This window comes from Clavelina lepadiformis, chromosome 7, assembly GCF_947623445.1.
Source record: "Clavelina lepadiformis chromosome 7, kaClaLepa1.1, whole genome shotgun sequence".
Classification (NCBI taxonomy): Eukaryota; Metazoa; Chordata; class Ascidiacea; order Aplousobranchia; family Clavelinidae; genus Clavelina; species Clavelina lepadiformis.
In genome coordinates, this window is record NC_135246.1 from 17,646,982 (window position 1) to 17,905,891 (window position 258,910).

The following is a 258,910-nucleotide window of genomic DNA, read 5'->3' on the forward strand; positions in this document are numbered from 1 at the left end:
AACGTATAAGCTGACCGCTTCAGCACACATTTAATGAACTTTACGGCAAAAAAACTCCTCGCATCTCATGCGATCAGCTTTGAAAACTAAGACGATACCAAAGGGGTTGAATGAACATACTTTTTTGACGTACGTAAGTGCCATTTCTGGGTTAAACTGGGATGACGCCACGTTTACAAACCCAGGCGTGAAGCTGAATTGAAAATTTTCACTGGGAAGCATTCAATCCCACATGCATTACTTTTCGTTGGGAGCTCTTGGAATATAAAAAATCTGTTCTATATCATCAGATAGACAGTTCGAAATGTGCGTAATAGACAGGTTTATTTGAATTTCAGGAACCAAATTAAAGCAGATTTAGGTGATGAATACAAAGAATCGCTCGGTTTTACAGTTCTGTCGTCACTACGGGCCTTACAACGAAAAACGTAGTAAACAGGAATTCCAACATTCCTATCACTTAACAACCTCTATTCTTATTTACAAAGATATTGAAACATTGGAGAATTATTGCGTCTTTAAATACAATGGTATCATTTGTGATAGAATGAAAACTAGATACGATGACATTCAAGCGTTGCACGAACACCAAGTTCTCAGTACCACATAATTATAGAAAAGTCATCGACTTAACCGTTTACGTACGTTCGATAGTAATGAGATGTTCCTCCAAAGAAATAACTATTGAAAATCTGAGTCGATCAGTCAGTACATCGGCGTTCAATTCAATTATGATGATGTCACCACCGAGGGAAACTCGGCCCAAAGTTCTGTTACGAAATATCAGATGACGTCACATGAGAAGAACAGCGGTTGATGATTAATGACGTCACAGACTTTCAACGAAACCTGCTTGACACTAGCGATTGATAATTGGAAATATTTCACAGAAAATTTGTTAAATCGAACAATATTAGAAACAAAAGAAATAGTTCGACCGGAAACTTGTGTGGCATTGAGAAAGTAAATTGAATGAATGCAGATTAAACCGAATGAAAACAGTATGAATACAATCAAGACTATTTCTTTTGAAGAAAATTAACTGAATATCTTTGAACTATGCAACTTGATCGAGCACATTAGGATGTTACGTCATCACAGCTGAAGATAAATTTGGAGACGAAAGAACTTTGGGAAGAAAAAAAGCAGAATTGATGAATAAAGTTATTGCAAGATCCACCGCCTGGTGGTGCGTCACTCCTTAAGAAAGAGTTGATTGGGAACGTTAGGGGGCGCTCTGCACACTTTACATAAAGCATAAACATAAGATATTTCAATTAGGCGAACTGTGCAAGTCAGTCACATAGCTAGGGGACAGGATTTTACAGAAATGAACTGCGCACTACTGTTGCGGTGGTGGGTAATAATAAGGGGGCTGCTGCCCATACTGTTGGGGGTAACCCGGGTACCCAGGTTGCTGGGGTGGATATGGGGAATATCCCTGAGGCGGTGGGGCATAACCGCTGGGTGGGGTTTGTGTTGGGTACGGGGCAGCCCCTGGTTGTTGCGGATATCCAGGGTAAGCAGGGTAGGGAACACCACCTTGAGATGACCCATATCCACCAGGGGGGTAAGGGGAATACGCTTGTTGGGGAGGTTGCGCACTTGGATACCTGTAAAACACGTTTAGTCAAGTTTTAAGTTGTACAAATTTAAAATGGATTAAAAATTAAACAAATCCAAATAAAACTGACAAATGATTGTTTGGAAGTATGTAGCTGTAGGTATTACAAATTACATTCGTAGTGAATTTAAAAAAAACAAAATAAATGCTATTTAACACCGCAAGCATTTCTCCACAAGCATTACAGAAATCAGAACGAGTCATGTTCAAAGTCACTTACCCTCCATAAGGCGGCTGCTGATGCGATGGAAATTGACCAGGGGCTGGGGGTTGGCCAGTGGGGGCAGGTGTCGAAACTGGAGGGGCTGGGGCTGCTGATTTCCTGGAAGAAGAAAATCGTAATCTATGCGAAGGTTGAATACAGAACATCATTGATTCAAGATTGCATTTTGCAAAGAACTCGTGATATTATAATATGATAGATTTGTACGTGCTGTGTGAAATAAATGGGCACCACTACAATAACATAATGTTCAATTAATTGATAATAACAACATCAATATGATTGATATTTCAATTAATAAAGTTTTAAATCACATTGAAGTGACAACTCTGCATGTTGAAACAACCTAGAAATTACAAAAGGTTGATATTTAAATAACTATTGAATAACCTGAAGCTTCATCACTTCGACCACAATCTACGTGTCAACGTACCACAACATTGTAATTAACCCACCCGGTAGCAATATGCCACAACAGTTATTTACCTTGGGGCAGGCTTTGGGGGTTCGGGGGCAGATGCAGCCACAGGGGTTGGTTGAGCTGGGGTGGCCGGTGCCTGCTGAGGCTGAGGGGGACGAGCAGGGGGCTTCTTAACCTGGGCATAAACTGCTTGTTCCCTTTGATAGGCAGGGACCTCGGTGGGTGCAGCTGATGATGATGAGGAAAGTATATTCTGTTGGAGATCCCTGGGCATAGGTTGGTAATTTGTTTAAGATTCACAGAATGTATTTCAAGTTTTAAATTGAACAGAGTCGGCTTTGTTTTAACAAATGAAAAGCTAAAATCTACATTGAAAGATAGTAAAGTTAAAACTTTGCAGTTTTTGTAAAAAAAATTAAAATTTAATTGTAAATGTAACAAACACATGCATCTGATCAAATAACAACAGGAAATTAAGTTTACGCAAAACTCACTTCAATAATTCTTCTTTTTCTGTTTTTCTTGCAAAAACAAGATCCGAACATTTCCCTTGAAGCTTCAGCAAAAGTTCAGTAAGATCTCCATAAAATTTATTACCTTCCTGCATATTCACATACATGGAAATCAGTTAGAAACATTCAACTTTTTCAATTATTCGAGTACCTATGTTGGCAAAAATATTTCACACTGCAATCAAATGCAGAGATTCAAGTATTAAACAAAAGAATTTCGATTGTCCTAAATATACCTGCAAGTGAGCGGAAAGTTCCTGGTATCTGTCAAATCCTGCAGCCATCTTCTTCAGGACATCTTCTCTTGATGTGATTCCACCACCTTGTTGTTTCAAAACCGCAAACTGCTCGCTTGCTCTCTTCAAATTCAATAGAACAACAGAATATCTCATATTTTTGTCTTGTCTATAATGTCTTATGTTATAGATGCGAACCAGACAATGTACAAAACAGCAGCTTAAAACTTTTTTGTATTTGGTTATCTTGCTTAGTTATTGCAAACCTGAACGTTGGCCATGATGGATTCCTGGCGGTCAATCGATTCTGAAACTTGACTGATCAGAGGCTGATAAATCCGGTCCAGCTCACCCGGAGAAATATTTTCCTCGTTCAAAACCCCTTCCTCAGCAAGAACCTAATAATTTTCCGGAAATAACTAAACAACTCGAAAAGAAACTCAACATGGAAATCACTTATAAGTATTAGTTTATTTGAACACGGTCACAGTCCTACTTTCTTAACCCTACGAAGTTTAGGTTCTCACAATTGGTTTAAGTTCACAATCGAAAACACAATGTCGTGTTTTAAGTCACCTGTATAAACTTGTCTGTCAAGTCACATTGAGCGGTTTTCATCTCAGTCTCCATCACTTCCCTTTCCACCTTCAGGGTCTCGACTTGCTCACAGAGCTTCCTCAGTTCTCGCACAACCTGTAAATGAACAGAATGACATTAACAAATTTTCGTCGATTTTTATTCGAAAAATAAACCGACAAAGTCATGGTCAAGTTAATGTTTGCTTATGCACTGTGTTGTTCAACATGCTTACATCTGTGTCTACAATTTATAACAACTTGCGAAAGAAATATTTGAACTCTAAATCAATTTGCTAAGAACATACAGACTTGATACAACTTATAAAACAAAATGTCAATGAGGTGCCAAAGCACGATAAACCCGGGAATACAACACATAAAAGAGAATGTGACTGAAAGAGGCCAGGACATACAAAAACACAAAATACAGAGCGATAAACTGAAAACTATTCATCTTTAACTCGAAAACCCTCACACAACTTTTTTTCTATGAACAAGGAGGTATTTTAAGATATGCAAATTATGCATGCTAAGTAATTCGTGTGTTTTGAAGCAGAACACCGTATCAATAATTATCAGCAACAAGGAAAAAAGTAATCTGAAGGGTACCAAGACATGCCAGATAGATGCTAGATAGATGCCATGTAATGGTACAGTAAGTATCCAGCAACTTTGAAGCCAACAGTAATTTAGGTAAAATTGACAGGAAAGGAGTAAACAAAAAAAGGCATTTCATTGGCAACAATTTGCAAAATTAAAACTTTCAATGTAAAATGCTCAGTGTCTTTGCTCTCGAAAGACGTTGTTTGTGAAAATTTATTCTAAAAAAACACATTAAACTAACAACTTTTTTGGAAATTTCAGGCACTGAAACGAGAACATTCCAACTGACCTCATGATCTTTCAAAGCAGCAACAGGGCTAGCAGAAGGAACGGCATTCTTGAGTTGTGGTTCGGGCAGACAAAGCAAGGCGATACCTTCCTTATTCTCTTCATACTTTCCACGGATGATTGCATCGGCTTTTTGAGCATTTTCAATGATGGTTTGGTATTTTGCCGCCTCTGTATGACATTAGTTGCAATGAGGTTCAAACAGCTGGCAATCCAATGTTTGGTCAATAACTTCATTTATGAAAATCAAGCACATGGCTTGGTAACAGTACTTCTATTTCACTTCTACTGCGCAAACAATAACATACCATTCATATACTAAAATGTCAATGCTACTGAATAGCGAAGAAGAGGTGTTAAATAGAGGGTCAATGCAAATATTATGTTACTGAATTACTGGAGTGACTAGAACATGCACAAAATAGCTGCTAAAAATTAAGAAATACTAGTCAACTTTATAACAATTCAAAAATAAAGATGTATCTGTAAAAACTTGCAGATTCTTACAGAAAAACTTAGTGAGTCCAAGTGCTGTAATATTTAGAGATTTTCTAGATCACCACTTTTACATTGTATTACTGAAAAATACATTCATCCATTTCCATGCGAAAGTCGTAAAAAATTGGCCCAATAAAGCCCAGAGCATAAAATAAACTCAAGAAATGTATTCAACTGTGAACAAAACAACCCATATTCTTAAACTTTGACACCAGAATACCAAATATATCTCCTTTTGAAGAGAACAATAAGGTTAGCCAAGCATGACACTTTCAAAATTGAAGAAAGGATGTACCGGTTTCGGCAGTTTACCAAATATACCCTACATACACTGCAGAAAACTGGAAAACACCTAAATTTTTGCCAACTCATGAAATCACAAGAATAGAATGCTATTATAGCTAGGTGTTACTGTCACTTATGAGAATTAATTTAAAAGAAGTGCCTTCAAACAAAACACCTTGCAACATTTTATATGGTTTATCATTTTTTATGATTTTTTCATGATGATATTTTCAACTATAAAAAGTACTTGTTCAAGATTGTTGACACATTTATATAACAAAATAAAAGGTTTAGAATTTATGACATATTTCAACAGCAGAGGCTACCCTGTGCCAAGTCAGACCTACCCATGCTTCATAGCTCACCTTGTCTCAACGGAGACGTCAACTCAGCAGAAGGTTTCCTTCGCCACTTTTCACCAAATTTCTCACGAAGTTCAGCATCTGAAGCTTGCTCTTCATTTAAAATGCGAACGGACTAAACGCAAAAGTCGATGCTTGAAGATTAATCTGATAGTTTTACTGAACCGATCAACATAAAACCAGTAATTTTGACTTAAACTGATAGTAACTTCTTAAAAGCAATTAATTTATACTGCAATCGACACATCGACAAATCTCAAAAATATTGCCGACTCCATTCCATCAAACTATTCATACTTGCTTATAACTAAGGATGTGATGTGGGGAGATTAACTGGGTTCATGCAAACCCGAATATAGAGGAGGTCGACAAGAACAAATCTCAAAACTATTCCAATCAGCAACAAACGATAAAAATTTAGCCGAATGTTGCCAAGTCTCACAAGTATCAAAACTTAATTGCTAAATAAATTGTTTTGTTTAAAAATCTAATGCTTTAATGGCGATTGGGAACAAAAAATTGGTAAAAAACTTTTATTACAAAGAATGTTCACTCTACTTGAGCTCAGCCAGGAAATTAGATCATCATCCCTTATCAAAGTTGATAAATTTTTAAGGGATATTTTACACGGTTTTGCAATTGTTAGTATTCTTGTTCGCCCGAATCTCCCACACAAGGGTTACTTGGAAAATCTATTTAGGTTTGGGTTTGTATTGACCCATTACTGCTCATAACACAGCATACTCACTTTACCTCGGTTAAAAGTTCTTGATTTCTTGCCAGAGCCTCTGGAAGTTCTTGCAGAAGTTGGTCGATAGGGGCAGATCCTCCTTTCGCTACAACAGTTCGAGACTTCTCAAGGATAGAAGCCGGTACTTCGCTCCCCGAAATGTCCTCCAAAGCAGCGGGAAGATTAAGAGACGACATCACACTGTGAGAATATTCCATCATTTTATTAACAATTCTTAACGAGGTTCTACACAGCATCGTAAGCCAAAACCATGATGAGGAACGTTCTTTAATCTGAAACTTGGAATTAATTCATATTCATGCAATCAGATAGATAGTTTAAACCCCTTCTATTTGTCAGTTTCATTTTGCTATTTAAAGTTAAACTTGTACAAACCCGTTCACTAAAGTGTTTTGTTCACGAATGCGCTCAATTTGACGTTCAACAAGTTCCTTGCGTCGAGCTTCATAAGATTCCAATGCATTGTGTACAGTTAGTGGGACCAGAGAGGCAAACATGTCTGCCATGAATCACATAACATAACATGAGAAGAATAATTGTGTTGGATTGGATATAAACTTTAAAGGGTAGTTGCAGTCCAGCTGATACAGTTATGCTCCTAATTATTGTAACGTAGACTTTAAATAGCAACTTTGGGTTTGAAAAAGAATTTCATAACACATATACCTGTGAATTTGGCACTAAGCTTCTCATTTTCATTGAAAGGTTTTGCTTTTGCAATTGCTGCTTTTGAAATTGGGATGAGAGACGATGATTTTGGAATTACATCATTGTATATGAAGTTGTTGTCTTTTTCAGCAGCCTGCAAAAAGGAAAACAATTAACAGAGTTTACAACTGACTTCGATAAGAACTACTGTTTAAGTAGGGTTTACATAAACAAAACTTATGGATAACACAGCTACAAGCTGTAGAAGTTCAAATAAACAAAAGGGTCCTAACCTCCTTCTCTGAAACAGCGATAGTGAGAAGTTTCCTTGCATTGAAATTGGGCAAAAAATCTGCTGATGACTTGCTGAGACTTTTCAGGATTGGTTCAATAATCTGGCCAAAAAGTTTAAGAGCCGCAAATAACCGAATGTAAAATACGAGCATTTATATGTATTAATATTAAAGTTTTTTTACAAGAATATTTAATGCATTATTAAGTAATCTAAAATAAAAGTAACCAAATACTCTGCAATAATGTAAAATCATTTTACTGACAAACTAACCCTGTATCGGGCAATGGATTCACCAAATTGTTTTCCTTCATTTGCTGCCCTCGCCTGGTAGAGTTGGGCTTGACACTAAGCATAAGACAATGGATGATTAGTAATAAACCTAATTGCAAAAGTTTATCGGTCAAATTGCTAAGAAAAAATTCGAAAGAATGAAACCGATGATACAAATCAACAGCTCAAAGGTAAAAGTTACCTCAAACATATCTTTCTTCGCATTGCAAGCAGTTTGACAGTAATTCAAAGATTCATTGGATTCAGTTTGACCAAATGCTTTAGCAGCCTCGGTGTACAGATAGGACGCTTGCATTGCTATCTTTGCCAGCATCTCTTTCTTCTTTTGCACTGCACAGAAAATATGAAGTTTCCAAGTAATACCAAAGCAATGGTCCACCACGTAAAACTAGCAATGCAGGTTTGAAATAGAATGGTAAATTTTGACAAGATGTTTACTGAGGCTAGTGGAAATGTACTGATAAAGAAATGGTTTTGATATTTACTATTGGCGTCACTGCTCGCTTTGTCGAAGAAGCATTCTTGAGCTTGGGCGACCATGATACAGCGATACGCGTTCAAAACTTCGGGGGCAAGATCAGCTGTCAAGCTTTCTGTCCCCGCAACCGACATAATTCTGTCTTTAATATAAGTGAATATTCCAGCAGATTCCTAGGCGAAAACAAAAAGAATGACTGTGAGTTTATGGTTTCTCCTTTCACAACGCCACGACATGAAACTCTTACCACACTGTTTCTGAAAAGGTAAACAGAAAACATTTACATGGAGTTTTATTACCTGAAAATATTTTGCTGCTATCTTCAGTCCGTCATCAGTTTGTAAATTTGCTTCACTGCCAATCTGAGACATGAGGGCACCAATGTTGTACAAGACGCAGAGTCGTTCAAATTCACCATCGACAATACCTGTTGTAATGCTCTCTCGTTAAATATTAAGATATTAATAATAAAATATTAATATTAATAACAGATATTAAGTGAACAAGATGAATATAGCATGTATATATACACTCAATCAAAATGCCCTAAAATTTCAGATTTTTCTGTTTATGCTTGTATACACTTGCATCATATAAGCTATTATCGAAGTTCAGTAAAGTCTCACTTAGTTTAGGGGTGCTGCTTAAAAATTTTGCTTTTTGCAAAGAGTCCTTCCATGGAAAAGAAACATGAGCACCATTGGCTTCCCGAAACGGAACTTTTTTAGATACAGCCGTCAACTGATCGTAATACCTGAAAACCAAACATACATAGCTTCAATATAAAGCTTTACTATACGTATGTAGTGACAATGGTCCCACTTAACAAAAATCTACAAAATGTTCCTTGCTATAAAACTTAAAAAGAACAATATATTAGGTATGATTGTCTGAATCCATTTATGTAGAAAAATGACCAAAATCAAATCGTAATTTGTCAAACGGTCGTAAACTTCACAGCAAAGGTTCTTACTGATATAAAGAATTAAGTGAAGTAATGGACTTATCAAGAGGTTTTGTGACAGCATTCCTCCTAAGGGTACTAAACTCCCGCACGTGTTTCATTAAGTCTTCATCCGTCTAAAATCAAGCAAAGACAAATTTTGTCACAACTCAAAAGCATCAGCAAAAAAGCAAATCAAAACATCACCACAGAAGACATAATAATGTACTGTATTCTGTACATATTACAACCCATAACCTACAGAAAAGAAAAATACGTTTAAATTGGCCAGCAAAACGAACTAGCAGTTTTTAAAACTCTAGCCAAGGTAGGCCTGTTACTGATCAATATGTTGGCTAGAAATAAAATCTGAATCGAACAAACCTTGTCGAATGTGTTTTTAATGAAGGTTTCCATCGGCTTGACCAGGTCAATGTCACTGGATTTCTTCAAAGGAATATTGAAGAATCGCCCAGGTTCAACTTCATAAGCCATTGTGAGGCAGTAGTAAATCAATGAAGAAAAAAATATGCTTTGTCTAATAAAATATGCTGTCTCTGCGCGGCTAACACAAGCTGCAAGCAACCTGTTACAAAATATTAAGCTTTACATTCCCACAAGAAACATATCCATATCATATCTTAACAATATATATGTCACTTCGAGCATAAATTTTGGTATTGCATTTAGAGGCGTATTTATCTGGTGCAATGAAAGCAAACTTTCCGATAGGGACTGCATGATACTATGACTGTAGCTGTCAGCCAGACTGTAAAGTATGGTCGTCTTCAGCAATATCTTATGTGCATCAAATAATCAAAAATGTCAAGTTCTGTGTGTGCAAAAATGTTTAAATGCACTTGAAATGCGCTCCTATGTGTGCAATTACACAGTGATGTATCAGATGAGAAAATACGACAGGTTTTGACAAGAAATTCTACGTGCAAATACGCACAATTTGGTGTGATGGCATGCATGGAAGCCTCAATTCTTTGTTTATTTATTATAAATCTTGGCTTTCAAACACACAGCTTTTCTTTGTTTATTATACATCGGCGTGAAAATAAAAATGCTCTGCGTGCACGTTGATGAATTTCATGCATGTAGCCGCCCCATTTTCTGTATATAGAAAGATACTTGGCCTATATGGGTAATGTCTGAATGTAGGCAGTTTGACTAAGTCTAACGCAATCTCTAAATTAATCAAAAATTTATTTTTAGCAAAAGTTCTGCTTAAGTCATTAAGTGCAAAATTACACATACTGAAGCACAGTAATTACGAGTAAAGCAGCAAAATGTCCCATTGAACCCAACGTCCAAGCTACCAATTTCAGACTTTAGCTATTTTAGGTACCGGTAAGCTAAGCTAACTTTAACGTAAGAAGCAACCAGTAAGGTACACGGCTTTAGTAGCCTACAATATCCGTTTCCGTATCACTCAAACCAAACAGTCATAAGACTGTAAGATTGCCGGCTGAGATTCCTTAGTTGCACCTGTATACTCTTATACCGCACCCAACGTCAATGTTTACCTTGCCGTCTTACTAGCCCATATCTGATAAAGTTTTTGACCGAAAAAGTATAGTTGGATAAAAATAAAACATCGGTTATCACGAAAACTGGTTAGAAACGTCCATTACACGATCAAACACAACTCACCGACAACACTGACGTACCAAAAGCTAAATTAACAATGCCCAAAATAGTCAGTTATTTTTGCACAGTCTTTACATCCAGGTTAGTTTCCTTCGCAATTTCCAACAATGACACATTTCTAGGTAAAAATATCCGCAATAGGTCTACCTAACTAAACTTTGATAGTAAAATCTCAACGCTTCAAAACACTTTATCTATTATTAAACTAAAAGAAACATATTTATCATTTTTAGTTCAAATCTTTTTTAAAAATATTTTTGAAAACTAGCACTGGAAACACGGCAGTTCAAGATGACACTTGTTACGGTCACGTGAAGTTTTGTTGTGATTATGACATCATCAGATTAATGTGTGATGTCGAATCACCTGACTTCTACATCACCCGCTTCGTCAAGGATTAGCCCATAGGAAAGGGAAAAAAGAACGCACGGATTACCCATTCGTATGGGCTAAAAAGAATATTTCCATCTCTTAAAATAATTGTTGGAAGGTTAATCGTGTTGGAATGAGTAATCCAACCGAGCGATAGGTCGAATAAGTAATCCAGTCGAACTGCTGTGGCTGGTCATCGTACGGTACGATCCAAGCAAGTTCTAAAGACTGCTTAATTGTTGCACAGTGCAATGCACAATGGTGTTTGAACTGGCAATCCAGCCAACGATAGACCGGTACTCTAGTAGCCAAAAGTCACTTTTTCGGGTTTGCAGTGCTCATGCAATGTATTAAATTGAATTTTGGTAATTGCATGGTGCTTTTATTCAGCATCAGGTTGAAATAGTTTTGCATTCAAGCTGGTGTGATTGCATCAATTATATACAGGTGGCATACCACTGCTGTGGCATAAGGTCAAAGCGTTTCACAGCAATCAACATGGTTTTCTTTATTTGGCGGCTAGGATAGAAGTATAACTTCATATGTCATTTTAGTTCGCTTCCATTAACCTTTGTGGTAATCTTTAATTGCTCCAGCCCCACTTATCTGGCTAGCTCTTAAGCAAGTTCGGAATGATACACATATGTTTTTTATTGCTTGAATTTAGGTATGTTTATCAGAAGCACTGAACTGGAGCAAGCATTGGTAATACCCCAAGGGCATAACAATGGTAGTGCTACTGGGTAGTGAACACTGCCTAATTGCCAGCTCTAACCATTCGGCTACAAAGCTGGCTACTACTCAACATTGCTGCTTTCTTACATAACGAGCTTGCAGAGTACAGTGATCTTGTGTGATTGTCAGAGAACTTCGAAATCCTGAGTGGAGTGAATGAACAACTTAACATTGTAGTATTTCAAAAAGGAAATCCATCTGATATGCAGATCATAAGCAAAAGGCAATCATTTAATTTGTCTTGACTTTCGATAAACGAAGGTTTCAATCGTTCTCAAAGAGTGCTATTTGTCGATTATATGCATTCATGAGTTTGCAGATTATTACAAATTAAAAATGATAATAAACGGCCTCTAGAAAATAAATGTCTTGTGTAAAAATATCCCTGTTTTACCATCAGCCTGCTTCCTCTGAGCAAGATGTTATTTGGCAACACAAACTAGATGTTTGAGCTTGAGTCAAGTAACAACTGGGTAATGCTGCCATCCAAAAATTGATGACTATGTATTCCATGGGGAACATGGGGATACAATAGCTGGATATGTTGTAATCTTTATTTTGCAATCTTCTTTGTGCTACGTTCACAAGTTACACTGTTTGCCATTCCCTATTTTTACAGGGTTGAACAGAAACAACCATCTCCAGATAGCAGGCAATTAAGTCCCCCACGCCATCCTTAGCAGTGTAGAGCCAGTGAGCAATGGGTATCTTGATTTTATTTATCCGGCTTGCTTTTTTGCTGAGGCAAATAGTTTTGGGAGGAGCAATCAGAGTGGCTCCGCTTCATAATGTGCAAGGTAAAGAGTGACTCTATCGCACTGAAGCCCAGCAGGTTCAATGCTCACAAAAACAGAAAAATTGTCATGCTGTGGGGTTCTATAGGTCTACATCCAGTCACAGGACGCTGTTTACTATAACAGTGTAGATTTGGTGCCCAATGCCCGTTAGTCATTTTTTGACCAAAGATTTAAATTTTCTGCAAGGTGTCACAAGGTGAGCTGTTGATGTTAGCTTTAAGCTCACGTTTTGCTACCTTGGTGTTAGGGTAAATGGATGCTAACACTCATTGGTAGCTTTATTCTCCAATTTTGGATATATGCATTGGCCAAGGGTCAGCTCACTGTTTCCCAATTTTTGGCCGAGTACCCGATCTCTTGGTGGGTCGTTATTTAAGTTCACTCACCACTTGGCTCAACTGTGATGGGTAATTAATTATAAATTATTTATCTCCATTCATTAAGAACAATTAGTCTATTGGCAAAGATGCTGTCATTATCACAGTCATGTGTCATGAGGCAAGGTCCATATCTGCTGGGGACTCGCTCAGCATACATAACTTGCTCTGTTGACATTGTTTGCGCTTACTCAGTCATGTGAGTCACAGCAAGAATGCTGATATACTTCAAGACCTTCTATGGTAAACAAGCCACTAAGCGATACTGTGTAGTTCGTACCGCACTACACATCAGGGATGTTTTCAAACGTACCCAAAAAGGACAGGCATCAACGCAGACATCTGGGAAGTGCTTGTTGATATGCAGATCATGCTGTTAGTAGTGGCATCAAGTGAGATTAGGAGAAAATAATTTAAAGAGAAACAACAAAACATAGTGACCAACCAGCAGTCAGAGTAAGTCAGAGCACACGCTGTGGCAAAAACTGCTGTCCGAGAATTTTTCTGCTAATCGATGTAAGATGCTGCGCTTAGCGAAATTGATTACTTTTGAATGTGCTTCATTGCTTTTTAACTTAAGACAAAAGAAGGTTTTGTTAGATTATGCAGAGTTTTTTTGATGGTAATAATTATTGTCAACAGTAAAATATTTTGATTTGATTTCGTATTTTAAATTCTTAAATTAAAACTATTTAAATTTTTTAATTTGTTTGGAATGCAACATTATCCACCACCAAACATTGTTTGCCAGCTGAAATCTTCTGTTTGATGCACATTGTGAATGACTGAAACTTGGTTATTTTGGGAGAAACTTCACTTGGAAGTAAATACATAATGCATGAAGTTGTTTAATTTGGAAACGTTTTTTCATGTGTACCCCTTTACTGACCTTTGTTGTTGTTGTTGTACCAACTTTACCCTAGTTTGGGACCATGAAATTCTGAAGCCTGTCTTGACTTTTTTATTATCTGTTTTACATATTCTTGTAATTATTTCAAAATATACCACTACCTCCGACTAAAAAGTGTCAGTAAGATTTGTTCTACCTTTCCAAGAGAATGTTTAGAGTTATTACTGAAATGTGTACTTTGGCTCTAGTGCTCTTGATTTGAATCTTAGTCCATGCGAAAGCAACCATCTCAAGTGGCTGCCATCAAAATTACGACAAATAATAGGTTGTTGTTGTCTAAACGATTGCTTTTCTGCGAGGATTGAAAACAGCACTTCATTTTGGTGTAATGTTTTCAAAATAAAACTCAATTTCTTCCTGAAGCCACCTACTTTGTATGCTTTTCAGACCAAACATTTCAATTAAGAAAGTTACGATTAGCAAAGTTTTTGAAGGGCACCGGTTACTACAATATATATGATATAATGGATTTTAGTTAAAACATCCTCTTAAAAGTGCTTGTAAACAACTTGCCACCTCTTAAAAGCCATCCACTTTGAACAGTAATGCTGGCAATTTATTCTCAACTGCATTTAAGAATGGCCTATTTAAACAAAAATCTGGTCAAAGAAGTTGTGCAGATAAATGGCTATTTACTCCGAAAAACAATCGCTTATTACAAACAAATATCAAGTAAATTGATTTGGAACATTTGTCATTTCATGTCACAGCTACTATCGCTTATATTTTTACATTTTTATAGCATCAATGCCCATAACTTGGTTTTGCTGAGACAGACAATGACCTCACAGATTAAGTGTTTAATTCACATCAAAGTATGTGCATATAAGCTATTAGCCTAAAGAACATTGTGATATTGTAATACTATAGTGCTGTAGGAAAAGACTTACGTGTACCATATACATAAAAGGGTTGGCCAAACTTCTTGATAATCTTTGAAGCCTTTATGATTTGAAAAGGAGTTGCAGTTGGAACATGGCGCTTACTGTTGATTACCAAGCACCAAGAAAATCATATCTGTGCACAGTAAATTTTTGACATCTGTAAGACTTTAGTGTTGAGCGTTTGCTTTTAATGCAACATGTGCCCTAAGTTATATTATTTATTAGGACAACTATCTTTATGTGTGTATGTTCTATTCTTAATTCATATTGAGTGGTGATTACTTCTTACAAAACTAATTTTTATCCAAACAGTTTAGTTTATTGCATGTTTTAATTTTTGTAAAATTGTTAAAATTTTGTCGTACTATTTGCTCTTTTCTGAGTAACATGGCAAGCACTAGAAGATCTCGGTTAGTTCTTCATGTATAATAGCTAACTTATATGTATATATCTGTTGTATATTTAATTCGATCTTTGGTCATAAATAAGTAAATGTTAGTAATAGTATGGCATTTTTTTCATGTCACTCTGTTTATTTGCATGCAAGTCACTAAAAGTGTTAATAAAACGCTATTCTGAATTGCCGTCCAGATGGACGTAAGATATTTCGTGTAGATACAGACAAGCTGTGTTTTCAATTTAAAAAAAAAAATTTTTGTGTCTCACTTATTAATGATTTGATTTGCATTGTTCAGTAAGGACATTTCACAAAGCCAGCGGGATATGCTTATATCTTTGTGGGAAACAAAAGGTATGAGAACTGCAAAGTCAGAGCACCTCAATGAAGCAACCATTAATACTGGTTTAAGTAAAAACCAAATCAAGGTTATTCATCGTAGATTAAAGTTTTATTTGCCATAATTCATACTTGCTATAGTTATCAGCTCTTTCAGTATTACCGCAAGCTGTAGAACTGCACTCCCTGCTTTACAAACAAGTTACAGTTCATTACTGTAACTCTATGCTGTAATTTCCGCATGAAGTAGGCTATTATGATAGAACTCTGGTTGAAAGATGCCATTACGTACTTTAAGTTCAAAGATTGCAACAGTTGTCTTCGCCAAAATAATCTTGTTGGCTGACAAAAAGCTCTGTTCCTTGTCCGGGACAACTCTCCAACTTAAAGTAGTTATTGCATGTTTATTGCATGATCTTACAAAATGATTAAAGTTTGTCCCTTTCTCAGATCTCTTGTATGATGGTATGTTAAACTGCCACTACTAAATACTTTTGCCGCTTGTTTACTAGCGTTTTGACAACTGCTGTGTTTTAGCGCTGGATTTACAATTACAATGCATCAATAAGGCGAAGGGTTCAAAAAGTTAAACCTTTTCGAAAACGAAGAATCACAGGCTACAATCTATTTTGTTCTTCCATTAAGAAACAGAATATTGGTATTTTTAATACAGTTGCATGATTTCTTCCCAAATTTTCAAGGGAGAAGCTTCTAGACAGCATCACATGTGTTTCATTTAAGATATGTACAAGGTCTGATATTCTGGCTGGTTTGCTTAATTGATCGCTTGCTTCATTGAGTCATTAGCATTATGTCGTTAAATGCACAAATGTAGTTCTCACTGAAAATAATTTTCATTGTTTTTCACCCGATAAATTGCATTCATTGATTTCATGCTTACTGTGTTCGTTACTAAATTTGCATGTCGTAATTTTTTTTTCTCGGTTTGATTGTGAAACTTGTGTCACAGTGTTAGTTGGATTAGTGAAGAGCATGATACATAATGAATGATGCATGACTTGAAGTGCATGCTATTTGTGACCTCACATGATACGTGTGTAATGAATTTCCAAAAATGTGTTTACTGTTATGTTGGTTATTAGAAAGCCTTAGATATCGAAGATGTTAACATTGATTGACGCTGTTAAATCTTAAGAGGTGTAAGCTTCTACTCAACTTCAAAATTTACATAAATGAAGGTTTCACTATGTTAACAGCTGAACAATGAAAGTACTAGTTTAGACAAGTTATCAAAGTGTTTTGCATGAAGTAAGGTCTTGCCTGTTTTCAGTGTTCCTTACTTTCAATTTATGTTCATTTTTTTATAAAGCTTTCAAATGTTCTGTACTAATTTTTAATTGCTGTTTTTCAAGATTTCAAACTCTGGGGTAGCAGGTGGAGAGAACTTCCGAAGCAAACGAAACAAGTTTGGAAAGAGAAAGCAAAGACCTTCAATTCTGAAAGTTCCATACCACCAACTGAAATGGATGGAAATATGAAAAAAAAACTTAGACAAAATGCAATTGCTCGAATAATTCAAGCTGTATGTTGCTGTTCATATTATACTATGGTGTAACCGTGCTGTACACGAAACAAAGGTAACTTGTTCCTGTTTTAGTGTGGTGAACTTGAAGAAATTGGTGTGGCGGTTGGTGGAATGGCATTTGTTAACGATACATTCAATGCATTTGGAAGCAGGGATGTAAGGCCATATTTCTTGGAGCCAAGTGTTCAAAGTGGCTTTATTGAGATTTTACATGGCGGAAAAGGTAATTTTATGTAATTTACTGTGATATTTCTAAACATTTGTAAGAACATGATTAACTACAGTTACATTTACTGCAAGCATATATTAAAAGGAACTTTTATAGCACTTATTTTTTAACTTTAACTCATTGAAGATTTTTTTTGCATATGAACCTGAATGATATTAGTGTCATTATTAATCACGTTAATCATAAAGTATGAAAAAATTTTCATTACAAGTAACGTATGCTATATATTTGTATACAGCTTGCAGTACTTCAAGACAAAAAAACACCGAATTGCAAATGAAAGTTCGAAAAATTTTTAATAAGAAATATTGTAAGTCTTTTTATGACAACAAATTGTCTTTCTTTAGCCTAACGGTGTGAAATAAAAAATTTTATTATTAGTGTTGCGTATTTTTCCAAGCAATAGAATGTAATACAATAGAATTGATGCTAATTGTTTTATCTTAATTATATTAAGTTGTGTTTGTGCATGCCTTGGTATCTTTGCTCTGGTGCTTTACAGGTGAGACAATGCACAAATCCAATGGACGTATGCCGTATGCTAAAATTAACGAGTTCAGCATCACTGGAATGCCTTGTGGAATCCCCTTTCGAAATCCTGGCAGTTATGGTCCAGTCGATTGCCAGAAAATTATAGATGAGCAAGAAAATATTATAATTATGAAAAGGGGGTAAGTGATGGGATTTCTGTAATCTTTGCATGCATAAAGGGATTACATTGCAAATTTTACGCATTGCGCTTTCTGTTATTCTTGTTGCTCTTTATAGCAATTTGGAGCTGGCAGAAAACAATTTAGTTCTTTTGGTGACAACGGAAGAATGTGAAAATGAGGAACATTTGCACTTTGCTGAACCAACACATAGAACAGTAGATTGGTAATTTGTTCGTGATTCAGTGTTATATGTATAACGAGTAAAAATTCCCGTATTATACGGAACATAAGGCGCACTTTAAATCCTTTTTTCTCCTCATAGATTGATCGTGCGCCTTATAAGCCGGTGCGCCTAATGTATGGATCATAATGCGTATGCGCATGCTCACAACGTATTTTAATGAGCTTTATACGGTAACACATGTGCCTTATAGCCATATGCCCTTATAGTCCGATACGCCTTATGTATGAACAAAAAACTAATCAAAGCAATTTATTGACAATGCGCCTTATAGCCCGGTGCGCCTTATGGTCCGTAAAATACAGTACATCATTTGGCAGTTTCGTTTTGGTAATGTTTGTTATTTTTACATTGCCGTACAACGGTGCAATGATTTCTTCTGACCAACCTATTGTGCTAATATACTGTACAGTATATAATTATATCACACACGTATTGGTGAGCGGATAGTTACTTTTCGCTAATTTTCCTTATTTGTACAGTTAGATTTGTAGTGTGCCTCTTTTATAGTCTTTTATTATTAACGTAAGTTGCGATCATTCATTCCATTTTAGCACCTCATCCTTTATTTATGTCCGCATTTTCGTCATTGTATAAAGTTAACATTCGTTAAAATTGTTTGTTGTTTTTTTACCTATTTCACCGTCTTCAATATTTTCATAATTTTGCTTTTCACTTTTTGACTGCGCTTTCGGAAAATATACTGTGCTGAATCAAAGCATTTTTAGTGATAATGACTCACTGCTGTATTTTGGTACATTGATTTTCTATTAAGGCTTAATTTAACATTAACGTTTAACTTAATTTAACAAAATTCCATAGTAATATGGGGGTTCAATATCACTTTTCGTGACACTTTCACTAAAAAGTAGTTGCAATATGTGCAAAACTTTGATATGTAGCCTAAACGAGTCAAACTTGTAAACGATTACGTTAAAAGTCAATGAAGTGACGAATACAAATGGACGTAACATGATAAGAGGTTTCTTTGATAAGTTGGTCGCATGCTAATTTTGATGTGGCCACATTAAAAACAGAAGATCGTGATGTAAACTTCAAAATGTTACTCACACCTTTTTAGGAAGGTTAAATTAACCACTTTAAAAAGGACGCAACCTAACAATGAAAATTCTATGCAATATAAGTTGAAAGCTCTTATCTCTTATTGACGTGTTGGTCGAACACATTTCATCGTAATAATCTCTTCTGTCGTATGATATGATATTATGACCTGATATTATTGAAGAGGTAGGCGAGCTCAATCGCTGCAAGGCTATAAAATTCAAGTTTGTCATAAATATCTCCAACAATATCATGTCGGAATTTAAAATGCTTATTAACACTCAACATGTGTTTATAAAAGTAGCCTATAACCCTTTTGTTGTATGACATTTTGATCCTCTTTCTGGTTCACATGGTAAAACAAGATCAATAAAACGCATTTTTAGATCTTTTTGCCGGTTTTGCCAACTATTAAAATTATGAATAAGTTTAACGAAAAGAAAATTTTCTCAAATGGTTAGTTTTTTTTTATTAAATCTGTATTTTAATAAAATATCAAAAGAGAAACCTTGGCAAGACTTACAACCTACTGTTATTATTTATTGCATCGCTTCAGCAATTATAACTTTAAAACTTAGTGACACACCACATCACGTCCTTTACCGCCGTTCTTTTCTCTTGACGCTCTTTTCTCTTCTCTTGCAGAGACCCAATCCCAAGAAGCTAGCGCTGTGGACAGATCTATAAGCTCAATACTATCAATACTGCTCACAGTGTCTTGAACAATTTCGCTGGCCGGTCAGCTTAGTCAATACGCCCGCGCTTTTTCTCATCCAACACATTCGCCACGCAACTGACTGAATGCGGAATACACGAAAAGAGGGACCAAACTTGTTGGAAAAGAAGTGTCTGACCTTTAGAGGTTAGAAACCCCTGATGGCGAAAACATCTCTGGCCATTTCTCTCCAAATGACTTCGCTGCTGTGCTCTATCAAACAAAGCCAAGCAAGGTTCTGGGTCACAAAATTTCAAGAGCTTTTATCATCGTGATTTAGGGCCCGAAGATTTGTTGCCCCTATCTCTTTTGTGTGTCCTCTTGAAAGTCCGCAAACGCTTGGTCTACCCCTGCGTCGAAACCATAATCGACAACTTCTCCCCTGGTTGAATTCCAGGTCACCCGTATGACCCAGAACATCGCGAAAAGCTTCGGGATTAACAAAAAGGCTGGTGCTGCACTTCATAAACTTACAGCTGCCTATGATACAGTATGGCACCGAAGCTTTGCCTGCAAGCCGCTGCGTCTACTCCCAGACGAAACAGGTACATAATCCGTATAACCATGGAGCTAGTTTACAAACGGAGCTTTACCTTCACCCCAGGTCACAATAAACGAAACAAGCTATGACGCCTTAAAGACGGGATCCCACAAGGATCGATGGCACTCCTTCTTAAACATCTACGCGCTCTTCTGTCCAGTCCCCAAATAAGTCGGAATAACAGTTCGCTCACGTTTTGTCGAACTCGAACAGTTGGCTCACGTTTTGTCGACAACTTGAGTCACTACGCAAGAAACGAATATCCCGGATCGCCTTGAAAAGACAAATGATAGCTTTTGCTCGGGCACTAGGCTGCTACTCTCCGTAAAAAAGCTATGGTTTTATCGTTTTTGTTTATTAAGCGCTCTTAAACGATTAAGGCACACTTAATAATAAAAATTAAAAAAAATCTGCTCGTGTAAATGTCGGAAAGAAAAAAACACGGGTTTTTATCGGAGGAAAAAACACACACAAAACACATCTATAATCTTTAATTTACAGTTGCATTAAGGTCTGCTGGATTGGGTTCGTAGGTGTGTTCACATTTTTCGCATTGGAATGATTTAAATCTGTTATTGATACGTATTATCGAGAAGTTTGTACAAGTACATCTAATAAAGGCTGTTGTACAACGTTCACAGTAGATCGGTTGATGGAAATTCGGAGTTGTTTTCCGTGAGCTCTTGTTTCTTCGGATTCTAATAAGCTGTCCGCATGAGCAAGGGATCAAGCGTGATAGGTTAGGTGGTATCGAGGAAGCATCGTGTGGAATTTGTTCGTCCATAAATCCTGGTTCTTCTTGTTGTTGTTGTTCATCCGATTCTCCGCTTATGTTTTTTCTCTTGTTTCCTCGGCTCTCGCTGTGTTCTCGCTCCGAGGATCCCTCATAGGAGTCGGGCTCCCGGCTATTTTCTTGTGGATTCTCTGTTGTGGGTCGACTCTTTTTTGCATCCTTGGCACTCTCTCGTTCTGTTCCTCGTCGCAGTTCTTTTGTTTCGGCAGCAGCATGGTCCACTGTGCTACTTTTGTTGGGGGGTGTTGCTGGTTTTTCATCGTCTGGATCTATAGCCCGCGTAGGTGTTTTCGGAAGTTCCTGTTTAGTCGTGTTGTCGGTACTTGGTTGTATCCTGTTGGGGCATTCTTTGAATTTGTGGCCCTGTTCAGTGCAGTAAGAACATGTTGAGATTTGCCCGTTGTAACTTACCGCACATCTCAGTTTTCCCAGGTATAGGTACGATGGGTGTTGGTGCCGCTCCATCGTCTTCTTGTTGACTTTGTATATCCTTCTTCGGTCTTTGATGCCATATTTGTCGACACCCAGTCGGGCTGGGGCTTGGATTTCGAATTCTTTGAGGATTTCGTCGAGGTCTTTCCACGTTTTAGGTCGACGTGCATTGCTCCTTTTTGCAATCATCGTACTCTTCCTTTCCGACAATTAAAGGCGAAATATTTGATAGACTGCCTACTGCCTAGGAAACGTGTCTGAGGCAAAACAAACATATGGCAAGTATATATGTAATGAACGTTTAATAACTGAAATGCGTACAAAAAATGGAAACAAATGCAGTTGAACGTAATTTTGTGGCATAACTGACTCAAGGACACGGGTTAAAACTAATTAGTTTAAGCTTCATCTTCGTTATCTGAACCTTCGCTTTCCGAGCCAAATTCAGTTAAAATGTGTTGAAGCTCAGATAAATTTATTGGTGATTCACTTTCATCATCTTCTTTCTCCATTGGGTCCAATTTTGCCATATTGGAAGTGCCTAGCTTCTCATTGAGCAGAGGTGTATTCGCTTGAAAAGGTACTGTGCCCTTAATGTCATTTATGAAAGAAAGAAGTTCGATCTCTGCTTGCAACTGATGGGTAACCACATATGGTTCCACAACCTCACAGCCTTCTACAAGATTAGACAGTATGTTTATTTGCTTTTGATAGAAGTTCATCACACTTGTCATATCTTCTTTTAAATGACACATTTCTTCTTTGCACCTTTCCCGAATGCAATGTTGTTCCTTGATTTTTTTTTCAATAAAACCAGGTACGTTTTTAACTGGCCCAGACCCGACAACCATTTCAAAAGTTATGCTTTTCATTTCATTTTGTGGAACATTCTGGTATTTATTATACATAGTAATCTGATGACGAATGTTGTTGTTAACCTTCCTGATGCTTCGCACTAGTCGTTGAACAATTGTTTGACCAGCTGAAAAATCATCATGTACAAACTTGAAAATAACAGAACAGTAGCTTTATCGATAATGTAACCCCATGCATAGTGCATGCACAAATTACCTGGGTATTTTTGAATCAAAGTAGATAAAAATTTTCTTTCGATATTTAATTTATAAATGTTCTCCAAAATTTCTGCTCTTTTTTTCTTCACAGCACTTGACAAATATTTAAGCATCATATCATCTTTTACATCCCAACGAATCAATATACCGTTTTCTACTTCAACTTTGGAAAGATGACTGTCAAGTCTACAAAACAATGCATACAATATGTAAAATAGAAGAACATGCAATACATCGATGAAGAAAGCATATATCATGTCCTGGCAAACAATACTCTTGGCAATTGAACTCCCATATACTGTATTTTCACCATCATTGTGTGGGTTTTAACTTTATCACAGTAAATTTGGTGGATACACTGTTGTTACTGTTTTATAAGCTTTTCTAAGGGTTTCTGATGTTGCAGCAGTGGGAAGTAACAATATTCGTTTATGTCTGGGGAATTATTGTAGTAACTCAATTTAACATTGATATGTCCTTCAGCTTACTTAGCAATTTGGTCAACTTTTCCAGAAAGTATTTCAGACGTTATTTCCTTGGTCAAATCTTCAACTTCTTCTCTACAAATTAACAAAATTATATAGTTTCCTATACAATTATACAAAATTCTATTCCTAAAGGATTCAGTACTTAAATTTGTATGTTCAACAGTTTCGCAATTTTCACTTTTGCAATACAACCCACAAACAGTAACTAGCGTGAATTTTATACACCACAAAATTGTATTGAAAAATGTATCATTCAGAAAACATTTAGTCAACTCACTTCAACCAATAGTATTCTTGAAGTTTAAGTGAGTATTCTTCTACCCAAGAAAAAGATGCCATTTCTGCAGAAGAATACGGCTCTGGTTGCAGAGCTATTGCTTTTAATTGATGTTGTGTTAATGTTCCTGTAAGGTTTATTGTATAATGTTATACTCTCATTTCTGAAAATAAATAACATGGAATATAATAATTCAAATATATGATACAAATACAAATATACAAAGACACATAATCATACATACCACCAGGGTAAGAAGCTGCCATAGCTTCTAATTCACTCTTGGCCAATTCCATTTTGCAGCTAGCTCTCTTCAGCTTGTTCATCAATGCACAACCTTTGAAACAGAGCTTAAAGCTTGTCATATTTGTTTTAGTTATTTAGTGCATGTTTGAAAGCTGAAGAAAAAGAAAACCTAAATCATGCAAGTTTACTTAATTGCGTGAAGATATCTTAAGTCAATCTGGACCAAATCACAAACAAGGCTTACCCAAATTTTTTTTGATTTTGCGCCCATAATGAATCAAGCCATCGGTAAGCAAATCAGTACGATGTTCCGGTTTCATCTCTTTTGAGATTTTGTTAAATCCACGAAGGTATGCCCATAATCGCTCCACAGTTTCACCATCCGTAAGTCCAAACCCGTCCAGGAACCTCGGGTTGAATTGTTTCTAAATTTTAAACAGAACAAAAAAACTGAGAGATAACTATCTCATTACACTTGAATACATCATTATATAAAGATTTTGTCATACAGACAACAAGTTTTTCAAAATTAGACCTTGATATTTTCGCTGAATTTCTTGTGCTCAGTGTAATAAAACTAAAAGACTTTGACCTAACAGTTGTACAATATATAGGTATAAAATATCATGTTTACCTGACAAGAGAAAATATGGCCATATGAATGAAAAACAGGTACTGCAAATGTTATTTTATTAAGAATTGCAAAGTTTTTTCGGACCTAAATAATAAAATCATATTGGAATTCAGAAAGAAAATCACAAAATCTTAATTATTATTTAAACATAAATGCAGTATTTTATGTAAGCAAAAATGATTAACTAACTTGCACATACAGCATCGTCTGCAGTATGCACTAACATTAAGAACACTAATGACATGCAATCAATGACCCAGGAGTAGATTGCTTACAAATAAAATATGTTTCAAAAAATGGGTTGTATACCTATAATTTAAACGTATATCAATGTTGCCATACTAACACAATATCATGTGTAAATTCTTAAAGGTATACCTGAAGATGACCTTTCAGTTTGCAAGCTATGTCATAGAAAACTCTTATTTTATTTTCGTTTCTTTCCAGAAGTTTTTCAATAGCTAAAACTGCATATGCTAGCCTGCAACAGAATCAGTTTTAAAAACATTGTTTACAATTACTAATACACAAATTCTACATATACCGTAGTAATACACCTTCCACAAAACAACTAAAGCAAGAATGTACACTTTACCTTTCACCATGTTTTAAGTCAAAAAACATTGTCGGAAACTCATGTTTACAACAAACACCAAATACACCTTTGATAGCCAGTTTACTGCTTTTAGATTTCGATCTAATGATGCTGCCTGCTTGAAAGTCATTGCAATTTTTGGACTAAAAATAATGATTCTAATTAATGCATAAGTATGCAGCATTTATTCTTATAAATACGCATTAAATTCCTTGAAATGTATAATAGGACCATAACAATATGATTGGAAATCAATTGTTGAAGTTATGTACTTGATTTAATATTTTTAATGCATTTTGGTACATACTGTTAAGAAATAACTTACAGCCGAGCCATATTTGTTTTCATCATAGGTGTCTACAAAGCTGTCGACTTCATTTTGGTTTAAAAAAAAAGATTGTTTGTGGTGAGGATCACAGCTTTTACTCCCAGACAAAATTCTTCTCACCAAACCAAAATTTGCATCTAAGCAATATGTCCGCATACCTTCAGGATTCTACCAACAAAACGCAGTTAAAGCCAAGCATTTACACTCGATCAAAGAGGCCTGGGAACTTTCAATCACACTTCTTAGCTTTACCCCTTCACATGCTGGACACAGGGTACCCGTATCTATATCATCAGAAGAGACCAAACCATGCAGATGTTGCAGCTTATAGACATGGTGTCTATATGCCTCAACCACTTCTTGTAGCAAAACTCTTGACAAAGACTTTACCTAAAACAAAAAAAAACAAGAAACATCCACAGGTTGTTTCGGATTTTCTTAGAAATACAAAACACTAAAAAGTGCTAACCCCTGCTGTATATCCAGGTACTCGCAAAAATCTATTTTCAAGAGCATGGCAAAATCCTTCAGTGGAAAGATGTTTTTCGAGACACAAGGCTCGAAAGTATTCCAATAGGTCAATGGATACTGCTAGTTTAGGCTTTTTGGGCGAACAGGTCCACAGATTTAATCTTAACAGAGTTTCAGGCTCACTCTCACAATAGCAAAATTGTACAGAAACCACATTTTCAAAACCTAAAATGCAAACTTTGCCAATGAACAAGAAAACAATGGATGAAAGAATGGCAGAGATGATTTATAATAAATGCAAAGGAATAAAAAAAATTATACCTTTGTAATCAACCACTGTAAGGTGTCGAGTGTAACTTGACTGACATTCATGACCATCAAATCTCTTCAAAAGTCGTACCGGAGTGACCATTTTGCAAAACATGTTACCCTGTAAAGTGTAAATAATACCATTAACAATGTGTTACAAGTAATATGTTGACTAAAATTGCAAGAGGGTGTTTGGATATTTTAACTAAGTGATATTGGTACATACACAAGAAATACAGGAATAGTTCTGTAAAAAAACTAAGTCTGTTTTAATCAACGATTTTAACAGGGGTAGAAGCTTACCGCTTAATTTTGTTTTCCTATGTGGTCAAATACCACAACAACACATTTTTTTGGTTTCGTGTAACATAGCTTCTACACTGAAATATTTAGGCTGTCTCAAAAAGCAATCATTTACAACCTTATCTTACTCCAACTGTCTTCTGTGATACATTGTGAGCAGAAGCAGCTAAACTTTAACGAAGAACTGCAAAACGTTTTCCCTAAATATATGCTTAACTTAAAATCTCCTTCACCACTTTAATTCTATAATTTCATCATGCCTGGATGCTTCACTTTGTTGCACAGAATTTTTTGTTCCAGATTTGTCTGAATAACTGCCTATCATTGATATAATTGATGACATTGAGCGATTTGAAACAACTTACAGCTAAAAAAAGAACAAGCACAAACATCATTCTCCAGCTACCAGTCTTGCTATTACTGATGTGGCAGAGACCTGGAGATGTTTGAGCATTTAAAAAAGTGTTATTAGTAAGTAGTAGTGGTATAATGGAAGGGCTCTGAAAAATGTGTTGGAGGGGAATCTTTTGAAGGCCATGAAATAAAATGTGTCATACATATGGCACCAGTATTGTCTTTTACTTTTTATACTTCAGATACATTTTTGACACATTTTGTATTTCTCAGCTGTGAAAATGTTTTCAACAATATTGTAAACAGAGATCTAAGTTCAACATTATTCGATACATTCCGGTAAAAATGTAGGAATAATTGCAAAGATACTTCGTTTACAGTATTAACCCAAACAGTTTTTACATTCTACTGCACAAAAAGCAACTATGACATTGTTGTCTAGACCAGTTTAAAGAAATGTAAGCTACTGTTTCTTTTCCTCTAATATTCTGCCAGTGACCACTTTTTCTTGTGGTAATTAATTAAAGGTATGATAAATTATTTTATGTAGACGAATGTATTTAACTTATTATATATATACATTTGAAATAATTATTGTTGATTATCAACAGACAAATTAATAAACATTTCTTAAGACTGCCTACAGCACTAAAATGTTTACAAACATTAATGGCCTTTTATATCCAGATAAATGAGTGGTCTTTTTGTGAATAACCTTTACAAAAATAAAGATATTTGTATATAATTATTATTTACCATCCATATGTCTGGCAAATGATACCAAACAAAAGAATGACAGTTATCCCAGCACTGACGACAGTAATATACATTTGGCCCACAATCTCCACAACGAATTATGTTGGCAACTTCTTCAAAGCATACACAGCAAGTACGTCGCTCAGGAGAATAGAGGGTTATGGACAACTTAAACAACCTTTCTTCAACTAATCGCCAATCTGAAGACAGCTTCTCTCTTCTGATTTTGTAATTTAAATTTTCTTCCAACTCTGTGATAACATGAAAATTAAAATGCAGTATTCAATATGACTGTTAAGTGATTATTTTCAGAAAAAATGTAGCATAAAAATGTGAAATATATTGTAAATCTCCTTATATTATTTCTTTCATTCACCTCCACAAGAACTGTTAACATTACTAGTGCTTGGTATTTCAGGATTTGTAGCAGTTAGATCACCTTCCACAGAACCTCTTGTAACTATGTGACTGTTTGCATTGGGTTTCAACGCTGGACCAAATGTTTTGCCAAAGAGGTAAACGGGTCGTTTTCTTTTTTTGGGTTCTTTTACCCAATATCGAAACTTAGCTTTTGTAATTCCCTATGCAATGGAAAAGATATATCAATATATTGATTACTCTAACCACTATTATTGCTGCCCCATGTAGAAAAAATAACAGGACTACCCTGATTTAGATTAACAAATTCTTGGTATTAACGCTTGAGATTGGTATGAAAAGAAACTAATTACTATCTTATTAGCTATCCCATTTAAACAGACGTTAGATAAAAAACGTAAAAAACATAGTAAAATATAGTAAACGTACTTACTCCTTTTATTTTTCCCATTTCTTGACACGTAGGTCAAGTTTCCATTTGCAGTAAACATACAGGCAAATTCTTGTGCTATAGATATTTTTGTCTAACAATAACAACAATAAATTCAATCCTACAAAGAGGGAGGGGTTATGTAAGAGTATGCAATATTCATTTCAAAGTTAGATCACTACTAACTCAGTTAGATTTTGTAGTGTAATTTGAATCAGCTGGGAAGCCTATATCTGAAAATAAAGCTAAAAGGAATACATTCAAATGTATATATAAAATATACTGCATATGATTGCACAAAAGTTGAGAATAACTGGTCTCAATAGCTGTCTCAGTTAAGAAAAAATTATGATCCTATGTCATGATTCATAATTTACAATACAGTGTTGCAGATTATAATTATTATTTAATGTAACTATATTAGCGACTTTTTCAAGTACTGTATGTATAAATTACCAAACTTACCGGTGATACGAATAAACAAGGCATTAACATGGAGGTACATACCATAGTGTAGTCTATTGTTTATGATACCTGCATACCATGGCAGCGACTTGCTTGCCCAGACAATTTGATATGATATATGCCACAAACATAAGGTATACATATCTCAGCAATATATTTAATACTTGAAAGTTCTTATCAGTGAGATGTGAGTCATCCACATCTTTTTGGGTCTGTTTAGCCAGTGGCAGTAGCCTACAATATATACTCATAAACAAGAAAACGTTTTCGTGCAAATAATTTTTGTTCATAAAAGGATTGCATAGGTTAGTAATAGCCCATTGGTTAAGATCTGCTCATGTAGACCAACAATATATAATAAAAATTGAGTAAAATTCTATCTGCTTATGAAGTAAGTAACATGGAATTCTAACATTTTAAATTAAATTTAAGCAATTTAAAGTAAGTTAAGTCTTGCACCACACTTTCTACTACGGTAACCAGCAAATATTTACAAGGTTCATTTCATTACAATTGGGTACACAGGGCCTGGAGAATGAACTATGCAAGACTCACAGGAGCTCAACCTGCTGACCCATGATGCTTAATCTAGCCCTTGAAATCCTGTAACGGTAACAAAAGTCTGTATGATGTGTGGAAGACCTTGATTTTCAAACAGTCAGTACTTATAAATTAGCTCCTGCACAAAATGCCAGCTCAAAGATGTAGCAGTTAAAGCACCTGGCTCAGCTTGCTACCGCTCGTAGTTAGCTATTTCAAATTCACTATACAGTTTCAAATTCGAGAAATACAATATAAAAAATTCAAATAAAAAAGTTGAAACTTAGACAAAAACAAGTTCAGTTACTAAACTCTAGTCACGCTGCGCAAAGATAAAGGTTGTGATTCTGTAACGAAAAAGTTGATTATTCTGTCTAACGCTGTAACCGTTAAGTTGAAAAATTCCAATGCATGCAATCAATGTTATATTCACAACTACCCAACTGTGAACCGTAAATACTGAGAAGCAAACCTTCCACGTGACAGACTAGCCAAACTGCCATTTTTCATATTTGTATTTTCTTACTTCGGCTACTGGCACCTAGTGAAATAAGTGTCTATTTCAAGACCCAAGTAGACTGGCAAAATACAAATAGCGTAAGCTGCAACCGACTAGGCATGTACAGTTGTAGTTTTTTTCTGAATTTAGAATCTGACCACACTGAAATCATTGCACCTTTCAACGAGATCTTAGAAGTGCAAGATGGCTGAAACTAGAATGACTAGGTGGAGGATGAGTAGGGGTGGGGTGGGGTACACTTTGCAATTTGGTTGGCAAAATCTAGAAACTGTAGCCTGTGTTTGCAAGAGGTAGTGTTTACATGTGAAATATTCGGGTGCAGCAAGCATAGTCTTTAAAAACCTTGATTGTGTAGTTGCCACGCATTCCACAATGGGTATAACTGGCAGTCGGTGAGATAGATGTCACCCAAATTGCAAAGTTAGGCACGAAAGCACCCAATATTGTTTTTCATAAACGTTAATGTCGCATATTGGGCTTGACAGCTTTCGGTGAATTTTCATACTTAATGATGTGGAAAAAAACTCCAAACTCAATTACTCAGCAGTTCGGGATGCTTACCACCACTAGCTGACAATCATTTACAAACATATTTAATATTCTACTGAAGTGTGTTTCAAAGTTAGTTATAGGGCATATAGGCCTTCTTGCAAACATTTTAGTGTGTCGGTGCAGTACTGGAATACTGGTAGCCTGCACTATACGGCCTACACTATATACCTATATAATCTGTAGGCATAAGTCATTTCATTACAAAGGACATTATGTAGGCTATAGGCCAATACAGGGTCCTGTATTTCAACTACCGCCAATTGTTTTAGGCCTATGTAGGCCAAGCACCCTAGCTTATATGCGGGATGACACTATTTATTACACTGTAGATGCAATGAAGTCACTGTAAATTCACGTATGCTGTCTGTTTTCTACACAGCTACCAGCAATGTGACGTGCCCAAATGGATTACTCATTCCAACACGATTAGCCTTCCAACAATTATTTTAAGAGATGGAAATATTCTTTTTAGCCCATACGAATGGGTAATCCGTGCGTTCTTTTTTCCCTTTCCTATGAGCTAATCCTTGACGAATGGGGTGTCTACATCATGGAGAAATGTTTTAATTTATCCAAAATAATCTTTCAAGACAACTTCAAGATTTGCATGGGAACGACAGTATCTATCTTTTTTTCGACGTAGTTTAACTGTAATAAGAGAGTGACAACAGCACAACAAGCAGGCCACGTAGCTTGTTGTTAAAGATAGGCGGTTAAGTTAAGAGAATGGCTATGCAAAAAGTTGATTTTAGTCTTGTAAGGTTTTGTTGGAGATAAATCTGATTAGGTTTAGTTTGCTAAATCATAACATTTACATAAATTCACAAGAAATTTAGAAAAATAGTTTTGAAAATACGATTTTTTTGTAATAATTGTTTTGCACAAATTTAAACTAATTTATTTGCAAAGATATTGGCTACTTTATTTTTTATCAGAACCGGAGGCCCTGATCGCAAAACATAAGCTCGATAGCTCCGTCCGCTCACAGAAAACGAAATTATTTTTCAGGGAACTTTTATATTTTCGTTTGCCAACACTGTATACATAAGCTACAAAAACGAACGCTGTGTACGAGACAAAAAATAGAAGAACTGCAACAAAAGACTACATCATTTGCCAATGACTGGATGCCGTTTCGTTTTAAGATTTAAATGTTTCTTTCAAATCATCTTGAGTCTGTTTTGTCTTGTAGGCCTATAATGATCCAAAGGGCGTTGTGCAGCTTCTTGTGATAACAATCTATCGCCAACTCCTGTGACTGCTTTGGCGTTTTTGCTTCGCCTCGTTTTGTGTCACTAGCTTTGGGAGCTTCCTGCTTTGACAACTCTTGCTGGTTGCTGCTTTCCGGTTCTTGGAAGCTTTGGGACAACTGCACAAATAACATGTGTGCAATGAGAATTACCTTGAGCCGTGACAACGAAGTAACATTAAAATTAGCCATTCAGTAACAACAAGGGAGATGAAGACACAGATAACTTACTTTTGTTGGTTGGGGTTTCCATCCCTGACGTTTTTTGACGTACTTAGTTATCAAATTTTTGTTGGTAATTTTAATGTGGTCGGCCCTCATTTCCTTCAATATGACGTCGGTGCTCATAACTTCAAGAGTAACCCCTTCTCTGCACAAGTTACGTAAGCCTGGAAAATTATTGTTATGTGTTGCTACTGTTGATCTTGGATTGCTCCTGATGGGAGGTGGAAATTAATGCGCAGTAGGTAGGATAAATAGACGCAGTAGGTAGACTACTACCAAGGTAGGATAAATATTACTTTTATGACGACAGCAATAAAATGTTTTGGTTTTACGCTTTTATTTCGAGTATACACAATAAGCATAGTGGCATTGTGTCGGTGTAAATAGGCTTTTAGAGTACATTTACATCCCGAAGGTATATAGTATATACCATTGTGGATTCTCTCTCTTATTTTGACGTCCGCTGCTTTCCAGCCGTGCGCATGCGCAAAGCGAATCATGACGTTTAATTTGCCGTCAAAATTGCGACGTTTCAGGTAAGTCTGTTTCAATGAACACGAAACGAACGTTTTACCAAAAGATATTCACATGATCACACCATTAGCTAGCTACTAGCATTAACCGACCAATAAGTAACCTATAGCTTTAATAGATCACATTAATTGCATTTAAAAAGCATTGGTCACTCTACAATTTCTATTGGTTTCCCGACTAAAGTTAAAACGATTTGTAGCTGCTTAGCATGACCTTTTCCAGCTGCAAGAGGTGGATAATAGATTCAGAGCAGATATGAAACGGAGACGAGCTCATGACGATATCAACATTAAGCTCAATAGCCTGTGACTGCGGAATCTTGTCTTCCCAGTCTGACTCCATCATGTCAAACACCAACAACTTGGCTACCTCGTCCCCTTTTCCACCTGCAGAAGATCTATAAGATGTCGATGGGTGTCTAGTAAAGTCACTTGGTCACATTGTATTTCATTATCTTCGATGTTTTTAATCGTTTTTTAAATTAGTTAGAAAGTTTCAACAAACCAAAAAATCGGCACTTGTACAGCGAATGTTCTTCGTCAGTGAAGACGTCCACGTAAGAGATTTCACACTTGAGCACCATCAAACTGGCGTGTCTTCCCTCGGTATCCAGGAAGAGCTTGTGGTAGATGTGATCCGACCAGGGACGACAGTTGCCAGTGATCTCAGATTCCTGGATCTTCTGGCGCTGCTTCAGAGACAAATAAAAAACAAAAAATTGTTTGCAATGAACCAAAGTTTTGTTCGGAACAACTCAGCATAAGCTGAACAAGATTCAAACATAAGGCTATGATTAATGTGCAGCCAATAGACTAATGAAAACCATCCAGTTTTAAATTTTGAAACCTATAGGTTTGGTAACTATGCTGTAACTAATGTACCAACGACAGTAACCAAAAACTATTAGTTGAGTGGAAGTTGAGCGCGTAAAAACTTTACTTCAAGCAACGACCTTTTATACAGGATTACCCTCATTGCTCTTATCAATGACAAATAACAGGAATAAGTTTTCTATTTTGAAAGCTCCGCCCAGACTGTCCAGCAGCAGGCGGCCAAAACACCCTATTTTGAGGCCATGACATCGTCAAAGCCGAGAAGAAACATCGACAGACACTGCTGTAGCTGAACGTCGACGGCATATATAGCTTCTAACAAAGCAGCCACCATTCTGTTGGTGACGCTCAATAGATCCACTGGCTCGCTAAAGCTATTCTGTCATTCGTTTGTCGGAAATGGAAGCATTTCACCTGCTTCCACTTCAAGCTTTTCCTAGCAAACAGGCAAGCCCGAAGATTAAAATCTAAACACTTATTTTTACACTAATTTGCCGTTCTCCCATTATTATACCACGCCGACGACTTAACCATCACTGCGACCCGTTCGGTGGATTACAGTGCTGTATAACCATGAACTTACCGATGTCAACCGATTCTGCTAAGCTCTTGACAATTAAAGCGTGGCGCGCTCTAGCGGCTTGTGAATAAAGGGGAGGAACAAACCTCCTATACCAGCATGCCAAATCTGACTGCTCCGTCTGCCGTTACCTGCGCGGAGCAGCCTGTTTGCACGTATTATGCATTACTCCATGACCCAGAGTCGTGTTGATGTTTTCCATTTTAGTTATTCTTGGCAAATGAAAAACCACCAGATCTAAACGGCGACGTATGTAATTAATTCAAACAATTTTTCGTCACCTGCCGCTTATCTTCGTTGCTGATGTATTTCGGATTAGACCCACTTAGTTCCTTCGAATCTTTGCTACAGGAGTCCAAGTTAGACAACATCACTTGAGACGTTGTCGGCTTTTCCTTTTGTAGCTCAATACTTTCTGATTTATTCAGGGTTTCCTAACATAAAATGAAGAAAAGCATGAGTGTTGTCAAGCCACGAAACCGAATACATAAAATTTTTTTGGCCTTGGATTTTCAAACCTGGTGTTGCTGATCGTTAAGTAGACTCGCAACAATTGGTTTCGGTTCGGCCGCCTTGGATGGCATGTCATTACTAGATTTCATAACTTGAATATATGCAAATAAGTTATTCACAAGCAATAGAACCACCGATTGCTTTACATACCTTGTTGTTTTTCTTAAGTTAATATACCTGTAAAAATTGCAGCTATATATATAGCTTCATAATTAGGATGAATTACTTCTTTCAAATAGTTGTAATTTTGGTGTGGGTTTGAATTTTTAATATTTTGGAGTATTTGTCCTAAAATCTTAAGCTCAAAACTTGCTGTAAAGTTTAGGTATACCAACTATAGTTGTTATAGAAAATTGAGTACAAGAGTTCTGTCCAAATGAAAACTGTAGGCAGTCATAACCTAGATCTCGTTGCAAGCCGAAATTCAGAGGAGGTTTATGATGTGGTTTTGCGACAGTAGCGTCTTGATTTAATGTACTTTGCATTGAAAAGCCTATCTCTTTGAATTGGGTCATGACCCCTACAGCTTTCCCACTTGAGCTAAACTTGGATTTTATGCGCCTCTACGTGCTACAGCCAAGAATATTTAAACCAAGAAGCTTGAAAATAAAGTTTAATCGTGTGTTTATTTTACTTTTACGGATACTTGCGAGGTCTTGACGAGCTATAGCCAACTGTGCGGTACTGTAAAGTCGTTTAAATGTTATTTTTATCATCCGTTAAACCTCGTAGTGGTCTTTAAACAGTGAACAATAAACACAGTAACTTTGAAGTTTGCATACAGATAATAATCTGTTCCAGCTCTTTCTCTTTTGTCTATTCTGTAATACGGTACTACTACTTTTCGAAATGTCTTACCTTTCTTATGCGGCAAAGGTTCTTATGTGGAACGTGAGCCCAAATCATCCCCTTCATACTTTTTAAAATACAATTCATTTAAGCTCTATCTTCGCATAATGGTTATTTTTCGCTGCGTTGCACACTTAATTTGCAAACAATTTGAAACGATGCAGTCTGTTTGTTGAATCGATTGAAGTAGCAATGAAACGTATGATAATGCTTATTATACGTTCTTAAGTTTGAGTGTCCTTGAAGCAAACGCACTGACCTGAATTTTTTAAGCTTCGCATGAAATATGAAACCGTAAACATTTAGATTGAAAAGTCAGGTTGGACCAAAGTCAAATAACGTGAAGATAACATGCGTCCATGTTCAATAACCAGGCCCAATAAAAGAAAAACATGAGGGAGAAAACGTTGAAAGATGCGAGTTATAACGGACAAAAAGAGCAAAAACGATAGCACACGTATAGTAAAAACAAATAATGACCAGTAACGCTTATATCCGTGATAATGATACTGTAGCGGTTATAGATTGATGAATTTTTCTTCCTGCCTGCTATTTTTCTCAATGTTGACAGCCATATGCAGTCACTACAGTCAAGCATTTCGTTTGGTTATTCTCTACTGGATTTTTGTTCAGAGAGGCTTTCCGCATATTCCTTTATGCTGCCATCTATAACCACCTACCATGTATTTACCACATCATCATTCATGGACTCATGGTATACTGAGACAAATGATGCCATATCTTTCTAGCTTAGTTTCGTAAGTATCCTGCCAGTGGCACGCCACCCAGCGGTGACCTTTTATAACTTTGCCTTTGAGTTTGTTTATAATTTAAATTTTCCAAAATTGCGGGCCTCGTTCTTCGGTTTACAAACACGGATTTTTATAACAACTGTTTTTCATAACAATTCCAAAGCTTTCTAGTCCCAATATTTCATAAATTTATTTGAAACATTTAATTTGGTGTTATGTATATTTTTTTGCATTCCCCACATTTGGTTTAATTTTACAGCTGAGTAGTGGTGCACGAACAGCATATAAATTTGATTTAAGTTCTTTGTACAATCAAAAACGTTCAATAAGTTGTTAATGTTTGTAAAAACTATCTATTATAATTAAGCGTATAAAGCCATTAAATATCACGGTATCATACGATCTTCATAATGAAGGTTTAAAAAGCTAAACTTTATTCATCAAAATGGTTTCTGTCCAGGTTGGTAAGCTTTCGTTCGTAACTGCAAAATTTTGTATAGTGTATACTGTTCATGTTTTGTTCGAATGGGCTAGGGCTAGGGCTATAGGCACACGTTGTAAATTGCGATATAATTCTCTGTTTTTATTGCAACGATACCGCATATACATTCGACATATAAGTTTGTCAAAATCATGATGACAGACAAAATTTCTGCACAGATTTCATATATTTTGTAGCCAAGCGAACAAAATAAGGGCGAATGACAGCTGAAAACTGTCATTCGATAACTTGTTTTACATGAAAATAACACTGAAAACAGCAAAACCAGGATAGAAAGCAAAATAATTTTTGCAACATTTAGGCCAGTCACATCTAGCAAACCAGGAACATCGGTTATTATGAGTTGAATCCATTCCTGAAACGAAGACGTAAGTGACGACTCGTATTCTGACGTAGCAAAATTGATCTACGTTAGGTCAAAAACTTCCACGCCGTCTATATACGTTAGGTCAATAACATCACAATTTAGGCCAGTTACATTTAGCAAACCAGGAACATGGATTATTATGTGTTGAATTCATCTACTTTAGATCAATAAGTTCGACTCCGTATGACATCATAACGAAAGTTCGACAAATTTGCGTAATGTGCGCCATCAAACATGATTTGAACTGAGGGGCGAGTTCAAAAACAAGTCAATCTTAAATCGGAAAATATTAGTTTGTAAATGTACCGGAGAATTTGTTTTTCAATAATATGTAGTGGTTTTTGGTTAAGTCCTTAATGTCGGAAATGTGTCTCAAATTGCTGCTAATTATGATGTATGGCAACATATATGACTTCACAATGAGAAATTATCATAGTTAATTGCTGTTGTTTCAATCAAGGATGGTGGTAGGGGTGGAACGACTAAATTTTTTGAATGGAAAACTACTCCTCATGTTCAGATATGTAGTAGGATGGTCTACGTATTCTTGGGGAGCACTGTTGTCTTTGCGGCAGTTAACGGTAGCAGACTAGGCTTAGCTGTAGATTAGCATCTAGCGTAGGTTTAATAGTAAAAATACATCAATTGAAGTTCTCCAGTATGTTTCCCGGCAACACTTTATTTGATTTTTCGACTTGATTTTGCACTTGCCCCTCAGCTTAACATTTCTCTATTGGAATCAGTCCCTGATTATTTGCAACATAGGCTCGATAGCTCCGTCTATTCTAGACTAGTATAGGTAACGAAATCATAGGTAAGCTGCAGTTTCATTTAGGAATAACAACTCTAAATTTACAAGTTACAGAGGAACACTGTGTACATAGCAATGAATAAAAGAAAAACTCTGTAAGTCACTTGCTAATGACTGGATACCGTTTTGTTTTTCAATTTAATTGTCCTCCAAGGTCTCCTCCAAAACATCTTGAATCCGTTTTGTGTCTTGTATGATGTTCCAAAGGGTGGTGTGCAGCTTCTTGTGATAACAATCTATCGCCAACTCCTGTGACTGCTTTGACGTTTTTGCTGCGCCTCGTTTTGTGTCACTAGCTTTGGGAGCTTCCTGCTTTGACAACTCTTGTTGGTTGCTGCTTTCCGGTTCTTGGGAGCTTTCGGACAACTGCACAAATAACAAATGTAGGGTAAAACTGTGCAGAAGAAACGAAGTAAGAGTGACATCATTAGATTTATAAAAATATAACCAAACGCAAACGTCTGCTTGTTTCGAAAGCTATATTCAGTTTTGATTGCACAAGTATCAACCTGGTCTGGCATTCGAGTACTGATTGGCTAAAATCTGATCAATTTTATCCAATAGAAAAACGTGATACATATCATCCTCAGCGATATATTCAAAGTCTTCCTCTGATGCACTAGAGTCTGTCCTGTCACGTGGCGTGGTGTCAACCAGAGGGTCGGTGCTAGGGCCGGGTGATTTCTGCACAAGACATGGTGGCCATATTTAAAAAAACTTTCACCCAATACAACGAAACCATTAAAAACAAACTAGCTCTTCCGTTGTTCTCGCAAATGGTTCGGTTAAAACAATTTGATGCAACCTTTACAATGTTTGTTTATTTTCGTAGTTTTATTAGGGGGCAGCCACCCAGAAATCACACGACCCTTTGCATAGCACGAGTGAAACCTTCTCCAACCAAACTATTCAGTCCAAACTATACAGACATTGACAACGCACAGAGCTTACTTTTATACCATGGGGTCTCCAAGTGTGACGTTTTTCGATGTATCGATCAATCAGGTCTTCGTTGGTAAGGGTAATCCCATCAACTCCCATTTCTTGGAGTATGACGTCAGCGCTCATGACCTCGAGAGTAACTCCTTCTCGGTACAAGTTACGCAAACCTGGGAAAATTTTATTCTGTTTTATCACTGTACACTTGTATGTATTATTCCCGGCAGGCGCTTTCAACAAGCGAAGTGTTGCTAGAATAAATATGGCGTTTATCACAAAAACTTAATTGATAAAACCGAGCTATTGCTGAATATAGATTAAGAGGATATTTACCTTCATGTATTCTCTCCCGTAATGCGTCATCCTTCACATCCCACCCGTGCGCATGCGCAAAGCGAATCATGACGTTTAATTGGCCGTCAAAGTGGCGACGTTTCAGGTAAGTCTGTTCCGATAAATAACAGGCGAAAGTTTTACCAACAGCACTTTACAGAATCTCGCCATGCTAGCAGGAACTTGTCATTACCGCTAAGCTACCAATAAGTTAAAGTAGCCTAGAGGCCACATGACTTGCATTTGATAGGTTGATATTTAGGTATAATTTAAATTTCAAAAGGTTCAGGACTAAATTAGGGCGACTTGTTTTCCCACTCCATGACCTTTTCTAGCTGCAAGAGGTTGAGAAAAGTCTCAGAGCAGACATGGATGGGAGACGAGCTCATGACGATATCAACGTTAAGCTCAATAGCCTGGGACTGCGGTATCTTGTCTTCCCAGTCTGACTTCATCATGTCAAACACGAACAGCTGCGCCACCCCGTCCGCTTTTCCACCTGCAAATAAGCTATAAGATTTCTATGAACTTCGGATAACGTCTATTTGTAACATTATTGCGAAAACAGCTTCCATTTCTTGATATTGATCTCGTGAGTTTTATAAAGTCTTACAAACCTATAAATCGGCATTTGTACAGCGAGTGTTCTTCGTCAGTGAAGACGTCTACGTAAGAGATTTCACACTTGAGCACCATCAAACTGGCGTGTCTTCCCTCGGTATCCAGGAAGAGCTTGTGGTAGATGTGATCCGACCAGGGACGACAGTTGCCAGTGATCTCAGATTCCTGGATCTTCTGGCGCTGTTCCGGACAGAAAAATAAGATTTTTTTAACTTACACTTTCAAATGTATAAAATTTTCCAAAGGTTCTTGTGCAAAAAATGTCAGCGTTAACCGGACACGGCAGTAGGAACAAGATCATTAACCAAAACATAAGGCAGCCAGCCTATAAGTGCTGCGACGTAAAGACGGAAACTGACTGATACCACGGAATAGAATTTTGAAACCATAACTTCATTAATAACGGAAGCTACAAAAACAAACTTTCAGGAAAAACGAAGCTATAAATAGGCCGACAACGGAGTTATATCATTATCGATTATGATATTATCAATGAAGTAGTAAAAGAAGAAGTAGCCCATAACCGAAATAATTCACTTCTACGGCACCTGGGGTTCTTCAGTGATAATATATTTTGGATGGGATCGGTCTGGTCCTTTCGAATCTTTGTTACCCATGTCGAGTTTACGTGAAATCACTTGAGACGTTGTAGGCGTTTCCTTTACAAGTTGAACGACTTCTGAATTATCCAGGGTTTCCTGACATAAAAATAAAGATATGCGTCAGTTAGATGGAGGCAAGTAGATCAAAAATATTTAGCGTTATATTTGTGATTGTCACACCTTGTGTTTTTGATCACTGGGTAGACCCGTAGTAAATGGAAGTGGTGTGCCTCTGGAAGATATGTCGGTTCTGGATTTCATAATTCAAAATTACGCGGATGTTTATGTAGGAAATGACAACATCAGCGTTTTAACTTATTTAGGGCTACAGTCTGACATAAATGGTATTTTGCCTTTCCTATGCTCATGCATCTAAAGAATTAGTCGATAAACACATCTTTAATTCAGAGTCTGTCTTTAGCATTCGGTTGAACCAGACTTACAAATATCTTACAAACCTTGACACAGAAAGTGTTTGGAACTGTTTTTCGAAGCTGTCTTCGTCTTTTTCATTCACTCCACGTGTCTACATAATTACACACAGCTTACTCTACACTGGCAAACGCTTTCATTTAAAACTAAACTCTGCGTCATTCGCGTCATGCAAAAATCAGCTCATGCAAATCAGTCAAGCGTGACCTTGATTATGTGCAGTTGAACTTACTTGAAGTTCTAGCAACTGTTCTTCTGTTAACCCGTCTAACGATTTTCGAGCACTTTCAACGGTAGTGTCGCTAGTACGCGGAGTAGAAGAGGCTTTTGGAGTCGGTTGTGGGGTTAAGTTCGTTGGCGTCTTATCGCTTTCCAACGGTTCCAAATCGGAAGGTTTTTCTTCGCCGGCAAGTGGCGCAGCGGAGTCGTCCTGGGCAGGTTCCACCTGTCCGTCACTTTCGTATTCAATGTTCAGGATCAACGGAGTTTGTTCGTCAGTTGCTTCGGTGCTTGTTTTTTCACTCAAATTAACTTTGGACATTTTCCCGGCTTCGGCAATTCGTCATGATCACCTCTACTTGCGTCTACCAATACTTTTACCCAAACAGCTTTAAAATAAAATTAGTTTTTTGTTCATTCCGCTTTAAGTGGATTCTGTAAAGTATTGACTGGCTACGGTTCTGTGCGGTTGTATAAAACTGTTTACTTGCTTTCCTATCGCCTGATATGCCGCATGCTAACTTTTGCTGAACATTGAAACGACTAAACATCCAGGGATTTCGAGCTATAGACCAACATGAATGATGTTTCAACATATTCTATTTTGACCTCCCTGCAGCCGCGATTGCTTTTCCAAACGTGCCACCTTTCGTATGTGGCAGGCGCAGGAATATGAAACGTGAGCCATCATCCATATTTTGCGAAATACAGGAAATTAAGCGCAGACTATCGTTTATTAAATTATCGGCGACATTAGCTTGGTGGTCAGGTATCGCGGCATTGCACACTCAGTTAGCAAGCAGTTTGAAACGATACAGTCTGTTTGTTGAATCGATTGAAGTAGCAATGAAACGTATGATTAATCTTGTTATACGTTCCTAAATTTGAGAGTCCTTAAAGCAAACGCACTGAGCTGAAATTTTTAAGCTTTGCATAAAATATAAAACCGGAAATCATTTGATTGAAACGTCAAGTTGGACCAAAATGAAAGATTGCACACATAACATACACCCGTGTGTAGTAATTAGGCTCAATTGTAGAAAAAATCATGGGAAAAAATTAGAAAATAAAAGTATCGACTTATGCGCAGAAAAAACAAAAAGCCAAAATGCCAACAAACATACTGCATATTAATTGCACCTTCAGTGCATTGATAATGATTCTCAATGCATCAGTAATGGTTGTATACTCTAGGTTTGACCGAAACGGTTGCTAAATTAGGCTAAGTTCATCAATGCTTTGGTTCTTATCGCCGAGAAAAAGAGGATTTCGTTTTGTTTCTAAATCGGCCGAGAGGGTTCGACCGACATAATCCAGTCAGTGTCAGATTACTCATGATTATCAGCTCGGCTTGCTATAAGGTCTGTGTTGAACTACCGTGGTAAATTAAGTTCTCACACAGACCAAACGGTTTTAATTTTGTCCAGAGCGGCTGTCCGCGTATTACTGTACGCTATCTTCTAACAACTGACAGCTAACTCGTCTAATAACTGTTAATAATCGTTTCCAGGTACGTTTTAACCACGACATATCTGTTGCAAACATGAACAAGTGATTAAGTCCGCAACCACAAACTGTACATATCCTTGGTCTACACGGAAAACTTTCATCGAAAAGGTTCCACGAGAACGCATATTACTTTAAATGCGAGTGACATTATTATATTATATACAGTACGTGCAAAGTGCCAACAAAAAAGCGATTTTCATCACAAAACCATTGTGTACGTCAATGGTGCACAATGGAGAGCAACTGACACCGCTGTGCTATGAATAACTGCAAGCAGAACAGTTAGTTCTTCTTTTAACAACGGGACAGCATCCTGCGCTTTTCTGAGTGGCAACCCGAAAAAGTCAAGTCAATGCCCATTGCTCACGTACACAAAAGCCTGAAAGCACTTGCTACTATGGCTGTCGTTGACGGCATGACGCGAACTGGTACATATAAGCCTCGCTTGTTGGCCTGTACTGTTCGTTAGGCCAGGAAACTTTGGAAAAAAGTAATTTTAAAACAGATGGGCCAACAATCAATCAAGCGAGGAGCTGAATGCGTCATTTCCGCTAGTTCCGTTTTATCGCAATAAGCCGCCTGCATGCCGCAGTATGTTGGGAAAAATAGATAAACTGTAAATAAGGAAGCGCCATTTCGGTTACTTCCTAATAACAAACCTTAATGGCAAAGAGTTTGCGAACGCCGAACGGTTCCATGAAAAACCGCAAAATTATTAAAATATTTTTGTATGGTAATGTGGTTCTGGTATTAACATGTCAAAATCAAAATCGCATGCTTTCTAATGTCAACCTGTTTATTTTTCCAAATAGGCTACAGCACATAAATGAAGTTGCCTGCTCCTTTCACATGTAAAATCACCCACTCGCACTAATCAAAAAAACGTGACGCAAAAAAAACTGCAGGAAACTTTTCGTCCAGAAGAAAGTAAACTTAAACGACCCTAATACCTAAAATCGCGTTAGCGCCGTTGCCATTTGGCTTAAACTATGAGAAATAATCATCTCACAGCAGGAAAGGTCGTCCTGAGCGGATTAACTCTGTGTGAGAAAACCGTCTTTAGTGGTTTTTGTTGGGCTCGCGAAGCGAACATTCCAAGAAAACCGCTTTCATTTGCGGAAAAATCTTTTTGGAAAGAATTACATGTTTGTTTTTTTTCTTTATTGTTTTGTAGAAAAATGCAGCTTTATCAAACCGTGTAAACAGGTTCAAATAAACAATGATAAATATTTACACGTATTCAGTGTTTCGATTCGGTGAAAACTTCCTATGTCTGTCATCATTTGGTCTGTAGCCATGCCTGATTACTGTCCGTCCCTTGCTGCCCGACGAATGATGAAAGACAGACGGCTCGTTTCTCACACAGTATCCGTTTAAAGAGAAACACCCAAAGCACACCGCTGAGAGAGAAAAATTTAGGTGAAAACTAACTAGGAAAATGACTGTAAACAGTAGGCCTAATATTTATTTTTTACGATTTTGCCACTAACCATGGAGACCAAAAACAAAGTATGGTAACTCAATGAAAAAGCCCAATATGTTTTTGACCGGCAAAAAATATTTGTTACAAATATAGCTGTATCTATTTCGCTAACATACATCTAGCAATTATGTTTTAAGGAAAGATTTCACAAGTTAGGCCAGAATGGCTTCTCATATTTCAGTTTCAACTCACCTGCAACAATACCCAAGAAACCCGACGTCAAAGCAATGTATATAGCGCGACCCAGCGTATACCCTAAGCCCGGGGCTTCTGAGAGAAAATAGTTGATGCGGTCCAAATAGATTTCCGTCAAATACCACAAACCCGCAGACCCGACCAATATGCCTTGATGTAAATGCAGCAGTTAGTAGGATATGTTCAAAATAAAAGGTTGGGTATTTGTAAAAGTTTTAACAAACCTCCAACACAAAACATGAGTGAGGCCGCCGTACATAACCGAGGTTTGGATTCCAAAGAAAAAGACCGGATTTTGCAGCATTCACTCCCAAGACCTCCAATTAAGGTAGCAAGAGACATCAAAATAATTGCACAAATTGCACCGGCTCTGCAATAGTGCTGGCGAGCTGTAACGCATCAAACACTAAGTTAGTAGCCAATCATTTCGAATTGTAGATTATTTTAGTTTCAAGCAACATAAAAGCAAATATATTTGAAACCCTGACCACCTTATTGGGGCATGACATGTCGTATCTTATTGGACGCATTATGGTCTTCTTAAGTTTATCTGTCGGTTGGTAAAAAAACAAGCCTTTTAGGACAGCGTATTTTCTTTTAAATAACCTACCTTTCACGTGTTGGTCGATAATAGTTTTTCCAAAGTACCCGTCGCACACCCAGCTTCCGTCCGACGGAAGAAGACAACCTTCCCAAATCCCGTAGCATACGTCGTAAGGTTGGACAGTTAAGTCCTGGCTTGTGGTCTTCCAACAAGGGTCCAACAAACACCACAACGACCCAGCTGCGCCGAAGAAACCACATCCTAGTCCAGCTATTTCAACATACTTCATGACTGCTGAGTTGAAGTCCTAAACCACATGCAGCATGTAACCTAACTTTATTCCCTTTTCATAAAAAGAGACGAATACTAACGTTTTTATAAATATTCATTTTAAATATAATAACAGCACATTTTTAAGTGACTCAAGCTGTTTGTCCAAAGCGGAGATTGATGCACCAGTCAAAAATTGGTCTAGTTGTCGTGATGCCCTCCCTGTTAATTTACTATGATGCGATTTGATTAAACCTCATTTGATATGTACCTAAACTTCTAAGCTTTCTCATTGCCGCTGAGAAAATTTATAATTCTCAGCTCATATCTTGAAGGCTTTCCTTCTTCGTGTGAACTTAAAAAAAGAGAAAAAATGGCATTTATTAATTTCAAAGAGTCGAGTATTTAATAGAAGCAAAGATGAACGAATTTCAAACGGTTCAAAAACAGTTACATTAATAAAGTTACAAACTCAAAATGGCAGCCTAATGAAATAATTTTGTCATGTTTCAAAAGTTGGCGTGTTTTGTTTAGAAAAACAATTCCGTTTTAAAAAGGGTAATTCCCTTAGGAAAATGCTGTCATGTTCTTCTGTCTTCTCTATGGAGAAAACAGGCAATGCTGTTGATAGGTGATGCGTCTAATATGGCAAAAGGGAGTGGTTTTACTTTTACTCTGTTTGTGGTGTTGCGTAATGGTTTAACATTTAAAATCTGAAAAAGCATGAATTACTGTTAGGATTTTGCTTTTAGAAGCTATGAATGTAGCGTATGCACGAAACGAAAACTTAACTTACACTGAATTGTGTTTATAACTTACATGAAAAATGTCTGAATGTAGCCTATAGGCCTAGCCCTAGTGTATAGGAACTTAATCAAGATATCACAGTATGAACGAATAAACATGATGAGATTAACCAATTGTTATATAATAGATTTGTATTGTATTGAGGTTGTTATGTGATAATTTTAAGGTGAGCTTATCATTGAGTAAAAATATCATCTAGATTAGGTCTTTACACTTTGCCAGTGAAGTAAACTGCTTTGTTAAACACCATTTATAACAAAAAAGTATTGAACTGGATTCAATTTTAATTGGATGAAAGTTGAGATGGCCGCCCTCTCTGGCTTTGATGATTGGTTATGCAAGAAGCTAACATCGTTGGACATCGACAACAATGTCTACGGTGCTTATATTGTCGGAATTTTAGAAGAAAATGAGGAAGAACCAATGAAGAAGGAAGCCTTGACTGAAATTCTTGAATCAGTCGTGGTTAGTATTCAACATTGATCTTTTTTATATGGCGTTCTGTCTCAGATGCTTTGTGAAAATCCTTCACTGCGTATAAGTGATCCTGGTAACCATGGTATTGCATCTTAGTGTAAGTGTCCCCATGAGCATAAATTTTTGTAAGGTTTCTCTTTTTTAATAGTTTATTTGTATCAAACGGTAAATAGTACGAGTCTAGTATACAAGTGCATAACCAGATGGCGTCGCAATTTGAGTAGCTGGGATCTAGTATACAAAGGCATCCAGTGGTTACTGTACACTTGTGTACTAGACCCACTATTATTATATAAGGCTGATGATGATTTGTTATCAAAATTGAAGGTGCATGAAGTGTGTACAATATATATGTAAATTTCTTATGGCCGTATTTCCAAAGGAAACGTTATGGAGCCAGGTTTTGAACTTTGCTTCTAAAACAATTTGTTACAAAACTAGTTATGTTTGCTGCTTTTAGAATAAAACAGTGTCTATACTCTATACTATACAGGAAGACAGTGCGATTCTGTGTAATGAAGTTTTGCAGAGTTGGCAAAAAATGAAAGGGGAAAAGGAAGTGAAAGTTCCAGGTTGGTGTTACTTGATAATAAGGTAGTGTATTATTTTTTGATATCTGACATAAATTGTGTCAGAGTCAAATGTTGGTTTCATTTTTGATAAGTTAACTACAAAGTCTTAAATGCAATGGTTCTTGAACTTGTCAGAGGTACTGAACGTTGTAAGTCTGAAACCTGCATGTATCAAAACCTAATTGTTAAAGTTCAAGGTCATGCGTTATTCAAACAGCATGTGTGTCGTGACTGACTCACCAAACTCCTGGGGTTCAATTTAACCCAGTTTAACACTAGAACGGCCGAGGTGTCGAAATCGACACTTTTTGAATTTTGATGTACTTTTTTTTTAGCAAATATAGTTGCAACGGTATAAAATTTTCAGTAGCTTCCTAACTTTCTTAAAGGAGTATGGCTAAGTAACATTTACTGAAATTTGACTTTCGATTAATTTTTTACAACCTGTTATACCTTCAACGGCCAAGGTGTCGAAATCGACACCAAGATGACTTTAGAGGTACCATAGACTACAACAACTTATTACATCGCACGATTGCACTTGCAACTATCATATATGTGAGATTACCCTGGTTTTTATCTTTTTAATTGATTGTTTGTCTCATTTAGATACAACTTTTACGTTGAGTTTATGACGTCATACACATACTTTGTCGGTTTTCGTTTCAATCCAATCCTGCAAACTTAGTGCGGGTGAGACCAGTTGTCAATCCTAGTGTTCGCTACAAAGCTTCTAATAGCCCTTACGATGGCTGGAAATTGTTTGTTGACAACTCTATTTTGATCCCCATAAAAACACATACAATAAGAGAAGCTACCAAAGATGAGCCCAACTTCCTTTTACCAATGGAAAAGCTGGAGGCATTCATTTCCTTACAGTACGCAAGAGGGATTTACGGTAAAAGCCATTCTGTCAACTTTTTGTGGAGTGAAAAGTACGGCCCTCCTATCTTCAGGGAAACTATGTCAAGAGCTGACATAGGAAAAGATATATTAGATTTGATAACAAAGATTGCCGAAGTCAGAGATTGTTGGCCGATAAATTTATACACATTCGTCAGCCCATGGAAGTATTGGTCCCTAATTGCATAAGAAACTACAGGCCGGATTGGATTTTAACAGTGGATGAGCAGTTGTTTCCGATGAAGAACAGATGTCCTTTCATTGTTTTCATGCCAAAAAAACGGACTAATTTGGGATGAAGTTTTGAGTACTAGCTGAGATGAGCTCCAAAAAAGTTAGTAAAATCTTACCATACCTCGGCGCTCTGGAAAAAGATCAGCGAAATGGCAGACCTCTTGCCGAAGATGTTGTGATGAAACTTACTAGACACTTGGATAAAAATGGCGGATACAACATCACAACAGATAACTTTTTTACTAGTGTGCATCTTGCTGGTTTGCTAAACCAAAGAAATATGACAATTGTGGGAACGGTTCCACCTAACAGCAAAGGACTTCCAAAAGAGATAACCAAAGGGGAGGAAGAAAAGTTTTCTAGCAAGTTCTTCTACAATTTACCGAAAAACTGTATGCTTGTTAATTACCAATGCAAACAAAAGAAAAATATTAACCTTTTATCGACAATGCACAACAGCCCAAGCACTGATGCAACAGAAAAAAAGAAACCTACGGTTATACAATTCTACAACCAAAACAAGGTAGGCGTGGACGTTTTCGACCAAATGGCAAGAAAATACACAACCCATGCAGCAAGTAGACTATGGCCTTTGGCTGTTTGAACAAACCTACTGGACATAGCAGCGCTAAATTCCTGGATTCAGTACAGAAAAAGTTCCGGTAGCAAAATCAGCCGACGAAGCTTCATACTTCAGCTTATGGAGAAGTTGAGTGATGCTTACATGGTGAAGCGGAAGCAAGTGGTCCAGAGAGAAGTGAACCCAGCACAGAAAAGACCATCTGGAAAGCTAAGGAAATGTGCGGGACAAGGTTGCAAAAATAATACAGTTAGTTTGCAGTCACTGCAGCAGGCCAATTTGCGGAGTGTGTGGTAACGTCAACTGGAAGCTTACAGAATGCAAAACTGCACGACGTAAATTGATCAACATGGGTCCTGCTGTAAACTCAAAAGACTTATCATATTGTGTGTAGGAATCATATCAACTTTATCTACAATAGTTTACACTTTGTTAAGATAGCTACCATCAGAATAGCATTTGTTTTTTTTTTAAATCGACATAAATGTTGTTTTTTTTCGTTCCTTACAAATTTGTGCAACGTCATAAAAGATTGACTTGCTGTAGCTATGTTAGTTTTTGTTTCAACTGAACAAGCAAAATACATCCTAGATTCATTACGGATGTATTTAGTTTTGAGATTTTCACTAAATTTAATCAAAGAGTACATTTTTAGAATGGTGTCGTTTTCGACACCACCGGCTGTTGGAGGTAAACTTGTTTTCCGGCCGTTCTAGTGTTAAGAACTACTGCGTTAACGGTGCACAAAATATCTCACTTCATATCACTGACAATTTATTCTGCAGAGCCTGAAAAGAAAATTGATGACATCATAGCTGCTCATGTTGGGGTTTCCTCAGGTCAAAAGATTCAAAATAATTCTGATCAAAGTCAGTAAATGATCTGGTTTTTAGTCTTTCATGTGAACTTGGTTGAAAAGCCAATGACTGTATTTTATGATTTTTTTAACGCATCATGGTTGATTTTCATGAAGGTTATTGTTTGAAGTGATTTATGTTACTTAGAGCTAACAAAAGAATTGGATTCCATCAAGCAGTCTGTGATTGCCATGTATAGTTCGGTACATGATGGCGCAGATTTTGAAGAGAAATATCCTTTTTCTGATCAATATTTAATTTATTATTTCAATCTCTGCTCTGTTAATCCACGGTAACATTATAATAAATGAGATAGATATTGAACTGGAATTAGTGAATTAGAAAAATGGTTTCATGGCAGATGTGATTTTTTACCACTGAGTTTTTGTGATGAAAGTTACATTAACACAATTTTATTACAACAATAATAATAAATGACAATAACTGCCATGTCTATCATTATGTATTATATTTGTAACATATCATAAACTACTTTGCTTTCTTGTCACGGGCTGCATAACTTGATCTGGCATGTAAAACCTTTGTGTAAAGTGATTGAAGTTTTAGAAAATTTTTTCTTAACCGAAATTCTTACTCCTGAAAATGATGTAGCTGCTAAACACCGAAATACTGTCGGTGAGTGATTTAAAATAGGTCGAGGAAAATTGTAACTTGTAGATTTATGACATTAGGCCTGTTGAAGCACTGTGCTTAGCTATCTTATTGTTATGATAGCTTTTTATTAACTATCTTAACATGTTATTAAAAATGATAATGTAGTTAGTTTTGGCCTGTCTGAAATATTTTTTCTTTTTTCTTTAGATTCTGCGTTAAAGGTTTTTCAAAATGATAATGCAGAAAAAATTACACAAGCTGAAAAGATGGAAAGACAGAAACGGAAAGAGGAATCGGCAAAGAAAAAAGAACAAGACAGAGTAGTGTTCAGCTCCAATATTATTTTTGGTTCTTTGTGTTTCGTAACACATCCTAATATCACCTTGTACACGTTTGCAATTCCTTTGTTCAGTGTAGCAATTTTGTTATAAATTTGGTTTTTGTGGGTTGCAGGCAGATCGTGAGCTCCAAAAGATTAAAAAAACTGAACGAAAAGACAAGGAAAAGAAACGTACTCAGAAAAAAGAACGATCCAGATGATGACTGCTAATAATAAACAATAGATCTTTTTACTTTGTTGTTCTTATTTGTATGATTGTTAATGGTGCCTTTATAGTGCTGTGTAGCATTCTTTGTGCATGCATTAAATCTTTTGGCACTGTTGCTTGAAACCAATTGTCAGGATATTAAATATTTATGACTGTGCGGTCATCTTTTTACTTTATTTCTCGCACCACACATTTTCGTAAGAAAGTGATAAAATGTTTTTGAAATGGAAACAATGTTAATATTTTTATAACTTTGGTAATTGATGAAACGGAGACATACAGTCATTTAATGTAATCTCTTTCAATGGGCACTGTTATATCAACACTGCTTATATTGGTTGGTAATAGTGTAATAACAATACGCCCTAAAAGTTAAAATAATGGAATGCACCACAGACTTTTTTTGACTTTTTATTTGATACCTTGTTCAATAACAGTGATAAAATTAAAATTGCCTAATCTGTGAAACATCGCAATAAACAACAGAGGTGCAAGTGTCCCTAGTAATAATTTAAATTCATTTTCCTGTAGGTCAGTAATATTTCAAGAGTAAAACATCAATATTCAAATGTTTAGAAAAATAATAGGGGTTGGGTTTGAAGGAAAACATATGGGCGCTAACATCAGGGGCAGTGCAGTGAAAGGGCAAATTAGTTTTTCACTTGGAAAAGTGAAAAAAACAAGAACAACAACTAACTATTTGCAAGAACGGTGAATAAACTATAGGTTAAATAAGGTAATAATAATAACTAAAAAAATGATAATTAAAATCGACTTTAAAAAGCAACAAACAACATTAGTGCCTAACTACTAACACTCAATAATTAAATTGACTTATAATCCAGTGTTATGACATAATTTCTAAACAGACATCTTTAGCAAAATCTTTTTTTGAAAAAAGAATCTAGAAAGGTCAAAATTTAACAGCTCATAATATTAAAGCTTTATATCTACAACATAAATTTAAAAGCCTGTAAACGTTTACAACTTATAAAAATGTGGCTTCTTGATATATGCAAGAAGTCATGATACAGATTCTTAAGCTGGAAACCTTTACCTAATTCCTGGCAAAAGATTCTTCCTAAGCAGTTCTTTATGGAAGTTCATTGTTTAAAATAAATGAAATTGTAAATTATTGTCTCAACTTCCATGCATGATGTGCTATTGGTTCTGCTCAATAAAAAAAATTTATGACAGTCGATGAGAATTATTCTTCATGGACTGAATCTTTTCGTTGCAATGTCACATGCATGGCCACCCACAGAGCAGTACGTGCTTTCTTTGTTGCAACTGTGAGTCGTTCAAGCGTGTTGGCCAACGTTACTGTCAGCGAATCTAACCGGTTGAAAAGTTAATATTCGTTATATCCACAGTTAAACTGCCACATTTTCATGATGGCTTATTATGTTAATTACTTCTAATAGCTGTTTTATTTACTATAGGAATCTTTGGCTTACACCAGGGGTCACCAAACTACGACTCGCTTAACTGTGCCACAAATGAGCTTATTGTATTGTAGCCTGTTGAAAAAAAGGGGAAATCCGGCCCGCGATCGCAGTTTTCATGCTTATCTGGCCCTTTGTGAAAAAAATTTGGTGACACCTGGTTCACAATTACAGACTATCGGTACTTCATAGAATAAACTAATCACTGATTGGTTACCCATATCAGTGTCGTCCATAAGCAATGGACCAGATGGGACGTGCTGCCATGCATTGATTTCGTCTCTCCTCCGAGCCTCAGATTCTCGTATGTATCGATACTGGATCTCCATCGTGTTGGTGACGCTGGCAAGCATTGGACCTTCTAGGAGGTGCTCCATCCTGTCCAGCAGCGCCATCACCTGGACATTATTGACTTTAAATATTTATTTCAATAATAACTTGTAGACATCAATGCAAAAGTTGGACAAAGCGTTCGTGCTGTAAATGAAAACATAACAAAAATAATTAGAAATTAGTTGTAGGCTTGCGACCTACCCTACTGTGTTCACGATGCTGGTCCGATATCAGTTTGTCAACTTTTGATGGGTTAGGTGGTGGTTTAGGTAGTGGGGTGTTGTTTGAACTTGTCACTCTTCGTCCTGGAAAGCATCTCGCCAACTCTGCTTCAGTCTGCAAAAATTTACATAGACATCACATTGATGTCCGAGGTGCAGCAGTACAGGTGCATTATGGTGCTATGTTAAAAACCTTCTTGCGCTCCTTTTCCAGGCTTCTGTACTGATCGTAGCATTCCTCGAGGGCTATGTACAGCTTGTTTTGTGACTGGGTACGGGCAGGCTTGGACAGAGATGAATTGCACATGTTAGGTGGATTCCCACCTGAGTAATTGTTACACTACATGTGCTATTATGTGTCAAGGGTTAAATAAACTACTGGAAGTATGTCCAATAAAATATTATTGCCTACCAACTGCAATATTTATATGATTTTAACTTCTTGATCCGGTTATAACAAACCAGACAGGCGAAATAAACCAAAGTAACATCATATTTTATGAAAGGTAATTATGACCCATAAAATGGACAAGTGCACAAAAATATAACGTAATCATCATTATTTTAAAAAGCTATATTATGCCTACCGAGAGCCACAAAAGGCCACCCCCTTTCGCTCATATAAGGATTGAACATGGTCGTGTTCACCCTTGGTGGGAAGTTGTTTGCAGCGAATTCCATTGTTGGGGGTTTTGAGAAGCCTTGGTTGTCATTCATGGGGAATTGGGCTGGCTGAAACGAACTAAACTGGGGACAGGAAGCCGGGTATAATAGTTGGGGCATCATAGGTTGTTGAAAATAGGCAGCGGGTACAGCAGCTGGATTAAACATTGGGTTGTAGTTGGGCTGTGGCTGTGTGAGGTTAAACTGCTGCATGGTTGACAGAGGGGGTTGAGGCATAACACCATGATCCTTTCCTCGGAAGCTCCCCAGTGAAGCGGGGGCCGAAAGAAGTCCACGACCATCATCTTTCCTTCCCTGCATATCAAGCAAGAACTTTTTGTGAATTTACGAAAATTTACTTTTGTTTTTAAAGGATGTAAGACATATATCATAGCGTGTTACAAGTATTACAAATGATGTAATATTTATTACATGGTATCTAGTGTTACGACAAGCATATTAGTATGTAGCATTAAATATAATAATGCTGGAAATATAGTGAAAACGTTTTAACTCAAAATCAATGCCTTGGTTACTTTGGTTACTACTCAAATGCCTTGGTTAGTACAGAAATATTTAGTTAAACAAAATTTCCAGTTAAGAAGTCTCGAGATGTAAATAGCTGTTTAACAGATGTGAGCAGTAGGCGAAGTTACTTCAAGTTATCATGCAGTCGAGTTCATGGAGCTTTCATTGTTTTTTATGCGACTACTACCATGTTATAGAAAGTATTTTGTTCTCTATTATAGCAACTGACTTTGCATACCTGTTCTTTGTGCTTGGTTTGTTCTTGCATTTGTGAATTATTGTTGTTTCCCAGTCCTTTAATGCAATAAATTAAAAAAAAACTTGGTAATCCATAAACATTAAACATATTGCGCTCCAAAAATTTATTTCAGTAATAACCTCTACATAAAAACTTCCCTAAATTGGATTATTTTTTAAAGCTCCTTACTTGCTTTCGAGGAATATTCAAAATCAGAATTGGAGGCCAACTTTGTCCTGTTTTCACAAATAGCTGTGCTCACTTCAATGCTTGATCGACCAGACTCATTTCTCCAAGGTGATTCCACCTGATTAAACAGAAAGATCATCGGGCTTTAGTGTTCCAAATCGTCAATGAATGTGTAGTGCAGTGGTAGAATTAGATATTTGAGGAGACAATAACGTCATTGCGCTCCGTGGTCAGAAGATTCCCATGATGTCTGAGCAATCATTTTGTCAAAAATAACCGCAAATAACTTTCATTCGTCGATCTGAACAACCACGGTACCAAAAGCAAAAAAAAATGATCTGCACCAAGAACAATGATAGAGTAAAAGATCTTTGTGGTAAAACATTGAAATCTTGTCAGATTTTTTCTTTGCCTTAAAACTATTGTGGTCTTTGTCGTCAGACTATGTTTTATTTGGCTTATTGTTAAATCCAACCATATAATTATCATTAACAACATGACTCTTTGGCTGTTTTAGTTTTAAAGCATAAGTTTTTGTCCCGATGCCAATACAATATAATACAGCTTTAATACACCACAGAATTTGAAGAAAGGCAATGTCGCTATCGTCACTGGCACATCCCACTGTACATTGCACTGTAGTTGAAAGCCATAAGAAAGACGCAAACAACAACCGTTCAGACAAACTTATAGTATAATAATACAACAAAAAACTGTGACCTAGTTTTTCTAACCTTGTTATCATTTTGTGGAAGAATTGGACGAAACAACTCTTGTTCCTGTTGACTTGGAGTGGCGATTTCATGAAAACTTGGAGATGCAAAAGTTGTTCGTTCAATCGGTGAAGGAAAAGCACTATCGTATTCTTGACCACCATAACCTGAAGATGAGGAATTTTATATGGTTTGTTTCAAATTTAGCTTTTTTGAGCATCTCATCCAAAACTAAGAAATTTACCACAAACAAATAAAATATTGGAAAATTCCATGAAAAATAAGCGTTTTTATTTGAACAGATGGGTTTGTTGGTACCGTGGTTCAGCAACTTTTGAGGGGTGGTCTGCTGTTTTACCGGGTCCACACGTCGAAGATGGATTTGTGACAAATCCGTTGGCCTCATACCCACTTGCAACAGAGGAAAAACAACACTTATATTTATCATCATGAAATGGAATTTTATGAATGTCAATAAAAGTAGCAGAATTCCTAGGTCTACAATGGTCTTGTCTTTGACCACAGACTTAATCAAACCAAGTTATAAGTCAATATCATAAGGTTTTAAAGAGGACAAAATTCCTGCAATCACAGTTAGATATTAACAACAATACAACTTACTCATGTTGTTGTTATTTGAATATGGTGGTGTTCCATTTCCCAGGCCTAGTTCCCTGAACTTCTGTTGAATTAGCTGTTCTTGGTAGTCATTCATTCTGAAATACAAGCGTATTTAGCGCATGCAGTTATAAACAAGCACAAAATGAGCAACAGCATCATACAAAAGTGTAACAAATTTTAGTTGCTAAAACTAAACCTAATATTTAGCGCATAACGGTTGTTGGATCGCTGGTGGTATCGTTGTATTATATGTTAAGTGTATGTGTATGAAAGCGTATGTGTATTGTGTATATGCAAGTGTGCCGTTGACTATTATTTTATTCATGTACAGATCGCTTGAGCGTCATAAGGTCCGTTATTGTGTGTCGTTAGTCCTGTGTTTGTGTGGTTAGTAATGTTTCACGATATTCATGGTAGCAATGTGCGGCCCGAATTGAACCAGTGATGTACTTCTTGGCCAACTGAGGTATTTCGGTTGGACATAGCTGCTTCATAGCATAACACTGAAAATAAAGCAAAAAAATCAAAATTTCATCTTATAATCGAACCTTGCCACGGGAGTGGGGCCTGAATGGTTAGCAAGATGTTGCGGCGTTGAATGGAAATAGTTGCTTGTATTGAGAGTCGTTCCACCCAGGTAAGTCGTTGGTTTGCTAAATTCACTTCCATCTCCTGCAAATTGCAAATCTATAAGTGGAATAATTTCACGTATTATATATCTATGTTTACTACAGGCTATCTCTACTAAGTTGACTTCAGTGACTCTTAGATAGTTATTTTGTTTTCATAGTCGCCATATTGATTTAAAGAAAAATACAGCATAATCTGAACAAACACGTTTTTTTTATGAATTATGGACTAAACTTGCAAACTTAAAGTTTTCGGAATATCATACCAGATCTTTTCTTACTAATCACCTTGCGAACCAAAATAGTTTCTGTTGTGATGGATCAAATTCATATTCCATGGAAGATCTCCCATGAACAGATTGTCTGGCCTGTGCAGGTACAAATACAGGAAAAACAAATTAGTCAAAGCACAAGATCAACATGTTTATGGATGTAATCTTAATTTAAGTTGCTTCATCATAAAACAAGAAGCATAACAGGTAAAAGTTCTCATTATTCTGTACTGGTGTATACTGTTCTAAACCTGCTAGTGCACATTTATAAGACAGGTCTGCTGTACTGTAAATAACAAATCGTTTGATCTGACACAACTAACGATTTTCTCAAGCACCTGGGGATGTGTTTTATATAAAGAACGGAATGATATCAGAGTAAATCCAAAATGATCTAAATATTTGAATATTTCCATCAAAGCAATACGTTTTTGTATCCTTTTCATATAATACTTTTAAAAGTTAATATAGTCTTGGACTTATTTTGTTTGGTGACAGTCTTATTCCAATATTTTTGTTATTTTTGACGTTGATATGCTTTGATGAAATTACTGTGAGCGTCCAGATACCTATTCCCTATATACAGTATGCAAAAAACAATCATCTGACCGATAAATCAAATAATATAAATTCTATTTTCACACTAACTTGTATCTTGCATGTGCATCAATGAAGTTGGCTTTAGCAACGAGATCACTGCCCTCATCTAAGTTTAAACAAAGATTCAAAAAATCTCCTCCACCAGAAAACATATCTAGTTTATTTAAAAAAATAGTAGTTTAGTGAAAAATGTTTGTGAATCTGTGATGTAGGATGTCAAAATGATATGTCATGATATCAAACATCAGCTAAATAAACTGGTACTGCGCAGTAGATTACGACCAACAACAAACAGGGTTGTCCTAATCTGTCATTTACTTTCATTGCCGTTTACTTTTAAACAATTGCACTTGGCTGTGGTTGTTTCTAATTTTCATACAGTTCAAAATTTTAAAATCTCATATATGCCTCTAACACTAACCTGCTTTTTGACCTTCATTTCTCATGAAAATTTTGTTTGTTTCTTTATTGGCTGAAAGGTTCTGAAAATATTCTGAGCAATTATCACTGGAATAGTCTAAATTGCAGCTCTTATCTAAAAATCTTGACGAATTATTGAATGGCTGAGCATTTTGAGAATAATTGGATGCATTAAACGAGCTATTTTCTGAACCAAACAATGGTGCGCTGTGCAAACGATTAACTCTTGGATTAGGCACGCCTGATTCTGCTTGCAACTCCTGCAATGAAATCATAAATAAATCAATTTAAAAATGAAGAAAAAATTTTTTTTAAATCCTGACTTCACGTACAGTAGGTAGATTCTTTTAATTATATATATACTAAAAACTCAGAACAACATCAAAAGTAAAATATTAATAAGCACTGTGGCAAAATAATATTTTGCACAATTGTTTCTTGCTTTCACCTACGTGTTTTCTCGCACTTTTTTATTTTGTTAGTGTTACTTTGGTTGTATCACGCTGGTTTCTGTTGCCCACTTTGTTATTTAATTTTGTTTAATGCCTCAGTAACTCGATATGATTGAATTAACCATTATGTATCATCTTTTTCCGATTGGCATCCTGCATTTACTTTACACATGATTAGTTGTCCTGAGAAAAAGGAAGGTGGCCTTTGGGGATTTGACTTTCTTGGTTTGGGAGTGAGCACCTGTTTTAATTTGGTTGCTTCGGTCTGCTGTTGCAGTTTTGATTAAATTTTATTAATTTATTTTACAAATCCGTTTGTGACTTCAAGTCCCGATCGGAGATGAGTTTTTAATCTCGCATGAGAATAGAATCAAGCTGCATAAAAACGCGCAACGTTGGTTGGTTTTGAGTGAGCCGTGAAAGCGGTAGAACACGTACCTGGGAGAAGAAAATCTGGAACAGCACCATTAACCAAATTACCTGTCCACTATCAGCTATTAACTGCTGGCTTGATTGAGAGTGTTTTATTGGGTTAGGCTTTTCATCAACGGAGGAAATTTTGCGACCATTTCCATTACACCACAAACTTGCACTATTTCTGGAGATGTTATTAAAAACTAAATTGATCACCTACTATACTTAATTGACTATTCAATTAAAACTAATATTACAGATAAATAAACCCAATGCATATCACCTTCCTGTGGTGGTAGGTGACTTCTCTGACAAAATGCTTTTAACCAAATCATGCAAAGTTCCATCATCTCTGAAATTCAGTAGTTAGTGATTATTAATTAGAAAAAAAATAGAAAATGCTGAACCTTTTTACACTATATGCCGAAACATATTTACCAAACATCAAAAATTATGTATGAGTTGTAATAAGTTTAGAGATTAACAAAGGTTTTCGTTTCTCACCTAGCAGCAGATTCTTCTGTGGTTGTAGACCATGGTGAATATGGAGCAGGGGATTCCATCTGGAAGTATAATATGCTCGTTACGAAGAATTGTTTGTCCTTTCAGGTTAATTGACCATAAAGGTGAATTAAAAATTATGTAGCTAGCAGTAAAGCAATGCAAATAACTTCTTAATTTGAGCAGAATAGAATCTGCATACAGTTTCCTTACATAGTACAAAAATGAACCCTGTGTTTTAATCATTAGAGCAAGAAAGCTAAAAACTCCAGTTTAAGAAAAATTTCAAAACAAAATTTTTCAAATCTGAAGTTTCCAAACAAAACTTTTCTAAACTGAAAGTTTTCCAGAAGAAATTGTCGATCTTTTACTTTTGCATCCCCACATGAATGCATGAATTTTAAAGTTATGAAGTAGGCCGAATACAAACTTTAAAACACAATAATAGCCCCTTTCTGAGTTACTGTCTGGGCAGCAAAATTTTTTCGATCGTCCACACTTAACATATGGAAATTGCCAACCCACTTTGATTCTTTTTTAAATTACAAGCGTTTTAGACATTGAATTGCAAAGCTTTCGCTCAAGTCAATAGCATATGAATTTTTTTAAACAGTAATAAAAAAATTGGAAAGTATGTTGCCTAGTTTTTATTTTCCAGCAGTTTAAATTGGGGTGTCGAACCAGAACTAAACCTTTAAACCGGTTTGGTCAGATGTTTTAGGAAAACCGAACCTGAACTACGAGAAAAAATGAACTGACGTCAAGCCTTTCTCAATGGTAAACACTTTTTCAGTAAAATAATTTCATCCAATAGTCATGAAAACATTTCTTTTGCTTATTTCAAAACATGGAAAACGTTTACCAACTCATGTAAAAATCCCTTTAGCTAACAAATTGGTACTTGGGCAGTGTAGTTGAAGAAATTTATAAAAAATGATTAGCTGGATAATGTTGAACCCGGAATGAACTGTATATAAGCAAGTTGTTGAACCTAAAAGTAATAATTCGGTTGAAATTTATCTCTAGTTGATTATTTCAGATTCACTTGACATGGAAAACAAAATCAGCATAAGAGGTAGCCTATGTAGGATGACGCAGCTAACACAGATAACCGCAGAATTGTCTTGTTTGTTTGTTGTTAAGTGGCGTGTGGATACTATATTTCTGCATGCATGTTGGTTCATGCATGAATCTCGTAACTTGTGTGTACTACAATTTCTATGAAAGGCAATAGGCTTGCATAGTCTCTGTACACTTATACAAACTAAGCGGTATGCAGTTCTAAGCAAATCCTGGCCGATACGATCAACCAACACGGCATACCTAGTAAGTTGTACCATTCCTTTATAAGAAATCCTCTTGACTCCACTGCTGGTCTGCTGCTTAGGCTAGGCCAATATACACTTGTATTACCGCACAGGTATGTAAAAAAGCGGAAGGTTTAACCGTAAGTTCTATCAACAACATAATTAAAACTTTAGTATCATTTTATTATCAGCCTAAGTACTGCCATAAATTGCCGAAATTTACACAATACTGACCAAAAATTTAGCCTGTAGGCTAGCCTAACCACCTTGCTTACTAGCCTAGCCCAACTCACCGTTCTTGAAGTTGAAAATGTTTTATTTTGAAGTTGCAGACAACGAACTTTGACCTTATATACGTCATTTAATACCAATTAAAGTGAAATGCTTGCTCAACGTAAGTACTCTTAAAATCAAATATTATCATGAATGTAATAAAAGAATTGGAATGAAACAGTATTATAGTAGTTTACTGTGTTACGTAAAAAACTAACCTAGAAGTAATAATGCTATTTTACAAATCACAGCACCCCGTCAAAAACTATTGAAAAATAAAGTCTACCCACGTTGTGGCAGTAACGATTGCTTCCTGTTTCTAAGCAATAAACGTCACGCTTTCAGAAATTTCTGGAGGAAAGCAAAATTTTAATTTGCTTTTGTTAATTTTGCATGGCTGGCATACCGTAGCTTGTGTAAATCATGTAGCCAATCAGAGTTTATATAATTCAGTAGCCTAGCTACATTCAGAAATTAGGCTAAGTTAGTTACATTTTGGTTTTCAAATTTAATTTGTAAACTAGGCCTAGCATTATGAAAATGAAAAGGCTCAAAATGCACATTGATCACTCTCAGGCATGTACCACACTTTCCGTTATGTGTTGGAGCGGCCAACGATAGCCGTACCTACTGGTAACACAAAGCGTTTTGCAGTGACAATGTTTTGATTAAAATTAAGAAAATGTTTGCTCTCATTTGGTTTTGATCAATATGCAATTTATCATGTATAACCTTTTGCATCAAGTGTAATCCGCCGAGGGTTCTGAGCTTGTAGTGCCTGTTTTTTTTTCATTTTGGGGCGAAAAAATTGTTAAAGTACATTACCATTTGGTTTAGATTTCCAGCAAATAGTTTGTTTAGAGTTTCTCACAGAATGCCAGATGAGCACATGATTAATTAGTTGGTGCACAAAGTTTCAAAGAATTATATATTGCAAGTACTTTGCAGAAAAAACAGTCTGGAAACCTGCTGGTGTAGTATCGTTGTTGCAGCTTTATATCTGTGAGACTGGTTTAAAATGTTTCCTGTAAACACGAAATCCAAAACAAATTTAAGATCATTAAACTGCAAAAAAATCTGTAAAAAGTTACAACAGCCACCACAATGGATTGTTGTTACAGAAGCTAATTCATTTCAGTTGTGTTTAAAATAAAAATTACATTTCTCAATATACAGTGAGAACCACATCCTTAGTACTGATTAGTTTTTAAAATTAAACTGAGGTCATTGACCTGTGTCTGGTTCTGATTTTGATTACATTTTCTTATTGTTGTGTTCTACCAAGTACCACCTGCTAAAATGTTTGGAAACTTCATGCGTGAGTTCGAAGATGATCCTTTTTTCAGGTAAAACAGAATTTTGTTTTCAAATTGCACATTTGTAGTAATAACTTTGTACCAAAGTCAACAGTATATTTTGGAACTTGCTATGAAGTGGAACATTAACGCTAATTAATTTGCTGATACCAAAAACGTATAATTGAGTTGTATTTGTTGAAAGTGGGATGCCAAGGTCAGACTTTGATTCACTGATGTCATTTCCTGCAAGAGGCATTGTGGGCAGAGAAGATCAGCAGAGAAACTCGGATCGGTGAGTGACGGTTTTTTATTTCTTTCATTAACACTATTGCACTTGTCTGTAATGATGCAATTTTACTTTATAAAAGTTTGTAATTGAAGGTTTAAGGCAACAATTCGATGAATGGTTTTGCTGAATACTGATAATTTTGCAGGCGTGTGCAAAGATCTGATCCGTTTCAGGACATATTCCAAAGCATGAATCGAATGATGTCTCACATGCACACAAACATGGATAAAATAGAAGTGAGTTGAAGATTAGCTTATCTTACATTGTAGATCCGAAGGCCACATAGACATTGCATATATTTCTTTATTAAATCTAGATGACAGAAGCATACAAATGTTTTTATGGAATGTTTTATCTAGGGAAATCCCAATGTTCACAGTTTCTCATCATCATCGGTTATGTCTTACCACAACGATGGAAAATCTAAACCAAAAATGATGCAAGCCTCTAAGTCCACTAGATTGGCTCCTGGGCAGGTTATTATTACACAAGAGTAATGATGCTGTGATTATGCTTCGTGCTAATGTGCCTGTATCTGCAACCGTCTTATATCTCTAATGGCATTTTCAATCCGTGCAGGAAAATAAATGTTGAAGTGTTTTTGGCTGCAGTGAATTTTCACATTGGCTGACACTCAAAGCTTATTCTTAGCAATTTGAACTGTATATACAGGCATTGACACTGACTTTTTAGCATTCATTCTGACAGTTTTGCGTCTTTCTTTTCGGGACAAGCATTACTATTTGTGACTTTATATATAGTTTTTATACAACTTTGTGCAGTTTAACCACAACAAAAAGAAAACTAAAAAATGTTTTCATTAAAAGATTAGAGAAACTCGACGCTCCTATCGAGATAGTGAAAGTGGGATTGAAAAGATGGCAATTGGTCACCATATTGGGTCAAAAGGTCACGTGATGGAGAAGAGAAGGCAGCAGGGAGGACCAGTCGAAGAAGAACGAAGGTTCTTGGAAATGAATGAAGGTAAGTTTATCGTAAAGTAATTAATATATTATTAATTTTGAAATCTTTCGAAATTACCATTTTGGTCATAGATTGCTTTGTTGAATAGAGAGAGGTTGGATGTTCTCTTGCGCAGGTTCACGTTGGGGGTAAAAGTTAGGGATTTAAAGATTTACCTCTTTAAATCTTTACCTTCATTTACCTCTTCGCATGTCTTAGTGCTAACATTTGCAGAATTGCGATGCAAAAAATTAAATAACCATCGAACATGTTTAGATGATATTGATGGATTCGAGAGAGAATGGAAGAGCAAGACCAGCTCATACCCGATTCCTCCAAATAACAGGCGGGCTGTTGGTCAAGGAAGGACATATGACAGGTACGCTCGGTAAATCTGTCTGTATGCTCATGTAAGATGTTCAGTTTAAAGTTTGCAGAATACAGTATGGAGCGTATCAGCTTTCATGTATGTTTTGTTCAACATTTAAATGCTTTGTTCACGTTTTAGAGACTATATAGTTGTGGTTTGTTTGGGCAGGCTGCTGTTCTGAGTGTTCGCCAGCTCTGTTTTTGTAAATATTAACAATAACACGTTGTGTCTATCGGTACTAAACTGGTTATTCTAGTGATTGACACTATCCGCACATTGTATCATAATGTTTATTTTTGATCATTAGTTGCTGTGTCAAAACTGGAGTACTAACTATCATCGCACGAAACAAAAATATTTACAACATGCACACCGATATTAGTGTAGATAACACAGAATGATATTCTTATAAATGTATGCTGCGTTTTTGAACAGTTTCCAAAGAAAACTAAATAATTATGATATAAAATTGACCAACATTTTTGGAGACGTAGCTGTGATTTTTAAAATGTAAATCACAGAATATTTTCACTGGCCACGGAAATAATGAAATTTTTGTGATGGGTATTTCCCTAATATGATACATGCATTGTGAGCAGCAGCGTGGAGTAGAAGTGGAAACCCATATTTAAGTCCATTACCGCAAATTAATGATAAAATTGGCATCTAATTAAACCAATAAGTTTATTGGCTTAATGTAAATTCAGAGCAAAAATATTTTGACGGTGACGTAACCATTTCAAAGCGATCAACCGCTGACGACGTCGCCATACTATTTTAATGCCTGACGTAACATTTGGAGTGACGCAAACTAATTAGCCACATGCGTCAACTAACTTATGAAGTCTATGACCACCCATTTGATAGAATGATGTGAGATTTTGATATAAGAACTATAGTTAACTTAAGATGAAAAGATTTTTAGTGAACGGTTTTCTGTTAACGAAGTGGAGATAGCGTCATTATGGAACGTTATAGTTATAAATATGTTGTTTGTGCTATTTTCGGAACTTTGTTGCTGCTACTGCTACGTATGAATTATTGATCCGGAACCAGACGTATCAACCGAAGCATTATTTCGTATTTTAAGCCTTTCTGCGACTATAAACAACAAGTTTTCGTCATTTTGTGAAATTTTGCTATGAAGCTACTGCATTTCTAGATTTTTATAGAGTTGTTAACGAGCACTGTGTTTACTATCATCTTGCTTTTTCAAAACCAAAACCAATACTGTTACGTCACTCTAAAACGTTTGTAGTGCGAAACGAAATGTTTTTTATCTTCATCCAGAACACGTCATCACAGACATCAGGATAGAGATGCTCGCGGACACCACCATGCGGCTAGACCTGTTGGGCCGAGCAAAAGCGGTCGCCTGAAGATGTAAGAACTTGCTAGTTTTTATCCTTGTAAATGCTTTTCTTGTCAGGTAGATCATCGCTGTACTTTTTCTCATTGCATAGTTTGCACTAAACTTTTCTTTCTTTGCCTGGTAGTTTTCCCTTCTGTGTAATATATGTCGCATATTATATTAAGTGGGTTGATGGAACAATGTGTTGGTCGACTAGTGTTGTGACACTTTTTGTACATTTTTAATAAAGTTTAGCAATTAAAAGTTTTCTGCTACTTCCTTTGCCCAAGAAGGTGCATTTGTTTAAGCACATATTTCTCGCTGTAATTATACCAAAGAATGGTCAGCGTGGCAGCGTGGAGCTGTGTCTATTGCGTATAACACCGACAGGTACTGACTGCACAAGGAATCGGGAAAAAGTAAGATTTCTATGACATGGGGGAAGAAAAAGTTTGGTAGCCTATGTTTGTGTTGTTCGACACCCTGGGTTAGATTATTACGCTACATAGCACATTAATTTTGCTAGCCTGATACCAAAACTTTCTGCATTTGATTTCTACTAATCAGTATTGAAACATAGAAAGTTTCATGTTGTGGAACAATGCACTGTTTGCTTTGTATTTAAACAAACCTTAGTTAACGATTAACATATTCAAGTTCTTTGCAGTGAGTATAGACTAGTGACAGGTGTTAGTAATTACATTACGAGGCAAAAACAGGAAACCTATTGCCAGGAAATTAGTACATTCTATGACCGTATGGTATCGTTGTTACTAGAAATATTTCATGGGAAGGGTGTTGCTAGTTCGCGTAATACATTTAAGGATAGTTTCTGTGCTTTACCCAGGAAATGTGGCTACGATAAAGATATTTTTAAACCCCGAACCCTTTATTTATGAACGCCAAAGTTGGCCATTGGCGACGTTTGTCACGTTTTATAGCTTTAAGTTGAAATGAGATAGATTGAAGTTTGTCATTTTCGGCCGGTTACAAATACTTATCCGTACATTATGCTTTTGATTTTAGTATAATTAAGCTATACGCGGCTTTTCTTAACAAAAAAGGTAATTATACACAACGTAAGCAGGCAAGTCTTAAGCTGGAAGTCCTGCAAAAGCCTTCATTTATTATAGAGATATGTTTCAACCAGTAAAAAGAAAAGCATGTGGCGCTAAGAAAATCAATCAACCTTTGACGGGAAACGACTTTCCACTACCAGCAGGTAAAACATAAGAGTAATGAACTGTTTTTGCTTTTTCAAACCCCAAAAAAAGTTTTTAAGAACGAGGCTTACGTCTAAGGGTTTCCGAGTTTTATGAAATTGCCTATAGCGACTTCAACAGAGGGTCTGGACGCATGTTTTGTGGGTGTACCTATGGACAACGGTACCGGCTACAAACCTGGTGCAAGGTGAGTAGTAGGCTGTAACTACCTAAATTACTTAAAATTTTAGACATTTGTATGCATTCACAATTTTGAAAGGTTTGTGTCTCTCATACGTTTTTGTTAAATTTTATGTTTCTCTTCATCTTGGTTTCATTCGGCTACTTACTGCAAATGTCTTCAAAAGTTCGTAACTTGTAAAAGATATTATAGGATGTTTATGACTGTAACAGATTTGCTCCAAGGGAAATGCGCGCAGAATCAGCCATAATTCGACCTTGCAATCCTGACACTGGAGCTCAACCTTTCACCTCTTTGTCGGTAAAATACATAACTTAGTATCTAACGATCAGTTAAAATGATAATTAATCAAATCTTGCATAAAACACTTCATAATAGAAAAGTTGACATAAAATTTAACAAAATTTACGGCTGGATAGAAGAGAAAGTTTGAGGCTAATTTAGGTTGTTGCAATCTAATTTTTGTTACAAATTTGAACGCATAAAATTTGAATTCTAGGTCGCGGACATCGGAGATGTTCCCGTGAACTTGTTCAACGTTGCCAAGAGCTGCGAAAATATCAGAGAGAGCTTCAACAAGATCGTAAAAGACGGCTGTGTGCCTCTTGTTATGGGTAAGCAGCCAGCGAAGCTGCAGCTATCTTGCTGCTGTACAGTAACTCATACTGAAGTAAATGTTGACTAGTAGTTGTGTTTTGTAAGTGCATGATTTGGTTCATCAGGTGGAGATCATACTATCACTTACCCAATTTTGCAAGCTCTCGGAAAGAAGTAGGTCAATAAGCTAAGTAAATTAAAATAATAGATGTTAACTAACAAGAATAAAAGTTTGTCTGAAACCTGGATCTAAACAATTTCTCAGCGTCGACTATACCTCTGATATTTATTTTATATTTTACTTCACACTTGGTAGCTAACAAAAAGCAAAACAATAAAAAAACAACCAAGGCCGTAGCCATGAGGGTAAAATTCTTGAAGGCAATTATGTCAAGTACGTCCCCAGTATGTTGTTAGATTTCGTTTAGCACTGAAATTTTTTTGTGCGCAAGAATTCCAGAAAATTTATAAAAGAAAATTCTTTATTTACCTTAATGTAGTTATATGAACAATATTGTTTTATGATGCGGAAACGGTGGCGATATTTAACTCTTTATGGTATCGTTTAGTCTATGCTTATTGCGATTTTGTTGGCGAAAGCTTTGCAATTAAACTTTAATGAGTAGAGGCCACAAAAACTTCACAAGTTTTATTGCCATTGCTTGTAAAATGTCCTGATGAGGGCGCCCGTGCGTAAACAGTGACGTGAGCATTCAAAGTCTGACTTTAATTCTGGCTACTTTTACGTTTTATTAAAAGTATTTTAGTTTACCTAATCTCCATAAGTCGTAAATTTGTAATAATGCATAGCCTGAACCCTTGCCACAGGTACGGACCGCTTGGTGTAATATACATAGACGCGCACAGTGACTGTGCAGTTAGTGTCGCAGGAGAAAGGCTGACTCATTCTACGTCATTACGTCGTGCAATCGAGGAAAATTTTGTCGATTGCAAGCGAGTGGTTCAAATTGGGCAAAGAGGAACCAGAGTTAATGTGGACCCGTATCAATATGAAAAAGACCTGGTAAACATTTTGAAATTTACCTGAGTGTACAGCTAGCCTATATAGACTAAATATGTGACCTTGGAATCTTGGGATTGAATTTTTCAAGCCATTTAAAACTTATGTTGATGATAATACTATTCTGTTACTGGAGCAAAAAAATTCTCCAATGCTTAACAATAACTTAGGTACAACTGGTTTATTATTCCAACAATTGAGTATAGGTAATTTGATTTCTCAACTTAAAAATATGTTTTTTGAAGTTGTCATCATGATAACAAGAACAAACTAAAAATAGGTTTGCCTATCCTTTGTGAGAAATGTTTTAACGGTTCGTTGCGTTCATAAACTCTCATGCGGCAACGCAATCTCACCACACTGGCTGCAAGCTATTAACAATGGTTGTGAATCACTTTTTAGGGTTTTCGAATGATCCCTGCCGTAGATTGTTGGTATAAGTCTTTAGCGCCTCTGATGGTTGAAATACGAGAGCAAATGGGAACCGGTCCGGTTTATATGAGGTGACGTCATTTGTTTGCCAGCAAAAAACTTTTCTTCCGCACTGCAAACGTACTTTGACAGCATTACTCAATTATCTTTAAATACAAGTTAATAATTAATATGTTTGTTGTTTGTCAAACTTTAATTTTAGTTTCTGCATCGACGCTTTGGATCCAGCGTACGCCCCAGGGACGGGATTCCCCGAAATAGGGGGGCTAACCACCATACAAGCGATGGAGATAATAAGGGGGTGTAAGGGACTGAACATGGTTGGATTCGAAATGGACGAAGTTACTCCTGTCTACGACTCCTCAGGTAAAAAAAGAAGTCCTTCTGCCATTTTGTTTGCGCTTCTGCGTTGCTTCATGCTTTTACGTCAAACAAATTAAACTTAAAGCATAAACGTGTGTAACAAGTTACCTTTTATTTGGTTAATAAAGTGTCTGTGGTTACTCGGTAGATAACTAATCACAAGAAAAGTTAATTAAATGAGCTCTATACAGAACATACTGTACCCTGCGCATGGGAAATGCAATCTTCGGTTAATGCATCTGTTTTTTTTCTGCATTAAGTTTTTCAAATCTGTTACCTTATTTCACAGGTGTAACTTCAGCCACGGCCGGCAAACTCTTGTACGAAATGTTGTGTGTCGTACCCAGTGTGAAGTATGCTGAAAAGTAGTACCACAGAGGTACAGGCCATTAGATGGTAGCGTGGTTATTGTCTTAGCTTTCGAACAGACATTGTTATTCTTTTACACGTCGTTAGCGTAATCCAAAGGCTGCATCATCTGTTGCTACTGAGATGCAGCAGATGCACGTTTAGCATTGTGACTTTTAGAGGTGGTGGTTTTTGATCTTTGCAAGGTGAAACATTCATCAACTTTCTTTTTTAAGCTTCTCCGACTTTGTTTTGTGTTTCGGAAAAAAAATATTTTTATGTCATGCCCGTAACAGAGTAAGATTGGAAACAACTTGGGTGCCGTGCTATTAATAGAAAAGATTCCGTCCACTCACGAAAACTATATCAGTATAAAATTTAAGTGAAACGAACAAAAAGAAGTCAGTGCTTTGGTAACTTACTCAAAACATGATCAACTTGACAGTCTAATGAAACTTGTTACACACAGGCACTTAGTGATTGGCGCTGCATGTAGGCTATGTATACATAAGAATATATTTCTGTGTTATATGCTATGCTATTTTTTGCCACGTGTTGTTAGCAAAACGTTTTTCCATTTTCACTTTTGTATTTGCTGTATATTGCCTAAACACTGCATTCCACAAATGGACCTCATTGCATACCTTTTTGCGTATATTCCTTTAATGATGCTAGTGATCTCAGTGCTGTTAGACTCTGTACCGTGTTTGTTTGCACACACTCGTTTCCAGAGCACCACATTTACACCTGACCTTCCCGTGACGATAGAGGCTGCAGGCTCAGCTGTACCTTTACTCACTTTCGGTAAAAGCACGGCGGGTGCTTTGCAATAATTTGAGCAGTCTAGACATTTACTATAGCTGCCCGACTGGGATGGTGGCTCGTTTTATAAAATCTCTTCATACCATGTTGTTGTATTTGAGTTGGGTGAAATGAATACTTTTTTTTTCATGCTGCTTTATGTGGGAAAGGACTTGGCGTTAATACAATTACAAGGTTTGATGTCGTTATCGTATCGTGTGGATTAGCCCAGCAAAAGAATGCACACACGTGGGTAACCGATAACAACTAGCCCGTGAGATATAAAGACAAAGCTTTCATCATCAAGAATCACTTTAAAATCATTAAAGTGGACATCTTCCTTGACCTTTTACTACTTCGTATGTAAACAACTAGGCGCTACACGCTGATACGGACTCAAACAGTCAAGAAAATTATTTGTTTGCTCTACACTTCCGCTTGGATCGTGGGTTTTCTGAACTCGTGGGTTCCCTCCTTCGAGCTATATCGGCCACCGAACTCAAAGTCTGTTGAAATAGTCCGATGAAATAAACCTCGAAATGTAGAAACGTAATTAAAAATACCTTGTCGCTACTGCCATCACACAGTAAAACATCATGCTGGTTTCACCTTAATAAACATCTTAACATTTTTTCTCTGTCGACTGAATCTCGCAACAAACCCTGCAACTTCAACTCTGCCTCATTTTCATCACGTTATTTTCCTCATCAGGAACTTTTAATTTAATCTAAAAATTTAATTTTAGCCAATATTGCTTAACTGAAAATCAAGGCAAGTTGCTGTTCCCACATTGTCCGCCTGTTAAAGCTGCCCTGTGCAGATCTTGTAAAAATTAGTTTACAGTACGAGAAGTTTCAGATTGGTAGATATCGAATCAGCTTTACACATAAAAAATCTCTTTTAAAACAGATTGTCTGATGCAGGGTTTGTTGTGCGCAAATTCTCCAACCAGAATCCAGATAACGGAATGTAACAAATTCAGACAAAACATCACTGATTTCCATTAAGTTAACTGTATGGCCAGAACAATACTCAAACTACAAAAATAATAAACACCAAAATAAAACCAATATTTTACCGACCCCAACAAAGAAATAAACGCCAAAGCGCAGCAAAGCAACAGCGACAAAGAATCATCGCGAAAGCGCGCGCAGAGAGCTCAACAGCAATAAATCGAAACTTAAACCACGAAAGCCAAAACATTCAAGACACGTAAATGTGCAAAAGCCACCAACAACGACTATGCAAAAAATACTACAATTAATACAAAACCCAACTCCAAAGAGCAAAGAACCGACTCGCGAGCCAAATCGCGAAACAAAAAACATTACCCGCATACCTGACAGAACATCCATCAATCAGATAGTCACGTCTGATCATTCTGTTTTCTGCAGAGAGCTTTTGAAACCGAGTGTTACTCGATTATCTACCTTATAGTTAAGCCACATGCCTTCAGTAAATCATCATCAGTAAATCAGTAAACATACAATCAGTGCAAAAATATTCAACAAATTTATCACCACACCTACGCAGAGAAATCTGCAAGCAAAAAGATATTATTAGTAAGTAGTTTTAACTAATATTTGTAAAGATTACATCAAATTAACCATAACGTTAATCAAACATGAATGATACCAGAACGGTTTAACACTGCAAGCAATTTACGATTGCGTTACTTACAAATTTAATTATTTAATTTGGCTGCTTTAGTACACCGTTAAATATTTTGATGAAGCTTGCAAATATCCGCGCGGTATCCGAGTATTAAGTTAAACGTAAAGCACTAATAATCCTTCGCTTATTAACTAACGTATTTCCCAACAAAACCTCAACTCGATCGTATTTAAATTCATTGCATAAATATATACCTGGTTAATACATTACTAAACTAAACCTAAACTTAAACCTGGTTTATAGATTGTAAGTTACCTACATTATTCTTCACTTACTCTTAACTACCAAGTACCAACCAACCACTTTAACTACACAAGCCATATGAATGAATGAAGGCCGAATACTGGCAAATAAGGTTCGAAAATCGCGCGCAAATTCCAGAGCTGATTTCAGATACCCACAAAATTTGCTCCAAGGTGAATTCCAAGGGAAAACGTGTAAGTGCCAGCGTCTTGCTCGAAATTGTAATTATTGGCTAATTCATTGTTTAACAATGCCACGTCCTGATACAAAAAATGCATTATTCTTCAAGCATGCCCTAATAGGACTTTGAATTTGTTATTTGTTTATTGTAGTACGGTGTTGTATGATACAAATTGCCATTGCCGGTTACTCAGCAATATTTTTTCCTTTAAACAATGAAGTTATGAAGCTACGTATGTTTTCAAGTCTCTTCTAGATTTTGTTGCGCTCCCTGGACAAACAGGCCAGATGTGGGCCTGAAAATATTGAAAACATAACTATACCCTAAGAAGAAATTCAACAAAATTTTCAACAGAGTTTTGGCGCCAATGTCAATATGCATTATTTTTGTTGTTAAGGCACGTATCCGCTAGGTAGTAAAGTAGAGTCTCATAAATAATACTTACTTAGCCTAGTCATTTGGTTTAAGTAACTGGTGTCAAATCGAATAAATTTATTTTCAAAACCTAATATTTTTAAAGTGTTTTAACTAATATTTGTAAAGATTACATCAAATTAACCATAACGTTAATCAAACATGAATGATACCAGAACGGTTTAACACTGCAAGCAATTTACGATTGCGTTATTTACAAATTTAATTATTTAATTTGGCTGCTTTAGTACACCGTTAAATATTTTGATGAAGCTTGCAAATATCCGCGCGGTATCCGAGTATTAAGTTAAACGTAGTTAGCTAGTTGTTGTCGGCAGGATTCGAACCAACGCAGGCAGAGCCCAACAGATTTCAAGTCTGTCGCCTTAACCACTCGGCCACGACAACTGTGCTTAATGTTCAATGCAAATAAATAAGATCCCACTTTTCTCGAATCTCTTATGAAAACATAATTTCAATCCCGCGTTGTCGGCAGGATTCGAACCTACGCAGGCAGAGCCCAACAGATTTCTAGTCTGTCGCCTTAACCACTCGGCCACGACAACTGTGCCTAATGTTCAATGCAAATAAATAAGATCCCACTTTTCTCGAATCTCTTATGAAAACATAATTTCAATTCCGCGTTATCGGCAGGGTTCGAACCTACGCGGGCAGAGCCCAACAGATTTCAAGTCTGTCGCCTTAACCACTCGGCCACGACAACTGTGCCTAATGTTCAATGCAAATAAATAAGATCCCACTTTTCTCGAATCTCTTATGAAAACATAATTTCAATTCCGCGTTGTCGGCAGGATTCGAACCTACGCGGGCAGAGCCCAACAGATTTTAAATCTTTCGCCTTAACTACTCGGCCACGACAACTTTGCTTAATGTGCAATGCAAATAGATAAAATCCCACTTTTCTCGAATCGCTAGATTGATTCCACCATGTCGGTGTTTCCGGAATCTTCTCCTGATTTTCAAATCTGACAAGTTGATAATCTAGCGAGCGTAGAGAGATGTTCGCACTCAATGCGTCATATTAGAAAAAGTAAAAATTTTCCGGTCCAATGCGCATGTGACGTCGATGTGGAGTAGTTCGTCGTTGCTTTGACGACAGCTGGTTCCAGGTCTAGGCTAAGTTGTAAATTTTGTGTGGGTTTGAATTTTTGGTTTTTTGGAGTATTTGTCATAAACTTTTAAGCTAAAAACTTGTTGTAAAGTGTAGGCAACTGTTATAGAAAACTGAGTACATGGATTTTGTCCAAATTAAGACTGTAGACAGACATAACCTAGGTCTCGTTGCAAGCCAAAATTCAGGGTAGGTTTATGATGTAGTTTTGCGTTGGTAGCTTCTTGATTTAATGTATTTTGCATTGAAAAGCCTATCTCTTTGAATTGGGACATGACCCCTTAAGAACAAGGACCACAGCTAAAATAGCTTTAAATGTAAAAAGACATGGAAATGAGACTCTAGTACTCTAGTAGTAGTTTAGTAGTAGTAGTAGGTAGCTAGTTAGCTAGTTAGCTAGATTCCACGTCTCCATTCGGAGACCAGAACACCCTAGAGCCGCACAAATCGGCTAACCCTCTGCTTGAGTCTGGCGCCTTAGACCACTCGGCCATCCATCCTGACCTCGATGTTTTGTATGCATCTCAGTTCTTATAATACTTACCACAAAACCAGGAAAGGGCTTAATTTAGCACTAATATCACGGTTGTTTTTCTGCGTGGCTGTATAAAATTCACAGATGCATGCAACGATGTTTAATCGAGGATAAATACAACGAAGCAGGCAAAGTTGTTTCGTTCTAGTTTCACTTTATGGAAGACGTAGACGATGATGTTAACGGTATGCTCAATTTAGGATGAAACTATGTACAGTTAAGTGATAAGATTTTAAAAATATTAAGCCAATCATCCCTGCCGGGACTCGAACCCGGAACATCTGGATTAGAAGTCCAGCGCGCTAATCCATTGCGCCACAGAGACAAACTCATACCAACCGTTAACATTTTCACGCTTTAAAAAACAATCCAGCCTAGAAAGTCGGAAACAATTACTTGATGGAACCGTTTTTGAATTAAGACATAAGCTTCTCAATGTTCGATTTTACTATCCGCTTCAATGCAATCCGACACAAAGTTAGCATATATGTGAAGTAAAACTTTCCAAAGCTACTGTCAGAAGTGGGATTCGAACCCACGCCACGTGTTTAGGGTCCAAAGCGCGGCGGGCGAGGGAAATCATGGCTCCTTTGCGGCGTAGCTCAGCAGGTTGGATGCCTGCAAGGATTGGTAGGTAGTCCGTTGGAGTGGGACGCAGGCAACCAGTCACAATACGCAGCGCGTCGTTGATGGCGGTGTTAATATGGCGGGTATGGGAGCTACGACACCACACTGGTGCGCATTACTCGGCGGTGGAGTGGACAAGTGCCAGGGTGGCTGTGTTGAAGGTTTTTGAGCCGGCCCCCCAACCTGAGCCCGCCAGCCGCCTTAGGAGTGCGACGCGCGCAGATAGTTTATTGCGCAGTAACTCCAAGTGTCGACGATACGTGAGTGCCCTGTCCAAGGTCACGCCGAGGTAGGTGGGCTCGGCTCTGTAGGGCAGGGTTTCCCAATCAATAATGAGGTTTATCTCACGCTGTGCTTCTTTGTTGTTGAGGTGGAAGACCGCCGACACTGTCTTTGCCTTGCTGAGCTGCAGCTTCCATTTCTGGAGATATGCTGTTAGTGTTTGCATGTCTTGGCTAAGATGCCTCTCCATCGACTGCCAGTCTCCGGCAGAATGCAGGAGTGCCAGGTCGTCTGCATAAGCATACTTCCTGGAGGTGGTGCTGGGCAGATCGTAGGTGTATGTAACGCAATAAGACACAAAGTTAGTATGGGATTTGAATCCAAGCCTCCATTTGATACCAAAACACCCTACAACCGCACAGTTAGCTAGTTAGCTAGTCAGCTGGTCAGCTGGTCAGCTGGTCAGCTGGTCAGCTGGTCAGCTGGTCAGCTGGTCAGCTGGTCAGCTGGTCAGCTGGTCAGCTGGTCAGCTGGTCAGCTGGTCAGCTGGTCAGCTGGTCAGCTGGTCAGCTGGTCAGCTGGTCAGCTGGTCAGCTGGTCAGCTGGTCAGCTGGTCAGCTGGTCAGCTGGTCAGCTGGTCAGCTGGTCAGCTGGTCAGCTGGTCAGCTGGTCAGCTGGTCAGCTGGTCAGCTGGTCAGCTGGTCAGCTGGTCAGCTGGTCAGCTGGTCAGCTGGTCAGCTGGTCAGCTGGTCAGCTGGTCAGCTGGTCAGCTGGTCAGCTGGTCAGCTGGTCAGCTGGTCAGCTGGTCAGCTGGTCAGCTGGTCAGCTGGTCAGCTGGTCAGCTAGTCAGCTAGTCAGCTAGTCAGCTAGTCAGCTAGTCAGCTAGTCAGCTAGTCAGCTAGTCAGCTAGTCAGCTAGTCAGCTAGTCAGCTAGTCAGCTAGTCAGCTAGTCAGCTAGTCAGCTAGTCAGCTAGTCAGCTAGTCAGCTAGTCAGCTAGTCAGCTAGTCAGCTAGTCAGCTAGTCAGCTAGTCAGCTAGTCAGCTAGTCAGCTAGTCAGCTAGTCAGCTAGTCAGCTAGTCAGCTAGTCAGCTAGTCAGCTAGTCAGCTAGTCAGCTAGTCAGCTAGTCAGCTAGTCAGCTAGTCAGCTAGTCAGCTAGTCAGCTAGTCAGCTAGTCAGCTAGTCAGCTAGTCAGCTAGTCAGCTAGTCAGCTAGTCAGCTAGTCAGCTAGTCAGCTAGTCAGCTAGTCAGCTAGTCAGCTAGTCAGCTAGTCAGCTAGTCAGCTAGTCAGCTAGTCAGCTAGTCAGCTAGTCAGCTAGTCAGCTAGTCAGCTAGTCAGCTAGTCAGCTAGTCAGCTAGTCAGCTAGTCAGCTAGTCAGCTAGTCAGCTAGTCAGCTAGTCAGCTAGTCAGCTAGTCAGCTAGTCAGCTAGTCAGCTAGTCAGCTAGTCAGCTAGTCAGCTAGTCAGCTAGTCAGCTAGAAGTCCAAAAAATATTTACAACATACCTTGCAAATATTAACGTCGTCGGAGAGTAGCCTATGCTTAACACGTCACCACTTGCGTCATCTGTAAAAGGTGAACTTTTGGCACCGTGACCATAATGTTAAATAAAGTTTAAAACACACGCAACACAATCTTACTGAACTGAACAAAGCCGACGCAGATTTTTAAGCTTCTACACTGCTCACATATGCTATAGTTCTGGTTCAAATCTTGTCATGTTCAGTTCACAGCAAGAAATGTTCAGATTTGCAGATTCTAGATAAGCTTTGAGGGAACAAATTCTCGTGAAACACCAGATGCCAGATATCTCGAGCTCAAATTTTGAACAGGATCCAGAGAAACTGAACATATTTATACTGAAGGTCACTGAATGGACAGAACAAAATAAATCAATAAACTCCAACAAGAAAAATCCAAAAAAAATCACTAATTCAGTGACTACTGATTCTGTACAAAATACTGTACAAACGCCAACGCGTAGAAATACAACAACGACCTAGACGCTAAAGCGCGCGCAGAGAGCAGCAGCAACAAAGCAGGGACAAAGGCTGACAACAAGAACATCGAAGTGTACAACAAAGGTCAAACAAATACCAAATTCAGCAACAAGCGCGAACTGTGTTTCAGCATCAAACAAAATACAACTTGCAGCCCTGACCAAATCCTTATCGTTATTAAACAAGTCAGACAAACCGGCCCACAAATATGAGCCTTAAGGCAAGCAATGAAGTTTCAATTCAACATAGACAAGCTGTTGTGCTTCAAACCAGTCACAAGATCAAAAATATCTTACACTTGGCCTTTTTACTTACGACACCAAACTGAACTCCGCATTCACCTGGGATCTTCTAAACTTTTCTACCTCAGCTATATCTGATATATCCCGGAGGTAACTGAAATAAAATTACTTTCGCATTTGCATTGACGCCCCTTACCGACGACAAAAATAATAGAAAAAGAGAGAAGGAAGGAAGGAGAAAAATGCACAAAAATACAAATTGTCATTGTCTTTCATTGCAGTAGATTCAATGAATTCTTAAAGTTATATTAGTCTGATAACATAATGTCCCTTTGGTATAAACCAATTCATCTGCATGCCAACATGGCGGCATATTACTGCTCCATACATGGTTTAACATTTCTACACCAGGGGCGCAATGTGCGATGGTAGTGCCGCCTAAACCGAAAACCTACGACTCACGACCACAACTTGTGGTCGGAAGCTTTCTCTCTCTTCCGTGTTTATCTCATCGTTACTTCTCATCGTCCCTCGTTGGTTACCAGCACGCTGTTAACAGTCTAAATATCTGCCACTTAGCCTACTACTGCTTTCGATTATGGTCTTGTTTATAATCCTGAAAAACGAGTGTTCAGTCAATTATACTGTACGCTACTTACACCATTAATCAATTAATATTATTATACTATTAATATCAACTGGCCTTAATCAATGACAGGAAACCAGCTAGGTCTTATGCTAGCGTAGAACGAAAACAAGTTCCTAACATTTGGCTTACCGGTAACGAGCTGGAAACACGTCTGGAAAGCTGGAAGCGGAAGCTGGAGCGATGGATTTGGATTGCATTCTCTTAAATTAAATATGTTGGATTGCATGTTGACATTGTGTGCTAATAAATACAAGAGGTGCAATGAAAACCTGCCCAATTTCGTGACGTCTGATGTCTGTCATGATGTCTGACGAATCATCTAAAAGGTTGGGCTTTTACCGTAGTTTTCTTGGCATGGCCGTCCTGAAAATTAAAAGCAGGTTGTCTTTTAAGGTTTGGAAATTAATAGATTTCCAAAATTGTTGAATACGAAGCGGAAGAATTTCTTATTTTAAACAGTTAAATTATGATAAAAGATTAAGAAAAATGGATGCCAATAAAATAGATTTCAAATTACCAGGAGAGCAGCAGCTGAATGGGAGAGATGACAAGGAAAGGTGGAACCGTAACTGACGTCACCCGATGAAATAAACCTCGAAATGTAGAAACGTAATTAAAAATACCTTGTCGCTACTGCCATCACACAGTAAAACATCATGCTGGTTTCACCTTAATAAACATCTTAACATTTTTTCTCTGTCGACTGAATCTCGCAACAAACCCTGCAACTTCAACTCTGCCTCATTTTCATCACGTTATTTTCCTCATCAGGAACTTTTAATTTAATCTAAAAATTTAATTTTAGCCAATATTGCTTAACTGAAAATCAAGGCAAGTTGCTGTTCCCACATTGTCCGCCTGTTAAAGCTGCCCTGTGAAGATCTTGTAATAATCAGTTTACAGTACGAGAAGTTTCAGATTGGTAGATATCGAATCAGCTTTACACATAAAAAATCTCTTTTAAAACAGATTGTCTGATGCAGGGTTTGTTGTGCGCAAATTCTCCAACCAGAATCCAGATAACGGAATGTAACAAATTCAGACAAAACATCACTGATTTCCATTAAGTTAACTGTATGGCCAGAACAATACTCAAACTACAAAAATAATAAACACCAAAATAAAACCAATATTTTACCGACCCCAACAAAGAAATAAACGCCAAAGCGCAGCAAAGCAACAGCGACAAAGAATCATCGCGAAAGCGCGCGCAGAGAGCTCAACAGCAATAAATCGAAACTTAAACCACGAAAGCCAAAACATTCAAGACACGTAAATGTGCAAAAGCCACCAACAACGACTATGCAAAAAATACTACAACTAATACAAAACCCAACTCCAAAGAGCAAAGAACCGACTCGCGAGCCAAATCGCGAAACAAAAAACATTACCCGCATACCTGACAGAACATCCATCAATCAGATAGTCACGTCTGATCATTCTGTTTTCTGCAGAGAGCTTTTGAAACCGAGTGTTACTCGATTATCTACCTTATAGTTAAGCCACATGCCTTCAGTAAATCATCATCAGTAAATCAGTAAACATACAATCAGTGCAAAAATATTCAACAAATTTATCACCACACCTACGCAGAGAAATCTGCAAGCAAAAAGATATTATTAGTAAGTAGTTTTAACTAATATTTGTAAAGATTACATCAAATTAACCATAACGTTAATCAAACATGAATGATACCAGAACGGTTTAACACTGCAAGCAATTTACGATTGCGTTACTTACAAATTTAATTATTTAATTTGGCTGCTTTAGTACACCGTTAAATATTTTGATGAAGCTTGCAAATATCCGCGCGGTATCCGAGTATTAAGTTAAACGTAAAGCACTAATAATCCTTCGCTTATTAACTAACGTATTTCCCAACAAAACCTCAACTCGATCGTATTTAAATTCATTGCATAAATATATACCTGGTTAATACATTACTAAACTAAACCTAAACTTAAACCTGGTTTATAGATTGTAAGTTACCTACATTATTCTTCACTTACTCTTAACTACCAAGTACCAACCAACCACTTTAACTACACAAGCCATATGAATGAATGAAGGCCGAATACTGGCAAATAAGGTTCGAAAATCGCGCGCAAATTCCAGAGCTGATTTCAGATACCCACAAAATTTGCTCCAAGGTGAATTCCAAGGGAAAACGTGTAAGTGCCAGCGTCTTGCTCGAAATTGTAATTATTGGCTAATTTATTGTTTAACAATGCCACGTCCTGATACAAAAAATGCATTATTCTTCAAGCATGCCCTAATAGGACTTTGAATTTGTTATTTGTTTATTGTAGTACGGTGTTGTATGATACAAATTGCCATTGCCGGTTACTCAGCAATATTTTTTCCTTTAAACAATGAAGTTATGAAGCTACGTATGTTTTCAAGTCTCTTCTAGATTTTGTTGCGCTCCCTGGACAAACAGGCCAGATGTGGGCCTGAAAATATTGAAAACATAACTATACCCTAAGAAGAAATTCAACAAAATTTTCAACAGAGTTTTGGCGCCAATGTCAATATGCATTATTTTTGTTGTTAAGGCACGTATCCGCTAGGTAGTAAAGTAGAGTCTCATAAATAATACTTACTTAGCCTAGTCATTTGGTTTAAGTAACTGGTGTCAAATCGAATAAATTTATTTTCAAAACCTAATATTTTTAAAGTGTTTTAACTAATATTTGTAAAGATTACATCAAATTAACCATAACGTTAATCAAACATGAATGATACCAGAACGGTTTAACACTGCAAGCAATTTACGATTGCGTTATTTACAAATTTAATTATTTAATTTGGCTGCTTTAGTACACCGTTAAATATTTTGATGAAGCTTGCAAATATCCGCGCGGTATCCGAGTATTAAGTTAAACGTAGTTAGCTAGTTGTTGTCGGCAGGATTCGAACCAACGCAGGCAGAGCCCAACAGATTTCTAGTCTGTCGCCTTAACCACTCGGCCACGACAACTGTGCTTAATGTTCAATGCAAATAAATAAGATCCCACTTTTCTCGAATCTCTTATGAAAACATAATTTCAATCCCGCGTTGTCGGCAGGATTCGAACCTACGCAGGCAGAGCCCAACAGATTTCTAGTCTGTCGCCTTAACCACTCGGCCACGACAACTGTGCCTAATGTTCAATGCAAATAAATAAGATCCCACTTTTCTCGAATCTCTTATGAAAACATAATTTCAATTCCGCGTTATCGGCAGGGTTCGAACCTACGCGGGCAGAGCCCAACAGATTTCAAGTCTGTCGCCTTAACCACTCGGCCACGACAACTGTGCCTAATGTTCAATGCAAATAAATAAGATCCCACTTTTCTCGAATCTCTTATGAAAACATAATTTCAATTCCGCGTTGTCGGCAGGATTCGAACCTACGCGGGCAGAGCCCAACAGATTTTAAATCTTTCGCCTTAACTACTCGGCCACGACAACTTTGCTTAATGTGCAATGCAAATAGATAAAATCCCACTTTTCTCGAATCGCTAGATTGATTCCACCATGTCGGTGTTTCCGGAATCTTCTCCTGATTTTCAAATCTGACAAGTTGATAATCTAGCGAGCGTAGAGAGATGTTCGCACTCAATGCGTCATATTAGAAAAAGTAAAAATTTTCCGGTCCAATGCGCATGTGACGTCGATGTGGAGTAGTTCGTCGTTGCTTTGACGACAGCTGGTTCCAGGTCTAGGCTAAGTTGTAAATTTTGTGTGGGTTTGAATTTTTGGTTTTTTGGAGTATTTGTCATAAACTTTTAAGCTAAAAACTTGTTGTAAAGTGTAGGCAACTGTTATAGAAAACTGAGTACATGGATTTTGTCCAAATAAAGACTGTAGACAGACATAACCTAGGTCTCGTTGCAAGCCAAAATTCAGGGTAGGTTTATGATGTAGTTTTGCGTTGGTAGCTTCTTGATTTAATGTATTTTGCATTGAAAAGCCTATCTCTTTGAATTGGGACATGACCCCTTAAGAACAAGGACCACAGCTAAAATAGCTTTAAATGTAAAAAGACATGGAAATGAGACTCTAGTACTCTAGTAGTAGTTTAGTAGTAGTAGTAGGTAGCTAGTTAGCTAGTTAGCTAGATTCCACGTCTCCATTCGGAGACCAGAACACCCTAGAGCCGCACAAATCGGCTAACCCTCTGCTTGAGTCTGGCGCCTTAGACCACTCGGCCATCCATCCTGACCTCGATGTTTTGTATGCATCTCAGTTCTTATAATACTTACCACAAAACCAGGAAAGGGCTTAATTTAGCACTAATATCACGGTTGTTTTTCTGCGTGGCTGTATAAAATTCACAGATGCATGCAACGATGTTTAATCGAGGATAAATACAACGAAGCAGGCAAAGTTGTTTCGTTCTAGTTTCACTTTATGGAAGACGTAGACGATGATGTTAACGGTATGCTCAATTTAGGATGAAACTATGTACAGTTAAGTGATAAGATTTTAAAAATATTAAGCCAATCATCCCTGCCGGGACTCGAACCCGGAACATCTGGATTAGAAGTCCAGCGCGCTAATCCATTGCGCCACAGAGACAAACTCATACCAACCGTTAACATTTTCACGCTTTAAAAAACAATCCAGCCTAGAAAGTCGGAAACAATTACTTGATGGAACCGTTTTTGAATTAAGACATAAGCTTCTCAATGTTCGATTTTACTATCCGCTTCAATGCAATCCGACACAAAGTTAGCATATATGTGAAGTAAAACTTTCCAAAGCTACTGTCAGAAGTGGGATTCGAACCCACGCCACGTGTTTAGGGTCCAAAGCGCGGCGGGCGAGGGAAATCATGGCTCCTTTGCGGCGTAGCTCAGCAGGTTGGATGCCTGCAAGGATTGGTAGGTAGTCCGTTGGAGTGGGACGCAGGCAACCAGTCACAATACGCAGCGCGTCGTTGATGGCGGTGTTAATATGGCGGGTATGGGAGCTACGACACCACACTGGTGCGCATTACTCGGCGGTGGAGTGGACAAGTGCCAGGGTGGCTGTGTTGAAGGTTTTTGAGCCGGCCCCCCAACCTGAGCCCGCCAGCCGCCTTAGGAGTGCGACGCGCGCAGATAGTTTATTGCGCAGTAACTCCAAGTGTCGACGATACGTGAGTGCCCTGTCCAAGGTCACGCCGAGGTAGGTGGGCTCGGCTCTGTAGGGCAGGGTTTCCCAATCAATAATGAGGTTTATCTCACGCTGTGCTTCTTTGTTGTTGAGGTGGAAGACCGCCGACACTGTCTTTGCCTTGCTGAGCTGCAGCTTCCATTTCTGGAGATATGCTGTTAGTGTTTGCATGTCTTGGCTAAGATGCCTCTCCATCGACTGCCAGTCTCCGGCAGAATGCAGGAGTGCCAGGTCGTCTGCATAAGCATACTTCCTGGAGGTGGTGCTGGGCAGATCGTAGGTGTATGTAACGCAATAAGACACAAAGTTAGTATGGGATTTGAATCCAAGCCTCCATTTGATACCAAAACACCCTACAACCGCACAGTTAGCTAGTTAGCTAGTTAGCTAGTTAGCTAGTTAGCTAGTTAGCTAGTTAGCTAGTTAGCTAGTTAGCTAGTTAGCTAGTTAGCTAGTTAGCTAGTTAGCTAGTTAGCTAGTTAGCTAGTTAGCTAGTTAGCTAGTTAGCTAGTTAGCTAGTTAGCTAGTTAGCTAGTTAGCTAGTTAGCTAGTTAGCTAGTTAGCTAGTTAGCTAGTTAGCTAGTTAGCTAGTTAGCTAGTTAGCTAGTTAGCTAGTTAGCTAGTTAGCTAGTTAGCTAGTTAGCTAGTTAGCTAGTTAGCTAGTTAGCTAGTTAGCTAGTTAGCTAGTTAGCTAGTTAGCTAGTTAGCTAGTTAGCTAGTTAGCTAGTTAGCTAGTTAGCTAGTTAGCTAGTTAGCTAGTTAGCTAGTTAGCTAGTTAGCTAGTTAGCTAGTTAGCTAGTTAGCTAGTTAGCTAGTTAGCTAGTTAGCTAGTTAGCTAGTTAGCTAGTTAGCTAGTTAGCTAGTTAGCTAGTTAGCTAGTTAGCTAGTTAGCTAGTTAGCTAGTTAGCTAGTTAGCTAGTTAGCTAGTTAGCTAGTTAGCTAGTTAGCTAGTTAGCTAGTTAGCTAGTTAGCTAGTTAGCTAGTTAGCTAGTTAGCTAGTTAGCTAGTTAGCTAGTTAGCTAGTTAGCTAGTTAGCTAGTTAGCTAGTTAGCTAGTTAGCTAGTTAGCTAGTTAGCTAGTTAGCTAGTTAGCTAGTTAGCTAGTTAGCTAGTTAGCTAGTTAGCTAGTTAGCTAGTTAGCTAGTTAGCTAGTTAGCTAGTTAGCTAGTTAGCTAGTTAGCTAGTTAGCTAGTTAGCTAGTTAGCTAGTTAGCTAGTTAGCTAGTTAGCTAGTTAGCTAGTTAGCTAGTTAGCTAGTTAGCTAGTTAGCTAGTTAGCTAGTTAGCTAGTTAGCTAGTTAGCTAGTTAGCTAGTTAGCTAGTTAGCTAGTTAGCTAGTTAGCTAGTTAGCTAGTTAGCTAGTTAGCTAGTTAGCTAGTTAGCTAGTTAGCTAGTTAGCTAGTTAGCTAGTTAGCTAGTTAGCTAGTTAGCTAGTTAGCTAGTTAGCTAGTTAGCTAGTTAGCTAGTTAGCTAGTTAGCTAGTTAGCTAGTTAGCTAGTTAGCTAGTTAGCTAGTTAGCTAGTTAGCTAGTTAGCTAGTTAGCTAGTTAGCTAGTTAGCTAGTTAGCTAGTTAGCTAGTTAGCTAGTTAGCTAGTTAGCTAGTTAGCTAGTTAGCTAGTTAGCTAGTTAGCTAGTTAGCTAGTTAGCTAGTTAGCTAGTTAGCTAGTTAGCTAGTTAGCTAGTTAGCTAGTTAGCTAGTTAGCTAGTTAGCTAGTTAGCTAGTTAGCTAGTTAGCTAGTTAGCTAGTTAGCTAGTTAGCTAGTTAGCTAGTTAGCTAGTTAGCTAGTTAGCTAGTTAGCTAGTTAGCTAGTTAGCTAGTTAGCTAGTTAGCTAGTTAGCTAGTTAGCTAGTTAGCTAGTTAGCTAGTTAGCTAGTTAGCTAGTTAGCTAGTTAGCTAGTTAGCTAGTTAGCTAGTTAGCTAGTTAGCTAGTTAGCTAGTTAGCTAGTTAGCTAGTTAGCTAGTTAGCTAGTTAGCTAGTTAGCTAGTTAGCTAGTTAGCTAGTTAGCTAGTTAGCTAGTTAGCTAGTTAGCTAGTTAGCTAGTTAGCTAGTTAGCTAGTTAGCTAGTTAGCTAGTTAGCTAGTTAGCTAGTTAGCTAGTTAGCTAGTTAGCTAGTTAGCTAGTTAGCTAGTTAGCTAGTTAGCTAGTTAGCTAGTTAGCTAGTTAGCTAGTTAGCTAGTTAGCTAGTTAGCTAGTTAGCTAGTTAGCTAGTTAGCTAGTTAGCTAGTTAGCTAGTTAGCTAGTTAGCTAGTTAGCTAGTTAGCTAGTTAGCTAGTTAGCTAGTTAGCTAGTTAGCTAGTTAGCTAGTTAGCTAGTTAGCTAGTTAGCTAGTTAGCTAGTTAGCTAGTTAGCTAGTTAGCTAGTTAGCTAGTTAGCTAGTTAGCTAGTTAGCTAGTTAGCTAGTTAGCTAGTTAGCTAGTTAGCTAGTTAGCTAGTTAGCTAGTTAGCTAGTTAGCTAGTTAGCTAGTTAGCTAGTTAGCTAGTTAGCTAGTTAGCTAGTTAGCTAGTTAGCTAGTTAGCTAGTTAGCTAGTTAGCTAGTTAGCTAGTTAGCTAGTTAGCTAGTTAGCTAGTTAGCTAGTTAGCTAGTTAGCTAGTTAGCTAGTTAGCTAGTTAGCTAGTTAGCTAGTTAGCTAGTTAGCTAGTTAGCTAGTTAGCTAGTTAGCTAGTTAGCTAGTTAGCTAGTTAGCTAGTTAGCTAGTTAGCTAGTTAGCTAGTTAGCTAGTTAGCTAGTTAGCTAGTTAGCTAGTTAGCTAGTTAGCTAGTTAGCTAGTTAGCTAGTTAGCTAGTTAGCTAGTTAGCTAGTTAGCTAGTTAGCTAGTTAGCTAGTTAGCTAGTTAGCTAGTTAGCTAGTTAGCTAGTTAGCTAGTTAGCTAGTTAGCTAGTTAGCTAGTTAGCTAGTTAGCTAGTTAGCTAGTTAGCTAGTTAGCTAGTTAGCTAGTTAGCTAGTTAGCTAGTTAGCTAGTTAGCTAGTTAGCTAGTTAGCTAGTTAGCTAGTTAGCTAGTTAGCTAGTTAGCTAGTTAGCTAGTTAGCTAGTTAGCTAGTTAGCTAGTTAGCTAGTTAGCTAGTTAGCTAGTTAGCTAGTTAGCTAGTTAGCTAGTTAGCTAGTTAGCTAGTTAGCTAGTTAGCTAGTTAGCTAGTTAGCTAGTTAGCTAGTTAGCTAGTTAGCTAGTTAGCTAGTTAGCTAGTTAGCTAGTTAGCTAGTTAGCTAGTTAGCTAGTTAGCTAGTTAGCTAGTTAGCTAGTTAGCTAGTTAGCTAGTTAGCTAGTTAGCTAGTTAGCTAGTTAGCTAGTTAGCTAGTTAGCTAGTTAGCTAGTTAGCTAGTTAGCTAGTTAGCTAGTTAGCTAGTTAGCTAGTTAGCTAGTTAGCTAGTTAGCTAGTTAGCTAGTTAGCTAGTTAGCTAGTTAGCTAGTTAGCTAGTTAGCTAGTTAGCTAGTTAGCTAGTTAGCTAGTTAGCTAGTTAGCTAGTTAGCTAGTTAGCTAGTTAGCTAGTTAGCTAGTTAGCTAGTTAGCTAGTTAGCTAGTTAGCTAGTTAGCTAGTTAGCTAGTTAGCTAGTTAGCTAGTTAGCTAGTTAGCTAGTTAGCTAGTTAGCTAGTTAGCTAGTTAGCTAGTTAGCTAGTTAGCTAGTTAGCTAGTTAGCTAGTTAGCTAGTTAGCTAGTTAGCTAGTTAGCTAGTTAGCTAGTTAGCTAGTTAGCTAGTTAGCTAGTTAGCTAGTTAGCTAGTTAGCTAGTTAGCTAGTTAGCTAGTTAGCTAGTTAGCTAGTTAGCTAGTTAGCTAGTTAGCTAGTTAGCTAGTTAGCTAGTTAGCTAGTTAGCTAGTTAGCTAGTTAGCTAGTTAGCTAGTTAGCTAGTTAGCTAGTTAGCTAGTTAGCTAGTTAGCTAGTTAGCTAGTTAGCTAGTTAGCTAGTTAGCTAGTTAGCTAGTTAGCTAGTTAGCTAGTTAGCTAGTTAGCTAGTTAGCTAGTTAGCTAGTTAGCTAGTTAGCTAGTTAGCTAGTTAGCTAGTTAGCTAGTTAGCTAGTTAGCTAGTTAGCTAGTTAGCTAGTTAGCTAGTTAGCTAGTTAGCTAGTTAGCTAGTTAGCTAGTTAGCTAGTTAGCTAGTTAGCTAGTTAGCTAGTTAGCTAGTTAGCTAGTTAGCTAGTTAGCTAGTTAGCTAGTTAGCTAGTTAGCTAGTTAGCTAGTTAGCTAGTTAGCTAGTTAGCTAGTTAGCTAGTTAGCTAGTTAGCTAGTTAGCTAGTTAGCTAGTTAGCTAGTTAGCTAGTTAGCTAGTTAGCTAGTTAGCTAGTTAGCTAGTTAGCTAGTTAGCTAGTTAGCTAGTTAGCTAGTTAGCTAGTTAGCTAGTTAGCTAGTTAGCTAGTTAGCTAGTTAGCTAGTTAGCTAGTTAGCTAGTTAGCTAGTTAGCTAGTTAGCTAGTTAGCTAGTTAGCTAGTTAGCTAGTTAGCTAGTTAGCTAGTTAGCTAGTTAGCTAGTTAGCTAGTTAGCTAGTTAGCTAGTTAGCTAGTTAGCTAGTTAGCTAGTTAGCTAGTTAGCTAGTTAGCTAGTTAGCTAGTTAGCTAGTTAGCTAGTTAGCTAGTTAGCTAGTTAGCTAGTTAGCTAGTTAGCTAGTTAGCTAGTTAGCTAGTTAGCTAGTTAGCTAGTTAGCTAGTTAGCTAGTTAGCTAGTTAGCTAGTTAGCTAGTTAGCTAGTTAGCTAGTTAGCTAGTTAGCTAGTTAGCTAGTTAGCTAGTTAGCTAGTTAGCTAGTTAGCTAGTTAGCTAGTTAGCTAGTTAGCTAGTTAGCTAGTTAGCTAGTTAGCTAGTTAGCTAGTTAGCTAGTTAGCTAGTTAGCTAGTTAGCTAGTTAGCTAGTTAGCTAGTTAGCTAGTTAGCTAGTTAGCTAGTTAGCTAGTTAGCTAGTTAGCTAGTTAGCTAGTTAGCTAGTTAGCTAGTTAGCTAGTTAGCTAGTTAGCTAGTTAGCTAGTTAGCTAGTTAGCTAGTTAGCTAGTTAGCTAGTTAGCTAGTTAGCTAGTTAGCTAGTTAGCTAGTTAGCTAGTTAGCTAGTTAGCTAGTTAGCTAGTTAGCTAGTTAGCTAGTTAGCTAGTTAGCTAGTTAGCTAGTTAGCTAGTTAGCTAGTTAGCTAGTTAGCTAGTTAGCTAGTTAGCTAGTTAGCTAGTTAGCTAGTTAGCTAGTTAGCTAGTTAGCTAGTTAGCTAGTTAGCTAGTTAGCTAGTTAGCTAGTTAGCTAGTTAGCTAGTTAGCTAGTTAGCTAGTTAGCTAGTTAGCTAGTTAGCTAGTTAGCTAGTTAGCTAGTTAGCTAGTTAGCTAGTTAGCTAGTTAGCTAGTTAGCTAGTTAGCTAGTTAGCTAGTTAGCTAGTTAGCTAGTTAGCTAGTTAGCTAGTTAGCTAGTTAGCTAGTTAGCTAGTTAGCTAGTTAGCTAGTTAGCTAGTTAGCTAGTTAGCTAGTTAGCTAGTTAGCTAGTTAGCTAGTTAGCTAGAAGTCCAAAAAATATTTACAACATACCTTGCAAATATTAACGTCGTCGGAGAGTAGCCTATGCTTAACACGTCACCACTTGCGTCATCTGTAAAAGGTGAACTTTTGGCACCGTGACCATAATGTTAAATAAAGTTTAAAACACACGCAACACAATCTTACTGAACTGAACAAAGCCGACGCAGATTTTTAAGCTTCTACACTGCTCACATATGCTATAGTTCTGGTTCAAATCTTGTCATGTTCAGTTCACAGCAAGAAATGTTCAGATTTGCAGATTCTAGATAAGCTTTGAGGGAACAAATTCTCGTGAAACACCAGATGCCAGATATCTCGAGCTCAAATTTTGAACAGGATCCAGAGAAACTGAACATATTTATACTGAAGGTCACTGAATGGACAGAACAAAATAAATCAATAAACTCCAACAAGAAAAATCCAAAAAAAATCACTAATTCAGTGACTACTGATTCTGTACAAAATACTGTACAAACGCCAACGCGTAGAAATACAACAACGACCTAGACGCTAAAGCGCGCGCAGAGAGCAGCAGCAACAAAGCAGGGACAAAGGCTGACAACAAGAACATCGAAGTGTACAACAAAGGTCAAACAAATACCAAATTCAGCAACAAGCGCGAACTGTGTTTCAGCATCAAACAAAATACAACTTGCAGCCCTGACCAAATCCTTATCGTTATTAAACAAGTCAGACAAACCGGCCCACAAATATGAGCCTTAAGGCAAGCAATGAAGTTTCAATTCAACATAGACAAGCTGTTGTGCTTCAAACCAGTCACAAGATCAAAAATATCTTACACTTGGCCTTTTTACTTACGACACCAAACTGAACTCCGCATTCACCTGGGATCTTCTAAACTTTTCTACCTCAGCTATATCTGATATATCCCGGAGGTAACTGAAATAAAATTACTTTCGCATTTGCATTGACGCCCCTTACCGACGACAAAAATAATAGAAAAAGAGAGAAGGAAGGAAGGAGAAAAATGCACAAAAATACAAATTGTCATTGTCTTTCATTGCAGTAGATTCAATGAATTCTTAAAGTTATATTAGTCTGATAACATAATGTCCCTTTGGTATAAACCAATTCATCTGCATGCCAACATGGCGGCATATTACTGCTCCATACATGGTTTAACATTTCTACACCAGGGGCGCAATGTGCGATGGTAGTGCCGCCTAAACCGAAAACCTACGACTCACGACCACAACTTGTGGTCGGAAGCTTTCTCTCTCTTCCGTGTTTATCTCATCGTTACTTCTCATCGTCCCTCGTTGGTTACCAGCACGCTGTTAACAGTCTAAATATCTGCCACTTAGCCTACTACTGCTTTCGATTATGGTCTTGTTTATAATCCTGAAAAACGAGTGTTCAGTCAATTATACTGTACGCTACTTACACCATTAATCAATTAATATTATTATACTATTAATATCAACTGGCCTTAATCAATGACAGGAAACCAGCTAGGTCTTATGCTAGCGTAGAACGAAAACAAGTTCCTAACATTTGGCTTACCGGTAACGAGCTGGAAACACGTCTGGAAAGCTGGAAGCGGAAGCTGGAGCGATGGATTTGGATTGCATTCTCTTAAATTAAATATGTTGGATTGCATGTTGACATTGTGTGCTAATAAATACAAGAGGTGCAATGAAAACCTGCCCAATTTCGTGACGTCTGATGTCTGTCATGATGTCTGACGAATCATCTAAAAGGTTGGGCTTTTACCGTAGTTTTCTTGGCATGGCCGTCCTGAAAATTAAAAGCAGGTTGTCTTTTAAGGTTTGGAAATTAATAGATTTCCAAAATTGTTGAATACGAAGCGGAAGAATTTCTTATTTTAAACAGTTAAATTATGATAAAAGATTAAGAAAAATGGATGCCAATAAAATAGATTTCAAATTACCAGGAGAGCAGCAGCTGAATGGGAGAGATGACAAGGAAAGGTGGAACCGTAACTGACGTCACCCGATGAAATAAACCTCGAAATGTAGAAACGTAATTAAAAATACCTTGTCGCTACTGCCATCACACAGTAAAACATCATGCTGGTTTCACCTTAATAAACATCTTAACATTTTTTCTCTGTCGACTGAATCTCGCAACAAACCCTGCAACTTCAACTCTGCCTCATTTTCATCACGTTATTTTCCTCATCAGGAACTTTTAATTTAATCTAAAAATTTAATTTTAGCCAATATTGCTTAACTGAAAATCAAGGCAAGTTGCTGTTCCCACATTGTCCGCCTGTTAAAGCTGCCCTGTGAAGATCTTGTAATAATCAGTTTACAGTACGAGAAGTTTCAGATTGGTAGATATCGAATCAGCTTTACACATAAAAAATCTCTTTTAAAACAGATTGTCTGATGCAGGGTTTGTTGTGCGCAAATTCTCCAACCAGAATCCAGATAACGGAATGTAACAAATTCAGACAAAACATCACTGATTTCCATTAAGTTAACTGTATGGCCAGAACAATACTCAAACTACAAAAATAATAAACACCAAAATAAAACCAATATTTTACCGACCCCAACAAAGAAATAAACGCCAAAGCGCAGCAAAGCAACAGCGACAAAGAATCATCGCGAAAGCGCGCGCAGAGAGCTCAACAGCAATAAATCGAAACTTAAACCACGAAAGCCAAAACATTCAAGACACGTAAATGTGCAAAAGCCACCAACAACGACTATGCAAAAAATACTACAACTAATACAAAACCCAACTCCAAAGAGCAAAGAACCGACTCGCGAGCCAAATCGCGAAACAAAAAACATTACCCGCATACCTGACAGAACATCCATCAATCAGATAGTCACGTCTGATCATTCTGTTTTCTGCAGAGAGCTTTTGAAACCGAGTGTTACTCGATTATCTACCTTATAGTTAAGCCACATGCCTTCAGTAAATCATCATCAGTAAATCAGTAAACATACAATCAGTGCAAAAATATTCAACAAATTTATCACCACACCTACGCAGAGAAATCTGCAAGCAAAAAGATATTATTAGTAAGTAGTTTTAACTAATATTTGTAAAGATTACATCAAATTAACCATAACGTTAATCAAACATGAATGATACCAGAACGGTTTAACACTGCAAGCAATTTACGATTGCGTTACTTACAAATTTAATTATTTAATTTGGCTGCTTTAGTACACCGTTAAATATTTTGATGAAGCTTGCAAATATCCGCGCGGTATCCGAGTATTAAGTTAAACGTAAAGCACTAATAATCCTTCGCTTATTAACTAACGTATTTCCCAACAAAACCTCAACTCGATCGTATTTAAATTCATTGCATAAATATATACCTGGTTAATACATTACTAAACTAAACCTAAACTTAAACCTGGTTTATAGATTGTAAGTTACCTACATTATTCTTCACTTACTCTTAACTACCAAGTACCAACCAACCACTTTAACTACACAAGCCATATGAATGAATGAAGGCCGAATACTGGCAAATAAGGTTCGAAAATCGCGCGCAAATTCCAGAGCTGATTTCAGATACCCACAAAATTTGCTCCAAGGTGAATTCCAAGGGAAAACGTGTAAGTGCCAGCGTCTTGCTCGAAATTGTAATTATTGGCTAATTCATTGTTTAACAATGCCACGTCCTGATACAAAAAATGCATTATTCTTCAAGCATGCCCTAATAGGACTTTGAATTTGTTATTTGTTTATTGTAGTACGGTGTTGTATGATACAAATTGCCATTGCCGGTTACTCAGCAATATTTTTTCCTTTAAACAATGAAGTTATGAAGCTACGTATGTTTTCAAGTCTCTTCTAGATTTTGTTGCGCTCCCTGGACAAACAGGCCAGATGTGGGCCTGAAAATATTGAAAACATAACTATACCCTAAGAAGAAATTCAACAAAATTTTCAACAGAGTTTTGGCGCCAATGTCAATATGCATTATTTTTGTTGTTAAGGCACGTATCCGCTAGGTAGTAAAGTAGAGTCTCATAAATAATACTTACTTAGCCTAGTCATTTGGTTTAAGTAACTGGTGTCAAATCGAATAAATTTATTTTCAAAACCTAATATTTTTAAAGTGTTTTAACTAATATTTGTAAAGATTACATCAAATTAACCATAACGTTAATCAAACATGAATGATACCAGAACGGTTTAACACTGCAAGCAATTTACGATTGCGTTATTTACAAATTTAATTATTTAATTTGGCTGCTTTAGTACACCGTTAAATATTTTGATGAAGCTTGCAAATATCCGCGCGGTATCCGAGTATTAAGTTAAACGTAGTTAGCTAGTTGTTGTCGGCAGGATTCGAACCAACGCAGGCAGAGCCCAACAGATTTCAAGTCTGTCGCCTTAACCACTCGGCCACGACAACTGTGCTTAATGTTCAATGCAAATAAATAAGATCCCACTTTTCTCGAATCTCTTATGAAAACATAATTTCAATCCCGCGTTGTCGGCAGGATTCGAACCTACGCAGGCAGAGCCCAACAGATTTCTAGTCTGTCGCCTTAACCACTCGGCCACGACAACTGTGCCTAATGTTCAATGCAAATAAATAAGATCCCACTTTTCTCGAATCTCTTATGAAAACATAATTTCAATTCCGCGTTATCGGCAGGGTTCGAACCTACGCGGGCAGAGCCCAACAGATTTCAAGTCTGTCGCCTTAACCACTCGGCCACGACAACTGTGCCTAATGTTCAATGCAAATAAATAAGATCCCACTTTTCTCGAATCTCTTATGAAAACATAATTTCAATTCCGCGTTGTCGGCAGGATTCGAACCTACGCGGGCAGAGCCCAACAGATTTTAAATCTTTCGCCTTAACTACTCGGCCACGACAACTTTGCTTAATGTGCAATGCAAATAGATAAAATCCCACTTTTCTCGAATCGCTAGATTGATTCCACCATGTCGGTGTTTCCGGAATCTTCTCCTGATTTTCAAATCTGACAAGTTGATAATCTAGCGAGCGTAGAGAGATGTTCGCACTCAATGCGTCATATTAGAAAAAGTAAAAATTTTCCGGTCCAATGCGCATGTGACGTCGATGTGGAGTAGTTCGTCGTTGCTTTGACGACAGCTGGTTCCAGGTCTAGGCTAAGTTGTAAATTTTGTGTGGGTTTGAATTTTTGGTTTTTTGGAGTATTTGTCATAAACTTTTAAGCTAAAAACTTGTTGTAAAGTGTAGGCAACTGTTATAGAAAACTGAGTACATGGATTTTGTCCAAATTAAGACTGTAGACAGACATAACCTAGGTCTCGTTGCAAGCCAAAATTCAGGGTAGGTTTATGATGTAGTTTTGCGTTGGTAGCTTCTTGATTTAATGTATTTTGCATTGAAAAGCCTATCTCTTTGAATTGGGACATGACCCCTTAAGAACAAGGACCACAGCTAAAATAGCTTTAAATGTAAAAAGACATGGAAATGAGACTCTAGTACTCTAGTAGTAGTTTAGTAGTAGTAGTAGGTAGCTAGTTAGCTAGTTAGCTAGATTCCACGTCTCCATTCGGAGACCAGAACACCCTAGAGCCGCACAAATCGGCTAACCCTCTGCTTGAGTCTGGCGCCTTAGACCACTCGGCCATCCATCCTGACCTCGATGTTTTGTATGCATCTCAGTTCTTATAATACTTACCACAAAACCAGGAAAGGGCTTAATTTAGCACTAATATCACGGTTGTTTTTCTGCGTGGCTGTATAAAATTCACAGATGCATGCAACGATGTTTAATCGAGGATAAATACAACGAAGCAGGCAAAGTTGTTTCGTTCTAGTTTCACTTTATGGAAGACGTAGACGATGATGTTAACGGTATGCTCAATTTAGGATGAAACTATGTACAGTTAAGTGATAAGATTTTAAAAATATTAAGCCAATCATCCCTGCCGGGACTCGAACCCGGAACATCTGGATTAGAAGTCCAGCGCGCTAATCCATTGCGCCACAGAGACAAACTCATACCAACCGTTAACATTTTCACGCTTTAAAAAACAATCCAGCCTAGAAAGTCGGAAACAATTACTTGATGGAACCGTTTTTGAATTAAGACATAAGCTTCTCAATGTTCGATTTTACTATCCGCTTCAATGCAATCCGACACAAAGTTAGCATATATGTGAAGTAAAACTTTCCAAAGCTACTGTCAGAAGTGGGATTCGAACCCACGCCACGTGTTTAGGGTCCAAAGCGCGGCGGGCGAGGGAAATCATGGCTCCTTTGCGGCGTAGCTCAGCAGGTTGGATGCCTGCAAGGATTGGTAGGTAGTCCGTTGGAGTGGGACGCAGGCAACCAGTCACAATACGCAGCGCGTCGTTGATGGCGGTGTTAATATGGCGGGTATGGGAGCTACGACACCACACTGGTGCGCATTACTCGGCGGTGGAGTGGACAAGTGCCAGGGTGGCTGTGTTGAAGGTTTTTGAGCCGGCCCCCCAACCTGAGCCCGCCAGCCGCCTTAGGAGTGCGACGCGCGCAGATAGTTTATTGCGCAGTAACTCCAAGTGTCGACGATACGTGAGTGCCCTGTCCAAGGTCACGCCGAGGTAGGTGGGCTCGGCTCTGTAGGGCAGGGTTTCCCAATCAATAATGAGGTTTATCTCACGCTGTGCTTCTTTGTTGTTGAGGTGGAAGACCGCCGACACTGTCTTTGCCTTGCTGAGCTGCAGCTTCCATTTCTGGAGATATGCTGTTAGTGTTTGCATGTCTTGGCTAAGATGCCTCTCCATCGACTGCCAGTCTCCGGCAGAATGCAGGAGTGCCAGGTCGTCTGCATAAGCATACTTCCTGGAGGTGGTGCTGGGCAGATCGTAGGTGTATGTAACGCAATAAGACACAAAGTTAGTATGGGATTTGAATCCAAGCCTCCATTTGATACCAAAACACCCTACAACCGCACAGTTAGCTAGTTAGCTAGTTAGCTAGTTAGCTAGTTAGCTAGTTAGCTAGTTAGCTAGTTAGCTAGTTAGCTAGTTAGCTAGTTAGCTAGTTAGCTAGTTAGCTAGTTAGCTAGTTAGCTAGTTAGCTAGTTAGCTAGTTAGCTAGTTAGCTAGTTAGCTAGTTAGCTAGTTAGCTAGTTAGCTAGTTAGCTAGTTAGCTAGTTAGCTAGTTAGCTAGTTAGCTAGTTAGCTAGTTAGCTAGTTAGCTAGTTAGCTAGTTAGCTAGTTAGCTAGTTAGCTAGTTAGCTAGTTAGCTAGTTAGCTAGTTAGCTAGTTAGCTAGTTAGCTAGTTAGCTAGTTAGCTAGTTAGCTAGTTAGCTAGTTAGCTAGTTAGCTAGTTAGCTAGTTAGCTAGTTAGCTAGTTAGCTAGTTAGCTAGTTAGCTAGTTAGCTAGTTAGCTAGTTAGCTAGTTAGCTAGTTAGCTAGTTAGCTAGTTAGCTAGTTAGCTAGTTAGCTAGTTAGCTAGTTAGCTAGTTAGCTAGTTAGCTAGTTAGCTAGTTAGCTAGTTAGCTAGTTAGCTAGTTAGCTAGTTAGCTAGTTAGCTAGTTAGCTAGTTAGCTAGTTAGCTAGTTAGCTAGTTAGCTAGTTAGCTAGTTAGCTAGTTAGCTAGTTAGCTAGTTAGCTAGTTAGCTAGTTAGCTAGTTAGCTAGTTAGCTAGTTAGCTAGTTAGCTAGTTAGCTAGTTAGCTAGTTAGCTAGTTAGCTAGTTAGCTAGTTAGCTAGTTAGCTAGTTAGCTAGTTAGCTAGTTAGCTAGTTAGCTAGTTAGCTAGTTAGCTAGTTAGCTAGTTAGCTAGTTAGCTAGTTAGCTAGTTAGCTAGTTAGCTAGTTAGCTAGTTAGCTAGTTAGCTAGTTAGCTAGTTAGCTAGTTAGCTAGTTAGCTAGTTAGCTAGTTAGCTAGTTAGCTAGTTAGCTAGTTAGCTAGTTAGCTAGTTAGCTAGTTAGCTAGTTAGCTAGTTAGCTAGTTAGCTAGTTAGCTAGTTAGCTAGTTAGCTAGTTAGCTAGTTAGCTAGTTAGCTAGTTAGCTAGTTAGCTAGTTAGCTAGTTAGCTAGTTAGCTAGTTAGCTAGTTAGCTAGTTAGCTAGTTAGCTAGTTAGCTAGTTAGCTAGTTAGCTAGTTAGCTAGTTAGCTAGTTAGCTAGTTAGCTAGTTAGCTAGTTAGCTAGTTAGCTAGTTAGCTAGTTAGCTAGTTAGCTAGTTAGCTAGTTAGCTAGTTAGCTAGTTAGCTAGTTAGCTAGTTAGCTAGTTAGCTAGTTAGCTAGTTAGCTAGTTAGCTAGTTAGCTAGTTAGCTAGTTAGCTAGTTAGCTAGTTAGCTAGTTAGCTAGTTAGCTAGTTAGCTAGTTAGCTAGTTAGCTAGTTAGCTAGTTAGCTAGTTAGCTAGTTAGCTAGTTAGCTAGTTAGCTAGTTAGCTAGTTAGCTAGTTAGCTAGTTAGCTAGTTAGCTAGTTAGCTAGTTAGCTAGTTAGCTAGTTAGCTAGTTAGCTAGTTAGCTAGTTAGCTAGTTAGCTAGTTAGCTAGTTAGCTAGTTAGCTAGTTAGCTAGTTAGCTAGTTAGCTAGTTAGCTAGTTAGCTAGTTAGCTAGTTAGCTAGTTAGCTAGTTAGCTAGTTAGCTAGTTAGCTAGTTAGCTAGTTAGCTAGTTAGCTAGTTAGCTAGTTAGCTAGTTAGCTAGTTAGCTAGTTAGCTAGTTAGCTAGTTAGCTAGTTAGCTAGTTAGCTAGTTAGCTAGTTAGCTAGTTAGCTAGTTAGCTAGTTAGCTAGTTAGCTAGTTAGCTAGTTAGCTAGTTAGCTAGTTAGCTAGTTAGCTAGTTAGCTAGTTAGCTAGTTAGCTAGTTAGCTAGTTAGCTAGTTAGCTAGTTAGCTAGTTAGCTAGTTAGCTAGTTAGCTAGTTAGCTAGTTAGCTAGTTAGCTAGTTAGCTAGTTAGCTAGTTAGCTAGTTAGCTAGTTAGCTAGTTAGCTAGTTAGCTAGTTAGCTAGTTAGCTAGTTAGCTAGTTAGCTAGTTAGCTAGTTAGCTAGTTAGCTAGTTAGCTAGTTAGCTAGTTAGCTAGTTAGCTAGTTAGCTAGTTAGCTAGTTAGCTAGTTAGCTAGTTAGCTAGTTAGCTAGTTAGCTAGTTAGCTAGTTAGCTAGTTAGCTAGTTAGCTAGTTAGCTAGTTAGCTAGTTAGCTAGTTAGCTAGTTAGCTAGTTAGCTAGTTAGCTAGTTAGCTAGTTAGCTAGTTAGCTAGTTAGCTAGTTAGCTAGTTAGCTAGTTAGCTAGTTAGCTAGTTAGCTAGTTAGCTAGTTAGCTAGTTAGCTAGTTAGCTAGTTAGCTAGTTAGCTAGTTAGCTAGTTAGCTAGTTAGCTAGTTAGCTAGTTAGCTAGTTAGCTAGTTAGCTAGTTAGCTAGTTAGCTAGTTAGCTAGTTAGCTAGTTAGCTAGTTAGCTAGTTAGCTAGTTAGCTAGTTAGCTAGTTAGCTAGTTAGCTAGTTAGCTAGTTAGCTAGTTAGCTAGTTAGCTAGTTAGCTAGTTAGCTAGTTAGCTAGTTAGCTAGTTAGCTAGTTAGCTAGTTAGCTAGTTAGCTAGTTAGCTAGTTAGCTAGTTAGCTAGTTAGCTAGTTAGCTAGTTAGCTAGTTAGCTAGTTAGCTAGTTAGCTAGTTAGCTAGTTAGCTAGTTAGCTAGTTAGCTAGTTAGCTAGTTAGCTAGTTAGCTAGTTAGCTAGTTAGCTAGTTAGCTAGTTAGCTAGTTAGCTAGTTAGCTAGTTAGCTAGTTAGCTAGTTAGCTAGTTAGCTAGTTAGCTAGTTAGCTAGTTAGCTAGTTAGCTAGTTAGCTAGTTAGCTAGTTAGCTAGTTAGCTAGTTAGCTAGTTAGCTAGTTAGCTAGTTAGCTAGTTAGCTAGTTAGCTAGTTAGCTAGTTAGCTAGTTAGCTAGTTAGCTAGTTAGCTAGTTAGCTAGTTAGCTAGTTAGCTAGTTAGCTAGTTAGCTAGTTAGCTAGTTAGCTAGTTAGCTAGTTAGCTAGTTAGCTAGTTAGCTAGTTAGCTAGTTAGCTAGTTAGCTAGTTAGCTAGTTAGCTAGTTAGCTAGTTAGCTAGTTAGCTAGTTAGCTAGTTAGCTAGTTAGCTAGTTAGCTAGTTAGCTAGTTAGCTAGTTAGCTAGTTAGCTAGTTAGCTAGTTAGCTAGTTAGCTAGTTAGCTAGTTAGCTAGTTAGCTAGTTAGCTAGTTAGCTAGTTAGCTAGTTAGCTAGTTAGCTAGTTAGCTAGTTAGCTAGTTAGCTAGTTAGCTAGTTAGCTAGTTAGCTAGTTAGCTAGTTAGCTAGTTAGCTAGTTAGCTAGTTAGCTAGTTAGCTAGTTAGCTAGTTAGCTAGTTAGCTAGTTAGCTAGTTAGCTAGTTAGCTAGTTAGCTAGTTAGCTAGTTAGCTAGTTAGCTAGTTAGCTAGTTAGCTAGTTAGCTAGTTAGCTAGTTAGCTAGTTAGCTAGTTAGCTAGTTAGCTAGTTAGCTAGTTAGCTAGTTAGCTAGTTAGCTAGTTAGCTAGTTAGCTAGTTAGCTAGTTAGCTAGTTAGCTAGTTAGCTAGTTAGCTAGTTAGCTAGTTAGCTAGTTAGCTAGTTAGCTAGTTAGCTAGTTAGCTAGTTAGCTAGTTAGCTAGTTAGCTAGTTAGCTAGTTAGCTAGTTAGCTAGTTAGCTAGTTAGCTAGTTAGCTAGTTAGCTAGTTAGCTAGTTAGCTAGTTAGCTAGTTAGCTAGTTAGCTAGTTAGCTAGTTAGCTAGTTAGCTAGTTAGCTAGTTAGCTAGTTAGCTAGTTAGCTAGTTAGCTAGTTAGCTAGTTAGCTAGTTAGCTAGTTAGCTAGTTAGCTAGTTAGCTAGTTAGCTAGTTAGCTAGTTAGCTAGTTAGCTAGTTAGCTAGTTAGCTAGTTAGCTAGTTAGCTAGTTAGCTAGTTAGCTAGTTAGCTAGTTAGCTAGTTAGCTAGTTAGCTAGTTAGCTAGTTAGCTAGTTAGCTAGTTAGCTAGTTAGCTAGTTAGCTAGTTAGCTAGTTAGCTAGTTAGCTAGTTAGCTAGTTAGCTAGTTAGCTAGTTAGCTAGTTAGCTAGTTAGCTAGTTAGCTAGTTAGCTAGTTAGCTAGTTAGCTAGTTAGCTAGTTAGCTAGTTAGCTAGTTAGCTAGTTAGCTAGTTAGCTAGTTAGCTAGTTAGCTAGTTAGCTAGTTAGCTAGTTAGCTAGTTAGCTAGTTAGCTAGTTAGCTAGTTAGCTAGTTAGCTAGTTAGCTAGTTAGCTAGTTAGCTAGTTAGCTAGTTAGCTAGTTAGCTAGTTAGCTAGTTAGCTAGTTAGCTAGTTAGCTAGTTAGCTAGTTAGCTAGTTAGCTAGTTAGCTAGTTAGCTAGTTAGCTAGTTAGCTAGTTAGCTAGTTAGCTAGTTAGCTAGTTAGCTAGTTAGCTAGTTAGCTAGTTAGCTAGTTAGCTAGTTAGCTAGTTAGCTAGTTAGCTAGTTAGCTAGTTAGCTAGTTAGCTAGTTAGCTAGTTAGCTAGTTAGCTAGTTAGCTAGAAGTCCAAAAAATATTTACAACATACCTTGCAAATATTAACGTCGTCGGAGAGTAGCCTATGCTTAACACGTCACCACTTGCGTCATCTGTAAAAGGTGAACTTTTGGCACCGTGACCATAATGTTAAATAAAGTTTAAAACACACGCAACACAATCTTACTGAACTGAACAAAGCCGACGCAGATTTTTAAGCTTCTACACTGCTCACATATGCTATAGTTCTGGTTCAAATCTTGTCATGTTCAGTTCACAGCAAGAAATGTTCAGATTTGCAGATTCTAGATAAGCTTTGAGGGAACAAATTCTCGTGAAACACCAGATGCCAGATATCTCGAGCTCAAATTTTGAACAGGATCCAGAGAAACTGAACATATTTATACTGAAGGTCACTGAATGGACAGAACAAAATAAATCAATAAACTCCAACAAGAAAAATCCAAAAAAAATCACTAATTCAGTGACTACTGATTCTGTACAAAATACTGTACAAACGCCAACGCGTAGAAATACAACAACGACCTAGACGCTAAAGCGCGCGCAGAGAGCAGCAGCAACAAAGCAGGGACAAAGGCTGACAACAAGAACATCGAAGTGTACAACAAAGGTCAAACAAATACCAAATTCAGCAACAAGCGCGAACTGTGTTTCAGCATCAAACAAAATACAACTTGCAGCCCTGACCAAATCCTTATCGTTATTAAACAAGTCAGACAAACCGGCCCACAAATATGAGCCTTAAGGCAAGCAATGAAGTTTCAATTCAACATAGACAAGCTGTTGTGCTTCAAACCAGTCACAAGATCAAAAATATCTTACACTTGGCCTTTTTACTTACGACACCAAACTGAACTCCGCATTCACCTGGGATCTTCTAAACTTTTCTACCTCAGCTATATCTGATATATCCCGGAGGTAACTGAAATAAAATTACTTTCGCATTTGCATTGACGCCCCTTACCGACGACAAAAATAATAGAAAAAGAGAGAAGGAAGGAAGGAGAAAAATGCACAAAAATACAAATTGTCATTGTCTTTCATTGCAGTAGATTCAATGAATTCTTAAAGTTATATTAGTCTGATAACATAATGTCCCTTTGGTATAAACCAATTCATCTGCATGCCAACATGGCGGCATATTACTGCTCCATACATGGTTTAACATTTCTACACCAGGGGCGCAATGTGCGATGGTAGTGCCGCCTAAACCGAAAACCTACGACTCACGACCACAACTTGTGGTCGGAAGCTTTCTCTCTCTTCCGTGTTTATCTCATCGTTACTTCTCATCGTCCCTCGTTGGTTACCAGCACGCTGTTAACAGTCTAAATATCTGCCACTTAGCCTACTACTGCTTTCGATTATGGTCTTGTTTATAATCCTGAAAAACGAGTGTTCAGTCAATTATACTGTACGCTACTTACACCATTAATCAATTAATATTATTATACTATTAATATCAACTGGCCTTAATCAATGACAGGAAACCAGCTAGGTCTTATGCTAGCGTAGAACGAAAACAAGTTCCTAACATTTGGCTTACCGGTAACGAGCTGGAAACACGTCTGGAAAGCTGGAAGCGGAAGCTGGAGCGATGGATTTGGATTGCATTCTCTTAAATTAAATATGTTGGATTGCATGTTGACATTGTGTGCTAATAAATACAAGAGGTGCAATGAAAACCTGCCCAATTTCGTGACGTCTGATGTCTGTCATGATGTCTGACGAATCATCTAAAAGGTTGGGCTTTTACCGTAGTTTTCTTGGCATGGCCGTCCTGAAAATTAAAAGCAGGTTGTCTTTTAAGGTTTGGAAATTAATAGATTTCCAAAATTGTTGAATACGAAGCGGAAGAATTTCTTATTTTAAACAGTTAAATTATGATAAAAGATTAAGAAAAATGGATGCCAATAAAATAGATTTCAAATTACCAGGAGAGCAGCAGCTGAATGGGAGAGATGACAAGGAAAGGTGGAACCGTAACTGACGTCACCCGATGAAATAAACCTCGAAATGTAGAAACGTAATTAAAAATACCTTGTCGCTACTGCCATCACACAGTAAAACATCATGCTGGTTTCACCTTAATAAACATCTTAACATTTTTTCTCTGTCGACTGAATCTCGCAACAAACCCTGCAACTTCAACTCTGCCTCATTTTCATCACGTTATTTTCCTCATCAGGAACTTTTAATTTAATCTAAAAATTTAATTTTAGCCAATATTGCTTAACTGAAAATCAAGGCAAGTTGCTGTTCCCACATTGTCCGCCTGTTAAAGCTGCCCTGTGAAGATCTTGTAATAATCAGTTTACAGTACGAGAAGTTTCAGATTGGTAGATATCGAATCAGCTTTACACATAAAAAATCTCTTTTAAAACAGATTGTCTGATGCAGGGTTTGTTGTGCGCAAATTCTCCAACCAGAATCCAGATAACGGAATGTAACAAATTCAGACAAAACATCACTGATTTCCATTAAGTTAACTGTATGGCCAGAACAATACTCAAACTACAAAAATAATAAACACCAAAATAAAACCAATATTTTACCGACCCCAACAAAGAAATAAACGCCAAAGCGCAGCAAAGCAACAGCGACAAAGAATCATCGCGAAAGCGCGCGCAGAGAGCTCAACAGCAATAAATCGAAACTTAAACCACGAAAGCCAAAACATTCAAGACACGTAAATGTGCAAAAGCCACCAACAACGACTATGCAAAAAATACTACAACTAATACAAAACCCAACTCCAAAGAGCAAAGAACCGACTCGCGAGCCAAATCGCGAAACAAAAAACATTACCCGCATACCTGACAGAACATCCATCAATCAGATAGTCACGTCTGATCATTCTGTTTTCTGCAGAGAGCTTTTGAAACCGAGTGTTACTCGATTATCTACCTTATAGTTAAGCCACATGCCTTCAGTAAATCATCATCAGTAAATCAGTAAACATACAATCAGTGCAAAAATATTCAACAAATTTATCACCACACCTACGCAGAGAAATCTGCAAGCAAAAAGATATTATTAGTAAGTAGTTTTAACTAATATTTGTAAAGATTACATCAAATTAACCATAACGTTAATCAAACATGAATGATACCAGAACGGTTTAACACTGCAAGCAATTTACGATTGCGTTACTTACAAATTTAATTATTTAATTTGGCTGCTTTAGTACACCGTTAAATATTTTGATGAAGCTTGCAAATATCCGCGCGGTATCCGAGTATTAAGTTAAACGTAAAGCACTAATAATCCTTCGCTTATTAACTAACGTATTTCCCAACAAAACCTCAACTCGATCGTATTTAAATTCATTGCATAAATATATACCTGGTTAATACATTACTAAACTAAACCTAAACTTAAACCTGGTTTATAGATTGTAAGTTACCTACATTATTCTTCACTTACTCTTAACTACCAAGTACCAACCAACCACTTTAACTACACAAGCCATATGAATGAATGAAGGCCGAATACTGGCAAATAAGGTTCGAAAATCGCGCGCAAATTCCAGAGCTGATTTCAGATACCCACAAAATTTGCTCCAAGGTGAATTCCAAGGGAAAACGTGTAAGTGCCAGCGTCTTGCTCGAAATTGTAATTATTGGCTAATTCATTGTTTAACAATGCCACGTCCTGATACAAAAAATGCATTATTCTTCAAGCATGCCCTAATAGGACTTTGAATTTGTTATTTGTTTATTGTAGTACGGTGTTGTATGATACAAATTGCCATTGCCGGTTACTCAGCAATATTTTTTCCTTTAAACAATGAAGTTATGAAGCTACGTATGTTTTCAAGTCTCTTCTAGATTTTGTTGCGCTCCCTGGACAAACAGGCCAGATGTGGGCCTGAAAATATTGAAAACATAACTATACCCTAAGAAGAAATTCAACAAAATTTTCAACAGAGTTTTGGCGCCAATGTCAATATGCATTATTTTTGTTGTTAAGGCACGTATCCGCTAGGTAGTAAAGTAGAGTCTCATAAATAATACTTACTTAGCCTAGTCATTTGGTTTAAGTAACTGGTGTCAAATCGAATAAATTTATTTTCAAAACCTAATATTTTTAAAGTGTTTTAACTAATATTTGTAAAGATTACATCAAATTAACCATAACGTTAATCAAACATGAATGATACCAGAACGGTTTAACACTGCAAGCAATTTACGATTGCGTTATTTACAAATTTAATTATTTAATTTGGCTGCTTTAGTACACCGTTAAATATTTTGATGAAGCTTGCAAATATCCGCGCGGTATCCGAGTATTAAGTTAAACGTAGTTAGCTAGTTGTTGTCGGCAGGATTCGAACCAACGCAGGCAGAGCCCAACAGATTTCAAGTCTGTCGCCTTAACCACTCGGCCACGACAACTGTGCTTAATGTTCAATGCAAATAAATAAGATCCCACTTTTCTCGAATCTCTTATGAAAACATAATTTCAATCCCGCGTTGTCGGCAGGATTCGAACCTACGCAGGCAGAGCCCAACAGATTTCTAGTCTGTCGCCTTAACCACTCGGCCACGACAACTGTGCCTAATGTTCAATGCAAATAAATAAGATCCCACTTTTCTCGAATCTCTTATGAAAACATAATTTCAATTCCGCGTTATCGGCAGGGTTCGAACCTACGCGGGCAGAGCCCAACAGATTTCAAGTCTGTCGCCTTAACCACTCGGCCACGACAACTGTGCCTAATGTTCAATGCAAATAAATAAGATCCCACTTTTCTCGAATCTCTTATGAAAACATAATTTCAATTCCGCGTTGTCGGCAGGATTCGAACCTACGCGGGCAGAGCCCAACAGATTTTAAATCTTTCGCCTTAACTACTCGGCCACGACAACTTTGCTTAATGTGCAATGCAAATAGATAAAATCCCACTTTTCTCGAATCGCTAGATTGATTCCACCATGTCGGTGTTTCCGGAATCTTCTCCTGATTTTCAAATCTGACAAGTTGATAATCTAGCGAGCGTAGAGAGATGTTCGCACTCAATGCGTCATATTAGAAAAAGTAAAAATTTTCCGGTCCAATGCGCATGTGACGTCGATGTGGAGTAGTTCGTCGTTGCTTTGACGACAGCTGGTTCCAGGTCTAGGCTAAGTTGTAAATTTTGTGTGGGTTTGAATTTTTGGTTTTTTGGAGTATTTGTCATAAACTTTTAAGCTAAAAACTTGTTGTAAAGTGTAGGCAACTGTTATAGAAAACTGAGTACATGGATTTTGTCCAAATTAAGACTGTAGACAGACATAACCTAGGTCTCGTTGCAAGCCAAAATTCAGGGTAGGTTTATGATGTAGTTTTGCGTTGGTAGCTTCTTGATTTAATGTATTTTGCATTGAAAAGCCTATCTCTTTGAATTGGGACATGACCCCTTAAGAACAAGGACCACAGCTAAAATAGCTTTAAATGTAAAAAGACATGGAAATGAGACTCTAGTACTCTAGTAGTAGTTTAGTAGTAGTAGTAGGTAGCTAGTTAGCTAGTTAGCTAGATTCCACGTCTCCATTCGGAGACCAGAACACCCTAGAGCCGCACAAATCGGCTAACCCTCTGCTTGAGTCTGGCGCCTTAGACCACTCGGCCATCCATCCTGACCTCGATGTTTTGTATGCATCTCAGTTCTTATAATACTTACCACAAAACCAGGAAAGGGCTTAATTTAGCACTAATATCACGGTTGTTTTTCTGCGTGGCTGTATAAAATTCACAGATGCATGCAACGATGTTTAATCGAGGATAAATACAACGAAGCAGGCAAAGTTGTTTCGTTCTAGTTTCACTTTATGGAAGACGTAGACGATGATGTTAACGGTATGCTCAATTTAGGATGAAACTATGTACAGTTAAGTGATAAGATTTTAAAAATATTAAGCCAATCATCCCTGCCGGGACTCGAACCCGGAACATCTGGATTAGAAGTCCAGCGCGCTAATCCATTGCGCCACAGAGACAAACTCATACCAACCGTTAACATTTTCACGCTTTAAAAAACAATCCAGCCTAGAAAGTCGGAAACAATTACTTGATGGAACCGTTTTTGAATTAAGACATAAGCTTCTCAATGTTCGATTTTACTATCCGCTTCAATGCAATCCGACACAAAGTTAGCATATATGTGAAGTAAAACTTTCCAAAGCTACTGTCAGAAGTGGGATTCGAACCCACGCCACGTGTTTAGGGTCCAAAGCGCGGCGGGCGAGGGAAATCATGGCTCCTTTGCGGCGTAGCTCAGCAGGTTGGATGCCTGCAAGGATTGGTAGGTAGTCCGTTGGAGTGGGACGCAGGCAACCAGTCACAATACGCAGCGCGTCGTTGATGGCGGTGTTAATATGGCGGGTATGGGAGCTACGACACCACACTGGTGCGCATTACTCGGCGGTGGAGTGGACAAGTGCCAGGGTGGCTGTGTTGAAGGTTTTTGAGCCGGCCCCCCAACCTGAGCCCGCCAGCCGCCTTAGGAGTGCGACGCGCGCAGATAGTTTATTGCGCAGTAACTCCAAGTGTCGACGATACGTGAGTGCCCTGTCCAAGGTCACGCCGAGGTAGGTGGGCTCGGCTCTGTAGGGCAGGGTTTCCCAATCAATAATGAGGTTTATCTCACGCTGTGCTTCTTTGTTGTTGAGGTGGAAGACCGCCGACACTGTCTTTGCCTTGCTGAGCTGCAGCTTCCATTTCTGGAGATATGCTGTTAGTGTTTGCATGTCTTGGCTAAGATGCCTCTCCATCGACTGCCAGTCTCCGGCAGAATGCAGGAGTGCCAGGTCGTCTGCATAAGCATACTTCCTGGAGGTGGTGCTGGGCAGATCGTAGGTGTATGTAACGCAATAAGACACAAAGTTAGTATGGGATTTGAATCCAAGCCTCCATTTGATACCAAAACACCCTACAACCGCACAGGTAGCTAGTTAGCTAGTTAGCTAGTTAGCTAGTTAGCTAGTTAGCTAGTTAGCTAGTTAGCTAGTTAGCTAGTTAGCTAGTTAGCTAGTTAGCTAGTTAGCTAGTTAGCTAGTTAGCTAGTTAGCTAGTTAGCTAGTTAGCTAGTTAGCTAGTTAGCTAGTTAGCTAGTTAGCTAGTTAGCTAGTTAGCTAGTTAGCTAGTTAGCTAGTTAGCTAGTTAGCTAGTTAGCTAGTTAGCTAGTTAGCTAGTTAGCTAGTTAGCTAGTTAGCTAGTTAGCTAGTTAGCTAGTTAGCTAGTTAGCTAGTTAGCTAGTTAGCTAGTTAGCTAGTTAGCTAGTTAGCTAGTTAGCTAGTTAGCTAGTTAGCTAGTTAGCTAGTTAGCTAGTTAGCTAGTTAGCTAGTTAGCTAGTTAGCTAGTTAGCTAGTTAGCTAGTTAGCTAGTTAGCTAGTTAGCTAGTTAGCTAGTTAGCTAGTTAGCTAGTTAGCTAGTTAGCTAGTTAGCTAGTTAGCTAGTTAGCTAGTTAGCTAGTTAGCTAGTTAGCTAGTTAGCTAGTTAGCTAGTTAGCTAGTTAGCTAGTTAGCTAGTTAGCTAGTTAGCTAGTTAGCTAGTTAGCTAGTTAGCTAGTTAGCTAGTTAGCTAGTTAGCTAGTTAGCTAGTTAGCTAGTTAGCTAGTTAGCTAGTTAGCTAGTTAGCTAGTTAGCTAGTTAGCTAGTTAGCTAGTTAGCTAGTTAGCTAGTTAGCTAGTTAGCTAGTTAGCTAGTTAGCTAGTTAGCTAGTGAGCTAGTGAGCTAGTGAGCTAGTGAGCTAGTGAGCTAGTGAGCTAGTGAGCTAGTGAGCTAGTGAGCTAGTGAGCTAGTGAGCTAGTGAGCTAGTGAGCTAGTGAGCTAGTGAGCTAGTGAGCTAGTGAGCTAGTGAGCTAGTGAGCTAGTGAGCTAGTGAGCTAGTGAGCTAGTGAGCTAGTGAGCTAGTGAGCTAGTGAGCTAGTGAGCTAGTGAGCTAGTGAGCTAGTGAGCTAGTGAGCTAGTGAGCTAGTGAGCTAGTGAGCTAGTGAGCTAGTGAGCTAGTGAGCTAGTGAGCTAGTGAGCTAGTGAGCTAGTGAGCTAGTGAGCTAGTGAGCTAGTGAGCTAGTGAGCTAGTGAGCTAGTGAGCTAGTGAGCTAGTGAGCTAGTGAGCTAGTGAGCTAGTGAGCTAGTGAGCTAGTGAGCTAGTGAGCTAGTGAGCTAGTGAGCTAGTGAGCTAGTGAGCTAGTTAGCTAGTTAGCTAGTTAGCTAGTTAGCTAGTTAGCTAGTTAGCTAGTTAGCTAGTTAGCTAGTTAGCTAGTTAGCTAGTTAGCTAGTTAGCTAGTTAGCTAGTTAGCTAGTTAGCTAGTTAGCTAGTTAGCTAGTTAGCTAGTTAGCTAGTTAGCTAGTTAGCTAGTTAGCTAGTTAGCTAGTTAGCTAGTTAGCTAGTTAGCTAGTTAGCTAGTTAGCTAGTTAGCTAGTTAGCTAGTTAGCTAGTTAGCTAGTTAGCTAGTTAGCTAGTTAGCTAGTTAGCTAGTTAGCTAGTTAGCTAGTTAGCTAGTTAGCTAGTTAGCTAGTTAGCTAGTTAGCTAGTTAGCTAGTTAGCTAGTTAGCTAGTTAGCTAGTTAGCTAGTTAGCTAGTTAGCTAGTTAGCTAGTTAGCTAGTTAGCTAGTTAGCTAGTTAGCTAGTTAGCTAGTTAGCTAGTTAGCTAGTTAGCTAGTTAGCTAGTTAGCTAGTTAGCTAGTTAGCTAGTTAGCTAGTTAGCTAGTTAGCTAGTTAGCTAGTTAGCTAGTTAGCTAGTTAGCTAGTTAGCTAGTTAGCTAGTTAGCTAGTTAGCTAGTTAGCTAGTTAGCTAGTTAGCTAGTTAGCTAGTTAGCTAGTTAGCTAGTTAGCTAGTTAGCTAGTTAGCTAGTTAGCTAGTTAGCTAGTTAGCTAGTTAGCTAGTTAGCTAGTTAGCTAGTTAGCTAGTTAGCTAGTTAGCTAGTTAGCTAGTTAGCTAGTTAGCTAGTTAGCTAGTTAGCTAGTTAGCTAGTTAGCTAGTTAGCTAGTTAGCTAGTTAGCTAGTTAGCTAGTTAGCTAGTTAGCTAGTTAGCCGGCTAGTTAGCTAGTTAGCCGGCTAGTTAGCTAGTTAGCCGGCTAGTTAGCTAGTTAGCTAGTTAGCCGGCTAGTCGGCTAGTCGGCTAGTCGGCTAGTCGGCTAGTTAGCTAGTTAGCTAGTTAGCCGGCTAGTCGGCTAGTCGGCTAGTCGGCTAGTCGGCTAGTCGGCTAGTCGGCTAGTTAGGCTAGTTAGGCTAGTTAGGCTAGTTAGGCTAGTTAGGCTAGTTAGGCTAGTTAGGCTAGTTAGGCTAGTTAGGCTAGTTAGGCTAGTTAGGCTAGTTAGGCTAGTTAGGCTAGTTGGCTAGTTGGCTAGTTGGCTAGTTAGGCTAGTTAGGCTAGTTAGGCTAGTTAGGCTAGTTGGCTAGTTAGGCTAGTTGGCTAGTTGGCTAGTTAGCTAGTTAGGCTAGTTAGCTAGAAGTCCAAAAAATATTTACAACATACCTTGCAAATATTAACGTCGTCGGAGAGTAGCCTATGCTTAACACGTCACCACTTGCGTCATCTGTAAAAGGTGAACTTTTGGCACCGTGACCATAATGTTGAATAAAGTTTAAAACACACGCAACACAATCTTACTGAACTGAACAAAGCCGACGCAGATTTTTAAGCTTCTACACTGCTCACATATGCTATAGTTCTGGTTCAAATCTTGTCATGTTCAGTTCACAGCAAGAAATGTTCAGATTTGCAGATTCTAGATAAGCTTTGAGGGAACAAATTCTCGTGAAACACCAGATGCCAGATATCTCGAGCTCAAATTTTGAACAGAATCCAGAGAAACTGAACATATTTATACTGAAGGTCACTGAATGGACAGAACAAAATAAATCAATAAACTCCAACAAGAAAAATCCAAAAAAAATCACTAATTCAGTGACTACTGATTCTGTACAAAATACTGTACAAACGCCAACGCGTAGAAATACAACAACGACCAAGACGCTAAAGCGCGCGCAGAGAGCAGCAGCAACAAAGCAGGGACAAAGGCTGACAACAAGAACATCGAAGTGTACAACAAAGGTCAAACAAATACCAAATTCAGCAACAAGCGCGAACTGTGTTTCAGCATCAAACAAAATACAACTTGCAGCCCTGACCAAATCCTTATCGTTATTAAACAAGTCAGACAAACCGGCCCACAAATATGAGCCTTAAGGCAAGCAATGAAGTTTCAATTCAACATAGACAAGCTGTTGTGCTTCAAACCAGTCACAAGATCAAAAATATCTTACACTTGGCCTTTTTACTTACGACACCAAACTGAACTCCGCATTCACCTGGGATCTTCTAAACTTTTCTACCTCAGCTATATCTGATATATCGCGGAGGTAACTGAAATAAAATTACTTTCGCATTTGCATTGACGCCCCTTACCGACGACAAAAATAATAGAAAAAGAGAGAAGGAAGGAAGGAGAAAAATGCACAAAAATACAAATTGTCATTGTCTTTCATTGCAGTAGATTCAATGAATTCTTAAAGTTATATTAGTCTGATAACATAATGTCCCTTTGGTATAAACCAATTCATCTGCATGCCAACATGGCGGCATATTACTGCTCCATACATGGTTTAACATTTCTACACCAGGGGCGCAATGTGCGATGGTAGTGCCGCCTAAACCGAAAACCTACGACTCACGACCACAACTTGTGGTCGGAAGCTTTCTCTCTCTTCCGTGTTTATCTCATCGTTACTTCTCATCGTCCCTCGTTGGTTACCAGCACGCTGTTAACAGTCTAAATATCTGCCACTTAGCCTACTACTGCTTTCGATTATGGTCTTGTTTATAATCCTGAAAAACGAGTGTTCAGTCAATTATACTGTACGCTACTTACACCATTAATCAATTAATATTATTATACTATTAATATCAACTGGCCTTAATCAATGACAGGAAACCAGCTAGGTCTTATGCTAGCGTAGAACGAAAACAAGTTCCTAACATTTGGCTCACCGGTAACGAGCTGGAAACACGTCTGGAAAGCTGGAAGCGGAAGCTGGAGCGATGGATTTGGATTGCATTCTCTTAAATTAAATATGTTGGATTGCATGTTGACATTGTGTGCTAATAAATACAAGAGGTGCAATGAAAACCTGCCCAATTTCGTGACGTCTGATGTCTGTCATGATGTCTGACGAATCATCTAAAAGGTTGGGCTTTTACCGTAGTTTTCTTGGCATGGCCGTCCTGAAAATTAAAAGCAGGTTGTCTTTTAAGGTTTGGAAATTAATAGATTTCCAAAATTGTTGAATACGAAGCGGAAGAATTTCTTATTTTAAACAGTTAAATTATGATAAAAGATTAAGAAAAATGGATGCCAATAAAATAGATTTCAAATTACCAGGAGAGCAGCAGCTGAATGGGAGAGATGACAAGGAAAGGTGGAACCGTAACTGACGTCACCCGATGAAATAAACCTCGAAATGTAGAAACGTAATTAAAAATACCTTGTCGCTACTGCCATCACACAGTAAAACATCATGCTGGTTTCACCTTAATAAACATCTTAACATTTTTTCTCTGTCGACTGAATCTCGCAACAAACCCTGCAACTTCAACTCTGCCTCATTTTCATCACGTTATTTTCCTCATCAGGAACTTTTAATTTAATCTAAAAATTTAATTTTAGCCAATATTGCTTAACTGAAAATCAAGGCAAGTTGCTGTTCCCACATTGTCCGCCTGTTAAAGCTGCCCTGTGAAGATCTTGTAATAATCAGTTTACAGTACGAGAAGTTTCAGATTGGTAGATATCGAATCAGCTTTACACATAAAAAATCTCTTTTAAAACAGATTGTCTGATGCAGGGTTTGTTGTGCGCAAATTCTCCAACCAGAATCCAGATAACGGAATGTAACAAATTCAGACAAAACATCACTGATTTCCATTAAGTTAACTGTATGGCCAGAACAATACTCAAACTACAAAAATAATAAACACCAAAATAAAACCAATATTTTACCGACCCCAACAAAGAAATAAACGCCAAAGCGCAGCAAAGCAACAGCGACAAAGAATCATCGCGAAAGCGCGCGCAGAGAGCTCAACAGCAATAAATCGAAACTTAAACCACGAAAGCCAAAACATTCAAGACACGTAAATGTGCAAAAGCCACCAACAACGACTATGCAAAAAATACTACAACTAATACAAAACCCAACTCCAAAGAGCAAAGAACCGACTCGCGAGCCAAATCGCGAAACAAAAAACATTACCCGCATACCTGACAGAACATCCATCAATCAGATAGTCACGTCTGATCATTCTGTTTTCTGCAGAGAGCTTTTGAAACCGAGTGTTACTCGATTATCTACCTTATAGTTAAGCCACATGCCTTCAGTAAATCATCATCAGTAAATCAGTAAACATACAATCAGTGCAAAAATATTCAACAAATTTATCACCACACCTACGCAGAGAAATCTGCAAGCAAAAAGATATTATTAGTAAGTAGTTTTAACTAATATTTGTAAAGATTACATCAAATTAACCATAACGTTAATCAAACATGAATGATACCAGAACGGTTTAACACTGCAAGCAATTTACGATTGCGTTACTTACAAATTTAATTATTTAATTTGGCTGCTTTAGTACACCGTTAAATATTTTGATGAAGCTTGCAAATATCCGCGCGGTATCCGAGTATTAAGTTAAACGTAAAGCACTAATAATCCTTCGCTTATTAACTAACGTATTTCCCAACAAAACCTCAACTCGATCGTATTTAAATTCATTGCATAAATATATACCTGGTTAATACATTACTAAACTAAACCTAAACTTAAACCTGGTTTATAGATTGTAAGTTACCTACATTATTCTTCACTTACTCTTAACTACCAAGTACCAACCAACCACTTTAACTACACAAGCCATATGAATGAATGAAGGCCGAATACTGGCAAATAAGGTTCGAAAATCGCGCGCAAATTCCAGAGCTGATTTCAGATACCCACAAAATTTGCTCCAAGGTGAATTCCAAGGGAAAACGTGTAAGTGCCAGCGTCTTGCTCGAAATTGTAATTATTGGCTAATTCATTGTTTAACAATGCCACGTCCTGATACAAAAAATGCATTATTCTTCAAGCATGCCCTAATAGGACTTTGAATTTGTTATTTGTTTATTGTAGTACGGTGTTGTATGATACAAATTGCCATTGCCGGTTACTCAGCAATATTTTTTCCTTTAAACAATGAAGTTATGAAGCTACGTATGTTTTCAAGTCTCTTCTAGATTTTGTTGCGCTCCCTGGACAAACAGGCCAGATGTGGGCCTGAAAATATTGAAAACATAACTATACCCTAAGAAGAAATTCAACAAAATTTTCAACAGAGTTTTGGCGCCAAGGTCAATATGCATTATTTTTGTTGTTAAGGCACGTATCCGCTAGGTAGTAAAGTAGAGTCTCATAAATAATACTTACTTAGCCTAGTCATTTGGTTTAAGTAACTGGTGTCAAATCGAATCAATTTATTTTCGAAACCATGCAACCATATAATCAAGCATGGATAATAGTTCCTAAGAACTGTGAACTTGATTCGGGCTATTACGCCAGTCAGATAAACTGTAAGTATAAAACCGTCTATATTATCTTGATATATAGCTTTCACGTTTTTCACGCCTCCATTCGGTGACCAGAACACCCTAGAGCCGCACAAAGCGACTAAGCCTCTGCTTGAGTCTGGCGCCTTAGACCACTCGGCCATCCTGACCTCGATGTTTTGTATGCATCTCCGTTCTTATAATACTTACAACAAAACCAGGAAAACGCTTAATTTAGCACTAATATCACGGTTGTTTTTCCTCGTGGCTGTATAAACTTCACAGATGCATGCAACGATGTTTAATCGAGGATAAATACAACGAACCAGGCCAAGTTGTTTCATTCTAGTTTTACTTTATGGAAGACGTAGACGATGATGTTAACGGTATGCTCAATTTAAGATGAAACTATGTACAGTTAAGTGATAAGATTTTAAAAATATTAAGCCAATCATCCCTGCCGGGACTCGAATCCGGAACCTCTGGATTAGAAGTCCAGCGCGCTAATCCATTGCGCCACAGAGACAAACTCATAATAAACTTTAACATTTTCACGCTTTAAAAAACAATCCAGCCTAGAAAGTCGGAAAAAATTATTGGATCGAACCGTTTTTGAACTAAGACATAAGTTTCTCAATGTTCGATTTTACTATCCGCTTCAATGCAATCCGACACAAAGTTAGCATAAGTGAAGTGAAACTTTCCAAAGCTACTGTCAGAAGTGGGATTCGAACCCACGCCTCCATTCGGAGATCAGAACACCCTAGAGCCGCACAAAGCGACTAAGCCTCTGCTTGAGTCTGGCGCCTTAGACCACTCGGCCATCCTGACCTCCATGTTTTGTATGCATCTCCTTTCTTATAATTCTTACCACAAAACCAGGAAAAGGCTTAATTTAGCACTAATATTACGGTTGTTTTTCCTCGTGGCTGTATAAAATTCACAGATGCATGCAACGATGTTTAATCGAGGATAAATACAACGAACCAGGCCAAGTTGTTTCATTCTAGTTTTACTTTATGGAAGACGTAGACGATGATGTTAACGGTATGCTCAATTTAAGATGAAACTATGTACAGTTAAGTGATAAGATTTAAAAAAAATTAAGCCAATCATCCCTGCCGGGACTCGAACCCGGAACCAATGTTCCCTCTAAGCTGCGCGCGTGCGCAAATGCGCACTGCTGACACGGTCTCCGCGCACAGAAAATCTGTGCTGCGCACAAGAAAAAAATCCACCCTGAATTGAAATTGGAATAAACGCATAATAATGACCACGCGCACGTCTGATGTTGCTCACAGTGGTCCAAGGGACCGCTCAGGGAGTTAGAGTGTTTGCTCAGACTCGTGAAAAATTAGAGGGAACATTGCCCAGATGTAACAGAGAACGTCGAACAATGTTTGCAATAACAATCAAGAAGGTAGGGCTGGTAGGGCAATTTGTTGGAAAACCTTTTTTAAACCAGCAATTCAGCATGTTTCATGGCTCCAGTAATTTTTTGGAAATAAATACAACGTCTCGCCTAAAAGTCTTGTTGAAAGTATAAGCAACTAACTCGAAATGCGAAAAAAGAGGACATTTGGGCATTTTGGAGCGTCCTCGGAGGACCATTCACTTTTCTTGAGAAAAGAGGACAAATCCTCCTAAAAGAGGACATATGGTAGGCCTACCTAACTGGCACACAACCTAATGGGGAAACAGTATGCTTAACTTTAATTTCCGTTAATTGTTATTATTATATGTAATTACTATTCCCTTTAAGTTTGTGTAGTACCGGTGTCATTCGAATTACCTTGAAATCATTCGATTGTACTAGCCGTCGTGTGTGCATGCACGCTCTGTGTGAGCGGATGTAGAATCGCATCAATCTATCACAATAACGCTGTTCCAAGTGACCTTGTCTCAAAATTTAGTTACCAGTAAAACAAATAGGCTGCTACAGTACTTGGACTAACTTATGAAATCGCCAATCGCTGTCAAAAGCACTTGTCGCAGAATAACGTCACAAGTTATTTAGTTAAGGTGGGTGAGTACCAGTATAAGTTCATAAATAACTTTTACAAACAAGCATCAATCAAACTGAAGAACACTCTTCCGCGGCCCAACAAACGTTATCAGTTTTCTAAATGACGAGCTTCAGATTTCGCATTAAAGACAGGATCACGACATTAAAACGGATTGTATTTGAAGAAGGGCGCAATATCGACAAGAGATGAAGTTAAGTGTCGTTTTAAGCAAGATTTTCTGTTGATTGGTTGAGTTCGCGGCTTAGCTCTGTCAATCATTGACTGCCGCATCTTACAATTTATACAAGTTGACGCTGTAGGCTATATAAGCAAGTTGACGGCCAAACATTATTCTTTTGTCTTTGCGTTTTGCGCTCGTAATTAGGTTGTAATTGTGCAGGTAAATGCTGCAAATTTGAGAGCTTATTTCTACAAAGTGAATTTTTTTTGAGTAAAAAATGTTTCAACCAGCACCACGAACAACTGTGGGCGGAAGACAATTGAACCAACCACTCAACGCAGATGACTTTGCGCTTTCAGCAGGTAAAATGGATTTTACTTGCTTGTATCCTATCTATGTAACTGTAGCACTAAATGATTCAGTTACGTGTAGTGAAAGTATATTATCATCAACTAGTGCGATATAGTAAGGTTTATGTTGACAAAACTGTATACAGCATGAGGCAAAACATGTCTATATAAAACCATATTGCTGCAACAAAATTAACTGAATTTTCTCAACAGTATATTTCTTATTTATACAACATAAAACCAATAATGTTTAATTTTATCCAAGGGTTTAACAGCTTTATGCGGTTGCCCATAGCAACAACAACAGAGGGCTTAGATGCATGCTTTGTCGGCGTTCCGATGGACAATGGTACAGCATATAGACCTGGACCAAGGTGACATGCAAGACTATGACCTAATAATTGTGTTAGATAATTTATCTTCAACAATATATACGTTAAAAGCTGTACTTTTTACTATTAAATTGTATATCATTTGCCATACATTAAGTAAAAAACACAGACGCCGACATTCGATCATTTTAAACGTGGCATATATTTTTCGTGGCATATAAAAGGGTACGTATGAGGCTACACTTATAGATATTTCGATAACTGGTTTTCGAAAAATGTTTTAAACTTAGAGTTAAGACTTATTGTACCATTTCGTTTGTTCTGTAGCACTTTCCCATGCACTTCAAAGTTGATTTGTAGGTCGCTGCCTGTCATTGTTCAAAACAGAAGTTACTGATCCAAAGAACAAAACATAGTGGGCCACCATTAAAATACACGTTATAGGCAATTTTTTCCATCCCATCTTAAATTTAAGATTTATGATTTTTTTTCAATGAACGGAGACGCCTTATGTCAGAGAAAACACCGCACGATGTTGCCAAACGCTGACTCCACACAACGATTTTCTGCAAGAGTTTTCTGTTTGTTTGTTTCTGTTTGTTTTCTGCATTTTCACGTTTGTTTAGCTGACCATGTTAAAAAAACGTGAAATTCCCTTGTGTGAAAGCTCTGTAGGGGTACAGCTTATAAGAGTTTGTTTAAAGACCAATAACGTTGCGAAAACAAACAGCTTTATTAGAATTATTGTTTTTTCAAAATTCCAATTATAAAAGAATTCAACTAAATTCTTATGAAGATTCAGCATAGGTACTTTATTCAGGTACTTTAAACCGACTGGAATGCGCCAGTGCCGATAAGATAAGGCATAAATTTCCAAGGCACTGACACGCACTACTTAGACCGAAAGTCATTTATTTGGCTGAAATATGTAGGCTACAGCTGAAGTTGCTTTTTTCAGGTTCGCGCCGCGGGAAATCCGATCCGAATCAACGCTCATAGGCGCTGCTAATCCTGACACCGGTGCAGAACCATTCGCGTCACTTAACGTAAGAGCAAAGTTCTATTAAATCTGACTCTAAAAAGTGTTTGGCTCGATAGAAAGGCTTACTAAGGGATTGCTTCGATTTGTGAACAAATTTGATGTCGCTGTTTTTGTTTCTCGCGATCTCAGGTTGCTGACATTGGAGACGTTCCGGTCAATTTGTTCAACGTCGCCAACAGCTGCGAGATGATCAAAGAAAGTTACGACAAAATCATTAAGGATGGCTGCGTGCCAATTACAATGGGTTCGGAAATATATCGTATTGATGGGAATGTGTAGTCCTTTGTTGGACAAAACCTGCTTTTTCGATATATATTTGTTAATCGAATGCTTTTAGGTGGCGGTCACACTATTTCTTTTCCCATCTTGCAAGCTATAGCCCAAAAGTATGTATTGATAAACATGCACAACCTAATACATGCAACAAAACTTTGCGACGCTACGTTGCTGCAGAATATCAATATGACAAACTTCCTATCTGCAGACACGGTCCAGTGGGTTTGGTCTACATAAACGCGCACAGCGACATCGCAGACTCAATGTTCGGGGAAAAACTTACCCACAACACGCCGCTAAAACGCGCGGTGGACAATGAACTGCTCGATTGTAAAAGAGTGGTGCAGATCGGTCTGAGAGGAACTTCTGCCGTAGCCAATGCTCATGAACACGAGAAAAACTTGGTAAGCTTCCCACCATAGAAGTACAGACCATAGATGTCATATATACGAAAGCTACTTACAAAATTTCTTTCGCTGAAATAAAGTCTGCTGCACATTTAAACGCTTGCACATTCACGCTGTCATGATAAAGCTAAACACAATTCTTTTAGGGTTTCAGAATGGTCCGGGCTAAGGATTGCTGGTACAAATCTCTCACGCCGCTGATGGCTGAAGTTAGGCAACAGATGGGTGAAGGACCGGTATATTTGTGGTAAATTGACAAGTAGACATAGCCTACTTTTATAAATTGGATTTTGAGGCCTCATTTATTAAGATAATTCTTAATTTATAAACAAGCATAATAACCGCACTCTTACAGGCCTAGACATAAACGTACTTTTGCATGAGCAGCTTCTGGTAAACTTTCCCAAAACCACTTTGAGTTTCTTTTTAAACCGAGTGAAGGTTTAGTTTATAAACAAGCTCTGATAATCTGAAGTCTTACGCCTTTGCATTCTAAAGTCGTTTTTTCTTGTTCAGTTTTGATATCGATGGTCTTGACCCCGCCTATGCCCCAGGTACGGGATTCCCCGAAATAGGGGGCCTAACTTCCATACAAGTGCTGGAGATAATAAGGGGGTGCAAGGGATTAAATATGGTTGGATTTGAAGTGAACGAAGTCTCTCCAATTTACGATTCTTCAGGTAATTAAACATACAGGTATCTGTTGTGTTTGCTGGATTATATGAATCGCATTTATCACTATAGCTGATATAGGAGCTATTTGAGTAGTTAAAATGCCATTCTTACCTTATTTTGTTATCTGTGTTTTATATGGAATGAGAGGAAACTCTAAAACCAAGTTGACCTTAAATCAAAGAGTAGTTGTCAGTAAACATACTGGCATTCTGTTCATATCGGATCGAAATACCTGAGTCATTCCTATTGTTTCTTTTATTGTGACGTAATAAGAACCACGATCTTCGTCATAATTACGCGACGAATTTGCGTTTTTTGACACTTATTTAACCAATACATATTCATACAAATCCTTTCACCAGTATGTTTAGCGACGACTACTCCTTGATTTAAGACCAACATGCTTTTGGACTCTCCTCTCACTTTAAGCCTAGATTTTTCACACCATAAAAAATTGAATAAACAAGGACCATAATACGGCATGGCTATATCTTTCTACAACAGTAAGAAAACTTTAGAACTTTGGATCAATCATTATATCTAAAACCTAAACTTCGAATCAAAGCAGCCCTAGTGCTAAGTGCTTTTAACAAAACCTGCGCTAAACACGTTTTCTGGGAAGCTACGTCAAAATTAAGAGTGACGTTATAGCGGTTTTAAGGTTGAAAGTAACAAATCAGATAGGTTACATGTGTGGTAGGTTTATTCCTTGTCTACACCGGAATATTAAAGTGAAACGTATGAACGATGTACGAACGGTACAAAGGCCTGCATATTATCTTATACTTTATGATAAGTTAAGCTCAGTTTAGTGTTCATTGTAACGACAACGACCATTCCAGGTTCCACATCGATGGCTGCTGGGAAATATTTGTTTGAGATGTTATGTGTGGTGCCAGGTGTGAAATATGCCGAGTGCAGCTGAGCAAAGACGACTTGGATCAACATCGATTTTTCTGCCTGTGATGTGTTATGTGAAAAAGTAATTGCGTAGTAAAAAATCGAGGAAAGTATTCTTAACTGCTATACAGACATAAGCAAAGTAAGTGTACAAATTGTTACTGGGCCCATCACTTCTACGCTACCTCGATTTTTCTGCTAATTGGATAATGTTTTGTCTAAGACGATTGTCTTTGGAAATCTGTCAAATACATGAACCAAGTTTTAAAACAAAACGTTTGTCTATCTGCCCGGACGCTAGAAACTAAGCAAGTTACTGAAATTGCAAACTTGCCGTAACCGTCTGTGTATCAACGGATTCTTCATCATCGGTTACAATTAATCGCAAGATGATCATTCTAGAAATTTGTGGGACTTAAAGCTTTATTTGTCAGTTCGGCAGCGGAATTGTTCGAGCGCTGAACTCACAATAATTTAAAACTCAAAATAATAATTTCTACAAAGGCTATAGCTCCTTAACTGGTGCTCGAGGGTGAAAAATCATCGCTGAGTTTAAGTCATACAAAGACTTTCTTCAGTCCTAGGATAGAGATTATGAAACCATGCCATACCATTTCAAATACTTAGACATTATTTTCCAGACATAACGTCACCTACTGCCAGCAAAATCTTGTTCGAAATCTTGTGAGTTGCTGTATGTACCCGGTGCGAAGCACATTAACACTCAAAGCCATACATGTCAAACTCCCGGCCCGCTTTACTATAAAATTTGGCCCCCGTAGTTATTTCATACATTGAACTATTTCCGGCCCACGAGATCATTGTACGGTATAACTTACTTTTTCAAGCAAGTAACAAGATTATAACAAATCGCACAATACACTAGCACAGTAGTTTCCCCACCATACGATAGAATAAATAGCTTTATTCTATCGCTTGTAACCTGGGCTGCAACAAAAGAATAATTAAAAACAGCCCAGTCAAAACTGCTCTTATTCAGCAGCGTCAGTTTAATTTTGGCAAGTCTAATAGTACGGCACCTTTCAATATGGCCAAACTTTCAAATGCATGGTTTCATTTACATTTTTTGATGCAGGCTACCTGTAGTACGGTCGTGTTTGACAGAATCTTATTACTGCATATCTGCGTATGAGCTTACAGTTATATAGGATACAGTAAGCCGTGTACATTCATTTTTTGCATATTCATTTTATCGGTCTACTTTGTGCTCATACTTGAGAGCGGCTTATTTAAACATCCAACAATGCGGCTCAGACTTAATAAAATATTTTTCAATTCATGTTGTTCCAGCTGATTGCGTGGCCCAATTTCTGTGAAATACACTGGTTTTCCCAAAGCCTTGTTTTCAATAATAAGCCTACTTCCGTACTTCGTGGTAGGTAAGCTTTTATTCTATTTCATGGTTTATCGAGCGCGACATATTTTTCCTTTTTTTAGTCTATATTTGGTTGACTTGTATTCGAAGAAGAACAATACACCGAGCTTTAAACATCAAAAAATTGGTGTTGTTTCGCTGCCTGTTCCAATTCATGTACTCGTGTCGGGAAACGATCAATCAAGTCCCGTCAAGTTACGAAACGTTCAATTAATTATCATCCTTACGGCCCGCGGCGTTAAATAAGTTTTGAGATTTGGCCTCTGGTGCGATTGAGTTTGACACGCCTGCTCTAAGCAAAAAACAAGAATTTTTTGTTTATAATGGACTTTGTGACGTAATAAAGCAAATCAATAATTGACCAAGTGAAAAGCCTCATACCAAGCTAAGAACGATAGAAATCTTGAGATAATGCAAAAGCCTGGCTTGTACGGAACACAAAGCGGTCATGTTTGGCCGCCAGACCGCTTTTTTCCCTAATGAAGGCTGAAATGTACAAGATGATCACAGCAGCTGTATTGCATGTTGACTAGTAGGCAGACCTGTTTTAGCAGCTTGACGAGGTTTTAAAATGGTTAGTATATTTAGATTATTTGGTAGTTACTGTATATGTAAAACAGCACTTGTATTACGAAGAAGTTGTTTACAGTTTTGTAGTCAGTATCAAAAACTGGTATCTTTGAACGCCACTCAACTTACAACGCTGCTCACTTCATAGCGATAGCTTTCATTGCAGTGAAGTATGCCAGATACTGATAACATGGTGTAATGACCTAATAATTATTTGTTAGGCTGCACAGTGTCTTGTTAACCTTCAGAACTTAAGTATTCTAACATAGTAACCTAAATCTAACTTTAAATTAAACCCTAATTAGATAAAATCAACCTTTTGCGTTCCCATTTTCCTAACCGCCTATATTTAACAACAGGCGACTTGACCTACTTTTGGTGAAATAGTCAAACTCTATTTGTTGCCTACTATAACGTAATTGCGCAAATATGTATGAAAATATCTGGATGTTTACGACACATGGTTGTGTTGATTGTCGTCGTCAATTTGCTGCACTCGTGCTTTCTTCAAAAAGCGTTGCTGTTTGAACTATTCTATGTTGTCATAGGCTAACATCTCAACCCCGGTTTCAAACCGCTTCTACTTATTCAACGTCTTCGAAAGGGTAAAACCTGAAAATGTTGAGACCTTTAAGGAAAAGTGGGATGTAGCCGCCCAGTATGCCAAATGCTTAGACGGTTTCGAAGCAAGTTATCTGCATCTGTCCATAGACCCCGACGCAAAGTAAGACCTAATATTAGAAACGTTTGCTAGTTAAGCGCAAATCGAGCTTGGGTTTAGTCATTCAATCGTTGCACAACCGAGGTTATAGTTGTTTATATTAACAACAAAATACTGAGTCGAAAACTTAGGTAAAAGATGTCTGATTGTGCTAAAGGTTTCCTTGGATTAATTTTGCTATCACAAACGTTGCGGATATTTGCATCTTTGGAAAGCCGGACCCGGATTGGCGGAAAATAACCAGAGAAGGCGTTGGACCGTATGCAAAAGGCTATCCTGGTATATAGCCTAGACTTCTGGTTATACTTATAGAATTCTTATTTGTATAATACAGTTAGTTTTATGTACAGGTAGTTTGTATAAAACTATTTTTAGATTTTTTTAGCATAACGTTTCGACGTAATGCCTTTCCATCATTTAATCAAGGCATACAAAAGTGCTGAGTCAAGCTTCGTTTTTATTTTTCGTTTGCTCATTTTAGCTGGATTTCGCGAAATAGCGAGTTACAAAGGAAACGTCATCACAGACCAAAAGAAAGACCCGAAAACAGGAGCGCTTTATTTCATCACAGTGATGAAAGGTAAGGTGTGGTGGTTGACAAAGCCAAACAAGAATTCCGCTTTATAAATGTCCATTGAATTTGCACCAAAGTTTGCTGATTATAGCTTTCACTGTACATGAGGCTATGTAAGTATATAGCTTTGTTTGATTACGATCTATTGATATTGACGCTTTCCAGTGAGCGATAACATTTCGGATGATGATTTCGAAACAAATTGGAAGAAATGGTCTGGGGCTGATTTACTGCACGAAAAACTTGGGAATAAAGCTATGGATAGTCATCTGTACAAAGTAAATATTTCATACAGATCCTTAAAACTTGTGCGGTTATAACGATTGTGATTACGCTGAGTTTGACAACTACATAGGCCGTGATTATAAATTGCTGTTACAATTCATCAACTTTGTGACAAGAATTTCAAAATAGTTAAAGTAAAGTTTGACTTTTTGCAAAGATTAATGTTTTATGAAAGAATAAAGAAAAGCACAAGAACACATAAAAAACAATTGATTAATTTTTTGTAGAGGTTTACAAGCAACATGGCTCCGGTTTTCCGTTACGCGGTGAGAACGGAAGTTGATAACGTCAGCAATGACGTATGTAACGTGATTTCCAAAGCTATCAATGAGAGAATTGGAGTCCCAGATGGAATCGAAACTGCCACGGCCTGTTACGACGTTGCAATAGCTATCAATAAGCCATTATAAATTGTTATCCATAAGTTCCTCCATTATTCACAAACTTTGTGGTGTGAGTTGTGTGTGCGTCCTTTCTAAGACAAATGTTCGTTGATAATAGACTTTATTGTGTCAGATTATTAAACTGCCAACACCACCATAAAAATTGCAATTAGTATTTTAGGTTTTGATAGTTGTGAAGTGGAATTCTAGCCCTGCGGCGAATGAATGTATCCTCTCTTTGCTTGATAAGATGTTCATGCGTCGTGTGTTGTGTTGCATGTCAGTGATTTTTGTTGCTATTAACCACGAAAATGAATGAATATGAATAAAGCAGAAGAATGAAAATGCTTGATAAATTTCCATTTCAGTAGCATTATGTGGGTGTTGGTCGCCCTGCAAGGAAACCAAGATGGGCTCCCCATGTTGGATCAATGCTATTTGTAGAAAAACATATTTATTACACATAAAAAAGGTTTTGCTTTGTTGTAATTTATCCCCAGAAGAAAATTAAACGAATGAACGCCGCCTTTCAGTATTCTGGGAGCAACTGGCCACAAAAAGTTATTCAAATTTTGGCGAAGAGCTTACGCAATAAATTTACAAACCTCTAAGCAACGAATCTGCAAACTTTCGAGGAACATTCGACAAATTAACAGCTTTATCATTATCGGCAGCCGCGAGCGCACTGAATTGTATTCTGGACATTGTTTGTGTGTTTGTGCAATATGTCATATGACAATATCAGTGTGCCAGCAATTTTTTTACAATTCTACAATAAGCTTATTGGCCTAAGGTCTTGCCAGTTTGGCTGAGTTAAATAAATTAAAAAATAAATTTACTGAATTAACGAATTTTTAATTGAGAAGTTAATTTTGTAGGTGACAGAAAACTGGAGAATGTAAAATATTGCACAAAAGATTTAGAGTGGGTTCAGATAGGGCCTAATTTGTTAGGCAACATTGGTAACTTCAACAAAATTTGACGCTCTTCGTTGATGTATAGAGAACTTCAATAAAATTAAACGTTTGATTAACACTTTTAAAATCGCAGTTGTAAAGTTTAATTACCTTCAAAAGCGCAATAAGAATGCTAAACATTCGTAAGCAAACTTATGAAACTGTGCTATTTGAATCTATTTGTAGTTGTGAAACTTTCTTTTAACATTTTGTACATATCATTTTTTTTTGACAAAAAGTGCATGGGATAGAATGGAAAATTGATTTAAACCATGTAGAATGCAAACAAATCTTATGAATATTAAGGTTAATTTCTAATTTCTACATAATGTAACTATTGCTAATTAATAATAATCTCATTTCAATCATAGTCTTCACATCCAAATTTTACCTTGTTTGTTAGTTATGAGTTGTCCTACATGTGAAAAAGTTAGTTGAGCGCGTCAGCGAGTTCTCTGCACGCGTGTACTGTACCACACTTCGGCAGAGCAAGCAAGTGTTTATCATTGTATCACATTCTATTCATGTATTGTCGACCATGGTTGAATTAACCAGAGAAAAATATTACATCCAAATGAAGCTGTCCGTGTTATGATTTTTATGAAGTTTTGTTGTTGTCATCGATACGTCATTTGGCGCCACAAAGCAACAAGTGGATCACGTGATCTGCTCTGCAGCTCAACAACAAAACGCAATTCGTTCGTTAACATTAACTAGAAATTATTTTCTCCGTTTTGTTTGTGTTTGCTGTGATGAAAATAAAGTGAGGAATATGTTTTAAAATAGACGCATGCTGTATTTTGTTGAGGAATAGTGCGCCAAGCAATTGAAAAAGTCATAAACTTAGTGTAAAAAGGCATAAAAATATTAAAGGGCTCGGTGTTTGACTGTTTGTTGATTAATCATGTCAAGTTGGGAACGATTAGGCCTAGGTATTTTGCTTGTCGCCTTAGGCGTCAGCTGACTAAACCAAAGGCCATGCTATCAAAGTTTTCTTTTAAAAAGATAATGGTTTTTAGTCAGCCATGTTTTTTGTTTTGAGCCTATTTTGTCAGGGTCATAGGCTATGCTATAGTCTAGATCCGGAGTGCAGAGTATGGCCGTTTTCAGAGGACACACTAAAAGCCTGAACGGACTAAAAAGGTCGAAATTGAAAACAGTGTATCCCAACTAGGCCTATATTGTTGCTTTCAGCTCTTTCAAGATTTTAGTGAGACGTGTCTTCAGCAAGATCTTGGGTGCGCCACACAAACAAAAATGACAAGTGCGTTTGCGCATAAATGCTCAAACGCTATAGAAGTGTGCACTTACAGACTTATATAGGTGCGCAATTACAATGTACATGTAATGTGTTTTTGTAATCGAGTCTGAAAACAACAGGCATCATTTACCACATCAATTTTACTCAGTAATTGTTGCATAACCTTCAGCCTAGCGCATGTAGCCTAACTCTGATAAAATTTTGGCATTTAATTCAGTACAAAAAATTGTTCCTGTCATGCAAAATCAAAATTCAGAAATAGCTTTCACTGTTTCTAAGAGTATCACTATCATGTGATTTATTAGGCTGAACTCCAAGTTAAACAAACAACTAAAGAAGGAAAACTGTGTAACTTCAGTGCCACATAAACAAAGAATTGAAGCTGTAGTATATGCTGCCAAGTGATAGCCCAAAGGTGGGCAAACTGCGACTCGCCAGGCTCTTCAACATGTTTTTAGTGGCTCTTCTAGCTGAATAGTAATATCCATGATCCATGCATTGTTCACTGTATTTGCATTGACACTACTGATTTTGCGGCTCGCTGGAGTTTGTAGTTTTCCGCAAGTGACTCTTTTATTGAACAAGCTTGGCCACCCCTGTGATAGCCTCCACACGATCAAGTTCTCATCAAAAACTGCTTGGTTATATACTTTTCAGTTTGGCGTATAGGCTTAGTTCAATAAAAGAAGATGAAATGTTTGTTTGAGTTAGTATCCGACTTGTGCCAGCATTTAAGTGAAATCTGGCATTACTTTGGGATATTTTCAAAATTTACGATTATAATAAAGAGCGTAACTATGTCAGTTGTATGGTGAAACAGCCTTTGTTTTACCCGGTATATCGTTTTTATCAAATTGTTCCTGATTACTAGGCTTATCTTATTCCAGAATTTAATGGTCTATTTTCAGCTGCCATCTCGTTCATAATTCATCTACATTGCCTCTACTTTGATTGATCACAGATGAGTACCAAAACATGAATTATGACATGCATGGCGGCTTTCAAAGTGGAAAAACCTTCGTATGGAATGTTCACCATTGGCCCCATGTCTTCTGCACATTGTGGTGAGCTTGTAATTCATTACCGGTACATTGTGCAAGTTGTACTGAACCAACGAAAACTTGTATGTGTGAACATTGTTTGGGGTCGTATCGGCCCATCCCTAGTAAACATTGTTTGAAATAAACATGAAGGTTTACAAATCATTGTTTACCCAACTTTTACACAGTTTCTTGTCAAAAAATACAACTACTCTTGCAAACATATATGCTTGGCTTTGTCAATGACAGATTTTTGCAGGCTTTTCGTCTTTATAACTTCAACATATTTTACTTTCTGCACTGGTATATTTGTGCACATGAGTCAAGGAAATGTTTTTTTGGTGCTAAAATAACATTTTTTGTCTTGTAAACATGCGTAGCTTAAATAGATGTGTTTGAAATTGATGTATAGATATTTTGAAAAAATTGAATAAGTAAGTTGGTAATCTAAAAAGAAACAAAATATTATATTGCCACTATGGATAGAATTGTTTTTGTTTATTTAATTTTATACTTAATTAGATTTAATAGAGTACTTAGGTAGTCTATATACATACTTAAGTTTACACTTCTTAAATCACGTTTGGATTGCAATTTTTTAAGTGCATAGAATTTAATTGTATTCTAACCCCACGGTTCTATGATTGTTCTTTTGTAAATCTATTATTGTTGTTTTGTATAGTCTATTTATGAATGCTTGATATGAATTGACTATCATGCATGGTAGTTATTCTCATTATTGAAGCAGGGAAATTAAATCATATTGCTTGTTGGTGAGTGTATGAATTAGTGATTATGTTATGAGGTTATGTAGTAGTAGTTTTATATTATTTTGATACTATAGTATAGTGTGTTGGTTTCTTGTTGAGTATTACGTATTGAGGCATATTGGTTTGCCACCATTACTACTATTTGCTCATTGGACAAGCTCGAGGTTTTTCTTCAGTCTATAAGTTGGCGGTGGGCAGTAGCCATTGTGTGTAGCAATAGTGTCAGTGTTAACAATAAACTTATAAAGGTTTGTGATATCTGCAAGGACATATCTTGCTTGTATCTCACTGCCACCCCGGACTTATGCTCAGAGGCACATTATTAGTACATGTCAGATTATGATGAATTTTGAAAAAATACTTGCACACTCCTTCATCAAATGTATATGCAGGCAAGTGGGTAAATGAATTAGACAAAACTCCGTTCATGTATTTTTCTCAAATATGTTTTAATGACAAACTACAGTACTTATTTTTTCCACTTTTTTTAATTTACTTATTTTTATTGTGCAGCTGAGAAAACTATGTGACCTTTTCTTATTGGTAATTTACCTAATTGCTAGTTATCCTATGGTAGTTCAGTTTGTCAGGTTTGCTTACCATGCCTTAGTTCTTCCATGTACATTCCAATTCACCGATTGACTGTTGGTTACCTGTTTAAAGAACTATATATTATTGTATATAAGAGTAAACTTTGAATCTGTCTTGAATCAAAAAGGCTAAAGTTAATTACATTGTAATGGCTTTGATCAGTTTTTAATAGTTTACTAGTTGATATTTTAACGAAGTGCTTAAAATTGCGATGCAAAAATTGTTTTTAGGTTTTTTAGTAAGATGGTTAGTACAAATATAATGAAAATGTTCCCATGCACTGTATGAAAGCTAATTTCAGTTAGTGAAGTTATCAAATATTGTAAGTTTACTTTTGTTTTTCTGAAAGAAAGTGCTTGTGGTTGGATGAACATTTTGCGGTTTTTGAAAACAGAGTGAGATGACATTAATCTCACTTGAAGTATTTACTACTAAATAGACAGGTCAGCATTTCAAAGCTTTAATCCATTCTGTGTGATACCACCTAAAATCAACGGTTAGACTGACCTTGACTTAGTTTTATATCTAAAGGGATGATCATTTGTGGTTATGTTTAGTGTTTGATGTTAATAATTAGCATTTAATGTTAATTTACCACATAATTATAATTATCAAGAGCACTTCATTAGATGCAGATATAGTGTATATGCACATACAGCTGTAATGTTCAACTGGAGTACTGGTTGCTTCAGTTATTGTAAGTTCTTTGGCCATCGCCATGGCCAATCGATAAACAAATCGCTTTCTTTTGAAAAGTAGTGTTTAAAAAACGATCGAAAAAGCAAAATCGTTAGGAAAACGACCTTCATTGTAAGTACTGCTGACTCTAGTTTAGCATTGTCGGGAAACTAGATCATCATTTTTTACGAAAGTCAGTAAATTTATAAGTAATATTGTATTCGGGTTCGCCATTGTTGGTATTCGTGTTCGCCCGAATCTTCCGTAAAGGCGATATTCGGCGAATCTATTCGGGTTTGGGTTCGTATCGGCCCATCTCTAGTAGTTACTGACCCGTGGTAGTTGTAGGCTAAAATCTAACATGTTATATTTGTTATGTGTATAATGCTGCTTATAACTTTTGCAGGCGTAATATTTAATATAGCCTGTGTGGACAAATTAGCTAAAAATCAAATGTTTGAATGTAGGGTCCATAAATATGATCAGAAAATTATGTTTCAGCACTCTACCGCTACCAGCCATATATTTTTAGGTTCCGTTCAAGTCAAGCCTTTCATAAGCAGCAGGTGTTCAATTACCGGAAATTGTAGCCAAATAAATTGGGCTGCTTTTAGTAAACCGTCAATTGTTGTTAGTGTAAACCAGGCATGTGCAACCTTTTTCACTGGAGGGCCAAATACAAAATTTTGAATGACAACGCGAGCCACATGATTTTTTCAGAAAAAATTAGTATCATAAAACGACTTTCCTATGCAGTTTATATAGTTAAGAAATAGATTTAATGTAGTCCACGACACGAAAATGCGAAAATTTCGAAAATTTCCATTGCTTTGATGTAAACTGCATCAAATAGTGATGGCTAGTATGAACTTCTAACATTTTTCTGAGCACCACGCGGGCCGCTTGGAACAACCTGGCGGGCCGCACTGCGGCCCGCGGGCCACTGGTTGCACATGTCTGGTGTAAACCATCTACCTTTTTTGTGAGACCTGTGGGGATATATATTCCCACAACTGGAACAACATCAATAATAATTTAATACAAACTTAGGATTATTCATTTGTGTACATATTAGTATAGAACTTTTTTGGGTATATGAGAATAACATATTTGTGACTTCTGAATTGAATTTGTGCATGCACTATATTCCATTTCTTCTATGTGCATCACTGGATGAATACCAACTTTAGTAATTCTCTATACAGTACTAATTATAAGGCATTTTAAGTAAATGGAGGGCGCATACCGGTAGTTTTTTTTATTAATGTTTGGGCAAACTTTGAAGTTGATGTAATATCGCTGAACTGAACGCATTTGCGTGTTGAGTACTACTTAGGTTTAGATCGTTTCAGTGCACATTACATATTATGTTTGTGATGTCTTAACGCAAGACTAAGCATACATATGACATAACAAGCAGATAAGGGGAATGCCTATTGTTGAAGCCACTTTGATTTCATGAAGTCTTATGGTATCAAACCTTCAAAAGTGACAGCACCATGTCACCGACACTTATCTTTGCTTAAGTGGAGAAAAGGTGCATTTTTAAGCGACAATCCTAGTTGTTATACCTGTTGTCATGTAATGTTAAACAAGTGCAAGGTTTAATATGATCTTACTTATTTTTTCAGAATAATAATTAATTATTTGTTAAATGTGTTTTACTTAAAAGTGTAATTTTTTAATTCTTACTAATGAGGAAAATTGGAGAAGTCACGTAACATCATCCATCAGCAGAAAAACGAAGACACATATCACTCATCTGTGATTTGAAGCTGTGCTGATTCTGTCATATATAAAGGTGAGTTATGGAAAAAATATGCATGGTACTGGATTAAATTCGAACTTGTATAAACAGTGACAGCGTACAAACCTTTTGGACACCCTTAAGGCATCCTAAGAGACTTCAAAATTGTGCATGGTTGGCTGTTATATATGTGGTAATGGTTTTATTAAAGTTTTGTTACCTAATGAACTTTTAAGTTTTATAAGGAATTGCATTTTCCACCGTCTTTCATTCCATTAAACAAAGAATTTGTTTGCAGTCAACATACTATGCTGAGTGTAAGAATTTACAAAATATTTATTGAACAAACGTGCCCAGTTCATTTCTAAATAAATTTTAATCACATTTGCTGATGCAGGAAGTAAGTCAAATGGAGTTAGTGTTGTCAACAGTTAAGCTATTTGATAAGCACGACAAAGATTGAGCAAGCTTTAGTCTTTTGTGTGATGGGGTTTTGTGTTGTTTTCAATTTTCACATTGATTGGTGCCACATTAAGGTAACCTTATCTTTGAAGCACAATTTGCAAATCGATATCTTATTTTTAGAGAGCAGTTGCACCAGCCTTTGTTGGGTTGCTTTGTTTGCTTTGACAAGAGAGTCTTGTAACAATTAGCTTTCGATATCATTTCTTCAGACATAGTGCAATAAAAGCTTCCATATATTTTTCCTTTTACGAATGTCCTACTACAGGTCTGTGTACGTCCTATTGTCTTTAGTGCACGTGGCACTAACGATAGGAGTAGGAGTTCCTGGACGCGCAAGTTTGTTATGACAACCGATTTAGACACACGGTGGCGCATTTGCTTAACAAAAGTGATTTATTCCAGGTAAGGACTAATTTTATGGCCAGTGGTAAATCGTAACAAGAATTCGGAAACTCGTTTGAATTTTGAAAACTTACGTGCAGACGATACGTTTCAATTGTCTTGTAAAACATTGAAGATGGCGAGAATATCTGAATTAAATCGTGTTGGATCTAACGCTATATCAGACAACCAGTTCTCCAAACGCAAATAATCGCCTACTGTATCTCACACTTACTAAAGCGCAAAGACGTTTTTATTGACTTAATGTGACAGTTCTTACCGCAATGGAAACTTTTACAGGATCTTTCGTCACGCCATCAATGGATACTCTATATCTAAGCTAACTTGCGCTCGTAGTTGCAATTTTAACTGATTTTTAACTGCCCCTAAACTCAGCGACAAGCTGGCTACAATATTGCACAAACGTTTCCTTCGCAAAGAACCATGGAAAATTAATTGGCCGTGCTGCTTCAGCACTTGGTATTTTAAAAATGTGATAAAATGGAATACCACACCAAGAAAATTATAGGTAAAATTTTTTATATCTATCAAAGTTCTTCGATTCGTAAGTGCAAGTACACACTGTGCAGTGCGCATAAAATTTCTTTGCCTTGTTCGATTTGCCTAAAAAAACTATGAAGTAATAACTTACACGCAGGCCATGCATTGCCTGTTTCCCGCTTATTTACGTTAATTATTACCCACGCCAGGCGATAAATATATTTGCAGCTTGAATTACGTGTAATAACGTCCTTAATGCTATTTACCGTTCTTCCGTTTCGTTGTAGCTCGTTTGACTTCACAGCATGTGGCAATTCTGCCTTGTGTATAGTTTGATTTACTGTTAACAAACACGTTTTGGTGCCTTCTCACGTTTGGTTAATTTCTTAAACAAACTTATTGTACTGCCTATGGTTTCTGACGTAGGACTTACCAACACCAAGCGTCCACCACAGGATCTGTGGGCGTCTCCGTGGCAACGGTGAAGAGATCATTGTGATTGCGATTTACGTGTAAATGCTAAGCGAACGATGACTTTGTAGACATTCAATTCAGAAGAGAATTTTGAATGTCTCACCCGCTATTGACAATGCACTTTATCTGTTCTTGTGAAAATCTGGTTGCTTCTTGGCGATTGACCGATTAGCTTCATTCTCTCCGGTTGTCTGCTCGTCTTCGATTTGGTCGAGGTTGTTGTTAAGATCAGCAAATACCGAGAAACATCGGTCGTGTCTACAAAATCCCATTGTGTGCTTCGGTCGTAAAACTTTACAAAGTCTAGAGAGGATATCCCGGCGTAGCGGGAGCCTCAAGAACAAACTTTTGCTTACTTCATGGTGACCGATTTTACGATCGTATCAGATTGATGGAAAGTTTGACAAATCACCAACGTTTTTCACAGCTTGAGAAGTTCGAATCAGTTACATGCTCGCACACGCTAAGTGGGTATTACTAACGGAGCTTGTTCTAAGGAGACCGTAACCATAAATCATAATAATCTCTATCTGTTTCGTGTTTGGAATGACTTCTGTTTGTTTGTGGTTAGCGATCTGAATGTCGTCTCAGTTTGAATTATTTGAGTTAAGTTGTTAATGACAAATTCTGTAGGAGTTAGCAACGTCAAGAAGTAATAGTCGATCGGGTACTTTGTGAGTTTATGGTAGCATCTATCGTGCTTAAGATTTATGTAATCTGTAATTAACGGAATATAACAACCAGTAGATGCTTTTCGCTTCGAAGTTTAAGGGCATGTCTGAAATAGGGTATATATTTAGTTCGTTGTTTCAATTTTAATCAATCTAAAAGGGCACCAGTACTAGTTTTCATTAAGATTTTTGCAACCACTACAACAATTTAAGGTGGCCAGCGAATTGTGTAAAGTTACTATTTGAAAAATGTCTTTTTGGTGGTTTATAGCCGTTATTTGATCTTATTACAGCATTGTGACATCAAATGCAGGTAAATATAGTAAAATTGTCCATCAGTAATGAACATAAGAATGTTGAAATCGATCAGCCCGATCAAGATCGAAAACGCTCAATGCGGCAATAAAGCCGAAGACACGAGTTTGGACACAGATGCATCAGATTGCAGTTATTTCAACATGATTAGTTGGGCAGGCCACAAGTTCGGGAACCATTGTTCTCCAGAAAGTGATAAATTTTCTTCAAAAACTGCGTCCCCGACCAGTGATGGACATCCATCCGCCGGAAACAGCGTCAACAACACCCGCAAAGACCTCTTTAATTCCGATCTAACAGCCCGGTCCACTTTGGCTTCCCGAACTGGAGATGATTCCGCTGACAGTTTTGTCGCAAGATCCTTTTGCAATACGAATGGTTCGAATGACAACATTGATTGTTTTGTGTTTATGACGGATCCGACCTTTAAGTCAAACGTCGATGCGCAAATGTTTTGTAAATGTTTGTTTTGAAGTGACATTTTTTGTAGGAGTGTGGTTTATCTGTGATAACAAGCTAATCATAACAAATAAAACCTTTCTGGTGTTTTCCAGGAAATAACACACCAACGAACGAAGGCTTTTCTGGAAAGATGCAGAACGACAAATTCGAGCCGCAAGATTTGAATTTCTCCGATATCTGGAAGACACAGATTAATTTGGACCAGTGAGTACTAAATGACCTTGAAGGTGCTGTTAACAATAAGCACAAAGCATACTTGTTTATGGCTCTTTATTATTATAATGTTTGATTAAAGTGTGTTTTGATGACGTAATTGGATATTTTTTGCTGAATAAGCAATGATTTATTCGATGTCTTACGCAGCGGCAGACGTATCTAAACTTACCTCAACAAGCTTGTAGATGAATTAAACCTACAGCTCGCCTTCGAATATTAACTCCGCGCTGTCTTTAGCGCGTTCAACGTGTCAACCCTATGTTTACCCATGCCAGGTGTGGTCTTCTGTTCACTTTATTTTCTTGACGCGGTGACGTAATTTTGCGGACCAGCCTAATGCACTAATGTCCGCCACTTAACGCGTTTAATAACACTCGTTTCATTTCTAAGCACCGAATATTGGCCTCAATCGGTTGTCTGTTTTATCAAAAAGTACTGGTTGGTCGAATACTTGAAAATACTTTCGGCAAATGAAGTAATTTGTCGGCTGGTTGCTGTGCTACGCATCTGTATGTTGTCGTTCCTACGTTTCTGTTTATGTTGATTTCAAAAGTTTTTAGTTATGGCAACCGATTACAGCATTTCACCCTTTTTTTGTTCGTTCTTGAATTGATTTAAAAATACTTGCTGGCAAATGAAAACGTTGCAACGAAACAGTCATGTCTGACTTGTTTTTTTTTCGCGCATGCGCAGTGGGTAACTGCAGCTTTAATGCGCAGTTACTTAATAGCAAAATGGATAAGTTGCTTCTGTTATATTAGCTCGCCTTTATCAAGATTTCGACACAATTTGAGCAGTTCCTTGGCGTAATGATTGGTTTGCGACAACCATTGACGTATTTACTCCTACAATGACGCAACTAAGACTCCTCAGACGCGATTTGTCCGTCATAGTATTGACAACGGTTCGTGTAAATCCCTCAGACAACACAAAGGGGCTCGGGGATAATTAACACCGACTTGCATACGTTGCTGAGGGCACCATGTTATGATAAATAAAGCGATGTAGTTAGGTTCAACAACGTTGCAACACCTTTGTCGATATGAAAAAAAATATTTTCATTTAATAATAACATAAACACGACTTAGATGATTGTTTATTTGTATAACCTTTTGAATGATTTAGACCCGTGCTGTTTTGCGCTTGTTTAACTGCCCATTGCATGTTGAAGGTAGACAAGCTGGACTTATTATTTAATGACTGGAATTTTGCTTAAAATTTATATAACTGCAATAAAGGTGACACAACGTTTACCGTGTCCGGTAACAATACGTTATAAGGTCCCGCATTTTTGAGCATTATTTTCAAGTAAATTTTTCTTATTGACGTCACTGTTTGTGAATCCGCTACTGAGTTTAATTGGATTTTGTTGTAAGACAGGAAATATTTACTTTCGCTCAAAATTTTTTAATTTTTTGCCACAAATTTTTTTTGTTGTTCCGTGCATCTGGCACCATTTCTCACTGACGTGACAGAGCCTTTACTGCAGAGGAGAGTGCTTACGCCGTTTACAGCAGCATGTAATAACTATTTAAATATTAATATTTCGCTGTATTTTCGCAACGTGTTTATTGATTTTAGCTTGTCAGGTTTAGCTGGCAATCTTGCGAATTACTTGTTTTTTTCGACAGTTTTCTATAGGGCACACATCGTGCATTTGTCATTTTATTCTGCCCTCTAATGCTCTATCTCTCTCTCGTATTCAGTCATGTGACCATCGCGTTCCTTTTTTCGCGCGCTTTCTCTACGTAACAGAAATTCCTGAGTTGTTAATTCGCGATATCGTCAATTTGCCTTTCAACTCGCAAGCGATTTCTGCAGTCGTTGTTTTTGTCGTTTCATAAAGTTTATGCAAACATGCAACATATGAATTACGCATTTTCATTTGGATATGGGATTTACGGCGAAAACTAGTCAAGTACGGTATGCAGAAAGTCGTTTTACGAGCAGAGGAACTTAGCCGTTAGTGAAAGTAGTTCGCAGTTTACAAAGCCACACGAAACTTTAGCAGCTATTATTTGGTTGTGATTGTAACGATAAAATCTTTTATGTATTAATTCAAGTTTCGATATCGTTGGCTTTCATAGATTTTCTGGCTTGACATTTATTTTAGAATCTAGAACTATTTCAATCGCATGGGTATGTTAGTCTATTCAGTTAGGCTAAAGATACATATTGCATGTTACACCTGTATCTAGTTGATACGGGATTTTACGAGTATTGGCTTCAGTTCAGCGACACTGTTGGAAATATTTTGCAGATGTTTACTTTGAAATATTTTCTTAATTTCTTTGCACATTGCTCAGCAAACCCTTACTATGATTGTCCCTTCCCCCACCGACTTCTTATGGTAAGTTGTACCTGAAGTAAAACTTGGTTTTTAAAGTTGTTCATGAAAGAAATTATTATTTTTGTAGAACTTGTTGTCGGGGAATGGCGCTTGTATTTTTAATTTACCTGAATTAGCTTTATTAGGTTCGATTATGGTTAACTATCACATTTATCATCACTCACCATTCATAACCCGCTTGCATTTCTGATAAAAATAGTGAACGTTTTTATACTGCACATTTTTTTCGGTCACTGATTGTGTTAATAGTAGTACTTTCTGTTGGAAACACGTTATTTTTCCGACATGAACCATTTCTTTTCGTTTCAAAATTGACTCTTTCAGACTGTATAACAAAGATTCGTGATATTACTAGAAGTTTCATCTCTATTATATACCATTGCAAATTTGGACAACAAATTCGTTTAAATTCTCTTGCTTAGCAGTTTGTTATACCAAAAAACCGATAAAAGTGTCAAAAATGCTTAATATCCTACTTTGTTGAGTTTGAGTTGAGATAAACGTGATTGCGGAAAGACTAGAAGTGCCCTGAGAATTGAAATGTATGTAATCAGCAAGTTGCCACGTGGGATTAACTGTAACTTAATTGTGTAGTTAAATCAACAAATGTCCACACTGTGTCATGCTCGCATCCAGTCAGGTGTTAACATCCTATTTTTGCTTAGTACTTACCTTGATAGCTAAAAACACGAGGTCGATTTTCCCAAGTGCATTACCCGGGGGAAGTTTTGTGGGAAATGTATGTAGTTGAACTATCAGGAATGGAAACTGGCCCAGCGGCTACTCACCATGCGGCTCTGTTAGTCGTGAGAGATTTGCTCAACTCCGTTTATTGTGGTCGTTTTCTTGGATTTTGGTTGGATGTTGAACGGAAAACGAACTTATTCTTTAAACTTTCATTGCTTAGCCACGCAAGTTTCGTTAAACACAGCTTTTAAAATCCTAATTTTCTCAAAAATCGCAAAACGCAAGTGATTGCGTGACTGAAGACGGTAATTGCTAACTTTAAGGTAACTCTGTACGCTGTCGCACTACTGATGGTGCAATGTTCCCATATGAATAAAATGGCGACGTTTTATTTACAAAATCATCATAAATTTGCCCCTCTCGTCGATAAATCGTATGCTAACATGACGAGACGTAAGGCAGTGGACGGCAATGGTGACCACATTCGGGTACCCTTGAAAATAGTCTTCTTCATTGAAACCACGTACTACCCCGATAGGCGCCATTCTTTTGCCTTTGCGTGGGCATGTTTACACTTGGATCGAAAATCTTTGTTGCGTTGATCCGTTTTACGAAATAATCGTTCTACCTTGATGTTCTGTCGCCAAAAAAACAACAGAACTGAGTGTTTAGACTTGCAATTTGTTTGTAATAAACTGTCTAAATCCGCTTTCTTCACAATGCTATGTAAAAATTCCATTAGAAAGTTTTTAATTATGTCAATTTTCAATTAGTTTTCACAAACGAGAATTATGGAAATCTGTGTTCAATCATAGCTTGCTCATACACCCGCGTATACTTTGCGTTAAAGTTGTAAAGTTCAATAAAAAATGTAAATGCGACGTTAGCGTAATCTTTCATATTAGGTAGTGGGCCATAACCACAGTCCTATTAAAATACCGTGTGCCTTTTTTTAACAGCGCTTTGTTTTCGACATCACGCAACATCTTTGGGTACTATCGGATTCGGCGAAATATTATTGTTTACGCTTGATTGAGCCATTTCCCTCAAGCCAGACATCAGACACGTTTCTTGTAATCAAGGCTCGTGCTGTCCGTAAGACGGATAACAAGTTGCGCAAAAATTCCCAAAAACCTCGCTACCATGTCAATTTGCAAGTCAGATCCTCCGCAGCTGTCTGGGTTAATGCTCCCAGCGGTTGTAATGAAGTCCCGTACGCCTGGAATTGAATGACGTTAGTCGTTTTGCTTTTTATCCATTTTAGCTGGGTATCATATACGTTCGCAAGTAACGTAACATATTTGTGAAATACTCACGTTTTTATATTATTTTTTACGTATTTTTTTTAAAAGACAAGGCATTAGACAAAATAGGAAATTGTTTGCGACATATTTTGGGAATTTTCTCCAGCTTTCCGTAACCAAGTGATCAGTCGCCGTGTTTTTGCAGGCGGAGGGTTATTTGAGTTCAAAACAGCTAACCAGCTGGTTTCCTACATTAACTTAATCCAGGGTACAATTGTGATGTCATTATTTCAACCCCAATGCGCAAGCGGTCATAGTCTCGCGGCCGTCGCCGTGGAATTAATTACGTAGATTAATTTCATCAATAATTGATCGATGCGAAATATCCATCTGTAAGCTTGTGTATGGGTAACTAGGCCTGAAATCAATGTATTTACCTCTCCTAACATTGGTACGAAACCTGCGTAGAAATCAGGTAATGGGCCAACTTATTCTAGATTTAGCGCCTATAACTCAACACCGGCAGTACATCACACGCCAATGATTATTTTTTTTCTGACTGTCCCGTTGTCATGACGCGACGTGATTTGTTTTAACGATGACCTTTATTTTCTCTGAAATAACGTCTCTAATTTACTCGATTGACAACCGTAAACGGCCGTGGAAGGCAATCGAGAAATCCCAACTTTCAATTCTTCAAAACTAGTGGCACGCAATGCCAGTTTGCTTCTTTTGTCAAAAATGCGTGGAAAAACTTTGCGTTCGAGCCCACCACACGCCCCTGTTGTGACGTCTCTCGTCGATGTCGTAACAATAAATGACGTACCTCCCAGCTGGCGTACGATTGCTACTTTGGTCTTAATGTAATTCAGTGTTACATGTAGAATATAGTAACCGTTTTGTTTGGCATTGACACGTAGGACGTTATTTTCTTGCCAGCAGTGAGACCTAGGTTATTGCATCTTTCCGTTCAATACATCTCGAAACTCATCCATATTAACATCAACCTTACCGATGCTCTGTTTTACTTGTTACAGGTCGGGGGAATCCCAGCCGATGTACAGTTTCAGCGAAAACACGGACACGCTTCAGGACCACATCACCATTGACATCCTCGGACAGTACCAAGAGTTCGTTTCCAGTGGAACGGATTCTGGTGTCACCACCGGGTCGGAAACGATACCTCAACCCAATGGAGTAAGATATCTGTTAAATTTTTTAGTTTTATCGTGGTTAAATTTTTTGTTTTCAACTTTTCATATTTATTTTTCGCGGTGGCTTTGGAGTAAATTTTATATCTGCGTTACTTTCTTCCTAATTTTTGTCCTTAAATTTCTATATGACAGATTTATTTTAGCTTTTTAGCTTTCAGATTTTAGCTTTAAAACTCAATTCGATGCTTTTCTTGCTACCAGAGCTTACAAGGCAGCAAATAAGACCAAAAATGTCCCATTGGCACCAACTTTAGAGCTCGTTTAACTCACCATTAAGCTGCTTATTTGTCAGCAGTAAAGAAAAATCCAATGTTTAGTTTCATTGAAACTTCTCAACATGGTTTAAATGGTATGATTTAGCGCTGAAATCTTGAAGACATCGGAATGAACTACGCGTACATCCATGTAGGTATATCTTGACAAAGTCCTACGTTTATTATTTTGCTTTGTTCCCCGTCCGGCTCTTAAGTAAACACACGTCAACTTTAAGAGATCCCTGCATGCTCAAATATGCCGCCAATGACGACCGTGTTGACCTGACAACACATTTTCGTTTAGTCTTATCTGTGGGTTCACCTTCAAGCTCATTTGTTGAATATTTAAGTTCACATTCAAGTGTATTTTACTCGCTGATGTATTTATGACTTGGACATAGACAAGCAATTATTACTTCATTTCTCCAATATCTGGGTTACGATAAAAGTGTCAGCGATGGATTGTTGTGATCGGTCATCCGTGCGCACTATCGTCCTCAAGTGGGAAAATGACGTCACATCCGTTTCGTGTACGTAGGAAATATTTGTCGTCTTTTGCGAAGAAGGTTGAAAATGTCTTACTAATGACGTCAGATGCACGTCCAGTCTTGCCCGGTTTCAACTAGTTGAATTCCGTGGAATCCGAGCAAATATCTTACAGGCATTCTCCTATTGTTAGTTTCCCTGAATTTCCAACTGATCCATTCCGGTGGCATTTGCAACTATTTCATGAATGTCGATTCAGTTTACGCTTGTGCCTGGACCACCTCGGTCTAAATTGTGCGTTGTGCCTCCATGTAACCCTTATCCCCGTTGAAAGTAAATTGTCATGTATTGTACGTATTTTCTCGGAGATTTCTATGCCTTGTTGCGGTATGACAAAAGCGTTTCTGAAATGTTGTCGGCACTGGACTTCTGGATGTAGTCTTCATAGATACCGTGGTACTAGACTAACTAGAGGGATAGGGTGTAACTAAACTGCCGTTGGTTGGCGAAGTAGAAAAGTTAATAGTTGACCAGGCCGTTACAGCAAAAAGCTGTTTTACGACTGATGGCTTAGTAGAACGGTGTTTTACGCCATGGAAGGAAAACTATATTCAAAAGGTGAACTGCAGTGTGCCTGTCGTTACAACTCTTGTTTAAATGTAAATTAAAGTTCTCTTTACGATTCCAGGGAAACGTTTGACTGTTTGGAACGTTAAAAACTATCCTGAACGTTTTAAAACACTAAAAGCGGCCATATAACGACTCAGGTGCGCATATTCCTGAAATTTTTACTGCCGACGTGGAATTTGAATCATCGTGGGATTGCACTTCTTCGTGGGAAGTTTACCTTCCTCGTTTGTAGGAAATGCGAATTAGTTGTGCTTCCAAAGCCTTGTAAAGTTCGATGAATAGTTTCCTTAAATAGCTTCGAGAGAGAGCTATTTATTTCGTTGTAATGAAACAATGCATTACTTACACTGCTTTACAGCATTCTTTTAATTTAATTTAAAAAGTTTTCCGTATATTTTCAATAACGTCACTCAGATACCGTTAAATTCTTTTACAGAGATATATATCATATAACGTTATATCGTTATTTTTGCAATAGATAATTCGATATCTTGACAAACCGTTAATATCGAACGTTGGTCTCATTATAATGGAACAAAAGCGGTAATTAATAAAAGCACATTATATTAATATCTGTTATTTTCGCGCCAAATGCGATTCATCTCGCGCCAGATGATTGCGTCGGTATCACGTTTCCCGGGAAACAAAAAGAAAGTCGCCGATCTCTCATGTACCTTCGCTAGAACAAAACCTTTCAAACTTTTGTGTCTTTTGATAGCTTTCATGTGAATAACGTGGACCCTACCCGGTCTCACATACGCCGTATTCGAACAATGACCCAAAACAAAAATCAATCTGCAACTTTAAACCCATATAGTGCTTATAATAGCCAGATATAACAACACCAACAATACGTTTATTGATATTCGAAAAACAGCCGTTAGACCCCTATATTTAAGAGAGATTAAGACTTGTTTTTACATCAGTTAAGGTTAGGCAACGACCGGGGTGACATCTAGTACATACCAAGTTTAAATTTAGAAGCTAAAAATCCAAAACTTAGGGGTCGAAAAGACGAAATTCGTATGTCATTCAACAACTGCATGCGCCGCGTTATTTGGAGGAGAGTTAGGGGATGGTTTCGTGCATTAAAATCTGTTTAGTTGTGAGCTAGCATCGAGTATTTTCCGTTATATCGCAAGCATTAAGAACTTCGTGATTAAGGGCATAACAGCTATGACGTTAAATGAATAAAATGGTCAGCAGGCCGGTCTGTGAAATTGTTTTCGTTCAGTCTTTGCCGACTCACAAAAGGTCTAGGATTCTAGGTGATTAAGAAACTATGGTTCTATACTTGTTGGAAAGCTTCATGTTACAAGTACAATTATACCTTGTTGTTTGTGCAACGGCTTGCACATATTTGATCGTATGCAATTCACTTGCAACGATTGTATTGTGCTGCTTTGCGCCGGCAAAGAATTTTACTGCTTTGCACATATCATAGTTTGAACTAAACGTTCTCTTTCAACATTCCTGGTTGGTCTCCAGGTCGTACCAACCGACCATCTCGGTACCGTGCATGTCCCGGCACGCCGTTATTTTTGTTTGTTTCTTTGTACTTGTTGGGATGGGCGCCGTCTGGCGGTCGTCAAGGTGTGTAAGTTTTAAACCAAAGTTCAGTTGGTAAGGGACGCTATCTCGTTTATGCTCCTACTCCCTCTTCGCTTAATCTCTTTCCTTTCTCCTAGCTGCTCTTGCGCCAAGCAAACTTCAAGCTAGTGTTATATAAAACCAAAAGCCAGGCAGAGTTCGGATTGGGATAATTCCAACAAGAAAGAAACACCAAAAGCTACAGCAAGAATATGCCATTGTAATGAATAAAGTTTGAAAGTTGACTTCAAAATTCGATCAGTTGTGAATCTTCAAGCTGGAAGTGAGACGTTGAAAGTTGAGGAAAGTTGAGAGCAAGGTGAACAGAATGAAGGAAGAGGCTGGAAAATCGTTTGCACTTTTTCAAGTTAAAATTCAATGTTATATACACTAAGTTCATATTTTAATTGTTTTATATTTGTCAGAAATAGAAGCTTCAGCAGAAGAAGTTATTTTAAGCGAAGATCAATTTCACTTGGAAAAGTTTAGGATTGCTTCCAGGCAATCAGGATTAATTTACAGCAATTTCATAGAAAGCAAGATGTTATTTGTGATTTTTCCATATATTAAACAGACTTTGACATTGTACAATTGTTTAAAAGAAGTATTAGTTCAGTAAACTGCTTTACATTCAGTTTTAGTTTTTTAAAAGTTGAAAAATTTTGAGATTTTATTTTGAAGGCAAGTTGCTGAGCATTTTCTCAAAAAAATTGGGGATATATGTTTTGGATTTTACACTTTGTACGACAGGAAAGGAAAAACATGATTTAAATTTTGATATTAGATATTTCACCCAAGTTTTTGCGCGATGTACACAGCCGTGAAAGACGCCAAAGACTTTATGAAGGTTGAACAAATGGAGATGCATGGTCTAGTCTTGCCAGCTACAGCCCACAACAGCCTGAGGGTAAGAACATGCGATTAGAAATTAAAGAAACAACAGAAGCAATTGAAATTTTAATGTAAACTATAGAGGCCAATTTGAATTAATTAAATTATTGATAGTTTTCTCATAAGTCGCAGATGGCTTAAGTTTGGCGATTTTTGCTTATAACTACCGATTTCATTTTTTCAAAATGAATTAAAATGTTAGGACAACATCTTTAGTGATTCCAGAAAAATTTTCCCAAAAATGCCAAGCAAAAGTGAATTATTTTCGCTCCCGCTGACATATTTAAAAACAAAAAAAATTATTTTCTCGGACGCGTTATTGGCAAAATGGCGGATTGGGCTGATAACAGCTTTTAATAAGACTCTACCCTACATTCTTTTTACTCAAAATTTCCTAAAAAAAAAACTCTGAACATTTCGTTTTTTTTTCTCTTTTTTATTTGGAAACAGACGTTGCCTAGTCATTTGTGTGGTTTATGTTTGATTTTGGCGATGGATTTTTTTCGTTTTCCACTTTCGATTTTTGTCACCTTGTTGAAATAAGGCGGACATTTTTTAATATAATTTCGCAGCTGTTTTACTAATTTTGACGCGATTTTATTTCAACATTTAATTGTCATTAATTTTCTGTCTCATAAACAATTTAATTTGTTGTTTCTGTCCTTCGGGCGACTCAGCCTGGATTTTTGATTTGGTTTCGGCGTTACCTCGGCTACATCTCAGGAAACTTTGTTTTTGACCTTTTAAGGAAACGTTCTTTCGTAGCACCACGTCCTTGTCACTCGTTTAACTAACTGGTTAGTGGGTCACCGTTAGTGGGTCACTGGGAAAACTATCACGACCAGTGATTAATTGTTACATGCAGCCGCGCTCCATATTAAATCGTGAAGAAGTTCTGCGAGATGCGTTGGCAGGGTATTGGGCGTTAATACGCAAGCAGCAGAAGAAATCTGAGGTCTTTGAAAAGTTCGGTACTTTGCCAAAATGGTTTTGTCTTTTTCGGAGTTCGTCGCATATTGTCGTTTCTTTGGTAAACGGGGATTTTGGGATTGTATTTTACCTATATATATATTCTACCTTCTTCACCTCAGTAATAAGTGACTGTCTCGTTGCGAAGAGTCGACGTTGAACTTGGAGGCAACGTATTTGACATTAGTCGTTGACCCGGGGTTCACACCAGGCTTTGAACAATCTGCCAAACGTTCTTGCAGTTTTTACGAGAAAAAGATTGAATGTTACAATTTATTGAAGCTTTATATGTGAAATTTCAATCAAATTGCAGTTTTGTTGCGAATTACTGATGGATGAATGTTTGGTGGATAGTTGCGTATCTTCTTTGAAAAAGAAACAAATGAAAAGCGTTTCAAATATTTTACTAGTTTTAAACTAAGAGCTATTCCCACTCGTAATCCCTTTTTTCGTTCATAAAATGAAATCACTTTTTCTTTCGTATTTATGAGTCCAAATTTCAAAAAATAGATTTTAGTTTTGCCAACTTAGCCCTAGTGTTATGGGAACACTTGCTTGCTATCGAGCATGTTTGGCGACCTTGTGATAAAAACACTTTAAATCGTTTAAATATCCAATGACGGTTGAACATTTCGTTTGTCCGCAAACAAAAAACTTTTGTGACATCACATTGAGTTTTGTGGCGATGACAAGCGCATTTTCACTGCCGTTTCATATCTGAAGCTGGCCCTACTAAAAGTCGTAAATCCTTCCGCAGAGAGTTTGTCAAGTCAATACTCGGTGACGCCCAAAGCTGCCCACTGATCTTAACGCATAAAGTTTACCCCGGTTTAAATTTTAATTTAATTTTAACGCGTCCGCATGCATAATATTTATCATAAAACAGCGCATCCAAGGTCCTTGATTGTATTTTTATCTCTTTAACGCAAAATCGTAAATCTCTCTGATCGCGGGTTGACCACAACACCTGGCTACACATAAAATGCTGTACAAGAGGTGTTCTTGGCTACATAGGTGCTGAGGTTCTAACAGTTGCCGAAAATGGATGTAGATATTTTTTAATTTCTAGCAAATTTATTTTTACAGTAAATAAAACAACAGACTTTCTCACAATTTTTTCTCTCATCTGCGTCAGGGGAGGCGTTCTGAAAACATTTAATTTTCAACAAGTTCTTCTTCTGTAACGTCGGTTTTCCCAGACAACTCTCGTTGATCAACTGATGGCGATAGTTGATTTATTTGAAGCGAATGTACCAATATTGGTAACAGATTAACGACTTAAACAGACAAGTTTAAGTCAACGACGATCAATGCTGTTTGTTGCTGTAGCAAAATTCCAACATCATCACTGGGGTTTAAACTGAAAAATGTACGGAGCTCAACACACCAATTCAACACCCATTGTACAGTTTCATATATTTCAGAAGACGTTCTCATATCAAATATAGCGCGTTTACAGCAGGCTATAGTATGTTATATAATTCTCACGGTTGTTTTGGAGAACAGTAATTTGCACAAAATAGATGTAATAATCGTACATGTTATTACGTCATGCCGACGTTTTGTCCAAATTATCCTTTTTGTTAAAGCTTTGTCAGACTGCGAATTATATCATAGAACTCTTGTTTAAAGATTTTATACTGGTTAGATTTAAATACATTTTCACTGGATCCGTAAATATAGGTTTGCCGCTATTGTGTCGCCTAGAATTGCCTTAACTTATGTCAATACATAAGCCATAGAAGTAGGTTTTAAGTTCGCTCGCCATTGTTTGTCTGTTAATACAAACCCGGACATTTAATTCTTGCAGAGTCGTTGGCTGCTTTTTTCTTTTTCTCTCTCGTTTCTCTTTTTTCCGAATTATTTTCACCGTCTCTCGTCCATTATTATTTCGACAATTGTGTTTGTTTTCATCATAACCTAGCCCTTTGTCTTGTTTGAATTGTATATGTTCGTTGATATTACCGAACTACCGTTGAAGATCAACGTATAGTGATGTCATAAAAGTAGTTGCAGATTACTGGGGAGGTCACTTCCCCACGGGCGAGGTCGTAGTAGAGAGATAATTTTTACACAACGCCCTCAGTCTAAAGGTTCAATGCTAGCAATAAAAGGGCAACAGTTCAGTTCTAGCTACAGAAACGCAACTAAGCCCAGCCCAATTATAGCCTTAGTAGCGATTAGAATGCAAGCAATTGCATTGCTTACGTTGCATAATCTTATCAGCTCGACAACGGCGTTGGCGTAACTGTCAACAAAGAAGTGTTTGTCAGTTTAGTCAGCTGTCGGTTTTGACAGTTTAATCATGTTTTTGTTTACGTTCGATCATGTCCGTTTATTTTGCCATTTATTTATGTACAGCAGAGAGAGATATTTTATAGATTAATATTTATTTAAAATATTTAAAAATGATGAAACTATGTTTGCCAGAAGAACGAAGGCTGACAATGTCACCGAATACTTTTTTTGATTTTGATGAGGTAAACGACGTCGTTTGCTACATTTAGTTTCGCTTTTATAAACATAATAAGATATTTTCTACTCTCATTATCCAACAATGCTATAAATAGTTCAACGTTAAACCCAATAACTTTATTACACTACACAAAGCTTTGTCGAAAATGAAATAAACAAAATAATTTTGATGACGGATTTGCGAGCCCGAAACGTTTCTGCACTGAATTTGTCAAATTTACTTCCGCGCTATTATACTTGTCGGATAATATCGTTAATAAAATTCGCGCAAGTGTAGAAAGAACATGTCAACGGGTCTAAATGACTAACGCCGCCGTTGTTACGTCTACTTTAAAAAAAAAATCGGCAGCTATTTTGCCCTGTCGCTTGGCGCTGTCGGAATATTTTGCACAGGTGTCGCAATTCCGATCGATAGTAAGGGGATGAAATTTTAAAGTTTTTTGACGATATTTTCATTCATTTCGGCTTGCCACTGAATACACAGATGCCCTGGCTAATTGACCCAAGGCCCTTCGTGCGCAGTTGGGAGTGTACTGATTCGCATAATACGCTGAACCGCTTTTATCAGTTATTTGTGCTTTTCAAAATCTGTCACATGTGTCACTTGCCGCTTATTGTCGTAGGTTGGCGTGGATTTCTCTGCCGTGATTAAGTAACTGATACTGTTTTGTTTTGTTTTTCAGTCGTCCGGTTACCAATGCAACAATTTCACAAACGGAAATGGCATAATGAGGTCATACTCGGGAGATTTGACGCAACAAATCAACCAACCGGTAAAATCAAGTTAAATTTGTACTGCGTAGATAAACTTCTTCGTAAAGTTTGTCTTACTGGCTACATATCTATCTTATGGCCTGCGAATGCTTTATTAACATTGGATATAGACATCACCAGTAACGTAGAGAAATATACAAAGAAAAGTACTTGTAAGAGCAATTTTCTTATCCGTAATTAACCCATCCACCATTATTTAGACTACGTTGTCGAGCATCAACCCAATGGGGCTACACCCCCAGATGCAATACCAGTCATCGAGTCCAAACGGCGGAGATGGGGGAAGCAGCACTCACAACAGCCCCTTCACACCCAGCCCCCCACAGGGTTTCGACTACCCCACTTCACCCCACGTGAAGCCGTCGATACCCTCAAAGTAAGTGGGGACATTTTAGGGAGTAAAACTTGGGTAATGCCCAGAAATAGGGTAAGGTTGAGTAGTTGGGTCTCTGCTGTATTGAGCACTATTTTTAATTCTCTTTTTGTCGTTAAACTACGGATATATCTTAAACACGATAAATGTCACGTATTTTAAAATCAATTTGCTTGTAAAACAACGCGTTACTTCGTCAAACACACGTCAGACATTTTGGGCAGTTACGTCAGAGCACCATTCGTGCTAACGAACTTTTTTGAGTATTTGCCTAAGAACGCGTGTCAGCGTGCACACCTTATATCGGATGAAATTTCAATAACATTCGCTGTTTAATTGGCAGCTTATATGTTTGTGTAAACACTCATCTTTTCGAACACTGGCCGTTAAAAATTATCTCTGCTCAACGTTCGCTTCAACGAGGAATAAAAATCTCCGAAATCGCAAATTCCGCCGCTATTATGCACAGAACTGAAGTAAACAATCCTCTTTGTGACAAAAGGGTTTTCTTATCGTCATTATTCGGTTGATTCACGGGACTAACGATTTAGATTCAGATACATCCCACTTTGAACCCTGGGTATCACGTCAGCTGCGTGTTAAGCCCGTCGCGGCATTAGTGCAAACACTGCCCATATATTGTAACCCTGGCTTGCGCAAATAGATGTGATTTAAATTCGGGCGTAGACGAACGAAATCACAGGTATTAGTACTTGAAGCCATTAGTGGAACAGTTACCATAGTTGCCAGTGCTAATATTAGTAGAGAACACAGCGATCTGAACCCGATCTGAAAGGTGTCGTATTTGCCCAAGTAACGGTCGAACCGACATATTTCTCTATCGGTCTCTTTAAATGTCCTTACTGTAAATATTACCCAACGGTCTTTCTCTCAGCGGCCCGACACTGATCTTAAAAGAGCATGTTGCTCATTATATCGAACCTTTGACACTTGAAAAGCAGAATGGTCATATATTAAAAGCGTGTCGTTTATTTTGTGTGCGCCAGTCTTAATTCAACCAACTTCAGACTCCTTGATAAATTAGGTCGCCCGTCCCAACTTTTGCGTAGTTATGACGTCAAATAACGCGTGGCTGTGGGTTAAACGGGACCAGTAAGACCCATTAATGTCGACTATGAGAATGAACATTTTCAACGAGGAAGTTGACTCACTGGATTTGAGCCGGTTTTCCTTAACTTCAACGTGAGATTTCGCAAGTTCGGTCGGAGTGATTCATCAAAGTTTATTGTTTGTTTACCTTAAGCCGTTTTCGGTTTTGTTATAATTTAAACATTGTCTAACTTTCCCCATTGTAGACCTCCCATTAAACGCGACCACGCACAATGTTGTTTTAAGTTTTATTATTCGTTGAAGATTTTTGCTATTGTGTTGTTTCGTGTCGCCGAGTTTCAACATTGCTCGGTTTTCAAACTTTCGCGTTTCGTAGTCGTGGCTTGTGCAAACAGGTAAATAAAACTGCGATAAGGCCTCGACCACTTGTGCATTACATTTATTCAAATCATACGATATACAGTTGTACCTTTCGGACTTAGTGTAGTGTGAACGGTTTTGAAGTTTTAACTGATAAGGTTTCAACCAATCGCGCCAAAGTGTTACTTAAATAGCCCACTTGCTAGTTAAAGTGCTTAGTTTTAAAGACCCAGCTAAGCACATGAGCACATCATAAAAGTCCACTTAAATATGATGGTTTATTTAGCGAAACACTTCAAACTGGCCAGTGTGGCTGTAAAACGTTTTTCACTTCGCATTATTTTAATTTTTGCAAACTCATTGTTAATGAGCTCAGAATGTAACAAATTATTTTGGTGACTTGAAGTAAAATGGCGTCAATGGACGTACTCCCTGGCGTAAAAACGTCCCAATTTATCTCAAATCTGTTCTTCAAAACGAACAATCAGATGAAACATTCTCCCTTTTACTTTCCACTCCCCGTGACTCACGGATGTTTTTACAAACGCTGCTTTTTGATTGGCTCCCGATCGAGACCGCTGTCCAATCATGTATCAGATTTCGATAAGATACTGTACTTCAGCGAGCATAAAAACTCGTTCTGGCTATTTTTCTGTTTTAAATTTGGTATTAATTCTTGGGTGGGTACCTAGCAGTTAAAATTAATAAGATGTTTATGTTTTGCAGCACTGATTATCCGGGAGATTACGGATTTCAGATCAACTTTGGGGAAACCACCGAATCTGCGCCAAAAAGTGCCCAGTACACGGTAAGTTAGTTATTCGGAAACAATATTTTTTTGCAAAGAACTCAACCTAATAGCCGATTCACGGTTTTAGCTGTTTTACGCTGACTCTCGAGCGGTGACTGCGGACGCCTGTTTTGGTTTCAGTTAATGCTTCAATCTTGGTGCGCGATTGTCAGACAACCACGTTATCAAACAGTTGTGCTTAATTTTCGTTCCGTGCCTTGCGTCTACCGCTTTGATGCCGCCGCGTTAATGGAGCTCAAAGCGTTTGTTTTTTGATCTCACCGATGTCTGACAATTTCTAGTTACATTCGCCGGCAAAGTGTTAAAGATATTTCAAACTCCTTCATGTCTCTGTTATGACTTTTGCCGTCTTTGATGGTGTCCAGCGCACGCTCCGCACAGCATGTATAAGCTGGAGGGGACTAAAGCATATTCTAACACGAAACAAATAAGCGTGGACCCAGGATCTCTAGCTAAGCTGTAAACTTTAATATTGACGCTGTTGCAGTAAGGTGGACAATTGTATAGTTTAAGCAAAAACTTTTTCCGGGCTTAAAGAGATATTTGCTACAACAGTTGATCTAATGGGCCTAAACCTTTTGATCAACACGAAATCTAGATTTCTTTTCATAACTTCGCTTGTCACAATATTTAGTTAAGATGTGTGCGTGGGTTATTGAAAACGAGATTATAGAATATATGGCCATTGTTACGACACATGACATCGCCAACTTCAAAGGACTTGTGTTTCAGTTTTCGTAAAATTTTATGCTCTCTTTGCTATTGAAGCCAATTTTGGGAAACAACGTCTAGTAATCACGATAAAAATTATTGCCTTCCCCGCAATATTTTATATACTTGTGTCAGCAGAAATTCGCGACATGGCTTCGGCGCCATTTCACCCTCGCGATCGTGTCCATCAAACTCGATTGTGACGTCACAATTGCTGTCAGACGACGTCGTGTGTCGTATTTGCTTAATCTTGCGGAAAATTCGATTTTATCGATATAAAAATGCAGACAGAATGCGATACCTGGGGCTCGGCAGAAAAGCATTAGTTTGTGGGTTTGTGTTCCACTCCACGGGTCGCCAAGTTAAACCTCCGAATTATTGCTGGCTTATCTTGTAAGCCGTGTTCGTTTTTAAAACTAAATGCCAAAACCGTAAAATTTACGCTCGGCCCGAGTCTCCCGTCGTTTAAAGTATCTTAACTGCTAAGCCACGTTGCTCTGCCTAGAATGTTAACAATAGCCCACACGGGATCTCCTGGGGATTTTTGTTGCTGGATTCTAACGTCCCTTAAACCTCCTTGGCGAAGGACCGTGTCAATTTGGCGTTGCCTCGACGCAATGCTTTAGAGTGTTTGTTTGCAGTTTTATTTCATCCTGTCGTCGGTTATGGATTTTTGGCATGAAATAGTCCCAAATAAATCCAATACTTTATGTCGTCTGTCACCGCCAACGTCTTAATGCGAATTCTTTTTCATCCACCACCGGCCGTGCTCTATTTGTACAGGAGGGTCTAAGACCTTACTTGTATAAGGCTTATTATACCGATGGCTTATTACCTTCAGTGCCTCGGTCTTTTGTACCGGCCAGGGCACTCGACAGGACTCAGCCGTTCTCGAATGTTAACTCAGCTCACCTTGCGCGTTCCAAAAAATTGTGCCCATTCTATAAAACAGCAGCTTCGTGCTCGTTGGTTTATAAATCAGAACAAAGCGAAACCACTTTAGATATCTTCATCTATTTTGAACTTGCCGCCTATTAATAATTGATACCGCTTTATGGCGTCACAATCGCTTGTGTATAGTGGTTTCCTTTGATCTTAGGGCAACGTCTTGTTTTACGTATGTCGATTTTGCAACGCAATGACAGCAGACGAAAATTAATTACGGTCAAATTAGTAGTTGCGGCGGTCGTACGTCCCGTCAGCTGACTTCGCAATCCTCGGAAAAACAAAGTTTGTGTTTGATTGTGGTGTAATAATGGTGTCTCTTTGGCAACATCGCTTTTAGCCTCGAAAGATTAATTGGTGTTGTTTAATGTAAAATCGCAGTTTATTTTTACAGTGAACTCATAACTTCTTTCATCTGTTTGTTTGGTTTATTTATCTTATGTTTATTTTTTACTCAGTACTCGCCAAGCTTAAACAAGCTCTTCGTCAAAATGAACGTGACCTGCCCCATAAGGTTCAAGTGCGAACGACCCCCACCAATGAACAGCATTGTCCGGGCAATCCCCGTCTTCAAGAGACCGGAACACGTCACCGACATCGTCACGAGATGCCCGAACCACAGGATACCGGATGAACGTAAGTTTCATAGGTTTTGGGTTTGAATCGAGATGACGCTAAGGGCACTATAAAGTCAAACGTAAGTTTCCGTTTAAGTTATTTCCAATCGTTCATCACGGCGCGACGTTTTATTTTGAGAAAAAAACTTGAAAGCTTAAATACGCGGATCTCGTCTATATTGATTAGTTATGATTTATGACGTAACAAGAGGCGATTTATTTTGTAACGAGTGCACTTGTACTTTATCAAAATATATTCCCAGCGAGACGATTTCTTAAAATAAAAGATCTACAAGCTAGCGCAACATTGTCCCGGGCATCAGACATTGTGTTGGTTTCTAAAGAGAATTTGCCCACCTAGCTCTGTCAGACTTTATTAAATACGTTATGTTTTTGCTACTTCAAGGACCCACGCTCGTCGTGTTTTGCGACACTTGCTTTCTTGTTGTTTTAACGTTCTGGCCGAAGAGCCTGGGAACCTTGCTATGTGGGAATGTGTACAGAGCACTTGTACTTGATTTAAATTAAACAACGAACACAATATTGCAATTTTCCACCGACATTTGAAATCGAATCCAATATCTCTGATATTGAAAATTTCTACTGTATTGTGTGATCATAGTAATTCCTTCAAAACTTGAATGAAAAGATTTTTTTCAACGCATTTAGTCGAAGGATGATATTTTGAATAGATTGCGTTTCGTCACAATGCCATAGTAATAACAACGTAAGAATCGGCCATTGACATACGAAAACAATTCCCTTTATGACGTTGCAACGACGATAAAGCCAAATATGGGCTTGGCCTTTTCACTATTATTATGTCACAATGATAGGATTTTTCATCGAATTCGTCGCAAATGTCTTGAATGGAAGAAACACAAAGAGCATAGACAAGGACAAATTATTTTAATAGCTACTTTCATAGCGTACGAAGTAGCGCACAGTTTGAGGTCACAGTAGCAAACAACTTTCCCTTTTTTGCCAGATCAATATCTGGGACGATCTGGCCACTTGATCAGGGCCGAAATGCCGGACGATCGTCACGTCCGTTATGACGTAGCTTCCGACCACCGGGAGAGCGTTTCTGTTCTCTACGAAAGACCTCAGGTAACACGTCCTTAATGACGTCACTAGGTTTCGATCGTGTCATCATTAGTGGTATATATCGACCCGCGTCTTTATTAAGTGTAACGAACTTGTCTGAATCGCAGGTTGGCGCCGAGTTCACTACAGTCCTGTACAAGTTCATGTGTCTATCCAGCTGCGTGGGGGGCATCAACAGGCGGCCGCTACTCACTGTGTTTGTGCTCGAAAACGCGGAGTAAGTGATTTTCGTTGGACAATTGATGAATGCATCCCTATTAAGAAAAGTCTGTGTAAAATCAATCACTACTTAGCGTTTTTCCCAGCGTTAAGTAGCTGCCGTGTGCATAAAGATCCCAAATGTTGACTATTTGCTTTATACAAGTACACGTTTTATTAGTCTGAGACAAACCTAAGGGTTTTACAGCAACCTACCACCTACACCTACAAGCCTGGCAGCCACCTACAAGCTAACCCAACTATTTTCTATCATCAGAGGACAGGTGCTCGGGCGCCGCGTAGTGGAGGTGAGAATATGTTCTTGTCCTGGGCGAGACCGATCACAAGAAGAGAAAAGAAAAACAGTCGACACGTCTATGAATCAAGGCAACGGCCAGGACAAGACTGGCAAGCGACGTGAGTATTGCGCTGATTTGAACCGTTATTGGTTTCCGATTGAAATTCTCGTTCGTGCGTGTGTTTTCGGTGATTGATCGCGTCCCTGGTACTTTCTAGCTGAGTCAATTAACTTCCAGTATTGAGAATGCATGTTTAATGAATCCTCTTCTCAAAATCTTTTTTGCTCGATCTACTTTGTGCTTTGTTTTGTAATGAGCAGCTTACCCAGCAGGCTTCTTCACGTATGACTAATTTCTATATTTGCAAATTACCGTGCGGTGTCTATTTTGCATTTTATATGATTTCTATGTTTGCCTTCATAGCTTATAAGAACCTGCACACTTCGATGGAGCTCGTGCAAAGCAACTCAGCGAAGAAGAAGAGATCGTCGCCCGGATCCGGCGACCAGGAGGAATTTATCTTGAGGGTAAATCTCTTCGCTGTTAAAATAAATATGGAAATTTTTTTGCATATTTTCATGGTGACGTAACTGATCAACCGTATGACGTTATTCTTAGATTCGTGGCCGCGAGAAATACTTGATGCTGAAACGCGTCAAGGAAGCGCTGGATCTTATGGAATACGTCACTCCGCAGCAGCAGGAAGCATACAGGAACAAGGAAAATCAGGAGGAAGCGTCATTGAGACAGTAAGTGCAACGTCACTATGCTTACATTATGAAGTCATCATAGTATTACATTCATATCGAAATTGTGCGCTGCGAGATCCAAGTTCAACTATTTTTACGGAAAAAAAACGAGGATGATTATTTAGGCAGACATAGTTAGCATCAGGCTCGCTCGAATCGCGTCGCCCTGCTCATAACATAGAGTAGCTTTGATGGCTCTTTGAAATTCACATCATTTAGCTGCTGAAAATTGTCCGCCACTTTTTATTGAGGGAATTAATTGATGCACGAATTTTTATTAAAGATATTTCAAATAGTCATCAAATCTAATCTGTGTTCTTTTGTTTTTTCTTTCCCTCGCCCTCCTTGAAAACCCTAACGTCACTTCCTTCGTCACCTTATTCATGACGTCACAATGCGATCGTCGATGTGCAGCCAAACTTTTAAAGTGGAGCAGCCGATGACGCAGCTGACTTCATTTCCCAAGAAGCCTGTGACGTCTTCGTATTGACGCAGCATCACGTGATTAACGTCACTCTGTCGACTACCAATCAGAAGAAGTTCCGCCCTGTATTGAAAGAATTTTAAAAATTGGTTAAAAAATTTTTGGTAATTTATAATTTCGAGTGTTTTTTCTTTTTATTTTAAAGCTTTTGAAGCGAGGTGTTCTGGTTTCTTTATCTTTGCTGGCGTAATTTCTGACAAATGTTTTGTAAACTTTTGTCATGTTTAAAATCGACGAACAAAATCGCTTCATCGATATTGAACAACCTTGAATAGTTGAATCAATAGCACAGCGTACCGTATCTTCGACTCTTGCTAATTCCATAATGCATAAAATATCTTGGCGAAATTTCTTACAAGTTTACGTTATTTTCTGAGAAATCATATTCCTTTTATGACGTCACACTCACGGTCATCGTCTTGCCTTTATTTGGACATTGTCAATGTAGAGTGATGTACGTTGACGAACATTGCTGTTGATGGCAAAGCCGTTAGTTAGAACTGCCAAAGAAAAATCTTAAACGCTGATCTAAGCTTGACCAAGCTGCTATAGACCAAACCCGCTTTGTTATGCCTAAGTTGTACTCAAGTCTAAAGCATGCACCCTGCCATATAATGCCCCTTACTCGTTTTTTGTTATGTCACAAAACCGCTTTCTATTGGAAAAATAAATTGCACCGGTGAAGATTTATGACGTAGGATTTCACGCCAATTATGTCTTTGAAATGGTCTTTTGTATGATAAAAACTTTGCTATAAAACACGGTTTCGTTGGTTTTTCTTTCACAGCTTTTTGTATATTGTTTGACAGATGTGCCTTTATGTCGGTTGTAATTAATTTCTTTCGCACATTTTATAACTGTTGTTGTGCCTGTATTTTCTTTTTCTATTATGATTTTTATGTGGATCGTAACTGCCAACTAGTGTACCACAAGATAGCGCAATGGATCCCGCTAGGTGCTGTGTACTGATCCTAGTGGCCCGCTTTTTGGTACCGCCACGTAGCGCCGTCTCCTATCTATACAAATTGGTTATAGAAATCATAAAGAAAAACGTTCACTATACCGAAACAATGGTTCATTGTTACATCACTATTGCTGCTACGTATAAGCTAAACTGTTCTAGAAACTTCTGACAATCATAATTTTCTAGAACCCAAACTACTGAAGCGTCTCACTGCTTGCAAATTTGTAACCACCAGCGCGCATTTTTTGATATCTTTCTCTTGTTTACGTAATCAATGATGTCACTCGTATATGACGTAACAGACACAGTGATTACGTTTGATGATATAATAATTGCATTTTGGCGAGTGAGCCTTTACTGTGTGACGTCACTGTGTTTTTGATCATCATTTTTTTCTTAAAGATAAAAATTAGCTGATGTTTTTTTAGAAGTGACATTTCTACGTAAAGTTTGATTTTCCTTAAGTTTTATGTCCCTGTTCACCACACATATATGTACGCTGTGCTTCGAATTTCTACTTTAACGCGTTTCCAAGATTTTCACAAACCCATAATGAAAAAAATGGCCTTGATTTTTTCCGAACTTGCTTTTTCATTCCGTTTTATCCAACTTGGTGCTCTTTTTATTTTAAGTTTGAAGTTTGGCATCTTTTAGTCCGATCAAGTTTACAAGAAATGTTTCGCTTTGTACAGAGCTTATTATTTGAAAATAAAACTGGATTGTTGTAAACTGCTTTGTTTTTTTTTTCAGTTAATACAATTCTATGAGCAGTCACTCTCAGAGTAGCTTTATATGCAAACTTCAGGCGATATTTTGACGCATCTCAAAATTTAAATAGAAATCGTCTGCTAATATCAAGTTTTGCAAATGTTTAACTTATTTTTCAAATGATTGTTTTAAATACCGTTGTTAAATAATAAGTTTTTTATTGTGATGTTATAATCTGCATTTAGATTGACAACTGACGCTCGTCTGTTCTCTTCGATTCCGTCGCAGCCCGAAGGTAAGAGAATTGGAAATTTGTTTGAAATTAAATTGTTTGGTTTTGTCCAGGTGCCACTGACGTAATTATCTTTTTTCAGCCTCGTCTAACCCCTCCACGTCATCAAACATAGCGACCCACTTCTCCGTTGCCGACCCCATAGTTAGTGACATCACTTCCGTGTCGACCTCGAGCATGTTGACCCCCTCGCACTCGAATCAACCCCTGACCGCCACCCCCACCGGCTCCCTTTCCACCCCGCCACTGACGGAATTCTCGCAAACGAGCGCGTCCGATCCGGCGCCTGACTTTCCCCAACATGGGAATTACTGGACAGTGGACGCCAGCCAGTTGGGCTGTGACGTCCCTGACCAATCGGGGAGCCAGGTCGCTGAGACTTTGGAAGCCCAACCTTCGACGTCATGGTCGCAGAATTTTGCTGGAGCGAGGTGAGTGACGTTTCTTGGTTTTCATTTTTTGGGTTCGTTGTATTTTGATTACGCCATTCTTGGTTTTTACGCTATTATTTCAAGTTTTTTACAAGCGTGTGAGGTGTTTGTGGTTTCAACTGTATTTGATCTGAATCAACCGACGTCAAAAAACTGAAACATTTTACAGCAAACCAGCAAGTGACGGTCTCACTTTGAACAGAGAACCTTCGTCGCTTGCGCGGGAATGTAGCGGTCTCTCAACCTTGTCTTTTTCAAGTCAGTCATCTGAACCAGGTATAGACCGAACTTGTTTCGAAATCTACCTGTGTCATGTACCGGTACTTTGTGTTTTGCATGTTTTTAATTCAGGTGTGATAGTGGTTGTTTTCTGCAATTATTGTTGTAACTTTTTGCTTTATTACGTAATATTGCTTGTGCTTATTCAAGTAAGTTATATAGTTCTATGTCATGTTGCCGATTTGTCTCTTCTGTTCTTATTTATTGTTGACGGTTTGCAGCCATTGGTCGTTACATCACTCGTATTCTACTACGTCAAACCGTATCACTCAACCGTGGAACAAATTCCAACGACTGGAAACTTAATGACGACAAGGTATTTATGACTTAATAATTACATAAAGAGTACCTTTTACCTGTTTGTAATCTCGATGTAGGAGGCAGCACGTGTAGCTGCTCTTACTGTGATGGTTCGAATAGACGGATAAAAGTGATAGGTTGCGCATCACATCTTACCAGTTATAATTTCACATCGCGTGATTTTGTCCTTTTGGTCTCCGTTCTACCATAATCACTTTTATTAGACCGAAGATAATTTTGCAGTTTATCAATCAGATTCTCTCTTTCAGCCGGAGGAACCCTTGCTCCGTCTTCCTACGATGAAGAGCGAAAGGTTTGACGAAGAGGATGATGACGTAATCCCTACATCTTCGTCGGCATCCACTGAGAAGTCCTCCAGGAGTGACTTAAATTTCGTTTAATGAAAGTTTCAGAACTTGTTCCAAGGTGGAGTTGTTTGAATCCCGGGTTGTTTGGTCGGAAAATGTATTCAAGACTTTCTTTGAACTTGTGTCAGTTGCTGAATATTCAAACAAAAAATCAGCCCGGCCAGTCGAATTATTACATCTTTAAGTTTATTCACGGCATTCCAACTATTTTATGCATTTTTGTACGTAGATGAAAATAGCTAAAGTTTCTTTTAAAACGTTGAACTATTTCTCGTGATTAGTTTACAAAATGTAGGCCAAAAAGTTTGAAATGGTTCATAATGTTTCTTGTGTGAATATCATTAAGTTGCTAGTGATGATTATTTCGTTCGTCTTCTACTGTAGTACGGTTTTCGTTTTTCTGCTTGTGTTTTGTTAGCATGGATGTTTTTTGTTCTTGTTTTCACTTGTTGCCGTTCACAAATAAAAAATATTTCATTTTCTATGAACTTCTTTTTCCTTATATGCCTTTATTCGAAACAATTGTTGTTTTTCTTGCCTTGATAGTTGTTGATATTCCGAGATAACGCTATTTTGGAATTTGCTTTTGCTATGCTTTTACTCGCTGGCTTTTTTCCCGGCTGCTCTTTTCTAACGCGTGGTGTGACTTTTTAGCTTTCTGCCTTTTGTTCTGCTGCTATGAGCTCACAATGCTTAAAAAACTTACTTCAAACATAGCGAACAGATCATGTTTTCAAATTTTTATTTGCTGTGTGTATGAAGCTTGTTAGCTATTAAAATGTTTCTATGTGATTGAAACTGGGTACCTTGTTTTCATAAAGCAACTTAGTTATTTCTGTCCGGTAAAGATCAGCAAATGAGATTTTCAAATCCACGGTAAAAGATTTTTTTTTCATTTTGCGTTCAAACATGTCGGGTATCAGAGCTCGGGGAGTGAAAATTGAGGTAGAGTTGTTTCGGTCAACGAAGTTAACCTAACTATATTGCTGCTTGAAAAAGAAATTAGCAGAACTGATTATACTGTTGTAAGGTTTGGGTTTACGTCATATTTAACTTATCAACGCGCAGCATGACCATTAAAGTATATGCTGCTATATGAAATAAAAGCCGAGTGTACAGAAAACGGGATCGGCCTGGCGATTTGATTTAGACAGCAAAGCAACGCAAATCGCAATGAAAGCGTGGATAAAGAATCCACATCGTGTATACTGTATAGAATGCCTAAGGCTTAGCTTCATTTTAGCACAAATAAATAAACATCAGAATCGTTCTTTTGGGGAACTTTTAGGAAACCTTACTTACTAAAGAGTTTTTCCGGATACTGTGGCTGTATATCTGAAGTTGTTAGCTGTTTTTAAGTTGGTGATGTCATTGATTACAGCCACAGGTCACAGATATATACGCAGTACCCTGATGTCGCTGTTTGCAATTAAATATTATACTCAGATGGCTTTGGTCAGTTTTAACGAATCTGACTTTGTTTGTTAGTTTTATTGGGGGATGACTCTGCTTATTAATAACCAACTCATAAATAGCCACTACAATGGATATAAAGCTGTATGGAGGTTCTTTATTTATAACTTTCTGCTTAAACGAACAATTTATTTGCTCGAAACATAGGTGTTTCATAGGTGGGCAGTACCGTGGTACTATAGTATCGAATTACTGTATCACGGTACTTTTTCAGTACCGATACCGGTACCGTCGGTACTTTTGCAAAAAAGTACCAAATCTCTGTACCGAATTACTTTTTTCAAGAAATTCAGTTGGTCCCTGTACTCGGTACTTTTCACGTGATAATTTCAAAATCTTAACAAATATGTTTTCAAAAATACATGTTAATTAATCCTTAGTACTAATTTTAGCATATGTTGATCTTTTTTAATGTAGAAATGTCAAGTAAAATTGCAAGCGATTAACGTTACATATGTTTTGACCTGGGGTAACTTTTACCGGGGGCATAACAGCGGTAAACATTACATTTGCAGCAGCATCTTTTACACAAAAAGTACCGGTACCGAGTATCGAACTCCTTTTTTAAAATAGTACCGAATACCGGAACCGTCGATACATTTTTTGCCAAGTACCGGCACCGTTACCGACGGTACTTTCAAAGTACCGACTGCCCACCTCTGCATAATTTCTTGAGAATACAAACATAAATTAACAAAAACAAAACACATATTTTAAAGTAGTTTAAAGTTTTTCAAATAATAAACCCAAGTGATTTTATAATTTTTTGCTTTCAAAAGGCTCGTTATTTTCCTGACATTTACTTTCCACACAAAACATGTGCGTTTCGGACCATTTATTATTATTGACGCAATGTAATCACGTGGTTTAAGATTTTCTGCAGCTTTCTCCATTTATTTGACCATGGTACCACTCAGGCAAGAAAAACCCAAACACAAGAATAAGGAAGAAGGCGTCTCTGGAGATGGCGGACAAAGTGGCAATAAGCCATGAACAGAACTTGGTAAGCAAGGGTATAGAGTAGAGTAGACTACTATAGGCCTAGGCCTACCCTTCGTTAACATTTGCTTGACTCTTGTAGTTGCTTACAGTTATGTGTATTATGTTCAATTTTAATAGGCATTAAAGCTTCTTGAACAAAAGAACACTGGAAAATATTGTGATGTCTCAATTCGCATTGATAACAAACAGTTTTTGGCTCACAAGTGTGTGTTATCGGCTAGTTCTTCAAAATTGGATTTTCTCATGTTGGTAAGATCTTGTTTGATACTTTTACTACACAGCTGTTGTGTTAGTCTAAGTAAATTTGCCGGTACTAAAATATAGGCACCAAAATAATAATTTTAAAGTCTGGTTGGAATACCAATTTCTTGAAAATTTAGGTGTCCATCGATAATAATAATTCAGATTAATCATGTGTGTACCGATACCCCAGATTGCATTTCGTAGTTTGGTGTACATAATGAGTATGCCAAAGACATGCTATGCCACTCTTGTATCAAACCGAATTTACGAAGATCTTTGGCGTAACTTACATGGAATGCACCCTGTCCCATACCCAATTAGGTTATCAGTTTATTTTATACGACAAACTCAAAACTGGTCTTAATAATTTTCAAATGACATAAACATGTTACTGTTGCGAATGTGTTCTACAAACCACACCACATTCATGATAAACATCTGTCATAGTTAATATATCATGCAACTTCAAACGTATGCTTATCAACTGTCAGATGGAGCAGTATCGTTGTAACATCAAGCTTTCTCCTACATTTCTGTGACCTAATACCACAGTCAATCTGGGTTAAGTTGGGCTTCGTCATCTTACTTTCATTTCAGTCTAACTCAGTAGAGATTCCTTTTCTAACATGTGGTTCATTTCAGTTGGGTATTTTTTCCTTTTTGGTTTCACAGGTCTTGATTGTAGCGCAAGTGAAACATTCTTGCTTTCAAATTTAAAATGTGTAAAATCTGTATCCTTGGTATGCGTTTATTGGCAGCATTGGTGCTGCAATTTCATTTTTTTTTGATGTATTACCATGTTGCAAATTTTAGCCCTCTTGGCTCTAACAATTACAACCGTCTGCATTTTAGTTCTTATTTTTTCTTCAGGAAAGTTATTATTACGATGCTATTACCTATTGGTATCATTAGGCATTTTGCTGGCATTACAATGGTATTATACTGTACAATATTGATGATGTTAATGATGACCTCAAAACTTATTGTGATTTTGGAAGAATTATTAAAGTAAAAGTTAACGAGTTTTTCATAGAACTTGTGTTTCTATTAACATACAAAAATTATTAAAAAAAGGTTAATTTGCTTGTGATTACTTTCTATCAAGTCTTATAACATTGTCTGTAGGAAGCCATTGGTCAAGGCAGCAGTAGCCAGGATCTTGAAGTAGAAATCAAAGGAATTAGTCCATTGGGCTTTGAAGTAATTGTTACATAACTTAAAGTATAAACAGTTTTTTTTGTGGCATGTTACTGCATCGCATATACACTGCATTTTACACTTCACACTGCATTTTAGATAATAATAATAACTTGGTCAAGGATGGATGTGTTTTATTTTATTTGATACGATACAGTATATGCCTGATTAAACATGAAAAAAAATGCTTTTCTTAAAGATTTTACTGGACTATTTTTACATGGGGAAGCTGAATGTGCAGCCACATAATATTCTCCCGGTTTACATGACTGCTGCGTACTTTGAGTTACATGGAGTGGTGGAACATTGCAACAATTACTTTCAATATTCTGTTGTTTCATCACCTCCTGGCTTTCAACCTAATAATCAAAGTTTATCTTCCATAAATCCAATGAAAAATATCACTGTTGGAATGGATGGTGATGAAGCAGTAGATAATGTTGATGAATGTACCACTACAGTTGAAACTGTAAGTTACTCTGCTGTAGAATAGTTGTTGTTGTTGCTAGTTAGCTAGAATAGTTGCTAGTTTTGGTTTTTAATTATATACATACTGTAGATAGGCCATAAAGTATGCTAAGGTTTATGTTCGAGTTGTGTTTAACTATGACAATTTTATTTCCTTTCTATGTTACAGTCCTCCCCGTATGGGCCTAGTTGCATTTTGGAAATCGCCCTAAACGACCCTACAGTGTGAGTGCCCCTGTACTAATAACAGTGATTCATTTGTAAGCAAGTCGCTCTAATACTTTATGCTTTAACAGTTCTGACGAAAACGGCGGTTCAACATTAGAAGAATACATGGACATGCATAATTTGGCTGGCGAAGTAGAAAAATCCTTCTACAATTTGTTTACTCATACCTACTGAATATGATTTTATTTCCAACAAGTATCAGTAATGAAGTTGGTTGATATTCCTACACTAAGTGTCGTGAGTGAGCATCGATGCATTTGTAAGTTGTTGTCGGTAAAAACAGTTTTCATCAATTTCAGGTGAAACTACTTCGGCAGCAACAAAAGAAGTTGAAACGTCTGTTGGCACGACGATCTTCAATGAAACAGAAGAATGTTGGTTTAATGAAAGCCAGAGAAAAGCTTATTGCAGCCAGGCAAGCAAAAGAAAAACCAAGAATCTTCAATAATTGGCGTTATTTGTCACTTTCATCTCACTATTCTTGCTCTCCAGGAAAAAGAGAAAACCTGCTGGAACATCATCACATCCCAGTAAACAGGAAATAGAAAGTATGCTTGGGGAGCAGGATGTACGTAAAGAGCAAAATCTTTCATCATCGCGTTGTAATGATGTGGAAGTGATCACCATATTGACCTCAAGTGGAGAAGATGTAAGTTATTGTCGACGTGTCACATGCTGAAGGACTTCAAGTTTAATTTAGAGGATCTGGGAGATATTATTTTATCCTGTTGTAGTAACATACTTAAATGTAAGATGAAATTAGTCACAAAGTGTTATTGTTTTAGGAAATTTTAGCTGCAAATGAATCTGCGAAAAGTGGACCTGATGAGAATTCTGGTGACGACATTTATGTTCAATCTTTATATGAAAAATATTCTATTCTCAGGGTAAATTTTGCAGTTTCCTTCGAGTTGCACCCATACAAGATTTGCATCCATGCCAATTGTAAACAATTTTATTTTTATGACAAATAATCATCATATATCAGTCATCATAAGTTAACCCTACAAGATGATAATTTCAATTAAACCAGTTAGAAAGTGTCACCACATAAGAAATAATGCAATACTGTGGTCACCAAATTTTTGTCAGTTTTCATTGTGAAAGAGTCAGTTAACTTAGTATGGAATTTTAGATCATACAGTCTACCTAGTGTAAGTGTATGTTTCTGTGTTACATCAGGAAGCTCCCATCAAAACAACCTGCAGTGTCGACACGCTTTTAGCTACTAGAAAAACTCGGAAAAACAAGTTAAAAGTGCAAACAACCTTCTCTGTAAGCAACTTACTATTGACGTAGTTAATTCAAGTTTTCATTATAACTTTATTTTAACAGCAAATTTTTGTTTTCTGCGTGAAGTTGCGTTATTACAAGTAAATTTAAGTTTATTTCATCGAACATTTCTTTGTACAGAGTATACTGAACCAAGTATTAGCAACAACAGAAATTGAAGATCCTTCTGATCCAAACATAGAGGACGCATCTTCATTAGTAAGCTTGTTGTTTCCCTTTGAAGTATGATAAATCGACCTACAAATACTTAATAAGTACGTTTGTATAATTCATTAACAGTCAATCGACTGTATCAGCTATTTTGCTGATTAATCGGTATCCGGCTTTTGTTCCATTAATTATTTCATTAAAAGGCCATTTCTAAAATTGCCATACCATGTGTAAATTCTCATAACACACTTGCTGTAATCTATTCTGTAACTTCACTTGGCTGTTTTCTAAAAAATGCTTCTGCTATAACTGCTATGCTGCCATATAAATTTCTTGCACACTTTGCGACAAATGAGTCCTTTGAACTGCACTGGATTGAACTTGAATTCCAATTTTACGCACGAATGACGTCAACTTTGTTATTCTCGCAAATACGCGTCATGCAGGCATATTCTTCGAATCTTTTGTTTTGCACAAAATTTAAAAAGCACCTACAAAACCTTAACTTTTCGGTTGCTTGATGGTTTCGATTTGCACGATCGTCAAAACATATTTTACTTACCTAAATCCTTTTCAAATTTTGCGCATCCCAAACTAAAACTATTGTTAAACAAATTGAAAAATGAAATACTTTCGATCGAAAAAGATGAAAAAGTACGATTGTGTAACCGAAGTTCTGGATACCTGTATTTTTGGTTGTATCCATGGCTATTGTTGTATTGCTCATAAACAATGATGTTGCGCTCATGCTGTAGTTGCTAGCTCGTATTTTATATTCTTCCAAGGTAATGGACAGATTTGAGTTATTGCGGAAACACTCCATCAACCCCAAAGTAAAAAACAAAGTCATGAACCGGCTGAAACAAGCGACCACAAATAGAAGATCGAAAACCCGAAAAGGAAAAGGTCAGTGCGAAATAGTTGGCAGTGTAAATTTAAAATCGCCAGAAGCTGTTATCAAAAACATTTTCACTGCAGGAAAAGCTCGGTCGAGTAAAGGAGGGAGTTAGCAGCTGGCGGGGCAAGGGTTTGTTTTAACCCAATTTTAATGAAAAACAACAAAGTAGCGCATCAAACCCGGGTTTATGAGCTTCAAGAAAGCCTGGAGGTGAAGCATGACTTCTACCATCACTTCAGTTCAGTATTGGCGTTCCTGTTTAGCGTTTACTTGCAAAAAGATTATTGTCCGGTATCCAGATTTGTCCTGAAACGAAAACGAGGTATTCTGCGATAACATATTGTTTTTAATCACTCCACCGCTATCCGACAACATCTCCAACGGCTGTCAGTTTCTCGATTGACTGGTGTTGTGGCATGTAGCGAACAACACTGAACGCTTTGTTTTGGTTTTAACTCCACCGTATCTTGTCATGCTTTGGCGTATTGCATTGCACTGTATAATAAAATTTCAGGACGTTTCTCATTCTGCTCTTGTATAAGGGAAGATGCTACTGTTACTTTAGAAACTTTAGAATCTTAGCCGATTTAGGCTTGATGGTGATATAGGTATCAAATTTGTGTGAAGTTGAAATGCGTGTGTTTATTGTCTTTCTGGCCGCTTCAAACTACAGCGAAATTAATAACTAACCGAAATTACGGAGTTAGTTATAAACTGGAATAATACTCACAAGCGTAGCTTCTTAATCCACTGCAAGTCGCTTATTCTTAACTCGCGGTTATACGAATTGATAATTAATAGTAAAAAGATGTCGTTAGTGGCTATAGCATTAAGTTATTTAATCAAGTTGATACTGGTATATGAATGGTAATGAAGTGTGAAACTGAAAGATTCGGATTCGTGACGATACGCATAACTAGATTTTGATTTTAATGCAAATCCGAATTTGCTGACTTTTCTCAAAATACTTGAGAACCTTAAAAATTATGCTTTCGCTTTTCGGTGAAAGAAACAAATTAATGGTTAGTTTGTAAGGTTAATTATTAACCCGTTTTCGCCTATATTCCTATATCAAAAACACTCTCAATCATACCCCTGTATTTACGCTGCGGTAGACCATTCTACGAATAACTTTGCATTACGCTGTGCAACTCTTGCTTCATTCAAAATTGCCAGGTATTTCGCTTGTACGATTTGGCACATTCCTAATATACAACTGCTAAAGGTCCAATAAAAATTACGCTTGTCGTTACTATGATATTTGTTTGCATTTTTCATTGCATGATAACACGGGTCTTTTATGCGTTGTGGTTTGACAAGAGATTGCAATGCAGGTGAGTTTTCGATTGGTGCAAGTCCTTATAAATCAGTTAATTTTACAAGTAGTGGGTCCATCTATTACGAAAAGCTTAGTCAAAGCATACGTAGGAATCCTTGCATACGAATAAAAACGCAACTTGTGACGTTTGAAGTGTTATCTGGATCGGTGTTTCCATCCAAAACCCTATAAAAATAAAATGCATTTTATGAAAACCTTCAATAATCACGACCGTATAATAATGCATGTTGTGTGTGAATAGTATGTCTTGTTCAAAAAACAATAAAAATTTAAATGCAGCAATAAAATTTTGAGCTAAAAAGATAAGACATCAAGATTTGGTGAACTATCAGCTGAAGTTCGTTTGGTCACGTGAATATGATGCATGAAGGATTTCTTGTCGGAAAATTCCACCCTAAATTGAAATCATTGTGCACAGTGTTTTATAATTCTTGCTTTGTTTTTATATTTTGTAGGCCTACTTTTCTGAATGGGTTGGCTAGTAATGTATGTAATGATCTAAAGTGACAGTGAGAGCATGCTGGTATGTGGCTAGATATAGTACGGTAAGCTACATCAGCGTATTTCATAACAATACCGGTAGTTTCCTTATATCATGCTAAGACAATTAAGGCTGGCTTTGATGTAAACGGTGATTAATTAATTCATTTATTTTTGGCCTAAAATGTCGGGGAACAAAAATTGTGCTGACGCAGGTGGTCGCACACATATAAGCAATAACGATATATTTAGCACAGGGTCAGGCAAATATTGCAAAACCAGACAAAAACTTGCATTACAATAGCATAACAGTGAATAATGTGAACAAAATAACCATAAGATGGACTAGGAATCAGATTGCATTTGCAGCTCATTTTCCTGCCTTTTCATTTATGCCGTTGGCTGCATTATCACATACAGCAGACCCAGTCTGAAGAGTTGGTAAGATCACACTCAAGTGCAGTTAGATATGTACGAGGTTGGAATATTTGCGAAGGGTACGGAAGATTAAAATTATTTATGCGTATAATGGCTATTTCTTTATTTTGTTGCACGGAGGATTTCTCTATGATTTATTGTGAGTTTTTAGCAGACAAGCTGACTGAGTCTTGCTAAAGCATGAAAACTCACACTCGGCAGCCTGCTTGTACACACACTTCAAGTGCACTCTTAAATCTTTTGCGCACCCAAGATCTTGTCGAAAAAAGGGCAAAAAATGCAGTTCTGCATTATAAATTCTGTCTAGGCAGGCTAGGGTTACTGATTTTGTCAAATTATTAGTCTAATAAAGGTTGTGCTTTACAGACTACACTGGAATATATGAGCTTCAGATCGTTATAAATGTCAATATGACGTTGGTCGAATACTGCAGTGGCATAATAATGGAAAAAGCATAATTTTTTACTGTAACATTTCTCATTTATGGCACGTATATATGTATTGCAAAATGAAATATCTGGACAAATGCACAATACAAGGGAAACATTTTTCTGGCTACTCAATCGCAACATGATGATGATAATGTTTCAGTTTTATTATAATTGCCTCAGAGGCTGGAAAGTGTCAAGTCCCTCTTAAAAATAACAACTTGATATCGTCTCCCTTTAACTTCACAAGTTTAGACTTAATGTGAAAGAAAATATGACAGTTTTCATGTAAATTGTGCACATTCAGTGTGCAGCAACTTCTAAGATAGGCTTGACTTCCTGATTAATTTAAATTTTGCCTTGTAAGTTGATGCAGTGTGGTCCAAAACTGCATTTGAGGAGAACACTGCGGGGTGCAAATAGGGGAAAGTCCAATGTTAGCAAATGACTGAGTTTACTGTTCTAATCGATTTGATGCTTCACTGCACCACTAATAACGCACTCCTTGATACTATCTATACTTGTTTACGACGGTGTTCGAAACATAAAGTCATTTCATGTATGTATCGCCACACAATGCTGTGACATTAACTGAAAAAAGGCATTATCACCCCATAATAATCGCATATTGGCTCACAGTTCAATTATGTGCGACTTATCTCGTGCTGTGGCTAATGCAACCTATTTAAATAAAATGCAGCTGTATTTTCCTGTAAACGGGAAAACACAGCATACCAACGGGTCGTACAAAATCTGTCCGTTGGCCACGTGCGGCCTGCGTGCCAGGGTTTGGACCTCCCTGAGTTAAGGCATAGGGAAGAAACAATATTTAAAGTTAACAACATAATACTCACACTCCACGAACACCCTTTGAGAGCAATTGAAATTTCAATAATATGGGGATCACGATTTTCACGTAAAAGATATTTCGTAGTTTAATGAGGACAATGTAGAATACAGTCCTTTGAAATAAAAACGGTTGGTAACCCTAAATATCAGTCCGAAATATTTCACCCTTTTTACTGTTGTCAGGCAGATATAGAAACAAGTTTTTATGCTATATGCGCTGGCCATTTTATTTATCTTTCTCTCAAACTTAGGTGCAATGTACAGCCACCAGTGTCTTTTTAGCTTAAGTGAGGTTAGTTGTTTTAATTGTGCGTCGAAATGCTTGCCAACTCTCATGTAACTGAAGCTTCATCATCCCGGTCGAGTAGTCCTACCCCTCCGAGTGAGATGATGGGAACTCCTGTCGCTGAGAATTGGTGTTATACCCAAGTGCGTCACTCTGTTGTTTTAACCATTTTGTTACAAAGTGTATATATGGGGTGATTGTGAGTTCAATCATTGTCTGCATATGTTAAATATTTTCTGTTTCGAAATTAGCCATATATATATATATCTATATATATACTTACAGAATTATATATGTGTGTGTATATATATTTACATATCATTCCTAAAAACTAATTATCAAAACTCCATTTACCTTGGATATTTGTGAAAACATTTGTACATTTTCTTATTTCGCTACTTTTGTGGGCTAGGTCATTTTTTAAAAAGCATAGTGTGTTACTCACACAATATTTTAATCTTGCAAAATGATTTTCAGGTTAAAGTTGTTAAGTTTTCTTACATGTGGACGATAAATAACTTCAGTTTTTGTCGCGAAGAGATGGGTGAGGTGTTGAGAAGCTCCACATTTTCGTCTGATGCAAATGACAAAATGAAATGGTTTGTTAAGTACCCAACTTTTTACCCTTTATTTTTAGTTTCCTTTTATTTCTGTATACAGTGACCCCTCGTTAATCCGAAAAACCGGAATCCCTGCTATCCGACACAAAACTGCCGGGAACGGATTTCTTCCTATGCATTTTACCCCTTAAATCCGGAAACCCTACTGTCCGACTCTGACACAAAAGTTTTGGAACAAATGTGCTAAATCAATAGCAAAAAAATCCGATAAACCGGATTATTAAGAGTGAAGCGAAAATGATTGACGATTGTCCTAGATACAGTAAATAGTTGACGAAAACAATAGCCGATTATCTACGCATAATAATGTGGGTAATGTCATAATAAACTCGTCACTCTGAATTGGAGTAAGGTGCATACTGCATTTGCAAGATTGATTGATTGATTTTTCGCTTTCCGATAATCCGGATACCCCCACTAAACCGACATTTTATGACGAAGCAAAGTGGTCCGGATTAACAAGGTCTCACTGCATATACAAACTGCATTTCATTCACGGGGTATTTCACATTGAACGCATAACTTTTACAACCTATGTTTTATTCAACGGAACATTTGCTAACTGCTAGGTGTTTGCGAGTCAATCCCAAAGGTCTAGATGAAGAATCGAAGGATTATTTATCACTTTACCTTCTCCTTGTTTCCTGCCATAAGAGTGAAGTTCGTGCAAAATTCAAGTTTTCGATATTGAATAGCAAACGTGAAGAAACTAAAGCTATGGGTGAGTGAAACCTCAACAATGCATTCAATAATTTCTCATATAAAATGTATACAATATATATTCTTAATAATTTCAATATTTGTCACTGGTTGAGAACCACTGACGTAGAAGGCCACAGACATCCAACAACAACAAAGGCTCATGGTCATTTAGCCAAGGCTGAATAGAACTATAATTTTACTACAATAGTTGGCACTCTCTGAGCAGTCGTTGCTTCATGCTTTTAAATGTGGTAGTTTCCCTTAGGTCATTGCAGTTTATGCTAACACAGTTTTGGTTAGAGTTGCAAAGTTGCTGGAACAGGCAAAATTAAGGATTTCAGCTGATATTGTGCAATTTCTAAAATTTCCTACTTCAAAGCAGTTTTGTAAAATAATACCTCTACCATTTTGAAAGATGTGCACATGCATACAAAGCCTGAAATAGGCCTATATAATATTAAAAGTAGTTAAAAGAGCAAGTTGATTTTAAACCAAGGAAGTGAAATAATGACAACATGTGTACTGTTTTATAATATTGTATTGCATATTTTTTTGCAATATTTATAATGCACAAGACAAGTGCTTTGTTGATTAATATTTAAGCGGAATAGCATTTATCATTTGTGGAAAGTCTCATTGTATGCTCTGGGTTGTCATGTAGCATTGAATTTTCTCACACTGGTATTACTTTCACATTATTGCCATTGTTGCTTTTTCCACATCGTATGAATGTGTTTAATATAAAATTGCAGAAAGTCAACGAGCCTACAGGTTTGTTCAAGGCAAGGACTGGGGATTTAAAAAATTTATAAGACGTGATTTCTTGATGGATGAAACCAACGGTCTGCTGCCAGATGATAAACTAACATTGTTTTGTGAGGTATTTTCTTCTTATTTTTCTTAATGTCCTATTGTAATCGCTCATCAACATCGTAAAATGTGAAGTGGGAATTTTCCTACCTAGAATAGACGAGGCATCCTTTTAGTCATATTTTATTTAATCAGAGCAAACATGAGTTCTTTTGCTAGCATTACTCCTCTCACAGGTGAGCGTGGTGCAAGAATCTGTCAATATTTCTGGCCAGTCAAATATGATGCAACTCAAAGTCCCAGACTGCAAATTGTCAAAAGACCTGGAATCTCTCCTTGAGGAATCACATTTCACTGATTGCACATTCTCTGTCAAAGGCAAGGAATATAAAGCACACAAAGCTATTGTAGCAGGTATTTCAATTATCAATATGACTTACTTTGGTATGGTGTCGGTATATCCTTGCACTGAGAAATCTTTTGCACAAATTGAATTCTTTGGTGGTTACTTACTTGTTGATCCCCAGTTACTGAACTTTTCGTTTTTCCATTGTTATTACTGCATTTTCCAATTTAGACTTTTTTTATATGATTTTTTAGTATCTTTGTGGTCTTATACAAATTTGCACCTGTTTTCCAGCAATACTGAAAAGGGCTTGTGCTTTAAACGCCTTATCCAAGGACATTGCAACTATAGTTTAGCATCCCTATCTAGCAAACTCAGAAACTGAATCGGTATAATTGCTCTCCAAGGCTGCTAACTTTATATTAAATGTACAGAGACAAGGTAGTGGTATATTATTTTTTCATATTGCTCACAACTGTTTATGATAAGACCCCCTATTTCACCAGATTAGCCTTGACTTTGCATATAACATGTGCTGATACCACATATTCGTTTCAAAATAAGACAAAGGGAGACATGTAGAGGGTTGTTTGTTTCTGGCTGATGAAAGTTGAAAACCACAGTTGTGCCAGTAAACATAGTTTTGTGGATATGTGGTAAAAAAGAAAAGTAGAATGTTAAACATGCTGAAACTTGTTTAACTCAAATTTTTCTTTGAATTATATTAGCAAGATCACCTGTTTTTCGAGCCATGTTTGAACATGAAATGGAAGAAAGCAAGTTCAATAGAGTTGAAATATCAGACATTACTCAAGATGTATTTAAATCGATGCTAACTTTTCTCTATACGGGGAAATCACCCGACCTTGACCAGATGGCTTCCCAGTTGCTAGCAGCTGCTGACAAGGTTAGTTTTATGTACTTTAGCTTTTCTTAGCTGGTTAGTATCCCCTGCAAATGCATCCACTAACTGGTCTGGTTTATTTACTAATTTCCATGATCAGTATGCGTTGGATCGACTGAAAGTAATGTGCGAGGAGTCACTTTGTTCAAACTTATCTGTTGAGAATGTGGCAGAAACACTTATCCTTGCTGACCTTCACAACGCATCCCAACTTAAATCCATGGCAATAGACTTCATCAACAAGTTAGTACTGTTGGTTTTCTTTTGTGTGGTGTGAAATCGCCCTAATATGCACATTGCATTGGGTACAACGTTAACTTATTATTTTACGCTGACATTGCAATCGTTCTATAAAGGTAATTACTAACATAGATGGACATTACCGCAGTACTTTAGTACCAATTTACCATAATAAATATTTAATAGTTATTTCAAGGGTTTGAGAATTGTATTTTTCAAAAATGCACTTTAATTAAACCTTAAACCCAACTTTTAGCGTTTGCTATTAATAAAGTTACAAAGATTGAGGCCACACATGTTTTGACCTCCAGGGAGTAGTCTGTAGCTGGCTATAATAGGGACAAAAATTGCACTTGTAGCAAAATCTGTAAATACAAAAATACTGGTACAGAAACTAAGCGTTGAACTACTTTATTGAATACCGATAGTCCGATACTTTTTTTTACCAAGTATGGTACTTCTAAAGTACATGTCGACTGCCCACTTGTGATCAGTAAACAATCATAATTTTTCTTCGATAATTTTCACATTGAACCGATAGTGTTGCCCCATATTTTACTACCTTGGTACACTTATAAACCTGCTTACCTGTTTCAGTCACGCCCTTGATGTCATGGAGACGGGTGGTTTCACTTACATGGTAACATCACACCCAACTCTTGTTGCTGAGGCGTTTCGTGCACTCGCAGCCATCCAGACGCCACCCAGTGGCCCTCCTCGGAAGCGATTGAAATCATCCAACTGACGGCGGTAATCTCGTCGTAACGCAAATGTATTAAGTTGTGTTCGTGCCCGAGCAGAGAACCTTGGAAGGGTTGGCGGGAGCTGGTGTTGATTAACGCATGAAGAAACTTTTTTACTACCATTCTGGGACTCCTACTTCCGGCTGTTTTAGTCTTCGAGCACAGTATTTGAAACTTAACGAAGTTTACATTGATAATGATGAATAGCAAATATTATTTCAGCATTTGCCGACAGAGACATTTGCACGCTTTGAAATATACAATATACGCGCCTTGTCCGGTTGTCTTAACGATTGCTTGGTTCATTAGCTTGCACTTTTATCCTTTTCCTGTGTTTATTGGATTAAAACTTGTATTATGGTCGGGTACCGTAGAAACGGGTTATATTGCTGGGGAAATGACTCCTAAATATTGTCATATGGACTGGTTACGCTTGAAACTTTTGTTTTGATTTGCCGTTTTCGCTTTCAATGAAATTGTTTTGTTTTACATTTTTAGTAACTGTGCGTTTGAACTTGTATTAACCCGTATTGACCTTTGCCTTGTGTGTCGTTTTGAACTTCGTCACAAACGGCTCTTGTCTTTATCAAAAGATTAGGTCAGCGTATACGATGCTGTTTGTTGTAATAGGCTATGGTATATTATAAAATTAGGCCACGAATTGAAATAAATGGTGGCAAAATATAGAAAAGGAAAGAAGTGTAGCAGGAATAATGAATATACAGTAGAACAATAAATAGATTTGGATAAATACTAAAACACCCAATCACAGTTCAATGCTTTTCACCGCATTTTCGATATGTATCGATTGCCGACTTGCTTCTAGGATTTCTTGAGCAGTGTTAGTGCTATACAGGGAAGAGTAATTAAGTTTCTGTAGTGATTGATGCTCTTTGCTGCTGCCTGCAAACGAGCGAACGCATCAATGTGCGCATATTTTAACCGTATTTTGTACATTTGTAATACACCTAACATACCTGTTTAATACCTTGCTCTTATTTATGCTTTGAATTACTGTTTTAATTGAAAGCATCGTTGAAAGACAACCCTTCACTTACTTGCCCGTCCTTGTTTGCTTATTGCAGCATCTTTCATCTTTATACGTTTTTCCCTCCATTTAGTGTACGCTTCACCAAAAGTCTTCACCAACGCAATGTTTTCTACAATGGCTGGATCTATGAGCTTCGATGGCTTCGGCGGTTTTGCTTGTTTTCTTTTCCTGAATTTCAACGAATACTTTATCAAATTTAGATATTGTTAAGCTAAAAAAATCGATTACATCAAGCATTGACTCCGCAGAAATTTAGAGTTTACAGGTATTTCGCATGTCTCTAACATTACACCATCCAACCACTTATTTTGCCATTGATAATAATCAGATACCTTTGTTTGCTCGATATGAGAACTGCGGACCTCCAGGCCTCGTTTCCCGCGCGATCATTAATCCGACGATTTTTAAACCACGACGTCACGATTTTCTTTTTTTTATTGCGCGGGTCAAAGAATTGATCTAGCATTTGTCGCTGTGACGTCATTGACTCGTCTGAAGGCAGCGCGTCTTCTTCATCTTCGGAATGTTCGTCTTCAACTCGATCGCAATCGTGGTGCGACTCCACCCGGCTTGCATCTGTTGAATCTTCGGTCTCGGAAGACAAATCGTCAATCCGCTGAGACTCATTTCTGCAAAGATATGAGTCCATTTTACTCTTTAGCCTAGCCTACTGCTCCCAGGAGCTAACCGAGACGCGTTAAAGTTGAGGCTTCTGGTTTTATACAACGAAAGGTGATAAATTTATCAATATGAAAGCATCCATGGCCGATAATTGTGTTGCACAATACTGTATTTGTAAAAGGTTCGCTGCTGTCTAGAAGACTTACCGTTCCTTTTCCCAGCTCGAAGGACATAAAAATGATAGTGGGACTACACGAACATCTTCCCACAATTCCACCGTCCTCCGGGTAAAGTAATTTGAGGTTGGAACGTTGATTTCTGGGGTAGACCAAGGTAAATACTCTGAAAAAAGGTTCCACTCGCAATGTCAATGGTGTGGCCAGTTATTATAAAAACAACACGAGGACACTGTTTGCGACACTCACGAGGAAAATTCGTCTGTCCTCCGGTTTTGAAGAGGCGTTGACTTGCTTCGTTTGCCGGTAGACTAAAAAAGTGTCTTTTAGTATAATTACGTTATTAGCAATTCGAGAATAAAGTAGTTGATGAAAGTACCACCATGAAATCAGCGAGCTCGAACTGTTGATCAAAGACGCAGAACCTGATGCAGCTGGGCTGAAGTTAGTAGGGTTATAGTGATGACATGATGGGTGTGCCTGAGGTTGGTGCAAGTAATCCCGGAAGAAGTTTGCATGGTAATAGAATTTGATCTAAAAATGTGGTGGTAGGCAACGTAATACACCGCTGTACCGGCATCTCATACCGAACATCTTACTGTAACTGTTCCAGTTGTTTACTTTCGCTCGTCTAAGCCTAGTTAAGTCGTAAATTTTCTGGTTGTACCTACTCTAGATATGCTTAAGGCAGGCCCAGGGCACGGGGTGGGTAACTAGGTGGGGCACGGGTCTCCTGCAGAGAATAAGTTTAGCAGATTCATAGGTAACGTCTTTGTAGTAGTTGTTGTTCATCCTCTCCAGAAAACTCTTGCCCCAAGGTAGTTACCGGCTTGACTCATCTTAATTCGTTTACATAAAACATTTCCGGAAAGTTCCTACCTGATGGCAGTTGCCATAATCATCGGAAAGTACACAAAAATTGTGTTGTAAAAACAAAGAGATAAGCCAGTTATAGCAGTCATTAAATTTTAGCTCATTTAAGCTAAGGTAGCATCCCAGTTCCGGCGATAAACAGGCCCTATTTAAGCAGACATGTCGTCCATCTGCAGACCACTGTAAAGATCGAAATGCAGGACAGTCAAGAACGCTTCGTAAAGACGACCAAAACAACTTCTGTGTATGCAGTAAATCAAATAAAACCTGTTTAATCGGAAATTGGCGTTGCTGTAAAACGCTTGCAGTTTTCATTTTATTTAAAATAAACACGACAACTACGTTCTAGAATGGGTTAAACTGCTGCATTATGATGACATAAATGAAGGTGTTCACGTTTAATAGGCAAGACATTGTTTAAGCAGTTTAAAGACATGGACTTGAAATTGGACTACGGCTCTGCCTTTTGATTGCCCGTAAATTCATTTCACTAAATCACTTTGCAATCATTATTTTGATCATTTATTTTTCATAATCGTGATACTTTGTAAATTACTATTTGTTTTGGTCACAAATAATTTTCTTTGTTATTTCCAATACTAAGTTGGTACAAACAACGGAATGAACGTTTTACAAATGCTTTGACAATACTTTTTTCTAAAAAAAATTCATCGATATTTTAAATCATAAAGAACGGTTCATTTACATCATTTACCATTTTTTATTTTAAAAGTATGCCTATTATTTAAAACTTTTTTTAAGTAATCACTGTCTTTTTTTTCTCTTACGTCTTGCAGTTAATGCATACCGTGACTTAACAAGAAAAAAGAAGTCCCATTGCCTTCCTGTGCGTTTCCTAGTTCAATCGTTCGTTCACTAGACCCATAATTCTCAAGTTGTGTGAAGAAAAGAGCCGGAATTACCACTGGGCATCCATCCCAATAAGAATTTAATACTTAAACAAAAAGCTGTTTGGATGATAACAATATATAAACGAAAAATCAGTTACATCAAGCATGCAAGAATTTTAGAGTCCAGTCCAGTACCGTAGCCAACTAGCCTAACTAGGCCTAATCTTTGGCATTTTTTGGGTCTAGTATACAGTGCTCAACCACAGGATGCCTTTGTATACTAGACCCCAGCTACTCAAATTATGACGTCATCTGGTTGTGCACTTGTATACTAGATTAATTGTATACTTCAGTAAACTGCGGCCGAAGAAGTAGACACTTATTTTATCAGCCGCCGTTTACCGAAGTTGGAAAATAAGGTAAACGGCAATTATAATAGTCAGTGAATTGAAATATGTGCTAATTTTCAACATTAAAAGATGTACTAATTTTTCCAAAGTATAATTATAATTTAGAACCAACCCCTTCTGACCCAAGCTCACTTCTCATGACTAAGCCTAAATTAGATCAAAAATAAAGAAATCAAACACTAGCAAGATTTGAACCCGAGGCATCCAGCATATGAGACCCATTGTTAACCACTACGCCACCGCATGCAGGCATTGCTTTGTTCTCTCCGTCTAAAATGAGAATCACAAAGCTATCAGTGAAAATCTGCCAGTCACCGTATTATGATTCAGCAATTTTGGTATACAAACGCTGATGAAATAGTCACTTCGTAAAGTTAATATCCTATTCTGCATGCTTGTCTAAATTGCTAAGTTTGGAGATTGAACTTGTTTCAAGGGCAATTGTTTTTTAACAACCTGAGTGACTAAGGATGTCCGCTGAAATTTTTTTAAAAGGGTATTCACTAAATGAGTAGGTTGCCACTACTTCACGGGAAAAATTGTTCGTTTAAAGCTATTTTTTGAAATTTCTTGTTAACCTAACTTAAATATTTACATATAAAACATAGCACTGTATTAACCTAAATCTACCTTCAAATCTAAATGTAACTCCAATAAAGTCTTAAATAGCTAAAATCGACTTTTTGCATACTAATTCTTTTAACCTAACCTTCTAACAACAGGCTGCATGATCTACATATGGCGAAATAGTCACTTCGATTGAGTAGTCGTTGCAGTGCTTAGGTGATGCAAAAACTTTTATCAGTCTAAGGATAGCTTTATATTGATAAATGGGTTTTGATGTCATACTACTGCTTGGTTACAGTGCAGTATATACATATCAAATCAGAGAGGCTATAGTATCATATAGGCCTATAGACTACCATTTTAAGTTAAACCAATTTAACCATTTTTTAAGATTCAACGTCAATAGTGTGCTTAGTAGTGGTGGAGTTAATTTTGTGTTTCTGGAATTGTATATTTGAACAAGGTTTCATCAAACATAACGGCATGGTTCTGGAAAGCACAGTGTTGTGGTAAGGACAAGCATTATATCCTTTGCTCGTATTATGCAGAAGTATATGTTTGAATTAGAAATTAACAGAAGTAATGTATTTTGGCATACTTTAGAATATTTGCGCTACGCTTTGCGGCGCATGTTATAGAGCTGTGTTATATTTTTATATATGTTTGCTTATTATTGCTTAACTTTGTTGTTGTGTAATCAAATGCATGGCTTCATTTGCAAACATACAATTGCTCTTTCTGTGCCAATCACTTTTCCATTTCTGTTTCATAAACTCAGGAAAAAAACAAGCATTGTAAATTGTTAATATGATATAATCGCTGCGAGTAAATCCTGCAGCATTTCCTGGCTAAAAACACCTAAATAATAGCACTTACAATTATTGCATTGCAAGCCTTAATGATGTGTTCTAACTTCTTACGTATCATTAACAATAAAGATTTTATTTCAAGTGTGGACAACAGCGAGTTTATGAGGAATGGGGATTACCTTCCAACTCGAATACAAGCTCAGCAAGATGCAGCAAACATGGTGTGCAGAGCCAAGCTTCGCTCCAATCCTGAAAATAATGTTGCACTTGTGTCTATGTCAGAGTAAGCTAGTTATAATCGTTTGATTTTTGACTAGAAATCTTACCAATGCAGGTTGTTTGAGATTATTCAAAATTGTTAAATGGCATTTGAAATGTTGTTGAATGTAATATTATACTATTATGATAATACATATGATATAATGAAGTAAAAAACATTGTGCAATGTTGGTTAAATGAAGTAACATATAATGCTGTATCATTGGTTTTAGCATGCAAGTCCATGTTACTCTTACTGCGGATTCTGGAAAACTTCTGTCAAAATTAAACATGATTCAGCCCAAAGGCCAACTTAAGTTTTTAAGTGGTCTCCGAGTTGCACATTTGGCATTAAAGCATAGACAAAGTAAAAATCACCGAACAAGAATTGTTGCATTTGTTGGAAGTCCAATTGAAGAGCAAGAGAAGGAGGTTAGATCAGAGGATTTCTTTGTGCATTTTCAATCTGATTTCACACCAGTGTTGCCATAAAGTTTTTTTTTACTGATAATTGACAATAGGATATTTCTGTGTCAGATAGTACAGGTCGCCAAGAAACTAAAGAAGGAAAAAGTGTCCGTTGATATCATTAACTTTGGTGAACATCAAGAAAACACTGACAAACTTACAAAGTTTGTGCATACGCTTAATGGGAAAGATGGATCTGGGTAAAACAAATTATTATATATTGGTCTAATAAAATCAAACTTATTAAATTTTAATTAAAATAAGCTCTTTAAACACTCTTCTGCATGAAAGGTCACATCTTGTTACTATTCCACCCGGATCAATGCTGTCAGGAGCAATATCAAGCTCAGCCATCATTGTTGAGGAAGGTGCTGTACCTCCAGGTCCTGGTGGCACTGATTTTGATCTCGGATTTGATCCCAGTGCTGATCCCGAACTTGCTCTTGCACTTCGAGTATCGCTTGAAGAGCAGCGTCACAGGCAAGACGAAGAAGCGAGAAAAGCAAAGACGGCAGCCCAGGAAACCCAATCTGCTCCTGCTACAGCTGGAGGTAACAAGAGACAGAGTATATACTGAGCAGCTGGGAATTAGTGAGTTGGTCGGCAAACACTTTGTGTTGGATAACTTGTGATCGGTTTTGAAACCTTCTGAATTGTGATATAACATTTATGGACCAACTTAAAATAAACTTATGTCTTTGGGGTATTTTTTTTTAGTTGACACTTTCGCCTTCTATTAAGGCTGCTGACTCTTCTGAGGTCACAAGAAATTAAAAATAAACATACCGTTGTGTGTTTGGTAACATTGAATGTATTCTTTCAGGTAACCAAAATTCCGAGGATGATTTGCTTCAAGCAGCGCTGGCGATGTCGATGGATCAAAAGATGATTCAACCTCCTGCCACTGCGCCTCCTGCACCAGTGACAACAGTAGACATTTCAGCAATGACGGAAGAGGAACAAATCGCTTATGCAATGCAGATGTCCATGCAGCCTACACCAGATGGTACTTGACTTCATTTTCATTTTCTACTCCGTCTTCTGTTTTATTTATTATGTTTTTTCTAGTTATTTTTCTATTTTATCTCAATTATCTTAATTATTTTTATTTTTCTGCACAACAGAGAGTGCTCCTCAGACTCCGATGGAAACAGAAACTGCTGCTTCTGCTAATTACCAACAGAAGGTAAACTGTGTTGTAATATTTCTGTAAGATATGTTTTTCAAATATTGCCATTTACCAAGCTAGGTTGCTAAAGTGGTGACTACAAATTTTACTTTTGAACTCCATATATATAGTATGGTGGTGCTATTGTCAAATATTTGTATGGTTTCACACTATTTAGTGCTGCATGACTGTCAGCATTGCATAAATGCGAAACATTCAGATCTTGAACCTTGCTAAGCAATGACCTTTCAGAATTACAGCAACTGTTTAGTGTCACGAAACTAGCATCCTCATGTTATATACAGTCTAAGCTGTAAAATGTTTGGCAGGCTGGTGATTTAGTCAGTTGTTGTTTTTTTTTCTTGGTACTACTTACTGATACTAAACATTTTAAAAAACAATCCATTGAATTCCATCATATACAAAACCTCAAGTGAACAGCAAACTGGAAGGAAGTGTTTTATTTATTATTTATCAAAATAAGTTTTGAAAAATGTCTGTAGAGTTCCAATTTGCAGTGTCCACAAAGCCATTTACAACTCTAAAATGACGTCATGTGTCAAAGTCTGTAACCTTAATTTGACATGTACGGGAACAAAATGAGAACACGCTTTTTATTCTTGAGACGTTACGTGAGAGGTATATGTTGCGCGCTATCACTTTAAAGCATACGTTACGTTAAAGAAAAAATAAACTCCCAGAAATACAACAAAAAAGCTGGTTAATAAACAAAATTTATAATAAATTAAAGTTTCCGTTCAATGAAGTCTCAAGATTTTAAAAGATACGAATTTCATTTGCACCATCTTCGTTATCCGCGCTACTTCTTTTTCTATTCGCACTACTGTGAACGGTCTCACAGGTTGGAAGTCACTGCACTACAGTATAATGAGCAGAAAACAAATGTTGGATTGTTGAGTGGGCTGAGTTATATCTACCGTTATTGCTGGTTATTTTCTGCAACAAAGGGTGAAGCGTTCTTTTTAGAACGCCAGTGTTAATTTCATGAAAGGACTAAGATCAATGCAGGAAAAAATCTAAAACATTGGAATAAGACCAATCAATTTGTTAGTTTAAGCATAAAAATTATGTGAACTTATTGCTTTGATAGAAGTATTCTAGCAATTTTGAACTTATTACGATGATGGAATTATTTTGTTATTAATATAAAAATGATTCTCCTTTTTTAACTACATAACTTTTCCTAGAGACAAATTGCAATCAAGTTCTGTTCATTGAAATGTTACTTAACTAAGATCTGCATAACATGGTAGATGATGTAGTTGTGCTATTATCAGATGGAAGCTGCAGATTATGAAGAGAGCGACGAGGAAGTTATCACCGATCCGGAGTTCCTCCAAAGTGTTCTGCAAAGTCTTCCGGGAGTAGATCCTCAGAGTGATGCAGTGAGACAAGCCATGAGTGAACTAACGCAACCAAGAAGATCAAATAACGATAAGAAAGAGGAAGATTCATCAAAGAAAGATAATGCTTAGAAGGGTGATGACATCATTTAATGCAATCATACTTGCTGCATATTTCTGTGCTTGACCTGTTAGATTATTATTAATATTATTGTTTGAGCTGATATAATAGAATGAAATCCAAATTTGCCCATAGGACACATACTATGGTTAGTTAAACCACCTGAATATGCTTTTAAAAGGGTATTTTGAAGAGATTGCATTTTGTGGTGTTGAATCGAAGTTAAATGTCAAGGTTTTATTAAACATTGCTGTTCTCGTGTCACAAATGGTTCCTACCAAATATATTACTGTGGTGACGAATTGGGTTGGTCATTTAACCACACACAACGCGATATTCTATAGTCTATACCAACTAGCCAGCTATCAGAAGCAATTAGTTTACAGATGTGCTTTGTTAGAAAATAAAACAACCAACAGTTAAAACAACTTTGCATGATTTTATAAAGTTCATAACAACGATGATAAACTTTTTTATATGAGCAAACGCAGAAAAATAAAAACTAAAAAGTCAACAAATAAATGCTGATTTGAAAATATTATTTGGCTTGGATTTTACTTATTCTTGCTAAATACGTCGCTTCTTTTCCTTTTATTTTATTCTGAATTTCAGCTTTGGCCGGTAAAACCATTTCTTTTGTTATGTTTTCTATTATCTTTCTTAAGTCTGATGTAGGAACAGTTTTTACGATTTCACTTTCAGATGACTCAACAGCTTTAAGGACAGAATCGGCAATTTGTTCGGTGATAGTTGCTTCGTCCATCGCGTCAACACTTCCAAGTTTCTGCAAAATAATATAAAAAGAATATTTTCAATGGACAACTTTTAGACATGGATTATTATCTAAAAGTCTAACAATTGGGTGTGAATTGAAAATAATCTTCGATCTTTAAGGTGATTTCATTTTATTGGTGAAAATAACTTTTAGTCAGCCTGATCCACCTCTGTGTCTTTCTGGACGGCAAACAGTTCGTAAGTTTCAACTGGGATCGCTTCCTGAAGAGGTGGTGGAAATGGCCCAGACATCTCAGGACAAACTTCCGTGCAGAGCTGTTTCAAGTTTTAATATTTGTTTGTAAACAAATTTGATCCAACGCACACACATTAAGAGGTTATAATGTGTAACTTGAACCATAACTGGGTACTAAAAGCGTGACATTTGGTGGTCACTGACAAGTCATTTCAATTTACCGGGGATAATGATTCAAGTTTTAAAAGCAAGGTTGAGAGTAACAACAAAATATTAAGCTTGTACTGCTTCAAATCAATTTACGATGTTCTCTAATCAGATTGAAAGGTTCATTAAGCAGAGCTTGGGCAAAGATATCTGTAAAATTCAATGGCAAGCACTAATTTATGTCATAATCAGCCAAATATATTCCACTCACATCAGAACCAATGATCAGTTCGTCTTGCTGCTGTGTGAATAGATACTCATATAACTTATAGTGTTGGAATATTGTTGTCAGAAGATATTGCATTATCAATTTTGCATGTTCTAGTTTAAAAAAATAGAGTGGAATGGAAACAACATCTGGGTTTTCTGACCCAACACCAGAAAAGCACTCCTTCAAATAAGTGATATTTTCTGCTTTCGACATCTGATGCTCTGTGCGAAACAAAACGCCTGTACTTTGCACTTCAGTAGGCAGCAGGATAAAACAAATTTGGTACAAATCAAAAAATTTTGTGACCAGTTACCTTTAATGTTGTTCAATATATTAGAAACTAAAGTGATGAAGCCACTCAGTTGTCGTTCATCGAAGCATTTATCTTTGGCCCAGTGGAAGGCAATAACGTAACAATCCAGCTGGCATGCTTGTGTCAGTTCAACTTTGCTTTCATCAAACTCCAGAATGCTTGCCATTTTTCTGCAAGTTAAAATCAACATTGTTTTTTGAGGTATACTCAAAGATCATCGTTTGAAGGCTTCGAGGAAAAACTTATGAAGCATTATATCAGCATTAATACTGCACAGTGCTGGTAAAAGAACTTCCAATGCATTTGTGTAGTTGAATGAGTGAGTGTACTTTTTGTTTGACCATTCTGCAACGAGGTTAACACAATCTTTTTCGCACCCCACAGTCAATGGTGAAAAATAAACCCTACAATGTGCCATTGTTGAATTGAAGGATTACTTTGATCAAGTTTTATGCTTAAATTGCACAGAATAAACCTTGGTCAGTTAATTCTCTAATTAAGTTGAGATGACATGAAGACAAACCAGATTGCGTTCCTCAACCTGTTTGGAAGATATCTCATCTGCCCAAATTGCTAATTCTATTATCTTTATATCTAATGTTTCAAGCATCTTACTTTTGCAAAGTCCTTTGATTGCTTTAGGTTACATCCCATTTATTACTAAATTATTAAATTTACGGGTTTAGTGCAGAACTACACAATATATTGTATACTAGACCGTATCTACTCAAATTGTGACGTCATTTGGTTGTGTACTTCTGCACTACACACAATTTTACTTAAAGTAAAAAATAATCTTACTCTTCTAGTTCGTGAGGTGTCTCACATTGTGAAAGTGCACGAACTTGAGATGGTACAAGAACCTTCCAGGCAAATGATCCATTTGGTTCCTTTTCAAAAGCTTCTTCATCCTTTGTACAAACATAGCAAAGATTATGACAAGCAAAATAGTAAATGTTTAAAATAATTGACATTTCATGGCCCGGTTAATGCAACTTCAACTGAGATTGGACTTTCAATTAAAGCTATAGACTGCAACCTGCCGCAATGAGTTAAAATTTGGCTCATCTATTGGTATAGCAGTGCACAAGCGAAATAACTATGACATGGTGATGTGCAAAAAATACACAAGTTTTTATTCTTGAATTTTTGAAACCATACCACTTCTTGTCCCCAAGGGATAATTTTTAAGTATGGTCTCAGTGTACAATATTACGCTTAAATTATTTCCACGGTTTTCTTGAAAAATACATTCTCAAAATATAAACATAACAAAAATCTACAAACCGTCATAGCAGAACCATCTTTTGTGTTTTTTGACTTGCCACCTGAAGCATGCTTAATGCTCATTTCTTACCGTTACCGTAACTCCCCCCACTGAAAGAAGTAGTATAAGAAGCTTACGATTCTCAGGTCCTGTTTGTTTTACGTTATTTAACTCGCCAAATCACTGTAAATGTCCTCGCAAATAGCTCTACCTTGTTCATTTGTTGACAATAAAAACACAGATTCATTGTAAAATCAATGAGGCGTATCAGGTTGCTAGGGCAACAAACGTCACCTACAGCCGAAACGGTTGACTGGTCAAGCGAATACTTAGACGCGAATCAAAATAACCTCACCAAGTGCAATGTTACGATGTTTTAAATAATTTAATAAAGCGAGGTTTTAAGAACGATTAAATCGAAAATTTTATATCATACATAGTTGGGTTAGGCAGAAAAAAATTTAAATATCCCAAAAATGATGTATCCGCCATAGAATGCACACTTACAAATTCGGTAGTTTCTGCTCGAGCATTAAAAAATTCTAACCGAGCTCAAGAAAAGTTTTATTTCAGTTCGAAAATAAATAGACAATTCCGATTCGGATAGTTAACAAAATTGAAAATCAGCACATATGTTTAATACCAAATTAGTTGCTGTTTGTTTACTTAGCCAACTACACGGCGCAATTGAAGACAGCAAGTTAACAAAAGCTACTTTTCGTCTAATATGGTTCAAAGTTCTTACAGCGAAGTGTTAACTAAATGTAGCTTGCAATGTTATAATTAACAATCTACAGTGTTAATCAGATTTGAAAGTAATTTGTGAAATAAAGTGCAATACAATAGGTGTACGGTTACGCTGTAACTCGCTCCTCGCAGTCAATGGTGCAAAATGAAATAAATAGGTCTAACTGTGATTGAACCACCGGTAAATTAAAAAGTTGGTAGTTACAAAAAACTGGTTATATCAGCCTCTGTTCTTACCCATATCATGTATACTTAGCCACTGTACTTTCGTTTCGATTCATAATTTAAAAAATTGTTTAGTTTCGCTGAGTAATTGCGTTTTAAACTGTTTTGGATAGCAATGTTCGCAGTGCCGGATAGCGGCATTGTTCACAGATGACAAACTTATACACAAAATAAAATAACACATTTTGGAGAGAACTATAGTTTACTTTTAATCAACATTTTAACATCGTTTTACTTACTTCAGTCTTTTCCCTTTTCTTAGCGGTGCCCTGCGATATAAAATAGACAGATTTTAAGGAGGATCTAAAGACATTAAAAAAACAACACCCTCTTGTTAATGTTTACAGCTTATTTGCAACATTTTTGTAACTAGCTCAGTTCTATGCTAGGTCTAGCATTGTTTTAAGCATGCCTAATATGCAGTATAGCTTCCAAGGAAGCTTTTGAACGGCTTGAGCTGGTACTTTTTTAGCTTCTCTTTAACTGCAAGCCAAAATATCCCAAAGAAAATGTCTAAAATCGAAATTGCGAAGTTTTTTCAATCTTTATAGCCTTTCTTCTGCATAGCTTAAGTTTTTGTTTACCGTCGGTTACGGTATCACTTTGAGAACCACCATACTGTAACCTTTTACAAAGTTACGCCGTTTAGCCTATTGCTGGTACACCTGTATTCCCCTACCGATATGCCCACGACTAATTATATATCGTAGCAGAACTTACCCGAGCTTTCCGATTTGCGCTTGGCATCTTTTTTGGTTTTACCATAATGACTGTCTTTTCCGAAAGTTGCTGAAATTTAGGAGCTTTCAACCAGCAATATCAAGTTACTTTTGTTTTTGAAAGCTAAAACGCTTTCTAAGGACCGCGACATACGATTGTTTTTGTGCAGAGCAATTACGGAATGGATTAGTAACAACGGTAATTGTTTTTCAAAAAAGCAAATCAAATTTTTTGTTAAGAATTGATACTAGATCTTCCATTCATTCAAAACGATTACCTTATGACGTCACATAAAGGGACAATAGCTGAGCATCTAATTGCGTAGAAATCTTATTTTGTAAACAATCTGAACAAGTGAATCGAAGCAGTGATGTGCGGCCTGGCCAACTGTTGGGCACACAAAAATGATTGTTTCGTTAAAACCAAGCTTGCACACGTGCATACAGTAGACGTATTTTAATATTGTGCTAATTGTCATAACTAGCCCTTATTTCTACGGAATTCTAGTGCAGATCTGATGATATTATAATGTTGTTCGTGTTTTATTTTATGCGTTTAACAATAAACGCTGTGCTATATTTCGGTCGTGTTTAGTATAGGCGACCCGGCTTTGATTACTTCGGAATTACGTCATTCGTACTACAGCGCACAAGTGCGGCACAACGCGCTAGTTCTAAATTGTTCAGTCTGTAACCGTCTACCGAATGCAACTCTATTCTGTGCTCTGAAAACAGTAACCGTTCCATTGAGAATCAATAATATATCAGTATTCAAAACATTGACAGTTTGATTTTGGTACTGTGATCTTCAATTAGGCTGTCAGTGTTTGACGAAGATGCTTATCAACAATGGAGTCAGACTAACGAACAATCGATCAAGCAATAATTAATTAACAACAATCAACCCTAACAAGAACACGCTTAGTTAGCACAGTGTATTTTCTCGTTACCTATTAAAAACGAGTTTTTAAAAGCCATCATTAGAGTAGTCGATTAAATCTTTGTCAAAAACCTAAATAAAAGAAATAGTGAGAATATCTTAATATTTAAGCTTATATCTAGCTTTTTCTTGCTAGATTTGCCTTAAGTAGTTCAACAGTTTTATTTTTACAAATCCAGCAAGTGAAGTTTTACCTCTCATGACGGCAAGTACTTGTCAAGTACATTCGTGAAATAGGTCACACTCTGGCGACATGATGTGGTTTTATTATGCATGGTAGCTATACGTAACCTTTTACGTATTAAGTACGTAATTAAGCGCATTGAGGCTCCGGGACAAGCAGTCATTGATCAGACAAAAATACGAAAAGCGATTTATTTTTTGAAAAGCTTCCTTAAGAAGTTCTATCTGAAACGTCAAGTCGCCGGAAACATCAAAATATGTTGATCACGGAGCTGCATCTGTCGGCATAATTTGGTTTTGTGGTAATTCTTTTTAACAGGGATTTGAGCAAACTGCACTTCTCCAGTTTTATCTTTCCACACCACATATATTTAACGTCGTAACTTCTTAATGTATATATTTTGACAAGGAAGCAATGACATTATTCTGTAAATGCTACAACATAAGCAATTAAGGTAAATTAGCAAAGATAAATTTAAAGCATAAACAAAAACAATGCGAACACTTGGCAACTTTTGTACAACGTATCATAAAAAAAATAAATCATTGACAACATCGAATTAGTTACGATAAAAAGGAAGTACAAATTATATCATATGTTAGAAAACACTCTTTTACAAATGCTTGCAATACCAAAGCTGTTTATAATCAAAAGTTTTACATACAACATGTATTGAAGTGACGTATCAGCAATTAGAGGTTGTTATTGGACAGTTGTGGCTTCTCACCTATTTACTTGAGCCAACTACCAACGACCAAAGAAGCCCTCGGTACATCACGTGTAGTATACAAAAGATAAAGTGTCTTTGTAATTTGAAACATGAAAAAATACATGTAGATATTGTAATGATCAATAAAAATATTATTTTATATTTGTGGTTGTCCCTAAACAACCCTTTTTGTCACGTTTGAATTTGCAATTCCGTATGTACATTGGAAGAAACAAAATATACCATTTCCAATTTTAGAGTAAAGGAAAACAATCACAAAATTTTTCAAAAAAGGATGAAAGCAAAGGCGTACATCTACATGATCTACTGGGATTCCACTTTAAACACCCTTCCTGCAACAATGCTGTAGGTTTATATGAGTTAAGAAAAGGCGGAGCAATAGGCTGGAACTTTTGCTTTTATTATCGGCAAAACTTCTCTGCTCCCATTTAGTTCAAGCTTTTGAAGCACAGCTGTGATCTCATCTCTCTGTGTTCTATCTGATGACATTCGTCTTGCTAGGCTTGTCATCAAAATCTAGAGATTTTGCAATAATTTTGTGAAAAAATAGTGTGTTTGTAATTACCCCGTAGAATGAAACTACAATCATTCATTTAAACAGTGCTGATATATGTTGCCAAACAGTATAAACAATGGGTATAACACATCAACAAATCAACTTAACACACTTAAATAAAAGCTCGAATATATTTTCACACCGAATATATCAAACTTTGCAGTAAATGGCATATAAAATAATGTTACTTTGTAAACAACTGGTCTGGTAATACCTTCAATATTGGATCTAACTCATTTCCAACGCAGTCACTAAGATGGGACAATGCGATTAAACCCCGCGTGAATGCTCCACTATCTTTAGAACTCAAAGCAAGTCTCAATGATGGAGCAACCTTAAAAAGAAGTGGGGAGGCTTTCTGAGCTGCTCCAGATGCAGTTAGTAACTCTTTGAAGCCTTCTATGGAGACAAATGTGTATGGATGTCGGGTTTCACGCAAACCCTGTGCATGGAATGAGAAATTATAAGAAAATATTTGAGTGAAAACATAATATAGTTGAATTTTTCATGAAGTATTTCTTCATTCTCCTATTTCATTAGAAAAGTTGTACTTTAGTGTCATTTACAACTTTAGTCATCATTTACAACATCATTTACTTTAGTCTCCTTTACAACAGATGAAAAGCCGATAATACAATGTGTCAATAACTTTGATGATTAATTACAGTACCTCTGCTAAAGTGACTAATACAGGATCGAATGCGACCTCATCTTTTGGAACATCCCATTTTAATTTATGCTTCACTGAACCATGCACGAGCCGGCAAGGGATGCCTCCTTTTGTATACACCGATTCAAACGCAGACTGCGAAGATTTCTTTGCAAACTGCAAAATGTACGCAAGATATCAGGCGACTGGCACAAATACAGGGTTATATTAATTGTATAACACACCCATCTAATTTACATGATAAGTAAATAATATAAGTTAACTTAGTCATATGTAATTAAATTTCATTTTGAACATGAGTTGTTGGTTAAATAATCTGATCAAATACCTTAAATATAGTGTAAAAGTTCTGTTGTACAACACATCCATTTTTGGATGCTAAGTAGGGCACCCATAACAATATCGAAGTGACTATTTCACTGGTATCCGTTTACTAAACTTGCTGAATCACAATACAGTGACCAACAGATTTTTACTGGTGGGTTCAAAACTAAATAATTCAGTAATACAATAAAAAATGTGACACATCGCACATATTTAAGACACATCAGTGATTGTGTATACATAGCAACACAAAGTATATATAGGTTAAACATAATTTTAAAAGTCAGTTCATAATAAAAACTTTCTTCTTAATTTTACTGCTGTATAAAAGTTTTAGGCTAACTAATGCAGCTCTTTAGCCTAGGCTGGATTATTATTGGTTAATAATAAGTATAATAAAAATTTATCAATTTTAAACAGAAATAATAAGCACATCTTACTGGATCAACTGTCTTTGGGTTAAGCTTGGCTGACGGAAGTGGCTTACGTTTCTGTTCAGCAGATCTTGGTTTGGTTTGACCAGTTGCAGCTGTTCGATTTGACATGGTACGCCTAGCCTAGGCGTAGGCGCGCAAAGCGGTCGTCTAATGTCCAGAAATGTCAGAATTGTGTGAAATTACTGATTACAACCACACTTTGAGTTGTAACTTGATAATTATTTTGTCTATAATAAAGATTTTATACCATGACAAACCACTTTTGGCACTTTTTCTAAAGAATTTTGGAAGGTGACCAAACCAAAGTTATCTTTTGAAAGTTACCTCGGAACGCACAACAAACCTAAAATTTCTATAAATCAAGGATCAACGGAAAAAGTCTTCGCATTTATACAAGGTGCCAAATATTACATCACCAAACAAGAAGACGTGCATTTGCGTTTCATATTTTCGCTAATGTTATATCAACAGCCAAACTTCAAGTTCCATTTGTAAATATTTCTAGAAATTTAAATATGTTAGTCAAAATCCTACATAATACTTGATAACTAGGGTCACCCTAGGAACTGTTTTATTCTCATATCTGGGAGTTCCCCAGACACAAAATCGATTGAACATTTTCTGGCTTATGTTTTTTGTGATGTCATGAATTAAGACTCAGCCATATAGTTTGTAAGCAGCTGTTGGTAAGTATAATTTGATTATATATAAGCAAAAAGTTATCAGAAGAATGGACAGCTTTAACTGGGAGCGACATAGAACTACCTTAAACAAAGTGAGTAATTAAATAATAATAGATAAATTCGTCTCTTTTCCTTTTGGAATTCCTTGTTAAAATTTATATTTTTCGACACGAGCTTTCGCAAGGATATAGTTTGGTAATCTGAATGTTAACTTTATATTTTTCGACACGAGTTTTCGCAAGCATAAGTTTGCTTCTTCAGGTGTACTGTGAAATGAACACTGTGAAACATTTCACAGTACACCTGGAGAAGCAAGCTTATGCTTGCGAAAACTCGTGTCGAAAAATATAAATTTTAACAAGGAATTCCAAAAGGAAAAGACTTTCTTAAAATTTATGAGACTTCAGGCAGTCAGGGCTACTATGAGTTAGTTGTAATATTATTAACCTATATAACGTGAGCATGTTAGTTTAATGATATCATTAAGTGTTGTACTGACGTCATAAAGGCATTATAAATGCTTTCAAACTTTGCTTCATTTAAGTGGAAGAGCAAAGTATAAGCGACACCCAGATAATAAGATAATGTTATGAATATGAGTATACAGCCTTTTACTATTTTATTTTTTCAGATATTTTTTCGAGACAAGGACTTTATAAAAGAAGGAACAAAGGAATATGATGATTTTTGGCTCTTTTTTAAAAAATTTCAAGTGTATGAAGCCAGGAGGAAAAGCAAGGAAAGTCACTCAGCTTCGTCGTCTAATTTATCATCTTCTTTGAATATTCCTATGCAGTATCATCCAAGGTGACAGTTTCATGTGTAACAAAAAGAATATTGTTTTTTTATGGTTATTAATGTCGTATTTGAGCACAAAACTGTTCTGGCATGCTTTATTGCTTCAGCTAACATTTTTTGATTTGCACAAAAGATTTTAATAAAATTTTATCTATAATTAATTTTTACTATTTATGTTTTATTCTACATTCATAGATACAGGATAAATATTTCCATTGTTACAAAGGATATTGATGAAAAAGTTCACTCTCATAGACATCATAAAGAGAAGAAAAAAAGGAAAAGGTTGTATTCAAAAGCTTAGATATATAAAAAAAATCATTAGCAATACAACTTTGACGACGTGCTTTACACTATTTGTTAACAGAAAACATGAAAGCTACGATGATGATTTTGGATGTGAGGATGATGAGTTGTCTTCAGAGCGAATATCTCAGTTTCGTTCCGTAATTTTACATTACCTTGATTTCTGCCAAAAACAAGATTTCGTAAAGCTTAAAAAGCTAAAGACAGAGCAAGCAAATTTACCAATAGCGCATTACAAAGATGAAATTGTGAAAGCAGTCAAGGAAAACAAAGTAATTATGTCAAAATGTTTTCGTAAGCGTTGAAACAGATTTAATGAAATTTGTATCCAAATTACTGTATTTTGCCTGACAATCTTTCTTGAAATTGAACAATCGAAGTTTTAAAATTACATGTATTCACATGTTAATTTGGTGGGAACGATGCCTAGAAATGATCAGTGATTTTTGGGTAAAGGACATTCTTAAAAATGAAAGAATACCTTAAACCAAAAATATAATTGTAGATAAAAAATATACATCTTGGCATTTGCCATGGAGTGCTTTCAACTATCTTTTTTTCTCAGGTTACTATTGTTGCTGGAGACACTGGCTGTGGAAAATCAACGCAAGTTCCTCAATATCTAATTGAGGCAGGATTTACCCACGTTGCATGCACACAGCCTAGAAGGATCGCTGCAATTTCATTGTCTAAACGAGTTGCTTACGAAACGCTCAATCAGTACGGCTCTGAAGTTGCCTACCAAATAAGGCACGGTATTTTTTATTATTCATTTTGTTACTTATGACAAACCTACACTGGTAAATCAATCATCGGTTCTAGGTTAACTTATAACGTGAGAGTTTTCAATTTTTTGGAAAGTTTGCTGATTGACTGAGATTATACGAGTGAGTGAACTTTTAATTTAAACAGATTTGAAGGCACAAAGACTAAAGCTACACGAATCCTGTTTCTAACTGAGGGTTTGCTCCTGAGGCAAATACAACAAGACCACACACTGAAGCAGTACAATGTTATAATTTTGGATGAGGTAAATATGGCGTATAAGCTGTTTGTAGCTTCAGGTGTATGTTTGTTGTTTGTTGCATTTTGTTTATGAAAAATTATACATAAAGTCATACGTCAGAACTCAAACTTAATTCATTGCTGGAAGCCATTTGAGATCTAAAAAGTTTAAATTGTAAAGCAATGTTGTTTCCTATAATAAACAATTTCGTTCAAGTTTAAAATAAAATTGACTTCCAAGGTTTTCACAAATAATGTTCTAATTTCAAGTTGTTTGAGTTTTATGGGCTTTCAAGTTTCATTGTATTTGTTTTATTTTCTATGGTTTCCAGTTAATACAACCAGTCAATGAGACAGAGTTGTGTCATTATTCCAAAATTTCTTATTCTTTCCCAATGCCTTGGCAGGTCCATGAGCGTCATCTACAATCTGACTTCTTGTTGGGATTGCTTAAAATTTTGAGCAGTTCTGGTCATCGGGAAGATCTCAGACTGGTGCTGATGTCTGCCACCATCAATCTCGAATTATTCTCCGAGTACTTTCAGGGGTCTCCTGTTATCCAAGTCCCTGGTCGGTTATATCCCATCCAAGTGCAATATCTTCCCATACCAGTGGTGAGTTTTGGAACTGGACATTTTTACCGGGCGTTTACTTAATTTTGATAGAAGCATGACTTTTAAGATCCATGATAACATGCAAAATTTGACTCATAATTTCTCACATATTAATAAGAATATGAAAAAATAACAAATCTATTTATGAATTGTTTATTTTGCTTCAGGAAGAACAAACAGGTAAAACAAGCAGGCTAGACCCTCGACCTTATGTTCGGATTTTGCAACGGATTGATAAGAAATATCCATCGTCAGAACGTGGCGATTTGTTGGTATTTTTACCTGGGATGCAGGTAAGAAATCAAAAAGAGAAGTTTGTCTTTGGGGTCTTTTATTGGGTTAGGGTCTAAAATATACAAAGTATATTAAATACATCGGGAAATAATTGGGATGAATTGTGGATTAATTGTGATGAATTTAAAGTTGAGTTTTTTATAGGAAATCACAACAGTGGAAGGGGCTTCCCAGGCTTACGCAGAGGAAACCGGAAGATGGATAATTCTTCCTCTTCACAGCACTTTGTCAATTGAAGAGCAAGACAAGGTGGAAGAGTATTAAAGTTTAAAACCTTCCACTTAGGAGACATCTTTTCTTTTTGTGTTGTGGTCATGAACTCTAACTTATTTGTTGAAGTTGATTTAAAGTCAAAAATTTTTTTTTCTCATTTGCACAGTAATATAGGTGCTTTAAATTGTTTGATTAATAAAGCAGAGGCAGAGGATACAGCTATGCATAAATAGCTCAAAGTTAACTTGAATTTATTCTTGTATGAAATATGTTTATATGAGGGCAAATTTATCTACTAGGTATTTGATATGGCCCCAGAAGGAGTTCGAAAATGCATTTTATCGACAAACATCGCCGAGACTTCCGTAACCGTCGATGGAGTGAGGTTTGTCGCCGACTCAGGCCGAGTAAAAGAAATGAGTTACGATGCCCAGTACAAAATGAAAAAGCTGCAAGAGTTCTGGATAAGTCGGGCCAGTTCGGAACAAAGAAAAGGTGACGGTGACCATTCTTCCATGAAATACTTGTTTATGTTTTCATTCCCAATTAAATAGTATGGATTATTTATTCATTGTATCTTTATCTTTATTGTTTATATGCTGAACTATTCCATCATGATGATGATCATGATTAGGGCTACCATATGTCCTCTTTTAGGAGGATTTGTCCTCTTTTCTAAAGAAAAATGAATTGTCCTCCAAGGACACTGAAAAATTCCCAAATGTCCTCCTTTTTTGCATTTTGCGCTTTCTTGCTTATATTTTCAACAGAATTGTATGTTTATGTGACTTTTCGGCATGAGGCCTAAGTCAAGTCAAATGACTTTTCAGCGACAGCATGAGGTCTAATCATTTTTCTTATCATTGTTTTAATATAGAGAAACATAAAATCTAAACAAAGCTAAGCAATAATGCCAAAGAGGAACACGGTGTTTTCTGATGAACTGCGGCAGAAATATCCTTGTTTCAGAAAAGGACATAATGATTTTGAAGCTGAATGCATTATTTGTGCATATACGTATAATTATCCAAAAACATGTGATAAATTCTTTAAACGTAAAACTTTATTTGCATTGTACTTGCTGGAGAAATTGTCCTCTTTTTTGGCGATGAAAATATGGTAGGCTTAATCATGATGAACTATTCTAGCACTGCTGTATTATCATACTTTCTGCATATGCTGATTTTGAAATGTAATCATTGAGTCCGATTTAGGTAGAGCTGGAAGAACTGGTCCAGGCGTTTCTTATCGTCTTTACTCCGAAGATGATTATGATGCACTTGCTGATTATTCTACTCCAGAGATACAAAGAGTTCCACTTGATTCCTTGATACTGCAGGTGGACAGTTTTGGAATTTGAAAAGTTTGTCGCAGACTGTTTATAATCGAAATAACGCTGCTCTTACTGAATTGTAACTCATGACTCTCGGTTTCATGTCAGAATTGTCCGACTGATGAAAGTCTTTGCAGGGCTTAACTCGGCAATGACGCTTACTCCTGTTGACCAGGTCCACTAAACAGGAGTAAGCGTCATTGGTGCCTTGCTCAAGGTCATTACAACAGTAACGTCACTCGACATGGAACCCTGATCACTGCCAACCTTGCTCTCGGAATTCTCCGCTACCGAGCAGGCATAAAAGGACATTAATACATATTACCATTATGTTTGGGAGATAATTACCAGATTATTTTGTACACCGTTATTATTATATAATTAATTATAATTAGATGATATGTTTTGTATGTTGGTTTTACACAGCAATTCATAGTTTAGGGTGTCATAAGGTAGGGTTAGATCTATAGTTCATAGGTTAGGACGTTTTATAGATGAAAAGTATGGGAATATCCGATGTTCGATCCTTTTCATTTATTGAGCCACCACCGGAGGGAGCAATGAATGATGCTCTTCGCGTGCTTACGGAACACGGAGCAATCGATTCGGATGAAAATATAACTGCACTCGGGGAGATGCTTGCTCAACTTCCTGTGGATGTCGCTATTGGTTAGTGGACGATCGTAGATTTGAATTTTTTCTTTGCCAGTTTGTCATGAAGTTTTTTATGTTTTGTTTTGGTAATGGCGTTAGGAAAACACTGTGTAACAAAATATGGATGTTGTGAATTCAAAAACAGTTAAACTTGCGTATAACGACACCTCAAGGAGAATTGGCAAGAGTGCACAAACTGCATCCGTAAATGAACTATTTTAAACTATGGCAAAAATACACATTTATTGAATGTTAAGCTTAAAGACTTAAAAGCTTATAAAGTAGTAAATGTTTGAACAATTTAGAAAGTGCCACAGTACTTGCAAATGATTTCAAAACTAACAAATTTCTTTGTGTACTTGGCACGTTGATTTTTAGATACAGTTTGAACAACACTATCTATAATGACAGTTACATCTGTGTACAGTTTTTATTTCATGGGATTTTGTTTGTGCTGATATAAATGAATTGCCATTGTTGGCGAGATCTTTTGTATATATGAAAAAATCATCAACCAAGAGTTATACCCAAGTACTTTATGCTTCAAACATTTTCCATTAAGTTCCCATTGTTATTTACTTTTCATTGCTGACCAGTTTTAAGATATTTTTGAGTCTTGAGAGATTTTATGGTTGTGGATGTTTTTATCGTTTTTTTTCTTTATTTGAGATATTTTTATTCTGCTTGAGGTTATGATTTACGATAATATTTTTTAGTTTCTTGGAGTTGTTTATAACTGTTTACTCTGCTTAGGATTTTAATTATACAATCTAGCTGCTTGTTTGTCTCTCTTAGAACCTGGCAGTGCTTGTAAAGGTGAACTTAAACTAAAGAATTTTCTGACTGTTTAGTGGACTTAAATTTTCTCTTTGAATGGTTTCATTCATTTCAGGTAAAATGCTGATTATGGGAAGTTTGTTTGATTTCATTGAACCAGTGATGTCGGTCGCCTCAGTGCTTAGTGTGCAATCTCCTTATACAAGATCTGCTTACAATAACCCAGAAGCCTGTACAAGACGAAGACCCATAGAGTCGGACCATGGAGACCCAATAACTCTTTTGAACTTATTCGATGAATGGATTCAGGTATTGTTGAGTGATTGAGCCAAACATGAAGCTGCAACCAAGATTTTCCCTGATTTATTGTTGAGTGTTCTTCGCTTATTGCAGAACGTCAATAGCGATTTTTATATGAAGTTACTTTGCCTAAGGTTGCCCCCAAGAATGTGAGTTCGAAAAAGTGGCAAAGGTCACCAATTATTACCAAGCTAAATGGTTTGCTTGCTTTTGCCTACAGATGAAAAGTGACAGTAGGTCATCAAGCCGAAAGTGGTGCAAAAGACGTTGTCTGGAAGAGCAGAGATTCTATGAGATGGCCAATGTTAAGCGACAATTTCAAGACCTTCTTAAGGTTTGTAAAGTTTATGTTTAAGATTTATAACATCTGCTACATTAGATAATGTGGTTTTGTTTTTAAAAACTAAGTAAAATTGCAAAATGTAGTTGCTTGTCATTTATATATTCGAAACTAATTGTTGATGTATGTCCAAGGACAATGCCTTACTTGCGGCCATTGATGACAAAGACATTCCGGAAACAAGTTACAAAAGAAGGCAGCGCCATGCTGATAAGAAGAGATTGAGAGAACTCAAGAACGAGGAGAGGTTACGACATTTACAAGAAATTTTTCATCTGTTTTCGTAAGTTGAAAGGGCACCACTTTTTAAATCTGATGTCTATGGATGTTTGCAGGTTTCAGTCCAGAAAGAGAAAAGTTTTAAAAAGAACGGATGGAAAATATGAAATAGACAATTCTGATGACGATAATGACAATGCAGATAACCACCCCAGTACGTCAATCACAAGCAATGTCAAGGACCTTGAATTTAAAATAAGACATGACCTTGACAAGCTCTATAAGGTGAGATAGATTCTATTTATGATATGGGGAAAAGAAATGGGCAGTATATATATATTTTAACACTGTACATATATTGTTTCGATGGATGGAACAAATTTTCTGTATAATGTGTTGAGCAGTGGTAAATAATTAAGAAACATTAAGTCTAAAACTTAATTTGTTGTATTTGTATAAATGGCATCTGTCAATATGATGTACTTATAACCCAGGCTTCAAGCGTACGAAGAAACTTTACTTTGCGTGACATCATAATGTTGAAAATTATCTTAGTCTCAGGCCTGTATCCACAGCTTGCGTTTCCAGACGATTGCAACAATTATTCACCAGATTCTGACCAAGTAACGAAATACATTTGATAACTTCTGTTGTTTTCCATTAGTTTACATTGAAAGGAATACTTATCAAAGCCATATTTAACTTAAACTTGGTAAATTCAAAGACATTTTTCTGAAAACTATTACATTTACTGCCGGTACCTATAGTTGGTTCATTGTTGTGTTTTCATTGTGGAGGACCATGGTCATTCATAACCGAATAACTGATTTTAACTTATTTCAGTTTTACATTATATGCATCATACATACAGAGTATGCTTTAAAATTATAATCATCATTTTCAGATTTTCCATACAAAGAACAAATTATTTGTGGTCTTACACCCGAATGGTTACTTCTCACACCATCCACAAGAACTAGAACCAACCGGACGGGAGGATAACTCGCTAAAGAAAGAGGGGCAGTCAGGTCACAGGGGCCTGCTAGGCCATCGTCATCAGTTGCTCACCTATGTTTCTCTCCTTGAGACAACAAAACCTTACCTCGTCAATACAATGAGGGTAGACGTGGACTTAGTTCTTCGTTTTCAATAAATTCTGTGCACTGATAGAATATTAATACATTTTTTATTAGTGTTTGTTTTTGACTTCGCAAAAGGTACAAACAAACATAAAAAAGGAGTTTGTGCAGATAAAAAAGCCTAAGAACGATGTACTGTAAATGGAATACGTGACACTTAATGTGTAATAGGTTCCCGCTTTACAAACTCTTCTGCTCTTCGCGCAATCACTTGATACCAATGCTGACTGTAGAAGGATTGTAGCTGATGGGTGGATTGAAATTAATCTTGTCGATGCGAATGCTGCACAGAGCATAATCGCATCCATGTTGCAGCTGCGGAATGCCTGGGATCAGCTTCTTAAGCTTCGATTGGAAGCAACGAAAAATGAAAGCCACGAAGGTCCCATCTATTTTTGGGTTTATTTGCACTTTTTGTAAATTTGAGCGTTCTGGTTAAGTTAAATAATTTGAAAGTTAGCTTAAGTGACAAAGAATGAATAAAATCTTTCTAGGGTTTACGTTGGTGAGAAAAAGCAAGAAACTGCAACATTTTCTCAGCAAAAAACTCGCTGAATTTCTTGACAGCAGATTGGAATATCGCTTGCGTCGATTTACTACTTTAGAAAGACAAAAGCTATATGTTGGCCCAGGAGTGAATGACGATGACGTAGTTGAAGGTTACAGCAAACATTTTTATTTTACTATATTTCAGACAAATTTAGAAATTTGCCTAGCCGCTGTACAATTTGCTAATTCAAACCACTGCAAGATTGTTCAACTTGAAAACTTTTTTCAGGAGGTTTTGGAATATCCATGACAAAAGCCGTTCCAGACGCAGTCAAAGGAGGAATGAAACTTGCGGATTACCTTACTTATAACTGCTTGCAAGAACTGGAAGAAAGTAGCCTGAGCGGTGATTATTTGAGACAATTTTGGACGTGTCCTGTTTGTCAGATAAAAATGCCAATGACAGTTGGTGAACGCTTACGTCATCAAGCTGCATGTGGTGGAAGTAATGCAGAGGTAAGATCAAAATTAATGACTACATGCATTCTGCAGGATTTTCCTTGTTGGAAACTTTAAGAATTACTTGTTACACCAGCAGTAATAAAAAGTGTTCTTTTAAATTGTTGCAACAGTTTAAGTCACTAGTGAACATCTGTGTAATGACGTAGCAGCCTGTTAATAATCGTATTCATCATAGAGCTACTTAACAGTGAGAGCCTAACAATTTCAGGAAACTAATCAAGAAACTGCAGCTGATTCAAAGACCTCGACCAGCCTTCCACAACTGCAACGTTCCTATCACTGCGACGTGTGCGATGAAGATTTCATGTTTTCAGCCGTTGAAATACTGAAGCATAAAAGAACACACAAAGCGTGATAGGATGAGAACATAGAAAACAAAAAAATGTTGCCCAAGGGCTGATTTACGCCTCAGCACGCTCACATGATTGTTTGCAGAGTGGACTAAATAAATACAGTTTTTCATCATAAGCATGCAAATAAAACTTGGGCTAAATTCACAGCAAAAAGTATTCATTCTGCAGTATCATAGTTATTGGCTATACGCGGAGTATATGATATATTGCCATCATTACGCCGCCCCATAAGATAATATCAATCACTGGAGGGCGCCTGTAACTTGACGTTGACTCATCTTCCGACAATTTCTCCTTGCGTGTCACAGTCTCTAATTTCATACTTTTGAGTGGTGCACCAGTTATATTGTTATCAATATAAGGAAAAGCTTGGCATATCTGGTCCAATTTGGAATTGATTATGGAAAGTTGTTTGTCAATTTTGCTTTCTACATAAGGTGAAGACTCGTTTGAATTTGACATTACATCAATTGATTTGATCAGTTCACCAAGTTGTTCGTTTTGCTCAGTTAGTAACTCGTGATTAAGGGAGGCGTCTTCAAGAAGTTGAAGAAGCTGGTTTTGAAAACTTTGCAGCACCTGGTTTAAGAACGAAAACATGATTTAAGTTTCCTGCAATGTCTAACCATTGAACACTTGGCAAATGTGGTTATTATCCTAATCTACATACAGTATAAATAAGTTTCATCCTCAGTAATTAAATGAGCATCATTATCTCTCACCTGCTTGAAAGAATTGAGCACTGTAACTATCTCAGATAATTTTGTTGTTGCATCAGCATTTAATGATTCATCATTTACCATCGATGATGCCGTAGCCTTTGCTGGGATTGGTTCAGACAATAATTTATTGACCAGACAAACTTGCAATTGCTTGATTTCTTCTTTGATATCATCATATTGACTTTGCATGTTGGGTAAAACCTATTGTCATAAAACACAGATGCTGAACAACCAAGTTATCACTCAGTGTTTTGTTTTGGACCATGCTATCATTATTTATCGAAGCGGACTAATCTTAGCAGTGAATGCTGAATATATTCTTTCTTAACTAATACAATACAAAGGTAAGGGCTGTAAGTGTGTATATTCAGGTCACACTTTACTTATAAGTCTGGTTAATTTTTTAAATACTGTAATATGAAACCTCTCCTATCTTGGTTTTTATTTCTTCATTCTGATCTTTTTCCTTTATCATGTGTTGGAGGTCTTTTGTACGCACTCGGTTGATGTAAGCAGATCCCAACATACCTGCATGAAAAACAGGAAAGTTTTGTCTTTCTCCACTTTGAACAAGGTTTGTGTGTTTGAATGATGAGCAGCTTACCAAGGACTGTACCAACAACAGTCCCAATAAGGGACCAATTTTTGGTTCGTTCAACCCTTGCTCGTTCTTTTTCGTAACTGTCTCTCATCGCAGCAGAAAGTTCTAAAAATGTGTCACGTTCTTTTTCTTCAACAGAGTCTATCTTTATTTTTATTCTAAAAACAAATATAATGTGGAAAGTGGCAAAGAATGGAAAAGAGTAAGACAGAAACTATCGCATTTTTGATATTGTTACATACTGTTCCTCTTTTGTCACAAGTTCATGTTGCTCATTTGCAAGTTGAGGATACAGTGGACTCGAGTAATTGACATGGCTCAGACGTTCTCTCACATTTTTTAACTGATCCCGAATTGTTGAAACCTCTCGCAAAACAGCACGTTCTTCATGTCTGGCTTGCAGAAATTTTTTCTCTGCCTAAAAATGTTAAAGTAAAATTAATCTTGTTAAATACGATATCACTGAATGGAATGCACTCTTTGAAAATGGTATGTCTGCACTGTCCGGTTAAATTTTGCATTAGTTTACCTTTCGCACTTCTGCTTGTGCATCTTGGACATCTTTTAAACCAACAAATTCTTCATATTTTTCGTAGAAGTTAGACCAGTTTTTATGTGTCACATCTTGTAATTGCTTAAGTTTTTCGCTGCCCCAATTTGAATAAGAAGAATATGATAAAAGAAAACAGGAAGATTGCGAAGGGGTGAGCCTAATAAAGGAATGCTTGCTCGAAAAACAAGTTTCAAAACGACAGTTTCTGCAGATGCCCCTCGATATTTGAGCTTGTTTGGTAATCACACCCGCAATGCACATGCTTACAGATTCCCGCTAAACCTGTAAATATTTGTCTGCAATGCAATCCATTTAATTAGTCTAACAACTAATTGTAGGAACAGGACTTACGAATTACCGGTAAGCTTGGATCATGGTTGAAAGTCAAATGATTTCAGATGGACCACTACAACACAGCAGTCTGCACACAAACAGAACAGCACCTAGCGGATCTGTAGCACGTGAAACTGCACCCGATGGAAGCAAGTAAAAATAGATAACCACCATGAAAGCACAAAATCTGCACATTGCGATTCTGGATGGATAGCTATTTCAGCCAATAACTAAAAGTAACAGAAGTAAATTTTTGTGAATATATTTGTTGTGTTCATGTGTTGTAGTCAACAGAAATCATTATTCTTTATTTCCCCGGTAATTTCCCAATTGCATGACCAAACAATCCAGTAGTCACGATTAGGGTTCAAACAACTTCGATACCTAAGTTTGTCAAGGTCTAGTGGTACAGTTATTACTTTGTTAATCAAAAGTGGACTTTATTTTGTAAAATTATTTATACATTTTTCAAAAGAAAACGCTTATACATTTTGCCATTGTAGGCCTAGTTATATCGCATGACGTCTATTGGGTCTACACTTAACAACTACCATCGAGCCCCACTTGCCTGTTTGCCCTGTGGTCCAGTTGTGTACGTTACGAATATGCCAAAGACAGTATGCCCAATGCGATTTCTAAAGAGAAAAGGAGGCACTTCTTTGGCGTAACTCATGTGGAATGCAACCTGGCCTGTAGTGTACTTGAGTCTCTGACAAATTTAACCTCTGTGCAGTTTTCTGCAGATTGAAATTATCGATCAAACTGTCAGACTGAAAAGTTCTTCCTGCCTAGAAACAAAGTTTGATTTGACGAGCAGATGAGTTTCATTGGAGACTCAATTCTTTGTTTTTTTTTGTATTTTGCCTTATTTGTTTATTACAATTTGGAGTAAATGTAAAAAAAAATGGTCAAACACTTTCCTTGGATTAGGGACGACTTTCCTGCACGTCTTGCCACACTTCTTGCAATTTCTATCTGATAGCCCACTACTTAGTAGGTACTTAATGTGACAATCACTTCCAAATCAAAAGTCACATGCGAATGAATTTCTGCATGCAAACTTAGCAGTCTGAACTGTAGCTGATCATCCTAGTGGAAAATGTTACATATCATGCTAACATGAGTATTAGCATTGGCTTGCTACTGATTTTGTGCATCAGTCATCTGAGAATATTTCATATATACCGGTAGCTTAGAAAGAAAAACATGCACGCACTCTGAAGACAAATGTTTTTCAGATTAATAGGTTAATGCTTTTTCAAAGTGATTTTAAAATAGAATAAGCTGGAATGTGAATTTTCTTTCTCCATTATTTGACAAAATCATTGTTTTGTTGACAACTTGGATTACACTTGATTTATCAGCATCCAATGAAGATGGATTTGCTTGTAAAATCATTCAGTCGCTTAACAAGCAGCAACCAACACGTGTATAGCCGAACTATGTACTGCTTTACTTCATATGCGTCATTGTCCAGAGCAACATTTCCAGTCATTGGCATTCAGGGTCAACCATTACAAGCTGCAAATTTTGTACGAAAAAACTTTTTACAACAAAATGAAGTGAATCTTCAAAGACAATTGAGTAACAGCTTTAGTTCATTGTCTTTAAGCAACACCAAAGTTTTCGTGAACAAACTAACGTATGGAAACAGGTATGGCAATGCTATGCAGCATCACATGTGCCAACTGGGCATAAGCACACTCCATAATGTCATAAGTAGACATATTCATAGTTGGTGCTAAACAGCTGTTAATTTCCATGTTGGAAATTTCTTCTTTGGTTAGGAAATTTCTTCTTTAGTTAGGAAATTTGCTATTTAAGTGTTTTTTAGTAGTCTTTGGTAGTATAACTGAAAGAATGAGAGACTGTTGTATTGGCATATAAATGACTGTCTGATCTGGTTTCACGAACTTTTTTAAAAAGTTATCATTTTAGATCATTAATATTTTGTTAATATTTCAGCCTTGTAAATCAACTGTTACCATTCATGCCTTCCATTCCACATAGAAATGTAACAGTTGTCAGCCGAAACAGAGGTAAAAGAAAAACTGCAAAAATTATAATCAAGCGATTTCGTAGGTTGGGAAATGGGCTTTGGGTCCGAAGACAGGTAGAATTTGCTAAAATAAAACATGAAAAAGAAGACCATTAGCATATCAATTAGTTTAGTCATTTATTGATATAATTATCATGTACAATATTTTAAGTTGTGCGTGGTACTGTTCATATGAATTGTGTAGTAGAATTCTATAAAGAATTAACTATTTTTGCTCCCCACATTTTTATCCACTTTTGAAGAATTGATTTCAAACTAGGGATGTGCTAAATCGAACACGAATCCGAATATTACGCATGTTATTCTATTTATTATTCTACTGAATCAGAATCTTTGTTGGCAGATTTTGATCGAATCCTATATTTTGTAAATATTAACGTAACGATATAACGCAAATTACTGAATTGTTTGATTGACACAAAAGTTGGTGAAATGTTTGTGAGTGCTTTGTAATTTGAAATATAAAAAAACAATTTGATTGCAATCATCCTTCAATAAAGTGGCAACGTCAAGTATTATTTTCTTAACCATCAGGAACTTTGATTACGTGCAATAAGCAGTTGATCGGTTCATATTCGCATGAATTTCAAAGCCTATTATTTGTATTCCCACGAATCAGAATCTTTTTCGATTTGGCACATCCCGATTTGAAACTAGAGCTTTTGTCTGGTGGTCAACACATAAATAATACGGTTTTGTTGCTTACTATTTCCTTAGTCAGGATACAAGAAAAGAATGTGGGTTAAACTTCTAAGAAAGGGGAACCCCAGCTTAATTTGGCGTCATCGCCGACATTTAATTTGCAACCGTTGGCAGTCAAAACTATTAGATAAAATGGTTACAGATTATTGGAAGAAGCAAAAATGGTATGTTACAAATTGCCAGTGTGTAACTTTGCAAAGTATGTTATCATCTAATGTTGCTTTAAAACACTTTTTTCTGTTGCCACGTATATTTTTGTATCACATTAAGTATATATAGTATGGTAATCTTTATCCTCGGACCGAGGAAAGTTTTTATATAATTAAAACCTGGCAATGATTCGTCGTCACTTGAGCCCCAGTTACCGAAAAAGCCTTCAAGCAAGCTCCGATCAAGCCTTTCTTATTTTGATTTTATGTTTTTTTTTATATAGTATTGCGCAATTTTAGGACTGTCCACTGGATGGACGGATAAAAAATAACCTGATATCAAAGTTTTGTCGGAATATAGTTCTATACATTTTGAATTTTTCTTTATATTTCTTATGTAAGTGATGTTTTATATGAGCATTGCAGCGTTACTTGCATGCATAGTTGTTTTTATTGCTTGGTTTCAGGTATGTTGACGACCCTTACAAAGGTTACACTGACGAGAGTTTGTTCTATTATCACCCACTGAAGCTTCCGTGGAATAAAAAAGGAAAGCCAGATGATCACTATAAATATGCCCTCCACCGATACAGGCAGTCAAACATACTTCGTATTAGAAGAAAGAAAGCCCATAACGAAGTGATTCACTCCCACAGACAAAAGCCCATCCCGCCAGCTCACATGGGTTATACGTGTGTTGGGTAGAAGTATGAAGAAGTATGTTTGCCACATTTGGTTGTCTTTGCAGATTCGAAATTAAAATCTCGGTTAACGATATGAATAGTGTCCTTTTAAATAGCGAGATCAAGAGTAGGACCAAGATTGTTATGAAAATGGGAGCAGTAGATTGGCACGAAACAGCCCAGCAGGTTTATGGCTGTAGTGTGGAGATAGATTTAAAAGTTGTATTACTTAACAGGAAAACGCTCTGTTGACATGTCCTTCGAATTTTAGCGTGTTGCCTGGGTAAATGGTATAGCTAACCGCGGTTATCTCACCATTGCGCGATACACAAGTATCTAGACGCACATACTCAATATTAGCTAATTCGAGAATGTGTGAAACGAACCTGCCGTCAAAATGGTTCATTTTTAACAACGAGTTGCGTCACTACTTTAATTTTAACAAAAAATGCTTTTCCAGTTGTTGTCATCATGTCAGTTTTAATTGACTATCGGCCATTACTTTTAAAACTGACAGCAAACCCATTGTTTACATTACACTCGTTAACATATTAGCTGTTAATTTTCGTGTTTTCATTTATAGTTACTTCACCCTCACTTCCGCTTTAGAAAAAACAAAAGGTTTTTAACATCCATTTTATGGAACTCCAGGTTTTTTAAAGAGTTGTTAAAACATTTCGCAAACAGTAACATTCGGTTAATATAATCAGGCCATCATTTTTCGTTGTCTAGAATTAACGATGCAAATATATTGTTCGTGTCGGTGTCCAGTGGCATTGCAAGTTGGCTGTTGCGCCAAAATAGTTTTTACGATTTTTGCAAATACTGGCGTTAAACTAAACACTTTACTAGTATGCATATTGGTAGAAATTTTACGGTCATAAAACGCCAAAATTGTAAATTCTGGACCTTTATTGCGTAAGCTCCAGATCTTCAGAAAATAATGGCGTCACGTTTTAGCCACACGATCATAACCAGTTTGTAAGGACTAGGCTACAGCACAATGAAGTTTCGAAAATGCAAGCTTAGGCCTACAATACGGATCAAAGATTGTACAGGTGTAACCAATTTACAATTCAGATGTGCAAGGCATTATGCATGAAACGCATGTTGGTAAAAAATCGGTACGAAATTCCGGTTTCATGGTTGGTTTCGTTAAAAATATTTTTAATTAATAGCATATCAATACAAATGAACACCATAGCCTATGTGGCGTAAAAACGTCACGCGTAATGCAATAGTGACTTCTACAAAGCCTTTTATTATGTAAATAAGTGTCAACCGAGTGCAAGGGCCGATGGCCAGATTTGACCTGACTTCCTCTTCAAAACCCGCTTGAAATCTACATTCTACCAGCTAGAATTAGAAACGACTGAAAGTGCAGCGCAGCCAGTAAAGTATGTGTCAGCACTGAAAACAAAAATAAACATCATTGATTCATGAAAAGTTTTTCTGCCTTGAGTGTCATTTGAAATTGCCTCCAAAATTGGTTAATGACTTTATTTTTCTGGTGTCTAGTGTTGATCTAGCGGCGGTAGCCACTACTGTCGGGTTGACGCCATAATCTGTCAAGAAAAACACATGTTCATTATTAAGGTTTGTTACTAAAGACGCGTATCCTATACGCTTGGCATGTTAACTTGATTTGTCGAAAAAAGGCGTAAATAGGCAAAGTTGCAATCCATCCGATCGCAAACTTTAGTTCAACAAATGAAGCGAAACAGAAACCCATATTTGATTAGTTAGTTAGTTAACCCATTTTGAAGTTTTCTCTTCAAAATATTTGGCGATACAGTAAACCAATTCTAAACTCACTCAATAATGCCAACAACAACATCCTTGTAAGTAGCCTATGTGGTTAACTGGCCGTAGAATACAGATCTTGTGACAAGACTCAATTATTTGCTCATCAAGCAAACGAATACTATTTGGACTGATTGCTTAATGATCTTCAGTAAACGCTAAAGAGTAGCGTGGTAAAAGTTCAGAGCACGTGAACGTGCAAAAGGATGTCGCAATTAATTTCAAGACTTAAGACTTTCATTGACCACGTAATTCTTTCGAAATAATAATTTTTATTGATTGACATTCATTTATTTGCTTCCGATAACTCAACATATTTGCCTTAACTGGGCGCCGGGTTGTTTTAAAATGGATTTGCAAACGTGTGATATTGTTTGTTAGTGAGAAGGCTACAGCTGCAAGGCGTATTAATTTGCCTAAATAAATGAGTCAGTCGGTCGGTCGCTCGCTAGCTAGCTTCCTGTATATAGATATTTGGAAGGTATACGCTTTTTGAAGCGTGCAGTTTGCGTTTCGAATAGAGAGAAATTCGTAAGTGGAGAACAAAACGTTAGCATAAGAGCTAGCGAGTGAATAGTCCAAAGCAAAGTTGTTTAAGGACTCATTCTTCATCTTAAAATGGAAATTTTTGTTTTTGAGATCGCCAAGCAACCGAAAAAAACAAAAGCGGCACTTGAAATCCCGCTGTTAATGGCATTCTTTCAACTGATGATCTCATATCGTGACCGATAGTAACCCGACGCTGAAAATCCACAGCCGTGTTTACGTCACGTGACCTGTATTGTGCTTGAGTGCCCAACAACAAAGCCAACCAGTGCCATAAAATAGGAGCAGATTGTCTGTGTTCGTATGTTCGGACGTATTTATCGGCACTTGCTAGAATAGTTTTGCGTTTTTTTTACCGTAGGATAGCTTTATCTTTACTACTTGCTTTGTTCATGTTTGTCCAGGTGATTATGAAGATGTAAGACTCGGTACAAGAGCATTCGAGGACGTTGATGTCTTTATCGCAATTCGTTTTTAATTTCAGGGCACGTTATGTTGTATATTCGTAATGCACAGAGAGGGGAAAGCATTGCTGCAACACGAAGCTACTGCAGCTACAGTTCAAGCGTTCAAAACTATGACTAAAGACATCCTAGTTACTTGATAACGAATGCAACGAAGTGCGACAGGAGCGTTGGTCCTATTTTAGCCAAACTTTTAACGCTTAGTAAATTCTACTACACTTCTTTATTGATTTATAAACATAAGCGTTGGATATAGTGGCAACTTGGTACAGTTTTCAATTCTGAAACACTATATACAGTATATAGTTGGCAAGGCAGCAATGAGGTTAGGAAATTTCTCGAAACACGCTTTTATTTATTATTTTTAGGTATAGATATATTTATTAGAAAATTATCACGATGTCTTCTAATTTGAAACAGTTTGAAGTTATTAATACAGAAGAAACTGACGATGATCTTGCAGGTACATGATTATATACAGGACCCTCTCAACCATTCTTTCAAGCATACTTGCATCGTGCACAGTTTCTAATCATAACGTTGAAATGATAGTCAACATGTAGCCAAAAAGCTATCGTCAATCAAATAGACAAAAGTCTGGTTGTTCATTTTATAAAGCCGTATGGTAACAATTTTGTTTGACATGGTTTTAGAGTCGTGGGTTGCTATCCAATGCAGTGATAGAGAGAGCATTGTGAGCATGGGAAGTGGAACGAGATGTCTTCAATCTTCATGTGATGCGAACATGGAACAACTTCTTTATGAAGCCCAACAGGAAGGTTCTACTCCATCCATATCGAGAATCCCATCAAAATGCAGTTCTGTTGTTAACAGGTAGCACATAAGAAAAGGCTTGGTGATTAAGAAATAAAAAGCTTTTTTGTTAAGTGAACAAGCTATCATATCTGCAGAATTTTAACTTATTTTATTGTTAAAGCTACCTAGAGCTATGATATTTATGTTTAATACAATTTGCTGTTTTGTAGTGTGTCATATTGTTGGTTTTTGCTGGCATGTAATAAATCATTTGGTATTTATTTTGCATATAATTCAAATGTTTGTGGGTAAATAATGTAGGCAACTGTGTGTTATTGTGAAATGATAATCTGTTAATTTACATTGGTGATGTTTGTATTGGCCTATCTGAATGACGCTGAATGCAGTTGGTGATTTAGATAACTGACAGTAACCACTGTCAAATACTCTTTAATTGTATCACCAATTTGTGAAATGATTAGTATGAAACCGTTAATTGTTTTATTGAAAATGGTCTCAATTGAATTTAAACCCATGCACGTAACTTAATAACGAACAAAGCAGTTGAATGAGTGTTTATTGATTTGTATATTTAATTACCACTCATTCTAATGCCCTGCATTAATTTTTGCAGCCCACCAAGACCCCAAAGTCTGCAGAACAGCGCCACAGGCTCAGTGCCAGGGTCACCTCTTGTAAGTGGTCACCATTCTCCTGATGATGATATCGCTCCAGTAGGTTTCATTAAATGCTACCTTTGTTTACTTCCGACAATTTAATCATGATAGTTTTTGAAGGGAGATATTTGTGATATATTAAGAGTGTGTATATATTTGCAACATACCAAGCTTAAGAGGAGGGATTTAAAGATAAATGAAGATATTTATCTTGATAAGAAATATAGCTTGTGGATTATATGTGCAACATTGTTAGCGTAATAACTTTTTAGTTAAAGGATGTGCTGCCAAAGTTAATTGGCGAAGAAAAGAAAGCAGAATGGGTTTGGGATTGGTCGAGTCAACCCACCTGTAAACAAATGAAGTAAGCTTATATTGACTAAAGTTGTAACACGTCCGTTTAAATTATTAATGTGAAGATATGTGTTATACACAAGGGACCATTGTTTCTCTGTCACTTTTGTTAACTGATGTTAATGCATAGTTGGCTCTGTTGTGTAGTGTTAGAAGGTAGGACTTGCAATACACAAGCATTGCTCCCCACAGTCAATAGCAAAAAATATACAATACGATTTTGAGATTTAAGTTCGATACTTGGCGACTCTCTGTTGTGCACTTGGGCAGGTCATTAATAACACTTGCTTCCAGGGCTGGATTCACAAACTACCTGGAAATTTTCAGGGGGGACCCTAGAAAATTTTCGATTTTGGTAGTGGCTGCTTTAGAATGGGTTTTATTTTTCCCAATTTTTTATTCAGGAAAACCCAGTTTAGGCATCCAAAAAGGAAGGGAACTTTGCTGAGTTTACGGAACACAAAGGCAATGAAATATGATTTCCTGTCATGGGAATTTATGCAGATTTTCATTCCAACTTTGGTTATATCAAATTTATTGGCCTTTGGTGTCGGGTAAGGAAAATTACTGAACTTAAACTTTTACTAGAGAATAAGTATTAGTAAAAAATATTGATGTGATAAAGTCACTCTAATTTAACAAGTACAAATTAATAATTTATTGCAAAGTTGTAGGCAAATATTATGACACCTGTCTGGCTGAAGTTGAACTTTGTAAAAATTGTATTAGTCATTATAAAAAGTATATACAGTGGAATCTCGTTATTCTGAACTTCATTCATTTCAGGGAATGGATTTCCTTGTAACTGTTTTAGTAAAGTATATTTCGTCTTAATAACCCGGATAATGTCTCTAATCTGATGCAATGCTCTGGGAACAAAACGGTTTGAACTAACGAGATTTCATTGCAGTATTGTAATGACACATAACTGCCTTAATATGCATTAATCATAATCAGATGCAATATCGTGTTGATATAACTGGATTTTTCTTTTGTTAGTGTCTATGTTGGAAAAAGAATCGCATCTGCAAAAAACACATGAAAAATTTCGTTACCAGAAAGTACCTTACTGTGGAATGCTTCTCAATGAGCAGAAATATTGATGTGTGTTCATGTATTTTTGTATATATTTAATGTATTTTAACTCTGGTCATTAGTACTTAGTTATCTGTGTCACAGTACTTTGCAAGAAATAAGCAATGTACCAATATTCATGGTACATTAACATATACCGGCAGCTTTGTTAAATTCAAAGAATTGTATACTATTGTAATTGTGGCCATGTTGTTTTTACTAATTCCACTTTCAGTGCTAAGTCAATATTCATATTTTAGCTTGTTGTGGCTAAAAAATTGTTTGATTGTAGAATTGTGCCTTTTCATCAGTGGAACATTTCACATTTCAGTTTTACCATTTCTCGTAGTTGTATGTTGCTCAGTTATTATTTTCAGTGCAATATGGATGTAACTAAAATATCGATTTACATCTTTTGCAAGCTTACTTAAATACTTACACAATCAGTAGTCCATAAATTTACTCCATCTTTGCAGTCACATTACAGGCAGTAAACAGTTCTGAGGCAATGTGGTGACGTGCGTTATTTCTCGTTCTGTTGAAAATATGTAGCAGTATCATACCTTAAGCAAAATTTTGATAACACCCATTTTACATGTGACAGGTTCTCTTCTTCTGAAAAGTGGTTTTTAAAGTTTGGTTCTAAAGTTTTTGTTATCAGTGCCGCATATTTAACTTATTTTCTTTATTTGAAACATCTTCTGCTACAATCTACGCAACCTGGGATACAGCGTTTAATTACATATTTAAGGTAGTACCCTGCTCTTCCTCAATGTTTTGTTTAATACTTTACAAAGATCTATTTTAAGCTCGTTGCGTTTGCTGTACAAATGCTGTCTAGTTTGTTTGTTTCTTGTTTCATCTTTGGTTAACCCCCGACCCCATTGAAGTTAATTTCATTGCATGATTGGGTGAGCACGAAATTCAAATTTCTTGTTTTGGTAATGTGTGAAGTTACATCACTTTAATAAAAATATTGTTTTCATTTATTTAATGTGCTTATGTTCTTTGTTGGTTACGTTGTGATAGGCTTTGGTATCGTAGGCTTCTACTGTAGCCTGACCAATAGCCAGAAATTGTAACATATGATAGTTGCACATAACACTTATTAAGGTTTGTCTTCTGATGCGTTTAAAGTTTCTAAAATATAAAACCAAAAAGTTGCATAGTTGAAAACATCTAAATATCACTAAAATGAATTTTCGTTAATTAATTTACAGCTGCTGCAAAAAGATATCGTAAGCCCTTACTGTACTAGATCCCTGACCAATACCATGACATCATAGATCATAAACACAGACATGCAGATGGTCATCACTTTTCATTAGGAAATTTCCTCTTAAAAAACGTTCAGCAAATTGAATACTAACAGACTAAAAGTGTAGGAAAACTTATCTCACACAGAAAATGTACTTGTAAGATATGAAAGCTAAATGCTGTATGCTGACCATACACAGTTACACTTTGCATGTAATAGGTGAAGGATACTAGGACAAATAAAATGACAGTGCAGAAAATCACATTTCTTCCAAAAACATCACCTGATAAGGTTCAGCCTGTGCCAGTTGATTAATCACGTTTTTTCGTGGTTTTTTCAAGTTTTTTAATATCACAATTAAATCGATACATTTTACTTTGGTAGAAAACTTAAGGTGAAACAAAACCATCACCAAAATTTGATGGTAATAGCCATCCACAAACAGATAACGTAAAATTACGATCATAATTATAAGCATTATTACACTATTTGACACAAATTCCTACAAAAAATGATTGCAATAAAAATGATCAGTACTAAAAAATTGCATGATAAAAATAATAAACCAACTGGTGCGTTGGGAGCGCTCAGCCATTTTATGCTATTCTTGATAAACATAATTTATAAAAATTATTTTATTTTGCATTTGACTGACAAGAGCAAACGTAAAGTAGATCAACATTTCTTGCATTGTATGCACAGAACAAGAATGTAGATCAACAGATATCTGCCATTCAGTCACACATAAAATTGGGCAGTGCATCACTGAATAAACCGGAATTACCAACTTACAGGCATGAAATCTACTAAAACACCCCTAAAATGTGTTTCGATTGATAAAAGCATATAAGAGACGGAAAAAAATGATCATAAACCTTTGTTGAAATACACTTTGTCAACATTTTTGCCAAATCGCTTTCTTATTTCGTCTTGTAGTTCATTTTCTAACTGTTTCACATCCATAGATCTAGGTAAAAAATGAACCATTTATTGACTACTGTTGATAAGAAGAAGGTTAAAAGGTAAAGGTTAAGCTCAAAACTATGGAATCCTACTTAAAAAAAACTTACGCTCTCTGTGGAAACAATGAACACGCTATTGGCACCATAGCAACCAAGCTGCAAATAAAACACAAATGTAAGAAACGATGTCCCTGATGGTCGTCTTTGCTTAAAAATGCGGTAAAAGCTCTTTGGTTTAGCAAGAAAGTAACTTACTTTTACTTAAAGTAAAAAGTAACTTACAACACGCCAACGCCAAATGTTTGGAATGGGAGATGTAGCCATGTAGCTCTTCTGAACCAAGCCCGCTTGTTCAAACTTTCCATCATCATGGGAAGGAAAACTGTTGAGAAGTAGAAAACAATTGTAAATCTATTCACTTACTGATAAGGGTATCTCATATGACAAGTGAATTGGATGTATTTTTTATACAGTGAAAGCTCATTAACTCGACTTCAATTAATTCAAAATTTCGGACAACTCGAAGAAACTTAACTGTGACTGCCATCTTAAAATGCATGTATATAAATTCTGATAACATGATGCTTTTGAAGACTTTGCTTAACTTAGAGTGTTTTGTTGTGGCAAAAGCTTAAACCTTCCAGAGCCGATTTTCAAACTTAGCCGAAAAATCATTCATTATAAAGTGAACAATATGTTAATTAGTTTTGTTCTTCATTGTATGATCCAGCCACCCAAACTAAATGTTCGGGCGTAAATGCATGAAATAAGCAGCCGCTGAGTCGTGCTGTTATCCAGACCTAGCCTGCCATTTATCCATGGAGCGCATGGTACATAGAGGAAACATGGTCTGTTGTTTGCTACTCTGTGCCACACTCGTAAGCCGCAGAGTTTGTCGATCCCCATTTGCACAGAGTTGAGGGGAAAGGCCAGACGCCATATTCCAGGCAATTAAGCCTGGGTAACAAAAGTCCGGTGATCTGGGAGTCGACATTGGTAATGAAGCTGCAAAGTCTAGCTGGGCTTTCCTACCACTCTCCATTCCATTTATAATCTGCCCAACGAAACGTAGTGGTACCTGAGTTTTTAGCTTGTTCTGATAGTTTCAGTACGGCTGGGACAAATGGGAGTCTTGATTTTAATCGTCTGGGTTGCTTATCTGCCGATGCAAAAAGTTTCAGGTGGTGCAGATTGAGCGGCTCTATTGCCCAACGAACTAAAGAAATGTGGCTCTATCACTGCGAAGCCCACCTGGTTGGAAACCTGCCCCATATTTCAACAGTTATTTACCACCGAAGTGTGCTAACTGGAAGTAAATTCGTTGGTCAATTCATTGAGTTTCCACTGCATATATGATAAAAGTGGATTTGTAAAAATATAATCATAAAAGGCTTCACACCCATTCCTGGAGCTGCCATCAAAACTCGAGACAGCAGTACTTGGCTTATCCCTCTCTCAGCACATTTCTGGAAACACATTTCGCAACTGAGGTAAAATTTATTCAATAAAACTACTTTTTTCTCTTACAAATTATATCATATAAACGTATGCCATATCGTACCTTTGATAAGCCAAGTTCATTTCCATCAGCATCAGTTACTGTAACACCATGAATCAATTCACTAAATTATAGATGAAAAAACAATTAACGGTACATATTTTTTTTTTATCTATATCAGGGGACTTTGAATAACAAAAATCAGTTGTAACAAAATTGTTATTTGTGTAAGAATTTATCTATTAAAAAACAAACCTTTGTCTTGTGAGAGGAATATTAACAGCATTTGCAGCAGCAACTGCTGCAAAAGGAACCCAACGAGCAACAACAGGTGGCGCCTTTTTTGAGTAAGCATTAAGCCCAAGTGCAACTCCTAAACATAATTTAAAGCAACATTCCTCTAGTGGTTTAAGAAAAATAAAAATAAAAAGAGAAAATGTAAGGCTATTTATCAAACCCAATGCTGCTCCAGTTGCAGATAAATATGCCGCAAGCATTTGTTTTGTAGATATTTCTGATGCCGCATTGCGATTTGTGTAATTGACAAGGGCATTAAAGGATTGATTTCCCCACTGTGACAGGGCTACCTCAACTGGAGTTCTGGAAGAAGTAAGTAATGGTAAATCAGCTCATGCGTAAACTATACACTTTGCTATAAGGAAAAACAATTATTTCATTTTCATAAGTAATGACATTGAAAATAATTAACCAACAAAGCAAAAGAAAAAACAGTTACGCATGAAAACAATCATGGGTTTGTATACAGGTTCTAAGAATGTAAACAACCTGTAGAAATGCAAAAGCAAGCCGGTTAGTGTCATTCCACCAGGAACTTGAAAAGTCATCCTACCAAAAAGATTCATTTTATCTCCTGTATCTGGGTGGAAAGCTGAATCATAAAGCTGTTTTGCTTGCCAAAGTTGTTCTTCTGTGGTACCTGGTGAGCAAGCACCTGATCTAAAAAATGAAACCTGTTTAAAGCTATTGTAATTAAAGCATCAAACTTATTCTTAAAAATTAATTTCATTTCATATTTATCATATTTATCTGACAATAACGTTAGAATATTTCACATGCTTCAGTGCTTTCAGGCTTTATCTGCACTGCACACATATTTTGAGTCTTTTGCACTCTTACCTGAAGGCCTGAATGAAAAGAAATTATGTTGTAATAATACCTCTATACTCGGTCCAGATGCGAGAGAGAAAAAGTGAAAGGGGCTCTACTTTTGATTTCATGATGTTTAAAAATTGTAATGTCTTTACAAGTGTATATACATAGCCTATGCTCTGGACATTAATATTATTTAACTACAATAGCACCTGTATTGGTTAACCAATTCTTTAGCTTTGTCAAGTTTCTTTTCAGAAGCAAATAGTTTCCTCATATCTGTGATCGTGGCGAAATGTTTCAATCGACCAACAAAGGTGGATTGGTCCCATCTTGGTTTATCGATATCAACCTGAAGACGTTCTGGTTTTACAGCAACATCAGTTTGTTCCATTACGGTTATCTTGTTGATCATTTCCACAAATGTTACATAGATTTCTTACAAACCTAGTTATGGCTGCTTCTACAGTTCGGTTATTCTACAAGCAATTACTGGTAGTGCAAGCAATGTGCTATGTAAAACATGACCAACTTTCAGTATGGGGAATTAACCTTAATCACTATCCGAATTGATGACGTTTTTGATCCTACGGGAAGTTTTCCATAATAGAAATCTTACGTTAGTATGTCGAAATCTTCAGTCAATTTTATAAAATCAGGAACAATTTAAGGTCAAAATGAAATCCTCAATAGTTTGATTAAGTAAGATGTAAAATTTTTACACGTTTTCTGTCTTTTCAAAAGTTTTGTTAAAGTGTGAAAAGCAGAAAAAAATTTGTCAAAATTATTTAAAAAAATTTTTCAAGATTTGTTCATGAAACAGGTTTGGATCACGTTTGGGTAAAATTGGAAGAAGACAAGAGAAAGAGACCAACTTTGCCATGAACTGTTAAGTAAAGAAATAAGATATTAAGTAGGCTACAGTCAATACTTAATAGGTTTTTCACTGACTATTTTCAGTGTATTTCGACTATATGCGTTAAGAATTTAAACTAGTGTGTTTAGTGGTGTAAAGTTACTGGCTGATCGATCGGCTTGTACGCCGGTCTGTATTTCATGGCAGGTTTCGCCGAGATCTGGGGTGTGCAGGTGTTCAACTACTTTCCAAGTGTGCACCTATCCAATGTTTATTCAGTGCATTTTTTGCTAACATGGTTTGTAACTAGGTTAGGCCTAGGCTATAGATTTATCAATCGATCTATACTCTGGCATCTGTAGGCGGGATAAATTTTCATCAATTCTAATCGAAATTTAGTCCATCGTTACGGGCTAAATGGATGAAGCTAGCTTTGCTTATTTGCCACGCTTCGATGATTTTAAACTTTTTTCAAAGTGGTGCTTGTTATATTTCTCCGCTATCTTATGTTAGTGCCTTTTCTTCATGTCTAATGCAAATCCACAAATAGTTATAACGATTGGACTTGCGTGCCACTTGATAAAATCCAAAGAGTTACGAATGTGCATTGACTTACATCTTGCAAGAAACTACCTATAGTTGAATATATACACTAATAAGCTGCGTAGATTTTGCGTTTGTGGTCCCTTCTTAAAGTTCAACGTTGTAGGTAGCTTCTCGCTTTAGTAGATACAACAAATGCAAAGTTTGAAAGTCGCAGTATAAGAATACATACCAGTATGATGCTATGTAAACAAACCTCTGTGTTAATGTGATTTAAATTATTAGGTGTCTATTTATTTTACAAACTCACGTGTGCAAGAAAGTTACCTAAAATTCATCTCGTGTGTGCAGCTGCCACAAAATACAGATTGGTCTGTAGGACCAGGCTGAAATTTCTTTAAACAGCAGGTCACGGGTCTCCTTTTTGTCATAATGCCTTTTTTATTATTTCATAACTTATTCCTTTTCTGGCCTTAAGTCGGAGTGCAAAACTACAACTTAATACCTCTTTCAATGGGCTTTAAGACAAAAATGCTCAAACCATTTTCAAAATGTATGACCAAGGCCTTGTAGACTTGTCATGAAGTCAATGGCGGTCACTTCATTCACCATACTGCCATGCATACTTCCTTTTGTGTATCATGTTACAGTAACCCACTTGTATAGTGTAGTGTAGAGCATGGGCTGCTATGACTTAATTAAAGTTAAAAGTGATGTAAACTTCCTGGTTTAAATTTTAGACTTGAAGCGTAAAACTTCATTAATTAGAATCTTAAGCAGTTAAAATCATCAGATGTTAAATTATGGACTATGGGAAAAAATAGTTTAGCTCACATCATATCAGTGTGGGTTTGAGCTAAGCTTTGGCTAAACTCTTTTAAAGCTTAAATTTTGTAGCTTATGTATGCAGTAATCATTGCTTCCAGTTTTGTTTAGATTTAGAATTGTAGTGTTGTTGTGTGCTGTTTTCATCATACGGACACAGACACTTAGGTTATTATCACATTTACATCCACTATGAGTTGGGCTGAAAGAGTGAGACATCGAAAGAAACACGTTTCTGTTTCTCCTAATCTTTGCAAAGAAGAAATTGTGAAGCTTAGCTGCTCTGTCAAGGCAATTATTCAGGTATGCAAATACACATAGAAAGTGAAATGATGAATTGCATTTTCAGATTTTGTGTATTTTTGTTTGATATATGACTTAATCATCCACAAATCTTTTTATTTGAGTTTTACGTTTATGTCTTTATGTAGTTCACTTCAAAATAATTATATCAGAGTAGTCACAGCACCAGCTTGCAATAGTCCAACTGGGTTTGGTACCCAGCGACACTTTAGCAAGGCATAAAGAAACGCTTGCTACTGTTCAGTGGTTCTTGTGAACAGTTACAAGTCCAGGCAATGCATTATAAAAATCACAAAAACAAATAACTATATGTGTATCTATTGAAACTTGCACAAATACAAGCTCTGGGGAATGATTGTGGGGGACAGTGGGGAACCATTGTCGAGGGTAACGATTCTGACACCATAGTACCAGTTTATTTTATGGGTGTTCCTGGTTTTGGCATAGTGTAGTGCTTATACCAAAATGGGGGAATTTATTTATTTACGTTTAAGGTTCTACATGAATTAATTGAAGGTCCTTAACAATTTTTTGAGGTGTTTATTTTTTTAATGTAGAATATTTTTATGACAGGACATATGGGCATGCAAGGGTCCACTTGGGGCATTGAGCGATTTAAACAAGGCCGCCAGGACACAAATCAGCCTGTTGAAGTCAAAGATAAGGGAACTTGAAGACATTTCCAATGAGGTGGACAATGAGAGACTTCGCATGGATTTGAAGCAACTTGTGGAAAATCAAACTCGTCAACTACAGTAGTAAGTTGTCTTCATTTTAGGATTGCATTATGTTACGTAACATTTTCAAATGACAGCTGTTTGCACGTTTGCCTAAATTTAAACTCAAAACCCATTACAACTAAAAGTGCTATTAATTATGTTTGTTATCTCTGTGCTTTTGCTGCTTAAGCTGCGGACTGGTACATGATCATTATGCTATAGTGGGATTATGATCATTATGTTATTACATTGAGCATACAGTACAAGATTCACTCTTAGATAGTGTATTGCTCATTTTCAGTACCCAAGCAACACTTCGTAAAGCAAACTTATCATGCAAGCTCTCCATTGATAATAGGGAGAAGGATGCACTTCTAGGATCCAGAGGTAAAGAGGATTATACCACTTTAAAATCGTAAATAATTCTAGTATCTATTTATCACCAAAGGGTGCTCAAATCATCCCCTGCAGAATTTCATTTATTTTCTGCAATGCTAGTTATTGCAAAAGTTTTTTTAAACTAGAGTTTTTTTACCAAGGATATAGAAATCATTTACTATGGTTACTATGGTTATAGAAATCAGGGCGCAAGAGATTCGACATCGCCAGGAAAATTCAAACAAGTCACTGGCACAAACAGGAAGTGAGATCACAGAAAACCTCCTAAGCATCACTCGCATGATGGACAACACAGTCAAACAGAGCTCAGCTACACTTCAGACCTTGGGTAACTTAAACAATTATAATATTAGTGGAACATTACCTGCTGGGTAAACATAGTGAGGCAAATGAGTGTTATGTTTTTTTGAGTTCGGTGAAACAAATATTTTAGTTACTCTTTAGCCCCATCCCATGAATGATCATATTTCAACTTAACTTATACACAATGGTATTGTAGCTACGTTTCCTTTATAGTGACGTCATCAAAGAGCATTAGTGACACGAACGAAGAACTGAAAGATCAGTCTGGACTCATCCATACTGGTCATCGACTCCTGACCAAGTACAACCGCAGAGAATTCACCGACAAGATTTTAATCTTTTTAGCAATGGCGCTCTTCTTTGCCACTGTTCTTTACATTCTTAAGAGAAGATTGTTTTGATGCACTGTAGTCGCTGTCCTGCGCTTTCTCGTTGTCGCTAAATCGCCGCTGAAACCCATGTTGGTGAATTTGCAGGGTAGCCTACTACCCTTGGTTGGATGGCGTGATATGACGCAGTTTACTTGGTTCGGTGAATTGATGTTTGTTGACATTATTAGGTAAAAGGAAAATCATGACATTTGTCAATACAGTTCTCGTTCGACGAAATAAATAGAAATCAAAAAGTGTGTAGGTTTACTATAGGCATCTGTCGCTAAGGCCAGTTTTAAAGTCTGTCTGCCAAACGCAATAATTCTTTGATTTTGAACATAGCCTATAAAGATTTATCGTACGACAACGATATCCAAGGTTTAAGTCAAACTTACTCAAAGATAAATGCATAAGATACAGTACATTAAGACCCAACTCTAAGGATAAAAATCGAAAATATTTTAGGTAATGTTTCAGCTTCAACATTAGAAGTGATTTTGTTGATTAACGCTTCAAAATTACTCTCAAGAATATCTGCCTTAAGGTCACATTACCATTAAGCTATTATATCGGTATCACAATGTTTATCTTCGGTCCCAGGAAAGTCTTCACGCAGCGTAAACTCAGTAATGATTCGGGCCCCGGTTACCGAGCTAACCTTTGTTCAAGTTAGCAATTTAAGCTTTGTGCAGGTTGCTTACACCTGTGAAAGAAGTAAAGCGAATCCTTGAAATGTGATGTGAAAATATTATATGATAGAAGAGTTTGTTCAGGCAGGTTTGTTGGGCATACGGGTCCAGCATTTTAAGACAACTTCAGAACCGGTTTATCCCTCGGCTTCAAAAATCCTTTTATGCCAAGACCTTGATATCTTTTTTGCGCTTTTAGTGGAGACTTTGCCTAAATTAATTCTGCCTTCATTAGCGCTAAAGTGCGTATTTGTACAGTTTCATTCCTGGTCGTTCATCACAAAACCATAATGTCGTAACCTCGGGCACAATGCATTTTAGAATAGTTGTTTATCTACTTTATTAAATCTTCTACTTTAATATACCACTTTTCTTAATTACTCCAATGTCCAAATTGCTCTGACGTAGGAAACTACGCCACTTTAAACTTGAGTGAGAAAGCAAAGTTTTTGCATGATTGAACATTGACGTAATTTGCGCTCAAGTTAATTAAAAATTAAATTCAATTAATCTTTATCATGAATCAATCACCATATAAATTGGAAAACGTAATTTCGAAGAAGCTATTTTTATAAAGAGTTTGAATCGTCATCGTGGAAACGAAAATAGGTAAAGAAGTATAGAGCGGCAGTACCAAAATTGGTATTGGGAATGAAGAAAAAAACCCTTGTGCAAAAATAAATCACAGTTTATCGATTTAAAAACTTAGAAAGAAAAAACGCTTGCAGCGGGATTTGAACTCTGAGCTTCAAAACGTGCTTGATCGACTTGCAGTGCCAAAAGGTGAAGGGCAGTGACGCAATAATGGTGTATTCCGTCGGAAGCCGAATTTTCCGTTGTAACCATTCATCGGTTTAGGATCTTGAAGAAACTGATCGTGACCATCCACCACGTCTCGTGAGTAGCCTATTATGACGCAAAAATGATAATAGGTACGAGACGCAAAATTAATCAACGATCTATTTTACCTGATCCCGATTTGTTTCGTCTCGACAGGTAATCATGCCCAACTCCAACGTAATGAAACCTGTCTACCGTTTTGCCTTGAATCGACTCGCTGTTCCTTCGAGTCTGTGACAAAATAATCGAGTAATTGTGACGTAGTAGTAGTAGTACTTTTATAACGTCAAGTTTTCCACCTGTCCAGTCTTGTGCAAGGTCTCATCCAAACCTTTATATGTAAAGTAGTTCTTTACATAGGGGTCAAAATGTGAGTTGTACGGGGGTATTGCCGGGCCCAGTTTGGGTTGAATTTTTCCAAAATCGTCCTGTAGCCATAATAACATCATTACGTAATGCGGTAATGACGTAAAAAAGTAAGAAGACAAAGAGGTATTCTTGCAAAACACTCGGAGGTTTTTGAAAAATCCCACTCTAGAGCAAAGTTTTCGCAGGAAAATTTTTATACCTAATACTCTGCCGAGTACACACGCAACGGTTAAAAGAAGCTCTTTTCTGTTTGCATACAGAGAACAACGCCTCGTTTTGTAATAAATATGTTTTGAAACAGGCTTTAGAAACTGCCAACCTGAATCGAACTGAGTGCAATTCCATCCAAGATGAATCCCTTCTCCTTTGCTAGCCTCTCCGCTCTGCTCTGAGGAGGAGGGACCGTCTTAGGGCGAGGCAGTTTCTTCGGAGATGGGTTGTCATCTTTGGATTCACTCTGGAAAAAGAAACCCGGTTCATGAGAAGACTTAATTACAACGTGATATACTGTAACATAAACATTTCGTCATTAGTTACGTGGAAAGTTTTCAAAGAGATTGACAGAATGACTTTACGGTAATAAATATTATAGCCTAGCTGCTATGAGGTTTATATATGATTCTGTGTTGTATTCACGGTGTTATTTTACCAAGGCTTATTTGATATACATTCGTGCTGATTAGGGCAATGAGGTGAATTTTTACTTCTACAGTGCGCATAAGTTACTAGGCCTTCATTAATTAACTTTATAAACTATATTTGTCCACATAACATTACAGAAAAATTTCGGAATTTTTAACAACTTCGTAGTGGAAAACATATTTCATCACATATTATTATACTAAGCAAACATAGGATTATAATAGAGCCTCATAACAACGACAGCGTGTGCTCGGTTTTGCTGGCCCTATCTTACAACATATCTTGAAGCCTTTATACAATCCTCGAACGTTCCAAACCAAGATCCCTTTTCAAAACAAATGCATTGTTTGAGGCTTATGGGCTTAACTTTGTTGGTATAACTTGTGGCTAGAAACGGCGCCCAACGCTTTCAGAAAACAAAAAAAGCGAAATTTTAATAACGTCTTGCTTGATAGCATCGTCGTTTCCACGGTAACCATCAACGCGTAAAATCTTCAAAATCTTCCCGGCACCTTTTGTTAATTTTAACGTTCAGTAGCTCAAGATACAAACTTTATGATGTCATAATTCTTAAAAATTATATAAAACATACTGTTCTCATGTTGTAGGCGAGTTTTATTGTCTCCTTGGCTGTTTTTGAGTCCAGCAGCGATGGAACTCGCTCAGGTGACACACTCTGTGACCTTCTGTAAGTCTTCACAAACATAGCCCTAAAACAACCATAGCGACCAATCAGTTTTTATCACTTTTAAAGCTATTGATCGGTGACCAGTGACACTTGTAACTTGACTGATGCCAACAAAAGCGCATGATTTGTATTGCGCGAATAACTCATTATTGGTAGCTCATTGATTAAAAAACAAAGCGCCTAATCTTCAGCAATAACTAACAATTATCAGTTTAATGACTATTAAGCCTGCTTTTACAGACAAGGCTTCCAGGTTATTACAATCACTCATCCGGTTGGTGATGGCGATTATATTTGTGGTTGGTAAAAGGAATATTTATTTATATTTCTATTCATCTCGTTCATCTTTATACCTTCCCACGTGACGTGGTGACACCGGATAGGACAATAAGAGGGGTCGTCGTGGTCCATGGAACCCAATTTTGTCGGTGGGTTCAGTGAAGACTCTGCCTTTTTGGCTGTTCATTGTTTTCTGGAAGTACAGAAAAATTATACAAACTAGCAAATAAAGCTGTAAATTAGATTTAACAGCCCAGGTATGTGTATTCGTTCATGTGCATTCAATTCCAAGCTCTCGCTTTTATTTTTCACTATATACACACTGTATTTACTTTGTATCCACCTTTGCCTTGAAATGACGTAATTCGACATCATTTCACGAAGCAGTGACGTGTTACTCACCCTTAGTGTGTTCATCATGACTGGTGAGAGGACGTACGTCTGCTGATGTTCGTCCAATCGCGTGTCGTATTCTGGAATCGCCTTTCGTGGCGTCATCTGACTTGATGACCTCGAACGCGGTGACATCACGGTGGACGTCATGCTTAGTTTTCTGCGTAAAATAAAAAACGTTGTTTTTAAGTTAACTGTGTGGGAGATGCTTCCAGACGTCTGTAATTAGCTTATAACTTGCATTAGATTCAAGGCGCGTAGAAACATTACATTTCACTGCTTTTATACAAGATCTACAATAAAAGCAGGCTTTGCCATGATGCACAATACATGCATGTGGAACCTCTGCACATACCATGTCCAAATAATTACAGGCTACTGAGTACACACAAATATATTATCGCTGAAAGAATATCGTTAAGCTATCACAGCTCACTCTTTTTGTGGCATTCTTACGTTTTGTGACGTTTTCTACGTGGTGTTCTTGGCTGCAGTTTGGCTTGGGTCACTACTTTCTTTCTTTCGTTGATTGTTTGAAGATTTCTGTCTGTATATTTCAAACCGTCATGCCTCGTACGAGTAATGTTAGGCTTCGCTAAGTAGTAACGTCTCAGATCCGCTGACAGGGCAGCCAATGTAACACTGGTGGTCATATTTTAACCTTTTTAACTGTAATTCGACACTGTCGTGTTTACGTTCTGGGTTTAAATATTCTCGTATTTTTTATTATCCTCTACTTGTGGCCCTCACATTAGCCTGAATTGGGACAATGCATTTATTTTAAATCAAAACATCGGCCTACATTAAACATTTCTTGTCGCCTCTTGTCGACACAATATATCGAAGAAAAGATGTAGGCGTGGCCGGGAATCGGGTTGCAATTGCCGGCTGACTTTTAAATGTTCCCTGTAACGTTAAGCAGCTGATACAAAGCTACTTCTGAGATGTTCTGCGCGCTTGTTCCTGCAATTTCAAAAGCAGACATCGACGGCGAGGTATCAACGCAAGCAGAATTGTTGACTTGTTTACAACTGCTCCACACTGCCGTCTAGCGAAAAGTTGCAGACAAAAAAGAGGACACGGTGAAGAATTGCATCTCATCGTTCACCTTCCATCACTAAATGTGTGGAAAAATACGTACAATGTTGATCGTTGTAAAACAATACAAAGACAAAGACAAAGACAATACAAACGCAATATACAAAGACTTGCTGATGAACAATTAATGTGTGAAGGAAGGCGACTAAACATACTGTTACGTTTTGTTGTCCTCACTCTTAGATTTACAGATATACAGGCACATCTTTTATTTAAAAACAGTTTCGTTGACACAACTCATTTCAGGAGCTCCAATATAAAACTGACCGTGCAACTAATTGTCGGACACAAGACAAAAAAGACACATGAGCTTGATTAAGCACGAAAAAGCGTAATCGGCCGCATGGGAGAAACGCAATAAATAGAGGGCAAAAACAAGTGTAACAATACTATAGATGTTAATAATACAATTTTATTTTATAGAATTGTATGTGAGCACAAGTACTGGCTATACTAAGCTCTTTTAGATATTTTTGATTGAAATAAGTCGCTGATTTGGTAGAAAGTGTCTTCGTAAATGGTGCACTAACAGTTTTTTCTATATATTTTTTAACAATTCTTTCTTATGTTTTGCAAAATGTACAAAATTAAATTACAAACGGGAAATAACTTCAGCAGGTGTACGATTATCTTTTTCGAAATAGTTCTGCATATTTTACTCTTTTTAATAAACAGTAAGCTCAAGAATACTAACGTGCCTTCATTTTCAGCTAGGTGTGGTAAAAAGTTTAATTTAATAAATTTTTATTTATGAAAATTCCTTGCCTAACTAAAGGTCACCACAAAATGCCAACGCCCGAATCAAGTCTAAATTCTTTGTCGAATCAATATAATTTATATTAAGGTTATCTATCACCATCATTTTAGTATGTGTTTAGATACGAAGCTATATGTCACCAACCACTAAATATGTCATAATTACAGATCAAAAATTCATGACTTCATTCTATTTGTTGAGGATGACGGCAAATCAATTTGAGTTTATTAAAATTGCAAAGAGAAGTGTCATAATAATAGTTTGGTTGAGACGATTGCGTTGAAGGTCGCTGGCGCATTTAGACTGCAACTTATAGGGCGTTGCCAAGTTCTGATAAAACAAATTTCGTGACCATTTGTGACATTAACTGTTAATTAGATCTTTTTTTGACGTCACGAGCTCGACAGGCGTTTATCTAACTATCAATTATTTAGTGGCCTTTTTTAAACAGTGTCTAAATTACCGCTCATATTAATTAAATTAATTCATATGTTATGACCATGCGATTACATGAATTAAGCACGACTTTTCCGCAAGTGTGCGTCGTTCGTTTTACTGAAACGCTTGTTTACTAAAACGTCCCATTTATACCATATAGTTATCACGACACAAACTTGTCATTACGTCGTCACTATACCGTAAAAAAACAGCAAGTATTGCTAACGACTTCATTAAGCAGAAAAAGCTGAAATTATACATCTTTAGCAATAGTTGAATGAAACTTAAATAGACTTTGTCCTTAGTATAAAATCCCTCCGAACCCACGCCACAAAAGCGGTTCATTTCGACATTTTCCTTAACCCTGTCCTAAACCACGTGACTATTTGTTATTTCACGTGTAGCTGCCGCTACAGATATAATTGTTCTTGAACATTTATTATAATTATATTATTTACGACTGGAATTAACCCAAAGCCGGAAAACCATCGATTGGTCAATTGTTTGTACTCCAACATACACTTTTGTTTCAACTAACGCAATGTTTTAACGATTATAACTGGATTTTATCTTAAGAAAGGTTATATAATAACCCTATTATGTTATAATGATACTATTATGGTTTTTATTTATGACTAAATCCGATGAAATGAAGCTCATTTTGACGGCAATTACGAATTAAAATTGATGCTTCATTAACAAATGTATGCTACAAATCTAAATGAAGCATTTCTGTTTTTGCTCGATATTTTGTTTTACAAAATGTTAGCATATAACTTATAATATAATAAGAAAAAGATATATCTTTTTCTTTTATGAACATTATCATATTGTTACTGTTATTATTATTATTATTATTATTATTCTTATGCAATCAAATCTTAAAAGGAAATATTCTGTTTAAAGAAGAAACGTTTCCAAATATTCTTTTTGTTCAACCAACAAAGCAACGTTAAGTTTTAGCGGTAATTAGCAATAACTGCTGGCAGTTTTAAGACAAATCTGACAAAGTGGGCAGGTGCAAATAACAGCTTCCTACCAAAATCCTGCAGAGGTTTGTCCTTGGCTATTGTAGTAATTCACTTTGCCAGTCTATACTTTGTTATACCGTTGTCGTAGGTCTCACTAATTATTCGGGTGCGTCAAGTCGTGTGCTTTCCTTGTAAAATGCGGTTTGATGGTTGTCATTCAGCCTATCAAAGCACAATTAATCGTTCATCTTATGAACGAAGTTAGCAATTTACCAACAGGCCCGCGATACGTGTACGTTGTCAATAGCGATTATTTGAAACTAAATTACCGGATTGCGGTTATTAGTTAGAAGAAACCTGGTCAAAACCATATGCGAAAGTCATATCATAGTTCCCAGCGTTATTAGCTGGCGCTCCTTAAAGCAAACGATTAATTAGTAAGAGTTTGAACGTATTGGCTGCTTCGTTTATTCGTGTCACTTTGCTAATAACCGACACGTCCTTTCTCATGCACAGGTATATATAGGAAGCGGCAAGCAGTATCAAATCAGAAGTGAATGAAAGCGACTAAATCAAGTACAAGACGATTTACGGCTAAATACTTTATAAGAGTTATAAGCTTATTGGCTAATCGAACAAAGTCTGAAAAAATATCCTGTTTGATCGTATAATTGAAGAGCGCTGAGAAACAGGAAGAACTTTGAAAATCATGATGAAGATCTTAGCGTTCTTCGCTCTCATCGCCGCGGTTCAGTGTCAAGACAGCAGCCTGATCCAACTTTTCAATCAAATCTCCAGCCTTTCTCCGGAGCAGCAACTGGCCCAGATTTCACAGCTCAGCTCGGATCAACTTTCGCAATTAAACCAGTATCAATCCTTGCAGCAGACTTCCTCGCAGTTGAATCAATTGGGTCAAAATTCCTTGGGTCAAACCAGCTCTTCCCAGAACTCGCTTAGTCTTCTGAACTCATTAAATTCCCAATCTCCTTCTGGTTCCACCGGTTTTAATCCGTACGCCGGGAGCAGCTACCCTTCGCAAAACTCTTTGGGTTCGTTAGGATCGTTGAGCTCGATAGGTTCGGCGAGTTCGTTAGGGTCACTTGGATCATTATATTCGAGCGGTTCTTCATCGCTCGGTCTGCTCAACTCGCTGAACTCCGGCTCATCGTCTTCGCTTGGAGGTCTTTCTGGAGGATTGGGTCAAAGCCTCTTTCAGTCATCATGCCGTAAGTGCCATTATCTGTTATTATTTCAGCTAGTTTAGTTGAATAAGATCAGTTATAGCCATCTTTAGAAAATTATTATAAAATCATAAAGTATAATTTAGAATGTTGTTTTTGTCTCTCGATTTCTAGTTCTTTTAAACCTAGAAATTTTGTTTTTATCTTCCAGAGGACGACTGCGAAGATAATAACAAGTTCTTATGCTCCTATATGCGCAACAAGTGCAACTCGGGGACGATGAGCATCCTCTTCAAACAAGCATGTCCATACACGTGCGGGATCTGCAGGCCCTGCTCGATTTTTGCTCGATCATGCGTAGCAGGTACAGTTCTAAGCCCATTTGCACTGTAGATTGCGATGTTGACGTTGTGACATGCTATTAAACGTTTTGACGTTCTATTTGCAGACGACTCCTGCGTAGACAAAAACGAAAACCTTTGTAAGTTCCTCCTCGCTCCTACAATGTGCAATAGCGGAAAATTTGCCGGTGCTGTGAGAGACATGTGTCCGGTTTCCTGTCTCCAATGCGCGCCGTGCCCGGTACCAAAAGTGATAGAGACGCCAAAATGCTCAAAAGGTTTGTCGCTTTATTCAAGTTACGCTAAGGTTTCTCTTTGTAATTTGATAATTTGGTATATAATTGGTAATTGCTGGTAAAATATGAATGATAATTAATCGGTAATATATATATGATTGGTAGTTCGGCTTATTTTATCTTACCTGGCGTATTTGAGGTGCTTATTTCAGAGTAAAAAAAATAGAAATATTTGGTGAAAAATATTTGTCCAACCGAAGTACCTTCATATTAGACTAAATTGCTAAAATGTTCATTTCAGATTGCAAAGACGATAAGCCGAGTTGTGAGAGGTGGGCTAAGCTTAATTACTGTGAGGCGCCGTCTAAGTACTCGCCCTGGATGAAAGAAAATTGTAAAAAAAGCTGCAGAGCTTGCACTTATTGCGTTCCACCACCAGCCATATCGGAACCTGACATCGAAGAATTACTCAAAAGTTCTCTGCCTTCTAGCAACGCCACAAGCAAGCTGCCAGATGGCGCTACCGATCAAGGAACCGAACCCAACCAAGGTACTGGATCATAAACCAGAAAAGATTCTTGAGACTTAGAATAGCGTAAAGTTTTGAAGTTTCTCTTTCCACTGCTTAATCATTTTTGGGATGAACTCGTGTAAACATAAACCGAGAGATGCTGTTTCCTTTATTTTAGAACAATTGTTTTATTTTCTTATCGTAGTTTATCTTTTTTGCAGCCTCTATTTTAAACAGTTTAAATCTCCTCAACAACTACAAACCAAGCAACCTTAACAATCTGAACAGCGTCGACAACTCCGACGGTTTGGAAAATTTAGACCTGGATAATTTAAATCTCGAAAGTTTGGCCGAATTTCTAGGCGTACCATCCCTTACGAACACATTAGAGACATCAACGTCAGAAGCAACAGAGCCGTCTGGTCCCAGCGCTCAGCTCAACACAGTTACCACTTCTAACAAGAAAGTGATCCGCAAAAGCGATATTGACGCTGAGCGTCGCGATTGCCACAGAGTTGACGACGAAAACGCCAACGCAGTCGAGCAGTGCTTAAACAGCCACAACTACTATCGATGCTTGCACGGCGCCCAACCGCTCAGTTACGACAACCAACTTGCCAGAACCGCCCAGGCCTACGCCAACCGACTAGCAAGAGACGGCAGTCGAGGCATCACTTCCATGAACCCGTCTCGAATAGGTAAAAACTCAAAACTTTAAGTCTACTTAGAGTATGACGTCAATATCACCTCATTCTTTAATGAGGCAATAATTAAATCTTAACGTCTTCAGGTTATGCTCGACCTCGGGGCGTTGGTGAAAATCTCGCAAGCAATCGGCAAGAGGGAAAGAAATATGACGTCAAGGAAGCGGTGGCGGATTGGTACGCGGAGGGCCTCATGTACGATTACGATGCCCAAGCACATTCCTACAACACCGGTAAGAGAAACATACACCAGCACACATATTTTTAAGTTTTCAAACTGCAATTTTCTCGGAATATCCCATTGCGAATTTTCATTTTGACCATGTAAAGGATGTCATAGGTTTTGGAATCAATAAATTATTACGCGTTAACTTTTATTTCACTAAAGTAATGCCAAAAATTGACCAAAATTATACATCTTAGCGCATTTCTCGCAAGTGATATGGAAAGATACCAAGAGTGTCGGATGCGGAATTGAAAAGGTCGGCCACAAGATTTACGTAGTAGCGCATTACAGATCATCCGGTAATTCCCCGGGGCATTTCCTTCAAGAAGTTCCCAGGCCAAGTGCAGGTTGGTTATTCATACTATTTTCAAGAGCTGTTGAATGTAAATTGGCAAATAATTAACATCTGTGATGTGGCGGTAGCATTTGTTTTGTTTTCTAAAGTAGTAAAGCTTTGTGTGTTCAACCGTAGTTTCCTGTTACAGTATAACCTTTTACAATTTATCATCATATTTTCTAACCGTAAGTAATTTCACGCAAACGCAGATGTGTGTCAAGCCAACTGCGGACTAGGAAGTTGTCAGCGTAATGAAAAATCGACTGACGTAAACAACAACAATGAAGACTGTGTTTGTGACGCGGTGGGAACCAAACCTTCACTTCCGACTTGTACCGGAAGATGCGTCGTTAATTGTCCCAGGCCCAAAAATTATCGTGGTTATTGGCAAACGTCATGCGAGGGTTCTCAGATTTGCTCGTGCAACGATAGAGGTGACGTATCCAGGAATATCTGGCCCGGAGCCTGGTGCTACTAATGACTCATCAGTGCGTCACAAAGATCTCAGAAACGCCTCACCAATGCTTTTTTATTCGCTTGTCTTTCTATACGATATACTTTCTAACTTTTGGAAAGCACTCGTATTTTGTGTTCTTTTGCGCCATGGTTTTATTCTTTGTTATTATACTTTTTGGAAGATGTTCTTAATAAATTATTTTTTTTGCAACTTTGATTTGTATAAAACAGAGGAAGTAGTCAAAATTGAATAACAGAATAAAGTCGGTTAAACCCAAGTAAAGCAGGAAAAACATGTCTAGGGCGTATACCGGATAACGATTAGACAAGAACTCTTTAATTTAGTCGAACGTTTTGCTTTTAACTCCAGGTGTTGTTTCTAATAGGGATTTGTAATGACTGAAATTGAGGAAGTTAATTCTAACATCAAAAAAGACACGGTTGGAAGGTTTTAAGGCGTTAACTAAAAAAACATGAAATTGTTAATTAAGATTATTCATTAATTAAAAGAGATAAACCAAAAATAATTTAAGAAAAATTGTTAATCTAATTGCAGTTTTTATTTGACTTTTTCCAAGTCGAAAAGAGACCCAGGAGATCCAAAAATGAATTTCGAAATTTTTTGGGACAAAATCATTAATAAGCGCTAAACAGTTAACGATAAATTCACTGGTGAGGTTTTTTCCAATTGTTGTATCTGTAAATAGTTAAGGTTTATCGTCTTAGGGTACCCGGCCGCTTCTATGCCCAGCATTCACCAAATTTAAGCTTGTTGTATGTGACGGTCCAGGCAATGGACCGGTTGAAACCCTGTTATCGTCAACTAATTACAATTAAAACATCGATTTGCCCCAAAGCTATGCGTAGTTAAACGGCGACCATTCCAAATGCAGTTACGGACTTTGCTTTAGACTTAAATATCAACAACAGGGAGAATAAACAAAATAAATAATAAAAACCAGACTTGGTGGTAATTGCTGAAAACTATATTTTTAGGTTTGTTATCCTGGCCTACCACTCAAAATGGCCCAAAAATCTAGAAATATTGAAGCAACTCAAGAAAAGCCTTAAGTTCACAAACTCTCCTTAAACAATTGCGTTCCGCGACCACATGAAGCACGATCAAGATTATAATTCTTGAAACGAAGAAGAAAACCGGACTCCTGGCAATTTTTTTGCGGTGATAAATAAAATGAATTACTTAATGTGAGGAGCAAGTCCAAAAACAATTTGATCTTATTTAATTTTTACTTGACTTGACTTTAATTTGACTTATTTTATTGATTTTGATCTAATTTGATCTTATTCAACACTACTCACTAAATATTCTGGTAAAATAGTTTTGAAGAATAATTCTTCGTTAGATAAATATAAGCAAAAGAATATCGCAATATTGACCTTTAATTGTGACGTAGATGAAGACTCTTGTGATGTCATTGGTAATCACAGACAACATTTGCAGCAATACCTACTGTATATCACGTATATATTTGTTACTGCCGATAGCGTGAAAGGTGATAGCTTATAACTCGACCACGGCAACTAGTACGGAACCGGATTGACGGGACCTTCGTTCTTGTTGTGTTACAGCGGCCCGATGTAAAGAAATTTTAATCATCGCTTTTCTGTACAACTCCGTTAGTGACTTTCCTTATACGTTTTAATCCACGAGTTTTACATTCCAATACAAACTGCTTTATTCTGTACGCTTGGTCTGGAGTGGATCGTGAAAGCGGTAAACGAGCATGCGCCTATTAAACAAAAGTTCAGAATGGTGACCAATTGAATACAATAACTCGACAAAACCATTGCTACCGGATTGAAGATTAGATGTGCCACTGGAATGCAAGTGTTGCTTGGTTTTTAACGATCTGTACCGAATGTGTCTGTATATAAACCAATCACCTACCCACTCTCTGCTCCGCTAACTTCTAATCTCATTCACTCGAGTAATTGTAGAATAAAATAAATCTTCTTCATTATCTGTCAATCAAAGTACTGCTCCCATCGAGAAGCATAATTAGCAGCGAGATAAGAAATCGCGGGCAGCGTAACCTGTTTTGGGCAGGTGTTGTACAGGGGAGGGTGTAAAAGGTGTAAATAGCGTGAATCTAAAACTTACTATGAAAACAATAAAAAGAATCACAACTGGCACAAATCATTCATACTAAACAGTACGAAGTCACGCATCGTGGGTGAAATACCTCCAAATATACATCTGAAAGCAAACCAATGCTGATTTAAAACAATAGTGCGGTATTAAATTATAACATGGTTATTATAGAACGAATTAGTACGTGAATTATCGTGACAACTTGACTTAAAAAAGTGGTTTTGTTTATGGGTACTCCTACTTTTTCTTCAGTTTTTAGTCTGATCCACTGAAGTGGATCGTGAAAGCGGTAAACGAGCACGCGCCTATTAAACAAAAGTTCAGAATGGTGACCAATGGAATACAATAACTCGACAAAACCATTTCTACCGGATTGAAGATTAGATGTGCCGCTGGAATGCAAGTGTTGCTTGGTTTTTAACGATCTGTACCGAATGTGTCTGTATATAAACCAATCACCTACCCACTCTCTGCTCCGCTAACTTCTAATCTCATTCACTCAAGTAATTGTAGAATAAAATAAATCTTCTTCATTATCTGTCAATCAAAGTACTGCTCCCATCGAGAAGCATAATTAGCAGCGAGATTAAAAAACTTGACAACTTGACTTAAAAAAGTGGTTTTGTTTATGGGCACTCCTACTTTTTCTTCAGTTTTTAGTCCAAATTAACAGGCGTTGAAGTAGATAATTCGCTATACTATAAATTTGCAATCATATCTGCACAAAGATTGAAAATTAATTCATTTGCAAAATCGTGCAAAAGATGTAAATTGTAATTAATTATTCAAAAAAGGATCTTGGATCTTGCCTTTGTGTTAACAGGGGACGGACGGACGATATCTTTAACATTATCTTAACATAACATTATCTTTATCTTTAACGACAGGGGACGGTATCTTTAACCTTCACAAGTTTTAGTTTTTATTTATTTATTTACAAGTTCAATTTTTTCTTGCATGGTTGTTATGAAAACACTTCCTTAGGAAAATCTGTGTAAACTGCATATTTACCCCTGTGCTCCAGCTCGGCAAACAGGTTGATAAAGTACTTAACTCAATGTAACGCCGTTTCACTTAAGGCATGGAAAAATATATAGCTCAATGAAAGATACCTGTTATAAGTCCAACGAGATGGCTTATTAAGTATGCCCCATTTTTAATGCCCCATTTCATTTGCACAGCATTGCTGCAACACGTAAGTAGCCGCGGATGTGAAGTGGTCTAAAGTGAACAAAACATGGAGCTATATGCTTTAGATCTCAAAAATCCTTTTACGAAGCAAGGCTTGCGGAAGTTGATTCTTTCGCCAATTGATCAGTTTAATCCTAGACAAATGCCATTACGGTAATACAATACAAATTTTTTTCTTACCGTAAATACATAATGTGTATGTTTTATCGTCGTTGCTTACCCTCGGCATGGGTCATTATTTTTAAACCGACAAGGTTATTTTGCCGCAAACAGAAAAGTAACTTTAAATATTCCAACTGATTTCGCAAATTGATTTTAAAGACGCGCATAAAGCACTACTCAAAAAAAGTCTATTCATACACATACCGCTTCAAGAACAATTTTAACCAAATATCGCGAAATTTATTTATTCATTTATATTTATTTAGCGAAACCACCACCAGTCATGCTGCAAAGTTTTGAAAAAGAAAACAGATTAAACGATGAATGTTACCTGTGCTCTTTACACGCTTGTAGTATAACATTAATTTAGCGAACATTGTTTTAGTTTGTACAGACTTTAATTAATTATTACTTATGCAAACTGGCGTATAACTGTGGTTGCAGATTTTTGATTTGTTTTCCTGTTTTTACTTACATAAAACATTGATTACCTATATCGCTTACTTCCAAATAACTTACTCTTTTAGGCTACTCCATAGCTTTAGAATAAAATCAAGAAGTATGACAAAATGGAATTCCAAATCCGGTTACTAACTAACACCAGATGTTCAAACTCGACCGGACGCTAAAACATCAACACTGCATTAAATTGCAAAAATAATTCACTTTTTATATTTCATACTTTTAGGGAAATATGTTTTTTTTCGCGCATTAAGAATTGCCGTCAGAGAAATAGTTATGCAGGTATAAGAAGTCGGCTGGCTACATCTAGAGGGATAGAATCTTGCTCATGTAAAAATTCTTCAGAGTGTTCATAATTATTTTGCAGGAAAGCAGCCGCATTGTTATTTGCAGTGTTAGGTGGACAAGAAATTGGATCAGACTCGTAAATATAACTAGATCCAGGAGTTATAGAAGCAGTAGGGCAACTATTACTGGATCCAGGAGTTATAGAAGCAGTAGGGCAACTATTACTGGATCCAGGAGTTATAGAGACAGTAGGGCAACTATTACTGGATCCAGGAGTTATAGAAGCAGTAGGGCAACTATTACTGGATCCAGGAGTTATAGAAGCAGTAGGGCAACTATTACTGGATCCAGGAGTTAGAGAAACAGTAGGGTAACTATTACTGGATCCAGGAGTTAGACAAGCAGTAGGGTACCTATTACTGGATCCAACATCAGGACCAGCGTAGCGACCGTGATTGCTATGTCCAATATCAGGACCAATGAAACTACTTGTTGGAGTAGCGTGAACAAGTTGGTTAGTATAACTCGGTCTAGGAGCCGGTTCATGGAGCTGATGTTGCTGTTGCTGCTGATGTTGTTGATGTTGTTGATACTGCTGATGAAGCTGATGCAGCTGATGCTCTTGATGCTGTGGATGCAGCGGGTCCTGATGCGGCTGATGCAGCGGATGCTCTTGATGCAGCAGATGCTCTTGATGCTGCAGATGGTGCGGATGCGGCTGAGGCAGCTGATGCGACTGATGCGGCTGATGGGGCAGATGCGGTGGATGCAGCGGATGCTGCCGATGCTCTTGATGCGGCTGAAGCGACTGATGCGGCTGATGCGGCTGATGCGGCTGATGCGGCTGATGCGGCTGATGCGGCTGATGCGGCTGATGCGGCTGATGCGGCTGATGCGGCTGAAGCTGCGGCTGATGCGGCTGATGCGGCTGATGCGGCTGAAGCTGCGGATGCTGCGGATGCTGCGGATGCTGCGGATGCTGCGGATGCTGCGGATGCTGCGGATGCTGCGGATGCTGCGGATGCTGCGGATGCTGCGGATGCTGCGGATGCTGCGGATGCTGCGGATGCAGCTGATGGTACTGATGCTGCCGATGCTGTTGATTCGGCTGAAGCAGCTGATGCAGCGGATGCTGCCGATCTTGTTGTTGCGCCGTTAATCGGGCTGCTGTTGTGTAGTAACCTTGACCACATGTAGCGTTAACGCAATTTTTACCATTCTTTGTGGATCTTGATTTCTTCCTCCGAGGTCGATATTTGTAATCAGGGTGCTTTATCATGTGTTCTTCTCGCAAGCGTTTCGCCTTCTCAACGTAAGGGCGTTTTTCCTCCTCCGACATCATCTTCCATTTTGCCCCTAAACGCTTAGAAATTTGTGAATTATGCATTTTTGGGTTGTCTTCGGCCATTTTTCGGCGTTCCTCGCGGGCCCAAACCTAGTAAAAAGATAACAGAAAATACCACAATTTCGATATTTTATCGTTTTTGTGCTATTGATGTTTTATGTACTAAATTATAATGATGTAAACGTCTGTTTGCAAACTTTATATTCTCGTTTAGGTAGCTGCAAGTATATTCGAAGAAATTGATGCTACATTTGTTGCAACTTGTTTCAGTTTAATCAATTTGCGAATTGCCAACCGTCTATTATTTGCTCGCCATTGTCTGGATGATTTTATGAAACTAACTTAGGTGAATGCAGAGTGCATCGGATACTCTTATTAGGGATCGATGCGTTCAATCAAATACAGCGACTGGCAAAAACCCACCAGTTCGCGTTAATTTTTTTCAATCTCTGTAGATGCTAATTAACGATTCCGTGGTTGTCCCATACGTCGCGATAAAATTAATCAAAAGAACCACCACCGCCGCAATGCAAACAAAATGGCGACGAGACATATTTTTGACATAGACTTGGGGAACGAAATAATATTAAAATTGACTTATCATTAAGAACCGTTTTTATTTTTTTGGTTAATCGCAAAGAGAGTTTTAATCCGAACCGAGAATGTTTATTTTTGCTTCGTTACGTAGAAAATGAATTGTCAAAATTTCTGATGTACTTCGTTATACATTTCATTCATCAGCCAACTTAAATCATGTTCCTGCGATGCGATGGAATGAAATATAACGAGAAACTGTCTGATAGGCGGAAATTACAAGTTGAGACTTTAAATCTTTGTGGGCATTTGTTCGCCGGTTGTTAATATAATGCAGCTTAAGAGGAATCTTCATAAATTATTACAGTTACCTCAAAAATCTTTGTAGTTTGAACCCACCGTGTACAGGCCAAATAACAACAAACAAAAGCGTACAAAATAATAAATCTTGCTACTGTTGTTGCGTTAACAGGAAATATTATAACTTAAACATCGTCTGAAGTAACACATTCTCACTTTAAAATCGGTTTATACTGCACCTGCATATATGTATAGAAATTAGACATGAAAGACGATCTAAACTATGTAATCAAAGAGAAATAAAAGCGCAATGGAATGGAATGAGCATGTGACGGAAAAACGATGAAAACCGATTTTTACATTTAGTTTAAATATATTCATTGGAATACTTTATTCTAAACATAAAGTCGTGGACGGCACTCGACATGGCGGCCTATTGGTTACTACATCTGGGTCGCAATTATGCGACCTGGATTCGATACCCAGTTGCTTTATCGTTTTTAATACCCTCGAGCAAAATATGAACGACGCTTGCTTCTGTTCAGCTTAAAATTCGAGCATCACATTTTCCGATAAATGTGTTCTTGAAACGGTATATCTATGCTTATAGTCATGGACTATGTGTTTTGAGCAATGCATTATGCGCGTGTTGAAAAATTAATTTTCAAGTTGAGTTGGAATTTTAAAAGTTACTTTTCTGTTTGTGGCAAAATACCTTGTCGGTTTAAAATATCGATTCATGACAAGGATGGGCATTAGCGATAAAACGTTTACAACATGTATTTATAACAAAATATATAGGATTATATACAGCAAAGAAAGTTTCATTTTCTCACCATAAATGCATTCATCGGTCTTTTGATTCGCTGTGGGGCTTTTCCAATTTTTTCATGGTATGTTGGATGAAGATTCTGGTTCGGGTTGAAGTTAGAACCCGAAGCATAATTGTTATACATCTTGTAGCAGTTGAAAAATCTTTTGAAAAATTTAAAGCTTTGAAACCTGATAATGTAAAACTGTAATCATCTTGTAAAAAATAACGACCCGAATATACAACGACAAACAAACCGACATAAGCTCAGGCGGCTAAAAGTTAAAACATTAAATGAAGGTTATGTCTAAATTTTTATTGGAATTTTGTCAACTTTTGCTGGAAAATATCGTACATTAGAACACAAACAAGTCTAGTTGGTTACTCCTGCCTGGACAGTTGTATTAGTATAGCTATAAAAGCTGTATTAAAACTCTACAAATATTTTCTATTCATTAACTTAACAATAAAACTTAACAATAGCTGTGACATTGTAGTTTAATAGCAGTCAATTGATTGCCTGCTTTTAACAATCCTACGAAAGTCCACTAACTAACTAACTAGTCCAAAACATCGCCGTTGTCCACTACGTTCAATTCACCCGAACAATAATTTAATGGGCAACTGAATGAACATTTTCTCTCTCCACTGCTTTTTTTCATCGCGGATTTGTCAAAAATCATAGGAATCCGTCGCTGCCTTTTTCCCACGTGTTGGCGAGTTTGCGTGGGCAACTAGACTTCCAAAATCAGGAAATTTTACGACTATGGAAAACTAGTCGCCGATGTTGGAAGATAACACCGGATGGCTTTTGTTCGTGGAGCGTCTTTCGAAGCCACAGATAAGAGACAATAGCGCACCTTGCGTTCTGTTTACCCTTTACCAGTTTAGCTGTAGGCTTATAGGCCTACAGATTCAGTGTCCCGCAGATATAACTGTTGAGACATATATTGCAAGTCAGCTGCAAATGCAAGTTTGCTGTTTTGGTTTGATGCCCCCATGATAAAAGTTATCGTTGTTAGTGATGACAAATTTAACCTGCAAAAGTTTTATGAATACATAACTCACCATAGTTTTCTAAACCAAATTTGATACAAACAATGAATTTTAACTTTTACATCAAAACATAAAGTTTACGATTTGGTTTTAACTTTCCAGTATAGAATTGTAACATGTTTTCTATGTTTTGACACATTAAAGAGTTTTGAAATCAGTAAAACATATTTCATCATATTTGAAATTCAGATCATGGCTCCACAATCACTCACAACAAGTAGCCATAATGCCTCTTTGTTTTTGGCTTTCATTAACAGGAGCATATGCATGATGTACTGTACTTCTCCGGAGGCTAAATACGTTGAATAAAAGGATGAAACTGGTCAAAGCTATATATTTTTCCATGTTTTAAGTGAATCGGCGTTACATTGAGTTAAGTAGGCCTACTTTATAAACCTGTTTGCCGAGCTGGAGCACCGGGGTACATATGCAGTTGACACAGATTTTCCTAAAGAAGTGTTTTCGTAACAACCATGCCAGGAGCACCGAGGATAATGTAAAAGGGGATAGGGGAATACGTAGTGTGCATAGATTTTCCTGAGGTATAGTGTTTTGACTACAGCCATACAGGAAAAAATAGATTGTTACAAACAGAACTTGATAAAGGTTTTTAAAACGCGGGAATAAAATCGAACGATAAAGGTAAGGTTGGATGCAGCTTTCGGTAACGACAGATAAGGTTGGCGTAAGGTCTGGTACATGCAAAGTTTGATCAATATTTAAAATAATAGGATACGTGCAATTCTTTTTTGCCTCTTGTTTGTTTACTACTGGGTTTGCTTCTTTCATTAACAACACTTCATGAACTCAGTGTTACAGTCATTTTTACATGTTCATAATATGTAAAAGCTTGGAGTATCACACACTTAATTATGCATTTTGTGCTTTTGTGAACGCGGAAATAGTCATAGGAATATGTGGCAAGGTTTGTGTATACATTTACAATACATTTTATATGGTCATACTCTAGGATGCAAAAATATATTAGAGACTATGATGTGTATATACTGTCTACCTTTGTGTGAGTTGTGTACGTTTGAGTTCAGTACTTTTGATAGGTCTCTTAGTGAGCAAATAAATGTTTCTTGAAGCAGATTAATATTTGTTTTTTCAGCTTTATCGATAAAAATTAACCTTTTACTTGCATCACGACTTCATAGTAATATAAGGATCAAGTTGCCACATGAACACAGCCAAGAAACGCCCATGTCACTGTTAATGCAACCGATTATGTCATTTTCCCACCATCGGATGTAACGGCAAAAAGAAAATCTGGATTAATTCCTGGAGCTGAAAAATGGGTCCTCAGCGCGAGTATGGTCGGATAAAGCAGCGATGTGACCCCAATTTGGACAAAGACCTTTGCTAGAAAGACCGTGTATTAAAAGTAGTTCAATTCACGGCGGGATACAGCATATTGCTCCACCTTGGGTATTTCTTTTGCAAGGAAGAAAATTTTATTTAATTATATGTCCACAGCTGTTACAAAGGATCTTGATCCAAACTGCCTGAAGGAAGTCAAGCTGAACAATTCATTAAGTGATGGCTTTTTCGATAACTCGAGCAATGTAATATACAGTTATATGTCGTGGACCATGTTCTTTCATAAAATGTTGGGCAAAGACCCGAGACTCATTGGATGATTATGATCAGACTTAGTACGTTCAAAGAGTGATTTATCTTCATATTTTAATGAAAAGTCTCGTCACGTGCATCGGCAGTTGTATTATCAAGTGTGTTTTTCAATAACATTGAACTCACAATTTTATGCTTAAACCTGTAAATTTCAACGAAGTTTTAAGCGTCATCGAATAAACTACAAATAAACAAACAAAATCATATCTTGACTTTTCTTTCATGGCGCTATTGGAAAATTGTAGTACTGCGAAACAAAACGTTGGCTGAGCATTGTACGTTGTTTCAATTGACCGACATGCACTTTCGAATAAATAGAGTTCTAGTTTTCCGCGGTATTTTGAAAGTGACCATAAAAACGCGCGTTGTTTGTTACGTATGACAGAAAACCGCAAATGTGCAAGCATGCGAAGGCACAAAATGTTTTGAAGAAAATAAATTAATCTTCGCTGTTTTAATATCTTTCAATTTAACTGCGAGAATCAGAAGTTGTTTTCACCGCCCATTCACAGGTGGCCAAAGATAGGCAAAACAACAAGACGATGTGTGATTAAAGCGCTATTTTAGGAAACATTAGTAAAATATGATCAGGAGATAAAATAAGATATTATTTTCCATTGTCCACGTTAGTGTTCTTTTAATTAATGTTGTTGATTTTCAAACAATTGAGAAATCTTTAATTAGCGCCTTCGGGGTCTCGGCACCCAGCATTTACCAAAAACCTGTTTTAAGTCAACGTCCAGACAATGGCCGCTAAACAATAAATCGTCTGCGACTTTATCGTAGGCAATTAAACCGTAACTATATAACTACTGGGCATAGGGAAATGCTAATAACAAGGGTGTCCTGAAATACAGCTAATTTATCGGCGATAAATACTTTTCAAAAAAATATCTGTTGCTTTATCTCTCTTAAAATACCGAAATGATTGCTTAATATCAAAATGAAATAACACCTCCTTTAAAAATACAAACTATAACCAACAAATCCAATCTCTATGAAGAAGAAAAACAATATGAAGGGAGCCAATGGACTCGGAGCGTTTAACATAATGCAGTAAGTCGGCTTCCTTTGTGTCCTTGGAAGTCCAGCATCGACTATATTTGTATCAGATGCTGGAATGAATGATGTTGAACGCCAGTTCTGCAGATTGCTTCACATTCTAAAACGGTTGTTCCAATTTCTTTTTCTCTTTTAATAAAAAGAGTTAATAACAAGTGACAAAAATTATAAATGACTAAAATTCAATTGTTACTGTTTTGAGTTTTGCCTGTTTTGTATCATCTGGTTCAAGAGTGCGTAGATGCAATGCTACAAAGTTCGGTGAAGAATTCCAAATTTGCTCATAAACAATCATTCAATCATTTCAATTCTGGTCTCAAGCGCGCAGGTAGTAACAAATATCAAACCAGCTGAAACTAATAACTGCATAATAAAACAACAAACAACATTATAGAAATACATTTTGTTTGGGTCACAGTTTTGGAGCAACAATTTAAACGGGTTGCCATATTTTTTCAAACGACTTTAACTTACATGGTTTACTTGAACCATAACTTCTTTTAGATCGGCAGGCAAAGATTTAACTACAAGACCTTCTCTATGGATCATGCAATTTACAACTATCACGTTCGGATTTTTTTGAAGCACGTATGCCACAAATCCTTTATTTTTCCCCCGCATTGAAGGACAACCATCAGTACAAACGCTCACGCAGTTAATCCGCTTCAACTCAGAAAGCAAAATATTTTCATCTACCAATTCGAATACGTTTTCTACTTTGGTTGTGCCCTTCGATTCTTTTGCAAAACAAACATTCATTTACCAATGTTTCATTGTTAATGAAGCGAATAAAAGCCAGCAGATGAGCTTTCCCAGTTCTGTCAGTAGATTCGTCAACTTGTAAAGACCATAGTACAGACAGCTCGTCTGTAGCAACAAAGTGTTCGCGAACATGATCGTTTAAATCTGAGGATAGCTCTTTTATCCTTCGTGAAATTGTGTTATTTGACAACGGAACTACTCTTAACTATTTCGGCATCAGCATAACCAAGCATGTCTTTATCAACAATGGCCAATGCTGGTCCAACGTTTACATCATTTTATTTTAATACATAAAACGTCAATAGCAAGAAGTCGATGAAATATCGAAATTGTGGTGTGTTTCTGCTATATTTTCACTAGGTTTGGGCTTTCTAGGAAGGCCGACAAATGGCCGAAGACAACCCAAAAACGCATAATTGGCAAATTTCTAAGCACTTAGGGGGAAAATGGAAGATGATGTCGGAGGAGGAAAAACGCCCTTACGTTGAGAAGGCGAAACGGCTGCGAGAAGAACTCATGATAAAGCACCCTGATTACAAATATCGGCCTAGGAGAAAGAAATCAAGATCCACAAAGAATGGTAAAAATTGCGTTAACGCTACATGTGGTCGAGGTTACTACACAATAGCAGCCCCCATTAACGGCGCAAGATCAACAGCATCCGCTGCATGAACCGGCTCTTACACCGAGTTATACTAACCAGCTTGTTCACGCTACTCCAACAAGTAGTTTCATTGGTCCTGATATCGGACATAGCAATGATGGCAACTTCGCTGGTCCAGATGTTGGAGCCAGTAATAATTACCCTACTGCTTCTTTAACTCCTGGATCCAGTTATATTTGCGAGTTTGATCCAATTTCTTGTCCACCTGACCCTGCTAATGGCAATTCTATTGCATATTCTGACTAGAATAATTGCAACATACACCAAATGCCGGAAACATCGAGGCAAAATGACAATGCGGCTGCTTTCCTACAAAATAATTATGAGCACTCTGAACAATTTGTACATGGGCAAGATTCTATCCCTCTAGATGCAGCCCTCCGCCAACTTATAGATGCATAACTATTTCTCTGACAGCAATTCTTAATGTGCGAAAAAAACGAATTTTCCTAAAAATATAAAAAAAAAATGAAATACAAAAAGTGAACTATATTTACATCATTTTATTTTAATACATAAGACGATAAAATATCGAAATTGTGGTGTGTTTCTGTTCTCTTTTCATTAGGTTTGGGCTTTCGAGTAAGGCCGAAGACAACCCAAAAATGCATAATTCACAAATCTCTAAACACTTAGTAGCAAATTGGAAGATGATGTCGGAGGAGGAAAAACGCCCTTACGTTGAGAAGGCGAAACGCCTGCGAAAAAAACACATGACAAAGTACCCTGATTACAAATATCGGCCTAGGAGAGAGAAATCAAGATCCAAAAAGAATGGTAAAAATTGCGTTAACGCTCCATGTGGTCAAGGTTACCACACAACAGCACTCCGATTAACGGCGCAACAACAAGATCAACAGCATTCGCTGCATCAGCACCATCAGTGACCAATTAGCCTATGACCAAAAACTTAGGAGTTTATAGCATTTGTAATCGGCTCCCACAGTAGGGACACATCAAACTAATCTGGACCAAAAGCATCTCTTGGACCAAGTTATTATAGTCAGCAATTTGTCTACATACGTAACTACACTGCGTCAGATATTGGAGCCAGTTACATCTGGTTGTAAAATTAATTACCGGATTCCCGGTTATACTTTGTCACTTTGCTCCTTTAAACCTATAAAGTATTCTGAAAGAACAAGTTAGTTTAGAGTAATCTGAAGTTTCTGAACCCAATGTGCACAGAATAAAGTACATACTCGCTCACTCAGAGTTATTAAAATTTGCAAACTTCAGACCATATTCGTAATTTTCTATTTTTCTTGCAAAAATGTCACTTGTTAAAGGAGGAAGTGTTATTGTATAGGCCATTTCCCGTAAGTGCTTTATTAGGGGTGGCTCGTAGCACCCTATAAGTAAGACAAGGACTGCTTTAGCCTAACTACGCATCTTTGGAACAACCATAAAAAGTGCCTTGCTGACGAATCGAAAAATCCTGTTGCAGTGCTACATATGGTAGCTATGCCATCTATTATGTAGTAATAATAATAATCATAACAGTGGCATTGATGTAATAGCAGTATTAGCTAATTATCCCACTCCAGCAGGAAGGAGAAGCATGCAGCGTAGTTTTGTAGCAGCACCCCAAACCACTAGCTAGCTACACTCCTGAGAGAGAGTTTTTTTTTGCAAGTCCAAGCTAAAAACAATTTCCAGACAGTAAAAACATTAACTGCTCTGAAATAACCAAAATGCATGTTAGCGTTTTTTGTCTCACATGACAAAAATCACAGGAAGTAGAAACGTGATGTTCTCGAGTAAATATGCTGATTGCTTGGTATTTGCTTCCTGGCATAATACTTCAAACATGCTTTCCAACCTGTCACTTAGGAAACAAAACGGACATAAATTTTGAACGAATGCAAGTGTCTGACTTCCAAGTTGAGTCAAAAGTAACCAAAATGTAGAAGAAGCTGAAGAAATAAAAACATAACTATGCTTATGCTGATTATAAGAAAATAAACTAAACATATCAATCAGAATCATTGCAACACCTTCTTTGCTTGCCGGATGCCAAAATTCAAACAACACTTTCAGTAAATCTGTTCACACAGAGAAAAATTAATGGATAAGTATATAAAAACATTGATATGACGGAGAAATGCTGGTCCAAAATAGCTGATTCTGTTACTAATACAAGTCATTCCTAGGACAACTACTAACCATCAATGTACGTAGCAGAAACATTTAATGAAATGACCTCGTCAGGTGGGTGCATCCCATCTTCACTGTATCGCAGCAACCAACAAAATTACTTTTTGGAACTAATTTTTTTCTGTAAGTCTAACTCCATCAACGAAAACGTGAAAGGAGACTATGACATGATAATTGGTTAGTTGTTGAACTTGTTGTGCGCTTACTGTGGCCCGGGCCCGAGCCTAACTACCAAAGCACGTTTTCCAAACATACTAGCCAACTTATCTTTTTCAGCCATTTGGCGAGGCATTCAGAGGAGACTCATATTAACTGATAATAATTGACCAAATTTTTTGTCAATTAAGTTCCGAATTGCAGCATACGACCGCCTTCAAAGAAAGTTTTCGTTTCTGGCGGAATTAAACATCACGTTTAACTGTGAAATTGAAAAGAGTGCCTTCACAATAATCCAGATCAGCGTGGTCCAACTGCAGGCCCGCGGGCCAAAGTTGGCCCGCGAGCACCGATTTTTTGGCCCGCGAACTGATAGTCAGCTTTGATAGTCGCTATTGTTGAGGAAGAACCTCGACCGCAGATGTCACATTGATCAGTATTTAATAGCTAAATTTTGAACTATTCTAATTTCAGTTTTAATAAAAAAAGAGAACTTTTTTCAGTTCTAATATCAATGTCACATTGTTTTTCAGTTCTAATTTCACATTTCTTCAGTTCTAATTTTAAAAAAATGGCCCGCAATATAAAAAAATTTTCTGATTTTGGCCCGCGATGAAAAGAAGTTGGACCACGCTGATCCAGATGATCTAGTCTACAAGAATCATTGCCTGAAGAGATGAGTCTTTTTTCTGTATCCTAACGTATCTGTTGTGTTAAGAATTTATCTTTTTCTCATGATTTCCGATTGTTCGGGCGAGCGCTCATTTTCAGTGGTCAAAAATCAACTGCGTTCGTCTATGGGACAGACAAGTTTGCAATCCTTAACTCCACTCTGCATTGAAAACGAAATTTCGAACAAAATAGACACCGATGATGCTATTAAAAGCTTGGCTTTGACCAAAACCAGAAGACATGTCCTCTGAATGTGGGTATAATACATAGATACTTCGGGTACAACTTTTGCTATTTCCTTTTAATTGTGGTTGGTACAAGAACAGGCCTTTAACTACCATGTAGCTCCAGGTCCATCAAAATGTTAATCTGGCCCTGCAAGACACAATCATACTACGATAAATACTCCAGAATAAACCCCATATGTCGAAGTAGTTTCAATTCACTGAAGGTCTGTGTACAGTACCTCAGATAATTTAGCTACTTTCAACCGCAAAACAACAAACTTTTTGATTAATAAATTGCTTTTCACAGCGGGTCCATATGTGTGCTACTCTGTAAGGACGTCACGGTTTATGTCCCGTTGTACTGTCAGTTATCACTATCAGTTACCATCCCATCTTCACTGTATCGCAGCAACCAACAAAATTACTTTTTGGAACTAATTTTTTTCTGTAAGCTTTAACTCCATCAACGAAAACGTGAAAGGAGACTATGACATGATAATTGGTTAGTTGTTGAACTTGTTGTGCGCTTACTGTGGCCCGGGCCCGAGCCTAACTACCAAAGCACGTTTTCCAAACATACTAGCCAACTTATCTTTTTCAGCCATTTGGCAAGGCATTCAGAGGAGACTCATATTAACTGATAATTGACCAAATTTTTTGTGAATTAAGTTCCGAATTGCAGCATACGACCGCCTTCAAAGAAAGTTTTCGTTTCTGGCGGAATTAAACATCACGTTTAACTGTGAAATTGAAAAGAGTGCCTTCACAATAATCCAGATGATCTAGTCTACAAGAATCATTGCCTGAAGAGATGAGTCTTTTTTCTGTATCCTAACGTATCTGTTGTGTTAAGAATTTATCTTTTTCTGATGATTTCCGATTGTTCGGGCGAGCGCTCATTTTCAGTGGTCAAAAATCAACTGCGTTCGTCTATGGGACAGACAAGTTTGCAATCCTTAACTCTACTCTGCATCGAAAACGAAGTTTCGAACAAAATAGACACCGATGATGCTATTAAAAGCTTGGCTTTGACCAAAACCGGAAGACATGTCCTCTGAATGTGGGTATAATACATAAATACTTCGGGTACAACTTTTGCTATTTCCTTTTAATTGTGGTTGGTACAAGAACAGGCCTTTAACTACCATGTAGCTCCAGGTCCATCAAAATGTTAATCTGGCCCTGCAAGACACAATCATACTACGATAAATACTCCAGAATAAACCCCATATGTCGAAGTAGTTTCAATTCACTGAAGGTCTGTGTACAGTACCTCAGATAATTTAGCTACTTTCAACCGCAAAACAACAAATTTTTTTATTAATAAATTGCTTTTCAAAGCGGGTCCATATGTGTGCTACTCTGTAAGGACGTCACGGTTTATGTCTCGTTGTGCTGTCAGTTATCACTGTCAGTTACCATTACGTGTTCTCAAGACTGTTTGTGGTTATGTTTTATTTATTCCACCGCATCAAATGTCAATGATTTGAATTCTTTAAAATTTAGTAAGTTAGTGTTATAACTAGACTGCTACAGATATTGGAGCTACTACCAGTGTGATGGTGGGAATAGTAGAATATGATACAGTTCGTTCCAAGATTGATCGCTGTTGCTATGTATTTTTTTACGAAAAATCAGCTAACATCCCAAAACATCATAAAGACGTCAATAAAGCTTTCACAAAAGAAAACATGTCCCAGCATAATAAATAAATCATCAAATGGCGAAAACTACCCAAATGTATCCTTGAGATGGAGATAATCACAACAATTGAGCTTGAGGAATCTCAGCCACAGTTGGCCTACAACTTGGAAGGTGAGGCTGGTAAACACTGGAAGGATCTGTCGACGGCCGTTCTGGACAATATTGCTCAATCACTAATTGACCTTATACAAAGTCAAAGATGTTTGCTTATCGCCACTATCTGTTTTTACAATGAAAGTTAAGTATACGGAGAAATATCTCAGTTGCAACCTTGTATCAAATCTCCTAGAGTTTGTTCGCAGCAGACTTTGTGTACAACAAGTGAGGAACCTATGGATGGACAACTCTTTTATTTCCCATATCACTGTGGGCAACCTTTACATAAATATCTTTACATTTATATTTTGAAAGTATCGGTGTAGCTGTAACGTCTACCTAGTATGGGTGTTAGACATAGAAGCAATAATTTACCTCACTGTGCACCTCTATCACCTCACTTGGACTACAATAGTGCTTCCAAGAAGTTGAATTTCCCAATCACAATATCTGTTGATGAAGTTTAGAGTTGTTCACACACATTTTACAAGATGTATGATAGCATAAGTGCATACCAGTACAGCAATTGGACTTCTTTGTACATAGAGATCATGGAAAAAATTTATATATACTTCTTGTTGCCAGATGTAGCACAGCGATGCCGCCAGTTTACGACATTTTTCCATGGCATGTGCCGTCCAGCCTCTGCCAGTCCCATGTTTGAGCATTCTTAGATATTATTCTAATGATGATGTATCTGGTTGGCTCCACATTCTTTTATGTTCACTTTGTTTGTTTGTATATAAAGTGCACAGTAATTGCTGTGCCTGTTTAGTATTTAAGCTTCACTATAACTACTTCTTAGTGTAACCATTGGTTTTGTTAAACGAGCATTACCTATTATCCAGGTAGCCTATAATATTCCTATTGGGGAATGTCCTGGTGAAAAAACCTAACGACCATGAAAGGGCGGCCTCAGGGGCATGGTTGGAAAGTCCATCAGTAGCAAATTATGATTTAAACAAATAGATATATTGGTATGTTCAAATTCAGTTGATACACTTGAAGTGATAATAATTAATGTGAGAAAACTTAAACATGGTAAAAGCACAAATGAAATTACAAAACATATGAGATTTGCACAAAAATAGAACATGCCTTCAATACAAACATATTGGAGCTTAACCACATTACAATGATAAAACCTCTTCATGTATGTTTTAAAGAGCTGAGTTGACTTTTAAAACAGTAATTGCAATACTTCTGGATCAACTGCACCCAATCGTCAAGGATTAGCTCAAAGTAATAATTCCATCTTTTAAAGTAATAGTTGTAAGGCTAATCGTGTGTCGAATGGGTAGTCCAACCGAACGACTATGGCTGGTCATTGTACAGTACGATTGGATAAGGTTTGTTTAGTGTAGGGTGGTCCAAGTCTGCCAGCATCTGGGGCCACAATATTATTTTGAGCGTTGTTCGCGGGCCACACATAGTAGGCTACATCAGTCAATTGAATTGGTCAACTTTCGTTTCACACTCATGTCAACAGAATAACTTACAAACCACTTCGAGAAATGGTAAAACAAAATACAGTCTTATCAGCTATCACTAATAGACCTAGCGAGAACTTTCAGAATGCGCAGAGAGCATTGTGTCACAATTACTTTATTCGGGTTTCATGCGTTTATGACGCAACACTCAACGTTGTTCAACGAAAACCCAAAACTTTTCACTGTGATACTGCAACCTACTGACGAGTAGCAGTAGCCTACTGATGTACTGGTACTTGAAAAGAAAAAGTTTAGTAATCACTGAATTGAATGATTTTCCGCGGGCCACAGATAATGATGTTGCGGGCTACATGTGGCCCGCGGGCCTGGGTTTGGACCACCCAGGTTTAGTGATTGATGCACACCGAATACCAAAGGAATAGATCTGCACTACAGTATGGTACAGTTTGATTACTGGCTAGAGTTTAACATATAGCATAGGTTTATCTGTGGAATGGCATCGGTACTGCAGTTAAAACCGTTGGAATGCCTTGCACAAACTATAAATGGATCTCACTAAATATTTGAAAAGGCTGAAATGAACAAAATAGCTTAGTTTTCGATTTCAGCTCTTTCAGGCGTTTGGTGTGTCCGGCATTAGCGCTGCTTAATTGGTCCTGTTTCGTAGGCTTGATAGGCCTATACGTTATCTACCTCGGGCTTCTAAGCACTGGAATAGCCGTATGCTTCCTTACTGAATGTAGAGTCAAAGCATGTTCTAAAGACTGCTGAATTGTTGCACAGTGAAATGCACAATGATGTTTAAACTGGCAATCCAGCTAAGGCTAGACGGTACTCATAGTAGCCAAAAGTCACTTATTCGTGTTTGCAGTGTATTAAGTTGAATTTTGGTAATTACATGGTGCTTTTGTTCTGTATCAGGTTGAAATAGTTATGCCTTCAACCTGTAGTAATTGCATCAATTATATACACGCGGCATACCACTGCTGAACATGTTATGGAAGGTCTTTGTCCGTGTGGTTTTAACTCGTCAACTGTATCGATCCAGAGTCCCAGTGTGGCACAAGGTCAAAGCGTTTCACAGCAATCAACATGATTTTCTTTATTTGGCGGCTGAGATAGAAATATCTAGAACTTCATATATGTCAATTTAGTTCGCTTCCATTAACCTCACTTAGGTGTTTGAATTTGTAAGCAAGAGAGGTCTATTCTATAGCTATTGAAAAAGATTGGCCGTCCCCGGTTAGTGCCTGCTATAAATCGTATCATAATCTTTATCATCGGACAGAGGAAATTCTTTGACCGATTTATACTTTGTGGTAATCTTTAATTGCTCCAGCCCCACTTATCTGGCTAGCTCTTAAGCAAGTTCTGAATGATACACATATTTTTTTTGTTGCTTGAATTTAAAAATGTTTATCAGAAGCACTGAACTGTAGCAAGCATGATAGTGCTGCTGGGTAATGAACACTGCATAATTGCCAGCTCTAACCATTCGGCTACAAAGCTGGCTACTACTCAACATTGTTGCTTTCTTACATGACGAATTTGCAGAGTACATTGATCGTGTGTGATAGTCAGAGAACTTCGAATTCCTGAGTAGAGTGAAAGAGCAACTTAAGTTAATGTTAATTAACACTTCAGTCATCCAAAAAGGAAATCCATCTGATATGCATATCAGAAGCAAAAGGCAATCATTTAATTTGTCTTCACTTCGACAAACGACGGTTCCAATGGTTCTCAAAGAGTGCTAATTGTCGATTAGATGCATTCATGAGTTTGCAGATAGAAAGAGACTTCCTGCAGCTGATCAACACGGTTGCCCAGACTTGCCATGAAATTGAAATGATAATAATCAGCCTTGTGTATAAGTATCCCTGTTTTACCATCAGCCTGCTTCCTATGAGCAAGATCTTATTTGTGCACGCAAACTAGATGTTTGAGCTTGAGTCAAGTAACCACTGGGTCATGCTGCCATCCAAAAATTGATGACCATGTATTCCATGGGGAACGTGGTGGATACAATAGCTGAATATATTGTAATCTTTATATTACAATCTCCTATTTGTATAGGGTTGAGTGGATACAATCTTCTCCAGATTGCAGGCAATTAAGTTGCTCTCACGCCATCCTTAGCAGTGTTAAGCCAGTGGGCAATGGGGTATCTTCATTTTATTCATCCGGCTTGCTTTTTTCCTGAGTCAAGAAGTTTCGGGAGGAGCAATCAAAGTGGCTCTGCTGCATAATGTGCAAGGTAAAGAGTGACTCTATCGCACCGAAGCCCAGCAGGTTAAATGCTCACAAAAACAGAAAAATTGTCATGCTGTTGGGTTCTTTAGTTCTACATCCAGTCACAGGATGCTGTTTACTATAACAGTGTTATTTTTACATTATCGTACGACGGTGCAATGATTTCATCAAGCCAATCTATTGTGGTAATCTACTGTACAGTATACAATTATCACGCACGCATTGGTGAGCGGATAGTTACTATTCGTTGTTTTTCCATATTTCTACGGTTTCATTTGTTCTGTGCGTCCTGTACAGTTACTTTGTTATTAACTTAAGCTGCAATCATTCCAATTTAAGATTTCATCCTTTACTCATATCCGCATTTTCGTAATTTTGTGAAGCTATATTGGATGCATATGTAATTGTTTTTTTATTTCATCGTCTTCAGTATTTTCGTTATTTTGCTTTACACTTTTTGACGGTGCTTTCGTGGAATATACTCTGCTGAATCAAAGCATTTTTAGTGATAATGACTTGTAATGGAATGTTTGTTTATCGTTCCTTATCCTGTAAGGACGATCACTTCAATTACAATGTTTGTCTGTAGAATTGCTTAATGTCCTCGAAGTGAAATGAGTCTCAGGTCGTTGTTTCGCTTCTCTTAATCTTAGAATCAATTGTATACCATGACAACTGTATAAACTGGTTATATTGTTTCTTGTTTAAACGATTACATTAAATAAGACATTGTGACAGCTACATAATAAAGTCGACCACTTTCTATGGTTAACTTCGTAGACTGTGACGCAATGAATAGCTGTAAATGAAAGAATAACTCACGTCACGAATTATAACGATACACCGGAAGTCATGCATAGGCGACACGTAACGCAATGCTTTGCTTTGCCGATTTCCGTAGTCTATGCGGCATTCGATTTGCAAGCAATTTTATAATATTATCACAGACTCACTGCTGTAGATAATTGGTAAGCTAATTTTCTATTAAGGCACATTTTCTGGGTGAAATTATTCCTTTTTTAAATTGGTTGACACTTACACTAAAAAGCTGTTACAATACATATATGCAAAACTTTGATATGTAGGCCGCACTTCTGCGATTAAGCTAAAAGTCGATGACGGAACGAATACAAATGGACGAAACAAGATAAACGGTTTCTTTGTTAACCCTTAAACAGTAATTAGTAGTGCAACAAGTTGCACTTAATTTTAACAAAAGTTGCAGTAAAAAGTTGCATTTATGCACAAGTTTTTTTAAATTATTAGGGTATGAGATACTCGAAAGGTTCCGTTGAATAACCCAACAGTTTAAGATTCGCAGGGTGTCTGCTTGCTCCGTTTCTTTCTTCGCTATTCAATCAATCGTGCATACATTTTTACGTTTATGTTTGAAACCTACATGACAGCATTTCGCTGTCAGCTCCTGCAGAGCTGTCAAATTTGGTACTTTCCCATTTCATGGACGACCTGGCGAGACCGCCGAAAATTACATTTTTAGCCGGTACGCAGCAAGAAAATAACGCAATGCGGAAATAATTTTCCACAAAAAGCCAAACAGCAAAGCGATAACCCACCCCTCCCCTCCCCCCAAAACAAGTCAAATACCACACCCCAAACCCCCTAGGTCATACAAACTTGATCCAAGGCATTGCAGCAAAATTCAGTGTTGGCGACTTTAACAAAATCAATACTAGAAATAGTTTTATAGCATGTTTTTTAAATCACTCCTTTACATTTTGCGCAATACTTGATAAAAGTTGCATGAAAAATAGAAAAAAGTTGCAATATAAAATTCTCACAAACAACTTAAAACACCATACTACATAAATTTTGAGTAGTTAGGAAGTTGCCGGAAGCTGCAAAAAAAAGTTGCAAAAACTTGCCCTAGTAATTAGTAATTACTGTTCTGTAACACAAACACCGATTACGGGCCTCTCAGGCCGTGAGTCATTCGTATCTCAATTCAATACATCGGCAGTTATTCGTTTTGAGAAAATGATTCTCAGCCAAAGTTGCCTATAAAACCACGGATGTAGCAACAGGAATTTGAATGAATTAATGTTTGACAAACACAACCCTAACTGCCGACGCTCCAAGCATCTCGCTAACCCGATTAGCAGCGCTGACACCTAACTATGCACACATATGATATATTTTGGTTGTTGTAGAGTGCACCTAAAAAAGAACACATGTTATTGAGATCCGCTGTACAAATGCAATGTAACTTACATTGATTACGATTCTACAGTTTACTCTAAACTACAACCGGGTTTCCAAGGCCCTAAATTGCAATTTGAGGTGTAGGCTACTTTTGTTTTTAGCCTACAAACATTTTTTTGGACTTATTAATCTTTACAAACCACATTATTTTAGGCATTTCTGGAGCAACAGCTCTAAAAACCATAAAAGAAAAAATTTAAAAGAATTTTCTAACTCACCGGGCCTCCCAGGCCCAACTACTTGCGCGATTGAGCTAGTTACTAGCGCAGCGTAGACAGACTGCTGACTATAACTTTTTGCAGGAAATGTTCCATTAGACCATTACCATTAAGATTTTTGTATTACACACTACTTTTACCAACAATGTTGTAACTGTTACTGGCTAGAATGTCTGCAGCATTGTAGTTACCCTTAACACCGATGCAGTTAGTAACTGGTGCAGCGTAGACAGGCTGCTTACTATAACTTGGTACAAGGACCGGTTCATGACCTTTATGCTGATGTGAAGCTTAAAGAGCGATGTTGTAACTGTTAGTAGCTCCAATATCCGTGGCAGTGTAGTTATAACACTAACTTACTAAATTTTAAAGAAATCAAATCATTGACATTTGATGCGGTGGAATAAATAAAACATAACGACAAACAGTCTTGAGAACACTTGCCGATAACTGATAGGCCTAACTGACAGCACAACGAGACATACATTGCGGGTCCATCCCGTGACGTCCTTACAGAGTAGCGCACATAAGGACCCGCTTTGGAAAGCAATTTATTAATGAAAAAGTTTCTTGTTTTGCTGTTAAAAGTACCTAAATTATCTGAGGTACTGTACACAGACTTACAGTGAATTGAAACTACTTTGATATATGGGGTTTATTCTGGATTATTTATCGTAGTATGATTGTGTCTTGCAGGGCCAGATTAACATTTTGATGGACCTGGAGCTACATGGTAGTTAGAGGCCTGTTCATTGTACCAACCACAATTAAAATGAAATAGCAAAAGTTATACCCGAAGTATTTATGTATTAAACACACATTCAGAGGACATGTCTTCCGGTTTTGGTCAAAGCCAAGCTTTTAATAGCATCATCGGTGTCTATTTTGTTCGAAACTTCGTTTTCGATGCAGAGTAGAGTTAAGGATTGCAACCTTGTCTGTCCCATAGACGAACGCAGTTGATTTTTGAGCACTGAAAATGAGCGCTCCCCCGAACAATCGGAAATCATGAGAAAAAGATAAATTCTTAACACAACAGATACGTTAGGATACAGAAAAAAGACTCATCTCTTCAGGCAATGATTCTTCTAGACTAGATCATCTGGATTATAGTGAAAGCACTCTCTTCAATTTCACAGTTAAACGTGATGTTTAATTCCGCCAGAAACGAAAATTTTCTTTGAAGGCGGTCGTATGCTGCAATTCGGAACTTAATTGACAAAAAATTTGGTCAATTATATCGGTTACTATGAGTCTCCTCAGAATGCCTCGCCAAATGGCTGAAAAATATAAGTTGGATAGTAGTATGTTTGGAAAACGTGCCTTGGTAGTTGACCTCGGGCTACAGTAAGCGCACAACAACTAACCAATTATCATGTCATAGTCCCTTTTTACGTTTTCGTTGATGGAGTTAAAGCTTACAGAAAAAAATTAGTTCCAAAAAGTAATTTTGTTGGTTGCTGCGATACAGTGAAGATGGGATGGTAACTGATAGTGATAACTGACAGTACAACGGGACATAAACCGTGACGTCCTTACAGAGTAGCACACATATGGACCCGCTGTGAAAAGCAATTTATTAATCAAAAAGTTTGTTGTTTTGCGGTTGAAAGTAGCTAAATTATCTGAGGTACTGCACACAGACCTTCAGTGAATTGAAACTACTTCGACATATGGGGTTTATTCTGGAGTATTTATCGTAGTATGATTGTGTCTTGCAGGGCCAGATTAACATTTTGATGGACCTGGAGCTACATGGTAGTTAAAGGCCTGTTCTTGTACCAACCACAATTAAAAGGAAATAGCAAAAGTTGTACCCGAAGTATCTATGTATTATACCCACATTCAGAGGACATGTCTTCTGGTTTTGGTCAAAGCCAAGCTTTTAATAGCATCATCGGTGTCTATTTTGTTCGAAATTTCGTTTTCAATGCAGAGTGGAGTTAAGGATTGCAAACTTGTCTGTCCCATAGACGAACGCAGTTGATTTTTGACCACTGAAAATGAGCGCTCGCCCGAACAATCGGAAATCATGAGAAAAAGATAAATTCTTAACACAACAGATACGTTAGGATACAGAAAAAAGACTCATCTCTTCAGGCAATGATTCTTGTAGACTAGATCATCTGGATCAGCGTGGTCCAACTTCTTTTCATCGCGGGCCAAAATCAGAAAATTTTTTTATATTGCGGGCCATTTTTTTAAAATTAGAACTGAAGAAATGTGAAATTAGAACTGAAAAACAATGTGACATTGATATTAGAACTGAAAAAAGTTCTCTTTTTTTATTAAAACTGAAATGAGAATAGTTCAAAATTTAGCTATTAAATACTGATCAATGTGACATCTGCGGTCGAGGTTCTTCCTCAACAATAGCGACTATCAAAGCTGACTATCAGTTCGCGGGCCAAAAAATCGGTGCTCGCGGGCCAACTTTGGCCCGCGGGCCTGCAGTTGGACCACGCTGATCTGGATTATTGTGAAGGCACTCTTTTCAATTTCACAGTTAAACGTGATGTTTAATTCCGCCAGAAACGAAAACTTTCTTTGAAGGCGGTCGTATGCTGCAATTCGGAACTTAATTGACAAAAAATTTGGTCAATTATTATCAGTTAATATGAGTCTCCTCTGAATGCCTCGCCAAATGGCTGAAAAAGATAAGTTGGCTAGTATGTTTGGAAAACGTGCTTTGGTAGTTAGGCTCGGGCCCGGGCCACAGTAAGCGCACAACAAGTTCAACAACTAACCAATTATCATGTCATAGTCTCCTTTCACGTTTTCGTTGATGGAGTTAGACTTACAGAAAAAAATTAGTTCCAAAAAGTAATTTTGTTGGTTGCTGCGATACAGTGAAGATGGGATGCACCCACCTGACGAGGTCATTTCATTAAATGTTTCTGCTACGTACATTGATGGTTAGTAGTTGTACTA

General features: G+C 37.3%; 28 protein-coding genes and 22 non-coding genes across 64 annotated transcripts; 15 read left to right on the plus strand and 35 right to left on the minus strand.

Annotated features, from left to right (window-relative positions):
• Nucleotides 1-304: 304 nt before the first annotated feature.
• Nucleotides 305-9,646, minus strand: LOC143465357 (programmed cell death 6-interacting protein-like). The gene is made up of 20 exons (XM_076963594.1): nt 9,421-9,646; nt 9,067-9,173; nt 8,720-8,847; nt 8,393-8,520; nt 8,101-8,266; nt 7,797-7,945; nt 7,595-7,669; nt 7,323-7,424; nt 7,048-7,183; nt 6,757-6,880; nt 6,384-6,561; nt 5,634-5,745; nt 4,487-4,656; nt 3,593-3,709; nt 3,283-3,414; nt 3,017-3,139; nt 2,763-2,869; nt 2,334-2,534; nt 1,845-1,946; nt 305-1,613 (listed from the first exon to the last, which is right to left on the minus strand). Exons 1-20 carry the CDS (start codon nt 9,529-9,531, stop codon nt 1,343-1,345), a joined length of 2,739 nt encoding a protein of 912 aa, XP_076819709.1. The 5' UTR covers nt 9,532-9,646; the 3' UTR covers nt 305-1,342.
• Nucleotides 9,647-11,219: 1,573 nt separating this feature from the next.
• On the plus strand, nt 11,220-18,890 carry LOC143464912 (uncharacterized). 3 transcript variants are annotated; one of them, XM_076962961.1, is made up of 7 exons: nt 11,220-15,177; nt 15,463-15,592; nt 16,041-17,046; nt 17,122-17,272; nt 17,517-17,588; nt 17,781-17,949; nt 18,047-18,890. In XM_076962961.1, exons 3-7 carry the CDS (start codon nt 16,987-16,989, stop codon nt 18,156-18,158), a joined length of 564 nt encoding a protein of 187 aa, XP_076819076.1. In that variant the 5' UTR covers nt 11,220-15,177; nt 15,463-15,592; nt 16,041-16,986; the 3' UTR covers nt 18,159-18,890. The 3 variants fall into 3 exon arrangements, with proteins under 3 accessions (XP_076819076.1, XP_076819074.1, XP_076819075.1); XM_076962960.1 differs by having other exon boundaries at nt 11,221-15,177; nt 16,877-17,046; XM_076962959.1 differs by having other exon boundaries at nt 15,463-17,046.
• A 3,110-nt stretch (nt 18,891-22,000) lies between these two features.
• On the minus strand, nt 22,001-30,432 carry LOC143465034 (uncharacterized). The gene is made up of 16 exons (XM_076963152.1): nt 28,361-30,432; nt 27,926-28,130; nt 27,550-27,800; nt 26,149-26,257; nt 25,826-26,052; nt 25,609-25,746; nt 25,354-25,524; nt 25,029-25,171; nt 24,812-24,914; nt 24,434-24,517; nt 24,044-24,224; nt 23,798-23,890; nt 23,554-23,680; nt 23,277-23,348; nt 22,787-22,974; nt 22,001-22,697 (listed from the first exon to the last, which is right to left on the minus strand). Exons 1-16 carry the CDS (start codon nt 28,376-28,378, stop codon nt 22,114-22,116), a joined length of 2,694 nt encoding a protein of 897 aa, XP_076819267.1. The 5' UTR covers nt 28,379-30,432; the 3' UTR covers nt 22,001-22,113.
• A 1,152-nt stretch (nt 30,433-31,584) lies between these two features.
• Nucleotides 31,585-41,201, minus strand: LOC143465583 (uncharacterized). 4 transcript variants are annotated; one of them, XM_076963959.1, is made up of 10 exons: nt 40,809-41,201; nt 40,603-40,670; nt 40,325-40,394; nt 40,091-40,240; nt 39,539-39,722; nt 39,248-39,420; nt 38,922-39,033; nt 38,601-38,758; nt 38,159-38,333; nt 31,715-31,803 (listed from the first exon to the last, which is right to left on the minus strand). In XM_076963959.1, the coding sequence occupies exons 1-10, from the start codon at nt 41,115-41,117 to the stop codon at nt 31,730-31,732; spliced, it is 1,473 nt and encodes a 490-aa protein (XP_076820074.1). In that variant the 5' UTR covers nt 41,118-41,201; the 3' UTR covers nt 31,715-31,729. The 4 variants fall into 4 exon arrangements, with proteins under 4 accessions (XP_076820076.1, XP_076820074.1, XP_076820075.1 ...); XM_076963958.1 differs by lacking the exon at nt 31,715-31,803 and adding an exon at nt 37,807-38,015; XM_076963961.1 differs by lacking the exon at nt 38,159-38,333 and having other exon boundaries at nt 31,585-31,803.
• On the minus strand, nt 31,876-34,057 carry LOC143465139 (uncharacterized). The gene is made up of 6 exons (XM_076963310.1): nt 33,987-34,057; nt 33,690-33,711; nt 32,947-33,133; nt 32,656-32,828; nt 32,339-32,450; nt 31,876-32,072 (listed from the first exon to the last, which is right to left on the minus strand). Exons 1-6 carry the CDS (start codon nt 34,055-34,057, stop codon nt 31,876-31,878), a joined length of 762 nt encoding a protein of 253 aa, XP_076819425.1.
• Nucleotides 41,202-43,459: 2,258 nt separating the features above from the next.
• On the minus strand, nt 43,460-44,866 carry LOC143465577 (claudin-2-like). Its single transcript, XM_076963949.1, has 4 exons — nt 44,593-44,866; nt 44,207-44,371; nt 43,980-44,132; nt 43,460-43,704 (listed from the first exon to the last, which is right to left on the minus strand). The coding sequence occupies exons 1-4, from the start codon at nt 44,813-44,815 to the stop codon at nt 43,535-43,537; spliced, it is 711 nt and encodes a 236-aa protein (XP_076820064.1). The 5' UTR covers nt 44,816-44,866; the 3' UTR covers nt 43,460-43,534.
• Nucleotides 44,867-45,728: 862 nt separating this feature from the next.
• LOC143465523 (coiled-coil domain-containing protein 43-like) lies at nt 45,729-50,884 on the plus strand. Its single transcript, XM_076963862.1, has 7 exons — nt 45,729-46,068; nt 46,574-46,652; nt 49,155-49,238; nt 49,374-49,458; nt 49,822-49,862; nt 50,049-50,161; nt 50,295-50,884. Exons 1-7 carry the CDS (start codon nt 45,895-45,897, stop codon nt 50,379-50,381), a joined length of 663 nt encoding a protein of 220 aa, XP_076819977.1. The 5' UTR covers nt 45,729-45,894; the 3' UTR covers nt 50,382-50,884.
• On the minus strand, nt 50,785-60,249 carry LOC143465522 (uncharacterized). 3 transcript variants are annotated; one of them, XM_076963861.1, is made up of 19 exons: nt 60,229-60,249; nt 59,952-60,082; nt 58,632-58,690; nt 58,411-58,479; nt 58,194-58,311; nt 57,263-57,521; nt 56,890-56,947; nt 56,258-56,337; nt 55,889-56,027; nt 55,341-55,435; nt 55,038-55,130; nt 54,741-54,886; nt 54,007-54,124; nt 53,818-53,873; nt 52,976-53,366; nt 52,582-52,712; nt 52,369-52,503; nt 52,052-52,232; nt 50,785-51,724 (listed from the first exon to the last, which is right to left on the minus strand). In XM_076963861.1, the coding sequence occupies exons 3-19, from the start codon at nt 58,688-58,690 to the stop codon at nt 51,597-51,599; spliced, it is 2,256 nt and encodes a 751-aa protein (XP_076819976.1). In that variant the 5' UTR covers nt 59,952-60,082; nt 60,229-60,249; the 3' UTR covers nt 50,785-51,596. The 3 variants fall into 3 exon arrangements, with proteins under 3 accessions (XP_076819976.1, XP_076819975.1, XP_076819974.1); XM_076963860.1 differs by having other exon boundaries at nt 55,889-56,012; nt 56,890-56,995; nt 60,229-60,248; XM_076963859.1 differs by having other exon boundaries at nt 56,890-56,995; nt 60,229-60,248.
• A 1,116-nt stretch (nt 60,250-61,365) lies between these two features.
• LOC143465960 (myeloid leukemia factor 1-like) lies at nt 61,366-64,743 on the plus strand. Its single transcript, XM_076964506.1, has 7 exons — nt 61,366-61,554; nt 61,709-61,798; nt 61,941-62,031; nt 62,155-62,271; nt 62,623-62,779; nt 63,035-63,137; nt 64,419-64,743. Exons 1-7 carry the CDS (start codon nt 61,508-61,510, stop codon nt 64,513-64,515), a joined length of 702 nt encoding a protein of 233 aa, XP_076820621.1. The 5' UTR covers nt 61,366-61,507; the 3' UTR covers nt 64,516-64,743.
• Nucleotides 64,744-65,258: 515 nt separating this feature from the next.
• LOC143466108 (agmatinase, mitochondrial-like) lies at nt 65,259-69,648 on the plus strand. The gene is made up of 9 exons (XM_076964723.1): nt 65,259-65,701; nt 65,781-65,889; nt 66,096-66,183; nt 66,383-66,497; nt 66,606-66,654; nt 67,309-67,504; nt 67,904-68,004; nt 68,136-68,299; nt 68,586-69,648. The coding sequence occupies exons 1-9, from the start codon at nt 65,617-65,619 to the stop codon at nt 68,663-68,665; spliced, it is 987 nt and encodes a 328-aa protein (XP_076820838.1). The 5' UTR covers nt 65,259-65,616; the 3' UTR covers nt 68,666-69,648.
• Nucleotides 69,649-72,283: 2,635 nt separating this feature from the next.
• Trnas-uga (transfer RNA serine (anticodon UGA)) lies at nt 72,284-72,365 on the minus strand. Its single transcript has one exon. It is a non-coding gene; the product is annotated as a tRNA-Ser (tRNA).
• Nucleotides 72,366-72,441: 76 nt separating this feature from the next.
• On the minus strand, nt 72,442-72,523 carry Trnas-aga (transfer RNA serine (anticodon AGA)). The gene has a single exon. It is a non-coding gene; the product is annotated as a tRNA-Ser (tRNA).
• A 76-nt stretch (nt 72,524-72,599) lies between these two features.
• On the minus strand, nt 72,600-72,681 carry Trnas-uga (transfer RNA serine (anticodon UGA)). Its single transcript has one exon. It is a non-coding gene; the product is annotated as a tRNA-Ser (tRNA).
• A 76-nt stretch (nt 72,682-72,757) lies between these two features.
• Trnal-uaa (transfer RNA leucine (anticodon UAA)) lies at nt 72,758-72,839 on the minus strand. Its single transcript has one exon. It is a non-coding gene; the product is annotated as a tRNA-Leu (tRNA).
• Nucleotides 72,840-73,875: 1,036 nt separating this feature from the next.
• On the minus strand, nt 73,876-73,949 carry Trnar-ucu (transfer RNA arginine (anticodon UCU)). Its single transcript has one exon. It is a non-coding gene; the product is annotated as a tRNA-Arg (tRNA).
• A 6,312-nt stretch (nt 73,950-80,261) lies between these two features.
• Nucleotides 80,262-80,343, minus strand: Trnas-aga (transfer RNA serine (anticodon AGA)). The gene has a single exon. It is a non-coding gene; the product is annotated as a tRNA-Ser (tRNA).
• Nucleotides 80,344-80,419: 76 nt separating this feature from the next.
• Trnas-aga (transfer RNA serine (anticodon AGA)) lies at nt 80,420-80,501 on the minus strand. Its single transcript has one exon. It is a non-coding gene; the product is annotated as a tRNA-Ser (tRNA).
• Nucleotides 80,502-80,577: 76 nt separating this feature from the next.
• Trnas-uga (transfer RNA serine (anticodon UGA)) lies at nt 80,578-80,659 on the minus strand. Its single transcript has one exon. It is a non-coding gene; the product is annotated as a tRNA-Ser (tRNA).
• Nucleotides 80,660-80,735: 76 nt separating this feature from the next.
• Nucleotides 80,736-80,817, minus strand: Trnal-uaa (transfer RNA leucine (anticodon UAA)). The gene has a single exon. It is a non-coding gene; the product is annotated as a tRNA-Leu (tRNA).
• A 1,036-nt stretch (nt 80,818-81,853) lies between these two features.
• Trnar-ucu (transfer RNA arginine (anticodon UCU)) lies at nt 81,854-81,927 on the minus strand. Its single transcript has one exon. It is a non-coding gene; the product is annotated as a tRNA-Arg (tRNA).
• Nucleotides 81,928-92,279: 10,352 nt separating this feature from the next.
• Trnas-uga (transfer RNA serine (anticodon UGA)) lies at nt 92,280-92,361 on the minus strand. The gene has a single exon. It is a non-coding gene; the product is annotated as a tRNA-Ser (tRNA).
• A 76-nt stretch (nt 92,362-92,437) lies between these two features.
• Trnas-aga (transfer RNA serine (anticodon AGA)) lies at nt 92,438-92,519 on the minus strand. The gene has a single exon. It is a non-coding gene; the product is annotated as a tRNA-Ser (tRNA).
• A 76-nt stretch (nt 92,520-92,595) lies between these two features.
• Nucleotides 92,596-92,677, minus strand: Trnas-uga (transfer RNA serine (anticodon UGA)). Its single transcript has one exon. It is a non-coding gene; the product is annotated as a tRNA-Ser (tRNA).
• Nucleotides 92,678-92,753: 76 nt separating this feature from the next.
• Nucleotides 92,754-92,835, minus strand: Trnal-uaa (transfer RNA leucine (anticodon UAA)). Its single transcript has one exon. It is a non-coding gene; the product is annotated as a tRNA-Leu (tRNA).
• Nucleotides 92,836-93,871: 1,036 nt separating this feature from the next.
• Nucleotides 93,872-93,945, minus strand: Trnar-ucu (transfer RNA arginine (anticodon UCU)). The gene has a single exon. It is a non-coding gene; the product is annotated as a tRNA-Arg (tRNA).
• Nucleotides 93,946-103,737: 9,792 nt separating this feature from the next.
• On the minus strand, nt 103,738-103,819 carry Trnas-uga (transfer RNA serine (anticodon UGA)). Its single transcript has one exon. It is a non-coding gene; the product is annotated as a tRNA-Ser (tRNA).
• A 76-nt stretch (nt 103,820-103,895) lies between these two features.
• Trnas-aga (transfer RNA serine (anticodon AGA)) lies at nt 103,896-103,977 on the minus strand. The gene has a single exon. It is a non-coding gene; the product is annotated as a tRNA-Ser (tRNA).
• A 76-nt stretch (nt 103,978-104,053) lies between these two features.
• Trnas-uga (transfer RNA serine (anticodon UGA)) lies at nt 104,054-104,135 on the minus strand. Its single transcript has one exon. It is a non-coding gene; the product is annotated as a tRNA-Ser (tRNA).
• A 76-nt stretch (nt 104,136-104,211) lies between these two features.
• On the minus strand, nt 104,212-104,293 carry Trnal-uaa (transfer RNA leucine (anticodon UAA)). Its single transcript has one exon. It is a non-coding gene; the product is annotated as a tRNA-Leu (tRNA).
• A 1,036-nt stretch (nt 104,294-105,329) lies between these two features.
• Trnar-ucu (transfer RNA arginine (anticodon UCU)) lies at nt 105,330-105,403 on the minus strand. Its single transcript has one exon. It is a non-coding gene; the product is annotated as a tRNA-Arg (tRNA).
• Nucleotides 105,404-113,446: 8,043 nt separating this feature from the next.
• Nucleotides 113,447-113,520, minus strand: Trnar-ucu (transfer RNA arginine (anticodon UCU)). Its single transcript has one exon. It is a non-coding gene; the product is annotated as a tRNA-Arg (tRNA).
• A 187-nt stretch (nt 113,521-113,707) lies between these two features.
• Trnal-caa (transfer RNA leucine (anticodon CAA)) lies at nt 113,708-113,825 on the minus strand. The gene is made up of 2 exons: nt 113,788-113,825; nt 113,708-113,753 (listed from the first exon to the last, which is right to left on the minus strand). It is a non-coding gene; the product is annotated as a tRNA-Leu (tRNA).
• A 1,521-nt stretch (nt 113,826-115,346) lies between these two features.
• On the plus strand, nt 115,347-119,276 carry LOC143465730 (agmatinase, mitochondrial-like). The gene is made up of 9 exons (XM_076964189.1): nt 115,347-115,543; nt 115,797-115,905; nt 116,822-116,909; nt 117,035-117,149; nt 117,243-117,291; nt 117,390-117,585; nt 117,735-117,835; nt 118,105-118,268; nt 119,106-119,276. The coding sequence occupies exons 1-9, from the start codon at nt 115,459-115,461 to the stop codon at nt 119,186-119,188; spliced, it is 990 nt and encodes a 329-aa protein (XP_076820304.1). The 5' UTR covers nt 115,347-115,458; the 3' UTR covers nt 119,189-119,276.
• Nucleotides 119,277-120,851: 1,575 nt separating this feature from the next.
• LOC143465731 (uncharacterized) lies at nt 120,852-123,439 on the plus strand. Its single transcript, XM_076964190.1, has 6 exons — nt 120,852-121,133; nt 121,678-121,853; nt 122,008-122,129; nt 122,332-122,430; nt 122,590-122,702; nt 122,937-123,439. The coding sequence occupies exons 1-6, from the start codon at nt 121,131-121,133 to the stop codon at nt 123,117-123,119; spliced, it is 696 nt and encodes a 231-aa protein (XP_076820305.1). The 5' UTR covers nt 120,852-121,130; the 3' UTR covers nt 123,120-123,439.
• A 6,562-nt stretch (nt 123,440-130,001) lies between these two features.
• LOC143464712 (uncharacterized) lies at nt 130,002-159,049 on the plus strand. Of its 5 annotated transcripts, none has more exons than XM_076962642.1 (17): nt 130,002-130,189; nt 133,497-133,608; nt 138,939-139,098; nt 147,094-147,183; nt 147,385-147,560; nt 149,715-149,796; nt 151,914-152,091; nt 153,061-153,182; nt 153,287-153,396; nt 153,655-153,794; nt 154,100-154,203; nt 154,295-154,425; nt 156,827-156,876; nt 156,956-157,304; nt 157,474-157,580; nt 157,805-157,899; nt 158,153-159,049. In XM_076962642.1, the coding sequence occupies exons 2-17, from the start codon at nt 133,535-133,537 to the stop codon at nt 158,282-158,284; spliced, it is 2,100 nt and encodes a 699-aa protein (XP_076818757.1). In that variant the 5' UTR covers nt 130,002-130,189; nt 133,497-133,534; the 3' UTR covers nt 158,285-159,049. The 5 variants fall into 5 exon arrangements, with proteins under 5 accessions (XP_076818757.1, XP_076818756.1, XP_076818758.1 ...); XM_076962641.1 differs by lacking the exon at nt 130,002-130,189 and adding an exon at nt 132,912-133,320; XM_076962643.1 differs by lacking the exons at nt 130,002-130,189; nt 133,497-133,608 and adding an exon at nt 135,840-135,970.
• A 1,523-nt stretch (nt 159,050-160,572) lies between these two features.
• Nucleotides 160,573-165,724, plus strand: LOC143465864 (uncharacterized). Of its 2 annotated transcripts, XM_076964377.1 has the most exons (13): nt 160,573-160,727; nt 160,844-160,975; nt 162,095-162,169; nt 162,366-162,635; nt 162,804-162,859; nt 162,931-162,994; nt 163,162-163,277; nt 163,355-163,511; nt 163,648-163,749; nt 164,045-164,137; nt 164,276-164,353; nt 165,091-165,211; nt 165,284-165,724. In XM_076964377.1, the coding sequence occupies exons 1-13, from the start codon at nt 160,689-160,691 to the stop codon at nt 165,313-165,315; spliced, it is 1,335 nt and encodes a 444-aa protein (XP_076820492.1). In that variant the 5' UTR covers nt 160,573-160,688; the 3' UTR covers nt 165,316-165,724. The 2 variants fall into 2 exon arrangements, with proteins under 2 accessions (XP_076820492.1, XP_076820493.1); XM_076964378.1 differs by lacking the exon at nt 164,045-164,137.
• A 3,244-nt stretch (nt 165,725-168,968) lies between these two features.
• Nucleotides 168,969-173,995, plus strand: LOC143465616 (speckle-type POZ protein B-like). Its single transcript, XM_076964005.1, has 8 exons — nt 168,969-169,166; nt 169,501-169,622; nt 170,213-170,364; nt 171,098-171,225; nt 171,392-171,569; nt 172,230-172,408; nt 172,506-172,648; nt 173,243-173,995. Exons 1-8 carry the CDS (start codon nt 169,056-169,058, stop codon nt 173,388-173,390), a joined length of 1,161 nt encoding a protein of 386 aa, XP_076820120.1. The 5' UTR covers nt 168,969-169,055; the 3' UTR covers nt 173,391-173,995.
• Nucleotides 173,996-174,138: 143 nt separating this feature from the next.
• On the minus strand, nt 174,139-176,424 carry LOC143466204 (uncharacterized). Its single transcript, XM_076964841.1, has 7 exons — nt 176,116-176,424; nt 175,616-175,770; nt 175,486-175,547; nt 175,267-175,402; nt 174,772-175,068; nt 174,447-174,607; nt 174,139-174,291 (listed from the first exon to the last, which is right to left on the minus strand). The coding sequence occupies exons 1-7, from the start codon at nt 176,422-176,424 to the stop codon at nt 174,155-174,157; spliced, it is 1,257 nt and encodes a 418-aa protein (XP_076820956.1). The 3' UTR covers nt 174,139-174,154.
• A 1,881-nt stretch (nt 176,425-178,305) lies between these two features.
• Nucleotides 178,306-182,427, plus strand: LOC143465459 (26S proteasome non-ATPase regulatory subunit 4-like). Its single transcript, XM_076963777.1, has 8 exons — nt 178,306-178,446; nt 178,889-179,029; nt 179,238-179,436; nt 179,542-179,672; nt 179,764-180,023; nt 180,296-180,478; nt 180,597-180,658; nt 181,939-182,427. The coding sequence occupies exons 1-8, from the start codon at nt 178,421-178,423 to the stop codon at nt 182,134-182,136; spliced, it is 1,200 nt and encodes a 399-aa protein (XP_076819892.1). The 5' UTR covers nt 178,306-178,420; the 3' UTR covers nt 182,137-182,427.
• Nucleotides 182,428-182,544: 117 nt separating this feature from the next.
• Nucleotides 182,545-187,013, minus strand: LOC143465460 (ciliary-associated calcium-binding coiled-coil protein 1-like). 2 transcript variants are annotated; one of them, XM_076963778.1, is made up of 7 exons: nt 186,786-187,013; nt 186,305-186,334; nt 184,628-184,737; nt 183,827-183,996; nt 183,514-183,734; nt 183,068-183,175; nt 182,545-182,909 (listed from the first exon to the last, which is right to left on the minus strand). In XM_076963778.1, the coding sequence occupies exons 1-7, from the start codon at nt 186,828-186,830 to the stop codon at nt 182,664-182,666; spliced, it is 930 nt and encodes a 309-aa protein (XP_076819893.1). In that variant the 5' UTR covers nt 186,831-187,013; the 3' UTR covers nt 182,545-182,663. The 2 variants fall into 2 exon arrangements, with proteins under 2 accessions (XP_076819893.1, XP_076819895.1); XM_076963780.1 differs by lacking the exons at nt 186,305-186,334; nt 186,786-187,013 and adding an exon at nt 185,114-185,525.
• A 1,262-nt stretch (nt 187,014-188,275) lies between these two features.
• Nucleotides 188,276-190,896, minus strand: LOC143464777 (PACRG-like protein). The gene is made up of 4 exons (XM_076962760.1): nt 190,629-190,896; nt 189,865-190,020; nt 189,409-189,636; nt 188,276-189,154 (listed from the first exon to the last, which is right to left on the minus strand). Exons 1-4 carry the CDS (start codon nt 190,731-190,733, stop codon nt 188,999-189,001), a joined length of 645 nt encoding a protein of 214 aa, XP_076818875.1. The 5' UTR covers nt 190,734-190,896; the 3' UTR covers nt 188,276-188,998.
• A 364-nt stretch (nt 190,897-191,260) lies between these two features.
• LOC143464778 (putative ATP-dependent RNA helicase DHX34) lies at nt 191,261-201,733 on the plus strand. Its single transcript, XM_076962761.1, has 22 exons — nt 191,261-191,400; nt 191,940-192,115; nt 192,302-192,391; nt 192,474-192,684; nt 192,978-193,162; nt 193,325-193,442; nt 193,825-194,031; nt 194,199-194,324; nt 194,470-194,574; nt 194,838-195,033; nt 195,753-195,877; nt 196,366-196,540; nt 197,418-197,611; nt 197,823-197,936; nt 198,077-198,189; nt 198,278-198,446; nt 198,656-198,784; nt 199,066-199,281; nt 199,472-199,682; nt 199,795-199,959; nt 200,079-200,305; nt 200,520-201,733. Exons 1-22 carry the CDS (start codon nt 191,356-191,358, stop codon nt 200,664-200,666), a joined length of 3,444 nt encoding a protein of 1,147 aa, XP_076818876.1. The 5' UTR covers nt 191,261-191,355; the 3' UTR covers nt 200,667-201,733.
• LOC143464779 (uncharacterized) lies at nt 200,601-202,961 on the minus strand. The gene is made up of 6 exons (XM_076962763.1): nt 202,517-202,961; nt 202,230-202,405; nt 201,991-202,145; nt 201,811-201,914; nt 201,387-201,587; nt 200,601-201,243 (listed from the first exon to the last, which is right to left on the minus strand). Exons 1-6 carry the CDS (start codon nt 202,799-202,801, stop codon nt 200,848-200,850), a joined length of 1,317 nt encoding a protein of 438 aa, XP_076818878.1. The 5' UTR covers nt 202,802-202,961; the 3' UTR covers nt 200,601-200,847.
• A 1,154-nt stretch (nt 202,962-204,115) lies between these two features.
• LOC143464780 (uncharacterized) lies at nt 204,116-206,560 on the plus strand. Its single transcript, XM_076962764.1, has 4 exons — nt 204,116-204,527; nt 204,839-204,986; nt 205,650-205,798; nt 206,251-206,560. The coding sequence occupies exons 1-4, from the start codon at nt 204,244-204,246 to the stop codon at nt 206,486-206,488; spliced, it is 819 nt and encodes a 272-aa protein (XP_076818879.1). The 5' UTR covers nt 204,116-204,243; the 3' UTR covers nt 206,489-206,560.
• Nucleotides 206,561-208,844: 2,284 nt separating this feature from the next.
• Nucleotides 208,845-213,129, plus strand: LOC143465827 (BCL2/adenovirus E1B 19 kDa protein-interacting protein 3-like). The gene is made up of 6 exons (XM_076964322.1): nt 208,845-209,742; nt 209,933-210,113; nt 210,670-210,769; nt 210,985-211,076; nt 211,471-211,620; nt 212,066-213,129. The coding sequence occupies exons 1-6, from the start codon at nt 209,679-209,681 to the stop codon at nt 212,106-212,108; spliced, it is 630 nt and encodes a 209-aa protein (XP_076820437.1). The 5' UTR covers nt 208,845-209,678; the 3' UTR covers nt 212,109-213,129.
• Nucleotides 213,130-213,444: 315 nt separating this feature from the next.
• LOC143465692 (sideroflexin-2-like) lies at nt 213,445-217,513 on the minus strand. Its single transcript, XM_076964118.1, has 9 exons — nt 217,181-217,513; nt 216,645-216,815; nt 216,316-216,458; nt 216,114-216,231; nt 215,922-215,982; nt 215,760-215,826; nt 214,643-214,742; nt 214,469-214,516; nt 213,445-214,365 (listed from the first exon to the last, which is right to left on the minus strand). Exons 1-9 carry the CDS (start codon nt 217,381-217,383, stop codon nt 214,266-214,268), a joined length of 1,011 nt encoding a protein of 336 aa, XP_076820233.1. The 5' UTR covers nt 217,384-217,513; the 3' UTR covers nt 213,445-214,265.
• A 1,702-nt stretch (nt 217,514-219,215) lies between these two features.
• LOC143465693 (vesicle transport protein SEC20-like) lies at nt 219,216-221,546 on the plus strand. Its single transcript, XM_076964119.1, has 5 exons — nt 219,216-219,495; nt 220,069-220,253; nt 220,516-220,601; nt 220,792-220,941; nt 221,130-221,546. Exons 1-5 carry the CDS (start codon nt 219,385-219,387, stop codon nt 221,315-221,317), a joined length of 720 nt encoding a protein of 239 aa, XP_076820234.1. The 5' UTR covers nt 219,216-219,384; the 3' UTR covers nt 221,318-221,546.
• A 753-nt stretch (nt 221,547-222,299) lies between these two features.
• On the minus strand, nt 222,300-226,235 carry LOC143465056 (uncharacterized). 2 transcript variants are annotated; one of them, XM_076963191.1, is made up of 9 exons: nt 225,990-226,228; nt 225,644-225,734; nt 225,197-225,347; nt 224,869-224,987; nt 224,420-224,537; nt 223,505-223,642; nt 223,116-223,244; nt 222,945-223,047; nt 222,300-222,882 (listed from the first exon to the last, which is right to left on the minus strand). In XM_076963191.1, the coding sequence occupies exons 3-9, from the start codon at nt 225,335-225,337 to the stop codon at nt 222,725-222,727; spliced, it is 906 nt and encodes a 301-aa protein (XP_076819306.1). In that variant the 5' UTR covers nt 225,338-225,347; nt 225,644-225,734; nt 225,990-226,228; the 3' UTR covers nt 222,300-222,724. The 2 variants fall into 2 exon arrangements, with proteins under 2 accessions (XP_076819306.1, XP_076819305.1); XM_076963190.1 differs by having other exon boundaries at nt 225,644-226,235.
• A 2,726-nt stretch (nt 226,236-228,961) lies between these two features.
• On the plus strand, nt 228,962-232,654 carry LOC143465995 (uncharacterized). Its single transcript, XM_076964566.1, has 8 exons — nt 228,962-229,677; nt 229,844-229,996; nt 230,081-230,251; nt 230,511-230,759; nt 230,942-231,418; nt 231,511-231,657; nt 231,848-231,997; nt 232,197-232,654. The coding sequence occupies exons 1-8, from the start codon at nt 229,161-229,163 to the stop codon at nt 232,463-232,465; spliced, it is 2,133 nt and encodes a 710-aa protein (XP_076820681.1). The 5' UTR covers nt 228,962-229,160; the 3' UTR covers nt 232,466-232,654.
• A 5,218-nt stretch (nt 232,655-237,872) lies between these two features.
• Nucleotides 237,873-239,847, minus strand: LOC143466205 (transcription factor Sox-14-like; the record flags this gene model as incomplete). Its single annotated transcript, XM_076964842.1, has 2 exons — nt 239,675-239,847; nt 237,873-238,094 (listed from the first exon to the last, which is right to left on the minus strand). Coding segments are annotated over exons 1-2 (342 nt in total), but the record flags the coding sequence as incomplete, so codon positions are not given.
• Between the last annotated feature and the right edge of the window lie 19,063 nt (nt 239,848-258,910).

Excerpts from the sequence above, each read along its gene's own strand:
- LOC143465357 (XM_076963594.1), bottom strand. The coding sequence starts at position 9,531 with ATGGCTTATGAAGTTGAACCTGGGCGATTCTTCAATATTCCTTTGAAG. Across the intron at positions 7,946-8,100 it reads AGCGAGCAGTGACGCCAATA|TGCAAAAGAAGAAAGAGATG; the intron begins GTAAATATCAAA and ends TTTTCTGTGCAG. Across the intron at positions 7,425-7,594 it reads AATCCATTGCCCGATACAGG|ATTATTGAACCAATCCTGAA; the intron begins GTTAGTTTGTCA and ends CTTTTTGGCCAG.
- LOC143464912 (XM_076962959.1), top strand. The coding sequence starts at position 16,987 with ATGGATGGAAATATGAAAAAAAAACTTAGACAAAATGCAATTGCTCGA. Across the intron at positions 17,047-17,121 it reads TTGCTCGAATAATTCAAGCT|TGTGGTGAACTTGAAGAAAT; the intron begins GTATGTTGCTGT and ends TTCCTGTTTTAG. Across the intron at positions 17,950-18,046 it reads ATTATAATTATGAAAAGGGG|CAATTTGGAGCTGGCAGAAA; the intron begins GTAAGTGATGGG and ends TGCTCTTTATAG.
- LOC143465034 (XM_076963152.1), bottom strand. Across the intron at positions 23,681-23,797 it reads GGCAGCTTCTTACCCTGGTG|GAACATTAACACAACATCAA; the intron begins GTATGTATGATT and ends TAAACCTTACAG. Across the intron at positions 22,975-23,276 it reads AAAGTTGACCAAATTGCTAA|ACTTGACAGTCATCTTTCCA; the intron begins GTAAGCTGAAGG and ends ATTGTTTTGTAG.
- LOC143465139 (XM_076963310.1), bottom strand. The coding sequence starts at position 34,057 with ATGGAAAACATCAACACGACTCTGGGTCATGGAGTAATGCATAATACG. Across the intron at positions 32,829-32,946 it reads GTACAAGTGCCGATTTTTTG|GTGGAAAAGGGGACGAGGTA; the intron begins GTTTGTTGAAAC and ends GATCTTCTGCAG. Across the intron at positions 32,073-32,338 it reads AAGAGAGAGAATCCACAATG|GCTTACGTAACTTGTGCAGA; the intron begins GTATATACTATA and ends ATAATTTTCCAG.
- LOC143465583 (XM_076963959.1), bottom strand. The coding sequence starts at position 41,117 with ATGTCCAAAGTTAATTTGAGTGAAAAAACAAGCACCGAAGCAACTGAC. Across the intron at positions 40,671-40,808 it reads AACAGTTGCTAGAACTTCAA|ACACGTGGAGTGAATGAAAA; the intron begins GTAAGTTCAACT and ends GTAATTATGTAG. Across the intron at positions 40,395-40,602 it reads CAAACACTTTCTGTGTCAAG|AACCGACATATCTTCCAGAG; the intron begins GTTTGTAAGATA and ends TATGAAATCCAG.
- LOC143465577 (XM_076963949.1), bottom strand. The coding sequence starts at position 44,815 with ATGAAGTATGTTGAAATAGCTGGACTAGGATGTGGTTTCTTCGGCGCA. Across the intron at positions 44,133-44,206 it reads ACTCATGTTTTGTGTTGGAG|GCATATTGGTCGGGTCTGCG; the intron begins GTTTGTTAAAAC and ends ATTTACATCAAG. Across the intron at positions 43,705-43,979 it reads TTTCTTGGGTATTGTTGCAG|CGGTGTGCTTTGGGTGTTTC; the intron begins GTGAGTTGAAAC and ends TTTCTCTCTCAG.
- LOC143465523 (XM_076963862.1), top strand. The coding sequence starts at position 45,895 with ATGAAAGTTGAGATGGCCGCCCTCTCTGGCTTTGATGATTGGTTATGC. Across the intron at positions 49,239-49,373 it reads TCAAAATAATTCTGATCAAA|AGCTAACAAAAGAATTGGAT; the intron begins GTCAGTAAATGA and ends TATGTTACTTAG. Across the intron at positions 49,459-49,821 it reads GGCGCAGATTTTGAAGAGAA|TCCTGAAAATGATGTAGCTG; the intron begins ATATCCTTTTTC and ends CGAAATTCTTAC.
- LOC143465522 (XM_076963859.1), bottom strand. The coding sequence starts at position 58,690 with ATGGAATCCCCTGCTCCATATTCACCATGGTCTACAACCACAGAAGAA. Across the intron at positions 52,233-52,368 it reads AGCATCGTGAACACAGTAGG|GTGATGGCGCTGCTGGACAG; the intron begins GTAGGTCGCAAG and ends AATAATGTCCAG. Across the intron at positions 51,725-52,051 it reads TATGGACGACACTGATATGG|ATTCGCTGACAGTAACGTTG; the intron begins GTAACCAATCAG and ends TCAACCGGTTAG.
- LOC143465960 (XM_076964506.1), top strand. The coding sequence starts at position 61,508 with ATGTTTGGAAACTTCATGCGTGAGTTCGAAGATGATCCTTTTTTCAG. Across the intron at positions 62,272-62,622 it reads CTAGATTGGCTCCTGGGCAG|ATTAGAGAAACTCGACGCTC; the intron begins GTTATTATTACA and ends TTTCATTAAAAG. Across the intron at positions 63,138-64,418 it reads CAAGGAAGGACATATGACAG|AACACGTCATCACAGACATC; the intron begins GTACGCTCGGTA and ends ATCTTCATCCAG.
- LOC143466108 (XM_076964723.1), top strand. The coding sequence starts at position 65,617 with ATGTTTCAACCAGTAAAAAGAAAAGCATGTGGCGCTAAGAAAATCAAT. Across the intron at positions 66,498-66,605 it reads CTGTGTGCCTCTTGTTATGG|GTGGAGATCATACTATCACT; the intron begins GTAAGCAGCCAG and ends TTGGTTCATCAG. Across the intron at positions 66,655-67,308 it reads TTGCAAGCTCTCGGAAAGAA|GTACGGACCGCTTGGTGTAA; the intron begins GTAGGTCAATAA and ends CCCTTGCCACAG.
- LOC143465730 (XM_076964189.1), top strand. The coding sequence starts at position 115,459 with ATGTTTCAACCAGCACCACGAACAACTGTGGGCGGAAGACAATTGAAC. Across the intron at positions 115,906-116,821 it reads GCATATAGACCTGGACCAAG|GTTCGCGCCGCGGGAAATCC; the intron begins GTGACATGCAAG and ends TGCTTTTTTCAG. Across the intron at positions 117,586-117,734 it reads ATGAACACGAGAAAAACTTG|GGTTTCAGAATGGTCCGGGC; the intron begins GTAAGCTTCCCA and ends CAATTCTTTTAG.
- LOC143465731 (XM_076964190.1), top strand. Across the intron at positions 121,854-122,007 it reads TCCATAGACCCCGACGCAAA|GTTTCCTTGGATTAATTTTG; the intron begins GTAAGACCTAAT and ends ATTGTGCTAAAG. Across the intron at positions 122,431-122,589 it reads TTTCATCACAGTGATGAAAG|TGAGCGATAACATTTCGGAT; the intron begins GTAAGGTGTGGT and ends GACGCTTTCCAG.
- LOC143464712 (XM_076962641.1), top strand. The coding sequence starts at position 132,969 with ATGAACATAAGAATGTTGAAATCGATCAGCCCGATCAAGATCGAAAAC. Across the intron at positions 133,609-138,938 it reads ACACAGATTAATTTGGACCA|GTCGGGGGAATCCCAGCCGA; the intron begins GTGAGTACTAAA and ends TACTTGTTACAG. Across the intron at positions 153,183-153,286 it reads TTCTCTACGAAAGACCTCAG|GTTGGCGCCGAGTTCACTAC; the intron begins GTAACACGTCCT and ends TCTGAATCGCAG.
- LOC143465864 (XM_076964377.1), top strand. The coding sequence starts at position 160,689 with ATGGCGGACAAAGTGGCAATAAGCCATGAACAGAACTTG. Across the intron at positions 163,750-164,044 it reads AAAAATATTCTATTCTCAGG|GAAGCTCCCATCAAAACAAC; the intron begins GTAAATTTTGCA and ends GTGTTACATCAG. Across the intron at positions 164,138-164,275 it reads AAGTGCAAACAACCTTCTCT|AGTATACTGAACCAAGTATT; the intron begins GTAAGCAACTTA and ends TTCTTTGTACAG.
- LOC143465616 (XM_076964005.1), top strand. The coding sequence starts at position 169,056 with ATGCTTGCCAACTCTCATGTAACTGAAGCTTCATCATCCCGGTCGAGT. Across the intron at positions 171,226-171,391 it reads AACTAACATTGTTTTGTGAG|GTGAGCGTGGTGCAAGAATC; the intron begins GTATTTTCTTCT and ends CTCCTCTCACAG. Across the intron at positions 171,570-172,229 it reads ACACAAAGCTATTGTAGCAG|CAAGATCACCTGTTTTTCGA; the intron begins GTATTTCAATTA and ends GAATTATATTAG.
- LOC143466204 (XM_076964841.1), bottom strand. The coding sequence starts at position 176,424 with ATGAAAACTGCAAGCGTTTTACAGCAACGCCAATTTCCGATTAAACAG. Across the intron at positions 174,608-174,771 it reads CTCATATCGAGCAAACAAAG|GAAAAGAAAACAAGCAAAAC; the intron begins GTATCTGATTAT and ends GTTGAAATTCAG. Across the intron at positions 174,292-174,446 it reads AAGCAAACAAGGACGGGCAA|GCAGCAGCAAAGAGCATCAA; the intron begins GTAAGTGAAGGG and ends GCTCGTTTGCAG.
- LOC143465459 (XM_076963777.1), top strand. The coding sequence starts at position 178,421 with ATGGTTCTGGAAAGCACAGTGTTGTG. Across the intron at positions 179,673-179,763 it reads AATGGGAAAGATGGATCTGG|GTCACATCTTGTTACTATTC; the intron begins GTAAAACAAATT and ends TCTGCATGAAAG. Across the intron at positions 180,479-180,596 it reads CATGCAGCCTACACCAGATG|AGAGTGCTCCTCAGACTCCG; the intron begins GTACTTGACTTC and ends TCTGCACAACAG.
- LOC143465460 (XM_076963778.1), bottom strand. The coding sequence starts at position 186,830 with ATGGTAAAACCAAAAAAGATGCCAAGCGCAAATCGGAAAGCTCGG. Across the intron at positions 183,735-183,826 it reads TATATTGAACAACATTAAAG|AGCATCAGATGTCGAAAGCA; the intron begins GTAACTGGTCAC and ends TGTTTCGCACAG. Across the intron at positions 183,176-183,513 it reads AACTGATCATTGGTTCTGAT|CTCTGCACGGAAGTTTGTCC; the intron begins GTGAGTGGAATA and ends AACTTGAAACAG.
- LOC143464777 (XM_076962760.1), bottom strand. The coding sequence starts at position 190,733 with ATGTCAAATCGAACAGCTGCAACTGGTCAAACCAAACCAAGATCTGCT. Across the intron at positions 190,021-190,628 it reads ACCCAAAGACAGTTGATCCA|TTTGCAAAGAAATCTTCGCA; the intron begins GTAAGATGTGCT and ends TACATTTTGCAG. Across the intron at positions 189,155-189,408 it reads AGTTAGATCCAATATTGAAG|ATTTTGATGACAAGCCTAGC; the intron begins GTATTACCAGAC and ends CAAAATCTCTAG.
- LOC143464778 (XM_076962761.1), top strand. The coding sequence starts at position 191,356 with ATGGACAGCTTTAACTGGGAGCGACATAGAACTACCTTAAACAAA. Across the intron at positions 198,190-198,277 it reads GAACTCAAGAACGAGGAGAG|GTTTCAGTCCAGAAAGAGAA; the intron begins GTTACGACATTT and ends GGATGTTTGCAG. Across the intron at positions 200,306-200,519 it reads GTGGTGGAAGTAATGCAGAG|GAAACTAATCAAGAAACTGC; the intron begins GTAAGATCAAAA and ends TAACAATTTCAG.
- LOC143464779 (XM_076962763.1), bottom strand. The coding sequence starts at position 202,801 with ATGTGCATTGCGGGTGTGATTACCAAACAAGCTCAAATATCGAGGGGC. Across the intron at positions 202,146-202,229 it reads CTTGTGACAAAAGAGGAACA|AATAAAAATAAAGATAGACT; the intron begins GTATGTAACAAT and ends ATTTGTTTTTAG. Across the intron at positions 201,588-201,810 it reads TAAAAACCAAGATAGGAGAG|GTTTTACCCAACATGCAAAG; the intron begins GTTTCATATTAC and ends TTATGACAATAG.
- LOC143464780 (XM_076962764.1), top strand. The coding sequence starts at position 204,244 with ATGAAGATGGATTTGCTTGTAAAATCATTCAGTCGCTTAACAAGCAGC. Across the intron at positions 204,987-205,649 it reads GGCTTTGGGTCCGAAGACAG|TCAGGATACAAGAAAAGAAT; the intron begins GTAGAATTTGCT and ends CTATTTCCTTAG. Across the intron at positions 205,799-206,250 it reads TATTGGAAGAAGCAAAAATG|GTATGTTGACGACCCTTACA; the intron begins GTATGTTACAAA and ends GCTTGGTTTCAG.
- LOC143465827 (XM_076964322.1), top strand. The coding sequence starts at position 209,679 with ATGTCTTCTAATTTGAAACAGTTTGAAGTTATTAATACAGAAGAAACT. Across the intron at positions 209,743-209,932 it reads AACTGACGATGATCTTGCAG|AGTCGTGGGTTGCTATCCAA; the intron begins GTACATGATTAT and ends ACATGGTTTTAG. Across the intron at positions 210,770-210,984 it reads CTGATGATGATATCGCTCCA|TTAAAGGATGTGCTGCCAAA; the intron begins GTAGGTTTCATT and ends ATAACTTTTTAG.
- LOC143465692 (XM_076964118.1), bottom strand. The coding sequence starts at position 217,383 with ATGATCAACAAGATAACCGTAATGGAACAAACTGATGTTGCTGTAAAA. Across the intron at positions 216,459-216,644 it reads TTGCTTTTGCATTTCTACAG|AACTCCAGTTGAGGTAGCCC; the intron begins GTTGTTTACATT and ends TACTTCTTCCAG. Across the intron at positions 214,743-215,759 it reads GATGGCAGCTCCAGGAATGG|TTTTCCTTCCCATGATGATG; the intron begins GTGTGAAGCCTT and ends ACTTCTCAACAG.
- LOC143465693 (XM_076964119.1), top strand. The coding sequence starts at position 219,385 with ATGAGTTGGGCTGAAAGAGTGAGACATCGAAAGAAACACGTTTCTGTT. Across the intron at positions 220,254-220,515 it reads CAAACTCGTCAACTACAGTA|TACCCAAGCAACACTTCGTA; the intron begins GTAAGTTGTCTT and ends GCTCATTTTCAG. Across the intron at positions 220,942-221,129 it reads AGCTACACTTCAGACCTTGG|TGACGTCATCAAAGAGCATT; the intron begins GTAACTTAAACA and ends TTTCCTTTATAG.
- LOC143465056 (XM_076963190.1), bottom strand. The coding sequence starts at position 225,840 with ATGACCACCAGTGTTACATTGGCTGCCCTGTCAGCGGATCTGAGACGT. Across the intron at positions 223,643-224,419 it reads TCGCCTACAACATGAGAACA|AGTGAATCCAAAGATGACAA; the intron begins GTATGTTTTATA and ends TTCTTTTTCCAG. Across the intron at positions 223,048-223,115 it reads CCTTGCACAAGACTGGACAG|ACTCGAAGGAACAGCGAGTC; the intron begins GTGGAAAACTTG and ends ATTTTGTCACAG.
- LOC143465995 (XM_076964566.1), top strand. The coding sequence starts at position 229,161 with ATGATGAAGATCTTAGCGTTCTTCGCTCTCATCGCCGCGGTTCAGTGT. Across the intron at positions 230,252-230,510 it reads GACGCCAAAATGCTCAAAAG|ATTGCAAAGACGATAAGCCG; the intron begins GTTTGTCGCTTT and ends TGTTCATTTCAG. Across the intron at positions 231,658-231,847 it reads AGCACATTCCTACAACACCG|CGCATTTCTCGCAAGTGATA; the intron begins GTAAGAGAAACA and ends TATACATCTTAG.